Raw genomic sequence first — 288,358 nt, forward strand, 5'->3', positions numbered from 1 at the left:
GTTATAAACATAAGTGCACACAGCACTTGGTGTTTTTCCCTCCAGATTACACTCTGCTATGAACTCTCCCCATGCATATTAGATTGGTAGTGGTATCTTAATATATGTTATAGCATTATTTGAACCATTTCCCTTATAAGTTCTTTTTCTTCTCCCCACTTCCCTCCTCCTGTCCCCTTCCACTATGCTACTGGTCTCTCCCTTCAATTATCTGGAGTCCCTTTCATTTACTATTCTCTATCTTCTACATATGAGAGAAAATTTTTGACCCTTGACTTTCTGATACTGACTGATCCCACTTAGCGTAATATTCTCTAGTTTCATTCATTTTCTTTCAAATGATATAATTTTATTCTTTATGGCTGAGTAAAGTTCCATTGTATGTATACATGCCACAGTTACGTTATTCACTCATATGTTGATGGACACCTACATTGGTCTCATAATTTGGCTACTATGAATTGTACCGCTATAAACATGATACTTGTGCATCACTATAGTATTTTGATGTTAATTCTTTTGGAAAGCTACCCAGGAATGGTATGGCTGGGTCATATGGTGCTTTCATTTCTAGTCTTTTGAGGAACCTCCATCCTGGTCTCAAAAGTGATTGTACTAATTTGTAGTCCCACCAACAGTGTATAAGAATTTCTGTTTCCCCTGCATCCTCACCAGCATTTATTGCTGTGTGTATTCTTGATAACTGCCATTCTAACTGTGGTGAGGTAGAATTTTTCATAGACTTAGGTATCCTCTTACCTGTACTACATGCTCACAGGTTTACAGCAGCTAGAGAGCAGAAGAAGCTCTGTTGGAATTTTCTGTTTCTAAGGGATTTGCAATGTTCTCTGACTCCAAGTAATATTGAAGGCATATATCATCTGTGGTTTAATTTACTCTCCATGTTGATATATCATTTTATTTAAGAGAATGAGGGAGATTTGGAATCAAATAGCCACCATTGTTTCCCAACCCTGGACGTTCTTTTTTTAATTTTTAAAATAATTTTGTGGGGATTTATTTATTTATTTATTTTGGTGGTACTGGGGTTCCTGGAAGCCCTTCTACCTCTGGGCTACACTCCCAGACCTATTTTATATTCTTATTTGGAAACGGTCTCTTAAGCCAGCGAGGCTGGCATTGAACCTGCGCAATCCTCCTGTCTCCGCCTCCCAAGCGCGGGGATTACAAGCGTGCACTACCATGCCCAGCAGAAATTTTATATTTTAAAACCCCACAAAATTAGCTGGGTGTGGTAGCGCACGCTTGTAATCCCCACACTTGGGAGGCGGAGACAGGAGGATCGCGCAGGTTCGATGCCAGCCTCTCTGGCTTAAGAGACCCTGTTTCCAAATAAAAATATAAAAAATAGGTGTTTGGGAGTGTAGCCCGGAGGTAGAAAGGTTTCCAGGAACCCCAATATAACCAAAAATATATAAATAAAGATAAATAAATACATAAAATTTCTGAAAACTACCCGAGGAGACTGAGATGCCCAGATGATCATAACCTCTGTCTTCGGAGGAAAGTTCCAACAGAAAGCTGTTGGCTGTTCTTCCAACAGAAAGCTGTTGGCTGTTCTCAGTTCCTTCTTCCCAGAGGCAGCACTAAAAGTTCCATTACTCTCTTTTTCCTGGACTTGATATACTTGCTGTTAATTTGCAGATTATTTTGAGACACAATTATTTGCTTTGTGGAAGTTCTGAATGGCATATTTATGTTGGCTAAAATAGGTATTATTTCACAGTTCTCAGAGCTGGAAGTCTGAGATCAGAATGCCAACAAAGCCAGGATCTGAGAAATGTTCTTTTTCCTGCTTACAGACAGCTACTTCATAACTATCTTCACAGAATAGATAGAAAGAAAAAGAATTAGTCAACTTGTCAACTTTCCATTACTAGAATAAATACCTGAGTTAATCAACATATAATCGATGTAGTAAACATTTATTTTGGCTCATAGTTTCAAGGATTCAGTCCATGATTAGTTGACCCTGTTGCTTTGGGCCTGTGGTGACATGTCATAGCAGAAGCTTATGGCAGAACACACCTAGTTACCTTTTGGCCAGGAAGCAAAAGAGAAAAGAAGATATTGGGATCCCAGGAGGAATAAGACCCCCCCCCTCCCACTAGGCCCACTTCTTACATTCCCTCCTTCCATTTCTTCTTTCTTTTCTCCTTCTTCCCTTTCCTAGGGTCATTCTACCTCTGAGCTATACCCCCACCCTTTTTTTAAATTTTGAAACAAAGTCTCTAAAAGTTGCTGAGGTTTTTGCTAAGTTGCTGAGGTTGGCCACAAACCTGTAGTCTTCCTGTCTCAGTCAGGCTCTTATTACTGGGATTACAGGCATGCGCCACCACACCTGGCTTTAAATTTTTTATCACTTCCCAATTGTGCCACCATAGCGATCAAGCCTTTAATACATGGGTCTTTGGGAACATGTTAGATTTACTAAGGCAGAAAGAGAGAGAGTCAACTCTTTGTAGTATGGCACTAATGCCATCATGAAGGCCCTACCATCATTATCTCTTCTAATTATGTCCTCAAAGCCCCAGTTCCATCCATCACATTGGAGGTTAGGATTCAACATACAGATTTTAGGGGAACACAATTTATTCCATTGTCCCATTCAAGATATTGCCTGCCTAGAGAATGGAATTCAAAATTATTATAAGGAAAGTATACTGTTGTTCCAATGATTTAAAATAATATTTTAATTCACTAAAAAAGAAATTTAGAAAACATTTTCATTCACAGAAACCTCAAAAAACAGTAAAATACTAAAGAATAAATATAACCAAGGGGATCAAAGACCTCTACAATGAAAATTATAAAACAAGAAAGAAATTTAAGAAAACCTTAGACTATGTAAAGATCTCCTATGCTTTTGGGTACACAGAATAAATATTATCAAAACTGCCATTCTGCCAAAATTGATCTAGAGATTCAATGCACTCCTTATCAAAATACCAATGTCATTCTTAATAGAACTAGAAAACTCAATCATAAATTTTATATGGAAAACAAAAGACTCAGAATAACCAAAGCAATTGTCAGCAATAAGAACCATGCAGGAAGCATCACAATACCCGACTTAAAATTATACTACAGAGCTATAGTAATAAAAATATCATGGTATTGGCACAAAAACAGACACATGGGTCAATGAACAGAATAGAAGATACAGAAACAAATCCACACAAGAATAATTGATTTTCCATAAAGGCACCAAAAACATATGTTGGAAAAAAGACAGCCTTTTCAAAAAATGGAGTTGGAAACCTGATTGTGCATTTGTAGAAAAATTAAATTAAATTCCTGTTTTTCACTCTGCACAGGGTCTACTCAAGATGAATAAAAAACCTGGAAATTAGACCAGAGGCTTTGAAATTACTAGAGAAGGGCATAGGTCCAACACCACAACATATAGGTACAGGTTGAAGCTTCCTCAATAAGAACCCCAAAGCTCAAGAAATTAAAGCAAGAATTAAAACTTAATTAATTAATGGCTTTAACTAAAAAGTTCCAGTTCATCAAAGGAAACCACCAAGAGTCTAAAGAGAGAGCCTACAGAATAAGAGATGATCTTTGCCAGCTATTCCTCTGATAGAGAACTAATATATAGAATATACAAATTACTTAAAAGACTCAACACTACAAAAATATAACCCAGTCATGAAATGAGCAAGTGAACTAAATAGACACTACAAAAAAGAAGAAATACAAATGGATAATAAATAAATTTTTTAAAATGTTCAACATCATCAGCCATCAGGGAGATGCAAATCAAAACTACACTGAAATTCTATCTAACCCCAATTAGAATGGCAATTCATCAACCATCAAGAAGTCAAACAACAATAAGTGCTAGTAATATTGTAGGAAATAAAAACTCTTCTACAATGTTGGTTGGATTGTAAATTAGTACAGTTTCAATGGAGATGAGTATGAAGACTCCTCAGAAAATTGGGAATGGATGCATGACATGATCCGGCTACACTACTCCTGAGTATCTTTCAAAGGGATTGAAAACAGAATATTATAGTAATACATGCATATGTTCACAGCAGCACAATTTATAATAGCCAAATTATGGAACCAACCAAGATGTCCATCAACAGATAAATGGTTCACAAAATTATGGGATACACACACAATGGGATTCTACTCAGAAGTAAAGAAGAACAAAATGATGTCATTTGCAGGAAAACAGATGGACCTGGAGACCATTATGTTAAGTGAGATTAGCCAGTCACAGAAAGTGAAGGGTCATATGTTTTCTCTTATATGCAGAAGCTAGGGAGTAATTGGGATATGAGAGGGACTTTATTTATTTATTTATTTATTTATTTATTTATTTACTTATTTTTGTGGTACTGGGGTTCCTGGAAGCCCTTCTACCTCCGGGCTAGACTCCCAGACCTATTTTTTACATTTTTATTTGGAAACAGGGTCTCCTAAGCCAGCACGCGCGGCTGGCTTCGAACCTGCGCGATCCTCCTGTCTCCGCCTCCCAAGTGTGGGGATTACAGGCGTGCGCCACCACGCCCAGCTGAGAGGGAATTTAGATATATGAAGAGAAATCTCAGTGGAGTGAGGGAGGTGGTATGGGGGAGAGAATTAATGGAATAAAATTAATTCATGAAAGAATTCATGAAAGAATTCATGAAAGAAACATCCACTAACATTACTTACATATATGAGACTGTCAATGCCAATCTCAATATCATGCATGTATGAGAAAGAGGGGGAGTGGGGAGGGAGCTGTGTAGCTATCACTATGATCTACATTATGATGTGAAACAATAAAACTAAGTAACAAAAATAAATCTGTTGTTGATAATGTTAGGTAGATATCATGCAATCAAATGGTTATCAGTCCAAGAATTGAGGAAGATTCAGAAAGCACAGAAGTTACCAGTGAGTGCATCCATATTGATGAACAGCCCTAGGGCAGAGATAACACCACACAACAGTAAGAAACAATGAAGGTCACATACTAAAAATAGTCTAGTTAGTCCTAAAAATATCTCAGAAAACAGCAACTCAGATAAAGTATGTACTCTTCCAGATTTATACTTTTTCCAAGGGCTATTTGTAAGTGGAAGTTATGTTAAAATTTGATTTCCCTAAAGTCTTTGTGGGATGGAATTGCTATTCTACCTTTTACTATCTATGTGCTCTTCTATACATTCTAAATTTCCGAGCTTCAGCTTTCTCATCTATAAAATTTGTAGGCAAAGTTTCATCTCAAAATCTTAGTCCCTCCTATTCTCTCTCTCCCTCTCTCTGCCTCTCTCTCTCTGCCTATCTCTCTTTCCCTCTCTCTGCCTCTCTCTCTCTCTCTGCCTGTCTCTCTCTCTCTCTCTCTCTGCCTCTCTCTTTCTCTCTCTGCCTCTGTCTTTCTGTCTGTCTGTCTCTAAGTACTATGGATGAAACCCAGGAGCATTCTACCTACAAGCTACATCCCCATACCTATTACCTATTATTTGTTCTTTATTTTGAAAAAGGGTCTCACTAAGTTGCAGAGGGCCTCACTAAGTAGCTGAGGTTGGCCGTGAACCTGTGATCCTCCTGTCTCAACCTCCCAAGTACTGGGATTACAAGCATGCGCCACCATGCCTGGTTCCCTCCACTATCTTAAGATGTCTACCCTTACTGTTTTTTGTCCTTGGTTTCTTTTCTACATTATGTCCTCCAGGAGAAGAGATTGTGCATCATTCATGGCTCTCTAGGAAAACAGAACTAAGAGCTCACACATGTTCTGTATATGTTAGATCATACATGTTATATAATCTCTTACATAGAGTTTATTATAAGAAATTGTCTCATGTTAGCTATGGAGGCTGAAAAGTCTTAATATCTGCAAGGTGTGCAGGCAAGCTGGAGACCGAGGGTATTTTATGGTCCAGTCCCTGTCCATGTGCAAAGCCCTGAGAACCAGGAAAGGTTGGGGTATAATTTCTGTCTAAAGTCCTTCAACTTTAAGTTGCAAGGAAGAGCCAATATCTCAATTCAAGTCTGAAAGCAGGAAAAATGTCAGTGTCCCATTTCAAAGGCCATCAGGAAGTAAGGATTATCTCTTAAGGAAGGGTCAGCCTTATTTTTCAGTCCAGCCTTCAACTGATTGGATAAATTCCCCCTCCTTATGGACACAATCTGCTTTATTTGATCTACTGATTTAAATATTGGCCTCATCCACAAGCTCTCACAAAAACACTCAGAATAATGTTTGACCACTTACCTGGGCGTTCTGTTCCCCAGTCAAGCTGACATAAAATCCATCATCATAGCCTGTGGGGGCAGAGCCTTGACTTGTCTGTGAGATGAGCTATCCCGGGAGCAACCGAACAACCTAGAACTGTCTGATACAAATTTCTGAACTTAGAATTTAAATAATGTGTACTAGTCTCCATTATTTTGAAAAATATCATTGTGGCATCATTAATAATATCATACAACTTGGGTTTTGACTAGAAAATTACCTTAATTTTAAAATTTGGCACATAAATCATATATTTTGGACCTCACCTTAACCCCATACTTCCCCATTGAAGCTAAATTCTACTGCTTACCTACAGATAGGATAGGCCTAAAAAAATTAACTACTCTAAGTGGAAAATAAATCAGACTAGTAAATAAAATTTGTATTTTTGTTATTTTGTTTTGCTTTTTTTAAAAAATGCTACCTCTGAGCCAATCCCCAGCCCCCCCCCCTTTTTTTTGAAACAGGATCTCACTAAGTTTCTAAAGAGTCTCACTTTGTTGCTGAGAGTGGCCTCGAACCTGCAATTCTCCTGTCCCAGCCTCTCAAGTACTGGTGTTGCAGGAGGCCAGGCACTGAGAGATGATAACCAAGAGACCAGGTTGGGAAGGAGAGTCTATATTTGCCAGAGTGACTCAGAGGACAAAAGTTCAAAGTCTGAGCCCCAAATGGTCGGCATACAGATTACACAGTGAAAGGGCAACAGGGTGGGTCTTGATTTGTTCAACAGGTGCAGACACTTTAGTTATGTTTCAGTTCCTTTTCCTGAACCTGATTTTCTCTAACTGCTCCCATGTAGAACATGCATTTGGTGGATAGCCCGCTCAGAGGAAATGAGTTCTAGACTAAGAGAGTTTTGGTGCCATCTTAATTTGGTGCCTCACTGACATTATAATGCTGAAGAATGCCATTCTCTTTCTAAAACATGCACAAAAAACATTTAGAATCCAGGAGCTAAAAGGCAACACATTACCTGGCCAGGCATCCAGCACAATGCTTAACTTAGTAGGCACTTCATAAATACTGAAGGAACCATCCATCCATCAGGCATCACTTACTTCATTAATGTCAAATATGAATTACTTGCAGAAAACCCATAGAACAGATTCAGAGATGACTGAAGGTTTAAATTAAGATAAATTTATTAATCTTTCTGCTATTCCTACCATGTATGCATATGCCTTTTTGTTAGGAAGTAATAAAGGTTTTGAGTTAATCATTAAAAAATAAATGAAGATAGAGCTGTTGTTTTGTTTTCTTCTAGAAAAACAAAGAAAAAATAATCAGGGAGGAGAATAAGAAAAACTGATGAATCTTCATATATTTTAATGGAGACCTACGATGGATGATTTTACTTAATAAAAATTAATGCTAATAAAAGAGAGAAAGCCCAGCTGGGCATGGTGACACACGTTTGTAATCCCCGCGCTTGGTAGGCGAAGACAGGAGGATCGCGCAAGGTTCGAAGCCAGCTGCTCTGGCTTAAGAGACCCTGTTTCCAAATAAAAATATAAAATATGTCTGGGAGTATAGCCCAGAGGTAGAAGGGTTTCCAGGAACCCCAGTACCACCACCACCACCACACACACACACACACACACACACACACACACACACACACACACACAGAGAGAGAGAGAGAGAGAGAGAGAGAGAGAGAGTAGAGAGACCATTAAAAAATTCAAGATGACAAAAATAAATTCATATATAGTGTCTTTCAGTTACAAAACTAATTTTAAAAAGGTTAGAGGAATAAGGAAAACGTCCTGGACAACTTTTTTTTTGGTATGGAGTACTGAACCCAATGGCATTCTACCTTTTAGCTATACCACCAGCCCTTTTTATGCTTTTGTTTGAAAGAGAATTTTGATAGGGTGCTGAGAGTCTTGCTACATTTCTGAGGCTGTCCTCAAACCTATGATCTTCCTGTCTCTGCCTGCCAGGTACTGGGATTACAGGCATGAGCCACTGCCCCTTCTCAACTATTTTAACTAATATTATCTTATAAATACACAGAGATGTTTAACTCAGGATAAAATAACTAAGCTACTTGGGTATTTTTCTTTGTAAAAATACTAAAAAGAAAGAAAACAGGCCCAGCATGGTAGTGCACACATGTAATCCCAGTAGTTGGAGGTTGAGACAGGACTATCACAGGTTTGAGGCCAGCCTCAGCAATTAGTGAAACCTTCATCAACTCAGCAAAACCCTATTTCAAAATAGAAAATAGGGCTGTGGGGTATAGCCTAGAGGTAGAATACTTGTGGGTTCAGTCTCCAGTAACACACACACACACACACACACACACACACACACACACACACACACAAGAACAAATAGTACTTAAAAAAACTTTTCATTTAGGCATATTGCTGGAAAGCTACAAATTATTAAGAGAATATCATTCTAAATGGAATTTTAAAAAGAAGAGATTACATAAATTAAATTCCAAGTGGAATTAAGATTACTGCACGGATACCGGACGTGGTGGCACACGCTTGTAAACGCAGTACTTGGGAAGCTGAGACAGGAGGATCACAGGTTTGCAGTCTGCCTTAACAACTTAATGAGACCTGTTTCCAAATAAAAAATAAAGCCGAGCTGGAGATGTAGCTCAGAGTTAGAATGCTCCTGGATTCAATTTCCAGAACCAAAGGGGGGAAAAAAAATTACTTCAGGGAAGAAATGGCTGAACACTGGTCTACTTTGCCTACTTTTTGATTGGCATTTGTACTTGACCTTTTTATCATGTTCTTACACCTCTCTTTTCTATTAAGCTCTTTCCAAAAATTGTTTTAGAGAGTTTTTATGATTTTGACAGTTTGACATTTATAGTGTAAGCAAAAGTGCTAAGCTTTATCAAGCATGTGTTACTAAGGTCTCAAAGAAATAAACCCAGTCATTTGATACCACCACAGGGAAAGAGCAGTCATCTTTCTAAATTAAGTCAGCTATTCAAGAACTTGTTGAATATCACATTTTCTTCTATGCTATTCCTATGTGTCTGGCTTTTCAAGCGTGGCTAGGAAGTGAATTTGGGCACACTAGTATACTCACCAACATATTTCTTTTTTCTTGTGGTACTAGGGATTGAACTCAGGGGCATTCTACCTCTGAGCTACATCTCCAGCTCCACTTTATTTTTTATTTTGAGTCATAGTCTTGCTAAGTTGCTGAGGTTCTCTGAAGATTGCTAAAGATGGCCTCAAGCCTGTGATCCTCCTGTCTTAGTCTTCTAAGGAATAGGATTACAGGTGTGCACCACCATGTCCAGCTACTAATATATTTTTGGCTTTCTTTCATGGTACTTACAAGTGCCTGATAAGTTTACCTTGGTTTTCTGTAAACTCCTTAAGAAAACTGGTAGCAATGGGTGGCTACCTCATTCATTGCTGAAAGAAAGGGACCTTGCCTATTCCTATGTGAATTTTCCCAACTACAATGATTAGAGTCTTAGACCAATGGCAGAAACCTTATCCAAGGACAAAAATCGCTGACTCACACGCAGCCATTAAGATAACCCCTGCTGTATAGCTTTCTTTGTTCAACCATGAAAAGCTTGGCTTTCTTCAGATTCTTGGTCCAGATTTCAAACTGGGCAATTCAAAGTACTGGTCAGCTGTGGGAGAGGCAGCTAAAAGATTACAATGAGGTTTAAAGTAGAAAGGGACGCACAGAAGCCAATGTTAGGAGAAAGCAAACCACAGGTCATCAGAAGGTGAAGGAGTTCCATCAGAGGGAAGCTTGTCAGTTGATAGTGGAAAAATAAAGTGCAGAAGACACAAACAGCCCAAGAGTTGCCTGAGTTACATTCAGACAAAAATTCAGTTGACTGCTACTGACATAAAATAACCTAATCCCCCACCTTGGTTTGGTTCCAGAATGGTCTCCCAGTTCCAAATGGTATCAAAGTTGGAGGTACTAGAATACATCTCCTGAGCTTTCTTTCCCTCCTCCTTACTCTTTTTTCTTTCACTCTCTTTAATGACACTTATGGCCATTGTTTAACAGATCCCCATCACTTGGCTCCCCGAATGGACCTGTTCTTTATAACCAAAAGAGCCTGACCTACATTGCCTAATGGTTGTGTTTGGGTAGCTCCTGGAGTATGGACATATATGTGCTCATATTTCCTTTCCTGATACTACAACACTACATTTACTTTTTTAATGCCTTCATCTCTCCCAATATATATATCCCCTTTTTTTTGTTTGTTTGTGGTACTGGAGGTGGAACCCAGAGTCATTCTACTTCCAAGCTACACTCCCAGTATTGTTTAATTTTTTATTTTGAAATAAAGCCTCATGAGTTGCTGAGATTGTGCTGGAACCCTCAATCCTCTTGTCTCAGCCTCCCAATTACTGTGATTGCAGGTGTGTGCCACAAAGCCCAGCTTGGTTTGTTTTTAGATTTAACTGTAAAATGAAGAAGAGAGAAAAGGAAGGGTAGACAGTGTCATTCTGCACTGGTCATCTTCCAACTGGTCTGCACAGCCAGTTGCAGAACACCCCTGGCTAATCAGAATCTCAAGGAGTCCTGGAGGCAAGGATTACTGATACCCTTCTTATTTAGAAAAGAATGCTTTTTAACAGTCTACCTGTCACTAACGAAGAAACAGATAATGAACCATTTTCACTGGTTTTTAGCTTTTTCTTTTCTACATAAGAGAAAACATAAAAGCACATACAACAGATATTTGCCAGGTAACAGGAAAAAACAAAAACAAAACAAGCACAGATAGCACCCATGTGTGGCCTGTTTCTGGAATATAAAAAGCAGAAAACTCAAGAAAATGATGTTAAGTACAGCTCTACTCTGAATACAGAATGCTGGTCTGCACTGATGTTCCTGTCCTGGTCTCACCCATCTCCCCACCTTCCTCCATCCTCCAAAAGCAGAAGAACACACTCCAACACACAAGCCCGTTCTAGATCACCACCGCCCGCCCCGGATGGTTTTTAGAAACATAATGTTGCTCTTGTGTCTCTAATTCCTTGCATCTATAGCAATATGTTAAATTTCAGGTGAAAGTACTTGACAATGTTTAAATAAATAATATTTTTGCATAATAAATATAAAAAGTACATTTGTTGATGTCATCAATGTGGCTTAAATAAGGTTTTCTGAGATTTTCAGTCTTGCCCTCCATGGCTGCACATTCATTCCACGTAGGATGGTGGGGATGAGGAAACACTTTTCCTGTCTTGTCAGGTAAAGCAAAATCCTAAACAGGATCCCCAGCACTTATGGGTTCATTGCCCAGAATTGTGTCATGTGACCATTTTTGCCTGAAAGGACTCTGGGAAAGTAAGTTGTCTTCCGTAATGTTGAGTACAATATTCTCCTGCAGAGAATAGGTGTTGAAGGTAGAGAACCAAGCTCTTGAGAAATAGAAAGAAGTACAAGGGTAACATCTGCTTCAGTAGTGTTTCCTCAGAAGTGCTGGGGGACTTGACCTTTTGCATAGTCACTTTGTGTGTGTGTGTGTGTGTGTGTGTGTGTGTGTGTGTGTGTGTGTGTGGTATTGGGGTTCCTGGAAGCTCTTCTACCTCCGGGCTACACTCCCAGACCTATTTTTACATTTTTATTTGGAAACAGGGTCTCCTAAGCCAGCACGCGCGGCTGGCTTCGAACCTGCGCGATCCTCCTGTCTCTGCCTCCGAAGTGCGGGGATTACAAGCGTGCGCCACCACGCCCGGCTCACTATAATATTTTTGACTTTAATTTCTTTGGGAAGATACTTAAGAGTGGTATAGCTGGGTTATATGGTGGTTCTATTCCAAGTGTTCTGAGGAACCTCCACACAGCATGCCCCTGCTGGTCTCACCTGCTAGATCGTAAGTTTCAGGAGAGCAGAGGAAGCTAGCACTGTCACTTTATATGACCAGTGCTTAACAGTATCTTGGCCATACAGACTGCTTAGTCAATTTATGGAGAAAGGAATGACTAGGCAAGTAAACAAATACTTGTAAACTGCATTCTTTTGAGCAAATCTATTTCCCATAGCAAGTGCTAAAAACCTTACAGGTAGTCCAGTAAAAGAAGCAGATAGTGAAGAGCTAAGCGTATGGCAGGCACACAGATGCTTGAATGACAGATCCACTTGTTAATCCATGTGATTTTAGTCATTGTTATTAAACAAATCCACTTGCAATATTCATGGACATGTTTTCTGCGCTTTAAGTATGAATGTGATAATGTTACCTGGGACATAACATCTTTTCTGCAGAGTTCAGTGTTCTTCCATCTCCTCCTCTCCCTCTTTTTAAGTGTTATTTAATGTTTTAATTTTTCAGATGAAGATTCTAATACCAGAGAAGTTAAAGTAATTTCACTAAAGTCATGCAGCCAGTTATTATCTGTATCATTTGCCCTTTCATTGAAAATTCAACTCTCTTCCCTACATTTAGTATCTTGCATGGTAAAGCTATAAACCATACCATTACTATTGCTATGTTTTTTCCAGTAGGTAGATGAGCTGTTTCTTCTGAGCTTACTGCTCCACTCAGCTGTGGTGGACATGAAAATAATAATCATAGCTTCTGCCATTTGCTTGGAACATGCGTAACTCCCTAGTTCAAGACTGACTTTTAAAAAAATTTCTTGTTATTGGGGATTGAACCCAGGGGTGTTGTGCCTCCAAACTACACTCCCTTTTTATTTAGAAATAGGTTCTCACGAACTTGCTAAGGGTGGCCTTGAACCTGAAATCCTCTTTTTTCAGCCTCCTGAGTACTGAGATTACGGGCATGTGCCACCATGCCAGCCTTCATGAATGCTGTTTTAAAGCTTGCCTTTAAAGGATCTCATATTTCTTTAGACAGTGGCAAGAGTTAATATTGCAAATTACAGAAGCAAAATGTATTGAGTAAATTGAGACCCATTTTCTCTGACAACATTTGGCCTAGGCTGTGATTGCGAAAGCGCCATCTGCATTTTTTAAGACACTTCTCTCTGAGTAGCTTGCAACAACTTGATTTAGGAATGTGTTTCCGATATTAATTTGACAATTGCTGCTCCTGCTGTGAAGAAATGGAGGCCCTTGGTTTTCAGGGCATTTAATCAGGAGCGCTGTGTTCGGGAGCACTATGTTCTGTAAGAAATATTTATCGGGCAGCGTTCTCTCTTGGGACTGCAGCTTTCAATCTTTTAAACTGCAGTTTGTTTCAGAACTTTGATTTTTACAAGTTTTGAATTTCTTTTTATTGCTTCCCCCCCTACACCCTTTTATTTCTTTGCTTTCCTACACAGAATTTCTTAGCGTAAATAGAGGTGAAATGGCAACATTTTTCACAGGAGTGTGAACTTTACTGATTTAAAAAAAAATAGTAAGTAGAGGGTTGACCTGAAAAGAAAAAAATATGGAACAAGAGTATGAATTCAGTTTTTAAAAGCATACTTGATGACAATTTCTTCCTCTTCCTGAGATCTCCTTTTTTTTAAAAAAAAAAAGGTTTTTACTTTTAAAAAGTTAGAATATTTATTTTTTAAAAAGTTTTTTATTTTAAAAAAAGTTAAAATATTTATTCGAGCCAAGTATAGTGGCACACGCCTGTTACCCAGTACTTGAAGAGGCTGAGACAGGAGGATTGTAGGTTTACAGTCAGTCTTAACAACTTACCAGATCTTCAGCAACTTAGCAAGAACTTGTTTCAAAATAAAAAATAAAATAGAGCTAAAGGTGCAGCTCATAGATAGAATGCCCTGAATTTAATCCCCAGGACCACAATGAAAATAATAATAAATACTTTTTGGTACCTGCTATATGCCAAGCACTGTGCTAGATCCTTAGTATTGTATATATATTATGATGATTGCATATTAGATATTTTATATTAGTTTAGTGATAATACACATTAATAACATACATTTTTATTCATCAACTGTCTTTCTTGTATTTCCATATAATCAACAGACAGTTTCCAAGGAATATCACAACAATAAAACACAAAGTGGGTGGCTTAAACAGAAGGAATATATGGTATCTTTGTTCCAGAGGCTGAATGTCTGATGTACAGTCATCCAAGTCCATGTTTCCTTTTAGGCACTAGGATGGGATTCATTCGGGGCCTCTCTCCTAGCCTCTTATTGTTGTTCGGCCTGTGGAAGCAAAACTGCAGCGTTTCCACGACTTTCCCTGAGTGCACATTTATCTACAAACGTCTGTGTTTTATAAGGACACTAGTCATATTGGATTCGGGGCCCAACCTATGAAAGTCTGTCCTCATCGACTTAATTTTAACTGCAATTACTCTATTTCCAAATAAGGTCATGTTCCATGATGCTGCCTGTTAGAACTTGAATGTGTGCGTCTTGAGGGCATACAGTACCAGCTATAACACAAACTGCAGTGTCATTTTGAGGTAGGACAGAAGAAATAAAATAAATATGTATGAAGGAAACATAAAGGAAGAACAACAACTATATAACTTTAATGAGGAAGCCTGTGACATTATCCAGTACCTCTATTCCTCAACTCAGGTCCATCACCTTTCCCCAGCCAGACCTGTTAGTCCTACAGTCCTGAGGAATTTACAAGTCTTTAATAATTACCCTGAGCATCTCTCAAAGACCACACAAAAGATCTGAAAAGGTGGCCATGGGCACCATACTGGAAGCACACTTACAAAATACCTTGAAGTGTCAATTATGCAACCTAAAAATAGTTAAGCTGGAGAGATATCTGTTGGTCAGAGAAAAGAGTCAGCTTCTCATACACTGTTAGCCATCCCACCTGCAAATGTTTTAACAAAAGAATAATTTCCCTGGACACTGTTAGCTATTCATGGTCTTTGAATAGTTTTAAACAAGACAGAGAGACTTATTCAGAAGAAAGTAAAGGCTCCATCGGGACTCGGAAGACAGATGAACAAAACACCTCAATCATTTTCCTTCTTCCTGACTGATGTCATCCTTATACCTACCCACCCTAATGAAACAGTCTTTTAAAAGAACCCTGCACTCCCAAAGGCCCCTCTCTCACTTTGAGGGAGGTCCTCATGCTCCCTTGAATGTGTGTTTCTTGCTTTCCTAAATAAATATCTATGTCTCTGACTGGCTCATGCTAAAATTCTTTGTTATAACATAAGCCAAAGACCCCTGGGATCCTGAGTTTGTTCTCCTCTCTTCCCCACTGGGAACTCCTCCAGACCCATCATGGAATTAAACTTTCTCCCATGACAGTCTCTTCCAAAGCCATCCTTTCTCCATGTGTCATGCCTCCTCAACTGTATTTAAGCAATATTTTTCTTAACTGAGCTCACATGGTATTTCATCTGTATCATTTTTACCTATATCATTCATGTAGATAGTTTCTGTCATATTCTAGACTTTATGCTCCTTAATGTTAATGCCCATGTCTGATGGCTATGGATATTACCAGGTGATGACTTAGTCACATAAAAATATTATAAAACAACCAACAAATATTTATATAGCCCTTTCTTTTTTTGTGTGGTACAAGGGCATTCAACCTCAGAGCTACCCCCAGCCCTATTTTTTATTCTTAATTTTGAAACAGGGTCTCATTAAGTTTGCAGAAGCCCTCACTAAGCAGCTGAGGCTGGCTACAAATCTGTGATCCTCCTGTCTCAGCCTCCCAAGTGCTGGGATTGCAAGTGTGTGCCATCGTGCCCGGCTTAAATAGCCTTTTCTGATTAGCACATATTTTCACATATAGGAACTCCATTGAGCTTCAAAGTAATTATTTGAAGTTTGTATGTAGGAATTATTGTTTCCACTTGTGTTTGTGGAAGCTGAAACCCACAGAGTGTAGATGTCCAGATGATGGAGACTGCATGATGTGGGGACTGTGGTTGGCAACGAAGCAAACACTCCATAGTTGCTCAGCAAGGCTAGTGTTTTACTTTTTGCAGAGTGTGCCACCAACAAAAGTCTAGTAAGCAAGCACACTGAGCAGGAAGTCCACCCAGTTTTTATCCCTAACACAGGTTTTTGTACCATACCCCTACTGGTGGGAGCATGGTTTCTTAGTCTTATTTGATTGGCTGATTCATCTAGAACAGAATGTCAGAGGAGAGGTAGGGCATTTGCAGTTTTCAGGGAATGGGAATTTACAAAGAAACAGGAACTTTTACAAAATTACAAAATGCTGGTTTCACAAAGTGGAATTACTTTAAGCTAATCCTTTAGTAGAAAAGATAATTATATTCTCAAAATTCCTACCTCTTTATTATACATTATGAATTTTTTTTTTGCAGGTCTGGGAAAGAAACCCAGGGGCATTTGACCTCTGAGCTACACCCCCTGCCCTATTTTTTATTCTTTATTTTGAAACCGGGTCTCACTGAGTTGTGGAGGACCTCTCTAAGTAGCTGAGGCTGTCCGTGAACTGCGATCCTCCAGGTCTCAGCCTCCCGAATGCTGGGATTACAAGCGTGTGTCACCACGCCCGGCTATACATTATGAATTTTTTCTTCAAATTCTGTTGGCACGTGATGACTTTTGCTTCTGAAGGTGTCTAAAATGAAGAGATTATTTTGAGAGTCGTTCCTATTAGCCCCTGGATTAGGCCCCTAACAAAGGGAGTATACAGCATCCTTCTAGGGTCATTACTCTTAATATTATAATGAGGAATGTTTGGACTGAAGTCATGATTCCTTTCCATTTTCTGAACCATCACTTCATTAGACTTGTAAAGGCGTTGTCAGTTCCTAAATTTTTAATTAGCTAGCTGATACCGTGTAAGGCTTTAGTGATTACATCATCAGATCAGAGGCCATGTTGCTGGGGATGAAAGCTCAGTGTTGAGCACCAATCATGGCACGAACTCCACCTCTTTCAGCTAGACTCATACCTAGAGCCAAACAGTTTTCCCAAGTCATTCTGTTGCTGGCAGCTGTTCTTCAGTCATGCCTTTTATCACATCCCTTGTATAATTTACAACTCTCTATTGATTGTAGTCTACACATAATTGAGCCAACCTACATTTTTTTTTAAACGATGGACCACCAAATAGCATTAATTCAAACACAACTTCTATCTGATTTCCTGCTTTAAATTCATTTGGAATTCCCCCATAGATACTCCAATGGCAAATATTTAAATGGGCCAAATAATCCTTCTGGGGTATTTCATTTAGTTCAATGTTTAAGATTACTAAAATTTTGAAATGCTAGGGTAAAAGGAATAGCCAAATGAACAAGAGTATAAGTGCTGCTCCAATCTTTAGGCAAGATGGCCAGGATTTTTATTTTCCCTACAATATGACCAGACATCAACTCCTATAACATTAAGAGTGAAAATTTTGGTCTCTTCAAATGAGATCAACATATGGGTGCACCTGGACCAATTACCTAGAAAATTTGTATACTTCTTCCCCTTCCCGAGAGGCAGGAAGTATAGTTTATATCCTTGAGGCCTGGATTCACATAGGTTCTTCAGGAATTACCCAAACTTTAAGGAGGAAATGTGACAGACAAGTATAACTCTCATTTCCTGAGAAGTTTCATCTTGGAACAAAGACAATATGCAAGACATTCTAGAAGAGTCCGTATCTCATCCAAGTGGGAAGGAAACTACCTGGGCTTCAGGCTTTCCTGTTGCACATGCATGACAGTTGCTCTTATTTCAGGCATGGACAGAATATCTGATCCATTCTATCCAAGCTTTAGTCTCATGATATCCTGTATCTATTTCTGTTTTTCTTTTTTCTTTTTTTGGTGATACTGAGGTTCCTGGAAGCCCTTCTACCTCCGGGCTACACTCCTAGACCTACTTTATATATTTTAAAAAAATTTGGAAACAGGGTCTCCTAAGCCAGCACAACTGGCTTCGAACTTGCGCGATCCTCTTGTCTCCGCCTCCCAAGCGTGGGGGATTACAAGCGTGCGCCACCACACCTGGCTTCTGTTTTTCTTTTTTGTGATACTGCATACTAGTAGAATCCAGGGGCATTCTACCTCTGAGCTATACTCCCAGCCATATTTTTTATTCTTTATTTTGAAACAGGATCTCACTAAGTTGTGGAGGACCTCTCTAAGTAGCTAAGGCTGGCCATAAATCAGTGATACTCCTGTCTCAGTTTCTCAAGTACTGGGATTACAAGCATGCTACATCATACCCGCTTCTGTCTGTATTTCTGTATTTTGTCTTAAGTTGGTAATTTCAAGCACATTTGTATTGTTAAGATCTATGTTAGGTATTTTTCTAGGGATTGGATCAAGGGTTTGGGTTGGAGAAAATGTAGAGGTAGTTTCTTTAATGAATCTTAAATTGAAGTGGCCTAGAGGGTCCTGTTCTAGCATATCTGCCCCTAGGCCATAAATTCTTGTTATGGCTATAAATTTTATTTTATTCCCATCAAGAAGATGTCTAACTTTGATACTGGGTGGTCCATCATACATCAACCAACTAGGATAGGGATTTAATATCCAGTTGTGTCCCTGAGAAGGCTAGGTTTAGGACACATACACATCCTACTGGTTTGTAATTAGTTTTGATTGATTAAATTTCCACAAAGTAAAGAGTAAGCAAGATATAACATTGATGATCGATTTTATTTGTTTGTTTTTGTTTTGTTTTGCAGTACTGGAGATTGGACCCAGGGACATTCTACCTTTGAGCTACACCACCATCCCTAGTCCCTATTTTTTCTTTTTTTTTCTTTATTTTTGAGCTACATTCACATCCATATTCTTTCTTCTTTTGTCTTTCTTTCTTTCTTTCTTTCTTTCTTTCTTTCTTTCTCTCTTTCTCTTTCTTTCTCCTTTCTTTCTTTGTTTTGTCTTTCTTTTTCTTTCCTTCTCTTTTGTGGTACTGGGGATGGAACGGAGGGGCTTTATAACTTTGGGCTACACTCCCAGACCTATTTTATATTTTATTTGGAAACAAGGTCTCACTAAGTTGCTGAGAGCCTCACTAAGTAGCTGAGGCTGGCTTTGAACCTGTGTGATCCTTCTGTCTCAGCCTCTCAATTACTGGGATTATAAGAGTACACCACCACACCTGGCTTGATGACCAATTTTATATTATATTGACCCATGCCCTGCTAGGATACTTCCAATTTATCACCTGTTCTTATTAACATCAAGCAAGATAGTAATACCTAATATCAAAGTCTTTTTAAGGTCAACTTGGTAGTATCTTTCACATATGACTCATTGTTCCTCTTGGTCAGGAGCCAGTGCCCCTTTTACTCAGGTATGAGTCCAACCTTTTCTTTTTAGGGGTGGGGAGGTGGAAACAGCTTTTCAGTAGTATCACTTGGTGTGATCCTTCCCAAGTTGGCTCAAGCTTGTTTTCCTTTCAAGTCTTTATTAGGACATAGTCTTCAGGCTGATGGTGGTGAGCTGGGAACTCAAGAGCAGGGGTTTGGGCCAAAAGCCCTTTTAGTTCAAGAGATAACAGAGTGGAAGAGACATTAATATATAGTTCTTAAGAAACTGATCTTTGGTCTCCATAGTGGGAAGATCAGTTGATTTCCCCAGATCCAGCAATCATATAACATTTCATAGATATAGCAAACCATATAAGATTTCATATTCTTCCTAGGGGCAGTCTTAATCCATAGGAGGGCAGTAGAAAGATATTTTGTCCAGGGAAGTTTTGTTTCCAACTTCAGCTTGTTTTTTTTTTTTTTTTTTTTTTTTTTTTTTTTTTTTTTTTTTTTTGTCTTTTTCGGATCTGATTCATTCTTTTTACCTTTCTTTTTTTTTTTTTTTTTTTTTTTTTACACTCCCAGACCTATTTTATATTTTTGAAACAGGGTCTCTTAAGCCAGCGCGGCTGGCTCCGAACCAGCGCGATCCTCCTGTCTCCGCCTCCCAAGCGCGGGGATTACAAGCGTGCGCCACCACGCCCGGCTTCTTTTTACCTTTCTTGAAGAAGGTACCTAGATGCCTTGAAACTAGGATCATACAAGGCTTGGGATCCCCAATGACTACCCCTATGCAAATGAGTCATAATTTTCTCATAGTGTGTTTGCTAACTGTTTCTCTCCCATCTGGTAGTTTCCACTTTCCTTCCTCATTTTTATCAGCACCTATTTTGGTTAACCATTGTTTTTCCTGTTGGATAAATGTTGGGGTCACCATTATAGGGGGCAAAGCTGAGGTCAGGTGGAAGGCAGGCACCTCAGACTTTTGGGCAGCTTCTTTAGCAGCCCTACTAGCCATTCTATTCCCTAGAGTCTCCAAAATTTCCCCTCTTTGATAGCCCAGGATATGAACTGCAGTTTTTTATTCTGCAACATAGGATATTTCTCTAATACTAGAAGAACAAATTCTCTGTAAATTCTATCTTTTTACTTGCTATTGATTAGGCCCATTTTTTTTGCCCAAATCTTTCCAGAAGTGTGTATCATCTTGGATGCATATTTGAAATTCACATAGATGGTTACCTCCGTCCCTTTAAGATTTTTTTTTTTTTTTTTTGCGGTAATGGGTATTGAAACCAAGGGCATTCTACCTCCAAGCTACACACTTAGCCTTATTTTTTATTATTTTTATTCTGAAACAGGGTCTCACTAAGCTGCAGAGAGCCTCATTAAGTAGCTAAGGCTGGCCTAAACCCGGGTCCTCCTGTTTTAGCCTCCCAGGTACTGGAATTACAGGCTTGCACTACCACGCCCGGCTCCTTTAAAATTTTAAGGCTTAGATTAAAGCAAACAAATCACAAGTCTGGGCAAACCAATTATTAGCCATTGGATTCTGATATGTTTTTTAGTGGTTAGATAAAGTTCAGATTCACAGATGTGTGGATATGTCTAGTCACAGATATATACTGTTGTAATCTGAGTAATAGTTGTTCATTTATCCTGATTTATTAACAGGCTGTAAAATAGATATTTAAACTCTGACTCCTCTAAAATACAGTTTGCTAAGTAACCAAAGACCTAACAAGACAAGTGACTATCTTGATACAAATGCAAAATCTTTGTTCTTTAAGCAAATTCTTAGTGAATGGTTTAGTTAAGAAAGAAACAGGATGGGGAGGATCTGGCTGGCCCTCCTGAGAAAAGGTATGGAGATTTCCCTACCTAGCTATGGCCAGAAACTTGCAGCCTTTACTCTGCAGTCTTAGACACCAGCAGAAAAATTCTAACAAGGTGTAGTTAGCAAACTTGCACTAAGTTGTCGTGTGAAACCCAGAAGCAACCACCTCAAACTACTGTGCATGAAGAGCAGGTGGGATTCCTGTACAGCACAACAACTTATCACGTGGCAAACTCTCCCTCTTCTCCACTCCTGGACCAGCCAGCTCTGAGACCTTTCTGGTGGATTCACCCAACAAAAAACCTCCATGCTCACTCAATCTGTGTCCCTAAATGAAATCTTCCTCTCCTCTCCTCTCCTCTCCTCTCCTCTCCTCTCCTCTCCTCTCCTCTCCTCTCCTCTCCTCTCCTCTTCCTTCTCTTCTTTCTCTCTCTCTCTCTCTCTCTCTCTCTCTCTCTCTCTCTCTCTCTCTCTCTCTCTCTCTCTCTCTCTTTTTGTGATTACAAGAACCAAGGTATTTACCTAGTTTCCCCATACTTATGAATAGAATCTCCACATAAACCACATAAAACAATGATATATAGCACTTTAAGTTATCTTCACAAAAATTTCAACAAAGGACATGGCATTTTAAACATAAAACAGAAGTAGACAATATTATCCTAATTGGCTAACCTGGTCTTATACTTAACTTGTATTTTGTAAAATATAGCTACAGTACATCTTTCCCCTTTCACCCCTGAAATCAGTAACATTTTATTAGCCTTGGGTAGGCATGGTGATAGGCTGAGGAGGGTTGAGCTGCTCTTGTGTTGAGCAAGAATGTTATTTCCTCCCCGCTAGGTCTCCCTTTCAGATTTATCAAGGGATTTTTGATAGGACCCCTTTGCATAAAAGAGCCCCTGAATTCTCTAGTCTTCACTAAAGGTAATGAGGGGTGATGGGGATTGAGCCTATACTGATTGATAATAAGATCTGTATTAATTGCTAATAAGGATAAGCTTTTATACTTAGGCAAAACAATAAAATCCTGTTTTCTGCCTCTAAGCTGTCAGCCAAGAGCTGCAGCCAGTACTGACCTCAGTCAAATTTAGGTGTTAGCCCAGCTAAACATGGAATGTTAATAAAAACACTAAATTCTTACCATAGTTTAGTTTAAGAGAACCTATACTAATTACCAAGTACACAAAAGAGATATAGCCCAAAGCCTCCATACTTTAAAGACAAGTTTACAACATAATAAATAACTTCTAGCAGATAGAAATAGAAAAAGGCTGAATACTCCCCAAGGACACGGGTGGATGGTGCAGGCCTCCTCCAAAGTGGGCACATACCATGTAACCCCTGACCTTGTTAACCAAGTAACACATCTTGCACATCCTGGTCATAAATCTAACTAGAAAGGCTAACACCATGGAGATAATTGGTGGGCCTGGGCCTGCATTAGGTCAGGGGGAGGTGAGAAGACTATTGGCTAAGCAGGATGGGAAAAGGAGAAAATGAATCTTTATAAACACTGTTCTAATGTTCAAAACTCCAGTGACTTATTTTCAGGTCACTCCACTGCATCCCTCAATGTCGTGCTTTATAATATTCTGCCCCTTATTTCTGCCTTTGTAATAATACAAATTGCTTAAGCATATAGAAGAAGAGTTTTGTCTATTCTCTTCTAACATAGCTAAGAACAAGACCTATGGCTCCATCTCACACCGTTACAGTTTCGCCATCCAATGGGGGCACCGTTACAGTTTTGGTGTGGCACTGTTACAAGGGGTATGACCTATTCTTCCATTTTAAACCCAGACATTCTCTCTTAAAATGGCCTTCCTTTCCATAATGGTGACTTTTATTTTTCCCTTTCTTTTTAAGTGGTCCCTGAATTCCTCTCCCTTTTAGAGGTCCCTGGGTTGAGGATTTTTCTCCCCAAAGTTTTAGGGCCAGTTCTTGTTGTTACCTCTTCTAGAGTGGAGAGCATTCTTTGAGTTTTTGGCTTTTGTTTTCCCTTCTCAGCAGCTCAAAGATGAGGACCTGCCGGATGACCTTGTTGCCATGCGGCCATGGCTGCTCATCTAATTGTGGTTCTCTTTTCTCCAGTACAAAGGATGTCCAAAATGGACATTAGTTTAGTCCACATGTAAATCTGGTGTCTTACAAACACATCTAGCTGGTTCATTTTCTCATGGAGATCTTTTAGAAGAGGCTTAGGTTCTTTTATTTTTAGAGCTCTACCTTGGGAACTGGTGAGGGGTGCATTTGCAAATCCTATGGTTCCTCCACCTAAAGGAACTTCCCTAAGGGGGTAAAGAGCCTGAGGCTGTTCTTTTTTAGAAGTAAAAAGGAAATTTTGAAGATCTCATTTACCTTGTTTAATTTCTCCTCTCCCTCAGGGAAGAGAGGGATGAAACAGTGAAGGGAGAGGCGAGGGGCGCCGCGGTCGGCCCAGGTTGCCTCCCTTCCTTTTCTCTCTGTCAGTGGTCTGGGGTGGGCTAGTTGTGGATTTCTTTGAATTATATTGAAGAGATAAATGGTCAAGAGGGTCTCAATTGCCTTCTTTTTCTTGTTTTTGTTCACTTCTGCCTTCCTAGGGAATAAGAATACTGGCCCCTTTTCCAGCAGAGTGTAGAATCTGTTTCTTCCTGAGTGACAGGACTTGTATCTTTGACATATTTGATTAACAATTGGCAAAACCAATCCTCATCTAATCCAAATTTTGGTCAGAATACTGGTTGTCTGAGAATGGATTCTTCTTGTATCCAAATGAAACAGCAATATTTAATCATCTGTTTCTTTTTGACTTAAGGCCCTAAGTATCTCCCCAATATTGCATTAGGCCTAAGAAACTAAGAAAAGGGATTTCGTCGTTAATCTTGTTATTTTAGATATCTTTCTTTTTTTTCCCCCAATAGAGGGTCAACTCCCCTTTCTGAGGCTCAAATTGCTTCCTCTGTCTCTGGCTGGGCCCCTTAGCCTCTTTCAGGGAACCAGTAGCTGGATCAGGAGTCCACACTTGTTTAGTGTCTTGAGATGCCTCTCAGTCCTGAAAGTTTCTTGCACTCCACCATCTCAACTACCTGATGTGTGTCCCCACCAGTATACACACACAATCTCTGAGATATTCTGACCACCAAGGTACTATGTACTTCTCTCCAAAGTTTTTGTGCCTTGATTTGTGCGTGGAGTTTCTGGTCTCCGCAGTGCTTGCTAGAGTCCTTCCTGAATTGCTGGTTGACTTTCAATGAATTGGGTGTTGGCCCAGAGGGTGGCATCACTTCCTTCATCTGAGACCACTGCACTCAGCAGTAGGATGAGTCTCCTCCAAAGAGGGGTCCCCGTGACCCCGTTGGTGATGATTTTGGATGCTCCCCAAATTGTGGAAAATATGAACCAGCAATAGAAGCAAATAGCTGATAGTTGCTCAGCAAGGCAAATTTTTTTTTTTTTTTACTTTTTTCAAAGAGTGTGTCACCAACAAAAGTCTGGTAAGCAAGCACACTGAGCAGGAAGTTTGCACAATTTTTATCCCTAACACACATTTCTATACCTTACTCTTACTGGTGGGAGTGTGGTTTCTCAGACTGATGCGGTTGGCTAATTAATTCAGAATGGAATGCTGGAGGAGGGGTTGACATTTGCAGTTTTCAGGAAATGGAAACTTACAAAGAAGCAGAAACTTACGTAAGGTTACAAAATGTTGATTTTTACAAACTGGAGTTACTTTAAGATAAGCTAATCCTTTCACAGAAAATATTTAATTATATTCTCACAATGAAACCCCCCATCTTCTGATTCTAATCTTAAAGTTCTTGTCCCTTGCGTTTGTTCCTTGAAGAGATGTTTTTATTCTGTGCTTACCCAAAGCACAACTGCCCACACTCGCCTTGTGAGGCAACTTGACTGAGAAATTCTCAGTCTTTTACTCTTATATGTCTTCCTTTCTCCCTCCCTCTCCTTCTCTCTCTCTTTCCACCTCCCCACCCCCATCTTTCTGTGTGTGTATGTGTGTATCTGTATGACATGCGTGTGTGTGTGTGTGTGTGTGTGTGTGTGTGTGTGTATTCACTTAAGGCTAAGACATGTCATGAGTTCACATTTAATTAAAATTTACTTCTCGCCGGGCATGGTGGCGCACGCTTGTAATCCCCGTGCTTGGGAGGCAGAGACAGGAGGATCGTGCAGGTTCAAAGCCAGCCGCGCGTGCTGGCTTAGGAGACCCTGTTTCCAAATAAAAATGTAAAAATAGGTCTGGGAGTGTAGCCCACAGGTAGAAGGGCTTCCAGGAACCCCAGTACCACCAAAAAATAAAAATAAAAATAAAATCTACTTCTCTAGTAGAATAGGTTTTTGTTGTTGTTATTTTATTTTGCTTTGTTTTGACCCTGGGGATTGAATCCAGGGGCATTCTACCTCTGAACTATACCCCCAACACTCTTATTTCTATTTTGAAACAAAACAGGGTCTAGATAGGTTGCAAAGAGTCTTTCTACTTCCTGAGACTGTCTTTGAACCTGTGATCCTCTTAGCCTCTCAAGTACTGGGATTACAGTTGTGTTAGAATAGTGTTTTTAATGCTAAATAAAACATCTATTTAGGGGATTCAGACAGTCTGATAGTCACATTATGGCAGAAAGTAGTTACACTACTTTGGGTACCATTTCTTTTGTTATTGAATATAGATTTACACAGTGCCAAGAAAACCAGCTCTTCTTAGAAAAAAAACTTTTACAACTTCCATTAGCTCTGACTAATCCTTACACAGAATTTTTTTTCAAAGTAATTTCCAACTTCCTCCACTACACACACAGTCTTTGCATTTAATAACTAATCTTGAAATATCGATACAGAATTGCTCTGTGGGAATGAATTCAGGCATAAGACCTTCCTAGAAGCAATGAGAATGATTATAGAATCTTGACTTCATGTGAAATGCCATGATGTGGATAATTTTCCTTCATTCTGTTTCATAATTACAATATTCTAATTTCTATGTGAAGCCCTATTTAATCTCTTCAAGGTTGCAGGGAATTTACCTTTCTCTGTGTACTAATATTGATGCTACATGTGAGTAACTTGAAGCTGGTATTCTTTTTTTTTTATAGTTTGAATCTTTTTTTTTTTATTGGTGCACTGATTTCATACATCATAGTGGGATACAAACTTTTGTAGACATACATGCACACATCGCCCAGTCAGCCCCCACCCGATCCCCACCCCATTCTCTCCCCATCCCTCCCTCCCATGCTTGGCTTAGTGGTTGACACCTAGTATTATAGCAATTTATCCAAAATTAAAAATGATAATCTCACATAACAGTTTCATTTGTCTGATACCAAGCTTTTGATGACTTAAAGATAACATTTCAATATTTCTTTTTACTTTCTTTCTTACCAGAGAATATTTTTTTCTATTTTTTTTAGGTGAAACTATCATATATTTATATATTTATTTTTCAGAAAAAAACTCTATCCTAATATGGAATATGGACTCTAGATACCCAAAACGATCTTGAAAAAGAACAAAGCTAGAAGATATATATTTTCTGATTTCAAACCATATAAAGCTCCAATAATTGAAACAGTGTAGTACTATTCTAAACCGTTGGAGTTAAATAAAAGCCTAGAGCTAAATTCTTCCCTATATTGTCAAGTTATTTTTGACAAGGTTTCCACGAACATTTGGTGGTAGAAATAATAATATTTTAACTAAATATTGTTGAAACATAATAATTACATGGAAAAGAATAAAATTGGACCCTTACCTAATCCCACATACAAGTATTAACTCAAACTAGATAAAAGACCTAAATGTAAATCTTAAGACTATAAACTTTTAGGAGAAAATCTGGGTCATAAAACCTCACAACACTGAAATTTGCAGTGATTTCTTGGATATGATTTCAATGGCACAGGCAACAGAAGAGTATACAAACTCCCTAAAAAAAAATATTGTATATCCAAAGACAATGTAAACAGAGTTAACAGTTACTAATAGAATGGGATAAAATATTTCCAAATGCTATATCTGAAGGTATATTAATATTCCAACTAGAAATCCTAAACATTAACAACAATAAAGGAAAACAATACCATTTAGAGATAGGTAAAAGACTAAAATAAATAATGAATCTCCACAGATAACCAATCTTAGTTGTCTGTTGGATGGAAACTCTTGTTTCTCTGGTTCTGGTGTGTGTTACCTATTTCTTCTTTGTAGTTAATCTCTTTGAGTATTTTCTCTAGTGCTGGTTTTGAAGACATAAATTCCTTCAGTTTCTGTTTGTCATGGAAGCTTCTTATTTCTCCATCTAATTTTATAGAAAGTTTTGCTGGGTAGGAAATTTTTGGCTGGAAGTTGTTTTCTTTCAGACTTTGGAATATGTTACTCCAAGCCCTTCTGGCTCTCATGACTTGGTTTGGGAAGTCTGGAGTGATTCTAATTGGTTTGCCTCTGAATGTCATTTAGCCCTTTGTTTTTGTTGCCTTTAAGATTCTCTGCTTGGCTTCCACATTGGTCATTTTGACAATTATGTGGCATGGGGATCCTCTTCTCCGATCCTGTCTAAAGGGAGTTCTATAAGTTTCCTGGACCTGTGTATCAATCTCTTGCTCTATGTTTGGAAAATTTTCTGCTATTACTTCCTTGAAGAGATTGTTGATCCCTTTGGTTTCACTTTCTTTTCCCTCTTCTATTCCAATTATTCTTAGGTTAGCTCTCTTAAAATGGGCCCATATTTCTTCAATGTCAGATTCCTGCTGTCAGATATTTTTTCCTAGATTAGAAACTATGCGTTCATTTTTGGAATGATCATCTTCTAAGAGCGAGATTCTGTTCTCCATGTGGTCTAATCGGTTGTTTGTGCTTTGAATTGAGGCCTTTACTTCATTAATTGCATTCTTTATCTCTTTTTGGCTCTCTCTGAGTTCTTTTCGAAGCACCTCTATTATTTCTACAGTTATTTTCCTGATTTGATCTTCTAGAAATCTCTGATTTTCTGTTTTATCGGGTTCTGATGTTGTGGGGTTGTGGGTATTCATTGCTCCAGTATTATTCCTCTTTCCCATGATTTTGGAAGTTTGTGCCTTCTCTGGGTTCTTCCCTTGGGTCACTATGACTTCACTTAAGGTGTTCTGAATCTCGAGTCAGTAGTATCTCAGACCCCACTACTCCTTTACTGGGTTGTATCACAGAGTCTCCGACCCAGAGAGTCGATAGAGGCTGCTTTAAACTATGGGGGGTGCCAGGTTGCACGTTCTCCTATGGTGTGATATCTCTGCCACCGCCCCTCCCCCACTGGGCCAAGTCCCAGGGAGTACATTACTGGGATTTCTCCTCTGTGGCCAGCAATTTGACTCATTGTTCTTGAGTACGCAGATGTAGCTGTACTTGATTTGGTGAATTCTCTGCTGCTGCCGCCGGTGGCAATATGGCGCCGCTGCTACGCCCTCGGCCGTGAGACTGGCGTATTTCTTCTTGGTTTTGATTTCCACTCTGAATCCCTCCAGCATGTGCTGAGCTCAGCCACTGGGAGCTTTAGATTTTACCTGCGGCGAGAAATCCCGCTTGGCTGTTCCGCAGCAGCTCACCTCGGCTTGCTGTAGCTGTCCGGTGAAGTCGCCGCTGCAGCCGGCAGTATGGCGCTGCTGCCGCGTCCTCGGGCGTGAGGCCGGTTATCTCCTCTGTGGCTCAGAGCTCTGTTCACAGTCTGCTTTCTCTCTGGAGCCTGGTGATTTTTTTGTTTCTCTGGTGATGGTGTTTTCTGGCTATGAAAGGCGCTGATTTTGTGGTAATGGAGATTGGTTGTTAGCGGGGCTCTTAAGCCCCGCTTTTCTCGTTCGCCATCTTCCCGGAAGTCCTTGAAGCTGGTATTCTAACTCCAATTTTCAAACACTTTTGGCTTTATTACCTGGTGTGCCCAATTGTATTTCTTTACTTTTTGCACATCTTAGCTCTCACACTGGATTGGAATTTACTGTGGTATAGAACAGGTTACCCTATGCAGGGGTTTGAATTCAAGCCCTGCTGCTTTTTTTTCTGGGTGATCCTGGACAAGTTATTCAGCCTAAGCCTCAATTTCTTTGTTTAAGAGAGATAACTTTACTAGTAATGCCTTGAGTTCAGGATTTTCAAGGAGAATTTAGTGGAATAACAAATATAGAGTTCTTGCCAGAAGAACTGGCCTCATTCTCATGGCATCCTCATGTCAATCTGCAAGTTGTATGAAACTAAATGAAATGGCTAATTTTGCTTTAGTTGTCTCATCAGTTAAAAAACAATAAAACATTAAAAACATTAAGTATCTTTCAGGGATGTTATGAGACAAAAAATGACATTTGTGAAAGTGCTGAACACAACATTTGGCATATACGAGAAACTCAATAATTTTGTTTTCAACCTACCTTTTTCCTGTCTTTCTTCAAGGAGGCAATCAATAGGTTGCATATTGGATTCTCAGTGACTTCTTTCATGCAGTGATTTTATGACTGTTTTTTTAGTGGTTCTATATATGGATGCAAGTGTTCAATATCAAGGTGATTTTGACAAACCGTTCAAAAGTCCCAAGTGGCAAGTTTGAAAGTCCAAGTAGCATGCGTGTTCTCTGAGGACAGAGCAGAATTGTTAACCTAGTTCAGTAAGTGGCTCTCTACTGACAGTTCTGCTGTTGACCTAGACACATGACTAGGAACAAGGACACTGGAATTAAAAGAGAATGCTTAAAACAAAGAGCGCTCAAAAGAGATTTGCAGTTGGGGATGCCCACTGGACTTTGCGTAAACAGATTGAGCTTGAGAATATTTTTAGCACTGGTTTTCAATATGAATTTCAGGGTGTCCTAAGTGCCTACTGATAAAATCACAGTTGTCTGTTTTCAAAAAAGTAGAAACAGTAAAGTGAATCATTAGGATTTTCTCTCAATTTTACATTCTACTTCCATCTCTCTTTCTCTCTCTCTCTTCCTCTTTATAAATACATATATTTAGAATATATGTTTGTGAAATATATGTGTGAAATACATATATTTGAAACACACATATTATTTGGCTACCACTGCTTGCTTGGACTAAGATTTAACATATAATGATAACTTATTTTAAACTATATATTTATTTATTTTACTATTTTGATACATTATAAATTCTGTGTTAAAATACTTAAAAAGTCAGTTTTGTTACTTTGAATATTGTTCAACAGATCAAAAAGAGGCAAATGTTATGTAGCCTAAGGTTAGCAGAACACCTGCTATTTCAAAGTTATGATTAATCTAAAACCAGCACCTATTATTATGTGAGCAATGGTGAGCACAGATATTTATCTTCCTCATTTTTGCTTTCCCTATACCTATGGTAGTGACAGAAACACAGTAGAGCCTCAATACTTTTTCGGATGTTACCCAGAAATTGTATAAAAATGGAAGCCGGGTGTGGTGGTGCATGCTTGTAATCCCAGCATTCGGGAGGCTGAGACCTGGAGGATCGCAGTTCGTGGACAGCCTCAGCTACTTAGTGAGGCCCTCTGCAACTCAATGAGATGCGGTTTCAAAATAAAGAATAAAAAATAGGGCAGGGGGTGTAGCTCGGAGGTCAATTGCCCCTGGGTTCCATCCCCAGACCCGAAAAAAAAAAAAAAAGATACTATTTTCCAAAGTGCTTAAATAGTTCATTTTGTTAAGTGGCTTAAAGACCAAATCTCAAGTTTTGTTTCTCTTGTAAATTTTTTTTTCTATAACGGGCAACACAGGGACATTCTATCTCCGAGCTACACCTCCAGCCCTATGTTTTTTATTTTTTATTTTGAAACAGGGTCTCACTAAGTTACAGAGGGCTTCACTAAGTAGCTGAGGCTGTCTGCAAACCGTCCTGTCTCAGGCTCCCGAATGCTGGGATTACAAGCATGCGCCACCATGCCCAGCTGTAAAATTTTATGTTCTTTTCTTTTCTTTCTTCCTCTGTGTGTTTGTGGTACTGGGAATTGAATCCAGTGGCATTCTAACTCTGAGTTATACCCCCAGCCCTTTTTTATTTGAAAACAATAAAAGAGCCTTGCTAGGTTGCTGAGAGCCTTGCTAAATTGTTGAGGCTGGCTCCAAACCTGCAATCCTCCTGTTTTGACCCCACCCCCCACCAAAGTAATGGGATTACAAGCATGCACCATCATGCCTGAACTCTATTTTATTTTTTAGTTTGAAAGAGGTTCTTGCTAAGTTGCTGAAGTTGGCATCAAACAGGTGGCATTCCTCTGGTCTCAGCCTCCCAAGTACAGAGGTACAGAGATTACAGGTGTCCTACACCATGCCCAGCATAAACTTTCTGTATTGTATAATTGTGCCTTTCTTTCTTACTCAGTGTCACCTACTCTCTGAGCCTTTCTCTGATAGATAAGGTCATAGGCGAATGTCAGTTTTGCCCGTGTTATTGCACAAATGGGCATACTCACTGTGCTGTTTTGTGGTTTAGGCAAAGCTCTGTGTTGGGCAATGTAAGCCTACAGACATTCATTCCTGTTCTTAGCAAGTTAATTTAGTGCGAGATAGGGATACATAGACAACTAACTGTATTAAGAGGCAGAAAGAAAAAGTGCTATGGCTAAAGAATAACAGAATGCTGTGGTTGTAGAGTGGAAGGAGTAATTAATTATAACTGGGAAGATTAGGAACAAAAAGAAAAGAAGCCAGTATTTACTAAAGGCTTACAAGAGCCCAAAGCCTGGGCTGGTGCTTAGCCCTGGGCCCTGGGAGGAGGTTGCCTTTAAACTGAGTGGGATGTTTGGTCCCTGGGGCCATGTTGGATAGGTGTGGGTTTCAGAGGCGAGAAGACAGCAGGAAGATACTCTATTTCTCTACAAGAGAGATGAGGGACTGGAGCAAGGAGCAGCCTGGTATTAAGATAATTTGGTGGCAAGCTAGGTGTGGCGGCGTATGCTAGGAATCCCAGTACTTGGGAGGCCGAGACAGGAGGATCTGGGTTCGCAGTCAGTCTCAGCTACTTAGTGAGGCCCTTTGCAACTTAGTGAGACCCTATTTCAAAATATAAAGGATAAAGCCGGGCATGGTGGCGCAGGCTTGTAATTCCAGCATTCGGGAGGCTGAGACCAGAGGATCCTGGTTCGCGGACAGCCTCAGCTACTTAGTGAGGCGCTCTGAAACTCAATGAGACATGGTATCAAAATAAAGAATAAAAAATAGGGCAGGGGTTGTAGCTTGGAAGTTGAATGCCCTGGGTCCCATCACCAGACCTGCCAAAACAAAAACAGCAACATAAAAAGAATAAAAAAATAGGGTGGTATATGACTTGGAGGTAGAATACCCTTGGATTTAATTTCTAGTACTGAAAAAAAAAATTTGGTGGTGAATGGGGTTAGAGAAAACTAGTTTCAGTTCAGGTGGGGAGGTGAAGAGAGAATTCTAGGCAAAAACTGAGAATATTAGTAAAAGCAAACTTAAGCAAAAAGAAGGGAAAACACAGAGGGAAGGAATTACAGAGAAAGGTCTGTATTTACCTGAGTAAGCATCATTATAGGAGAAGAGCAAAGTGGGGATTTGAATGTGGACTGTAAAGCTGGAATAAGGTCACAGGTTGGCGTGTGCTCATGATATCAAAGCAAATCAGAAGCAGGTGGCTGCATCAGCTGCCTGGGCCCTCTTGGTGCTCAGTGCTCTGCTGTGGAGTGAGGGTTGGCCTCACCTTACGGGAAAAGGGAGCAAGTATCAACTCATTAGCCTTCCCTCTGGACTACCTGTCAACACGTCGAGAGCACAGACCATCTTTGTCACTGTGACATTCCCTATAGAGCCTAGTATTGGACTGGCTTGGATCAGACTGTCCCCAAATCATAATTGATTCACAGCAGGCAAGAACATAAATTTCAGCAGCCAAGGAGCTAGTTATGGATTTTATGGTGCTGCAGAAATTTAACCTGGAAATTAGCCACATGATTACAAAGAAGGCTAGAGTCATTTAAGACGTTACCATCAAGAATTATTTCTAATGCCATAATTTTACAGAAAGAAAACTATATCAATTGATTGACTTCTACTGTAATTTGTTAGCTGCTTATTATACTTTTCAGTCTGACTAATGAAAACGTTTAGAGTTGCATCTTTATGGAAGCTAAGTAGGCCAGGCAGCTTGGCGGTCCTGGAATAATTAGAGAATTTTGCATTATCAACCAGTGGGATACCTGCCTCTCTGGTGCAGCTTTGTAGAATGTTTTCTATTTATTCTTTCTTCCTCTCTTCATTAGTGTCTGTTACTGAACTAAGCCCAGTTTTGCAGAATAACAGTATAAAATATTTCACAAACACTTATGGTATTGGTCTAGCTGATCTACAGTTATTAAAGGACTCTTTAGAATGGTAGGAAGACAAATTTTGTTCCCATGTGAGATAGGGAAATTTACATTAGCAGGTCTTTTTTAAAATATACTTTGATTGGTGAATTGTAGTCTCACATCATAATGTAGTTCAGAGTGATAGGGACATTGGAGGATCTTAAAAATGCTTTTCTGACATACAAAACACTATACCAAGAAAGGTACACTTATGGTAAATCTGCCTCCTCTGCCCTTCTCTTTCAGGGATATATATCTATAATCTCTAAAGCTATCTTTTCCTCTGAGCCTACCTGTCACTTCAGAATCCTTTTCAGAACAGCATTATAAATAGAAATAGGTTGGAACTGGCCAGGAGGATGAACTAGACAGATAATTGTTTCCACCAGACTCTACCAGACTATAAACTACAGAGGAAGGTATCAGGCCCAAGCCAGGACTTGATGTACTTTGGGTTCTTTTTTGTTTTAGGCACTGAGGATCGGACCTAGGAGAATTCTATCTTAGACCTACACCTCCAGCCCAATTTTATTATTTTATTTTGAAACAGCATCTTGCTAAGTTGCTGAGGGCCTCACTAAGCTGCTAAAGCTGGCCTTGAACCTGTGATCCTTTTGTCTCAGCCTCCCAAGTACTAAGCTTATAGATGTACGCCACCACACATGACCTAAGTTCTTAATGAATGTTTGAACAAATGGTGGAAAGATATCTGAATGGATTAAGGGGTGCATAAGTAAATGTTATTCCACTCCTCAGTATCTTTACAAACAAATTAAAGTCATGATACTATAGTGATTCACATATATCTATATTTACAGCAGCACAGTTCACAATAGCAGAGTTATGGAACCAAACTACGTGTCCATCAACAGATAAATGGATAACAAAAATGTGGTAAGTACACACGATAGAATTTTACTCAGCTACAGAAAAGAACAAAATTATGTCATTTGATGAAAATGGATGGAACTAGAGAAGATTATGCTAAGTGAAATCAGTCGCAGAAAGTCCAAGGTCATATGCTTTCTATCATAAGGAAACTCAAAAGAAAATAGAAAACATAAGAAAGTTCAGGTAAATGAGGAGGGAGAACAGTAGAACAGTGGAAGAGGGCCAGGGGAGGGAATAAAGGAGAACTAAGGAAGGAAAGAGTTCAAATGATGCTATGTCCATACATGAAGGTATCACTACCAGCTCACTAAGGAGTTGGGGGAAGAGGAGGGGAGCAGGGTGGGCTGGGGAAGGAAATACACAAAGTGATGTGTACGTGTGTATTTGTTTCACTTTGAATTTTACTATTATATATCACTAAAATTCACTGATAATTTTTTTTTTTTACTTTTTTGCAGATTTGGGGATGGAACTCAGGGGCATTCGACCTCCGAGTTATACCCCCTGCCCTGTTTTTTATTCCTTATTTCTTTTGTTTTTGTTTTTGGTGGTACTGAGGTTCCTGAAAACCCTTCTACCTCCGGGCTACACTCCCAGATCTATTTTACACTTTTATTTGGAAACAGGGTCTCTTAAGCTAGCGAGGCTGGCTTCGAACCTGCGTGATCCTCCTGTTTCTACCTCCCAAGTGTGGGGATTACAAGTGTGTGCCACCACGCCTGCTACTTTTTTCTATTTTGAACCTGGGTCTCACTGAGTTGCAGAGGGTCTCACTAAGTAGCTGAGGCTGTCAGTGAACCATGATCCTCTGGTCTCAGCCTCTGGAATGCTGGGATTACAAGGGTGTGCCACCTCACCTGGCTTCTGAAGTTGCTATAGGAATCATGGTAGAAAGCCTTCTTCTCTGTGCTGGGCATCTCTGAGCACCTCCTGAATATCACCTCACAGACCCTTGTAGCTGAAAGAGATTTCAGAGATCATGTGTAGCCAACCTTCCAATTCACAAAGGTGAACATAGGGTGCAAAGAGGCACCTGGTCCATCTACGATGCAGCTCCGAAGCCTGGGAGCCATCCTGCCACGTTTCACATGGTCTTACTGGCTTCTCCCAATGGCCTTTGGTACATTTTTTTGCCATTTCCATCATAAGATGGGGAGAATGGTCGTGTTCTGCTATGTGTGGTTTGTGAAGCTGTGTGCATGAATGTCATTGTCAACAGGATTTACATTATGGTGTGAGACTATAAGGTACCAATAAAAACACACTATAAAAATAAATTAAAAAGTAAAATTTTATCCTTTTCATTTTTATTAGCTGACCTAGTGATAACATTATCAGTTTTGTTATTAGGTTTATTATGTTTCATTATACTTTGCTTTTTTTTTTTTTACATTTTCAGTGAGTTGAAGACTTTTAGTCTGTCTGTCTATCTATGACAATGATGGCACATGCTTATAATCCCAGCACTTGGGAGCTTGAGAGGCTGAAACAGAAAGATCTCAGGTTCAACACCAGCCTCGGCAACTTAGTGAGACCCTATTTCAAAATAAAAAATAGAATTGGGCTGGGGGTGTATATCAGGGGTAGAGTGCCCTTGGGTTCCAGTCCCAGTACCACAAAACAAAAAACAAAAAAAAGCAAACAAACAAAAACATTAAAGGCAAATAGGATATAAGGAACACATTTTTATTGAATAAAAAAGATGCATTCTTTGCAGAAAACATGAAATTCTTGAATGCTGAGTTCTTTTCTTTGACTCATCATACTGTTTCATAATGATGTAATGTGCTTCATAGAAAAGATATTCTTAGAAGTGAAAAAATACAAGATTTAGTTTACAGAAAAAAGAGTGGGCTTATTCCCCCCCTTTTATAAAATAATGCAACACTTTTGTGGCACATTCAAAGCTTTAATTTGTTGGGAAACGGTGGGGGGGTGTGGAGGGAAGGAAAAGTTTTAGTTGGTTTTGTATTGGTTGCCAGGAAACATACAAAGGCATCAGGAAAAGATGAAGCAAACAAGTCCACACTGTGTGAGAGGTGGCCTTCAGCGGCAAACCCTGCACTGGTGGGACAATCTGGTAGCTGTGGTGCCTAATGCCCCAGAGGACAAAAGGCATTGAGAAGCCCAGCCTGTGAATATAAGCAAGGTTAGCCTTGGAGATTTCCAGAAGTTGTTTTTCTAAGGTATTGAAATGAGGATCAGAAGGTGTTTCCAGTGTCGGTTGCTATAAACACGGGGGAAGCTTTACACATTTTTAATCAAGCCAGGTTAAACAGAATAAAGAGGGTGGATTGTGGGTTTTGAAAATAAACTTAAGTAAGCGAGGGGCCTTCATTTCCTACTTAGGCTTCAATCTTTCTCTCCTAATTGCATGCCTTGAAAGGTTTATACTTTGATTTTGGAATTCTATGGCTAAATTTTTTTTTTTTCTTAAAGGCACCTGTTTAAGAAGAAAAAAAAGAAACAAAATCAAAAACAGAGTTGAAGGCTGCTGAATACAGGTGAAGCTTCCAAGTCACCTGCTTGCTGCTTTTGATTTAAGCATGGAGGCCCAGCCCAGGCTCGGGTCCCCTGGGAGGACAGGGGTGACTGCCAATGAGGACCACAGCGCGGGCCTGCTGGAAAACCAGCTCAGCGTAGAGGACTTTGCAAAAATACAGATGGCCTTCGAGGTGAGTGTCAAGCCTGCTGACCAGAGAACTTAAGCAGCCCATAAAGGACACCATGATGATCTAGAAAGAGCTTTTTCTTTAAAACTATTTTAATATTTTTGATGGTTAAAGCAGGAAATTGAGAAGAATGAATAAGGCCTGGATTTCACATCCCATGTCTGTCAATTTGTTCAATTCCTTGGGAAGAATAATAATATTTTGTTTGAAATTTTTGCACATCAATATCATAACAATCAAGGTTAGAAAACTAATTTTTAGACAGATTTTTTTCTTAGATATCAACATATTTTAGGAAACCAAAGATCGTGGTGGTGAATGAGGAGAGCCAAATTACTTAGGAAGCCCCCAGTAATGTTTTTGCCTCTGATATGGATGTGAAACTAGGCAAATGCAATTGTGCACGTCCAGTTTGCAAACATTTCCTACTGCTTCACCCAGAGTGGCATATCTCTTTTTCAAAGCTGATTTTGGCATTTTGTTGTCCCAAGATCCCAAAAGAAGGACCAGCATCCCATGCAGCTTGTCAATCTTGGAGCAATGCCAATAAAAACAGAATGAAAAGTTTGCATTTTAATTCCACATGGAAAATAAACCATAGGAATTTAACTACAAATAAATAATTTTCTTGTCCCTACTTTAGCTAATTAATTTGGAATTCTGCAGCTATGCATAATGAACAGCATATATGGAAATGATTCTTAGTTTCAATATGAGTAGATGGAAAATGCCCTTCTGTGCTGGGGAATTGGGCAGGCATGACCCTCCATTCTTTCTAATTCATTATGTTTACTAAAAAGAAACAGAATCTGTATAATCTCAGGGCTTCATAAAGCCCACCAGCGAGTACTTGAAGTATCTATTAATTTGAAGCAGACACAAAATATATTCTGGAATACAACCTTGAAATTAATAAAACATGAAATCTAGCAATTAGATTGGCCTGTAATGGGCATACATTCTAATCTTTAGCTATTTTACAAAGAAAAGAGCAGTTAACCATTGAAATTTTGTTATATCCTGTTTTATGTAACAAATTATATTCCATCTGTGTTGATAAGTTGATGCCCCAATAATATACATAATTTTTATAACAGAATCTATTATTATATTTAGTAGCAAAAATATACTCTTACACTTTTCTCATTTTATTTGCTTTATATATTCACTATTCATCTAACTGCATTTGTCTAAAAGATTTTAGTACTGCTGGGAACCAACACCCCAAATAAATTTGGCCCTTCCCTTCCTTCCTCCCTCCCTCCATCCTCCCCTCCCTTCCTTCCTTCCTTCCTTCCTTCCTTCCTTCCTTCCTTCCTTCCTTCCTTCCTTCCTTTGTGGGAATTGAACCAAGGGACATGCTATCTTTAAGCTACATTAGCCTTTTCTAATTTTTTATGTTTTTGTGGCACCAGGAATTGAACCCAAGAGCATTCAACCTCTGAACTACATCTCCAACCCTATTTTACTCTTTATTTTGAAACAGGGCCTAACTAAGTTGCCAATGGCCTCACAAGGAGCTGAGCCTGGCCAAGAACCTGTGAACCTCTTGTCTTAGCCTCCAAGTACTGGGATTACAAGCACGCACTGTCATACTCAGCTAGCCCTTTCTATTTTGAAACAGGATCTTGCTAAGTTCCTGAGGTTCACACTAAGTGCTGAGGCTGGCTTCAAGCCTGTGATCCTCCTGTCTCAGCTTCCAACGCACTCTGGTGAGCCACCATGCTCAGCTAAAGTTGACATATTTTGATAGACATAGCAAACATATTCATAGTTTGAGGACAAAAAATATATAGCATCAAATTAATGAATCAGGCTTGGTGTGGTGGTGCATGCTCACAATCTCAGTATTTGGGAGAATGAGACAGGAGGATTACAGTTCACGAACACACTCAGCTACTTAGTGAGGTGCTTTCCTGTTTCAACCTGTTTCAAAAATAAAGAAAAAAAAAAAAAACAGGGCTGGGGGTGTAGCTCAGAGGTAGAATGGCCCTGAGTTCCATCCTCAGTAACACACACACACACACACACACACACACACACACACACACACGAATTCGTATGTGGCTGTTTGCTTACATGCTAAGAACACAAAGAATTTCAGTGTTAGGAATGTTAATATTGTAAGGGGCTGTGTTAGTGAAACCACTACAGAAGGCTGGAGTGGATGTTTTTTCAAACTACAAAGTAGTCTTCACTATCCCAAGTGAAACTGGGAAATTGAGTCTTATGGAATTTTGTTGGTTGTCACTTGCTTTCTATTAAACTTTTATAAGTTGGACCACTTATTTTGAAATTATCAGTTGGAAAAGCAGGTATTGATGGATTAAAAAAAGAAAGAATGACATCTAATAGCTTCTATGAACATACAGGCCCTATGGCCCTTTTTAAATTTAGATTTGTGGTGTACTTTAAAAAAAATGAAGTTCTTACATGGAAAAGAATAAAATTGGACCCTTACCTAATCCCATATACAAATATTAACTCAAAATAGATAAAAGACCTAAATATCAATCTTAAGACTATAACCTTTTAGAAGAAAATCTGGGTCATAAAATCTCACAACATTGAAATTGGCAGTGATTTCTTGGATATGATTTCAATGGCACAGGCAACAGAAGAGTATACAAACTCCCTAAAATATAAAAAAATATTGTATATCCAAAGACAATGTAAGCAGAGTTAAAAGTTACTAATAGAATGGGATAAAATATTTCCAAATGCTATATCTGAAGGTATATTAATATTCCAACTAGAAATCCTAAAAATTAACAACAATAAAGGCAAACAATACCATTTAGAGATAGGTAAAAGTCTAACATAAGTAATGAATCTCCACAGGTAACCAATCTTAGTTGTCTGTTGGATGGAAAATCTTGTTTCTCTGGTTCTGGTGTGTGTTACCTATTTTGTCTTTGTAGTTAATCTCTTTGAGTATTTTCTCTAGTGCTGGTTTTGAAGACAAAAATTCCTTCAGTTTCTGTTTGTCATGGAAGCTTCTTATTTCTCCATCTAATTTTATAGAAAGTTTTGCTAGGTAGGAAATTTTTGGCTGGAAGTTGTTTTCTTTCAGACTTTGGAATATGTTACTCCAAGCCCTTCTGGCTCTCATGACTTGGTTTGGGAAGTCTGGAGTGATTCTAATTGGTTTGCCTCTGAATGTCACTTGGCCCTTTGTTTTTGTTGCCTTTAAGATTCTCTGCTTGGCTTCCACATTGGTCATTTAGACAATGATGTGGCGTGGGGATCCTCTTCTCCGATCCTGTCTAAAGGGAGTTTTATAAGTTTCTTGGACCTGTGTATTAACCTCTTGCTCTATGTTTGGAAAATTTTCTGCTATTACTTCCTTGAAGAGATTGTTGATCCCTTTGGTTTCACTTTCTTTTCCCTCCTCTATTCCAATTATTCTTAGGTTAGCTCTCTTAAAATGGGCCCATATTTCTTCAATGTCAGATTCCTGCTGTCGGATATTTTTTTTTAGATTAGAAACTATGCGTTCATTTTTGGAATGATCATCTTCTAAGAGCGAGATTCTGTTCTCCATGTAAGTATTATTTTTCAACAATATTTAGTTAAAAGATTATTATTTCCACCACCAAATGTTCATGGAAACCTTGTCAAAAATAACTTGACAATATAGGTAAGAATTTAGCTCTAGGCTTTTATTTAACTCCAATGGTTTATATATCTGCCTTTAGAACAGTACTACACTGTTTCAATTATTGTAGCTTTATATGGTTTGAAATCAGAAAATATATATCTTCTAGCTTTGTTCTTTTTCAAGATCGTTTTGGGTATCTAGAGTCCATATTCCATATTAGGATAGATTTTTTTCTGAAAAATAAATATATAAATATATGATAGTTTCACCTAAAAAAAAAATAGAAAAAAAATATTCTCTGGTAAGAAAGAAAGCCAAAAGAAATATTGAAATGTTATCTTTAAGTCATCAAAAGCTTGGAATCAGACAAATGAAACTGTTATGTGAAATTATCATTTTTAATTTTGGATAAATTGCTATAATACTAGATGTCAACCATTAAGCCAAGCATGGGAAGGAGGGATGGGGAGAGAATGGGGTGGGGATCAGGTGGGGACTGACTGGGCGATGTGTGCATGTATGTTTACAAAAGTTTGTATCCCACTAAGATGTATGAATACAGTGCACCAATAAAAATAAATAAATAAATATCTTTAAAACGTAAAAAAAAATGAAGTTCATCCATTTTTAACACACCCAACAAACATAAAACTGAAACAATCCAAATATACAGCCAGTACTATAAATTAGACCCTTGAACAAACATGAACTTTGAATCCTTCACCAACACCTAAGGAGGACCCATCCACCAGGGATGCGGGTGTTAATTCCGCGTGTTCCTGGGTATAGCGCCACCTGCAGGCCACGGGAGGGGAGCAATGGGCAGCGATTCTGCAAGGCTGAACTCTCCAGGCCTGTGGTCCAAGCACCATAGACACTCACTTGGAAATCCCAGGATTCTGCCACCAGATTGCCTCATATTTTCTCGTTTTGTCGCTTTGTTTCTACACAGGTTGCCCATGTGGGGGTTGAAGAGGTGTAGAATTTAGTTAAAGTCCATCTCCTCAACCAACAGTGGCAATGCTTAAATGAAAGGAAGTTTGGATTTTGAATTGTGTGCTGAATGTTTTACGTGTATTTCCAAGTTAAATATCACACAACACACCAAATTAATCTTTGTTAAATTTAGTAATAGTTTACTTATATTCATTGTACAATGGTATAATTTAGTCAGAATCATTTAATGTTTAAGATCCAGGAGTTAGACTTCCCAAATTTGAATAACCACTTTTGCCAGTTGCAATGTGACTTTGTGCAAACAGCATCCCTGAGCCTCAGTTTCCTTTATTTCTAAAATTGGGGTAATAGCATCTTTTGTGAGGATTAATTGAGATAGTACTTGGAAAGCACTTGGAAGCCTGTTTGCCACACATACTAAGTGCTTATAACATTCAGTGTTTCATAGTCAGTAAATAGAAGTTGAACAACATGACCTATAACATTATCTAGATTACAATTCATATATTTCCTAAAGGAAATTAAGCTTCTAATGACATTAGAATTTCTACATTCTTTTCTACATTCTTTTAGTTGCAATTTCTATATTCTTTTAGTTCTACATTCTTTTAGTTCTACATTCTTTTAGTTCTACATTCTTTTAGTTGCAATTTAAAAAAATGGTAGCAACAAGAGTTGCAAAGGCAAATATTCCCACAGAGGAGCAAAAGAGCATAGTTTCCCCATCTCCTACTTCACATTTTATTATCAGGCAAAGATTCTAATTGATGTCTTGATCCTATTTTTTGGAGCAAAGAAGTTACGTGGGTAGAAAGACTAGAAAAGTAGCTTGTGGATTTAATTTTCTTTCAAGTGATGGGTGTCAAAGGCCATACATCCACCTGAAGGGAATAAAACTTGTATTATTCATAGAATTGTAAAATGGTTGTTACTCAAACTTTCCTGTAGAACTTGTAATGCTTAGAGAAATGATATGGTCTCTGGATATTCATATTATTTTGATGTCAACCATATTTTACATTTCCATAGAAGCTTCAAATGGCAGCTATCATATGAGAAAAACTAGCTGTGGTTGCTGATTTTATAGGAATGATGAGAAGTAAAATCTAGAGTCTAAGAAAAATGAGATCTTCAGAAAGCTCCATTGGGTTGCTGTACATTAAGTTTCTCTTGAGAAACTGAGTGTGTAGATATTCCAGTGCTTTCTTCCTTATATTTCTGCTGTTGACATCTACGTGTCTGGGAATTCTGCCTCTTTCTGGACATTCAATTTGAGCCTGTTGATCTGGGGCCTCTCTCGATTTGGTTCTACACTGCTTCTATCTACACCAGGATCTGCTTCATCTTTTGGCATATCTGTTCTGGCCCAGACACTCAGGAACTGATTTTACCTTATCTACTGCATGCTACCATTTTATTTATTTTTTTTAATTGGTGCATTGTAGTCATATATCAATCACATTGGAGTACAAGACTTGATAGGATATACAAGCACACATCATCCAATTAGCCCTCATTCAGCCCCCATCCCATTCCCTCCCCCTCCCTCGATCCCATGTTTGTTTGGTGATTAACTTTGATACATTTATTTATGTACCTCCTGGGTTTTAAAGAGGCTCCATCCTCCCCTATTCCATATCCTCCGATTGGTCATCTTAGTTGCTTCACTATAGGGCCCTTTCTATAGCTCGACCTCTTCTTGTTACCCCTTTCCTCCTAGTTATTACTGATTAGGGGAAGCATCTGGTTTATATTTTCTGTGATATTTCTCTGTGCATGCCACGTTGCAAGTACCGATCCCACTCTTGACGGCCCCAGTAGTGGCCTGGCTACCCGGTGGACTGATCTAGACCTCTCTGGCTCAAGCAGCAGCCTTGCCTCATGGGAGGCCCTGATTCTGGTCTTGCTGGCCCTGACACTGGCCTAACCCCTCAGCTGGCTCCGATCCCAGCCTCGGAGGCCTCAGTAGTAGCCTTGCCTCACGGAAGGCTCCGATGCCAGCCGCTGGCCCCGGAACAAGCCTAACCCCTTGGCAGGATCTTATCCTGGCTTTGGAGGCCCCAGCACCGGCCTTGCCTCACAGCAGGCTCTGATCTCGGCCTTGCTAGCCCCAGCACCAGCCTAACCCCTCGGCAGGCTCTGATCCCGGCCTCGGAGGCTCCAGTACCAGCCTCACCCCTTGGCAGGCTCCAATCCGAGCACTCTCTTTGCCCAACCAATTGTCCCACGTTCTCAAGGGTGTGTGGTGGTAACATTCTGCCTCTGGGGTTATTATTTCAAGGGTTCCAGGTGTAATGCATCAGATCTCTGCCTCCCCTGAGTACTGGCCACTGCCATTGCCACTGCCTCCACCATTTCAAATCCTTCCCAAGCTCTTTTTCCTCTCTGGATGTTGTCCAGTAGTCCTAATGCATGCTACCATTTTTAAAAGCCCTACCAAACTGCTAGTATAAACTATCACTACAAATGAAAACTCAAGCTGCATGTAATGAAGGAGGTATTTATGCTCGGAGTAGAAATGCTCAAAATAGTTCAGCGTGAGAAAGACACAGTAAACATCCCAGCAAGAAATCCCCAGAGACTGTCCGGTGAGTGTTCTTGGAACAAATCTGTCTTAGAAGCGAATGGAATTTAGACACAATTCGCTTGTGATACCTTAATCTCAAAAGGCCAGGAAAGTTCTGGAGTCAATTCAACAAGCCCTAAAATTGTGCCTGGGAGAAATTAAATAATTACACTTACAAAATGTATGGTATCTTCATCCTTAATTGCCTTTATGAAAATTCCCAAGATGCCTGAAGATACATATTTGATAGCAGAACCTATGAACTATTCTTTGCTTTGACAAGGCAAAGGTGAGGATTCTGATATTCTGCCAGGCAAGCCAGGCTTTAAGGAAATGTGGAAAGTCAGATTAGGCTTTTTCCTGCTTTTGCATTTATTTTCTTTCTCCATTTCTCTTTCTCTCTTTCTCTCTTTCTTTCTTTCTTTCTTTCTTTCTTTCTTTCTTTCTTTCTTTCTTTCTTTCTTTCTTTCTTTCTTTCTTTCTTTCTTTCTTTCTTTCTTTCTTTCCAGGTCTGGGGATGGAACCCAGGGGCATTTGACCTCCAAGCTACATCCCCTGCCCTATTTTTTATTCTTTATTTTAAAACAGGGTCTTACTGAGTTGTGGAGGGCCTTACTAAGTAGCTGAGGCTGTCCTCAAACCTAGATCCTCCTGTCTCAGCCTCCTGAATGCTGGGATTACAAGCATGTACCACCACGCCTGGCTTTTTCTTTTCTTTTTTTTTTTCCCTTCCTTTCTTCCCTTACTGGGCTTGAACCCAGGGGTGTTCTAACTCTGATATATACCTCCAACCCTATTTTATTTTTCATTTTGACACAGTATTTCTTTAAGTTTCTGAGGTTCTAAGTAGATGTAGCTGGCCTCTAACCCATAATCCCCAGTCTCATCCTCCCAAGAACTGGGATTGCAGGCATGTACCACCATGCCTGGCCATCTGTCCTTTCTAAACTAGTAGGTCTCCTCCCAAATTATAAAGGATCCATAATTCTCGAGGCCTTGTCATTGCTCACTGCAAGCCCACTATTGAGGTGCTCAAATGGACAGACACTGCAGGACATGTTATTGTTCCAGAACCATGCTTATCCCCACTTCTTTCCTTTCCACACCAAGTGTCACCATATCAAACACATAAACATTACTCATTTTTTTAATTCCCTTTTCTCAAAATACTTAGATTTTGTATCTGGTAAAATATAAGATAGCTCATGAAGATCATTTAAATATTTTTCTTAGATAAGACTAATGGTTAAAATACAAAGTGGGATATTATATAATTCCAAGTTAGAAAGTTTTTGTTTTTAATAGGGTGTAAGTTTGTATAAAATAAAGTTATGTGTCATTGATTGACAGGCTTGTTCCAGGAAATGCATTGTTAGGCAATTTCATCACTTTGAGAACATCTTGGAAGGTATTTGAACCAGGTGATACAATCTCATGAGACTATCACCATGTGTGTGGTGTATTGCTGACCAGCATGTCTTTATGCCACACATGGCCATTGGATAGATTCAATACAGATGGATCATTAAGAGTTGGGGTCTAGTCAGACATCCTTAGGTCATTGAGGGTGTGTCCTTAAAGAGGACTGTGGGGCTCTAGTCTTTTAGCCTCTCTACCTGAACTCACATTCTCACCCTGATTTGCTACCACACATTTTTACCATGATTTGCCACAATCATCAAATACCCAAATCATGATATGGCACCATAACCAGAGGCCCAAACCAATGGGGCCATCCAATCTAGAACCTGAGTCTCTAGAACCAAAGCCAAATAAACCTTTCTTTACCTCTTACGTAACATGTCCCAGGTATTTTGTTATAGCATTACAAAGCAATATATGATAGCTTAAACATGATGGAGATTGATTTATTGCACACATAAAGTAGAAAGCAGGTATTTTTAATTAATGAATAGCTTCAGGTAGGGATTCAGTCCCCAGGATTTTTCCATTTTCTGTCTACCAAGCTTGTCTTACATCAAGCTGATAGGAAGGAGAAGTGCATAGAAGAGCAGGCGGTAGCCGGGCGTGGTGGCGCACGCTTGTAATCCTCGCACTTGGGAGGCGGAGACAGGAGGATCGCGCAGGTTCAAAGCCAGCCGCGCGCGCTGGCTTAGGAGACCCTGTTTCTAAATAAAAATATAAAAATAGGTCTGGGAGTGTGAGTGTAGCCCAGAGGTAGAAGGGCTACCAAAAAAAAAAAAAAAAAAAAAAAAAAAAGAAGAGCAGGCGGTGAAGGTTTGGGATGGGCAGGCCCACACCTCGTTGGGTAGAATTAAGTCACATGGCCACACCTAACTATAAAAGATAGGTGTGTTCTCAGAAAAAATCTCATCCATGATCCCCTTAGAGTTTAAGGGTATAAAAATGTGTTTTGCATTTTGTCTTAGCTCAAAGTTAAATTTATTTTCAATTTATACAACTATTTTTTTTTTGTGGTACTGGGGTTTCTGGAAGCCCTTCTACCTCTGGGCTACACTCCCAGACCTATTTTGTATATATTTTTTTATCTGGAAACAGGGTCTCTTAAGCCAGCGCGTCTGGGTTCGAATCTGCACGATCCTCCTATCTCTGCTTCCCAAGTGCGGGGATTACAAGTGTGCGCCACCGTGACTCCTGGCTATACAACTATTCTTTTTAATTTTTATTTTTTGGTACTGGGTATTGAGTTCAAGGCATTTTACCCCTGAGCTACATCTCCAGACCTTTTAATCTATCTTTTACTTTGAACTGAGATTTTGCTAAATTGCTGAGGCTAGCCTTGAATCTGCAATCCTACTGTCTCAACCTCCAAACTATTGGAATATTGGAGTATGCCACCGCACCTAGAGCATACAACTGTGTTAGCTAAGATATTCTGGAACAATTATCTGCTATTTTCATTATGTGAGTCTTGTTTTTGTATCTTTGCCTCAATGCTTCTATAGCTTATGTACCCAACTAAAACTTTCTGGAAATCAATCGAGGTGAAAATGATGAGTAAAACTTTAATGCCTTTAAAGTATGGAAGGATTTTATAAAACACTTCTAAGAGCATGATGTTATTTCATCCTCTCACCAGCCTGGAATATTGGCAGGCAGTTATTTTTTATTTCCTGGTCACACATAAGAGATAGAGGCTCACACATATTTAATTGAATTTCCCCACAGGGCAGAAAAAGGACTCGGAGGTAGGTTGTCAGTTCAGCCCATTGTATGGCATAACTGTCACTGACCACAAGACAACTTTCCTTTGGGTCTTTAAGGAACAAGAATAAATAGGATAAAGATTTTATTTAAAAACAAGCTTGTTAAAATTAGTAGTATTCAGTCTCCTGCACTGGTAACTTGGACTTAATGCATAATCAGCAAATAATAGACTCCTAAATAAAATCAATGTAAAGAAAAGTTAAAAAATAAAAATAAAAGATAAAGGTAACACATTGCTTTCTTACTATTTTTTCCTTTCCAAAGCATCTCAATAAAGACGTGAGAAAAATGAACAGGTAAAGCTTAATCAATAACTCTATTACGTAGTACAAAGTGCATTCAGTATTCTCAGTCAATTCATCATTGCTAAACAAAGGCAGCGGGTGAGAGCCTTTGTCACCCCTAGTTCTGATGGCAGTAGAAAAACCGGAGTGGTCCTGCAGGTCCCTTTCCTCAACACTAATGTGATAGCATAAGGAAAAATCCAACACCACTGAAGCTGGCACAGTCGGAGATGGTGGAGGTTTCTTTGGTGCTTTTGTTTGTCTTATTAAAATCCATGGGTGACGGATTGCAAATTGTGTCCTGACCGATTCAAAGAAGTGAAGTTGTGTGTCAATACAAATGAAAAATGGGTCTTGCCAAATGCTGCATTCTTTGTGTTGAAATTTGTGACAAGTTCTAATAGCTTCATACCTTTTCCAATTTCTCTGTGTAGTTTTGTAACAGAGGCTTATAAATAATAGTTAATGTGAGTCAGAGGAGTGCCTTTGATGAGCAAATGTTTTAACCTTGAGCTTGGCCAGGACTGGAGCAGAGAAGGCAACTAAGAAGCTTGTTAAAAAGGAGAGAGAAAGAAGGCAAAGATGCCCATTGCTATTCACTTGTGCAACTTAGACCAGTAGGTCAGGAAAAATACAGCTGCTGTGCAAATTTCCTGAAGATTATATGAGAAAAAAAGAAAAATGGATAGTGCAAGAACTGTGATTTAGGCCAGGTTAACATCACTTTTGTCCTATCAACCAACTTTAGCATCCCAGTGATGAAACAAGATACCTCCAGCTCTGTTGCTAGGAATAGGAGGCCTACAGCTGTCTCTTGGTGATCTCTGATCTTTTCTCAAGGCTTTGTATCACATTTGCTCAAGACCAAATCCTGTTGCCTTTTCTTCCCTCATCAGGACTCATCTCCTTTTATGCATTTACTGGAATGGAATCCTGATTCTCCCGGGGCCGACATTTCCTCTTGAAGACCACTGAGCTGCTATTTTCTCTACCCCTCCTACCTATCATGTGTGCAAACACCTGAGGCCAAGCTGCCACATTAGTCTAGCTGTACACCTGCATCTCTCAATAGCCACAGCTATGATGAAACAAGATACCTCCAGCTCTGTGGTTATATAAATTAAATACCATAGGACCTTAATAAAGTTTTAAAAATTTAGTTTCTCACAAGTACTGGTCATATTTCAAGTAGCTACCATATTGGATTGTGGAGAATATAGGCCATTGTTGCCACTGCAGAAAGATCCCCTGGACAATGCTGTCTCAGACCCTTCTTTCTCATGCTTTCCTATTACCTTGTTCAGTACTTATCCTCAATTTGGCCACACTCATGTGACGAAGGGGCTACTCTCAACTCTTTGATTGACCCTGAAAATTCACATAACATTCACTCCTTAAAATCCATACACCCAATTGATTCATGGCCCCAGCAAAAGCAGAAAATATCTTTTATTTTTTCTTTTCATTCTAGTCTAAGGACTATAGTTCTATGTTCCTGTTCTAGTACCGTGTAGAATGGGAATATCCATTTTCTTCAGTGAGTCCTTTCCACCAAGGCTATGTTCCCTCCAACTCCCCTGCCCACAAATATACACACAGAGATGTTGGGTCTGAACTTACGGGTCCAACAAGTCGGTCCACAAATCATCAAACACTGGAACATCACTCAAAAGTGATGTGACTCAAAGCCACATCGATCACATTTTATGTGCTCAAAAATATTCCTGTTTTAGGGTTTATCAAGTGCTGGTGTCTCAGTTTGAAATAATTCCTCTCCCATTTCCCAACAATTCCCCAGCTAACTGTTACCCCTAATTCATATTTAAATACCATTACCTCAGGAAAGCTCTCTCTGATTACTGAGGCTGGATTAACACTTTACAAAGATCTTATTTTCTCAAACTTTCCTGTTACTGCTCTTATCATAGATGCTCCATATAATATAATATAATGCCATTATTTGTTTAAATACAAGAGAAATATCAGGCAAACTATGAGAGAGAAGTCAGTGGAAGAGGATGTCAACACAGATCTGGAAGGGAAGACCCTGGGTGCAGATGAGATGAGATATCTGGATGAGAAAGCAGAGTATCTAAGACTGGACCCAAGGAAAATACTCCAAGGGACTGGAGGGCAAAAAAAAATCCTCTAACTGTACAGATAAGAAAAAATGTAGGAGGCAAAGAAAACAAAACAAAAAAAAAGGAGAGTAGACAGTCATAAAATTTATTCATTTTTATTCTACTTAATAGTCTGTTAATCATTAAAAATTAGAAGGAATGCATTATTACCAGTGCAATAAATAGAAACTAAACATGGTATTTCTCCAACCAAGGCCCATCTGCCTAAATGCACTCTTCACAATAACTGTTTGTAATGTTGCATTTTTCAGTGATAAAAACTTCTATCCATATTTTCACATACCTGTGTTGCATATAGTATTTTACATGTAATATAGTTTATACCTTCAAGGGAAAGTGCTTGATGAATAGCCCCTTATTCATTTGAAAGGTTACTGTAATCAGGAAGGAAGGTTTTCTTTTTTTTTTTTTTTCATTCTCAGATTGTCAGAGATTAAAAAAAACAACAGTATTCACTGTTAACAGAGTCAGGAAAATAGGCACAATTGCTAAGACTATTGTTGGCAAAGTTTATTTTTGGCAGGCAATTAACCAATATATATCAAATATAAAATGTATCACATGTATATTTTTTAAATCAGCAATTCAGTTTCTACCAGCTACCCTAAATAAATTCTGATACTTATAGAGAAGAAGAGTATATGCAGAAGTATAGAGAAGGATATAATTGTACCCATAAACTGGACTATTTACGCAACCTGAAATCAAGGATAGATAAATTATGATGTAGTTGTACAACTCAGCTATTAAAATAATAAGAGACACTTATATAGGATTGTCAAGATTTACTGCTCAGTGAAAATAGGAAAATTATAGAATAGTGCATAATCATATGCACATAAAATATGTATACTTTTATGTGCTTGTAGAGACCTCAAGTATGAAAAATAGAACTGTGAAGTATATTTAGTTTTAGAAATACCTTTGTAGAGCTGAGCATGGTGGTGCACCCTTGTAATCCCAGTATTTGGGAGGCTGAGCCAGGAGAATTGAGGTTTGCAGCCAGCCTCAGCTACTTAGTGAGGCCCTCTGCAACTTAGTGAGAACCTGTTTCAAAATAAAGAAGAAAAAAAATAGGGCTTGGGGTTAGCTCAGTGGTAGAATGGCCCTGGCTTCAATCCCTAGTACAAAAAAAAAAAAAAAAAAAAAGAAAGAAAGAAAGAAAGGAAGGAAAGAAAGAAAGAAAGAAAGAAAGAAAGAGACTTTGTACTTTGTGGACACCTTATTTATACTATAATTCAATGCTTATGATAAATGTTACTAAAATGTGTCAATGTATCTTAAAGACAAAGATTCTGCAGTACTATTTCTAAATATATATTTAATAATTTAGAATTTAAATAGTGTTGAATTTAAAAGCAGTGTTTTTAATTTTGTAGATCTATTTATTTATTTGTTTAGTGGTATTAGGAACTGAATTCAGGGGCATTCTCCCTGCAGCTACATCCCCACTTTTTACATTTTTTATTTGAAACAGGGTCTTGGTAAACTGCTAGGGTTTTGCTAAGTTGCTGAGGCTGGCCTGCAACCTGTGATCTTCCTGTCTTAGACTCCCAAGTACTAGGATTTCAGGTTTGGGCCACCACACTCCTTCTACTAGGTAATATTTATTTATCAGCCCCCTTTCTTTGAGTTTTTGCATTACAAGAGATACCATGGATAGCTATTTTACTCTTCGTTTTATATGTGAAAAAAACAAGATCCCAAATAGAGGACTTATCTTTGTCTATTTTAGTTTGGGCAGAGCTAGAATATTACATTGCCCAATGTGGTTTTATTTTATTTTATTTTATTTTGTGTGTGTGTGTGTGGTACTGGGGTTCCTGGAAACCCTCTACCCCATGGGCTATACTCCCAGACACCTATTTTTTATATTTTTTAAAATTTGGAAACAGGGTCTCTTAAGCCAGCAAGGCTGGCTTCCAACCTGTGCAATCCTCCTGTCTCCGCCTCCCACGCACCAGGATTACAAGCGTGCGCCACCACGCCCGGCTGCCCAATGTTTGATAGTCAGTTTTTGTCTCTACTTAGTTGTTGATCTCTATTAAAAATTTTATAATTTTCCAAAGTTATTTTATACTTTTTTGTATTAGGGATTGGAATCAGGGACATTCTATATCTGGGCTACACCACCAGTCCTTTTTCTTTCTTTTCTTTTTTTTCAAACAGTGTTTTGGCAAGTTGCTGAGGCTGGCCTCAAAACTGGAATCCTCCTCTCTCAACCTTCCAAGTAATGGCATTACAGGCTTGTGCCACCATGCCCAGCTCATACATTATTATTCTACACTCATTGACATCTTTCCTTACTATAATTCTCTACCCAAACTTGCTCTCAACAATGACATGGATAAATATATCTTCTGCAACACAGAAGAGATTATTTCCAACATATTAACTAATTTCCTTCTTTTTGCAACAGATGTTTATTGCATGTTTACCCCGTGGCAATGGAAAACCACTTAGAAACAGGCCTCCCTCATGAAGGGCTATGGCAAAAGGAGACTCACAGTTAGGCTGTAGAGGGAGAGAGCAGTGTGAAGGGAGCCCAGGGAGAAGTCTCTGGGAATCTTTCTGGAGGAAGTAACTTCCAGGCTGCCATATGAGCTCAGGGTATCACTCAAGTAAATAGAATAGGGACTGAGGATGTAAGTTCCTAAAAAGAAAGTATGGTTTGTTTGGACTAAAGGGCTATGGTGCATTTGGAAATCCATTTGCAGGGGTCATAGAACTCATTTGCAGAGGGTAAAAAAAGTAAAAGGTGAGGCTGGAACAACAAGCCAGTGAGGAGGTAGAAGGGAAGTAGGCAGATAGGGAAGAGCCTTGGTAGAAAAAAACTTAATTTCCTGAGGGGCAATGAATAGTAATGAACTTCCAAGGCTCCTAAAAGAGATCAGCTCTTCCAAGGATCAGAGATAAGAATGACCAAAGCTTCACAAAACCATCTGTTTACTAATCAACAAACCCAGGAGACATCACTGGAGCAAGTCTGACACCTCTACTGAAAGAAGGAGACCCCTCAAGGACATGCAAATACCCTATGCAAATTTTAAGAAAGCTGACTCCCAAACTCCAAGCAATAGAAGACATGCAGAGATATATAAACCCTTAGACCAGTCACCAGGATGGTTACCCACTCTGGGAACCCCACCCCGTTGGGGAGCTTCTCTCTCTCTTGTAGGTCGCGTTAGCTTTGAGAGAAGGTGGAGTGCAATTGAAGGCACTTGGCCCGAGCCACACTCGGGTAGTGATCTGAAGGCATCTGCTGGACATCAAGGCCGACCAGGGCCCCTAGGGGTGACCTGCACTTTCTGGCAGATCGCGTGGACTTTGGGAGAAAGCAGCTTGCAACTGAAGGCACTTGGCCCGGGATACACTCGGGTAGTGACCTGAAGGCAGCTGCTGGACACCAGAGCCTCGATAGCCCTTAGAGGTGTTCTGCCACTTTTCCTATTCCTTTCTGGCAGATCGCGTGGACTTTGGGAGAAAGCAGCTTGCAACTGAAGGTATTCGGCTTGGGCTACCCTCAAGTATTGTCCTGAAGGCAGCTGCTGGACTTCAGAGTTCCGACAGCTCCTTAGGGGTATTCGGTCACTTTTCCCTATTCCCTATTGCTTTCAATAAATCTTTTACTCCCCTTCCTGCGGTCTGTGGGTGTCATTCTTTGCTCACTGGAGACAAGAATCTGGTAAGGAAACGCCAAGTTTCTTCTCAAGAAACTCTGTTTCATCTTAAGGAAACACCGTGTTTCTCCTCAAGAAGCCCCGTTTCACCAGGACTGTATCAGGGGGGGTTAGCGAGATGGACATCTGTTTTGAGTGCACACTGCTACTGGAGATGACATCTGTTCTAGGTTATTTCAATTGACAGAGCTAGAATATACTTCTCTCTCTCTCTCTCTCTCTCTCTCTCTCTCTCTCTATATATATATATATATATATATATATATATATATATATGTCATTGATCAATAAACATATTTTGAATACTGAGGGTTAAACTCAGGGGCATTCTACCTCGGAGCTACATTCCCAGCCCTATTTTTTATTCTTTATTTTTGATACAAAGTCTCACAAAGTTGTGAAGAGTCTCACTAAGTAGCTGAGGCTGGCCATGAACCTGTAATTCTCTGGTATTAGCATCCCAAGTATTGGGGTTACAAGTGTGTGCCACCACGACTGGCCTATTGATAGTTTTCGAAATGATGAATTTATATTAACATCTTCGATTCCAGTGCCAGAGGATTCTTTCCCATTCTCTGCCATTTCATACTTGAGTTTTATATTCCCACTTGTTCACATTTTGAGCCTTTGTTCTAGCAGCATCAATGTGTTTATGCATATGCTGTATCCTATAATACATAAAAACTTGTTTCAAAATTTATTATATCAATACCACTCTAAGAAAAAAGGTATTCATGATTTATTTATATATATATTTTTGGTCCTTACATTAGATTTCTCTAAGGGTGCCTGCATCAGAGAACCAGGCTTAGAGATTACTAAAATTAATTTATTTTACCATGTGCTTGTATTTTTGGCTTGCTACATGATTAAGTTGGTATATATTAATTATACAACTAAATACAGTCATTTTGATTTTATTTTGTTTACTACATAAGGTATTTTTATAGTACAACAGTCAAAAGCACATAAAAATAAATACTTAGAAAAGTTTTACACTTCTCCCTAACTTTTTCTGCCCTTTCATTCTGCATTGGTAACCATTTTTATTAGCAACTGAATGTTTTCCTGAGATTTTGATATATCTTTATTTTCTACTACACTTTAGTTTTGTTCACTTATAATGTACATCCAAATAATTCATGGAGACTATCTTCATTTGTTTAACAGATGTATTATGCTTCACTGTTTGAAGGAAAAAGGAAAGAAGGATTCTTTTTGTATAGAGGCTAATCGATATTTAGAAATGTTGATTTGAATTTTCTATATGGCACATTCAAGTTGTGATATCTAGTAGGAAATGTGATATGAAGATTTAGTGCTCAGAAGAGAGATTTAGCTAAACATATCTTTTTGGGCAATCTCAGCAATTAGATGACATTGAAGCCATGGAATGGGAACATATAAGTCAAATACAGTATTAAGTGAGAGAGATACACAGAAAAAATGGGGCCTACAAAGAGATCAAGAAGGAGTGATCAGATATGTTAGAAGAAAACCAAGACACATAGCTGTTTTGTAAACCAAAGAGAGTAGGTAGCAGATGTTCTTAGAAGTAGAGAAGAGTCAACAGAGAAAAATTCTACAGAGACTTAAAATCATGTAACTTATCTGAGCATGGTAGTGCATGCCTGTAATCAGCCTGGGAGGCTGAGAGCAGGTTTGAAATGAGACTCAGCAACACAGTGAGGCTCTCAACAACTTAGGGAGAGCTTGTTTCCAAAGCAATTAAAAAATAGAAGCCGGGCGTGGTGGCGCATGCCTGTAATCCCCGCGCTTGAGAGGCAGAGACAGGAGGATCGCGCAGGTTCAAAGCCAGCGCACGCACTGGTTTAGGAGACCCTGTTTCCAAAATAAAAATGTAAAAATAGGTCTGGGAGTGCAGCCTGGAGGTAGAAGGGCTTCCAGGAACCCCAGTACCACCAAGAAAAAAAAAAAAAATAGAAGAGACTGGGGATGTAGCCCAGAGGTGGAATGTCCCTGGGTTCAACATGGTCAATCCCCAGCACCAGAAAAACAAAATAAAACATAAGCCTATAACTCAAAATCATATAAATTCATGGGCAGGAACTTCCCAAATTTGATGATATGGTAGCACTGGCTCAAACCCCTGTGCCATAATTATAGGATTCTGAAGCCCTTGCCCAACTTCTTTTGTTATTTGATCAAATAGCGAGGAAGAGGAGAAAATAGTGACAGGGGAGGTATAGAGAATGGGAAACAGCAAGATGGCAGAGGGTGGCATGGCAGAAAAATAACCTCCAAGATAACTCTATAGGCAGGAAGGCTAAAATGACTTTTAATAATGGATGTCTGTGCATTGCAGAAATCTAAACCTTTCTCCCATATTCCCCACTACACCCTACACTTGCATCCCCAAACCTTTCTGTTTCGTCTGTTAAATTGTAAATGCTTTCTAAAAAGAAATTCCTGAATAATTAAGTAAACAGCTGACTTGGGCACATGTGAATCTGATAGAGAATAGAGATGTAGAGAGTTGCGGAGGCTGAGGTAGAACCTATGGTCCTCCTGTCAGCTTCTTCATTTTATTTTATTTTGTGGTACTGGGAATGAAACCCATGGGAATTCTGCCTCCAAGCTACACTCCCAGCCCATTTTTTTTTTTAATTTTTTATTTTGAAACAGGGTCTCACTGAGTTGCGAAGGGTCTCTCTAAGTAGCTGAGGCTGTCCACAAACTGCCATCCTCTGGTCTCACCCTCCCAAATGTTGGGATTACAAGCGTGCGCCACCACGCCCGGCTAGCTTCTTCCTTTTAAATGATGGATTTGTTGTAGATTCTCTAAACTTCCTTCTAGCTCCAACGTGCCATGAATTCAGTACCTCATGATGTGTGATATTTTTTTTTTGGCCATAATCTTATGGCTTATATCGTAAGGACAACAATTATTTTGAAAGTCTATTTTTATGCTGTTTTCCTGAGATTTCTGGGTGAGGATCTGTGGGGAGCCATTAAGGTCTTCCCCTTATCTTTACTAAAAGAATACTTCTGACTGTCCTTCTTCCCAGAGTCAACAAGGTTTGGGGTCATGGAGGTTTCAAAGTAATTAAGACTCTCTCAGAACTAATGATGCTATTGTTCTGTCTGAGCTAAGGTTAGGTTTGTGTTGTTTGTGTTGCACCAGGGTATTGTTTGACCTGCCCCGTGTTATGTGTACTTTGGACTTGTCTTTCTTGTATTCTGGGGTAACCTGAAGCTAGAAACTGTATAAATAACCACAAGAGACTAAACCCGGTTGTCGGCCAGTAGAGATATTGACCTAGTAGACTGGCGATCCTCCTCCTCCCATGCTTGAAGTCTTTCATCCTCACTCCTCTCTTTGGAATCCTTATTTTTGCTGTCTGGCTCTGGCAAGAATCCATAAAAGTCAGCTGCTGGTTGGCCATGGCTTTCCCCTAGCCAGGCTCTTCCCCTACGTTTCTAGCTTAGGTAAAAGAGATAATGATGAAAAACATCAGCTTAGATCTAGAGCAGAAAATCAAACTTCCATAGACTTAAAAGGAAGACAGAGTGATTGATTTTGCTTTCCCCTGCAGTTCCAATTTACCTCTAATTCACCAGCTGGATAGAGAACCTAATTGTTAAATTCTTGATTTGAGAGAATTCAGTTCCAAACTTTAGAGCCTGTGTTTTTTTTTTTTTTTTTTTTTTAAGTATTGACAATTGAATTCCAGGGGCATTCTAACTCTGAGTTTCAGCCCTTTTTATTTTTTGTTTGGAAAAAGGGTCTCGATAAGTTAATGAGACTTTTGATAAACGGTCGAGGTTGGCCTCCAACCTGCAATCCTCCTGTTTCAGCCTTCTCAGTACTGGAATAACAAGTGTGCAAAGTGTGCAGCATCACAATCGGGTGCCTGTGTCACAATGCTTTAGTTCAATTTGCATTGGTGAGCTCTTGTATCACTGATATCATAGTATAAACAAAAATTAAAGACAACATCTACTGAAGCAGGAAAAAAAAAAAAAAAGAGCTACAAACCCTAGCTAGCAGACCAGTCTCTCCTGTTGTTCAGTCTCTCCTGAATGTTCTTTGGTGGTAAAATTGTAGGGGATAAAATAAGCCTGTGCAGCTGCTTTAAAATAACACAGCTAATCTTCTGCTCCAAAAGATACTCGCAGGGCTTGACAGAGAACCCTAATACATATTCATAACCAATGCACACTGTAACCAAGGGAAATCGAGGCAAGTGGAACGAGAGAGCAGCATGTTAATTTTAAATTTAATTATAGAGATGGGAGAAGAGGATATATTTTATCAGCATACACTCACTCAGCTGTCATGGAACATTACCCCTAAATCATGCCAAATGTCTGACAAAGGAAATATTAATTTTGGTGAAGTGGTTGATGAAACTAGCAGGTACTAGAGTAAACAAATTTCTGAAATCCTAGGATAAAATATTTTTTTTTTCATCTAGAGAGAAAGAAGCCTTGCATAAAAAGCAAAGAACTTACAATCTAAGGGAAAGTTTTTGATCCCTGTGAGATTTCTATTTATAGGATGTTTCAGCAGGCTTGAGTGCTACGTTTGGCTTGAAGTGAGAATCAAGTATAGGTAGTGTGATGCCTGCAACTTTATTATTTTGGTAACCTAGGACAATATGTCATTTATTGTGACTGTCACACTTAGGCTTTCCACCAAAGAGGAAGTATTTGAAGAGCACTGACCTTGTCTGTCTTGTCCAAAGTTAAAGTTGAGAGTTTTGAATAGAATCTGGCATAGAATACACACGTAATGACTATTTGTTGAATGAATCAATGAACCTAGCCCATGCTGCCCTGTATGGGGTATATACTCATTATTTATTAATGAACAAATCAATGAATGGGTGGATGAGTGCCAATACTTCAGTTCACCATTTGATGTTTATTCATTTATTTCCTGGATCTGGAAGCAAATGTCATGGGATGAGGGAACAGCACCTAAGGCCAGTGACATGCTATAACCTACAGCCAGGCTTCGACAGTTCAGGAAATATCCGAAGTTCAGAAAAAATTGGATTGTGGTCTTTCCATGGTTTGCAACTTGGACTTGTATTCTTGCCTCATCAAAATTTTTATTTACAGAGTAGGTAAAAAACAAGAAAGCTTTTCTTTCTTCATTTAGTTATTAAGTATTGCTCTAGAAAAGAGAAAAATATATAAAAACAACACTGACAAGGCTTGACAGAGTTTGAAAGATAGAGTTAAGTGTTTCCTTGGAGAGTATATTATTCTTTGTTTTCAAAAAGTGTATATTAAGGTTTCCTAGAACTATTTTTTTTTTAGCATAGTTGACAAGTCTTTTTTGGGGGGTGCTGGGTATTGAACCCAGGGGTATCCTACCGTCAACCAACAACCCCAGCCATTCTTATTTTCTGTTTTGAAATAGGGTTTGGCTAAGTTGCTGAGAGTCTCACCATGTTGCTGAAGTTGGTCTTGAACCTGCAATGTGCTTGTCTCAGGCTCCCAAGTACTGGAATTATAGGCATGAGCCACCATGTCCTGCTTAAAGATAATACATGAGTTTTAAAGATAATAATACCCAAATTGGTGAGGGTCTTTAATATAGGCAACCTCTTACTTTAGTGATGAGAATGCAAATTTATTCAACTATTTTGAAGAGGATCTAGCATGACATAAAATAACTTTAAGAATGTACAATTGTTTTGTCTCAGCAATTCTGCTTCTGCGGAATTTTTCTCAGGAATCAATTGCACAATCGAGCAAAGATGCACGCATAGGGTCATTTGTTGCAGGGTTCTTTATATAAGATGCTAATACATAGAAAATAGTTGAAAGTTTAATAATAGATGTAATAAATTATTGCATGTCTTCTCCATAGAATACTGTGATGTTAAAGACCAACGTATAAGAGTCAAAGCTTCATGGTATAAATGGAAGAAGCAACGTGAAAGATATGTTTATTATAGTTAAAATAATGTTCTGTCTGTATTTGATGACATCACTACCAATCTCACTAATTTTCATGGGGAGTGAGGAGACAAGAGTGGGTTGGGGTGCAGAGGACAATGCATGAAGCGATGTTGCATGTATGCTTGTATTACTTTGAATCTTGCTATGATGTATATTACAATTTGTAAACAGAAGTATAATATATATGTTTATCATGAAACTATTTGGTAAATAATCCATAACAATTTCTATTTTTGCCTAGAAAAACATCTAAAAGGCAGAATAGTATTGTGCATTTTGATTCTGAGCTTAATCTATATATTCTCTTACAATCATGGGGTATTTGTGCAAAAAATAAATAATTGTTAAGTACAATGGCATGCTTACATGTTGCCAAAGCACATGATCTCTTCCTCCTCCCCTCATTTCTTTCTCCTCTCCTTCTCCTTCTCCTCCTTCTCCTTCTCTTTCTCCTCCTTCTTCTTCTTCTCTTTCTCCTTCTCCTTCTTCTTTTCCTCTTTCTCCTCTTTCTCCTTTTTTCTTTGTCTTCACTGTTCTGGGAATGGAATTCAGGGGCATTCTACCTCCCAGCTACACCCCCAACCCCATTTTTAAAAAATTATTTATTATTATTATTTTTTGTGGGTCTGGGAATGGAACCCAGAGGCATTCAACCTTCGACCTACACCCCCTACCCTATTTTTTATTCTTTTTTTTTTTTTTTTTTTTTTTGCGGGTCTGGGGATGGAACCCAGGGGCATTCGACCTCCGAGCTACACCCTCTGCCCTATTTTTTTTATTTTTTATTTTGAAACCTGGTCTCACTGAGTTGCAGAGGGCCTCACTTAGTAGCCGAGGCTGTCCATGAACCACGATCCTCCAGTCTCAGCCTCCCAAATGCTGGGATTACAAGCGTGCACCACCACGCCCAGCGTTTTATTTTTTATTTTGAAACAGGGTCTCACTAAGTTGTGGAGGGCCTCATTAAGTAGCTGAGGCTGTCTGGGAACTGCAATCCTCCAGTCTCAGCCTTCCAAATGCTGGGATTACAAACATGCACCACCACACCCGGCTTTTTTATTCTTTATTTTGAAACAGGGTCTCATTAAGTTGTGCAGGTCCTCGCTAAGTTGCTAAGGCTGGCTACAAACCTGTGATCTCCTGTCTCAGTCTTTCAAGTACTGAGATTAAAAGTGTGTCCCACCATGCCTGATTACATGAACTCTTTAATGACAGAAAAGCATAAAGTTTTAAACAAATAATATATTTTTTCGAGTTTTAACTTAGTTTAGAGCACAGTTTTCATATGTTACAATAAAATCCAAATCTAACAAAGCTCAGAGAAATTTATAGAGTTCATGCTCAAAAACAGCAGACAGACAGCTCACTAGTACTGGGTAGACACAGAAAATGCTTCTAGACAAAAGAAAATGATTTTATTTTTTGGCACTGGGGATTGAACCTAGGGTCATTCTACCTCTGAGCTACACTCCCAGCCCTATTTTAATTTTTACTTTGAAAGAGGGTCGTGGTAAAATTGCTGAGGCTGACCACGAGCCTATAATGCTCCTATCTCAGCCTCCCAAGTACTGGGATTACAGGTGTGTGCCACCATTACTGGGCTAAGTACATGATTTTTATAATGCTCTTTGAAAGAGATTCTGGAAGACAGAAAGATTTTCTAAAGGTCTAAAGTTGTTCCTAGTGAGATAACAAACCAGACATTTTGAGTATATTAGTTTTTTGAATCTCACAAGAATAATTGGAAAAAATAACTGGATATTTTCTTAGTCAATAGTTAAATCAATGCAGCAAAATAAATTTACAAGTGTTCTTGGAAAGAACAGAATGAGAATGTGTTCTAATTGCTAATATACCTTTCACCTGCATTAGAAGAGTTTGTTCTAAGAGGCAAGACTACTAATTTTTAATTTAAAAAGGCCATACATAATATTGACATTAATAATCATATTAGTAGGAGTGAAAGAATGTGTCTCTAAAAAAGCTTACCCTTAAATTGAAAAATATTTTTTGATAAAAAGGTTTTATGAGGTTTTATAAATGCCATAGTAATTAAACTTTCAACTGAAAGAAATGAGAATTAATAATATCCTGTTCTATGTTTTATAATAAATTCAAATTTCCTAGATTTCTTACTTTTTCCTGTTTATACTTAATATATGTTTGTGAATTCTGCTTGATGTGGATACAACCTTAACAGTAATGAATGTTTGAACAGAACTGTTTAAATATGGCCTTTTATATGGATCATCTTATTGGAGTCTCATGCAAACCCTGAGAGATATTATGACCGGCTTAAGGTTGAACAAATAATTGTGGCAAATGCAGGCATGAAATCCAGATACTAACCTAATTAATACTATTTTAAATATATATGCGTATGCATATACATGCATGTATATGTATATGTATATGTGTGTGTGTGTCTGCAACAATGCCTCAAAGATACATTATTTTGCCGCCTTACTGACCCTAATATGAATTCAGAATTTGTAACAATAAAATCATGGTATATGCAAGGTCACTTTTATATTGAAGGGTTATCTGAGGTTTTTTTTTTTTTTTTTTTTCCCCACGGAGTTGCCTCCTCCCAGATGTCCAGCGCAGACCCGGCCTAACCTACAGCTCAGAACAGCACTGTGAGGGACTGTGGGCAGGCTGGAAGCTGGTTCCTAAGCTGAGGGAATTGGTACTGAGTACGTGAAATGGGCTAGGTGTCTGGGAGCAGGTCAACTTTGCCTTCTGCAGCCTTATTTAGGACTGTTTTCTATTTGTGCTTCTAGTAAAAGGTAGCTGGAAGAGCTCGTACGGTTTTAGCTCATACTAACCTCAAAACCAGCTTCTGTGCCAGACGAGATCAGGAGGAGAGACTTCAGGTTATCAGCGAAAAGGTGGAGCCTCCTGGGAGTATTTGGTCTTCAGAGAAAACAGGCGAAACTATCACTTCTGAGAGAGAAGGTCGACTTACTGATATAAACATTTGTTAAGACCTCAGAACTTTACACACACGCACGCTACACACAGAGGCAAATTAAATGGTTGCAAAAAAGTCATCGATGGCATCATGACTCAATTTGTACAGTTCTTAATATTTGTATTATCATTTATTTATTTTGGTACTGGGGGTTGAACCCAGAGGCATTCTACCACTAAGCTGCCCCTTCAGCACTTTTTAGTTTTTATTTTGAAACAGGGTCTCACTAAGGTTCCTGAGGTTCTTGCTAAGTTGCTGAGACTGACCCCAAGACTGTGATTCCCCTGTCTCAACTTCCTAAGTACTGGGATTACAGGTGGGCACTACCATGCCCGGCTCCTTAATATTATTTAATCCTGTTAGCTAGGGCTTAACACTTATTGAGTATAAATGTGCTATAAACATATTAAATTATCCCATGCACTATAAACACATGAATTTATCAATTAATCCCAAGAGCAGCCCTAAGAGTTGATTATTTTTATTTCTATTTAAGTACTCAATAGTGGAAGCTGAGGATTAGAGCTTCAGCTACTATCCTGAAATCTTCCTACCACAGCGTACAATATGTGTAAGATGGAATGATAAAATGAGTTGGATGATAAACATTCATGCATTTGTACTTGTAAGCTTATGTAAAAGATCAAGTGCCATTTTAGCTTTTCATCACTGGCAAAATACTTTAGAAAAACAAAAAAAAAAAAAAAAGAGAAAGATTTAAGTTGGCTCTTGGTTTCTGAGCTATGGGTCCATGGTTGGCTGGGTCCATCGCTCTGGGACTGTGGTGAGACAGAACACCTGGTGGAGAGGGTGGCTGAGAAGAGCTGCTCAGCTCACACAGAGAGAAAGGAAGGGGCCAAGGACAGGACACTTCCTCAAGGCCACACCCCAAGGCTCCACTCCCTCCCCTTCAAGGAGGCTCTACCTTCAGCAGCCCCTCCCACCCCCAACAGTCCACTCAGTTGGAATCCTTCAAGGAATTGATATACTATGAGGCCAGAGCCCACTGATCTGATCACTTCCTCAAATCATTACCTCTGAAGTTTGCTGTACTTAGTCTATTACATAATGATATCAATCTCTAAAATATGTATATTATAATCTCATTAATAAGACATTATTTATATTTATATTTATATTATATTCTCTATATTAGGTTATATATTATATACATTTATATTATAATCTCGTTAATAAGACAACATTATACATGAGCCTTACCATAACAAGTACTTTTGTTGTACCTTTATCCGATTTGTTCAAGGTGGCATAAAATAGAATTTATATACACAGTGCATATACTGATTGAAATATAATACTTTTAAAAATAAGTTAGGATTTTTTTTCTTTGATTTTGGGGATTAAACCCAGAATCACCCTACCTCTGAGCTATTCCTCACTCCAGCCCTTTTTATTTTTTATTTTGCAACAGGGTAAGTTGCTAAGGGTCTTGCTAAGTTGCTTTGATTGGACTTGAACCTGTGATCCTGCTATTTCAGCCTCTCAAGTACCAAGTCCTGGGATTACTGCTATGTGCCACAGTGCCTACAAAGGTGGGATTTTTAGTAAAGGCAAATTCTTAAATTTTAACCAAAGATGTTTAAAAAGCATGGTCTAATTTTAAAACTTCAAACCAAATATGGTAGTGGGTGGACAGGGACAATGTTAGGGAGATCACACACACCACTGGACTTTTAATCAATTTCAAAAATTGGGAGTGTTTCTCATTTCTCTCCCCCAGTGCCTATGAGCAGTATTAATGTACAAAAAACCTTGTAGTTAATTGTTACTTTGGGGAAGAAAATGTGTTACTTACGTGACTATATTCACAACTTCACATTCTTGAGTGTAAAAAAAGAAATTGTTTCAGTATTTGTTAGAACATTTTCCTGTTCTTAGAAATAAAAATGAATTACTAGCTCTTAGGAAGAAAATACACTTAGATTTGCTTTAAAATGCTGTCTTACTAATGAGATTATAATATAAATATTTTAGAGATTGATATCATTATGTAATAGACTATAAGATGTATATGCAAGGGATGGGTATCATTGTGTAATAGAAGAAAGATCAATGTTGACTTCCTTTTCAAAAACAGCTTGCAGCTCTGACTCAGATGGAAGGTTTTCAGGTCCAGACTTCTTTCTCTCCATTGAAAATCTGGGTCATTGAGAAATTTCCATCTATCTCAATTTTCTACAAGAAAAAACAATTTAATAAAGATAAGATTGATGGACTTTTGACTAGTTTAAAGGTATGGATGATAACTATTTTCAGAAAATTAATTTAGTTAATTAAAAACCTAGGCTAAGCCGGGCATGGTGGCACACGCTTGTAATCCCAGCATTCGGGAGACTGAGACCTAAGAATCGCGGTTTGCAGACAGCCTCAGCTACTTAGCGAGGCCCTCTGCAACTCAGTGAGACCCTGTTTCAAAATAAAGAATAATAAAAAAATTGGGCAGAGGGTGTAGCTCGGAGGTCAAATGTCTCTGAATTCCAACCCCAGGTCTGCAACAAACAAACAAACAAACAAACAAAAAACCCTAGGCTAACTTCTATTCAACATCTGATTACTAAGTCCTTGTGCACATAATATCTTAGTTAATCCCCATAATAATTTTATTGTCACTGATACTGCTATACACGTTCTACAGATGGAGTGATTAAGGATCAGCAGTGATATAGGTTGCCAGTAGGTTTTTTGCAATTGGTGCATTGTAATTATACATCGTAGTGAGGTTCAGAGTGACACGAATATCCATGCACACTGCACGTGTGTGCTTTCCTACTCCCCATAGGTAATATTTCTCCTGATACAGATAACTTCATACATAAACCTCCATCCACAACTCCTTGTCCACTAGTGTGCTCGGGTCTCCCCTCACTTATCTCAAGTCCTCTTTGTTCCCTGTTTTCTCTCTAGCTTCCACATATGAGTAAAAACATATCTCCCTTCACTCTCTGTGACTGGCCAATCTCACTTAGCATAAAATTCTCTAGTTCCATCTCTTTTTCATGCAAACGATATTATTTTGTTTTTTTTTTTGTAGCTGAGTAAAATTCCATTGTGTGTATCATAGTTTCATAATCTATCTATTGGCAGATACCTAGGCTGGTTCCATTGTCCAGCTATTATGAATTATGCTGCTATAAACAGAAATGCATGCAGCCCTGTAATAGTCTGACTTTAATTCCTTTGGGAAGATCTTCAAAAGTAGTATGGCTGGGTCACACAGTGGCTCCATGCCTAGTTTTTTAAGAAGCCTCTGTATTCATTGATCTCCATAGCAGCCGTACTAATTTGCAGTTCCACCAAGAGAGTGTAAGGGTTCCTAATTCTCCACATCCTTTACAGCATTTATTATTGTTTGAATTCTTGATCGTTGCCATTCTAATTGGAGTTACGTGGAATCTTAGTGTAGTTTTGATGTGCATTTCTCTGATTGCTAATGATGTTGAACATTTTTCAGATATTTATTGCCCATTTGTATTTCTTCTTTTGAGAGGTTTCTATTCAGATCAGTTGCGCATTTCTAACTGGGTTCTTTGTTTAGTGTTACATTTTTTGAGTTCTTCATATAGTCTACCTATTAATCCTCTATCAGAGGAGTAGCTGGCAAAGATTTTATACCATTCTGTAGGCTCTCTCTTTAGGTTCTTGCAAATTTCTTTTGGTATACAGAAGCTTATTTTTTTATCTTATGCTTTTTAAATCCCACTTATTGATTATTGTTTCTATTTCTGATCTTTGGAGTTCTTATTGAAGAAGTCTCTACTGGCACCTTTATGTTGGGGAGTTGGTCCTATGACCTCTTCTAGTAGTTGCAAGGTCTCTAGTCTAATTTCTAGGTCTTTTATCAATTTTTCATTGAACTGTGTGCAAGCTGAGAGGTTGGGGTTTAATTTTTTTCTTCTATATATAGTTAATCAGTTTTCCAAGTACCACTTGTTTAAAGGACTATCTTTTCTCCAGCATATATTTTTTTGACATCTTTGTCAAAGATCAAGTGACTAGACCATGAGGGTTTTATTCAATTCCATTGCTCTATATGTCTATTATTGTACAAATACCATGCTGTTTTTATTACTATGGCTTTGTAGTATAGTTATAATTCAGGTATTGTGCTGCTTCCTGCATGTTTTTTGTTGCTAAGAATTGCTTTGGCTATTCTGGATCTTTTGTCAATAGTTTTTACAATACTGGTGGAGACATGATTAAACCTACATTTGTTTGACCTGCTCTATAATATGCTGCCTCCTGTGTGGTAAATTCTGACCCTCTGGGTCCAACATGGTAAGAAAAGTTGATGTTCTCATCACAAATCTCACTGAACTAAACAGCCTGTCAACATTAAGCTACATACTTATTCTAAATATTCATGTATTTTGCAGTTTTGAATTTTCCTACTTCTGACCATTTATTTGTAACCTTCAATCAATACCCAAAGCACGCCCATGGTCCATTGTAGACCTTAGGAAACTGGTGAAAAATTTGATCCTCCCAGTGAGCACATTTCATTCAAGGCAATATTCTGCCCTCTTGTTCCAGCACACTTGTCCTCCCTCTCTCCCTTCCTCCATTTTGTCTTTCTTTCCTTTCTTTTTTTCTTCCTTCCTTTCTTCTTGCCTCCCTCCATATCTTCTTTTTTTCTTTTCTTCTCATCTTTCTTTCTTTTTTTGGTACTGAGACTTGAACCCAGGGACATTTTAACTTTGAGCTATGTCCCCAACCCCCTTTTTTTGTTTTTCGAAACAGGGTCTTGATAAGTTGCTGAAGGTCTTACTAAGTTGCTGAGGCTGGACTCAAACCTGTGATTCTCCTGTCTTAGCCTCCCAGGTACTAGAATGATAGATGTTACCCTGCACCTGGCTCCAGCTTTCATACTGTAAATAAGTATCCTTTCCATATCTACTTAGTGCCACATTTTTCATATTTTTGAACTTTTTGATGGCAATTTTGCTGTTTAAAATGGCCCCCAAGTAGCTGGGTGTGGTGACATAATCTTGTAATCCCAATATTCTGGAGGCTGAGACCAGAGGATTGTGATTTGCAGACAGCCTCAGCTTCTTAGTGAATGCCTCTGCAACCCAGTGAGACCCTGTTTCAAAATAAAGAATAAAAAGCAGGGTTGGGGGTGTAGCTGGGAGGTAGAATGCCCCTGGGTTCAATCTTCAGTACCACACACAAAAAATGGGCCCCAGGTGTGCAGTGGTGAAGTGGTTTTAGTGTTCCATAGTCCAAGGAGGCTGTGGAGTGCCTTCCTGAAGTAAGTATGTGTGTCAGCTTCATTCAGGCATCGACTGTGGTGAATTAACAGTAATATTAAAGAAAGTATTTTATAAAAATATTCATAAAACAAAATTATGGATTGAACTGCTTATGAAAAGAGAATGGCCAGAGCTTTGCAGAAACCTGGCCCTGTGTTTCACCTGGAACAATGATTCAGTATTTGCTATTTTAGACTTTGCAGATACTTTATAGATTATGAAGAACACATTAGCTGCAGGTAGCATCTGTTCTTTATCATGGTATATTTACCAAACTGGACTCCTTGCCCAGGATTCAAGTTTTACTGTGGACTAATTTCACTAGATTTGCTAGTCCTTTTCAGGGACTTACCCATTTTCTGTCAAACGCTGTATACGATTCCTATTGGTGCTATAACAACTTAGCTCAACTTTGGTGGCTTCAACTTGCAAATGTATTAATTTACAGTTCCAGAAATCAGAAGTCCCAAATGGGTTTTACAGGTCTAAAATGAAGGTATTTTCAGAATTGCTTCCCTTCTGGGGGCTTTGGGAGGATCCTTTCCTTGCCTTTTCTAGCTTCTAGAGGCTGCCTGTATTCCTTGGCTTATTGCCCCATATCTTTCTGCCCTTGTCTCCATCAACACATCTTTTCTGACTTTCCTGCCTACTTCTTCCAGTTATAAAGATGACTGTAACAGGATGCTCTTGTATCTGTATTTCCTTTATGGTGATCTTATTTTATTTTTCCTATTTATAGGCCCCAGAGCCAAGGAAAAAAAATTGTATGTCTAGAGAAGAGTTCATGCAGAAGATGACAGAGGTTGTTGGTTGGGGCACACAGGAGGATTACGGAGAGCTCTTTGACAAAGTGGATGTGGCTCAAGATGGCTTCATTAATTGGGACAAACTGACTTCATTTATACTGCTATCACTTTACGAGAAAGATGAACGAACCAAAGCAGCGGTAGTTCCCCGGTGGAAGGGCCTGGAATTCCTCCCAGGAAAACACAAGGACACCATTCAAAAAGTCATTTTCTTAAAGAGCTCAAGTCATTATCTGACGATCAGTAAAGAAGGCCTGGTAGGAATCTGGAAAGAGAATTTAAAGCTGCAAGAAACATTTCCCATCACTTCAGATACTACCAAACTCAAACACCTGTGGGTGACAAGTCTTGTTTCTCTGGAAAATGTAAACAAGGTACAAAGTTTTTGTGAATTTATTGCTTATAAAGGGGCAGGGGAATGATGTGCTCCAGCTCCGGATCAAAATCAAGTGTAACACCAGCTGTGATGAGGGGCTGCTTTTGGCCCCTTTCATCTAACTAGATATGCCTAGAACTAGGTGGGGTGTTGTATTTCCCAAGCTGTTCTCTTGGGGGCCTTAAACTCACCTCTTGGATCTTTCCCCAGAGTGGCCAGGCTTCATTGAAAGCTGAGAAGTACTCTTCTCCTTTATGGTTTACAGCAGCACTACAGGTCCATGCACAGGCTGCTTCAGTGTATGAATCAGCTAAATACCATTGCGGGGAACTCTCATCTGAGTTGAACCACTGTGCTAGTCAGTGGTTCTTAATTCTGATCAGTAGAGCCTACTTAATTCAAATGTCTTTGTCTAACTCTATCTGTGAACAAGATAAGATAGTGTAAAAAAAATCTTTGTAGGGGAGGTTGTAGCTTAAAGAGTCCACATTCTTACTACCTTATTTTAAGTGACAGATGATAAACTTTACCACAAGCAATTTCAGATGTAAACACAATGGAGAGACTAGCTTTAGGAATCTGATGTATCTTGGATCCACCCTTATAACCACTTCCAAGTCACAGTCAATCTTATTTCATCTAGGACTCCATACTTAAGATTTGAAGCATAAAATCATTTCATCTGTGAACAGTTTGGTTACTTCTAAAATATGTCTTATTTTAAAATATAATAACCAAAATACAAGTATTAAACTTAATATCAATTGCAATATTTCTTAACATAAATATCAAGTTATATACATATTTCCCTGATTGTTTTATAATTTTAATTTAAATCAAGATTTGACTAAGGTCTATTTTGTGAACAGTTGATATGTCTAAATTTCTCTCTGGTGTACAGTGCTGAGATTTGGACATAGGCCTTTGTGTGTGCTAAGCAGGTGCTCTACCGCTGAGCTATATCCTCAGTTCTGATTATGGCCCTTCATCTACATATATCCTCCATCTCTTCTTTTTTTCTTGCACTTTTTGCCTATTACAATTGACATTTTTGTTAAAAAATTTAGTATTTGTTTTTGCAGTTTTCCATATCTAAAATTTGCAGATTGTGTTTATATGAGGTTGGTTAACATGCCTACCTTTTATTCCTAGCAAACTGGCAGTCAAGTTTAAGGCCTCAATCAGTTTCAGGCTTTTTGTTGTGTGTGTGGTACTGGGGATAGAACACTCAGGGGCAGTCTACCTCTGAGCTACACCCTCCAGTCCTACTTTATTTTTAATTTTGAAATAAAATTAAAAAATAGGGTTTTGCTAAGCTGATAAAGGTCTTGCTAAGTTGCTGTGTCTGGGCTTGAACCTGTGATCTTCCTGTTTCAGCCTTCTAAGTACTGGGAATACAGGTGTATGTCACAATTGGCTAGGTTTGTTTGTTTGGGAGAGGCAGTTAAATGATCTTCAATCATGGGAACACGTACCTGGTTGTTGCTTATCTTGAGATGTTAGCACTTATTGCTGATTATTTCTAGATCCATTCACTTATTAAGCATTGCCAGAAGGTGATATTCTAATTTCATCATTTCCTTTCCTTTATAATCTGGAATACCTCTATAGAAAAAAATTCATTAGCCATTTGGTTATCATGTGATACAAATGGCATAACAAAGGCAGGTATCAGTGCTCAATTCTTCATTTTTATTTACCAGTTTGCAAAATAATGAACTGGTTTTCTAAAGATCCACAGTGAATACCATTGTCATTATTGTTATCAGTAAAATTGAGAATTCATGAGTTTAAAAATTGCTATTTTTAATCCACTGAACTATTATCTCATGCTAAAAATGGTGCCATCTTTAGACAGTAGGAACTAACACAAGTTAGCTTCTGAGTCTTTTTATAACTATAACAGTCTTTGAAAGCGTCTTTGCTTCCTGGTATGACAAGATGTTCCAGAATTGTCTTATATATTTCTTATGCCAGACCTAGACTCAAAAGAAGACTTTGTTTCTCTAAAGAGTCGGGTGTTTAGTGGGAACTGTGTGCTCCACTGCCGGGGACCATAAAAAAATCATCCCCATAACTCTCTCTGGGCCGTGCTCTGCCTGCCCACTCTTCCCCCATGACCATCAAGTACACAAGTACATGTTGTTTCCACTTTAAGGATGGGAGTCTGGGGGAAAAGTTGCATGGTTGCCCTTGGTTGCATCAGATGCACCTAGTGTTGTCAAGATTTGTAAACTGAGGCAGCAGGTCTTGAGAGCCTGTGCATATATCTTCATTATTTCCTCAGTGGCTCTGACATTGACTCCAAGACCTCTCACTGAGTGATGGGAACCAGTGCTCAAAAGCATTAAAGGACAGTGATTAAAGATTGAGATAGGATGCTAGTCCAGTTTTATTTTTGCATTTGTGCACAGCATTTTGTTGTTATCATCTGATGTTTGCCCATGGTGTTTTTTTCTTTTTAGGGCTAACTAAATCTTAGCTTTGCCTTTGTACCTGTTCTACAAAGAATCTTAAAGAATATTACCCTTCTGTTAAAATAATTTTATTTAAGTACAGTTACAAAACTCACCACACATCTTAAAATTGCCCCAAGTGGATAGTTGTTAATACATACATGACTTGTGTACAACCAACAGTACAATGTTGATAATGAGAATATTCTCAGGCTTCAAAAGTTTCCTTGTAGCTGGGCATGGTGACACCAGCCTGTATTCCTAGTACTTGGGAGGACTGCATGTTGGAGGCTAGTCTGAGCAGTTTCCTTACATCTTTAGAGGCCTCTCCATCTTTTTTTGTGAGACAATCACTGGTGTGCATTCTGCCACTGTAGTTTGCATTTCTAGAGTATTAAAATTTGAATCATACTCTGTGTACTCCTTTTTTGTCTGGATTTTTACATTTTACATAATTATTTTGAAATCAATCATGCTGTTCTGTGTATCAGTACTTTATTTTTTATTGGTGTATAGGGTTCGCAGTCTCATCAACAGTTGATAGGATCAGATACTCTTTTCTCTTTTAGTCATTTTAAAAGGCTTGGATTGGTATCCTATCCCTAATGACTAACAATTTTGATCATGTTTCATTTTCTTCTTTGCTACCTGTGTATCTTCTTTGATAAAGTGTCTATTCAAATATTCTGCCTATTTTTTTTATTGGATTTGGTTTTTTATTGTTGAGATTTGAGAATTATTATTGTGGATATAAAGATTTATCAGGTGAGCACTTTATAAGTATCACATCCCAATCTGTGTTTTGTCTTTGCATTCTTCTAACACTGCCTTTGGTCATTTAATTTTTAGATTGTTCATTGGATAAGAACACATTTTTAAAATAGACTAAAAAAATAAACATTTATCTCTCAATTTTGTTGAACTTGTTTGTTCTTTAAATTTTTGTGAATTTCCTATATAAAAGAGTATATGTCATATAAATAGAATTTCCCTTCCATTCCTGGTTTGTTGAGTGTTTTTATCAAGAAAATGTTGGATTTTGTCAAATGCTGTCTTTCTGTTGATCTTTCTATCTATAGTTTTTGTTCCTTATTCTGTGAATATGGTGTCTTACATTGAATTATTCTTTATGTTCCTGGGCTAAATATCTTTTGGTCATACTATATAAACTTTTTTGAGTCTTGCTATATTCTCTTTGCTAGTATTTAGTTGAAATTTTTTACATATTCATAAGGGACATTGATTTGCAGTTTTCTCTCCTTATAATGTCTTTGGTTTCAGTAGTTTTTGCCTATTATGTTTTTGTTTTCATTTACATCAAAGCATTTTCTCATGTTCCTGTGATTTCTTCCTTGAACCATTGCTTATTTAAGAGTATTGTTTAATTTTCATGTTTTTTTGTGAGTTTCACATTTGAATGAATGTCCGAATTTCATTCCATTGTTTCAGGGAACATAATTTGCATCATTTCAAATATTTTAAATTTATTTAAACTTATTTTATCACCTACTATACATTCTCTCCTAGAGAATGTCCTATGTGCATTTGAGAATATATATTCTGCTGTTGTTGGGTGATGTGTTCTAGAAACATGTTAGATCTAGTTGACTTAGAATGTTTGTCTTCTATTTTCTTGTTGACCTTCAGCTGGCTTGTTCTCTCCATTATTGAAAGCAGAGTACTTTTATTGTTGAAATGTCCATTTCTCTCTTCAGCTCTTTTTCATTTTGCTCCATGTATTTTGGGGCTCTGTTTATAGAAAACTGCAAATGTAGCGGAGTGAGGTGGCATACACCTGTAATCCCAGTACATGAGATAGAAAGACCTCATGAAACCTAGACTAGTTTCAGCAACTTAGTGAGGCCGTCTGCAACTTAAGGAGACACTGTTTCAAAAATAAAAAATAAAACAGGGCTGGGAATATAGCTTGAAGGTAGAATACTCCTGGGTTTAATCCTCAGTACCACATACACACACACCCCAAAAATAAATAAATGGAAAAAAGAAAAATGCAAATGTAAATACTATCTTATCACACTAAGTGTTTAAATGTAAACCTATTAAATACTCCAACTAAAACAGAGATGGTTCTTTAATAATTGTATAATTTTATTGATATTCTCATTTTGGTGAGATATCATTCTCATATTTCAATTTAGTTCTTTAGATATTATTTTCTTTATTTTCTTTTATTTTATTTTTTGTCACAGTAGTGAAGACTGAACTCAGTGCCTTATATACAATAGGCAAGTGGTCTACCACTTGGTAGGTTTTTGATGTAGTAAAAAGGTGAGAGAGACCAGTGCACCGAAAAGAATTTTAATGTGGTCTCTTATCCGGGATAGGGGTTGGACGGCTCCTGGAGACCTCCGAGCTTCTCTGCAGCTTAGAGAGGAAATGCCCTTCCTTTTAAGGTTTACGTCTTGTGGGTGGGGCTACACATAGGCACGCCCCCCTGAGACATCGCCTGTCTCCTGCGATATCGCCCAGCAGAGTCTCCTCCTTTTCTAGGTCCTGCCCCTGTGGGGAGAGACCCAACCTGTCACCACTGAGCTACATCCCCAGTCATTTTTCAAAACTTTATTTTTTCATTTTGTGACAGGGTCTCGTTAAATTGCTGAGGATGGCCTCACATTTTCAATCCTTTTTTCTTTTTGTGGTGTTCGAAATTGAACTCAGGGCATTCTTCTTCCAAGTAACATTCCCAGCTCCATATTTTTATTCTTATTTTATTCTTATTTTTTATTTGAAACAGTTGCTGCGAGTCTCACTACCTGCTGAGGCTATCCTTCTACCTGTGATCCTCCTGTCTCAGCCTCTCAAGTACTGGGATTACAGGCATGTTCCAACATGCCCAGCAAAGTTACAATCCTCTTGCCCCAGTTTTCTGAGCAACTGGAATTAACACATGTGCCATAAACACCAACTCCTTTAGTTCTTTAAGCATATGTAAGATAGCTGAGGTAAAAACAATTTGTCTAACAAATTCAATGCATGGGCTTCAACAGGGACAGTTTCTACTGACTGGTTTTCATGTTACTTAATCATTTACCTTGTAAAATAGCCTTTAGGATTTTATGTGACTTAGAATGGCTTGTAGTTTATCAATTGATTTCTGTGAAAGTCTCTGCTTACTTTATAAAATATGGCTAATGAGGTTTCTGTTATGGTGTGTGATACTACAGCTCCCTCTTCGTCTTTCCTATGTAGTTAGTCGTCTATACTCCCATAGATGGAAGATGTTGGTGGGTGTGTGAAGTAGAAATAGAGAAGAGATGATATTCAAATGCTTTTATTGAAAAAAATTTTGGGCTAAAGTGCAAAGTTAGAATAATGTACATCTGTGCCATTGTGTTACACCTTTGCAATATTGTAAAAGACTCAGGGAACAACGTTCTGATTTGAAGATTAGATTTGCATGTCCACTTTGCATATTGATTGCACCAAATCCATTAGAAATACTTTTTGACTTTCTACCCTGCTTCTTTAGATAGCAGTGGCTTTTACAAGTAAAGAGATTTGTTTCTACGATCTGCAGTCCAAAGGAGAATTTCCTTGTCAATATAAACTCCAAGGTCTGAAAGGAACACCAATTTGCATGGATTATTGGTATGATCCTCTCGATGCCAATCAATCAATTCTTTCTTTCGGGGACACAACTGGAAAGGTAAGTGATGGAAGGGTAATATTGAACAGTATGGATTTAGTCACCAGACTGTAGCTCAAAATAGAAATTAAAACATCACAGGGGTGACCTAGTGGGACTGCACTCTAGGTTATAAAATCACATGTATTCAACAGGAAAGAGATAGATTCGATTATGATTCATCTTCTTGCTTATAAAAGCAACTTTTTATCTTGCGCATGTGCATGCTTGAGGTAATATGTGCTTGTTTTTGTCTGTGTATTGTTACATTTTTTCTCAAAAATAAAATTTGCTAACTTTACTCCATAGAGTGATTAACCTATTAAATAGATCACAATATTAATAAGTATCTAATATTAAATATCATCAATTGTTCTGACTTTTATTCATAAGTCTGAGATTCTCAGTACTAGCCAATTAGGGACTATCTGCTTCTTTTATCGTGTGACCAAGGGATAGATATTTTAGAAAGGGTAACACTGAGATCCAGCTGAATACAATGATTTTTCTTTTCCTATTCAATTTCACCCTATATGTGAAAGATTGTTACTTACCAGATGATTTTGGAATGTGCCAGAGACCTCAAAAGCAGCTTAATTTGAACACCATCCTGTCATAATTGTGAAAGCTTTTCATTCTTTTAATTTTTAATGACAAGTATATTTTATTTTTTTAAAATTAATTTATTTTTGTGTGGTGCTGGGAATTGAACCAAGAAAAATTCTACCTCCAAGCTATACTCTCAGCCCTACTTCTATTTTTTAAAATTTAGAAACAGGGTATTACTAAGTTGCTGGGAGCCTTGCTAAATTGCTGAGGCTAGCCTTGAACCTGAGATCCTCTTGTTTCAGCCTCGTAAGTACTGGAATTGCCATGTCTGGGACAAATGTATTTTAAAGCAAGTAATAAGCCATACTTGGTAAGTGCTTTGCCAACCTTATAGTTGTTCAGTCTTTTACTATAATTGCCTAAATATTTTAAAAAATATTGAAAATATTAATTCTTCTCTGTTCCTTAATAATCTTAAAGAACAAAGAATCTTCTTAACATTGCCTGCCTAAGTTTGTGTTTCTTTCAATAACTCAAGGTTCAGGCAATTGTTTTTATGGCTGCCTTGATTTCTCTGTTCGAGCGGCCGGCTAGTTCGGGTGCGGATGAAGAAGTCACCATGACCATTACCTGGGCAGAACTGCTCTCCGGATGCCACAAATGTTGTCATGTATTAGGACACAAACTTCATCATGGAGATTGGGTCAGACAAGGTACTGGATTATAACAGTAATGAAAGAAAACAGCCACCTTCGGCTTCTACATTTATATTCTTTGATGAAAACGTTTCATACACAACATTTAAGTCTAGAAACCAATAATTGGTTCTCTGGAGGTTTTTGGTCTGGACTCTCTGCTATCCCTCAAACACTGGCAGGAATTACTTCTCTTCTTTTAAAATTTATGCTTCATACAATTAATTCAGGTGAACTATGCACTGAAAAAAATCTCAAGAGAAGAAAGAAAATTGTCATAGAATCCATTTAGCTTCAACTCAATTCTGATCTTAATGTCAGCTAGCCACATTCAGGGCTTCTCAGTAAAAGAATTTAACAAGTCTCCCTCCACAAACACACCTTTGTTTTCTTTATATTCTTATGAGAAATAGATTTGTTTGACTGCCTTCAAGGCGAAATTGTCTGTATTTTTCTTTATTTCTCTTCTTTTAAAAAATTTATTGGTAAATTGTAATCATATTTCATAATGAAATTCAGAGTGATAGAGACGTACAAACACACAACATTTGGAAGGCTTCTCTAGCTCCCTCCCCGCTGCCTCCACTTCCCTCTTTTTTTTTTTTTTTTTTTGCGAGTCTGGGGATGGAGCCCAGGGGCATTCGATTCTACCTCCGAGGTACAAACCCTGCCCTATTTTTTTATTCTTTATTTTGAAACAGGGTCTCACTAAGTTGCAGAGGGCCTCATTAAGTAGCTGAGGCTGTCTGTGAACCGCGATCCTCTAGTTTCAGCCCCCCAAATGCTGGGATTACAAGTGTGCGCCACCATGCCTGGCTGACTTCCCTCTTCTTTGATATAATGACTGAGTTCCTCTTATCTAGAGTGCTTCAGCAGCAGATCTCTGTGTGGTAGGAGTATTTTATTTATTTTTATACTTTTATTGGTGTATTGTATTTATACCACATAGTGAGGTTCTAAGTGATCCAAGCATACACACACACAGCGCCTATATGTTTTCCTCTGTATCCCACCTGCGGCTCCCCCACCCTGTACATATTAGTGAGATTGGTAGTAATACCTTTTATATGGCTATGCCTTTATTAGAACTGTTTTCTTTCTCAGTCCTCCTTTTCACTCTCTTCACCTCCCTCCTCCAATCCCCTTCCACTATTCTACTTGTCTCTCTCCTCATTTATCTGAAGTCCCTTTTGTTTCTTATGTTCTCTCTAGCTTCCATATATGAGAGGACATATATGTTTATATGACCCCTGACTTTCTGAGAGTGGCTGATCTTAGCACGATATTCACTAGTTTCATCCATCTTTCTGCAGATGACATAATTTTGTTGTTCTTTATGCCCAAGTACAGTTTTATTGTGTTTATATATACCACATTTTTGTTATTCATTCACTTATTGTCAGACACCTGAGTTGGTTACATAATATGGCTATTGAGAACTTTGCTGCTATAAACAAAGCTATGCCTGCATCACTATAATATTCTGATTTTTAACTTTTTGGGAAATATATCAAGAAATAATATAGCTGGGTCATATGCTGTTTTCATTCCTAGTTGTTTTTTTTACAGTACGTGGGGTTCAATCCAGGGGTGTTCTACCTCTGAGCTATTCCCTCAGCCCAATTTTTTATTCTTTATTTTGAAACAGGGTCTCACTAAGATTGGGAGGGCTACTCTAAGTAGCTGAGGCTGACCATGAACTTACGCTCTTCCTGTCTCTGCCTCCCAAATACTGTAATTACAAGCATGCACCACCACACCTGGCTCCATTCCTAGTTTTTTGTTTTAGTTTTAGTTTTATTTTATTTTGTTTTGTTGCAGTCCTGGAGATGGAACCTAGGGGCATTGTATGTCTGAACTATACCCCTAGCCCTATTTTTTAGTTTTTTAATTTTTGAAACAGGGTCTCACTGAGTTGCAAAGGACCTCGCTAAGTAGCTGAAGTTATCCACGAACCACAGTCCTCGAGTCTCTGCCTCCTGAAATACTGATCTCTATGGTGGTTGTATTAGTTTGTAGTACCACAATGGTAGCATTGTTTTGTAAATCATTATCTGTAGAATAACAGAACTTTCTTAAAACCTGATTAACAATGAGTTAATTTTATAATATAATGTAATTTTACAAAGTTTGTACCTGGTGGTTCAAGAACTACATATGCAATACCTGCACTGATATCTTGCTCCAGATACTAAAAACTATGGTAATTTCCTCACTTCTGACTTGTTGCATTGAAGAATACCCATCAAAAAGAATGGAAATCAATCCCACTGAGTTTAATGAAAGTTAATGAGACTAATATTATTGGTCTATTTCTAATAGAGTTTGAAGAAGAAACAGTCCAACTGTTTGGTTTTATGGTACTTTTACCCTTTGGGGGTTTTAGGAAATTAGAACTAATTATTTAATATGTTCCCACAAAAATTATCTCCTACATAAGAAACTATATGTTCTGCATTTTTTCTTGAATATAAATCATACTATGTCTCTGGTACCTTCTTTCTTTTCTTTAATTTTGGCATGGGGTAGAAACAAAGTATTTGAGTTCTATGATATTCAATTAATATGGATAAAGAAAAGTGCCCCAAAGAATGACATTTATAAAATGTTGAGGATACAGTTTTCAAATGGATACTGTTTTTTCCTGTAGATAAGTAATATCTAACCCTTTTCAAGCTCATTATAACTTCAAGATTCATTTATTATCATGATCACTTTGAAGCACTCAAAATCTAGCCAGTCAGTAGCACTTACTGAGCTTCCACATGCACCGAACATTGAGAACTATGGATTCCATGAATGAGCAACTTAATTGTCAAAGGATGCTGAAATGAATAAATGTCCCTTTGAAATTGGTTCAGATGGAAAAAAAAATTGTCAGTTTATCAACTTGATGCTGAGAAAGAGGACCGTGTTTTAACATCTAGAGATGCCAGAATTGTGTACTACTCAAACTCATGTGAGTTACATTACACCGACTTCCCTTTTTATTTCTAAAGTATTTTGCTTGTGCCACTAATGAATAATACTATTAATTTTCTTTGTGGGATTTATTTTATATTTTATTTTATTTTATTTTTTGCAGTACTAGGGATGGAACCCAGGGCCATTCTACCTCAGAGCTACACCACCAGTCCTAGTTTTTATTCTTTACTTTGAAACTGGGTCTCATGGGTGGCAAAGGGCCTCACTAAGTAGTTGAGGCTGTCTGCAAACTGTGATCCTTCTGTCCCAGATTGCCAAATACTGGGATTACAAGCGTGTGCCAGGATTTTATTTTTTAATTGTGAAAAAGAAGCCATTTTGCAATTTGGCTTTAAACAACCTAATGATATACCACAAGGTCCTTGAGAAACAAGAATAGAAAACCAAAACCAGTAGAAGGTGAAAAATAATTAAAACCAGAGAAGAAATCAATGAGATAGCTAACAACAACAATAACAAAAATCCAAAGATCAACAAAACAAAAAGCTGGTTCTTTGAAAAGATCAACAAGATTGATAAAACCCTTAGGTGACTTAACCAAAAGAAAGAAAGAGTCAGTCTAAATTATTAATATAAGAAATTAAAAAGGAGATAATTACCACAGACAGTGAGGGAAACCAGAGAATCATCAGAGACTATTTTGAAGATTTATATTCCAATAAACTGAAAAACATAGGAGAAATAGACAAATTTCTAGACACATGCAACCTCCCTAAATTGAATCAAGAGGATGTAGAAAGCAATAGCAAGCAGAGATAAAACAATATAAAGTCCTCCAACAAAGGAAAGTTCCAGTCCAAACAGATTCCCAGCTGAATTATAAAAAACCTTTCTAGAAAAATTAAACCAAATATTTCATAAATATTTGAAAGAGATGAAAACCTTCAACACTCATTTTATAGGTATCACCTTAATATCAAAACTGAATAAAGGGTACTCAATAGAATAAAGAAAATTACAGACCAATATACTTGATGAACATAGATGAACAATTCTAAACAAAATACCAACAATATTCATTCAAAACCATATCAAGTAAATTATGCACCATGACCAAGTTGGTTTGTTCCACTAATGCAAGATTGGTCCAACATATACAAATCAATACATGTCATTCACCACATATATAGAGTTAAGTACAAATATCACACGATCATCGATAGATGCTGAAAAAGCATTTGATTAAATCCAATACCTATTCATATTAAAAACACTTCAGAAAATCAAATAGGAATAGAAGAAACTTACCTCAATATCATAAAGGCAATATGCAACAAACCCAAAACCAACATCATATTGAATGGGGGAAAATTTGAAAATTCTCTTTAACATCAGGAACAAAAAAAGGATGCCCATTACCACCACTTCTTTTCAATACAGTACTCAAGACTCTAACCAGAGTGTTAAGGCAAGAGAAGGAAATCAAAGGAATAGAAATTAGAAAAAGAAGAATTGAAATTATTTCTACTTGCGGATGACAAGATCCTATACTTAGAAAGCCCCCCAAAAACTTAACCAAATGACTTCTAGAGCTGATCGACAAATTATGTAAAATAGGGAGATAAATCAATTAAAAACTTAAAAGTTCTTCTATATGTCAACCATGAATCCACTGAAAAAGATATGCAGAAGACAATTCCATTCACAATAACCTCAAAAACAATAAAATATCTTGGAATAAATCTAACCAAGAAGGTAAAACACCTCTACAATGACAATTATGACACACTAAAGAAAGAAATTGAAGATCTTAGAAGATGGGAAGATTTCCCATGCTCTTAGATAGGGAGAAGAAATATTATCAAAATGGCCATTCTTCCAAAATTGATCTACAGAGCCAATGCAATCTCTGTCAAAATATGAAAGCCATTCTTCTTAGAGCTAGAAAAATCAGTCCTAAATTTCATATGGAAAAAGTAAATAACCCAGAATAGACAAAGCAGTTCTCAGCAATAAAAATCATAGAGGAGACATCATAATGCCTAACTTTATTTTATTTTTTTTCAAAATTAATTAATTAATTTATTTATTTATTTTTATTGGTGCATTGTAATCATACATCACATTGGAATACAAGACTTGAGAGGATACACAAGCACACATCAGCCAATTAGCCCTCATCCAGCCCCCATCCCATTTCCTCCCCCTCCCTCGATCCCGTGCTTGTTTGGTGATTAACTTTGATACATATGTTTATGTACCTCCTGCTTTTTAAAGAGGCTTCATTCTCCCCTATTCCATACCCTCTGATTGGTCACCTTAATTGATTCACTATAGGGCCCTTTCTATAGCTCGACCGCTTCCTGTTGCCTGTTTCCTCCTAGTTATTGCTGATTAGGGGAAGCATCTGGTTTTAATTTTCTGTGATATTTCTCTGTGCATGCCGCATTGCAAATACTGATCCCACTCTTGACAGCCCCAGTTGTGGCCTGGCTACCCAGTGGGCTGATCCAGACCTCGCTGGCTCAAGCAGCGGCCTTGCCTCATGAGAGGCCTCGATTCTGGTCTTGCTGGCCCCGACACTGGCCTAACCCGTCAGCTGGCTCCGATCCCAGCCTCGGAGGCCCCAGCACTGGTCTTGCCTCACGGAAGGCTCTGATGTCGGCCTCGCTAGCTCCAGCACCGGCCTAACCTCTCGGCAGGCTCCGATCCTGGCCTCGGAGGCCCCACACCGGCCTTGCCTCACGGCAGGCTCCGATCCCGGCCATGCTGGCCCTGGCACCAGCCTCACCCCTCGGCAGGCTCCGATCCCGGCCTCGGAGGCATCAATAGTACCCTTGCCTCATGGAAGGCTCTGATGCCAGCCGCTGGCCCCAGCACCGGCCTAACCCCTCAGCAGGCTCCGATCCCGGGCTCAGAGGCCCCAGCACCGGCCTTGCCTTATGGCTGGCTCCGATGCCGGTTGTTGGCCCTGGCACTGGCCTAACCCCTTGGCAGGCTCTGATCCTGGCCTCGGAGGCCCGAGTAGCGGCCTTGCCTCACAGCTGGCTCCGATGCTGGCCATTGGCCCTGGCACCGGCCTAACCCCTCAGAAGGCTCCGATCCAGGCCTCAGAAGCTCCAGCACCGGCCTTGCCTCACGACAGGCTCCAATTCCAGCTTTGCTGTGTCTGTCACCGGCCTCACCCCTTGGCAGGCTCTAATCCGAGCACCCTCTTCACCCAACCATTTGTCCCATGTTCTCGAGGGTGTGTGGTGGTAACATTCTACCTCTGGGGTTAATATTTCAAAGGTTCCAGGTGTAATGCATCAGATCTCTGCCTCCCCTGAGTACTGGCTACTGCCATTGCCACTGCCTCCACCATTTCAAATCTTTCCCAAGCTCTTTTTCCACTCTGAATGTTGTCCAGTGTTCCTAAGCATGTGTGACGGTAGCATTCGACCTTTGGTCTAATTTCTCCAAAAAAAAAAAAAAAAAAAAAAAATAAGGTTGGTAGGATCTGATTTCTGCTTCTCCTGAATACAAGTCTCTACCACCAACACGGAGACCGCTTTCAGCACCGCCTTTCTCCTTGGTCTCTGCTAAAGTCTCTCTCCTTACAGGTGATGTCCAAGATTCTTAACAATGTAGAGAAGAAGCAGTCCTCCTTAGCAGGGAATTTTTCCAATAATTCCAGTTTATTTGGATAAGTTTTGTCTGCATCTCCAGTATCCTGGCATCTGCCACGGGCTCCTTGACCCCTCTCCGATATTTTCCTTTTTTCTTTTTCTTTTCCTTTTTTACAGGGTCCTTCCAGGTGTAAAGGGGGTCGCCTAGGGGTGCCCCACCAGCGCCTGCCAACACGCAGGGTTGGGGCCAGAGGCCCGGACCACAGGGTCCTTCTGGGTGGGAAGGGGGTCGCCTAGAGGTGCCCTGCCAGTGCCTGCCCACCCGCCCAGGGTTGGGGCCAGAGGCCCGGACCACAGGGTCCCTCAGAGTGGAGGGGGGGGGCGAAGGGTGCCCTGCCAGCGCCTGTCCACCCGCTCAGGGTCAGGGCCAGAGCCTCAGACAACAGGGTCCTTCTGTGTGGAAAGGGGGTCTCCGAAGGGTGTCCCTCCAGCGCCTGCCCACCCCCCCAGCATTGGGGCCAGAGGCCCGGACCACAGGGTCCTTTCGGGTGAAAAGGGGGTCGCCTAAGGGTGTCCCGCCAGCACCTGCCCACCCGCCCAGGGTCAGGGGCAGAGGCCCGGACCACAGGGTCCTTCCGGGTGGAAGGGAGGTCACCTAAGGGTGTCCTGCGAGCACCTTCCCACCCGCCCAGGGTCGGGGCCAGAGGCCCGGACCACAGGGTCCTTCCGGGTGGGGAGGGGGTCGCCTAGGGGTGCCCTGCCAGCCCCTGCCCACCCGCCCAGTGTTGGGGCCAGAGGCCTGGACCACAGGGTCCCTACCTTTAAATTATGTTACAGAGTTATAGTAATAAAAACAACATGGTATTGGCACAAAAAGAAATACATGGACCAATGGAGCAGAATAGAAAAAGAAACAAATCCACACACTGTAGCCAATTGATTTTCAATAAAAGTGCCCAAAACATATTTTGGGGAAAACGTTTGTTGCCTTTTCAACAAATGGTGGTGAAAAAATGGGTTATCTATTTATTTGTAGCAAAACTGAATTAACTCCCTACTCCTCACCCTGCACAAGCGTCAACTTGAGATGGGTGGACCTAGAAATTAGATCAAAGACTGAAATTACTAAAGAAGAGCATAGGTCCAATACTCCAACATAAAGTCACAGGTAGAAAATTTCTCAATAAGACCCTCAAAGTTTAGGAAATTAAAAGAAGAATTAGTATATGAGATAGCATTAAACTTAAAAAGTTTGTGCTTATCAAAGTAATCCATCAAGAGCCTACAGAATGAAAGATCTTTGTCAGATATTTCTCTGGCAGAACACTAATATTAGAATATACAAATTACTTGAAAGACTTACCATTAAAAAAACAAATAACCCAATCAGGAAATGAACAATTGATATAGACACTTCACAAAAGAAGAAATATAAATGGTTAATAAATACATACATGAAAAATGTCCAATATCATTAGGAATCAGGGAAGATGCAAGTTAAAACTACACTGAGAGTCCCTCTAACTCTAGTTAGAATGACAATCATTAAGAAGTCAAACAAGCTGGATGTGGTGGCACATGTTTGTAATCCGGTTCACAAATATAAGTATCTTTATAATTTGGGAAACCACAATTTCAAAGAGAAAAAAAAGAGAAGACGCCCTTTGCAACTTAATGAGACCCTGTTTCTAAATAAAGAATAAAAAATAGGGCTGGGGGTGGAGCTTGGAGGTAGAATGCCCATGGGTTCTATCCCCAGTACCGAAACAAAAAAAAAAAAAAAAAAAAAAAAGAAGAAGAAGAAGAAAAAAAGAAATAAAACAATAAATGCTGGAGATAATGTGTGGTAATTGGAACTCTTCTATACTATTCATGGGATTGCAAACTAGTAGAGCTGCTATGGAGATCAGTGTGAATATTCCTCAGAAAACTGAGAATGAATCCATCATATGATCTGGCTATACCACTTTTGGGTTACCTTTCCAAAAGGGCTGGAATCAAAGAAATAAAGTAATATATGCATTCCCATGTTTACAGCAGCACAAATTATGGAACCAACCTAGGTGTCCATCAACTGATGAATGGATCACAAAATTTTGGTATATATACACAGTAGAATTTTACTCATCAATAAAGAAGAATGAAATTATGTCATTTGCAAGAAAATGGATGGACCTGGATAAAATTATATTAAGTGAGATAAGCCAGTCAAAGAAAGTGAAAGGTCATATGTTTTCTCGAGGGAGAAAATTAGTATATTAGAAGAACTTTAAATAATGGAAGAGAAACTCCAGTGGAGCCAGGGAAGTGGTCTAGAGGAAGAGAGGAATAGAGCATAATTAACTAAGAAATCACTTCCATTAACATTATGAAAATATGTGAGAAAACGAATGCCAGTCTCAATATCATGTACGGGGAAGAGGGGTAGTAGGGAAGGAGCTGGAGGAAAACTCACCAAGTCCTATGTGCATGTATGCCACTATCAGTCTGAAGTACATAATGATGCAATGCGGCAATAAAATTATATATTAAAAATAAGTTATTGATTGAATATATGTAGTAGTATGTAATACCAGGATAGAACATGGGTGAATTTGAAAAATTATTACTATTAAAAGTAATCCATAGGTCAAAGAGAAATTACATAATGAGAGACAAGCAGAAAGCACACCATCCACATAAATTGTAGGAAGATTGTAGAAATAGCCCATTTTGCCCTTTGGCGGTCCTCTTGTGTTTCTGACACATTTCACAGTGAATTATTCTGTGCGCCTGATGCTTTGTGAGGCAGCTCTGCTTAGGTCCCCTTTCTGAAAGTCTACTTTGCACCCCAACCTCTCTTTTTTTCTCAAAGAAATTGTGTTCTGGCATTAAGAGAACCTTGTCATCAAGTAAGTGAAGCTCATTTACATTAAGGAAGTGGAAGCTAAAAAGAGAGCATTGACTAATACAGGGCTATGCATTATTAATAATTCTTAGAAACTCATTCATCTCTGAGCTACATCCCCCAGGTCTTTTTACTTTTTATTTTGAAACAGGGACTCGCTAGGTAACTGAGAGTTTCAACATTTTGCTGAGGTTGTTGTCAAATCTGTGATCCTTCTGTCTCACATTTCCAAGTACTGAGATTACAGGTGTGTACCACCATGCCTGGCAATTAGTGAATATTATTAAAAAATAAGTCAAAATAAAAGAGATACCAGAAGAAATTATGCTGAATATTTGTAAAATTCCTTTTTTTAAAAAATAAGTTTTTAAAAAAATAGTTTCAAGGAAGTGGTTGGGGAAAGAAAAGCACAATTAAAAAACAATGCTTAGTTCAATACTATATGAATGGATGCTGAGGACAATGCATAAGAGAGGATTACTCAAAAAGAAGAAAGTGAGCGGTTTCATTAGGTCTGCTCTTTTACTTCCCCCCCTCTTTCCCCCAAATCCCCTCCTACTATTCTCTTGGTCTCTCTCCTTGAATCTGAAGTCCCATTGTCTTCCAGTTTCCCTCCAGCTTCCACACATGAGTGAAGACATATTTCACTTTCTAAGACTGGCTGATCTCAGCATAATATTCTCTAGTTCCATCTATTTTCCTGTCAATGACATAATCTTGTTCTTTTCTATGAACGAATAAAATTCCATTGTGTGGACATACCATAGTTTTGTAAAATGAAGTGATCAATAGCATTTTTAATATTATGTGTCGCGCCGGGCGTGGTGGCGCACGCTTGTAATCTCCGCGCTTGGGAGGCGGAGACAGGAGGATCGCGCAGGTTCGAAGCCAGCCTCGCTAGCTTAAGAGACCCTGTTTCCAAAAATAAAAAAATTGGTCTGGGAGTGTAGTCGGGAGGTAGAAGGGCTTCCAGGAACCCCATTACCCCCCCCCCACACACACACACAAACACACAAATATTATGTGTGGGGAGGAGGAGGGAGTACAATGGGATCTGGAGAGAAACACACCAAGTACTATGTGTGTGTTTCTATCATGCTGAACCTCATTACAATGTGTAATTACGACGCACCCATAGCCCCCCTGTCTCCTCCCCTCAAAAGAAGAAAGTGAAAGAGGTGACGTATCACTCTAAGATTTTACTTTACAGTTTTAGATTTGAAGCTCAAGTCCCTCTGAAAGAAGGACCGACTCCTTTCCTAACCAATGAATGAAGGCCTATTCTTAGACTTGTAGATTATAAATTTAAACGTGGGTTTCTGTTGTTGTTTGAGGCAAAGTTATTTTAGTAGGAGAGGGAGAGACTGCAGTGAAGAGGAAGAGGAAGGGGAGAGGGTGGTGCAGGGAATGCAGCTCACCAGGACCTGAAGCGCTCTGGCTTCGGCTCCTTGGACTGCAAGATGGATTCTGTCAGGAGTAAACAGCCAAAGGCTGCTTTAATTCTACACTCTTTTCACCCCAGTAACCTGAGCTGATATTCTTAGAACTCCTCAGGAAATGTTTTTGGTGATTTTCTTCTCATTGTGAGGAGGGAATATACAATTGTGCAAAAAAAAAGAAATACTTGAACAAGTAGGGTAGAAAGCTTTTACCGAAGCTAAAGATAAAACGTCTATGAAACGGAAATGTCAAAGGAAAAGCTCGGTTTCAGACATAGGAGTGTTAGCGTACTGTTCAAGATAAGGTTCAGACTTCTTACTTAAAACTGTGAGCGAGAAAATGATTTCATCCTGTCTGAGTGCTTCTGTGTCATATTTTAATGGAAAAATAATTACATTCTGAAATACTTCTCAATGTAGAGACTTTGAATAATAGTGGTGACACAAAAGTGTCTGGAATTTCAGAGGATTTTACTTTCTAATCACTGTCTTTTTATATAGGCACTATCGTTGAAAGCCTTTGAAATAATAGACTAAGAGTCTAGCTTTTGAAAGAATGATTATAAAATTCCCAAACAAAACCATTGATTTTTAAAAAATCAGTTCAAAGGGTGTTTTTCACCATTTTTTTTTTTTTTTGACCAGGGCTAGGTAGAGATACAAAACTGTTTTAACTGATAACAAAAGTCACGTGGCTAATGGAACAGATAACAGAAAATTCAAAATACAGCTGCACTAGGTTGTATCTCCATGGGGAATCTTTGTCAACTCACAGGGTCTAAGTTTGGAAGAGAAACCACATTGCATGTCCTGGTAACTCTCTTCACTTCTTGCATCTAAGTCAGCCCTGTAGGAGAAGTGAGGCCACGCCACAACTAGCTTAGCACCCAGGTTCTTCCAGGTCACCCCTGGCTGTGGGTTTGTTTGTTTGCTTATTGGTATTAGGGATTGAGCCTCCCCAGTAGGGAAGGCAGGGGCATTCTACCTTTGAGCTATACCCCCCGCCCTTTTTAAATTCTGAAACAAGGTTTTGCTAAGTTTCTGAGGGTCTCAGTAAGTTGCTGAGGTTGGCCTAAAATCTGTGATCCTCCTGTCTCAGCCTCGCAAGTAAGAGGATTGTAGGTGTGTGTCACCAGCACCTGGCTATGTTTTCAGCAGCTGAAATCAGCTCTTAGCTGGCGGCCTGAGTTTGAACAAAGGAGTGTCCTCTTGCAGCTTGTTTAAAACATAGTGGAAGAGTAAGATCTCTTATATTATAAATATGTGTCTACTTGGTATTTTAAAAAGCCACTAAATTAATTGTATTAATGTTTTACAATAGGCTTAGCTGTGATGGATTTTGATTTTTAAAAATGCATTTTGCTTTTCAAAGATGCGATAGATAACAATTTTTCTTCTCTCTCTTTTTTTTCTCTTTGAAATTGTGGTTTCCCAAATTATGAAGATACTTATGGTGTTCTCAGGGAGTCTGACTCCAACTACAAAGTAAGAATACTGAAAATAAAGCTCCCTCAAACAAGAAAGCATTAAAAAAAGCTCATAATAAGGTTCTGTCCTAAGTCATGTGACTCTTGAAGTTTGAAAGTTGATAAGAATTCCAAGTTACAAATGGCCCAGTTTTCTATCCTGACACAGCCCTATCTGTTGGCAAATGTTACAGAGCTGCCTAGCCCATGTCATTCTAAGTGCACTTCCTAGCATTCCCTACTTAGTTTTGGGTATCACTTTTCATTTTCCATTCCTTTTCCTGCATTGGCTAACCACTCATGCACAGGGTCGTTTTGACAGCACACAAGGGGACCAGGATTGATGGCAGGTTTCCATAATGCCTTTTCTATGACTAAGCAGAAATTGTGGAAGGTTGAAATTTAGCATCTTAATGGAAAAATATATTAGGTTGTCTTTTTTCCCTCTCAAAATGTTATATAAAGTAATTAAAAATATTTTCCTCTTCTAATCCTTAAACTCACTGAGAATATTAAAAACAAATTATTTTAGCAGCTCATTCCATTCCTTACCTTGGTATTTTGAAAACATTTCTCTCATGACCTAAAATTTCCTTAACTCAATTCTCAATTCTAGAAGCGAGGAAACATTTTTATTTATCAGATAATTCCATTTTAAGGAAATGGCTTTTTCTTCTCACCTTTCACTGAAGCATCCTCAGGAGCTCTGGCGTGCTACAATTTAATCAGAAACATGTTAAATCTTGCTTTAGAAATAAAGTGTGAATTGTTGAGCCTCCCACATGTAACACTGCAAGTCCGTAAATGTCACTTGGAAATCTTAGAGCAATACCCTGCGCCCCAGAGCAGAATAAACTTCTTTAGGCCATATTTTTGGTACTGGGGATTGAACCCAGGGCATTCGACCACTGAGCTCCAATTCCAGCCCTTTTATTTTTTATTCTAAAGCAAGGTCTTGCTAAGTTGATGAAGCTGTCCTTCAACCTGCGATCTTCCTGCCTTAACCTCCCAAGAATTGTGATCAAACTGGTGTGTGCCACCATGGCTGTCTTTATGTCTTCCTTTGTAGTCTCAAAACAAGATGGTAGTTGGATATAATAGGGAAACAAAAGTAATATTCTGGGTAAAATATTCTTAATTTGATCATACTATAAATACATTGTGGATTTCCCATGGATTTGAAGATATAATTATAGTTTAAGGCTGTATACGTTAGATCATATACTATTAATTAACTAGGTGGTGGGTCATAATAACCCTTAAAATTTTCTGTAAATGAAGGTGTATTTTCAGCGAGGCTGCTTCATTGGATTTTATACTGCGGGAAGCTCTACTAATGTCTTAGTCGTGAAGCAGGTGACTGGGGGCGCGGGGGGCTCTCACACTCCTGAAACTAATTGCTCCCTAATGGAGCTCAAGGTATTCTTCCTTAGGAAAGTGATTCCTTCCTTCCTCCTTCCCTTCTTTTTTTCTTTCTTCCCTCCTTACTCCAAGAAAGAAAGATAGTAAATGATAGAAGAGGATGGGAGAGATGCAGGAGGACAGAGGAGTCAGCTCCCACGGGGCTAAGTGGCAATGGAAGTGTGAAAATCAGGAAAGGGAAGACTCAAGATGAGGCAAGGGCTGGTTCTGGGGTTGAGAGTAAGGGGGACAGAAACACAATTGGTAATAGAAGAAATCCCAGATCCCAGCCAGGCATGGTGGCTCACACCTAGAATCACAGTTATTTGGGAGGCTGGGGCTGAAGATTTTGCCAAGTTTGAGGTCAGTCTGGGCAACTTAGTGAGGCCCTATCTCAAAAAAAAAAAAAAAAATTAGAAACAAGGGCTGGGGATGTAGCTCACGGGTAGAACACTTGCCTAGCAAATGTGAAGCCCTGGATTCAATCCCTAGTGCTGCGCAAACCCAGAAAGAATACCAGATCTGGTTTTAGCATATACAAGGCAGTGTGGCTTACTAGAGAAGTATTCAGTGATACAGAAAAGGAGAGCTCACAGCCAAACAGGGCTAGGTTCAATCTCATCTTCTCATATAATTAGCTGTACAACCTCAAGCAAATTGGCTCCCAGAATGTGTCCTCTCATCAGTCAACTTGGGATAATTGACACGCTGAAGATTATTATATGGTGAGACTCCAGGCATGCTGTCTAATACATGAGTGAATTCAATAAATTATAATTATAAAAAGTAATCCATAGGGTCAAAGAGAAATTACATAACGAGAGACAAGCAAGAAACACACCATCCACATAAATTGTAGGAAGATTGTAGAAATAGCCCATTTTGCCCTTTGGCGGTCCTCCTGTGTTTCTGACACACTTCACAGTGAATTATTCTGTGCGCCTGATGCTCTGTGAGGCAGCTCTGCTTAGGTCCCCTTTCTGAAAGTCTACTTTGCACCCAACCTCTCTTTTTTTCTCAAAGAAATTGTGTTCTGGCATTAAGAGAACCTTGCCATCAAGTAAGTGAAGCTCATTTACTTTAAGGAAGTGGAAGATAAAAAGAGCATTGACTAACACAGGGCTGGGCTTTATTAATAATTCTTAGAAACCTAAGAATCACCTGAGAGCCTGGTGTGGCAGCACACACCTGTAATCCAGTATTTGGGAGACTGAAACAGGAGGATTTTTTTGTAGGTTTGAGGCCAGCCTCAGCAATTTAATGAGAACTTCAACAACTTAGGAAGGCCCTGTTTCAAGGTAAAAAGTAAAATAAGCTGGTGATATAGTTCAGAGGTAGAACGCCTCTGGGTTCAATCTTTAGCAACACACACACACACACACACACACACACACACACACACACACACACACACTCATCTGAGAAAGCAGGTGAATACTTGATTCCCTTTGTAGCTCGAGTTTCAGACCGGATCCATCATGGTTGGACTTTCTGCATTTTGGAGGGAAGGCTGTGTGTGCATGTTTGTGTGTGTGTGTGTGTGTGTGTGTGTGTGTGTGCGCGCGCATGTGCGTGTGTGTGTGTGTGTGTGTGTGTGTGTGTGTGTGTTCTTGGGGATTGAATCCAGAGGCCTTCTAATTCTTAAGATATATTCCCAGCCCTATTTTATTTTATTTTATTTTATTTTACTGCAGTACCGGCGATGGAACCCAGGAAAATTCTACCTCCGAGCTATACCCACAACACTATTTTTTATTCATTATTTTGAAACAGGGTTTCACTGAGTTGCAAAGGGCTTCACTAAGTAGCTGAGGCTATCTGCAAACCAGGATCCTCCTGTCTCAGCCTCCCAAATGCTGGGATTACAAGCAGGTGCCCCCATGCCCGGCCCTTTTTAATTTTTTAAACATTTTTTTTAACAAGGTCTCAGTTGATGAAGATCTCACTGAAATGGTGAGGTTGGGCTCAAACCTGTAATTCTTCTATCTCATCCTCCCAAGTACTGGGATTACAGATATGCACCATCATGACTGCCTGGGAAGGTTCTTAAAATTCTGATTATTTTCTGCAACATTTTGTATATATACACATTTTTCTGGTGGAGAGGGTCTACAGCTTTTAACAGATTGCCGGAAGAGTGTTTGGACTCTAATTTTAAAAACCATGGGTCTCATCTCTAATACTGTATTACTTTTCTAGGACACAATGATTACAGCACTCTACAGAATCCACTCTAGTGCCTAGTTACCTTAAGCACGGCCTTTTGGGAATGTCAGAAAATTTGCTGGCAATGTTTGAGCCTTGCCCAATCTCAATTTTGTGGAATGAGAATCTCCCTTTTAACTCTGGTCTCCAGGGGATTCATGTGCATATTAAAATTCGGAAAGCCCTGTTATGGTTGTCAAGGGATCAGGCCCTGTATTCTGAATTTATACCTTGGCTCTGCCACATACTAACATACTGAGCTTGGATTTATAGCATTGCATGTTATATGACATCAAACTATACCAAACTCAGAATCCATCTCAGGGCTCCAGCCCTAAGTGTGGCAACTTTGACCAGATCAGTCTGTTTTTGTCTGAAGATCTCTTCCATTCTTTCAATTCTAAATGCTGAAATTTTCCATTTCTTGTCCACCAGGTATTTGTCATGGCTTCTCTTCTACTGAAATGCAATTATTTGTCAAACCCTCATTAATGTCTTCAAAATCCTGAGACCCACACTGTTTCTCTCTTCCTTTAACTCTTATTCTATTTTCTGAACCATTCAATTTATCACTTCACTATATGCTATAATATTCACTAATTGTTTGATCTACATTTCTTTTCTTACAAACTTGTAGCCATATGAGTAAGGTTTTTGGTTGTACCTATTTATTTTCTTATTATCCTTATAACACATGGAAAACAATAGGTGCTCAACACATCTTTGAAGGTTGGGTGCCATATTTTGGGAGAGGATGTTTATAGAAGACACACTGAGTAGTCTCAACATCACACAGTTTTAATTTAGTAAAGTCAAGCTATTCATTCCTAGGGTGATAAATATGAAATATGCTAAATTAAGTAATTCACATGTGTATATTAGTTTTTTTTTTAAAAATGTTAGTTCTTGAATGAATATATCCTAGGTGCTTTAAGAAACAATTAACCCAAAAGAATAGGTCAAAAGAGAAGGAATGTATTGGCCGCCAGGTATTTGTCATTAGCTTCTCAGGATTTTCGTGCCTTTCACAATTATTTGGAAACATGTATATACATATCTATATGCACACATATATATGCACATATATACATATATGAATATTTATACACATCATATATAAAGCAAATCAAGTGCTTTTACCAAAATAGTAAAATTAGATGCTGTGTTTAACTTTTAAAATGTATTCTTAACTAAAACTATCTCTTAATTTACAAATAACTTATAAAGTTTTATTTTATGAAAATGATTATTTTGATAATCAATAATTACTTCTATTGTATTATGGTTTATTGAAACAGTTTTTTTTTTCTTTGTGGAACCTAGGAGCATTCTACCTCTGAGCTATACCAACAAGTTTTGAGATATTCAGAACAAATTTCCTTACTTGATCGATTGAATCTGAATTAGGCTATTATTTATATATGTATATTGATATGCTTTTATTAATGCATTGTAACCACTAATTGTATTGAGATTTAGTGTGATAAAATATACAGGGACATAGCTAGCGAGAAACTGAGAAGCAAAAGAGACTTCAAATAAATGAGGAAAGATACCAGTAGAATAGTAGAAGGGGATTTGGGGAAGGAGGTGGGGAGGGAAAAAAGACTTGATGAGGGAAGCTATGAATACCAGTTCCAATCATAAGTGGGAAGGGGGAGGGAATGGTTAGGACCCAGGAGAAATGCACCAGGTGCTATGTGTTTAACTTTAATAAGGAATGCTTTGCCTTTTATGAAGTTTCAGTGGTTTTTATTAAAAGGGTCCTGTTTTATTCAGTTCCACCGCTATAACAAAGTACACCCAACTGGGTGGCTTAAAAAAACAGAAATCTATATTTGCCGGACCTGGTGGCACACGTTTGTAATCCCCGCGTTTGGGAGGCAGAGACAGGAGGATCGGACAGGTTCAAAGCCAGTCGCGCTGGCTTAAGAGACCCTGTTTCCAAATAAAAATAAGTATAAAAAAATAGGTCCGGGAGTGTAGCCCGTGAGAGTGTATCCCAGAGGTAGAAGGGCTTCCAGGAACCCCAGTACCACCAAAAAAACAAACAAACAAAACAAAAACAAAACAAAACAAAAGAAAAAAAAACCAGAAATCTATTTTTACAGATTTGGAGGCTGGAAAGCCCAAGATTAAGGCAGGCAGATTTGGCGTATGGAATCACGTCCTGATTCATAAATGGCGCCTTCTAGCTGTGTCCTCACCCTCAGGAGTGGAAGAGGCAAACATGCTCTCAGACCTCTTTCAGAGGGCTCCGATACCATTCTTGAGGACTCGCCCCCACCTCCTAACACTGTCACCTTGAAAATTAGGACCTCTACATGAGAATTTGGGAGGATATGAACAAGTGCAGCAGTGCCAGTTAAGAAGTGTGAAGGGTCTGTTCTTTTACACTCTGTTAAAGTTAGCTATTTACAAGGTAGCTTGCCATTTTCACCACAACCAGCAACACCAATTGTGTACTGCTCACTTGGAAAGATCAATAAAAAAGATCTTACAGTGACAGAGGACGTAAGCCTCCTGTGTCAGGAAAAGAGTGTATTATTCACTGAAGAGCAAGCAGCATAAGAATTGGCATGTTGGCTTCAGCTCCCTTGGCTGCAAGTCCATAAAGCCCAGGAGGAAGGGCCAAGAGGAATGTCTGTACGTGGAACGTATTGCTTTACAGGTAAAGAAATCCAAACTTAGGGAATCCAAATGTTACAGTATATAGGATGCATACCTCCTCCTGTTCCAGAGGAAGATATTATTGTTATTATTCTGGGCAGTAAGTATGTCTGCCACTTGCTCCAAAGGGAGACGACCACCTCTGCATTCCAAGGCTGTTTGCTTTGCAAATATCACTGATAATCTGGAACAAAGGGTGTTAAGTGCTCAGTTTCTTAAGTGCAGAAATGTTAGTGATCCATTGAGAGTTATCTTCTAGTACTGTCATGCTTGCTTCTACATTGTAAGGAAATCACAATCCTTCCTTCCTTCCTTCCTTCCTTCCTTCCTTCCTTCCTTCCTTCCTTCCTTCCTTCCTTCCTTCTCCTTATTTTCTTCCTTCTTCTTTACTTCCTCCTTCTTCATTGAGGATTGAACCCAGGGGTATTCTACTTTTTTTTTTTTTTTTTGGTGGTACTGGGGTTCCTGGAAGCCCTTCTACCTCCCAGCTACACTCCCAGACCTATTTTATATTTTTATCTGGAAGGAAAGAGAGTCTCTTAAGCCAGCGAGGCTGGCTTCGAACCAGAGCGATCCTCCTGTCTCCGCCATCCAAGCGCGGGGATTACAAGTGTGCGCCACCATGCCCGGCAGGGGTATTCTACTTCTGAGCTACACCGCAAGCCCTTTGTATTTTTTATCTTGAAACAGGATTTTGCTAAGCTGTTGAGGATCTCCCCAAGTTGCTGAGGCTGTCTGTCCTTAAACCTGCGATCCCCCATCTCAGCCTTCCAGGTCCTGGGATTATAGGCATGCTCTACCACACATGGCTGGTCAGAAATATTTATAAAGGACATTTCATTAAAGTAACTATTTTTAGTCTATAGAAAGTAACAAGGTCCTTTGTGTGAGGCTAGAATTTAATCTTGAGGTCGAATCAGAAATCTTTTATCTTTGGGCTCAAATCATTGAGCAAAATGCAAACGAGAACCACAGAGGGCATGGTGGTGCGAGCAGCGGTGCGGTGATTACCTTTTTGGAGTCTGTGGGTGACAGCAATGGAAAGGTCCTCACGACAAAGGCATCGGGGCCATTATCCTTGCCTGGGGAGTAGGAGTTTGCTTCACAACATCTGGCATGGGTCCTCGGGAGCACAGGGACAACCACTTTAACCTGAGTCTCCAGCTGTGTTTGTGAACCTTGGAAGGGAGCAGAGTCCCGATTAGCCTATAGTTGAACATTCTAGATGAGTAAAAACTTAAACAAACCATTATTTGAGCATGAGCTGGGCCTTTGGAGAGCATCAGATAGTTGGCAAGTTCTTGTTTGTCTGTCCCAGAACCAGAAGAAAGAATGTGGGAATCTGGTCAATTACTGATTTTACATCTCTAGCATCCCATATGATTATTGTGATCAGGGTTTCCTGTGTGTGTTCTAAGGAATGCTTAAAGTATCCCTAGAGTGTGAGGAAACTCTCAGTGCAGAATCCTTTGACTTCTCACTGTAAATCCTTCGGTGCAAGGCGGGAAATGGGTGAGCAAGGTGTTTTCTAGGTGCGGAGATATCATCACTCTGAGTTGATGTTTTTAGCGTTGCATATTTAAATAGTTCTATGTTGCTAATGTCTAAAGAAAAACGGACTAAAGACTGTCTTTCTTTTTTATTTTTTTTCAGTTACTTACAGTGCATCTTTGGATGCTATCATTTCCAGTACAACCAGCAATACAAACTCTGTGGTGCTGGCTTGGAGAGAGAAAGCAAAAAAACATCTTAAAATTGCATCCATCCACATTGCTCAGGGCATTCACGCTTTTGATTACCACTCTGGGCTCAATTTAATTGGTATGTAAAATAAATCATGATAACTATGAAGGCCTCATAAATAGTCTAGGATGCATATTTGTATGCATGGAACCTCTCCACCTTGCTGCTTTATTGCCAGAGAGACCAACTTGAGCAGCTCACATTTTTATTGCCTGAGAATGTCTGATAATGATGCATTATTATGTGCAGTGTATATGAACTACATTGGGTGAAAATGTGAGAAAGTACCCCAAAGCTTTAATGAGTCTTTTTATTAGAATTGGTAGGGGGGTATGAAATGATATGGAGAAAAAAGACAATTTGTGCAGCATCTGCCCTTCTGCCATCTACCTGATGTCACCAAATGCTGCACCCAAACAAATACATAGCTAACACACACACGCACACACACGCATACACACATGCACATGCACATGCACTCTCACAAACACACCAGACCACACCAGAGAACTGTAAAATGTAGGATGCTTTTCAATTAAGTTTTAGAATATAGTCTCTATTGATATTTGAAAATTTGCAGATTATCCTCTCTCTAGATTTTTAAGGAAGAATTCTTTGGATGTAAATAGATATATTTTAGTTGAGAACACATAAAATTTCTTAGGATTAACTATTTAATAAAATATCTAGACATCCTGAAATTGTTTTATACATACATACACACACACACACACACACACACACTATATATATATATATATATATATAATATATATTAGTAAACATATGCATATATATAGTATGAATATTAGTACTATATATGTATTTATATAGTACTAATTAGTACTATTACTACTATAATATTATACTATAGTATTAGTACTATATATGTATACATATAGTACTAGTATTAGTACTAATATTACAAATAGTACTCAAACATAAAATAGTACTAATATAATAGTACCCAAATATAAAAAGTGAAGTATAAATGTATTATTGAAAAATTAACAAAGTATTTCAGAGAACATACGTGGCCTACAGAATGGATCACATTCAAGCTCATTTAATAGTTATTATTCACGAAAAGAAGACTGGTATTAGCTTACGAGGGTGGATCCCTAAAGTTCTCAACAACAATAGCTGACAATCATGATAAAAAAACACAATATGACCTCGAGACATGCCAACACTTTCAGGGAGCAATATAAATTTATTACAGAAGGCTGGACATGTTGATGAATCCATTTGGCAAGGATTCAAATACCAACCATTTAACTGAGCAGCTAATTAGTTTTTTTATTATCTGCTATTCTGTAGTTGCCACCATGTTGGCATGACAGGGGAGAATAAGCTCAGCTCCACTGCTGGTCCTGAGCTGGGCAACAACCGTGTTCGATTGAGCTCCCACACAGTGGGAGGAGTTCTATACTTCTTGATTTTGAAGTGCTCTCTGAATACAACCAGTTCATATTTAAAATTACTTCATTTCAGCTGGGCATGGTGGCACACACTTGTAATCCCAGCACTCAAGAGGTTAAGACAGGAAGTTCACAGGTTTGAGGCCAGCTTCAGCAATGGAGCAAAATTCTCAGCAACCTCATAAGACCCTGTTTCAAAACAGAACATAAAAATAACAACTGGAGGTATAACTTGGAGATAGAATGTCCCTGGGTTCAACTCCTAGTGCCACAAAACAAAACAAGACAAAACCACCCCAAAACCTATTTTATCAATAAAGCAGAACAAAATTATATTTGGGATGCTTGTTTCTTTGTTCTATGTATTTGATTATTTAAATGGTGGTGAAAAATTCTTGTTCTCTATACTTTTGATTAATTTGTGAACTTACAATGTTGTTTTAGTTCTTTCTTTTCCTTTTGTTTCTTTCTTTTGTCTTTCTCTTTTCTTTTTTTTTTGTGATAGTGGGGATTGAACCCCTCCAGCTCCTTTGTTTTGTTTTAGTTTTGAAACACGGCATCACGATGGTACCATGTACTTGCCTTGAAACTGTGATCTTCATGTCTCAGCCTCTTAAATATTGGGATCATAGTTGTGAACCACCACGCCTGGCTTTAGTTCTTCTTTTTTTTTTTTTTAACTGTTGGTGTAGTTCTGCCACAGGCTATATTTCTAGGCTGTGATGTCTGGAGAGAGAAAACTTCAGGAGTGGATAGGGATAGAAGGATCCAGTCCGTCCTGAGCAAGCTGCTGGTTGGCTCATAAATGAGGCCTTGGTTTTCCTTGCAGCACCTTCCTGTAGAAAGTCTATTTTCAGCCATTATTATTGAGGGCACCCATGCTGAGTTAGCCTGCCTTAGTGCGGCAGCAGCAAGACTCCTTCCTTCAAGACAGGGTGCATTAGTGTTCACCAGAAGGCAATGAGCAATGAAAAACTCATTTTAAAAAAATGCTAGTTGGGTGCAGTGTTGTACACCGGTAATCTCAGTACTTGGAGAGTTGAGGCAGGAGGATCGCAGGTTTAAGGCCAGCCTGGGCAACTTAAGACCCAGTCTCAAAATAAAAAATTAAAAGGGATGGGGTTGTAGCTCAGTGGTAGAAATCCTCTACTCATCCAGTTTCAATCCCCAATATCTTACACACACAAAATGGCTTTGGATTATTCATGCTTTATAAAAACATTTTTTTCTTTTTAATTTTGATTAGCAACTGCTGGCATTAACAATAAAGTTTGCCTCTGGAATCCTTATGTGGTCTCTAAACCTGTCGGTGTCCTTTGGGGTCACTCAGCCAGTGTAATCGCTGTCCAATTCTTTAAAGAAAGGAAACAACTTTTCAGCTTCTCCAGAGATAAAGTAAGTATCACCGTGCATTTAATATATTTAGTTCTGCTTCTGTAATTCCTATTGAAATCTACCCTGAGTCCTGCATTTCTTCGAAAGACGTCAGTTTTTAAAACATACCGGCTAACTACTATGTCTTTGGAAATCTGTATGTCTTTGAAAAATTGAAAAAAAATCTTTGATTAATAGTTACTTAATAGTCATGGGCAACTGGACAAAATATTTTGTTAAAATTTTGTTTAAATCATGTACATTTGTTTAAAATAAAATTTGTTTAAATAATGTGTAGTGTTACCCATAACATGTAATTACTTATATATGTCATTACTTGGAAACTCATCTTCAATTCTTCAGTCACACCCCAACCAAAAATTCCATCAAAACTTAATCTTACTGCAAATCTTCTATCTTATGTAAATCTTCTCTTTTCCCTTTACATTTTACTAATCAGCTGTCAGTTCCTGTTGATTTTACCATCAAGATACGTTTATCAGTCTCACTTCACCATCTCAGCTGCCATTGCCCTCTGATTAAAAATCTTGCCTTCTTTCCTCCAAAATATTCCTAACATGTCTGCTTGCTCTCAGACTGGTTTAACTCTTACCCGCCCTTCACTCTGCTAGCAGTTGTTTGCAAGAAAAATTCAATTTCTCATCTCTGCTCTGCATTTAATGATCAACTCTAAATGACAGAATTTGTGAAGTTAGGGACTATTTCTTTCTTTCTTTGTCCTGTATACATATGAGCTCTTGAACGAACCATAGTTAAATGAATGAATTCTTATAAAACATCAATATGAAACAATGCCAGACACTTTATCATTACAGAGTTTCCTGAAAGGTTTTATAACTTTAAAAGCAAGGATTTTGGAGTCAGAATTGATTGTGTATAGCCGACACCCATCTTAGCACTATCTGGCCTTTTTCAAAAGCAGTTTTACCCTTCATTTTTTGCTTTGACTTCTAAATGATTCCATCATAGTAAAGCTTGTCAGGCTGTCTGTCACGTTACTCTAAATCCATTTTGCTTTGATAAATACATGATAATCTCAGTCTTCATGTCTCTGCAACAGACAGCGGGGCTTTCTGCTCCCAGCTTACACCTCCACTTTATTGCCATACATTCTTCTGGATATTTTATTTTAGGACTAGAGGTAAGTGGGGGAACAGGGACCAGGAAAAAGCATTCTTTTTTTCCCCAAAGAGCTTTTGATTGAATAATGTTTTTGTTAATGAGCTGCAAAATTAGAGGATTTGCAGACCAAAGAACTTTAGACCTAAATAATTTTCTCCAAAAATGATCTGAGTTGATATATTTTGGGAGGTTGTTCTACTACCACTTCCAGTGATGATTAATCAATGTTTATTCCGATAGAATCTGGTATCACACTAAGTAACTGTGCAGTTGCACTTAGCTTTAGACTCCTAAGCTGTTTCTCTTAAATGGCAGTCACTAGTGGCCAGCCCTTGCTGAGAACTGGTAATCTGGTTATTTGGAAGAGAAACCAGCACAGGAGTCCACAGATCGTCAAGGCCTGGGAGAAATCCCTCTGCTGGGAGCTAGCCTTCCAAACCCTGGGCTGAGTTCTGCTCTTCTATTGCTCCCAACTGTTCTCTCCTAGGGAACTAATCCTGATTTGGCCACCAGATCAAATCAGTTTGTAACTTAATCCTTTATTTGAGATTCTGATTTTTTTCAGAGCCTGGTTTCTGTATTGTAGAACTGTGGTTGGCAGGGAAATACCAAGTTAGACTTTAATGTTGTTCGTTACATCATACCCATTTGTCTTTTTTTTTTTTTTCCATACTGCCTCCCATCCCAACTTCCATCTGTCCATCTTGAAGCCAAGTATTTTCATTTTGTTTAAGTTGTACAAGTGTGTGGATTGAGGAAGCATGCAATACAGAGAATGAATGTTTCTCTTTCTCAGCATGTTTAGGGTGATAATCTAGAAATAAAAGTCACAGAACAATGATCTCTTCTCCTCAACTCTTTTCTTCTTACTCAGAAAGATTTCAAATAGAAAGCATGGAACAGGCGGCTTCCCAGAGTAGAAAATAGCCTGAAGCTTTCTGCGTGGTGAGCTTTTTTCAGTCTGGAAACCTTCCCTTCATATATATGCATTTGGGGAGGCCGCTCTCTCTTTAAACCACAACTTAGTGCATCTGTGCTGTTTTCACCATGTTGGAAACTTTGCCTAAGTGACAGCCCTGTGGGGAGGAGGGTGTCTAAAGTGGCAATGTAAATCCTGCCATAACTGCCAGAGGCTGTCTCCTGGTGACTGAGTTGAGCCTCCTAATATCACTGTGATTCTCCAAATGCGGCTGGGGAGGGAGGCTCATATTCCTTTTCTTGACGGCCTCATATCCATCCCAGTTGGGCTGACCTGCTCATTTCCATCAGTTTCCCTTTCAAGTCAGTTACTCTCCCAAGAGTATACTATTATTTACAGTTGAAGCGTATCTTCTCATATTGTGTTGCTATATGCTCAATATACTACTAGAATACGTTGTTTTATATGTAATCCTATGTGTGTATGAAGACAGGGTGGTACTTAAAAGTTTTTATATAAATAGTATATTTCTTGACATTTGGGGGCTTTAATTGATCATGCCCTTTATTTTTTTAAACACACTTTACTATCTTACTGATTTGTAGTATCTTAAAAATTGATTAGATTTTTATTTTTAGACTATAATACATATTTCAAGCATATTTTAAAATTTTTTATTATTTTGTTCATTCATATTTTAAAAAATCTTTATGAAATTGGGTTTTAAACATATTTTATTTATGGCCCTGGATTTTGTGTCTGTCTTAGCAATGTTTCCTCTAACTTTTATTTATAAAACTCCCCCCCCCCTTTTTTGTGTGGTACTGGGGGTGGAGCACAGGGGCTTTTCTACCTCTGGGCTATACTCTCAGACCTATTTTATACTTGATTTGGAAACATGGTCTCACTAAGTTGCTGAGAGCCTCACTAAATAGCTGAGGCTTCAAACTGGTGAGATCCTTCTGTATCAGCTTCCCAAGTGCTGGGATTACAAGCCTGCACCACCACTCCTGGCTATTCCTCCTTATTTTTCTGTTAATACTTTTTATATTGTTGGCTTTTGCACTTAAATTTGCAGTTAATTTTTGTGAAGTTTTTTCTGTAAACAATTACCCAAGATTATTTTCTGAATAATATTTTTTTCCTATTTGAATTGTAATTTTTATCATTGTCCAAATTGTTTCTACATACTTCATTTTTTCCATTAATCTACTTGCTTTTTTTGACTCTAATAGACAGACCACTGTTTAACCATCATAGATTTATTGTATATTTTGATACCTGTCATGGTAATTTCTTTTTTTAAATTTTTATTGGTGCATTATATTCATACATCATATTAGGGTAAAAAACTTGTGTGTAGAGACATACACACATCACTGATTTAACCCCTACCCAATTCCCACCCCATTCCCTCCTCTTCCCTCCCTCCCTTGTTTGGCTTAGTGGTTGACTTCGATATGTTTAAGTACATTGTGTGTTTTAGAGATTTTCCTCTCCCCCCCTCCTTCCTCCTCCTTTAGGTTGTCTTGTTTGCTCCTCCATAGGATTTCCTTTTTCATCTAGAGTTCCTCCTATGACCCAATTCTCCCTAACTCTCACATATCAGGGAAAGCATCTGATTTCTTACTTTTTGTGCCTGACTAATCTCACTTAGCATAATGTCCTTCAGTTCCATCCATTTCACTGAAAATGATGTAACTGAGTTTTTTTTGATGGCTGAGTAAAATTCCATTGTGTACATATGCCACAGTTTTGTAATCCATTCATCTGTTGATGGACATCTTGGCTGGCTCCATAGTTTGGCTATGGTGAATTGTGCAGCTGTGAACATAGATACACATGCATTAGTTTGGTAGTTTGGTTTCTTTTCTTTTGGGTAGATACACAGAAGTGGTATTGCTGGGTCAAATGGTAGATTTGTTCCCATTCTTCTGAGGATTCTCCATACTGTTTTCCAAAGTGGTTGCACTAATTTGCATTCCCACCAACAATGCCTTAGAGTTCCCACTTCACATCCTCGCCAGCATCTATTGTTGTTTGTATTTTAAATGATTGCCATTCTAGTTGGAGTTAGGTGAAATCTCAGGGTAGTTTTGATTTGCATCTCTCTGATTGCCAGTGATGTTGAGCATTTTTCCATGGATTTATTGGCCATTTGAATTTCTTCTTTTGTGAAGTGTCTATTTAGTTCACTTGCCCATTTTGTTATTGGATGCTTTGTTTTCTTAGTGTTGAGTTTCCTGAGTTCTCTGAATATTCTAGATATTAGTCCTATATTGGAGGGGTAGGTGGCCAAAATCTTCTCCCATTCTGTTGGCTCTCGATTGAGGTTCTTGACAGTTTCCTTTGCTGAACATAAGCTCTTCAGTTTCATGCAGTCCCATGTATTGATTCACCTTTTAATTTGTTGTGCCTTTGGGGTGTTGCTGAGAAAGTGTTTGTCTGTGCCTATGTGTTGCAGTGTTGGACCTATGCCCTCTTCAAGGAGCTTCAAGGTCTCTGGTTTGATTTCCAAGTCTTTGATCCATCTTGAGTTGACTTTTGTGCAGGGTGAGAAAGTGGGATTAATTTCCAATTTTCTGCATATGGTTAACCAGTTTTGCCAACACCGTTTGTTGAAGAGACTATCTTTTTTCCAGTGTATGTTTTTGGCCCCTTTGTCAAAAATCAATTGGCTGAAAGTGTGTGGACTTGTTTCTGGGTCTTCTACTCCATTGGTCTATGTATCTGTTTTTTTTTTTTTTTTCCCCAGTACTATGCTGTTTTTATTACAATGGCTTTGTAGTATAGTTTAAAGTCAGGTATTGTGATTCCTCCAGCATGTATTTTGTTGCTGAGAACTACCTTGGCTATTCTGGGATTTTTCTTATTTCAGATAAATTTAAGAACTGATTTTTCTATGTCTGTGAGAAATAACCTTGGTAGTGTAATGGGCATTGCGTTAAATCTGTAGATCACTTTTGGAAGGATGGCCATTTTAATGATATTTATTCTGCCAATCCATGAACATGGAAGATCCTTCCATCTTCTAAGATCTTCTTCAATTTCTTTTTTCAGTGTTTTATAATTTTCTTTGTAGAGATCTTTTATCTCCTTGGTCAAATTTATTCCTAAGTATTTTAATATTTTGTGGGAGATCCTGAGTGGAAGCATTTTCTGAATTTCTTTTTCAGTGGATTTATGGTTGGTGTACAGGAAAGCTTCTGATTTTTTAAGGTTGATTTTGTATCCAGATACTTTGCTGAATTTGTTGATCAGTTCTATAAGCCTTTTGGTTGAGTTTGTTGGGTTTTCTAAATATAGTATCATGTCATCTGCAAATAGTGTCACGGTAATTTCTATTTTTTTCTTTTTCAAATTGAATTATTTTTCTGGCATTTTACCCTTATAAATTTTTTGTGGTACTGGATGTAGAACCCAAGGGGCATTCTACCTCTGAGTGACACCCCCAGCTCTATTTTTTATCCTCTATTTCGAAACAGGGTCTCACTGGGTTGCAAAGGGCCTCTCTAAGTAGTAGTTGAGGCTGTCCATGAACTGTGATCCTCCTGTCTCAGGCTCCCAAATGCTGGAATTACAAGTGTGCATCACCACGCAAGTAAATTTTAGGATCAATATTCAGGTTCCATGAAAAATTTTATTAATATTCAGATTGGAATTTCACTGAGTTTGGTGATATCTGACTCCTTTAATATTTTGGGAAAGCACACCCTGTATTTCTCCATTTATTCATTCTTTTTGCTATTTTTCTGAAAAAAAAAAAGCATACATTAATTTGTTTGCCATTTCTTTTTTTCATTTTTCTTTTTTTTTTCCAGTACTGGGGATAGAACCCAGGGGCATTCTACCTCCAAGCAACACCCCCAGCTCTATTTTTTATTCTTTATTTTGGAACAGGGTCTCACTAAGTTCCATTTCTTTTTTTCATTTTTCTTTTTTTTTTTCCAGTACTGGGGATAGAACCCAGGGGCATTCTACCTCCAAGCAACACCCCCAGCCCTATTTTTTATTCTTTATTTTGGAACAGGGTCTCACTAAGTTGAGAAAGGCCTCACTAAGTAGCTGAGGCTGTTCACAAATCGCAATCCTCTTCTGGCCCCAGCCTCCCAAATGCTGGGATTAGGAGTGTGCACCACCACACCCTGCTGCATTTTTTACTTTAGATGTTTGTTCATATTTTAGGATGCATATTTATAAAATTCTTAAAGTTAATACTTTAATGAGGATGTGTCTGATGAGAGTGTATCCACATTCTATATATCCATACCTTTATTTTATTTTTTGGTACTGGGGATTGAACCCAGGGCATTCTAACTTTGAGCTTTGACCCTAGCTCTTAATTTTCTTTTTAATTTTTTTTTTTTTTTTTTTTTTTTTTTTTGGTGGTACTGGAGTTCCTGGGAACCCTTCTATTTCCAGGCTACACTCCCAGACCTATTTTTAAATTTTTATTTGGAAACAGGGTCCCTTAAGCCAGCAAGGCTGGCTTTGAAACTGCGGGATCCTCCTGTCTCCGCTTCCCAAGTGAGGGGATTACAAGCATATGCCACCACGCCCGGCTCTTTTTAAAATTTTGAAATAGGGTCTTGGTGAGTTGCTATGGAACTCCTTTAAGTGACTGAGGCTGGACTCAAACCTGTGATCCTTCTGTTTCAGCCTCTTCAAGTATTGGGATTACAGGCATGCACCAGTGTACCTGCTGGCTTAATTTTCTAATTTTAATTAATATTTTTCTAAAAGTTTTTTGAACTATTTGATAATGTTGCGTAGTGCCTTTGTTACTTATTTGTGGACTCTGTCTTGTAGATCTTTACCATCATACTTAATTATTTCATGTTTTTGTTTAATAATTTCAATACTGGAGTCCTTGGGGACCTAAATCTGATATTTGCTATTCAGGAGATTTTCCCTATACAGTAGTGACTTGCTTGTTTTTATATTTTGTTATCTTTTATTGTTACCTCATTTTTCTATAGTTGCTAACTGTGCAGATGTTTTGAGGATCTGAACTAGCTGCTCTCCTCCAGAGATGTCTGCTTGTTCCTACCCTGTGGAAGAGTGGGCAATGCTTCTTGAGTTGCTTTATCTCGCCAACTCACAGCTTTGGTTTCTGGTTGTAGTCCCTCCATTTATGACTACTCTTCACTGTCCTCATTTTAAGTCTGTTTCTCCTCTCTCTCTCTCTCTCTCTCTCTCTCTCTCTCTCTCTCTCTCTCTCTTTCCTCTCTCTCTCTTTTTTCTTTTTTTCTTTTGGGATCTTGGAGGGAGGCCCAAAAAGGAAGCAGATATTTTAGGCCTTTTTCAGAGCATGTTTCTTTGAAGTAGTAAGATCCTTTACATACACCTAGATTTCAGTGATAATTGAATCAGAGTTTCTTATTTTAGCTCTTTTTTATTTATTTCTTTCAAGGTTGTTAGAATAAATATTAGTGAGTAAAAAGCAATAAAGAATTTAAGACTTAAATTTAAAACAAATTTGGAAATTAAAAGAGGAGCTGTGATCTTGAAAGAAGAGTTTTCTAAAACTGGGAAAAGTTCTGTTATGATTTTTCATGTTATGTGAATGCTTATACTGGCAAAAAATCAATTTAGCTGAAATTTTAAAAGTCTTCAATTCAACTTTGAGAGCCTGACATGAAATGTTAAAGTAGTTAAATATTTATTTGCCAAATATGAATTGAAGGGTAAGTGTAATTTCTACAAAAACAATACATGGTGGTAGAAAATATTTTTTACTCTTTCGAGGTGAGTGGCTGTACATCTTTTCTCATTTCTGCTGAAGAGAACTAGAAAGAAAGGGAGAGAAGAAGAGGGGGAGGTAAGAATGGAAAGAGGTAGGGAGGTGGAGAGGGAGAGAGAGAGAGAGAGAGAGAGAGAGAGAGAGAGAGAGAGAGAGAGAGAGAGAGAGAGAGAGAGAGGAGGGAATAGCTAATTCTCATCTTGATTTCATTCCTGGGGGAAATGTAAATTTTTTCTTAAAGCAAGAACTATTATATGATTTTAAGATAGAAATATTAGATGAAATATTTGGTAGAAAAATTCTGCTAGAATATATCATGTCAAACAAAATTGCCTTTAAGCATTTACTGATTATTCTTTGTGGATTAGTGAAAGGCTTAAATTCTAAATAAAGAGACTTATTAATATATAGCAGTGTATTCAGCATAGCCAATGCCCTAAGTTACAGCTATCCCATTATCTGCAATGAAGCTATCCATTTTCATGGATTATTCCTGGAAAGCCAGGCTACTGAACTGTCTTCAAAATCCTCGAGCAATTCAGACATGCAGTCTCTGTCACTTTTTTTTTTCTTATTCTCATTTTAAGTGTCTGATGAAACCAAGCAAGATTTTTTAGAGTCTTTTAGGACTACCTTTGACTTCTCTTTCACTTTTATGTTATTATTATGAAGTTATAAAACTTTCTAACTATTTTGAATTAAACTTGAGGGATTGCTAGTATATAAATAATGCTGACTCATAACTGTGGAGAAGTGGAGGACAGAATCCAAGGCATGATGCCTGCCACTGAGCTACATCCCCAGACTAGATTTCCCTATTCATACATACATCTACCTACTCATACACTTACCTATCTACTTAGTAACTCACTTATAAATGAGCACAAAAGAAAATTTTATTTATTTATTTATTTATTTATTTATTTATTTATTTATTTATGTAAATAATAATGATCCTGTCTGTCTCTGGCAGGAAGCAGAACATTCTTCCTCAAAGCTAGACTGCAACCTTAGTGAGGTCCTGCAATTTTAAAATTCAGTCCTCAGAATATATTTCCTTGAATTGTTATTTTGGAACATTTAGATAATGGATTGAGCAATTTCACTACATTCTAGACAGAACTGACAGAATTTCAGAGTTGTTAGGGGCCCTGTCATCAGAAAGGTGAGAAAATTGATAGGCAAAATTGCATACCTAAATTGACAAACCAGAGGTGAATTAAAATAGGATCCAGCTACATGGAGTCTCAATATACTGGTGTCTAGGTCCTGTGTATAAAAAGAATTCAGTATTTATTTCTATTTCTAAAAGGTTAAAATTGAAACATGATAAAATTATACAGAAAATTTGTCATTATCATCATTATATGAAAATATACATTTTTCCTTAATATAAAACCATAAGTTTAGGTACTCAATCTCCTAATATAAAAGTGGAGATCAAATAGATCATCTTTCCAAATATGCTCTTGAAAGGACTGGGTAAGTCTGAGCTGGGGTACATCAGGAGATTACAGGTGCCATGATGTAAGTAGACACAGCATAGTTTTGCGAAGATTTGTGGAAGCTATAAATTAGGAAGAACAAATTATTCAGTTGTAATTTTTAATATTAGGAGCTTACCAGTTTATTTATTTTTTTACTAACAATAAAAAACTGTAGAATATCTCAAATGAAAATTTATGTTAAATATACTCCTTTCTGAACTCTGATGTAATTCTTTTTTTTTTTTAAGTTAACTTGAACTCAGGATAGGGTTCAAAGGTTATTATTCTCAAATAATAACTAGATATTTAAGTGACATTTTGTCAAAGGACTTGGTTAATAAAACTGAATTAATATGAGTTCTTTTGTGTGATGAGAAGGATATAGAGTCATTAGAAAAGAGGAGTATAGTAATCTGGTTTAAAGCCAAGCCCCATAATACTACTAATTAAGCCGAAAGAAAGATTCCTTATTCAAAGATATTAGCATTGACCTTAAAACCAAGCGGAGCAGTTAATACAAAAGACTGAACTGGGGGGAAAAAAAATATAAGTACTAATGTCTGAATCTCATTCTTTGAGACATTAGCCTAGGAAAAGGGTCCATGCTTAGGTGGTTTCTAAAGCACCATTTTAGTGTCAAGTTAAAAAACACCATTTCAGGTGTTTTCAGTGTCAAGTTAAAAAATCACTGGTATAGCTGGGGGTGGGTGGCGCACGCTTGTAATCCCCGCGCTTGGGAGGCAGAGATTGGAGGATCATGCAGGTGTGAAGCCAGCCGCACTGGCTTAAGAGACCCTGTTTCCAAATAAAAATATTAAAAAAAAATATGGGTCTGGGAGTGTAGCCCGAGGTAGAAGGGTTTCCAGGAACCCCCGTACCATAAAAAAAGAAAAAATCACTGGTATAGAATATGGTAGTATTCGAAAAATTGAGAAATGCATGGGAGTTCACATTCTATCACATATTTTCTAGGAGTATGTTAGAACATTGCCTTATGCATTCATGTTAGCTTATCAACTTGGTTGAATCTCAGCAGAAAGAAAATTTTGAATCAGTGATGAAAGATACACTTCGTGTGATTATTAATTGAGAGCTTAGGGTTTCACAGAGAAAGAATGATAAAAACTAATATTAAGGAAAATTAATGAATGTATATATTCAAATAAAATATTTCTAGTTTTAATTGCTAGTAGCAAGAAGCAACCTGTTATAGATTGGAAGTCATAGTTCACATATTTTTAATTTTTAATTTATAGTAAAGCAAATATAAATTACTTAAACAAAAAATAAAAAGTGATTCTGGTGAAACTGTAGTCCCTTGAAATGGCTGAGTTATTGTTAATCTGTGACCCAGTTAGTTTCCATCTTAGAAGGGGTCTGTACTAAACAAAATGATTTTGAATAACAAGAGCATGGCCAGCGTTAGTAACATAAGAGTCTGAGAATGATGTAGGTTGGCTTTCAATCTGAGATCCTCGTGTCTCAGCCTCCCAGAGACTGGGATTAATGTGTGTGCCTCTGGTTGAGAATTCTGAGGGTGCCACCAAAACATTTTAAATTAAAAAATATTCTTAGGAAAAAAACAAGGAGAAGGATGAATTAATAAAACAAGTATGAATTTGTTTTAATAAAAACAAATCTTGTCAGTAAAAAAATATAAATATATGTTCTTTGGGTTAGAGCATATATTCTCTCTAACGTATATTAACATATATATTATATGTTATATATAGAGAATATTTATTAACAGATAAACAGGGAAACACTGTTTATCTGTTAGGGATTGACCATGTCAGTTCCAGCTTTTCATAAGGGATGGTAGATAAGCCAGGTGTTGTGGTACATGCCAGTAATCCTAGTACTTGGGAAGCTGAGACAGAAGGATCTTAGGTTCAAGGCCAGCCTCAGCAATTTAATGAGACCCTCAGAAAATTAGTGAGACCCAGTTTCAAAATAAAGTTAAAAAAAAAAAAGGAGCTGGAGGTATAGCTCAGAGGTAGAATGCCCCTGGGTTCTATCCCTAATATCCCCCAAACCCCCAAGAAGAAATTTCTGTAAGATGTCTGAAGAAGTCCCATCTAATTCCATTGTGAATTATAAGAAATCTGCAGATATGTGGAGGTAGTATGATGTGAAACGAATATTTAGATAATTAAAGGAACTGGCTTTAATTATGCTGGAGAAGAGGGTTAAGAGAAGAGTTATGTAGAGGTGAGAAAAAAAGAGTAGGATAGAACCAAAAGCTAGAAAAGAATGTAGTTGTATGGCCCTATTTTATAGCTATTGTGTAGACCCACAACCTGCTGATAAATGTGAGGTGCATGTGCCTATGTACCCTAGGAAGTATATGCAAATGATGTGCATGTGTGCCAGACAGATAGAGCAAGGGAGAGGAGTGTGTGTGTGGGGGTAAAAAGTCACACTTCCTCAGGCACTGGACATCTCCAGCCATAAACTGTCTTGTTCTTGGCCAGACACTACTTTCTTCTTCTTCTTTACATACTTTTATTGTATTTATACAATTATTATATTTCATATAATAATTACATAATATAATATAGCTGTATTATATAATTATATATAATAATATTATACATCTCAGGGAGGTTCAGATTTGAACATTCCTTTATGCACACAGGTCTCGGTGTGATTCCCTTCCAGTACCACTCCCATACATAACAGCTGGATTCCCTCCCCTCCCCATACATAACAGCTGGATTGGCAGTGCCTTCAGACATGGGCACAGCATAATTAGAACTGTTTCTTTGGTCAGTTTTTCCCTTTCCCCTCTCCTCTCCCTCCCCCACTCCCTTCACTATTCTGCTGGTCACTCTCCTCAGTTATCTAAAGTCCTTTTTATTTTCTATTTTCTCTCTAGCTTCCACATATAAAAGACAATATTTAACCATTTAACTCTTGACTTTCTGTGACTCATTGATCTCACTTAGCATAATACTCTAGTTCCAGTCACTTTTCTACAAAAGACACAGTTTTTTTTTTTGTTCTTATTGTTTAACAACTGAGTAAAATACTACTGAGTATACCACATTTTCATGATCTGTTTGTCTGTGGGCTGCTACCAAGATTGGTCTCATAATTTGGCTAGTGTGAATTCAAATATTACTTTCTTAAACCTAAAAGGAGCCAGATGTACCTGGTTAAGGGCTTTGCAGCTTTGGAGCATGAGCAGAGCTGGAGCACGGAGTCCCTGAGTTTCACGTAGATACCCATGGGAGAGTTCCCAACATGGAGGGAGCTGCACTGGGCCATTAAGCTGTGGCATCAAAGAAGACAGGTGTCCTCCCCAAGTGCATATGCTTGTAGGGGGAGGCTTCCAGATGGGATGAAACTTGCCATGTGGAAGACACCATGCTGTTTTCCACTCCTGGGAAAAGGACTTCCAGACACTTTCTGGATCTTAGTCCCTCCTTTCACATGGCCTCTTCTTCCAAAACTGTTCACTGTCTCACTCTCCCATGGATTAGGGTGAGAGGACCTGGATAGAACTATCATTTTCAAAAGTCCCCCCATCCACTAAGTATATGATTTGAAGTAGGTTAAGAATGAAATGTTGCCCGTTTTCTGGAGGTGTGTGTGTGGGGTAATGATCATTCATCAAACAGTAACTGCCTTTTTATAGTCAATTTATTTTCTTCTTGTTTTTTAAAATATTTTATTGACGTTTTGTAGTCATACATCTTTTTTTTTTTTTTTTTTTTTGCCTTTTTGGACTGGGGATCGAACCCAGGGCGGTGCACTTGCCAGGCAAGCACTTTGCCACTGAGCTACATCCCAGCCCATAGTCATACATCTTAATGGGATAAAAGATGGTGGATACAATCAATTTAGAAATAATTCTTACATTAGGTAAGATAGACTAGTCTATGTCAAAGAATCTTCTCTGCTATTGCGTTCAAATATTTACACAATGAAAAAATAATAGATCAAATGTACCAATAAAGAACATCATTAAACACTATCATCTGGTAATTTGTGCTAAGTCCTTGACATGGGCTCTCATTTGCTTAGCATTGGGTGAAATAGATACAGTATTAAAAATGCAGAGAGAGAGGAAAAGAAACTTGCCAAAGGTCAGCCTACTTGTAGGGAACAGCTGAGATTAGAATTTAGTGGTCTGACCCTGGAGCTTACCGCTAGCCCCTTGGGAGGGGTTCCACAGTGCTTTTTTCAACTCTTTCCCCCTCATTAGCCTGTTTTAATTCTGTATTTACCTACTGCCCTACTCTTGTTTCTGAAAATCTGCTCCTTTTGTTTTCTTCCCTGATGTTTAGAGTGACTCACCTTCATTGGAATGAAGGGAGCTGTAAGAAACAGAAGGAATAGGAAGAACAATTAGTTAATGTCTCTTGGATTTAAAGCAATTTAATGCTTTCTTCTGAGCAAGCATTCACTATTTGTCCTCTACCATCCATTGCTAAGTACATGCCACTTATGTGTCTTGATTATGTTTGAATAAGAATCTCGTATCTGATTTAGGTGATATATATATATATATATATATATATATATATATATATATATATATATATATATATATATATATATATACTGGGGACTAAAGCCAGGGACATTCTACCTCTGACTACATCCCCAACCCTTGTTATTTTTTATTTCCAAACAGAATCTTACTAAGCGGCTGAAGGTGTTGCTAAATTGCTGAAGCTTGCCTTGAATCTGCAATGCTCCTGTCTTAGCTTCCCAAGTACTGCAATTAAAGCCCATGCCATCATGCTCAGCCTGGACTTGATTTTATTTCATGCCACTTATTTTTTTCTTCACACACACACAAAATAAGTATGCACAGAGGAAAATCAGTGTTCATTTAAAATTGATAGTGTAACAATTGAGTAGTGTCCACAAGTGAGTGGGATGAGACAACACTACAGAATTTTGTGATCTTGAGATTAAAATTCTTTTTTTTTTTTTTAAATTTTATTTTATTGGTGCACTGTATTCATACATCATAGTGGGATACAAACTTTTGTAGACATACATGCACACATTGCCCAGTCAGCCCCCACCCGATCCCCACCCCATTCTCTCCCCATCCCTCCTTCCCATGCTTGGCTTAGTAGTTGACATCTAGTATTATAGCAATTTATCCAGAATTAAAAATGATAATCTCACATAACAGTTTCATTTGTCTGATACCAAGCTTTTGATGACTTAAAGATAACATTTCAATATTTCTTTTTGCTTTCTTTCTTACTAGAGCATATTTTTTTCTGTTTTTTTAGGTGAAACTATCATATATTTATATATTTTTCAGAAAAAAATCTATCCTAATATGGAATATGAATTCTAGATACCCAAAACGATCTTGAAAAAGAACAAAGCTAGCAGATATATATTTTCTGATTTCAAACCATATAAAGCTACAATAATTGAAACAGTGTAGTACTGTTCTAAAGGCAGATATAGACCATTGTAGTTAAATACAAGCCTAGAGCTAAATTCTTCCCTATATTGTCAAGTTATTTTTGACAAGGTTTCCACGAACATTTGGTGGTGGAAATAATAATCTTTTAACTAAATATTGTTGAAAAATAATAATTACATGGAAAAGAATAAAATTGGACCTTTACCTAATCCCATATACAAGTATTAACTCAAAATAGATAAAAGACCTAAATATAAATCTTAAGACTATAAACTTTTAGGAGAAAATCTGGGTCATAAAACCTCACAACATTGAAATTGGCAGTGATTTCTTGGATATGATTTCAATGGCACAGGCAACAGAAGAATATACAAACTCCCTAAAAAATAAAAGAAAATATTGTATATCCAAAGACAATGTAAACAGAGTTAAAAGTTACTAATAGAATTGGATAAAATATTTCCAAATGCTATATCTGAAGGTATATTAATATTCCAACTAGAAATCCTAAAAATTAACAACAATAAAGGCAAACAATACAACTTAGAGATAGGTAAAAGACTAACATAAATAATGAATCTCCACAGATAACCAATCTTAGTTGTCTGTTGGATGGAAACTCTTGTTTCTCTGGTTCTGGTGAGTGTTACCTATTTCTTCTTTGTAGTTAATCTCTTTGAGTATTTTCTCTAGTGCTGGTTTTGAAGACATAAATTCCTTCAGTTTCTGTTTGTCATGGAAGCTTCTTATTTCTCCATCTAATTTGATAGAAAGTTTTGCTGGATAGGAAATTTTTGGCTGGAAGTTGTTTTCTTTCAGAGTTTGGAATATGTTACTCCAAGCCCTTCTGGCTCTCATGACTTGGTTTGGGAAGTCTGGAGTGATTCTAATTGGTTTGCCTCTGAATGTCACTTGGCCCTTTGTTTTTGTTGCCTTTAAGATTCTCTGCTTGGCTTCCACATTGATCATTTTGACAATTATATGGTGTGGGGATCCTCTTCTCCTATCCTGTCTAAAGGGAGTTCTATAAGTTTCCTGGATCTGTGTATCAACCTCTTGCTCTATATTTGGAAAATTTTCTGCTATTACTTCCTTGAAGAGATTGTTGATCCCCTTGGTATCACTTTCTTTTCCCTCCTCTATTCCAATTATTCTTAGGTTAGCTCTCTTAAGATGGGCCCATATTTCTTCAATGTCAGATTCCTGCTGTTGGATATTTTTTTCTAGATTAGAAACTATGCATTCATTTTTGGATTGCTCATCTTCTAAGAGCGAGATTCTGTTCTCCATGTGTTCTAATCGGTTGTTTGTGCTTTGAATTGAGGCCTTTACTTCATTAATTGCATCCTTTATCTCTTTTTGGCTCTCTCTGAGTTCTTTTCGAAGCACCTCTATTATTTCTACAGTTATTTTCCTGATTTGATCTTCTAGAAATCTCTGATTTTCTGTTTTATCAGGTTCTGATGTTGTGGGGTTGTGTACATTCATTACTCCAGTATTATTCCTCTTTCCCATGATTTCGGAGGTTTGTGCCTTCTCTGGGTTCTTCCCTTGGGTCACTATGGCTTCACTTAAGGTGCTCTGGATCTCGAGTCTGTATTATCTCAGACCCCACTACTCCTTTACTGGGTTGTATCACAGAGTCTCCGACCCAGGGAGTCGATAGAGGCTGCTTTAAACTATGGGGGGTGCCAGGTTGCACGTTCTCCTATGGTGTGATATCTCTGCCACCACCACTCCCTCACTGGGTCAAGTCCCAGGAGGCCCAATACTGCGATTTCTCCTCTGTGGCCCGCAATTTGACTCACTGTTCTTGAGTAGGCAGATGTAGCTGTACTGGACTCGGTGAATTCACTGCTGCTGCCGCCGCCGGTGGCAATATGGCGCCTCTGCCACGCCCTCGGCCATGAGGCTGGCGTATTTTTTCTTCTCTGGTTTTGATTTCCACTCTGAATCCCTGCAGCGTGTGCTGAGCTCAGCCACTGGGAGCTTTAAATGCTGTCTGCGCCGAAAGATCCCACCTGGCTGTTCCGCAGCGGCTCACCTGGCTTGCTGTAGCCGTCCGTTGAGTTCGCCGCTGCCGCCGGCAGTATGGCGCTGCTGCCGCGTCCTCGGGCGCGTGTGTCTCCTCTGTGGCCCTGAGCTCTGTTCTCAGTCCGCTTTCTCTCTGGAGCCTGGTGGTTTTTTTTGTTTTTCTGGTGATGGTGTTTTCTGGCTATGAAAGGCGCTCTTTTTGTGGTAATGGAGATTGGTTGTTAGCGGGACTCTTAAGCCCCGCTTTTCTCGGTCGCCATCTTCCCGGAAGTCCTAGAATTCTTTTTTTATACAAATTTTTTATTGAAAATAAATGGTATACATATAAACTCTACTTGGTGCCCCCTCCCCCCACCCCAGTTTTCCCTTCCACCAATAATTGTCCAGGGTAACCATGTCATATTCATACTTCTACACATATTCTGATGTAGACCCTCATTAATCAAGCTCAGCCTTCCTCCTCTCCTATCTTTCCATTCAAACTTTGCTGAGATTTCCCCTCCATTATCTGGAGTACCTCTGGTATCCCCTATGTTCCCTAGTTTGGGCATATTAGAAGAAACATATGTCCCTTCTCCTTCTGTGCTTGGCTGATCTCACTTAACATAATGCTTTCCAGGACTTTCCATCTTCTTGCAAATGACATGATTTTGTTCTTCATTATAGCTGAATAGAATTCCACTGTGTGCATTTCCCATAATTTTTCAATCCATTCATCTGTTGTTGGGGACCTGGGTTGGTTCCATATTTTGGCTATTATGAATTGTGCTGCTGTGAACACAGGTATGCATATGTTGCTGTAATTCTCTGATTCCAACCCCTTTGGAAAAAGACCCAGGAGTGGTATAGATGGATCATATGGTGGATTGAGGTTAAAATTCTAAAATGGGTCTCCCTGGACTGGAGGCTCCAAAGAAAACCCACTCCTTGCCTTTTTAGCTTCCTTGCATCATGGCGCCTTCATCTTCACAGCCAGCAACACTAGGAAGTGTCCTCACACTCTACCACCCTGACTTCTTTTTCTGTCCCTTTCTTCCACAGTTAAAAACCCTCTGATCATATTGTGCTCACCCACACAATCTAGCAGAAGCTCTTCATTCCAAAGTCTTTAGTTGAGTCACGTGTGTAAGATAACACATGCACAGGTTCTGGGGAGTAGGACGTGGGCATCTTCAGTGGAGCATTCTTTTGCTACTCTGAGCATATCCTATAGGCCAAGTGATATACCAGGGACTGGGATAAAGCACACTGTCTTCTCCAGAAGGGTTGACAATTTAGAGAATATTTAACCAGGTAACTGAAATGCAAAATCATAAGTACTATGCCACAACTATAACATTGTGTAAGAAACTGTCGTCTTTGAGTTGAGAATGAGTTGGAAAATTTTTGCCTAAAAATTTGAATTATCTTAGACATATTTATAGGAATTTATCACTTTTTCTGCAGGTTTTGAGACTCTGGGATATTCAGCACCAGCTGTCCATCCAGAGGATAGCTTGTTCTTTCCCCAAAGGCCAGGACTTCAGGTGCCTCTTTCACTTTGATGAAGCCCACGCACGACTTTTCATCTCATTTAATAACCAGCTAGCGCTGTTGGCCATGAGCAGCAATGCCAGCAGGAGGGTGAGAAGCCACGAGAAGCCGGTCACCTGTGTCCTTTACAATTCACGCTTGAAGCAGGTGACTCTGCTTTCTTTCCTCTCATTCTCCTAATGTACCCCCATGGCACTAAGCTCATTTCCTGAATTCAGTCTAATATCATACTGAAGACGGATCTAGAAAAGACAAATACTTGAGCAGCCATGAGCTTTTCTGCAGTACATGTGTCCAGGTTGATTAGAAAAAGGATTTTACTTCCAGCCAGCAAACTGATAGTAATTTAAGGAATGACTACATTACTGCTAAAACAAACACAACATGCAATGCAATTGAACTTATCTTTGTTCCCTGTTTGGATCTGGAGCCAAATGCAAGCAAAGCTGGTTGTAAAATTCCCTTTTATGAACACCATCCTCCTGTATCCCAGTGTAAAGTTCTGAAATATGCATGAAATGTAATTAGCAGAGATCCATTTTGCCAGCATATTTTACACCAGTGGCTCACAGTGGCAGCGCAGAATGTATTCATAATAAAATGATTCAGTTAAGTGGGAGGCCGCTTGTTATGCAGCTCGAGTGTCTTCTCCCCACCATTTTACTGATCTCTGCAGCCTTTGCTTATGGGAGCTCTCCCTGCATCTCAATGAGGAAGCACAGGTCCCCTACAGCAGAGATGCAGCACTGACTGACCAAGCCCTTCTTAAGGGACAGGGGGTCCAGCCTGGAGGCAGACAGAGCTGGGCATGGGGCAGCCTGTGGGTCTCAGGGAGGAGCAGCCACCTATGGAGCTTAATCTGCCACACTGATAACAACACAGCAGGAACTGAATAGAAAGCCAGGTTCTGGTTTGGGGCCAATTAAACCATAAGTCCACCCGGCTCTTTCTCTTTTGTCTGTAGAAGTTTCAAAATTCTCAGAGAAACGAGTAGTTCAGATTTTGTGCAACGGGTGGAAAACTCTTTGTTAGGAATGAGTAGCGTGTCTTCTCAGTACTTCAAACGCTGCTTGTTGGTTATTCCAAGAGATAAAATCCTCCACGAAACAATCCACTTTGAGTTCCATCTGTGGGGAAACATTCCCCCACAAATGTTTTACTGAACTTTATGAAGGCAACCAGTTAATTTGGCTCCCTGGTGGCCGCTGAGAGATGTGTTTGTTCCGAAAGAACATTTTGTTAATTGAGATCTGCAAAGTGAAAAAGCTAGGTTTGCGTATAGATGTTATGATCTTATGTTACTTGGCCGTAACATGAGGGATTTTCCATGAGGATATCAGGAAACGTGACATTAAGAAGAACTGGAATCTTCCACTTGGGACACACAACCAATGTAACACAAATTCATGCAAGTTGTATGTGTCAGAAGATTATGCGCATGTGTCATATGACATAGGAAGTATTGTACAGTTAAGTACACCTCTACTTGTTTCTGTTAGTAGCATAAATAATTAAAGGCATTGATGTGTATATAAACTGCATGAAGCTGTGTGTCACACTTATCAGTGTTTTTATTTAGCTGCTAGGCTCTAGAGAAACACTTAAATATATTATTATTATTATTATTATTACTACTACTACTACTACTAGTAGTAGTAGTAGTAGCAATAATAGTACTGGGGATTGAATCCAGGGGCATCATACCTCTGAGCTACATTTGCATTGAAGTAAATATTTAAATTTTTATTTTTTTGTGGTACTGGAGGTTGAACTCAGGCGTGTTCTACCTCTAAGACATACTCCCAGCCCTATTTTATTTTTATTTTGAAACAGGGTCTAGCTAGGTTAATACACTCTCTAGAGGCTGTCCTAGAACCTGCAATCCTCCTGTCTCAGCCTCCCAGGTACTGAGATTGCGAGCATGTGCAACCATATCTGGCTCTAATTTATTTATTTTTTTTAATTTTGAAAGAGTCTTGCTAAGTTGCTGTGAACCTTGTTAAATTGCTGATTCTGGCCTTGAACTTGAAACCTTCCTGTCTCTGCCTCCCAATGGCTAGGCGTGTGTCATATTCAACATTATATGCAGAAAACTATCTTAAATATTATAAGAATGTTTTGCAGAAAAATACAAAAAAATATTATCACCTAAATTTTGTCAGTCAGTGATAACTTATTTTAGAGTAACTAGACAAAGCAAATAAACAATTTGAATAAGTATCAAGAAGGAAGTATCCAGGAAGGAAGACTTAAAGGTTAACAGACTATGGTTTTTTCCCCTCTAGTAGCTGAGGAAGATTCAGCTCTGTACGGGCTGGTCCAAGTCCTACCCCAGGGCTCACAGCTTGACAGGTGCTCATTATAGGATTATAGTAATGAAAGACACATTACTGACTCATGAGGAAACAGCAGACCATGGCAACATGAAACAGAGGCAAAAGCAAAGTCCTAGGAGGAAAGGTGGTCAGTTCTGCCCAAGGCTGGGATGAGTGATACTTCAGCAGAGCCCTAAGAGCTAAAGTAGGTGTCTCTATGAGGAGAAGAAAGTAGTTCTTCTACTACTTGGAAGAGGCCCTAGAAAGGCCTCTTCCAACTCCATCATAACACTTGAAGTGAATGCCACTGAGATTCTTTAATTTATTTTTTTCTTTGGTACTGAGGATTAAAACCAGGGTTACTCAGCTTCTGAGCTACACCCCAAGAATTTTTTTTAAAAAATATTTTGAACAGACTGTAAGTTGTTGATGTTCTCGCTGAATGCTGGAAATAGTCTCAAGCCTACAATCTTCCTGTCTCAACCTCCCCAGTACCTGGAAGACACAACATGAGCACCCCAAGGAAGACTGCATGCTTGTGAGCATTTGTGGGGACAAGATTTATTTTGGTGTGGCTAGCTGGGGAGTTCTTGGCAAAGGTCATGGCTGGGCAGTCAGGAGAGCTCAAGGCAAAGCACAATTTGAGGTTGAAACAATTCTCACAATGTGATCATGAAAACCATGTCCATCATAATATTAACCCTCTCATTTTCTCACGAGTGTTCAGTGGAGGTTTCTAGAAGTTACCTGATGTGTGATGGCATCTTTGTCCTGATGGCTAAGGGACTGTGTGTTTTCATATTCAAATGTTTTAACAATTAGTCAGTTTAAATGTGTAATGTGATGAACACATACACATATGTACACATATTGGTCTATTATGTATATATATTGGTCTATTGTATATATGTGTGTTTATAGATACACATACATATCTCACATAAAGGAAAATTATTTGAATTCTTTAATAATTTTGGGGGGATTAAACCCAGGAACATTCAATATGAGTTACAGCCCAGCCCTTTTATTTTTTATTTTAAAATAGGGTCTTGATAAGTTGCTGAGGCTGGCCTTGAGCCTATGATTCTCCTATCTCAGTTTTCCAAGTATTAGGATTTCAAGCATGTGCCAATGCACCCAGTTTCTTCGATAATTTTAAAAAATGCAAAGTAATTTTAAGACCAGAAATTTTGAGATCTGCTGGGCCAAAAAGATGGGGCTTGAGATGTTGGGCAGACTCCTTAATTTGTCTGAGATTTGGTTTACTGGCTTTTAAAAATATGTTTCTGTCTGAGGATGTAGGGATAATATTGGCAGTAAACTTTATCTTTCCAGGGGTATCTTGCTAAACTGGCCGCTGGCCACTTGGAAGCCATACCCCTGCCTGCAGTGCGCTGGCCCTAGAAAGGCCTCTTCCAACTCCATCATAACACTTGAAGTGAATGCCACTGAGATTCTTTAATTTATTTTTTCTTTGGTACTGAGGATTAAAACCAGGGTTACTCAGCTTCTGAGCTACACCCCAAGACCTTTTTTTAAAAAATATTTTGAACAGACTGTAAGTTGTTGAGGTTCTGGCTGAATGCTGGAAATAGTCTCAAGCCTACAATCTTCCTGTCCCAGCCTCCCCAGTACCTGGATTACAGGCATGTGCCATCTCACCCCTTTGAGGCTCTTTAATCTTTATTTGAACCATGTGTATGTGATAAGAATGGTTGGAAAGAATTAAAGGAGGGTGCTGAGTTGCCATTCGGCACTCTCCCTGCTTCTCTAGGGAATGTCCCACGAGGTGAGTCAGTTGTTTCTCCTCCTTTTCTCTCCTGTCTTTCCCTTGGCTGCTGCACGTGCTTCTTGTGAACATTGTTTGCAAGTTTATCCTCAGCTCTGGGAAAAGTCCAGCTAATATTGCCTCCTCCTTCTCTGAGCATTGATCATATTTCTAGTTGCTTTTATTTTTCTCTCCTCATGTATGTGTGTTTTAAGGAAAAGATCTTGTCTCCCACCTCCATACTTTCCCACAACTTGCACCATTCTTAGCCCAGGACAGACACTCAATGGATGGTGTTGGCCAGTTATCATCACTTCTCATTCTGTGCTCCTCTGGCATCGGTGTGATTTTGGTCCACTGGCTCCCACTTTTTGGCTGTCTGGTTTGAAGTCATCATTGGAAGCTTTCCCTTTGAGTTTAATGAAAACCTTCTCTTCTGTTTTCAGTTCAACACTTTGCCCACGTTTCATTATTATTTCATTGTATTTGGACTTCAGTGGGGATCCTAGATAATCCCCTTTAAAAAGTAGCTGGCACATTTCTGTGATTTCTTTTTATCTTCTTGCTTTGGGTCCCTCACCTCCTAATCTAAGAAAGTGGCACTCAGCCACACAAAGCTGTTTAAAAAGAGCCATATGCTTATTGTATCCAGCAAAGATTGTCCTCATAGCTAGCAGCAGGATAAGTTAGGACTAGAGGAGGAAGTCCCTGGAATGCACTTTTTAAAAAAAGTAATTAAAGTAATTCTGGAGGCAATTTTAACGAACCATCTTTACATGATTTCTTAAGTGAGGCTTTAAAAAAAAACATGTGAATACTGGAAAACTTAAAAAATGTATTAAAAATTATATAAAGTCAAATACAAAATTTCTGTATTATGACTATAGCTTTCATCCTAATGATGCAGATTTTTGTATAAAACATAATGTTTTGCATAATGGACACATTTATAGTCAAGCTAGATATTTTGGTATCAAATGGGGACAGAAATTACATTTACTACTTCTCTTGGAATAAGTAATTTTTGGTAAAACATTACATATGAACACTATATGTTTATTGTAAGAAATTAAAACGATGTAGTGAAATTTAAAAAGAAACTATATATCACTGAAATTTTATCAAGTTCTAAAATATTTTTATGCATAGACTACTTAACATAAATATGGTTTTGTAACCTGCTTTTTTATTCAGTAATATATTGAAATATATTTCCTTGCATCTAAACATATATCTACTTTATCATTTTAAAAAGGCAGTACATGCCGGGCGTGGTGGCGCACGCTTGTAATCCCCGCGCTTGGGAGGCAGAAACAGGAGGATCGCGCAGGTTCGAAGCCAGCCCCGCGCGCTGGCTTAGGAGACCCTGTTTCCAAATAAAAATGTAAAAATAGGTCTGGGAGTGTAGCCCGGAGGTACAAGGGCTTCCAGGAACCCCAGTACCACCAAAAAAAAAAAAAAAAAAAAAAAAAAAAAAAAAAAAAAAAAAGGCAGTACAGTATCTCATTTTATTATAATTGACTGACCCATTTCCTTTGATGGATATTTTGCTTTTATGAAATATTTTCATATAAATATATTAATACTCGTGATTTTGTTTCTTTAGGGTAATTCTTAGAAATGGATTTCTATGTTAAAGAATATGCATATTAGATAGTGTGATACACAAATCGACTTCCAGAATTTTACTATTTTATTCAGCCTCTAAGAATAAACATATTAATCACATACATGGTTAAAGAGATTTGTCAGACATGGCCATCTGGTTTCTCCCAGCAGAAATCAAATTTGGGATGTTGGCCTTGCATATTTGAAAGACTGAAACCTCTTTACTTTATCCAGAGTGGTACTGTTTTTTGAGGATTGATTCTCACATTATTACAGGAAACCTAATACCAAATTGTTCATTAGAAATGGGGGGGGATTACATTATTTACAGGGAAATTAATGGAACTAAAGAACATTACGCTAAATGAGATTAGTCACTCACAAAACGTAGGATGCTCTTCCTAATATGCCAAAGCTAGGGAGAAAAAGAGTCATAGAAGGAACTTCAGATGAAGGAGGAGAAACCATAGATGAGCAAATAAAAAGGCCTAACTGAGGGTGAGGGGAGGGGGGAAGAGAAAAATTTCCTAACATACATGATGCACATTCACAAACATGTCAAAGTCAATCACCAAGCCAAACATGAGAAGGAGGGAAGGGAGTGGGGACTGGGGAGGGAATTGGGGAAGGGCTAAATGAGTGATGTGTCCATGTACGCCTCTACCACCTTGTCCCCCATTAAGATATATGACTGCAACGCACCAATAAAAAACAAAAGAAGCAAAGGGCTGCAAGAGCCAGGTGTGGCGTTGCACGCCTGCTATCTCAATACTTGAGAGACCGAGACAGGAGGATTGTGGGTTTGAGACCAACCTCAGCAACTTAATGAGACTCTCAGCAACCTAAGAAAACCATATTTCTAAACAAAAACTAGAAAAAGGACTGGTAGAACCCTATACCATCAGGTTCATCCCCCAGTACCACATTAAAAAAAAAAAAGAAAGAAAAAAGCAGAAATAAGGTAACATAGCCTTTGTTCTTTTTTGTACACCATTTTTGGGGGGAGAGGAATTGAGATATTTGAGAATACAAATAATTGAGTTGCTAATTCTTTTGGTAATTGTAGAATCTAGGAAAGGAATGAGAATAGGCTTGAGAAAAAATTATCTCCACCTTCTAAGACAGCATACATTTTTAGTACTTGTATTTAGGGAAAAAAATCAATGCATTTCTCTTTTGAACAGAATTGGATGAGCACTAATGAAACATTTCTCCTTTCCTGCCTTGTTGCTGGGCTCTGAGTGATTTCCCTTCTTTTGATACAGTGTTTGCTATTGGCCAGCTTAAGCTATAATTGGATACGATCAATCCTGAGGCTGTGTGCTCTCATCATCAGATGGAAACATAAGAGACACCCTCAAGTTTTGACCTTGTAAGGTCAAAATACATGTACATATGCATGAACACACACACACAAACACACACTTTTTGTTTATTTAATGTGCTTAGTTTGAAAGGAGTAAGACATTTACATGTTATAAACTTCAAACAGACAAGAGGGTATGTGGTAGAAATGTCCTCTTATCAGCCTGTCTCTACCTACTCAGTTTCTTCCCCTGGAAACAGCCGTTTTATGGGTCTTGCAAGTTCCTTTTAAGGACTATTTTGTTCTTCGACTAGTGAACATATTCTTTCTTATATATCCTTTTGAATAGATATATGATTATTCATAATTTGGGGGAGTACTGAGGATTGAAACAAGCGTATTCTACTTCTGCGCTATCCCCCTAGCCTTTTTGTTGTTTTTTATTTTTTATTTTTGTGATCCTGGGGATGGAACCCAGGGGTTTCCCTACCTCCACGCTACACTTCCAGACCTATTTCATATTTTATTTGGAAATAGGGTCTCATTAAGTTGTTGAGAGCCTCACTAAACTGCTGAGACTGGCTTTGATCTTGCGATCCTCCTATCTCAGCCTCCCGAGTACTGGGATTACAAGCATGCACCAGCACTCCCGGTGTTTTTTTTAAATTTTGAAATAGGGTCTTGCTAAGTTGGTGAGGTTGGTTCCAAACTATGGATTCTCCTGTCAGCCTCCCAAGTATGGGGATTATAGGCATGTGCTACTGTGTCCGGCACTAATCTTAATATTTAAGAATACATACTACTCTAAAGGCTTTTACACAAATGGTAGCCTGGTCCCTTACAGCCATCATGGCCAATGGCTCCTCCCTTGTCCCACACTGTCTGAGCCTTGTGGGCCTCCTTAATGCTCCTTGGACATGCCAAGGACACCCTTCCCACAGGGTCTTTGCACTGTTGTTTCCTTTGCCGGGAACTCTTTTACCCTGGTGTCTCTTCATGACTCATGCGTTCATCTTAGCCATGTCTTTCCTAAAGCAATTCCTTAGGGAGGCTTTCACAGAACCATAATTTTGTACCCACCCACAATGCTCTCCGCTGTCTTCCCAGCTATATTTTTCTCTATAACTCTTATCACCACAAATGCCTTTTTTATGTGTATGCTATTTTTTCTTCTTCTTTTAAAATCTGATCTCATTTTTCCTCTCTTTTTGAAAAGTGTAAGGGCAGAATATTTCATTCCTCAATCCCCAGTGCTTAGATCCTGAGCCTTCAGCATAACAAGCGTTCAGTAAGCCCAAGGAATGAACATGAAAGAGCAAATGACCAGTTAACCTGGGAAGAGGTAAAATCTTGTACCGGCACTTTTAAGTGGAGAATGGCTGCCTGCAAATATTTGAACGCTGTGTGACACTATTCTGATATATTTACATTCTCCTCATCTTCCTACTTCCTGAGATGTAAGATATTTGATACAAAATGAAGATAAAGAAAGTAAGTTGCTTTACATTATGGGACTATAAATATTACAGACTAAAAGAATAAAATTATAAACAGAAATTTAATCAAATGCTTCTAAGCCCTGGTAGCCAGTGGCATCTGCTGCTGTAGTTTTTGATCCCTGCTCTTGCTTTGACCTAGGATTTGGGATGCATTTAAGAAACAATGAACAGGCCTGCTGCTGTTGGAATTACAAGAAGAGAGTCAGGTGACACAGATACAACCTCGCAGCTCTTGAAATTGTCTGATTAGCTCTGATAGCTTCAGATGAGAGACAGACGGCACCCTCTGTTCCTAAACAGCTGTTGGCTCAGGTGCATGAGGCTGGGCATGCTCTTGTAGCTCCTGTCATGGGATGGTCTCTGCTCAGGAGCAACTGTGGGCTCTCCGGAGGCCCACGTGCACTGGAGGGTAGTTTTTTTTTAAATTTTATTTTATTGGTGCACTGTATTCATACATCATAGTGGGATACAAACTTTTGTAAACATACATGCACACATTGCCCAGTCAGCCCCCACGCGATCCCCACCCCATTCCCTCCCCATCCCTCCTTCCCATGCTTGGCTTAGTGGTTGACATCTAGTATTATAGCAATTTATCCAATATTAAAAATGATAATCTCACATAACAGTTTCATTTGTCTGATACCAAGCTTTTGATGACTTAAAGATAACATTTCAATATTTCTTTTTGCTTTCTTTCTTACCAGAGCATATTTTTTACTGTTTTTTTAGGTGAAACTATCATATATTCATATATTTATTTTTCAGAAAAAAATCTATCCTAATATGGAATATGAATTCTAGATACCCAAAACGATATTGAAAAAAAACAAAGCTAGCAGATATATATTCTCTGATTTCAAACCATATAAAGCTAAAATAATTGAAACAGTGTAATACTGTTCTAAAGGCAGATATATAAACCATTGGAGTTAAATACAAGCCTAGAGCTAAATTCTTCCCTATATTGTCAAGTTATTTTTGACAAGGTTTCCACGAACATTTGGTGGTAGAAATAATAATATTTTAACTAAATATTGTTGAAAAATAATAATTACATGGAAAAGAATAAAATTGGACCCTTACCTAATCCCACATACAAGTATTAACTCAAAATAGATAAAAGACCTAAATATAAATCTTAAGACTATAAACTTTTAGAAGAAAATCTGGGTCATAAAACCTCACAACATTGAAATTGGCAGTGATTTCTTGGTTATGATTTCAATGGCACAGGCAACAGAAGAATATACAAACTCCCTAAAAAATAAAAAAAATTGTATATCCAAAGACAGTGTAAACAGAGTTAAAAGTTACTAATAGAATTGGATAAAATATTTCCAAATGCTATATCTGAAGGTATATTAATATTCCAACTAGAAATCCTAAACATTAACAACAATAAAGGCAAACAATACAATTTAGAGATAGGTAAAAGACTAACATAAATAATGAATCTCCACAGATAACCAATCTTAGTTGTCTTTTGGATGGAAAATCTTGTTTCTCTGGTTCTGGTGTGTGTTACCTATTTCTTCTTTGTAGTTAATCTCTTTGAGTATTTTCTCTAGCGCTGGTTTTGAAGACATAAATTCCTTCAGTTTCTGTTTGTCATGGAAGCTTCTTATTTCTCCATCTAATTTGATAGAAAGTTTTGCTGGATAGGAAATTTTTGGCTGGAAGTTGTTTTCTTTCAGAGTTTGGAATATGTTACTCCAAGCCCTTCTGGCTCTCATGACTTGGTTAGGGAAGTCTGGAGTGATTCTAATTGGTTTGCCTCTGAATGTCACTTGGCCCTTTGTTTTTGTTGCCTTTAAGATTCTCTGCTTGGCTTCCACATTGGTCATTTTGACAATTATGTGGCGTGGGGATCCTCTTCTCTGATCCTGTCTAAAGGGAGTTCTATAAGTTTCCTGGATCTGTGTATCAACCTCTTGCTCTATATTTGGAAAATTTTCTGCTATTACTTCCTTGAAGAGATTGTTGATCCCTTTGGTTTCACTTTCTTTTCCCTCCTCTATTCCAATTATTCTTAGGTTAGCTCTCTTAAGATGGGCCCATATTTCTTCAATGTCAGATTCCTGCTGTTGGATATTTTTTTCTAGATTAGAAACTATGCCTTTATTTTTGGATTGCTCATCTTCTAAGAGCGAGATTCTGTTCTCCATGTGGTCTAATCGGTTGTTTGTGCTTTGAATTGAGGCCTTTACTTCATTAATTGCATCCTTTATCTCTTTTTGGCTCTCTCTGAGTTCTTTTCGAAGCACCTCTATTATTTCTACAGTTATTTTCCTGATTTGATCTTCTAGAAATCTCTGATTTTCTGTTTTATCGGGTTCTGATGTTGTGGGGTTGTGCGCATTCATTACTCCAGTTTTATTCCTCTTTCCCATGATTTCGGATGTTTGTGCCTTCTCTGGGTTCTTCCCTTGGGGTCACTATGGCTTCACTTAAGGTGCTCTGGATCTCGAGTCTGTATTATCTCAGACCCCACTACTCCTTTACTGGGTTGTATCACAGAGTCTCCGACCCAGGGAGTTGATAGAGGCTGCTTTAAACTATGGGGGTTGCCAGGTTGCACGTTCTCCTATGGTGTGATATCTCTGCCACCGCCCCTCCCCCACTGGGTCAAGTACCAGGGGTACAGTACTGGGATTTTTCCTCTGGGGCCCGCAATTTGACTCACTGTTCTTGAGTACGCAGATGTAGCTGTACTGGACTCGGTGAATTCACTGCTGCTGCTGCCGCCACCGGTGGCAATATGGCGCCTCTGCCACACCCTCGGCCGTGAGGCTGGCGTATTTTTTCTTCTCTGGTTTTGATTTCCACTCTGAATCCCTGCAGCGTGTGCTGAGCTCGGTCACTGGGAGCTTTAAATGCTTTCTGCGCCGAAAGATCCCGCCTGGCTGTTCCACAGCGGCTCACCTCGGCTTGCTGTAGCCGTCCGTTGAGTTCGCCGCTGCCTCCGGCAGTATGGCGCTGCTGCCGCGTCCTCGGGCGCGTGTGTCTCCTCTGTGACCCTGAGCTCTGTTCTCAGTCCGCTTTCTCTCTGGAGCCTGGTGGGTTTTTTTGTTTTTCTGGTGATGGTGTTTTCTGGCTATGAAGGGCGCTGGTTTTGTGGTAATGGAGATTGGTTGTTAGCGGGGCTCTTAAGCCCCGCTTTTCTCGGTCGCCATCTTCCCGGAAGTCCCTGGAGGGTAGTTTTTAAGACAGTGATATATCTGCTCTGTAGATTGCCAGGGCTCCTTCCTCATCGGCTGAGGTTTAGTCTGATAAGAGACAGCCAAGAATGAACAGCACACTTAAAGGGATTTGGTATCACCAGCATGTGACATATAAGTGGGTTTTTGCCAGTATTTATTTCTGGGCTTTATTACTGTTAAGAACAGCATTCTGAAAATAAAGTCTCCACCATCCTATAGTCAAATCAGTTCCCTCATCCGCCAAGCGACATAAAGTGCACTCCACTCTCACTAAACTTGGAAATGTTTTTGCTGCATAGTAATTCGGGTATTCCAACACTCACCTGGTAGCAGGAATTGATTCGGGTTAATGCTGGCGGTATGTTTGTGACAGTTTCTACACGCTGCTTTTCTGCAGGCAGCACCGGAAGGCAGATTGCCATAAAATGAAATCCGACTGGCTGTATGTTGTTGTCACCATTGATTCGAATTTTGTGAGAAATTGTTAAGTGAACAGAGAAAGAAAACTGATGAATAGTATGTGAGGCTCAGCCAGGTGGGCAGGGCAGAGGGAAAGCAGTAAAAAGTAAACACTACTAATCCCTGGTCAGACGTCTACATTAGATAAAAGTGTTGTGCTTAGTGAACAGATGTGGGCAAGCCCAGCCATTGGACAAGTAAGCAAGTCTTTTGTCTTTGAGCATGGCCTTTTGCTTTTTATTTTACTCTTTTAATTTTTTTAGGGAATTCCCATCTTTTAGTACTGAAATATCTAGCATATAACCGTTCAATAAAGGCTTTTGGAGAAAACATTTAAACTTTTCTTAGAAGACCACTAATTATAAATTTCACTTATATGTAAGAAATTTTCTTTTCATGGATTTATTTTTAATGGATATAATCCAGATTCTTAAGCAGTTGTGTGACAAATTCACAAGTATGATATAACTTGAAATTTCAATATAAATCTTATTTCAAAAATTATAATTGTCTACATTCACTATCATGGTTAGATGAAAGCAAGATATTATTTTCCTTAAATTGACTTGACTATGCAAAGTGATATAAGCCTATATAAGAAGCCTGACAAATAAAACTTAGAATAATAACACTAGCTAACTTTTATGAATTATGTGTGGCTATTATGGTGAGTTACAAACATTAACTTATTTAAACTTTATAATAATGTTTGAGCTGGTTATAATGATTATAGCTGGCTTGCATATGTGGATATTGTGGCTTAGAGAGGTTGAGTAATATGCTTGGTCTTAATGTTTAAAATGAACAGTGAGCCGGATGTGGTGGTACATGCTTAGAATCCCAGTATTTGAGAGGCTGAGGCAGGAGGATCACAGGTTCACAGACAGCCTCAGCTACTAAGTGAGGCCCTCCACAACTTAATGAGACCCTGCTTCAAAATAAATAAAAAAAAAATTGGGCTGGAGGTATAGCTCAGAGGTAGAATGCCCCTGAGTTCAATCCCAAGCACCACAAATAATAAAAAATAAAGTGAACAACGAATTGGTAAGTCAGCTGAAAGTCAAAGTTAGGAATCAGACTAGAGCACCCCAGTGCTCCCAACTATCACATGTATTCCCCAAACAAAAATCAAACAGAAGCAGAGTCAGTTACATGCAGTGATAATATAGGTGCTAAGTCACATTGTTTCAAAGATCCAGGTCATTCATCCTAGAAATATCACCATAGTTTAACAATGATAATTAAGCATGTAGGTAATCTTGATTTTTCTGAAAGAAAATTGTAGCATAAATATAGTTTTTGATATCTTAATTTGTCTCGTCGGAGTTGTAATTTTAGGGGGAAAAAAAAGGGCTGAGAGCATAAGTGCATGATCAAGTTCTTTGCTAAGACATAAACACTGCTGAACAGTAGTCCCAATTTTCAATCTTTCCTTTCCTTCCTACCTCTGGAATTACTATATTAGGTGAGAATGAACCTATTACAGAGCTGAAAAAAAAAGTATTGCTAAAACTTTAATTTGTTCTCTGCTTTACTCTTAGAAGTATCTTCACAAACCAATCAACACAAAGCTCTGTACCACTCTGCTCCTCATTAAGAATGATAGTATTGTTTTTTTAATTATAGACACCACTGATAATCAAGGAAAAACATAGATCCTCTTCCACTAAAACTGACTTCATACATTACTCAGAATTTTCTGGAACTGCTTACTAGCGATTTCTAAAATTCTATCTCCAGCTTGCTTCTTCTTCTGGTCCCCCACCTCATACCTTTATCTTCAAACACTGAGTGCTTGAGCTTCATTGAACTTTTTTATTATTATTTCTCACGCTTGGAATATTTTCTAAGTCCTTTTCTCTTTTAAGCAATCTCATAATTACCTGGGATGTTAAGCTGGAATAAAAGTAGACCTTATGACACGGCTGTCACCCAGGGTGTCAAACCTAGTTACTGAAGCTGGAAAACACGAGAGCCTGATTAGAATCTCAATTTCACCATTGGTAAAATGATGGTCGAAACATTATTTCACAGAGGTTTTGTAAAGATCAAATGAGATAATTAAAGTTCTGGCACTTAATAAATACACACTCACATCTTCAGTTCTAGATTCGTTTTACCTGTGTGAATCCCGAGTTCCCCTCTCCCCTCTATGTCCTAACCTGACAGCCTCCCCTGCAGAGCTTCTTAAGGATTTTCTTCTTCCTGCTCCCATAGCACCGGAGGTGAGACCTTTGGACTTGTAGCACTGTTTAGCATTTATGTTTTTTTTTTGTTGTTGTTTGTTTCTCTATCTAGGCCATTAGCTCTTAGCTCTGCCTGCATATTTAAATAAGCTGTGTAGCTCTTAATAATACTCTTGCTTGAGCCAGTTAAATCAGAGTCACCTTCTGGTATGCAGTTGTGCTTTTTAAGTTCCTTGGGTACGTTTAATGCATACGTCTAGACAGCCTTAGAAGGCAGGAGGTTGTCAGTGAGGCCCCATTGCATCCTGGGGCTGGCACAACCTGAATACTCAGTAAGTACTGTGGGATGGCTGTGTGGAGGACTACCCAGACCTTCTGAATATACATTTGATAAACCTCATTCATTTGATCATGAAAATGCAGCATTCAACCTTAACATGTTTTTGACTTGGAGTGGTGATACATGCTTGTAACCCTAGTACTTTGGAGGTAGTTATAGGAAGATCACAGGTTTGAGGCTAGCATATGGTAACTTAGTGAGTCCTAATATATATATTAGGGCTGGGTGCGGCTTAGAGGTAGAATGTCCCTGGGTTCTATCCCAGTTTATGTCTGCTCCTGTCTGCCTCTCTTTCTCTCCTTTCTCTCTCTCTCTCCCTCTCTCTCATACACAGACACACACACAGACACACACACACACACACACACACACACACACACACACACACACATTAGGGCTGAGGGTATAGCTCAAAGTCAGAATGCTCCTGAGGTCAATTTCCAGTACGAAACCACCACCACCAACAACAACAAAACCTCAAGTTTCCCCAAGCCCCCGAAGACCTTAGCATATTCTTAGCACATTTACTTTTAATACTCAAGCAGAAAAAGAAATATTTTCTCAAAGTCTAGGTAGTGCTTCAGATAATTTTCTTTCTACAGATCTTGGTATTTGTTATTGTCTTGGTTTTATTTTTCATTATTTGGGATTTCAAAGCCATATTACCTAGGTGGTTTTAACCTATAAATCTCTAAAAAGCTGCCTAAACATCTAGAGTAGATGTTTGCAATCTACTTTCCACTATAAAATTTCCTCTTCTCAGACTGCTGTATATAATCCTATGTTTTCTACCATTCGCTTTGTTGCTTTCCTTTTGAAGTATACATGCAAACTTATATTTAACTTTGCTCTTTGTTTTTGTGACATGCCAATGTGTGTTTAACTGTAAAAGCATATACAGTACCTTGAGAAAAGAGAAAGCAAGGAACTAATGGTATAAAAAGCAATATTCTAATAATTTGTTGAAATTACCCCCCCCCACATAATGGCCTGTAGTACTTCTTTTTCTGAGTGTTTAATAGAAGCTGGTATATAACAAAATGTTTTTTAATATGGTAAATAGTGTCAGAAAACCATGACTAGTACAATCAGCTTTCTTATCTAAATGTTAGCAATTTATAAGTTTATCTGCAGAAGGATTTGATTTCAGGATGGCCTCTCTGACACCAAGCTGAGTGGTGGGTAAGGGAAGCGGATTCCTATCTTCTCTGATAAAGAGGATCATGACTCCATTACCTCAGCAGTGACCTAGAAATTCAAATCTTATCATCTTAGCAAAAAGAAAACACATTACAAAAATGTCTCCAACCTTCGAGGGATCTCAGCAGTAGAAGTGCATAGACTTGATATTTTTATTGGAATAGAATTGGTTGGCCTGGGACTGTATTTAATTCCACGATTGTGTTATTTTCTCTTAGGTAATCAGCTCTGATGTGGGGTCTACTGTTTCCTTCTGGATGATAGACACTGGGCAGAAAATCAAACAGTTTACCGGTTGCCATGGCAATGCGGAAATCAGCACCATGGCCCTCGATGCAAATGAGACGCGGCTTTTGACTGGCAGCACAGATGGGACTGTAAAGGTGCGAACACAATGATGCTTTTTCTATCCAGAGATGGGGAGGCTAAAATACTGTGTGAGGAGACACAGCTATAGATTCACTTCTTTTTGCCTTTTTGGTCCTGCAAAAAGAGGTGTGAGAGAAGATGGAGCTAAATAACCTAAACCAGCTAAGAACAAAGCTGCTTGAAAAATAAGCCTCTGTGGAAAAATGAATAATGATTTTTTTTCTGAATAAATTATTTAGAACAAAGACACAACTTGGATTCCTTATTTCAGAAAGACTTTTTCAGTATACTGGATAGGAGATTACTTAGGGGAATGAGAGGCCTCTACAATTTTCATGTGCTTCAGCTAATGCGTCTGAGTTGTTTTTTCTACATTTCTAATAAATTTCTCTAAAATGAGAAAGTAGGGTAAAATTTTAGGTAAAATTTAAAAAATGCTCTGGATGCAAATTGTTTGGAAAATACATATTTGAAAATGTTTAATCATTTTCATTTTCATTAAATGAAAGTGAGACCATAGAAAAGGAAAATAGACAGGATACTCATAATCTTAGTTTCCACTTAAGTGGACACTATTTTATTATTTCCAGTTTTTTTTATTTTATAACTATTTGTTTATTCTTGGAGGAAGGTGCTATTTTACTTTGCAATATCAAATTTTTGTGCAGGATATACACACAATGGAATTTTACTCAACCATTTGCAGGAAAATGAGTGGAACTCAAAATATTATACTAAGTGAGTATACCCATTCCTAAGGACAGAGTAGATGTTCTCACAGGTGGAAGATGGACAGATACTCAGAAATAAAGGCAATCAGATAGATGAGCAGAGACTTTAGGGGAATGACTGAGGAATATCAGGGAAAAAAGGAGGGGATGAAGTCATAAAGAATGAAATAATAGAAATAATGATATGAATGTATACAAAATTGCTAATTCCTATGCCCTCCTCTAATAACTTCAAGTCTCTGGTCTAATTTCTAAGTCTTTGATCCATCTCGAGTTGATTCCTGTGCACAGTGAGAGGTAAGGATTTAGTTCCATCTTTCTACAAATGGATAGCCAGTTCTCCCAGCACCATTTGTTGAAATATTTTTTTTCAACAAATATCAAATATTAGTTTATCAAATATTAGTTAACTATCAAATATTAGTTATCTTTATCAAATATTAGTTAACTATAGGTGTGTGGGTTTGTTTCTGTATCTTTTATTCTGTTCCACTGGTCAGTACGCCTGTTGTTGTGCTAATACAATGCTGTTTTTACTACTATTGCTCTATAGTATAATTTGAAGTCCGGGATTGTGATGCCTCCTTCATGGTTCTTATTGCTGAGAATTGCTTTGGCTATTTTGGTTTTTTTCTGTCTCCATATAAAATTCATAATTGATTTTTCTAGGTCTATGAAGAGTGTCATTGGTATTTTAATGGGAATTGCATTGAATCTATAGTTCACTTTTGGCAGAATGGCCATTTTGATGATATTTATTCTGCCTATCCATGAGCAAGGGAGATGTTTCCATCTTCCAAGGCCTTCTTCAATTTCTTTCTTTAATGTTTTATAGTTTTCTTTGTAGAGGTCTTTTACATATTTGGTTAGGTTTATTCCTAGCTATTTTATTGGTTTTGAGCTTATAGTTAATGCAATAGTTCTCTTTATTTATTTCATTGTGGATTCATTGTTGGCATAAAGAAAAGCAACTGAACATTTAGGCTCAGGTAGTAACTTTCTCAACAAGACCTCCGAAGTGCAGGAAATTAAAGCAAAAATTAACAAGTGGGATGGCATCACACTAAAAAGTTTCTTCTCATCAAAGGAAACCACCAAGAACCTAAAGAGAAAGCCTACAGAATGGGAGAAGATCTTTACCAGCCACCACTCTGATAAAGGGCTAATATCCAGAATATACAAAGAGCTTAAAATACACTACACTAGCAAAACAAATAACCCAATCAAGAAATAGGCAACTGAAATGAATAGACACTTTACAAAAGAAGAGATACAAATGGCCAATAGATACATGAAAAGATGTTCTACATCATTAGCCACCAATGAGATGCAAATCAAAACTACACTGAGATTCCATGTAACTCCAGTCAGACTGGCAATCATAAAGAAATCAAATAACAACAAATGATGGTGAGGATATGGATAAAGAGGAACTCTTTTACACTGTTGGTGGGAGTGCAAACTAGTTCAGCCACTATGGAGATCAGTGTGGAGATTCCTTAGAAAACTGTGAATAGATCCACCATATGATCTGGCTATAACACTCCTGGGTATTTGTCCAAAGGGGTTGAAATCAGAGAACTACAGTAGCATATGCATACCCATGTTCATAGCAGCACAATTTGTAATAGCCAAAATATGGAACCAACCTAGGTCTCCATCAATAGATGAATGGATTGCAAAATTATGGGAAATACACACGATGGAATTCTATTCAGCTATAAAGAAGAACAAAATCATGTCATTTGCAAGAAGATGGAAAGATCTGGAGAACATTATGTTAAGTGAGACCAGCCAAGCACAGAAAGAGAAGGGACATATGTTTTCTCTAATATGCCCAAATTAGGGAGTACTGGGGATACCAGAGGGACTCCAGATAATGGAGGGGAAATCTCAGCCAAGCTAGAATGGAAGGACAGGAGAAGAAGAAAGCTGAGGTTATTAAATATGTGTAAAAGTATGAATATAGCATGGTTAACCTGGATACTCATTGTTGGGAGGGGAGAAGGGAAACCAGGGGTGGGGGAGAGGGCATCCAGCACAGTCTAAATTTATATAATTTTCAATATGTTCCACATATATATAAAATAATACATAAATAAATAAAAATGCTAACAAATTGCCAATTCCAATCTCAAAGGCTTGCAGGGGGAGGAGTAAGGGAAGGCACAGTCCTGGTAGGGATAGCAACAAGAGTTGTGTGCATATATTTTTCTGAAACTCTGTTCCCCAATATGATGTTATCATAAAACAAATTTGTATGTGTGCAGAGCTTGTTTTTAGTATTCAAAATCATGCCTATCAGCATTTTTTCTCCACTTCCCTCAGATTTTGATTGAGCATGGCTCATCACTCTTTGAAGTAACAGAAGGAAGTTTCCTGAATACACTTCAAATGGCTTTCAAACTTGTCATAACTGGAGTCAGGAAGATTCTTGACCACCTTCCTGGGTAGTCTGTGCGATGCATTCAGTTAAGTTACAGGAGACGGTCCCAGAAAGCCCCTTGGGTACGTGGTTAGATATCCTAGGGAGCAGGGGCTAGCATTCAAGGGGGATTCCAGGCTGGCAAACATCAGAGTAAGGGAGATATTGTGGTGGTTTCAAAATGAGAATCTCTGGAAATCAGTAGAATTTGACTTTAGGAAGACTAAATAAATGAGGTATGGACTGGAGAGATATGTGTTTAAGTAAAGATAACCAGTTCACAGGAGAGCTGGTAAGACATAGGAAGGTACCTGTCAGCCCCAATCTTGGCAGCTGATGTTGAATAAAGCAGAAATCCCTGGAATCAGAGTGTTAGATTGTAGTGTAGGCAAAAAGAACAAGCCAGCACCCTCCACCAGTTCTGGGGGATGAGTCTGAACTCAATGAAACAAGTGGATTATGTCCCACTTACCCCTATCTTGGAATCATTGATTGTAGAGTCTAGGATAAGACAGAACTTGTGTATGCTGTGAAAATTATCCCAGCTAGGGGGCTTAGTAGAGGCTGGGACTATTTGATCTTTGCAATACCTGTTTGTGGATAATTATTTTAGGTGGTCTTTGGTTAGAGGAGGGTAGAGAGGAAAACAAAGTCACATTGAGGAAGTGTAAACATATTCTTTAATTTCCAGCAGAAGCCTAATGTAAATTTAGCAATATAAAAACTGCTTTTGAAGGTGCATTTATTTTTATCACAATATCACAACAGAATTCTTAGACATGGAAACTTATACTTTGTACACATAAGTCAGGGTTGGCTGCTTTGGTTGCTTCTGTTCTATGAAGAAGCAAGAATGAATAGCCAGGTGTGGTAGTACACACTTGTAATTCCAGTACTTGGGAGGCTGAGATAGGAGGACCACAGGTCAAAGGCCAGCCTCAGCAACTTAATGAGACTCTACTTCAAAATAAAAAATAAAATAGCACTGGGAATGTAGCTCACCCAAAACAAGAATGAATGACTTTTTCTAATCTCATGTAGAATCCAAACTCAGTTCCCATGTAACCGAAGACATAAATGTATTGCCTTTTGTATCATGGTTTTGAAAGATCTGTTTTTAAATTGATTATTTTATATCTTTATTGATGCATTGTAATTATACAACATAGTGAGATTCAGGGTGATACATTATGCATGCCCACATTGCTCAGTGTATTTCCGGTGCGTTTCTGTGCACATCCCAGGCTGCTCTCTCCTCCCTGTTTCTGTTCATGTTCGTGAGATCGGTAGTGAGACCTGGTAACGAGACCTTCTTATATGGACATGCCATTCATTATTTGAACTGTTCCCTCCCCTGAGCCTCCTTTTCTCCCCCTCCTTCTCCCTCCACCAACCCCTTTCCACTATTCTACGGGTCTCTCTCATTTATCTAAATTCTCTTTTGTTTCCTATTTTCTCTCTGGCTTCCACATATGAAGGAAAACACATGACTCTTGACTTTCGAAGACTGGCTGATGTCACAATATTCTGTAGCATAATATTCTCTAGTTTCTTCCATTTTCCCGTAAATGCCATATTTTAGTGTTCTTTGCAGCTGAGTAAAATTCCATTGTGTGTATAGACTACATTTTCTTCATACACTCATCCATTGATATAATTAATGTTTTAAGTGATTAATGTATGTGTTCAATAAACATTTTGAAATACAAAAGACATATGTAATGAAAAGGAAGTCTTTTTTCTAATCCTTGTTCATAGATCCTCCTCTGAGGCTACCATTTTTGTTGGTTTTTGTGCATTTTTCTAGCCTGTGAGCATTGTGTTTTTGAAGGCAATCTGCTAATCTGCTATACACAGTTCTGCATTTTGTATTTTTCTCTCTTGGACATTGGTCCATATGAATGGATGCACAATATTAATTAACATTAATGTCAGTTATTTTATTGCATGCTTGCTGTGAAACAGGCATTGTTCCAAGTACTTCCTATGTATATATATATGTATATATATACATTATATATCCTATATACATACACACCTGCACACACACACACACACACACACACACACACACGCACATGCACACACACACACATAGTCTATAAGGTTGGTATTGTTATTATCATAATTTTACAGATGAGGAAACCCCACTCAAAGAAGTGAAACAGTTGTTCAAAGTATCATATCTAATTGAAGTTTAGAAGAATTTAGAAACGTGGGGAAGATTAATCTTTTTTTAATTTTTAATGTTGGATATGGAACCTGGGACTTTCCACATGTTAAGTGTGAGCTCTACCACTGAGTTACACCTGCAGACTGCTCATTTTTATTAATGGTTACATTTTATGCAACTATGTCATATAGATATTGCATATTCTGATTATTCAGTATCTTGCTAAAGAGCAATTAGGTTGATTCAGACTTTTAGCTTTTGTAAATAATGGCAAGATAAGCAATATGTCATTTCATAGGAGGGTAGATACCTCCTATGGGATGATATTTTAGAGGTTGATTTTTGAGTTAAACAGTATATTATTTTAATTTTGATACATAGTGTCAACTCACCCTCTGCACATGATTTGACACAATGTTTAATAGTAGGACCTAGTTGTAGCTGCTAGTGATTCAATAATATACTCTCCTTAAAGGGCAACCATTGAGCCTCCATCCTTACTACTGTCTGAGCCGAAAGACTAAAATCAGTGTGTCCCCAGTAGGACTGGGTCTTGCACCTGTTATGAACAGGAGGGTCAGTCAGCAGAAGATAGGAAGCTTAGTATGTGACAACTAGGTTTTATGTACTGTATTATATGATTAATCCCTTCAGCATTCCTTGAGGAGTGAGGTTCCTGTGTCACAAATTTAAAAAGAAATTTAGAGAAACAGCTATGATTTCTATTAACTCCAATATGTGGCTTTTCATGATTTCACATTATCTCTTGAAAATTAAGCAGAAATTTCTAAGCATTGAATCAGCTACTATTAGAATGAACTTGAAATTACAAGTAGAGTCTGAGATATACTTATATGGGACAAATAACTCTGTTTCTCCTTTTAACATATTTAATACAACAGAAGTTTCTGGGCATCAAAATCTTTAGGGCTATTTTCTCTTGTGCAACTAAATTTGCAGTGGATTTTCCAGCAGATACCAGCTGGGAGTCCTCTAATGCAGACATTCTGTAACTGTCCACCTGGAAGCAATGTTGGGTTCCACAGGTTGGGACCTGAGTTCCACCCCATAGTGCTCCAATTTAAGGTGCTTCTGAGATATCTAGCTTAAATAGTTAAGTCAGTGTTCCCATGACCCCCTCTTTCAGCTTGATTAATTCTCTTTAACACTTCACAGAACTCAGGAAAGCACAATTATATTTAGCTATTAATTATAAAGAATATTATAAAAGATACAGAAGAAAGGCTGAATAGAAAAGGTGTGTAAGGCCAGAAATGTGGGAAGGGGTGAGGATCTTCTGTGCCTTCTCTTCCAGATGAGCTCAGCCATCTGGAAGCTCTCTGCTCCTGATTCCTTTGGCTTTTATGGAGTCTTTATTATGTGAGCATGATTACTTACAGCACTGGTCATTGGAATCATCTGAATTTTCAGTCCCTCTCAGATACAGACATACGCACACATATACATACTCACACCTATACACACCAAATACCTATTTCATACGTGTATCATAAACATATAGGTATACCAATCTATATTATATATGCACATATATGATATGTGAGATATATGATCTGCATATATGTGTGATAAATATAATACACATGTCTTTTATAATGAGCTTTCAAGATTTTTAAGAACTTTTGTCAAAGAAGAGAAAGACTACACACACATATGTACTTATATGTGTATGTATCTATATGTATAGGTGTGAAATGAATATATATATATATATATATATATATATATATATATATATACATCACAGTGTCACAATAGTGGTAAATATAATGGCTAAATTTAAATGATGAGATTTTTGAAAACTATCACATAATCTAAGAGAGCCAACTCTCATTCAGAATATAAAAAAGACTTAACCCTATTATACTGTGTTTACTCATTGAAGATAGTTTTGTTTTCTGTATTAAAGGTGGTTTTAACTTTTCTTTTGAAGGTCTGGGACTTCAATGGATATTGTCACCACACACTGAGCGTTGGGCAAGATGGAGCTGTGGATATTTCACAGATCTTGGTTCTTAAGAAGACAATACTGATTACAGGCTGGGAGAGGTATGAAATGCTCCATGCAGAAACTTAGGTAAAAATGAAAATTTTTCACTTGAATCAGAATCTAATAGGAGAAGAACACAGAAACTTGGCTGCTTCTGAGTCCTTAACATGCTAGTGGCGCAGGTAAATGAATGTTTATTTGAACTGACTACTTGGTGAATAAAATATTGTAAGGTACACAGCTTAGGTGGCAGTAAAAAGTGTGATAGGACTTTCTCTTGGCTTTGCGAATTTGACCTTTTTAGATCTTTTTTCCATGGCACTGTATAAGCACATAATTCACTGTAGAATTGTGATCTTATTGGTCTGAAACTAGGATTGGGTTAGTTTATATTAGGGGATTTTTATTAATCATAATCAGAGGAATAGCCTTCCTTCTAGTGAAAATGAGCATACACAGACTAGCAAACATAATATCACACACTGCTTAATTTTTAAGGATAGTTTGATAATAAGAAAGCAAGGCTAGCTGGATTATTCTACTTTATATATTGAGAATTAATTCAATCATTCTCACCTTTGAAGGACAAGACATCTTCCCATTCCTAGGAGCAATCCTGATCAATTATAAACTTATACTACTCCGACAGTCTGTGACCTAAAGAGCTCTATAATTAGGCTAGAGCAATGAATAAGTTTAATTCTTGAATACATGACAGGATAGATGCGTGGCATCCAGCTGATCCAATTTAAATTCTGACTATAACAGAAAAGTAATAAACTAATTAGTGCTGAGTCAAAAATTGAATATTCCATTTTTTTCATATTTTAGAGAGCCATAGTTAGAAAGTAGTATTAAATATCAACTTTTTATTGCTTACAAGAGAAAATTTAAAAGGTTAGATATATCAAATTACCAAAAAGTAGTTTACGGAAACATTTGATATCCTGATGTATGTCAGTGGCCGCCACTTTCTGTAACTCCTAAGACTGGGGAAGATTAGAATGGGAGAGAGGAAGGTGGTCATGTGCCCTCTGTCCCTCTACCTTGTGTATCTCTCTTGGGGTTGTTGGGACGTGGATCTCTTAGTTGGAATTGAAAACTAAATCAACACATTCTCAGTTACATTATTTAACCTTTATATTAGTGGGTTTAAAATGTATATTTTCCAAGTCAGAGGTGTTAACGTTAGGATAGATTTTGTAGGATCTGAGACAATCTTTTTTAGCAGGAGGCTTTTAACGAAAGAGACAAAAGGGCAGACAACTAGTTATAGTCGGGGAAATATGGACTATTAAGCCAGCTCCTTAGCAGGTCAGTGATTGGAGAAGAACTCACTGAAGATTGACAGTCAGCTTATTAATCTTTCTGTAAAACCCAGAAAGAGACTGTGAGGTTAGGCTGTAGCTTTTACTTCATCCTCTGTCTAAATACAGAGATTATTTTGATAATTGTGCCCAGGATAGAATAGAAATTGCATTCCTTGAGCGGGCTACTTAAATATACCATCTGATTTATTTTATTTATAGTGCTGTGAAGCATTAAGCACTCTACACACATTATCTAATTTAATCCTTATCTTCATCTTTGAAAGTAGGTGATATTTTAGATACCTCAAATCTCTGTCTTCAGTTCTGATCTCTCTAAGCTCACTTATCCATTTGCTTTCTCCATGTTTCTGACTGCAGTCCTCAATTCAACATGTTCTAAACTGAATTCATTTATTCCCCTTTCCAAAACTGCCTTTTTCTCTTACATTTGGAGCTTCAGTTAATGACAAAAGACTCAATTTTTACCTTACGTCTCCCTTCTCACTTCCTCACGACCCAGTAGCTGCTGAGTCTTACCTATTTTAAATCCTAAATGATTTTAGACCTGCCTCGAGAATACTGCAACTGTATTATTCAGAGCATCATTTCTACTTGGACAAATGTCACAACCTTCTTCTTCTGGTCCTTTTCTTTTCCAGTAATGCTCACCTCTCATGTCTTAAATAGATTCTTTATAATTTAGTTACAGTGCTTTTTTTTTTTATAATGAATTCTATGTATGTTATTACCTTGTTTAAAATCTTGAAGCATTCTACAAAACAAATCTACGCTCCCTTTGTTCTGGGCCTGTTATTCATTCTCTAGTTTCATTTTAAAACACTCTTGTGTATATTTTAAACTTTATCAAACTTAATGACCTGCTGTATGTATTGTGCTCTCATACAAAACGTCCTGCTTCTCATATACAGAATTCTGCTGTATGTCCCCTCCATATTTCTTTTTACCTTTTCCTTAGCTAGAAATTCTCCACTAAAACTTTTTTCCATGTGGCTAACATTTATTGTGATTTAAGACCTGTTCAGAGATCCTCTCAACCAGGACATGTCTTTTAACTCTCAGGAAGGAAATATGTCCAGCTTTTGTTTTTGTGTTCTCTTTTAGCCTTTTGAACTTAGGCATATTAGATGCACAATACTTTATTAGATACACAGTGAAATTTGTTGAATGACATACTTCATGTTTGTTGAACATATAGGGAAACTGAGGATTAGAGAGATTAATTAGCTATAGTCACACTCCTGGTAAGGAGGCAAGCAACAGAGGTATTAAAATTGATTCCCTCTTCTCAATGAACTAGTAGGCGAAACATTATTTTTCCTATTTACAAGGGAGAAAACAAGTATGAAGAGGTTGTGTAGACCAGCCAAGGTTCCAAAGCTTCAGACAACAGAACTCTATGCCATAGACTAATTTTTCTTTTATGCTTGTGGTAAACAAATGATGAGTAGGCTGGTTATTTAAATAAAGCTATTCAGTCAATTTTGCACATCTGAAGAAACATAAAAACTTATGTTATCAACTTAACAATTCCTCAGAGATTTAGCTTAGTATTTTCTTCCTTTTCTTCCAGTAAATATCTTAAAAACTGCATGCAGGTGGACATCACTGAGTTAGGGAATCTAGTGGGCTGGATATGAAGAGCCATGATCCTTGCTGTTAAGCGCAGCACCATTTATTTAGAGAGCCAACACCTGCAAGGCAGCTATGTTAATTGCCTTTCTAAAATGGTGCCAAGCAAAACAGGAGAGCTCATATTGGTTATTAGAAATATAGTCATTCATATCCAGAGAAGTTATCTGTTCAAAGAATGAAGCCTAAAATTCAGAGATGCTAGAGAAATGTTTTTTTTATTATTTTAAGCAAAATATACTTAGAGACAAAATTGTGAATTGATTTAGAGTCAATTAAAAATATTTCCTTGACTTTCTGGCCATATTTATGCTGCTAACAGTATATGCTATCTTTGTTCAAGGCAGGCATATGATATGTATGGTTATAGTAAAATCAAATAAATATTTATAATATTTTAAAAGATTTTAATCTAGTTGGGCATGGTGGTGCATGCTTGTAATTCTAATACTTGGCAGGCCAAGACAGAAGGATTATAGGTTCGCAGCCAGTCTCAGCTAATTAGTGAGGTCCTCTGCAACTTAGGAAGACTCTGATTCAAAATAAAGAATAAAAAAAAATAGGGCTAAGGGTGTAGTATGAAGGTAGAATGCCCCTGGCTTCAATCTTCAGTACTGAAAAATAAAAAGAAAGATTTTAATTTATTGTAAGATTTGTGACTTTGTATTCACAACTTGCTAAAAGGATATACTTAGTTTTTGTATTTTATTTCTCTTTTCTGTGTAAAGGAGAAATCATTGTATCTTCTCTCCAGCCTTGTGAAATTATAATTGAACAATAAATATTATATATATTTATCTTATACAAGGTGATGTTTTGGTATTTGCATATATTTTGAGATTACTAAATCAAACTATTTACCATATATTTTACCTTATATACATAACAGATTTTTAGTAAGAAACATTTGTTTTCAAATGTGTGATTTTCTTAAAAATTTAAACATACAAATACTAAAGAGGGGAGTCTTTTATATAATTTAAAATAATTTCGAGAATATTATTGATAGTAACATCTTTCATGAAGCTCTGTAAAAATTAGGTACTCAGTAAATAGCTACTGTTTGTATAGCTATTTATCCAGCCTCAGTTTTGCAAAATATTAGATAGCACATGCAGTTTTCATACAAAGAGTTAGAAATTAAAGCAATTCATCAAAGGTTTAATTTGATTTCTTTTTTATACTTTTATTGATTCATTATAGTCTCACATCCTAATGTAGTTCATGGTGATAGCGATGTACATGTACATAAATCTGATTTCTAAAAGTATTTTCTAAAATAAGAGACATTAAGAACTTGGAATTACCCCAAATGAAACTTATCTATTATTGAATATTAAGTTATTAATAATTGCCCTACCAGGGAGCTATAGGGTCATATGACTCAAATAGTTTCTATTACTGGGACAGTCAAAATGGAAAGTTCTTAAGTTGTAAATTATTCTAAATTAATCGCGTTGGAACTAAGGATAGAGTCATTATGTTTGAAATTCACAAATAATCTTTACATAAAAATGCACGATTATTTGCATGTTCAAAACTTGCTTCTATAAATCAAAAAAACAGGAAAGGAATCAGAATGAATTGATCTGTGTGGAATTTATTCTCTCCTTTTGATGCTCTTTGAAAGCCTGAAAACCAATGCATCAAAGGGGAGGGATTAATAAGCCTTATGATACTTGGACATGAACAGTTAGCCCCTGAGGTGATGAGGAATTGATCGTGTTTTTGTATTCTCTAAGACAGTTACTACATGATTAAGTTTTGGCCTAAAAGTTATTTGCAGGACTGAGGATGTAGCTCAGTGGTAGAAGTTTTGCTTAGAATATTCATAAATCTTTGGGTTCAATTTCCATTCACACACATACATACACACTCACTGAACAAAACCCAGCCATTATTCTAGAAAAACGTGTGTTTTCTTTTATCATTTTTCTTTTCTTTTTTGTGCTTCTTTTCCCTTGACAGGTAAACTAATTTTATTTTCATAGAATTGTTCACTCATCACATCTAAATTATGAACTGGGGATGGGATCATCTTTACAGGCCGATGCAATGAATCAATAGCAACTATTTCAGGCGTTCAAATGTAAGGTTTCAATAGGAGTAAATACTTTCAGTGCCTAAAAGAACAAGTCTTTCAGACCACTAAGATGGCCTGTAATTGGCTCATTCTATTGCTCTTGGCCAAAGTACAAACCTAACAAGTGTTGTCTTTGAAATGGATAAAGTAAGAACCACTGTGTGGGTTGTTAGGGTATTTTAAGGATAACTGTCATTTCAAATAAAAGTTTCAGGTTAGATATTAAGGGAAAGGTGGCAGGTAATTAATTTTTCAGCACTCTGACACACAAGGTCAAATATCAAAAGGGCTACTTTGGTACACCATTTTATAAAATGCATTTTGTGCCTTTAGGTGAATATATTTAGTATCATCTGTCTTTTTTTTTTTTGTGGTTACTGGGGTTCCTGGAAGCCCTTCTACCTCTGGGCTACACTCCCAGACTTTTTTATTTTTGGAAACAGGGTCTCTTAAGCCAGCAAGGCTGGCTTCGAACCTGGGTGATCCTCCTGTCTCCGCCTCCCAAGCGCGGGGATTACAAGCGTGCGCCACCACGCCCGGCGTAGTATTATCTGTTTAATACAGGCATTTTGGTAAAAAGATACTTGACACTGAATTTTGGCTAGGAGATAAAGTTGTAAGTTTGACCACTTTCCTTTCTCTCTCCAAGGGTAATCTCTTCAGCCCAATTTAGTAATAAGAAAAAAATTTAAGTATAGACATATACAGCTATTCAAAGATTAAACTGTAATTTCAGAACTTCAAATTACATTATTTATAGTACCTTGATAAGCATCAGCAATATACTATTAAATAATAGTAATATTAAAAGTATTGATTGGTTTGGCATGGTGGTACATACCTGTAATTCTGTTACTTGGGAGACTGAGACAGAAAGATCACAGGTTTGAGGCCAGCCTCAGCAATTGAGAAGGAAGAACAGAGAGAAAGAGCAGCAGCTAGAGATGGAAGGATCATTAGCAACAAGGACATGGCTTGGGTTAGACAAGAAGGGATGCTTCAGAAACGTAGCCCCTGGGTATCTCCAACAGTTCTAAATAATTGCTGTGAGGAAGAAATTGATTTTAAATCTTTCATTTTATCTTTAAAATTTAGACAGATTTGTATGTAAAATATATTACTTCAACTATTTTTATTTTAAAAGAAAAACTATTTTTCCAACATTGTGCATATTTGACATGAGAAGATTTTCCATATTTAACCCGATGCTTCTAGGGTCCCTATGAAATATTTAGTTGGACATTCACATGTTACTTTGAAGATCAAGAATAGAAGAACAGAGAGAAATAACACTGGAGAAGTAGAAGGAACCTATATTAGATTTTAAAAAACAGGTTGAATTTTATATTAGATTTTAAAAAATATTTGATTTTTTTTCATGTATGAAATGGGGAAACTAGTAAGTATTATTTTTTCCTATTGCTATCCGTTCATTTTTTTAAATATACCTTTATTGGTACGTTTTAATTATTTATCATATTAAGATTTAGTGTGATAGGAACATACATGTTCATAGCACCCAGTGCATTTCCCTCTGGATTTGATCCTGCTCCCTCTGCCTCCCTGTTCACAATATTAAAGTTTTTATTGATAGGATTAAAGACGGGGGAATAGAGGAGGACAATGTGTTTCTGTTCTTCTGAGCCTTAGAACTCAACCGGCATGAAGACTGCTTCTTGGCAAGGGAAGAAAGGCAGTCAGAACTCAACAGAAGAAAGTTGAAAAATGGTGGAACTAGATGCAGCAAAGAGAGCAGAGCTTCATGTGTCTCATCTGATGAGTGGAGAGTGGAAGCAGCACCATCTTGGTGAGCCTGTGCCAGGGCTGGTGGCTTCTGAGACCTGGAAGCTCTGAGACCAACTCCAGCAAAAAGAAGCAAAATATTGTCAAGCCAGAAAAGCCATCATCAAAAGCAATCACATTCTTCTCTCCACGCTCAAATATCTGAAGACTACGACTCTCTAGACTATCCATCCAAACCATTCAGCAAACTCCTGTGGCGGCAGCTGAAATTGGAACAAAAAGTAACAGGACCTTCCTATAGGGGAGGGTTATCTATTTGTGGAAAAATATAATTAAATCTCTACCCCTCACTCTGCACCAGAGTCAACTTAAGATGAATCAAAGACATAGCAATTAGAGACTTTATTTTGAAATTACTAGAGGAGGGCATAGGTCCAGCACTCCAGTATATAAACACAGGCAGAAACTTCCTCAGCAGGACCACAAAAGTTCAGGATATTAAAACAAGAACTAATAAGTAGGATGTCATTAAAATATAAAGTTTCTTTTAATCAACAGAAAGCATTAAGAGTTTAAAGAGGAAAGCCTAGAAAATGGAAGAAGATTTTTGCTATTTTTCTGATAGAATACTAATATCCAGAATATGCAAAGTACTTAAATATTTAGCACTAAAAATTAATAAACTAATCAAGAGATGGGAAGTTGAACTAAATAGATACTTCACAAAAGAAGAAATATAATTGCCAATACATATATGAAAAAATGTTTAACATCATTAACAATCAGGGAGATGTAAATCAAAACTATATTAAGATTCCATCTAACCACAATCTCAATGACAATCATCAATAAATAAGTCAAACATCAATAAATGCTGGTGAGAATGGGGGAAATAGGAACCCTTCTACACTTTTGATGGGATTGTAAATTAGCACAGGCACTATGGACATCAGTGTGGAGATTCCTCAGAACACCAGGAATAGTTCTACCATGTGAATAGCTATGCTACTCCTGAATATCTTTCCAAAGGCATTGAAATTAGAATATTATAGTAATATATGCATATCCATGTTTATAGTAACATAATTCACAATAGTTGAATTATAGAAGTCAACCTACATGTCTATCAACAGATGAATGGATCACAAAATTATTGGATGTACATACAATGTAATTCTTAGCAATAAAGAGAACAAAATTATTTCATTTCTGGAAAATGGAAGAACCTGGAGAACCTTATATCAAATGAGATTAGCTAGTCACAGAAAGTGAAGACTCATATATTTTCTTTCATATGTGGAAGCTAGTAAGCAATCAGGATACCAGAGGAATTTCCATTAATGGAGGAGAATCTCCAATGGAGCCAAAGAGGTCATCTAGGAAAAGGTTGGGAGAAAGGGAGAATCAATGAAGAAATCACGTCCATGGACATTATGCACGTATGTGAGAATACCATTTTCATCTCAATGTCCTGTGTGGGGAGAGGGGAGTTGGGAGGAAGCTGAGGTAAAGCCAACCAAGTGCCATGTGCATTTGTGTCACTATCACTATGAGCTACATTAAATATAAGACGAAAATATATGAAACCCTTTTAAATAATTTTCACTATAACTCATTTAAATTGATATATAAATAAAACTACTTATGCATTACTTAATTTAATTTATTTTTTGGTGGTACTGGGGGTGGAACCCAGAGTCTTTCTACCTCCCAGCTATACTCCCAGGCCTATATTATATTTTATTTGGAAACAAGGTCTCACTAAGTTGCCAAAAGCCTCACTAAGTAGCTGAGGCTGGCTTCGAACCTGTGTGGTCCTCTTGTCTCAGCCTCCCAAGTGCAGGGATTACAAGTGTGCATCACTACACCTGGCTTATGCATTGTTTAAAAAAATATATATATATTTATATATATTAGCTGAGACTAGAGGATTGGGGTTCACAGACAGCCTCAGCTACTTAGTGAGGCCCTCTGTAACTTAGTGAGACCCTGTTTCACAATAAAGAATAAAAAATAGACAGGGGATGTAGCTTGGAGGTCAAGTACCCCTCGGTTCCATCCCCAGACTGACAAAAATAAAATAAAATATATTAATAGTTTCACATATGGACATAGGATTGTTTGAACTGGTGTCTTCATCAGGTCTCTCTTCTCCCTCTTTACTTCCCTCCCTTAATCCTTTTTCATTGTTTTATTTGTATCTTTCTTTATTTGTCTGAAGTTCCTTTTGTTTCCCAATTTCTCTCGAGCTTAACATGTGAGTGAAAACACCTGACCCCTCAATGTTAGAGACTGGCTGCTCTCAGTAACCAAAGTATTCTCAAGTTCCATCCATTTCCCTTCAGATTGTATGATTGTGTTATTCTTTATGGTATAGTAGAATCCCATGGTGTGCTTATCACAGTTTCATAACCCACTAGTCTGTTGATGACACCTAGGCTGGTTTTATAGTTTGGCTATTATGAGTTGTGATGCTATAAACATGGATATACATGTATCACTATAATATTTTGACTTCAGTTCCTTTGGAAAGATACCCAGGAGTGGTATAGTTGGGTTGTATGTAATTTTGTCTTTCGAGGGATCTCCACACTGATCTCCATAGTGGCTGTATTAATTTGCAATCTCACCAACAGTTTATAAGGATTCCTATTTTCCTACATCCTCACCAGCACACATAATTGTTTGTATTCTTGGCAATTGCCGTTATAACTGGGTTTAGATGGAATCTTAGTGTAGTTTTAATTTGTATCTCCCTGGTTGCTAATGATATTAGACATTTTTAATTAAATAGGCATTAGACGTATCTTCTATCATGCTATTTCCTTTTACACATTTTACCTATTTTTTATGTCCCCTTTTAGATATCAGCCCTCAGGGAGGTCCTCTGTGTTTCTCTGGTGCATTCTTTGCATGTGATCAGTATTTCCGCAACACACCACATTTCACTTTGCATTTTAATCATTTTATGTTCATAATTTGATACCTATGAACATCAGGAGCATGGCATTCCATATAGATGCAAGAAATATTTATAGAATGAATGGATATCAAGAGCCCCAGAGTGGAATTATTAATCTAATAATAGGACAAAGAGTATACCAGAAGAGAGTAAACTTGAGGCAGAGAAATTAGTTAAGAGGCTGTTACAGTTGTTCAATTATGGGCTAGTGAGCACTGAACTAGAAAGCTATCACTTGCTGTTTAAAATTTTAAAATGGAGGAATGTATATGTAACATATAGCAGAGGTAAAATCTAAGTATTTGATTTGACAAAAGAAGAAAACAATACCCAGGGTGTTGGAATACTTGCCTGTGAACCAAATTGGGGAATTTAGGATGGAGGCCTGGCGTGGAAGGAAGATGGCCAAGTTTGATTTTTAATGTCTTAAGATCTGCTGCCAATGGAAGCATCATATGGAATAGTAAACTGACAAATGGAAACTATTTAACACTAACAGAAATTATGACTTATGAGCCATTTGCATGGAACATGGAATATTAACATGTGCTATGTCCTGAAATTTTTGGATGAAAGAAACCTTACTAATTTAAACTAACAGTATTTGTTCATTAACCCACTCTGCTTTTTATTATTATTCACAAAACTCTCAGTAATTTTATAGTATCCATAGGGGAAAACTTTGCTTTAGGGTCTTGGAAATGAATCTGATAAATACATATCTGTTACTAGTGGTTGTGAAAGAGCATTTGACCTTCAGATATTATATATTCACAATTTACCAGAGAATTCAGTAGGACAATCCAAATCCAAACAAAGCAAAACAAAACAAAAGAAAACTCAGTGGTGCATTAGTCAGCTATGTGTAGCTGTGGCAAGTACATGAGAAAAACAACTTATGGGAGGAAAGGTTGATTTTGGCTCTTGGTTTTAGAGGATTCACTTCCAATTCGCCATCAGCTGGTTCCAGTGCTGTGAGCCTCAGGTGAGGCAGGACACCATGGTGGGTGAGCACAGCGAAGGAGAGTGGTTCATCGGCCAATGGAGCCAGAAAGCAGAGAGAGGGAGGGAAGGAGAGAGAGAGAGAGAGAGAGAGAGAGAGAGAGAGAGAGAGAGAGAGAGAGAGAGAGAGAGAGAGAGAAGAAGAAGAAGAAGAAGAAGAAGAAGAAGAAGGAGGAGGAGGAGGAGGAGGAGGAGGAGGAGGAGGAGGAGGAGGAGGAGGAGGAGGAGGAAGAGAAGGGAGAGAAGAGAGTAGAAAAGACACACACACACACACACACACACACACACACACACACACACCAAGATATAGTCCCCAAAGCCATGTCTCCAGTGATCTACTTCCTCCAACGTGCCTCACCTGCCTATAATTTCTTCCACCTTCTAGTAGTTAATTCCAATGATAAACTCACCAAGTGCATTAATGCACTAAAGAGGTTAGTGTATTTGTGAGACATTCATGTCTTAAGCCCCACCACTGAACACGTCTACACTGGGGAGCAAGCCTTCAACACATGAAACTTTAGGGGACATTATTCCAGTTCTAAACCATAACGAGTATCAGGTTCAATATTATAAATGACAAGTGGTGATAAAATTTGGGGCAGCAGAGTGTTTTATTTATTTGCTTTATTTTTTGGTGCCGGGGATTGAGCCTTGTGCTTTGCTAAGTAAGCGTTCTTCCACTGAACTCTACCCCAAATCCCAGCATAGTCTTTTGGATTTCTCAAATCACACCATCCAAGTGGATGATAGCTATTTAATATCTATGTCAATTTTAGATTCACAGCTAAATTCTATGTCTTTTTAAAATTTTTTACTAGAGCTATTACTGTGTTTCGGCCCCAGAACTTCAATCGGTTTCTCCTCCAGTCTGAAGAATGGAAGGGCGGAGCGCAGCACCAGGAGGACGTCCTGTGTGCTGCATTTTTACCTCCGCAAACTCTGGCTACAGGTACACGTAACCGTCAGTTAGAGATGGTTTGGTTTCTTTAGGCTTACTTTTCCCCCCCTTTCCTTTCAATTGCACAACTCACAATAGACAAATTATAGAACCAGCCAAGGTGTCCATCAACAGATGAATGGATTACGTAACTATGCTAAATAAACACATTGGCTCACCTAACAACAACAACAACAAAAAACACTGGAAAATAAATACGTTTCTCAAAGAAGCAGTATCTCCAGTTAAAGATCCTTTTGGTCCTTATTTCAAGGCATAGTGACAGAAGCTATCACTTCTATGTCTGGATCTCTGGATTCACACCATGATTCCGCCACTTGCCATGGTATATTATTATGCTAGCTATTTAAATTTATTTAATTTTTAAAATTTACTTTCATTAGTGCATTGTAATTACACATCCGAGTGAGGTTTAAAGTGATAACGTTATAAACATACATAGCATTTGGTGCATTTCCCTGCAGATTTCACTTCCTTTCCTGCCCTTGTACCCTCAACATATTAGTGAGTTGAGTAGTGATACCTTCCTGTGTGGATATAACATTAGTTGAACGATTCCCTTCCTCATGCCGCCTTTTTCCTTTTCCCAACCCCTCCCTCAGTCCTCTTCCACAGTCCTGGTTTCTCTCTTCATTTAACTGAAGTCCCTTTTATTTCTCATTTTCTCTCTAGCTTATACATATGAGATCGAATAGTTAACCCTTGATTTTATGAGATTGGCTAATTTTATTTTGTATAATCTCTAGTTCCATTTTTTTTCCTGCAAATGACATAATTCTGTTATTTGTGGCTTTAGAAATCTTTTGTGGCCGGGCGTGGTGGCGCACGCTTGTAATCCCCGTGCTTGGGAGGCAGAGACAGGAGGATAGCGCAGGTTCAAAGCCAGCCGCGCGCTGGCTTAGGAGACCCTGTTTCCAAAATGAAAATGTTAAAAATAGGTCTGGGAGTGTAGCCCGGAGGTAGAAGGGTTCCAGGAACCCCAGTACCACCCCCCAAAAATATATTTTGTGAATATATACCCATTTATTTGTTTGTCTGTTGACCTACACCTAGTTTGGTTTCATAATTTGGCTATTTTCAACTATGTTGCGATAATCCTGGACATGCATGTAACGCTATCATATTACTGTAAAAATTTTATTTAATAGTGCATATTATTTACACAGACTGGTGGGGTTCATTGTGGCATATTTTTAAATGCATACTTTGGTCAATTTTTGGTCATGATTTTTTTTCTGGTTAGTAAAAATATACCTGTTTTGTAGTTTGAAAGTACAGATTAACTGTATATGGGCCTAGCAGAGTCCTTCAGGCACAATGAGTTAATTAAAAATTATTAGCTTTTATTTTATTTATTTATTTATTTATTTTTTGGTTATTGAACCCAGAGATGTTCTACCTCTGAGTTACATTCCTAGTCACCCCCCCCCCTTTTTTTTTATAATTTTGAAAAGAGTCTCGCTAAGTTGTTGAGGGTCTCATTAAGTTGCTAAGGCTGGCCTCTATCCTGAGATCCTCCTGTCTCAGCCTTCCAAATACTGGATTTATAGGCGTCTGCTGCCACACCTGGATTAGCATTTATTTCCTATGGTTCATTTTCCGAGACAAGAGTAGCATTAGGATTGTTCAGTACAAATCACACCTTGGTAGCACTCTGATGTTTTGTGATGAGGACCTCTTAACTCTTTGGTAAAATTTACTCAGATTATGTTAGCTAAAGACTGTCCTCACAAAAATGCCTACAAAGCAAATCTAAACCCTTAAAGTGATACTTCAATGTAGGGTCACTTTGGGCCAAAAAAAAGCAATTTATCAAGACAGATTGCACCATGAAATTTTGAAATCCATGTTTTGACCACCTAATTTTTTATAGAATAAAAGTGTTATTATTTAAAAGAAATGGAAACTTAGAAGTGCTGAAGTGCTATAATACGAGGTTTACTGATCTACCTAGAGTTAAGGTTCAATGACTTTTTAGGACTTACCTGATTGTCGTCTGGTAGGGCTCACTTTATAGTTGAATTTACTTTATGGCCACCGCAATCCTTTGTTTTGGTAGGGTGGTAGATAACCTCAACTGTGACAGAAATAGTGAACTACACAGCTGTACCGTTGCTACTGTGAAAGTATCATAAAATACCATTGTATTGCTAGATAGATAATCTCATCATTTCATCTCATTTCATCAGTCCTATGTGAGAAAGTTTAATCAAACTTTGTAAATCAACCATTTTGAAATCATGGGAGAAGATGGATACATCACAGATAATTGAAATCCATCCTGTTTAGACAACTACTGATGATTGGCTATAAGCACAAAGGATTACTGATATCACTGTCTTGTCAAGCTGCCATTTGCAGGGAAGTACAGAGTTTAGTATGCATTTATCTCTCCTCTTCCAAAATTTAAAGCAAGTCATCTTATGTACCTTCCCTTCAAATTCAGTTTCACATTTGGCATGGACACTCCTACTCAGCGGTGACCACCATCCTTCCTGAGCCACTGAACCACTAAGCCCTGTCATCTGGGCATTGCTGTGCTTTTCCTGCACTGGGCTTTGGTCAATTTACTCACATAATTTGTGTTTTTCTTTGTTCTCTGTAAAAATCAGTGGTGAAATGCTTCCTGTAGGGAGAATTCTGGATTTAGAGAAAGCAACCTCTAAAAAGAATATAGGCGGAAAGGAATGATGAAACACATACAGTGTTTGGGGAACAGAAATCTAGGCGGTCTTGATTTGCTTGTTTTTAATAATAGAAGAGTCTGATGATAACTAATACTTTTCAGCACTAATGCTTAGCACCATTCTAAATGTTTCTCATTCTTCATACAACCCAATAAGAGAAATATAATTATTAACCCAGTTTTGTAGACGAGGAAATTGTGGCATCAAGTAGAGTAAAATATGATACACAGGATTACACAACTAATAACCGGCAGAACACGGTTCGAAACTTAAATTGTTTAACTGCAGAGCCTTTATTTTTAATGCTTTATTATGGTGAGAGAAGGAGATAACAGTAACTGCTCTACACTCACTGTGCAGGTTATTCTGTGAGAATTGTAAATCTAAAGTGAATAAAAATAGTAGTTTTTACTATTTGTGTCTCCAAAATTGTAGATAGGATGCCTGTTATATGCTAGATTCTATGTTAGAGACTTTGATAATGAATTCTAATTATTCTTGTGTGCATTTTCTATATAATATTCTAGCAATTTATACTCTTTATACTGTTCATGTAGGAAGTTATGATGGAGAAATTGTTCTGTGGAATAATAGCACAGAAAATGCTCACCATGTACTTCACCCTGATTACCAAAGGCTGCTGAAATCAAAATCAGGTGAGTGCAAGTCTGAAAGTAAAATAATATGGCTGAGTCAGAACACAGGAGGCCTGCTTGTTTATGGATGTACTCGATGCAGCTCATTCTTATATTATAGATGATCGGCTATAAGCACAAAGGATTAGTGATATCACTGTCTTGTCAAAGTGACTGAAAAAGACCTTGAGATTTACTTAGGTTAGCAAATTCTTCATGGCACGTGGTTTATTCTCTTTATGCTACATCAGCATTTCTCTATTACTGACAGCAGGGAGCAGGTCTGTAATTTTTATTGAGTTTAGTTTTTGCCAATAAACCCTGCCAAATTGCCTTTGAGTGAACCTTGGGTACCTCTTGGTAGGAAAATAGGAACTGTGTTCACCTGATTGGCTGTTCAGGCTCAATCTGGAGATTGCATTAAATATTAAGCCACCTGAAAATCTTAAATTATTCCTTGCTTTAAAAACCCATAAGGAGCACTAGACAGGAGTATATCGTATTTTATGGGAGTTTTAACAGAGGACACGAATATTTTAGACTTAAGCAAAATGTCTTAACAATTGCCTTTTATATTTTATTTTAGTTTCCTTAGATACTAAAAGTTTTCCCTTGGACTAATTTATTTGGGTAATGAATATATTATTCTTCATGACCAAGCCAGGTTCTGTTGTCTCAATTGCATGAACTCAGAGAATGAATTCAACCTTAGGAAAGCACTGGTCATCAGATGTGGTTGTTTGAGAAACTCTGGGGAAGTGATTTATTGAGAGTAAGAAAACCAATTTAAGAGACTGAGGATTACTTGTCTGCAGACACAAAGCTGGGGCTTACCTTATTTACAAAGAGCTAACCATAGGCGTTCATCTGAACCTCCCAGGGAAAGGGTGCAATTCTGCCCTTTTGTTTATCTTGGCCTTCAAGAGAAAACCATCTTCCTCTTGTAGAAACCAAATTGTGGCTAACATGAAATGCACAGAGACATAAATAAGAGAGAAGAACAAATAATATCAAATTTCTAAAAGACATGAAGGGATAGCTGTAGTTTTCTTGTTTTGAAATTTTGATGATCCTTCTGTATGGATTTTTTATAACGTTGTACAAACTATTCATAGATATTGAGATGACTATCCTTAGTTTTTTATTAGTGTGGCCTGGAGGTAGTTTGAGTAGATAATTAAAGTATCATTAGGAATGTCCTTTCCATGGTAACTTGCTAACAAATAACACTGCTAATAAATGATCATCTAAGTATATCTAAATAGTCATTGGGTTATTTCTTGTTCATTTTAATATTTGCAAGATTATTATTAATGATTAATAAGCTGGGAATGCCACAATATTAAAAACACATTTATCTTGAGCATCTCAGAATCTCTGAGATGTTATTAGTGACTGATAGGAAGTCCCTATTAATTCACGTCAAGGGAGAATAGAGTATGTGTGTATGAAATATGCAGAACAAAAATTAAATCAAACAATCCTTCAAGTTAGGGTCAGGGAAGTGAATATCAAGAGACTTGTTGGGTGTTGACTGAATGTCTGTTGAGAGAATCTTTGGAGTGATCAGAGACAGCAGGAGAAATGGGCCTGTTGTTTGCATATGTATTAGTTTGAACAGCAGATGTTCCTCTTCATTAAGACACCTGGGCTTGTCCTCATGACAGATACAGAACATGACAGTCTCCTTGGTGCTGAGAGGAGCCGCTCCACTTGCTGCATGGCAGACCAGGCTGCCCTGGCAGCACCTACCTTGGGGATCGACACTAATGGTAATCATGCTGTTATGAAGCTTTGCTTTCTTGAAGCAAGAAAATACAGTGCAGCAACAGGTAAAAATATATGTTTATATTTTTCCTGTAGTTAGGACCGGGAACAATAAAAAAAGTTCAATCTATTTCTATCCAGGTCTGGTCGTGTTTGACTCCATGGGGCTAATGAGTCAGTCCTGGCTCATAGAAGGCCACAGATCATGCAAAGGAAGTTAGGGCTGAGCAGAACAGGTGTAGGAGCAGGAGCTAGACTGGATTTGACTACTGATTCATCCAGTGCTCTGGTTGTCAGGATCAGAGAGAGGAAAATCCCGACAAAGTATGTGATATGGGTGACAATGGAAATTGGTACTCTAGCCATGACAAAGATGCTGTAGTAGGGTAGGGAGCACAGCTAGATGCATGCCCCAAGTATATGAGTCAAAGCTCAGGTCTACATAGAACAGAAAAACAGAATTTGAGACTGACTGTACAGGCACATGGAATTAAAATGGGCTGGGAGGAAATAATAAGCAGCTTGGAAGATTGGGAGTCAGGGCAAAATTTGAAGTAAATGCTGATCCTAGGACAAGAACTACCTGTTCTCTGTCTTGAAGTGTGTGTGTGTGTGTGTGTGTGTGTGTGTGTGTGTGTGTGTGTGCATACGCGCGCGCCTGTGTGCACACACATGTGTGTAATCTGAGTGTCTTTGATAGTTGTACATACTTCCCAGAATAAGTCAGAATCCTCGTTTATCCTACTGGGATGTATGTTAACATTGGTGTGGCCATATGACTTACTATGGTTATTTGATATTATATGGGTAAAGTAACCATTTGTCAAATTTCCCCTCTGTTTTTTTTTTTTTTTTGGGTGGTGGTACTGGGGTTCCTGGAAGCCTTTCTACCTCCGGGATACATTCCCACGGGCTACACTCCCAGACCTATTTTTTAACTTTTTTTTATGTGGAAACAGGGTCTCTTAAGCCAGCGAGGCTGGCTCTGAACCAGCATGATCCTCCTGTTTCCGCCTCCCAAGCTCGGGCGCCCGGCCTCTCCTCTGTTTTTACTGTCTACCTTAGCATGGTGTTTCCATAGTCTGCATCTTCTCAAAATAAAAATCTCCTTCTGAAAACAATGCATATTCTTTGACATTTCATTTAAATTATGAATTGAATTTTAGAGGTATGTTTTTAAATATTAGATATCTAGACATATGAGTTATATGTTTGAAAAAGAAATAAATATATCTTAACAAAGTTTTCCATGGTTACTTTCCCAATTTAATTTACAAATGGAAAAACTGCATGATATTATAAAAAGCTTTTCACCATTAATGAAGGTATAACACTGTTAGTTTTAGAAACATTATGGGATATTTAAAATAGACTTGAAACAGATCATAAATCTTTCTATTTTTCAGAACTCACTTATACTCACAATATGAACTATTATACTAAAATTACTCTCATTTCCTCAACATTAATTTTTCTTAATGTTATCAGTATTTCCAAATTATTTCTGCTGAAGTGACTAAGTGCCATTATTACTACCTTACACAGATCTGATTGTTAATCACCAGTTCACTTGTGAAGCAAATTGGAAGTCATCTACAGATTTGTCAAATATTAGGAACTTTGCCACAGAAAAATAATTTAGGCAAAGTGCTTCTATAAAGCATATAAAAATTGAAAATGAAAAATGGAAAGTTCTAGGTCTATTAAACAAAAAAGTGTTTCATAAAAGCTTATAACAAATTTCTGATGAAAAGTTTGAAAACTAGCTCATGAACAGAATTCTAAGCATGATGGTAACTAAACAGAGAAGTCCATAGCTAGCCTATTGTCACCACACACATGCTTCTTAGTCTACATAAGGATTTAAAATTTTAACTTATTTATTTTTTGTATTTTTAAAGAATTGGGATTTTCACTTCTTTGGTGCATATAGTCAATGAATTATTAAGAAAGAGAATTCTTACTAGTGAGCATGTTGTTATAATATTGAAGTTAGTGCATTTATTTGAAGAAGTTAATTCTACTGAATATAAAAAAGAAAATAACATCAGAACAATAAATAAGGTCAACTAAATTTAGGTTAATATCTTACATATCCTATCTCATTTACTTCTTAACACGAACCATTGAAATCTTTATTGGTTTATCTCCACTTTATATTTTAGAGAATGAAAGTATGACTGGGCGCTGACCTTGGTGCTCCTCACCTCTCTGGTATCAAGTACCTTACAGGTGAGCCACCCGAAGAATGCTCCTGGTATTTATTGTTACAGTTTCTTACTTAGGTTTCCTTCACAGGAGGAGCTAATCTGGTGTCATGTGGTGGGTCTGGTTATGTCAGATTCTGGGATACATTTAAGAGACAACTTCTGTCTGAATTTTTGGCTCATAGTGGAGCTGGATCCATTATTATGTCTACTGATAAGTCGAATCGATACCTTACCACAGGAGATCTTGATGGATGGCTGAAAATCTGGAATATAGAGGTAAATTGAAAAAAATTCTCCATTTATTTTTATTATTTTTGGTTGCTTATTGGATAGAACACATATCTGATAAAAGTACATCTAATTGTATGAGTCAGGTCTTACCTGTTTTCTAGATTAAGGAAGAACTATTCACTTCTGAGTATTTATTTATTTATTTATTCATTCATTTATTTTTGTGGTACTGGGGATGGAACCCAGAGGCTTTCTACCTCTGGGATACACTCCCAGACCTATTTTATATATATATCTTTTGGAAACAGGGTCTCGCTAAGTTGCTGAGAGCCTCACTAACATAGTGGAGGCTGGCTTCGAACCTGTGCAATCCTCCTGTCTCAGCCTCCCAAGCCCGGGGATTACAAGTGTGCACCACCACGCCCGGCCACTTCAGAGTATTTTAAAGGACAGATTTACACGTACTGAGTAGAGCCTTTTTTTAAGTAATTGACAAGGAAGCCAATTTTTCTCAATGTTGAACACCTATTAATATATAGTAAAATCAAACACTTAACTTAGGGATGCAACATTGTTTAATTGCAGCATTGTTTAAATGTAAATTAAACAATGTAAATTAGGATATACCTTATTTGGAATGAGATTGTAAATATAATATAGAGTGCTGGCCTTTCATCTAACATTACTCCTATTCTGAGTTAGTTTGGCTTTTCTCTTTTTAATCACTGAATACCTGTTCAATTATACTATTGTATGACATGAGATAGAAAAACCATTTCTATCAAACAAGTGACTTTGCTCTTCTCTTTTTTCTTTATATTCTCCTCTTTCCCCTTCTTTTCTTTTTACTTCCCAAGTCAGTCAAGTCAGTGAGAAACCATTTTTATTAAACATTTATACAATATCTCTTTTCTCCTTTCTTCTCCTCACTTTCCCTCTTCTCTCCCATCCTTTCATCTCCTCTTTATCTGGCACAGAAGATTGTTGAACCCAGGGGCATTTTACTTCTGAGTTATACCTCCACCCCCTCCACCCCCCCCTTTTTTTTTTTTTTTTTGGCTGTACTAGGGTTCCTGGAAGCCCTTCTACCTCCGGGCTAAACTCCCAGACCTATTTTTATTTTTGGAAACAGGGTTTCTTAAGCCAGCGCGGCTGGCTTTGAACCTGTGTGATCTTCCTGTCTCCGCCTCCCAAGCGCGGGGATTACAAGCGTGCGCCACCATGTTCGGCGATTACCTCCATCCCTTTTTAAAAAATATTTTATTTCATTAAAGGGTCTCACTAAGTTGCTGAGATTCTCACTGAATAGCTCACTCTGGACTTGAACCTGTGATCGATCTCCTTGTCTCAGCCTCCCAAGTACTGGGAATGCAGGTGTGTGCCACTATGCCCAGCTGTTTAATTTCATTTATTTGGGGGGGATACTAAGGAATAAACACAGGGCCATTCTATTTCACATTACACTCCCATTCTTTTTTAAATTTTTATTTTGAAACAGAGTCTTGCTAGGTTGTTGAGAGTCTCATTACATTTCTGAGCCTCAGCCTCTCAAGTACTAGGATTAACAGGCATGTGTCACTATGCCCAGCTTGCTTAATACCATTTTTTTTCTCATCAGTGTTATCATGAACTCTCTTCTGCATTTACATCACATATTATTGTTTCTATTTATATTGCATATTATTGTTCCCAAACACAATTTTTTTATTTTTTAGTTTATTTTTTTCCATATTTTTTCAGTTTTTTAAATGTTAGGTCATTATATTATAGTCTAAGATTTGTATTTTAAAGGTCTGATGGTCTTTATTTCAATTCAGGAGTACTGTCTTAATTCCAGTGAGAACAAAATCACCCAGGCTCCAACTCTGATTAGATCATTTCAACCTCACGAGGACCGGATAAGTTCCTTGGAGATGTGTGAGCGTGCTGGCCACTTGTTGATTCTTTCCTCCTCTGCTGACTGCAACATCTGTGTGACTGGGGTCTGCGATGCTCCCATTTGGACCTTTGGTCAGGTAGAAACAGTGCTCTTTTGTTATTTCTGAATTTATTGACATTACCTATGATCTTGGGCTGATTCCCATTCAAATCTCATCAATGGTCTAATGTTCACTAGCCACAAAAAGACTGACTTATTTCTGAAGCTCTAGCATCTCGTGCCCTGCTTAGCCAGAGCCAGGGCAGTTTCCCCAAAGTGCAGGACACCAGAGATAGGGAAAGACAGAAGTTCTGGAAGGTTCAAAACACCTAAGGATTTCTAAGAAAAAAATAAATTCCCCTAAAATAAATGAATTTCCTCAGTCTCAACATTTAATAAACACATCATGTGGCTCTAAAGATAGCATGCTATTATTAAACAGAAAGATGATTGTGATTATAAATAGTAAAGGTAATAATCAAATATAGAAAAATTTCAAAAAATATTCCTATTTATTGACTGGTATATGTCTGTGAAATCATAGTTAACATTTTCTGAATGTTTTTGTATACTCAGAAGGTCTAAGTTTCTTACATAAATCACTTATTTTTTACCATTGCCCACTCTCTGAGGGAGGGACTCTCATTATTTCCATCCTATTGATGAAGAAACAGAGGCATGGAGACATTGAGTAAATTACCAGAACTTGCAAAAGCTATTTGTGGCAGAGTTTGGCTTTTAACTCATACTAGCTCAGTTCAAAGCTCATATTTTGATTTATTAAACTTAAATAATTTAATATACTTTTTATGGGTGTAATATGATCATAGATCTTAATGCATTTCAGGATGATAGAAACATACATGCACAAGGCAAACACATGGTGTGTTTCCCTCCAGATCCTACCCTGTTCTCTCTCTGTCCCTGTACATATTGTCCATGTTATTGAGATTGATGTTGAGAGTTGGCATATGTACATTATTTGAACTGTTTCCTTCATCAAGTCTCCTTTTTCCTACCTCCCTTCCTTAATCTTCTTCCATTATTTTACTGGAATCTCTCCTCATTCATCTCAAGTTTCTTTAGTTTCCCAATATGAGAAGCTTCCACATATGAGAGAAAATATACCACCCTTCACTTTCTTAATATTCTCTAGTTCCTCCATTTTTCTTTCTTTTTTTTTTAACTATTTTTTATTGAACATAAATAGTATACATTTAAACTATATTTGGTGCCCTCTCCCCCCCGTCCCCGTTTTCCCTTCCCCCCTCCCACCAATGGTTGTCCAGGTTAACCATGTCTTATTCATAATTTTACACATGTTCAGATGTAGATCCTCATTAATCAAGATCGGCCTTCCTCCTCTCCTATCTTTCCATTCAAACTTGGCTAGTATTTCCCCTCTAATGTCTGGAGTCCCACTGGTATCCTTTGTGTTTCCTAGTTTGGGCATATTAGAGGAAACATATGTATCTTCTCCTTCTGTGCTTGGCTGATCTCACTTAACATAATGTTCTCCAGGGCTTTCCATCTGCTTGCAAATGATATAATTTTGTTCTTTTTTATGGCTGAATAGAATTCCATTGTGTGTATTTCCCACAGTTTTGCTATCCATTCATCTGTTGATGGTGATCTGGGTTGGTTCCATATTTTTGCTATTACAAATTGTGCTGCTATGAACATAGGTATGCATATGTTGCTGTATTTCTCTGAATTCAACCCCTTTGGAAAGATACCTAGGAGTGGTATAGCTGGATCATATGGTGGATCTATTCCCACTTTTCTTAGGAATCTCCACACCAGATCTCCATAGTGGTTGAACTAGTTTGCATTCCCACCAACAGTGTAAAAGAGTTCCTTTTTCCCCACATCCTCGCCAGCATTTGTTGTTGTTTGATTTCTTTATGCTTGCCACTCTGACTGGAGTTAGATGGAATCTCAGTGTAGTTTTGATTTGCATCTCCCTGATGGCCAGTGATGAAGAACATCTTTTCATGTATCCATTGGCTCTTTGTATCTCTTCTTTTGTGAAGTGTCTATTTAGTTCATTAGCCCATTTCTTGATTGGGTTGTTTGTTTTGCTAGTGTAGAGTCTTTTGAGCTCTTTGTATATTCTGGATATTAGCCCCCTATCAGAATGGCGGATGGTAAAGATTCTTTCCCATTCTGTAGGCTTCCTCTTTAGGTTATTGATAGTTTCCTTTGATGAGAAGAAACTTTTTAGTTTGATGCTATCCCACTTGTTTATTCTTGCTTTAATTTCCTGAGCTTTGGGGGTTTTGTTGAGAAAGTTACTGCCTGTGCCAATATGTTGTAGTGTTGAACCTATGCTCTCCTCTACTAACTTCACAGTCTCAGGTCTAATTTCTAAGTCTTTGATCCATCTTGAGTTGATTCCTGTGTTTGGTGAGATATAGGGGTTTAGATTCATCTTTTTACAAATGGATAGCCAGTTATCCCAGCACCACTTGTTGAAAAGGCTGTCTTTTCTCCAGCGTATGTGTTTTGCCCCTTTGTCAAAGATTAATTGACTAAAGGTGTGTGGATTTGTTTCTGTATCTTCTATTCTAATCCATTGGTCAGTATATCTGTTTTTGTGCCAGTACCATGCTGTTTTTACTAGTATTGCTCTATAGTATAGTTTGAAGTCTGGGATTGTAATGCCTCCTGCATGTTTCTTATTATTGAGGATTGCTTTGGCTATTCTAGGTCTTTTCTTTCTCCATATGAAGTTCATGATTGATTTTTCTAGGTCTCTGAAGAATGTCACTGGTATTTTAATGGGAATTGCATTAAGCACAGTTAACCTTCCTACACTCAGCCAAGAGGACATAGCAAGCCTAAACCAACCAATAACAATCAAAGAAATAGAAACGGCAATAAAAATTCTTCCACCAAAGAAAAGCCCAGGCCCAGATGGGTTTCCAGCAGAATTCTACAAAACCTTCAGTGAATAACTAATACCAATACTACACAATATGTTCCAGGAAGTTGAAAGAGATGGAACTCTCCCAAATTCCTTCTATGAGGCCAGTATCACATTAATCCCCAAACCAAATAAAGACACCTCAAGAAAGGAAAACTACAGACCAATATCCTTAATGAACATAGATGCAAATTTTTTTTTTTTGTGTGTGTGGTACTGGGGTTCCTGGAAGCCCTTCTACCTCCGGGCTACACTCCCAGACCTATTTTTTACATTTTCATTTTGGAAACAGGGTCTCCTAAACCAGCGCGCGCGGCTGGCTTCGAACCTGCGCGATCCTCCTGTCTCTGCCTCCCAAGCGCGGGGATTACAAGCGTGCGCCACCACGCCCGGCACAGATGCAAAAATTAAAAAAAAAAAATAGTTCCTCCATTTTTCTGAAAGGCATAGGTTTTTAACACATTCCTCCCATGTAATCTAGCTCTGATTTTCTCCTGCCTTTGAAATAAAATTAAAATGGGAGACATGGAAGAAAAGTAATATTCATTGTCTCAAATTTTCTGTTTTCATTTTTTCTTTGCTTTCATGGGGACTCTGTTCCTGTTCCCTTTGTGCTATGAGGATAAAATATGTCTGACTTGTTCACTCAGTACTGTTCAAACATGGTGGTATGAGCTTAAACTGAGGGCCTGTTTTCTATCTTGGTTCTTTTCAGTAGCTTCAGGTATGAATATTATGCTCTGAGAGTTTAGCAATTCTCTTAGTGTTGGAAGATAATCTTTGCTATTGTCATATTTGTTAAGTCAGTTTGATGATGTCAGTCTGTGCTGAAAGAATTCCATGCAGCTCTTTGGGACATAGGGCATGATGGTAAATCACAAAATAATCTAGGGAGGTAGACTCATATCTGGCTGAGCAATGTGGGAGTCTCTATGTCACACTTAAGAGCTGCCTTCAGATCTCTTGCTCTATAAATAAGACAAGTGCTAGACTCTTCCCAGTCAAGAAAACAGCAGCTAAGTGGGAACTTGATGGGTGTGTGGAGACATGTGTGGTGCTTGAGCCAGAGTGGGACACAGCCAGTCCTCTGAATAGGAAAGAAGTCAGAAGACAGGTTCTGGCAAGTGAAAAGTCCATGCTGTGCTGACCTTGAAGGTCTCTGGTGAGATGAGAAGGGAGTCAGAATGACAGGTAAAGAAGATTAGTGTCATCAAGAGGATGAGGTCTGAAGTATAATTCCCCTAGATGGGATTGAAGCACGGAGTAAGACGATACCAGTGTGCCTTATAACTGTGCCTACCAAACATAAGCTGTGGCTAAATTTTAATTCAATTAAGAAATGTGTACTAGTAAAACTGATCGTTTTATGTCATGGATACTTTTCACAAGTTGTTTTATTGTCATTTTTTTTTATTTTGAAGGACTTAAGTATCCAAAAGCCTGTATGAAAACAGTGTTTTCTTCTTTTTTATCTAAGATAGAAAAAGAGCCACTGGGGCTGGGTTAGTTTTAAAACTAAAGGCTGGCAGAGCTCAGGGAATATAGGTTTTTTTTTTTTTTGTGTGTGTGTGTGTGTGCCTTCTGCTTAAGCCATTTTTTAAAAAGATTCAATTTCATTAAGTTGTATTGAATATGGGTGCTGCTAGTCTCAAGTGGTATAGGAAAAAGGGTGGGGAGAAGAAAGAGCATCAAAGAACAGGAGGAGAAAAGAAGAGACAAAAGAGCCGGGGAGGAGGGTAAAGAGAAGGGAAAGGAATCAATTAGCCAGAACTGGTAAATAGCAAGAGTGAATGGCCTACTGAAATAAGTAAGAAGACACATCCTTTTACAGAAAGAAGTTATGGAGGGCATAACATATAAATAAGAAGAAGAGGCCTAGTTAGTAAGTATAAGTATATGATCAGAATAACTTACTGAAAAAATTTGTTCTGCAAAACATAATGACTCTGGCCTTGCATTTGAAGGTAGCATTTGTCTTGTGGTTGAATTAATACTGTTCTAGTAGTTATGAGACAGAAGTAATAATGCATTATATTTCACTACATTGACTTAGTTACCAGTTACATACAGTCTAATTAAAATATTTAAAATTTAGTGTAATGGGATTTCATATATTTCATAAAAATTATAAAAATAAATTTTTTGTGTGTGGTACTGGGGGTGGAACCCAGGGGCTTTTCTACCTCTGGGATATACTCCCAGACCTATTTTATACTTTATTTGGAAACAGGGTCTCACTAAGTTGCTGAGAGCCTCACTAAGTAGCTGAGGCTGGCTTTGAACCTGTGCAATCGTCCTGTTTCAGCCTCCCAAGCGCTGGGATTACAAGCGTGCACCACCACCCCCAGCTAAAAATAAATTTTGATCACCTTTATAACATAATTATTGTCCTTTGGCTATTTTTTTCAAGTTAGATCTTAAAGTAATTGGGGTAGTAGGCCTATTTCTAAAGTTACAGAAACAGAGGTAAGGATGGTTTATCCATGAATAAACACTTATTTAGGAATATGCTATGTAATTGTGGGACAGGAAGAAATTAGATGGTGCCAGAGAGTTTTCATTGCCCTTTTCCCATCACAATAGTGCTATTGTTGTGATAGCAGACTCTATATACTGGTAATTCTTCTTATCTAATTTATACTATGGCCAATCGATTTGGGTTTTGCCTACTCAATTAGTGTTTAACTTTTGGAATTTTACTCAGCCATAAAGAGGAACAATATTATTTCCTTTTCAATAAAATGGATGAAACTAGAGAACTATTGTGGTGAGATCATCCAGTCTCTGAAAGTCATGGGTTATATGTTTTCTATCAAATGTGGAAGCAATATAGAAAATAGAAAACACGAAGAACGTTGGATAAATCTGGAGAACGACCAGTGAAATAGTGGAAAGGAATTGGAGGAAGAAAGGAAAAAGGGGAGAATATGAATTGAGGGAGGAATCAGTTCAAATAATCTTTTGGCAATATGTAAAGGTATTGCTACTGGTTTCCCTAGAATGTATAGGGAAGGATAGGGGGCATGGGGTGGAAAGCAGAGGGAAACACCAAGAGCTGTGTGTGTGTATGTTTGTATTACATTAGACTTCACTATGATGTATAACTGCAATGCACTAATACAAGTATCAAAAGTTTAATTGAATATTAGTGATTTCATGTAAAGATATAGATTAAGCCCTTTTTTATTTTTTATTTAGAAACAAACTCTCACTAAATTGCAGAGAATCCTGCCAAATTGTTGAGGCTGATCTTGAACCTATGATATTCTGCTCTCAGCCTCCCAAGTACTGGGATTGCAGGCATAGGCCACCATGCCCAACTAGTGGGAAACTTTTCTAGATAGATGTATATTATGATCAAAGACTTGGAAATCAGACCAGAGACCTTACAACTCCTTGAAGAGGGCATAGGTCCAACACTGTAACACATAGGCACAGGTAAAAACTTTCTCATCAAGACCCCAAAGGCACAAGAAGCTAAAAGTAGGATCAATACATGGAATTGGATTAAACTGAAGAGCTTCTGTACAGCAAGGGAACTATCAAGAACCTCAACAGAGAGCCCACGGAATGGGAGAGATTTTTTTTGCCAGCTATTCCTCCGATAGAGGACTAATACCTGGAATATACAGAGAACTCAGGAAACTCACCTCTAAGAAAACAAATAATACAAACAAAAATGGGCAAATGGCTGGGCATGGTGGCGCACGCTTGTAATCCCCGCGCTTGGGAGGTGGAGACAGGAGGATCGCTCTGGTTCTAAGCCAGCAGCGCTGGCTTAAGAGACCCTGTTTCAAAATAAAAATATAAAATTAGGTCTGGGAATATAGACTGGAGGTAGAAGGGCTTCCAGGAACCCCAGTACCGCCAAAAAACAATGGGCGAATGAACTAAATAGACATTTCACACAAAAAATTCAAATGGCCAGTAAGTGTATGAAAAAATGTCTAACATCATTAACAATCAGAAAGGTGCAAATCAAAACTACCCTGAGAGTTCATCTAATGGTAACTAGAATGGCATTCATGTAAAACACAAACAACAACAAATGCTGATGTGGATGTGGGGAAGTGGAAACTCTAATACGTTATTGGTTAGATTACGAATTACTGCAACTACTTTGGAAAATAGTATGGAGGATCCTCAGAAGAATGGGAACAAACCTATAATATGATCCAGCAATATGACTTCTGGGTATCTACCCAAAAAAATAGAAACCAAACTACCAAACTAATGCATGTGTACCTATGTTCATAGCCACACAATTCACAATTACCAAACTATGGAACCAACCAAGATGTCCATTAACAGATGAATAAATTACAAAAAATGTGGGATATGTATACAATGGAATTTTACTCAGCCATAGAGAAGAATAAAATTATGTCATTTACAGGGAAATGGATGTAACTGGAGAACATATGCTGAGTGAGACTAGTCAGACACAAAAAGTAAAAAGTCAGAGGTTCTCCCTAATATGCAGAAGTTAGGGAGAAAAAGGGTCAAAAGAGGAACTCTAGGCAAAGAAGGAGAAACCATAGATGAGCAAATAAGGCAACCTAACTGAGGGGGACTGGAGGGAAATTCACTAATGTATATGATGTGCACCAAAAACATGTCAAGGTCAATCACATGGGAGTGGGAGGTGGGAGGTAATGGGCTGGTAACTGGGGAAGGGCTAAAAGTGTGATGTGTGCATGTATGCCTCTACCATCATGTACTCCATTGAGATGTATGACTACAATGCACTAATAAAAAATTAAAATAAATAATTGTAGGCAAACCTGAAAACTATGATATAACATATACTTTTCTCCTGGGGAAAATATTCAGTGCTTGAGTAATTGGTTTGTTTTCCAAGGTTTTTTTTTTTTTTTTATAAGAAGTAGGATGCAAAGTCATTGTGAAAAACATTAATTCTTTTAATTTGGCTTAACAGGAGCTTTATTTTTTTAGTGAACATACATTTTGCTGTTTAGAATTTTAAAGTGGAAATGGCAATAAAATTTGTAGTTCATAATTGTCTCTTCAGTTTTCATTCTTTTGTCTGTCACTTATGTTTTCCATCTCTTTAAAAGTTATGTGTGTTTTATCTCCTCTTTAAAGATATTTCACCTCTTGTAGATAGGAATAATGTTTAAATACTTTGTGTACCGAGGACTTCAATTAGTAATCTAATACATAGTAAGTACACAGAAATGTTTGATTAGAATATATTTTTAAAATATTTAATAAGATATTTAATAATAAAATAAAATATTTATTTTTTTAGGGAAATCATTGGCATATTAACTGTCTTTCTCTTCCTAAAAAAGAAGCTAATTTAATCGAAAGTGAGATTCAAGAGGAAAGCATGAGTGTAAAACCTTTGTTTTCTGAAGAGGAATCATGTTTAGAACAAACAGAACATTCTCTCCTTAATAAGAAAAACAAAGATGGCTCAACATGCAAGTGAGTGATTCCAAGCATTTCTCAAATGTCAGTAAGAGAAGACAGAGGTAAACACGGCCCAGACTTCCTTCTGTGCTCTGTGGCTGCTCAGTGACCACACTGAGCTGCTCAATTTTAGATTTCTCTGAAATTTGGGTGATTAATAGTTATAGGGGTTATGTTCTCAGAGCTACATCTGGTGTTTATTTCTTGCCTTTATTGAGTTATTGATTTATATTCAATAATACATATTTTTTTACTTCTACTCCATAATTGGCCTAAGTGTGAAAATTAATTCCTTTCCTCAAAAACAATGTCTGTCTGCCTGTATGTTTTTCTGTACCCATCCAGCTATCTGTCTGTCTGTCTATCTGTCTGTCTGTCTATCATCTTTGAATGTGAGGTTTGGAGGTGCAAAGAGATTTATGGAAAATAATTTCATAGAGTTTTGCTCTGATTGCTGATGTCTAGCCTTTCTGTTTGCTCAGATGCTTCTTTTCACGTCCATTCTTACATTCCATTTATTCTATACTGCCAGAAAATTTCATTATTTACTCTTTGGTTCCTCTATTCTTATTAACTCATGTTTTTATAATTTCACCTTGTATACTAAACAACTATCTTGTTTTGAGAGGATGATCTTATTCTGTTTTCTTTTATACAATTAGATACTTTTTTTTTTTAGTGGCCCTGGGGTTCCTGGAAGCCCTTCTACCTCTGGGCTACACTCCCAGACCTATTTTTACATTTTTATTTGGAAACAGAATCTCCTAAGCCAGCGCGCGCGGCTGGCTTTGAACCTGAGCGATCCTCCTGTCTCTGCCTCCCAAGTGCGGGGATTACAAGCGTGCGCAAGCGTGCGCCACCACGCCCGGCTATACAATTAGATACTTTTAACATATGCATATGTTATTTCTTTTAGATTACAAAATATTGCACATAAAGTATAGAAAGTTTTGATATAATCCCCACACCCACGTACACACAATGTCTCACATTAGAATAGTACATTTGTTACAATCAATGAGTAAATATTGATCTTTTACTATTATCTAAAATGCATAGTTTACATTAGGGTAACTCTTTTATTTTTGATACTGGGTCTTGAAACCAGGGGCATTCAAATTCTTTCTGCTACACTCCCAGCCCCTTTAATTCATTTTCTTTGAAACAAGTTCTTTCTAAGTTGCTGAAGGTCTCATTATGTTGCTGAGGCTGTTCGGAAGCTATTATCATTCTGTCTTATCCTCCCAAGTAATGAAATTACAGATGTGCGATCCCCAAACTGGCAGGGCTGACTCTTTATGCTGAATAGATCTGTGGGTTTTGAAGAAAGCATAAAGCCATATATCCATTATTACAGTATCATAGCAGTAGTTTTACTGCTCTAAACATGGTTAGTGGTACACCTAGTCATCTGTCTCATCTTTCCTCCCAAATTTAGGCAACCACTAATATTTTACTGTCTTTAGGTCTTCCTTATTTCAGAAGATCATATATTTGCAGACATACAGTGTTCAGCTGTATTAGGTTAGCTTCTTTCTCTTAGCACATTATGCATTTAAAGCTCTTTGAAATCCTCCCATAACTTGATTCTTCACTTAATTTTATCACTAATAATATTTAACCACATGGATGTACTTAAATTTTATTTCTTTATTGATTCACCATTGAAGGACATTTTGATTGTGTTTACATTTTGGCAGTTTTGAATAATTAGTTGATTATATTTATGTGGATCTACTTCTGATCTTTCTGTAACTTTGATCTACATGTTTATTCTTTTAAAATACCATACTATCAGATTGCTGAAACTTTCTGTTATGTCGTAAAGTCAGGTGTGTTTTTGTAGATCTCCTACTTTGTTCTTCAATATGCTATTGGCTATTCTGGGTATTTTCCCTTTTTATATAAACTTTAGTTTATTGATATCCATAAAATAACTTGCTAGAATTATAAGATTCTGTTGACTCTATAAATCAAGTTTAAAACTGACAATATTAAGTCTTTCTATGCATGAATATTTCTACATTTAGAGCTTTATTAGTTTTGTAGTTTTCTTAAGATATTTATTTATTTATTTATTTATTTATTTATTGTGGTACTGGGGTGGAACACAGGGGCTTTTCTACCTCCAGGCTATACTCCCAGACCTATATTATACTTTATGTGGAAACAGGGTCTCACCAAGTTGCTGAGAGCTTCATTAAGTAGCTGAGGCTGGCTTCGAACTTGTGGGATCCTCCTGTCTCAGTATCCCAAGCACTTGGATTACAAGTGTGCACCACCATGTCCAGCTTTTATTTTTTTATTTATTTTATTTTTTTATTGGTGCATTGTCTTAATGGGGTACAAGATGGTGGAGGCAAACATACGCACATTGCCCAATTAGCCCTTACCCAATTCCCACCCCATTATCTCCCCCTTTCTCCTTCTCATGCTTGGCTTAGTGATTGACATTGATATGTTTGTTAAAGTACATCATGTGCATTAGAGAATTTCCATCTTCCCCCCTTCCATCCCCACAGCTAGGTTACCTTATTTGTTCATTTATGGTATCTATTTCTTTATCTAGAGTTCCTCCTATGACCCATTTTCTCCCTATCTTCTGCAGATTAGGGAGAGCATCTAATTTTTTATTTTTTGTGAATGACTAATCTCACTTAACATAATGTTCTCCAGTTCTATCCATTTCCCTGTAAATGATGTAATTATGGAATATTATACATGTTTCTAATAGGTCCATTTGGTTGATGGTGTTCTTTAGGTCTGAGGCATGTTTACTGAGCTTTTGTCTAGATTGTTCTAATGGTGTGAGAGGGGTGTTGAGGACTCCCAGTATTATTGTATTGGGACTTATATATGACTTAATGTCACAGAGAGTTTGTTTTATGAAAGTAGCTGCACTTATGTTTGGGGCATAAATGGTGACTTTTGTTATTTCCTTTTTCTGGATTGTTCCTTTTACCAGTAAAAAATGATCTGCTTTGTCTCTTGTAATAAGCTTGGGATTGACATCTAGCTTGTCTGATATCATAGTTGCTACTCTTTCTTTTCTTCAAATTCCCTTGCATTGGATTACCTTGCTCCAGCCCTTTACCTTAAGTTTGTTACTATCTTTACTTGTAAGGTGTGTTTCTTGCAGGCAGAGGGATTCTGGATTTTAGTCCATTTTGTCACCTAATGAATGTTTTGGGGGGAATTGAGGCCAATTATGTCCAGTGTGATTATTGAGAGATGATTTTTTGTTTGTTTTTTGGGTTTTTTTGCTTTTTTGTTTTGGTGGTACTGACATTCCTGGAAACCCTTCTATCTTTGGGCTACACTCCCAGACCTATTTTATACTTTTTTAAAATTTGGAAACAGGGTTTCTTAAGACACGTGGCTGGCTTCGAACCTGCATGATCCTCAAGTCTCTGCCTCCCAAGCTTGGGGATTACAAGCATGCACCACCATGCCCAGCTTGAGAGATGATTTTTAATTTCGAACATATTGAGATTTAACTTCTGTTTGAGGTAGTGTTTGTTCATTTTTGCTTAGTTGTTGGCTAGATGGAAATTCTTGTTTCTTTGGCTTTGGCATGTATTACTTATTTCTTCTTTGCAGTTAATCTTTGAGTATTTTCTCTTGTGGTTTTGAAGACATAAATTCCTTCAGCTTTTGTTTGTTGTGGAAGATTTTTATTTTCCCATATAATTTGAGAGATAGTTTTTCTGGGTAGGAAATTTTTGGCTGCAACTTGTTTTCTTTCAGAGTTTGGAATATGCTATTCCAAGTACTTCTGGCTTTCATGACGTGGTTTGGGAAGTCTGGAGTGATTTTAATTGGTTTGCTTCTGAATGTCCTTTGTTTTAGTTGTCTTTAAGATTCTCTCCTTGGCTTCTACATTGGTCAGCTTGACTATTATGTGGTATTTGGAACCTTTTCTCTGATCTTGTCTAAAGGGGGTACTATAAGTTTCCTGTACCTATGTATCAACCTCTTGTTCTATGTTTGGAAAATTTACTGATATTACTTATTTGAAAAGATAGTTGATACCTTTGGTTTCACCTTCTATTCCCTCCTCTATGCCAATTATTCTTAGGCTAGCTCTATTAAAGTGGGCCCATATTTCTTCAATGTCCAATTCATTCTGTTGAATTGTTTTTTCCAAGTTATATACTACGTGTTCTCTTTGGGAGTGATCATCTTCTCTGAGCAAGATTCTATTCTCCATGTGGTCTAATCAATTGTTTATAGTTTGAATTCATGCCTTCACTTCAATGATTGCATCTTTTATTTCTTTCAGACTCTTTATAAATTCTTTTCAGAAGTCCTATATTACTTCTACAGTTACATTCCTGATTTGAACTTCTGGAGATCTCTGCAATTGTGTGTTGTCAGGTTCTGTTATTGTGGTGTTGTGGGAGCTCATTGCTTCCTTGTTATTCTTCTGTCTTACTATTTTAGAAGTTTGTACCTGTTGCTTTTGATAGATTTCTTTCAGTTTCTAGGTGTCAGCTGTTATGTCTAAGGGCAAGTTGTGTTATATTCAACAGTGAAAGTTGAGTGAGGGAGGAAGTGGAATTGTAAATGCAAAAATAGGGTAAAGCCACAGATAGGATTGAATAGAATGAGAGTTTGAGTTTGGTAAGGTTGTATATAGTAGAGATTAGAGATAGTGAATATGTAGTAGTATTGGTGCTCTTGAATGCTGCTCTAGATCTCTGGAGGGCTTGGTGAGCTTGGCTGCTACTGTTGGAAGTTGTAGCCAGTGTTTGCACAGGAGGAACTGATGGCTTGCAATTCTGATGATCTGCAGCCACTTACTTCAGGTCTTTGGTTCTTTTCCTGTTCTTCTCTGGAGTCAGGTGCAGTGAAGCAAGATGGCGCCACCACAGGCAGGTTTCTTTTCTGCTCTCTGATTGGTCCAGATAGACATTCTTGAAAGTATTATAATTATTTAAATTTTTGATGCTAATGTATATGGTCTGTTCAAATTTCAGTTTTATTGCTAGTATATAAAATTTATTTTTGTGTATTAATCCTATTTCCTAAAGCCTTGCTACAATAGCTCCTGAGTTCTAAAAGCTTTTTTTTTAATTATTTGAAATTATGTACATGGACATTTTCAAGACAGATTTGCTTTCTTTTTCTCCAATCTGAATAATTTTTAATGCCTTTTCTCACCTTATTGTATTAGCTAGGACTTTTAGTATGACATTGAATCAGAAAAGTAAGAGGAAACATCCTTATTTGGTTTTGGTCTTAGGAGAAAAACATAAAATTCTTCATGTAGTTGCTGTATGACAGCTATATGTCTTTTATCAATGTTCTTTATCAAGTTAAAGAAGTCTTCTCTAAATTTACTGAGAGTTATTTTAAATGGGTGTTGGGGTTTGTTAAATGATTTTTTTCTGTGCCTATTGGTTTGATAGTATGGTTTATCTTCTTTAGTCCATTGATGTGATGGATTATATAGTTTCCAATGGTGAACCATCTTTGCATACCTGAATAAGTCCCACTTGGTTGTGGTGCATAATTATTTTTATACCTTGTTGGAGTTAATTTACTCTTACTGTGTTACAGATTTTTGCAACTATGTTTATGAGAAGGATTGGTCCACAGCTTTCTTCTTATGAACTATTTTTGTCTGCTTTGTGTATGAGAGTCATGCTGGCTTCATGGAATGAGCTACACAATGTTCCAATGCTTCTATTTTCTGGAACATACTGTAGAAAATTGGTATTATTTGTTTCTTAAATGTTTTGTGAATTTACAGCGAAACTAGATGGCTCTGATGCTTTGTTTTGGCAAGTTATTAATTTTTAATTCAGTAAGAAACTATTAAATGTTTATAGAAGAAAGCACTCCTCCTGATGTGCATATACAATTACAAACCAGAATTCTGGTATAGATAGATATTTATAGATATTTGACCTATTACTTTAAGAATAATAAAAATGTTTTGACACTCTTGGCCCATTACTTATTCCAAGTAAGGAAAGAAATAGGGCTTACTCAGAAATGACAAGAAAATAGTTTTATGAAATCCTCACCATGCTTCAATTAAGTGCTGCTGTAACTTTCTACATTGAGCAAATGGAGCACCAGAGCAGAAACTCTCTCTTCTTTCCTGTGGCTTACTGGTCCCAGTTTTCCATTTACAGATGAACTGAAAGGAGGACAGTGAAGGAGGAGAGCAAGGCTGGCATGGCTGGCTTTCAGGCTTGACAGAAGGACAAAGTTTCCTTTTCCCCGGGGTACACTTGGGAGTTCTTGGGTGGCTTCATTCAGGGCTGTCTGTATTGCACATTTCAAACTAATGTGCTTCTGGCTATTTCTCTGAATATCCTTTCAGCAGCTTGTGCCTATGGTCATGGGAATCACCATGTTTTCCTGTTTTACTCTCTCATGCTCCCGGGCCTTCTTCTTGCACAATTTCTTTTCAATTAGCTTCTGTTTAGTCCATAGGAAACATATATCCTTGCTACATTTACAACTTCACAAAAACCCACTCCTTACCCAATTTATTAGCTCCAGCCACATTTTTTTTTGTGTGTGTGTGTGACACTAGGAACGTAACACAGAGGCATTCTACCTCTAAGCTACACTCCCATCCCTATTTTATTTTTACTCTGAAACAGAATCTTGCTAGGTTGATGAGAATCTCACCACTTTGTGGGACTGTCCTTAAACCTGAGACTCTCCTGTCTCAGCCTCCGAAGGACTGAGATTATGGGTGTGTGCCACCATGCCCGACTTGGCCACAACTTTTTGCCTGTAGATTCTTTAGATAATGATGAGATATTGACCCACTGTGTTGCTCTAATGGTTATCCCATAAGAAGTACATTAAGTTCTTTGGTCGACACAAACAGGGCTGGAATTGGGTAGAGAAGAGTCCCTCCCCACCCAAGGGAGTGGGCCTTCACACACACCTGACTCTCCTCGGCACAGTCCTCTCTGATAATATGTATACTGTGTCTGTTCATACCCAAAGTCGGTGTTGGCCTAAGTGTCATAAGATCAGTTTTGGAAATACCTCCTTGGCTAAGTGCCCCCATGTAGGGAACCTCTCATCTCACTGTGGACCATAAGAATGTTTATTTTTATATCTTCTAATTAATAATCCTGCCTTTATTCTTTTGGGACCTATGCTGACAGCAAAACCAGAGAAAAAAAATTTCCAGTGGCAATAAATTACCCTCTGGTATTTGTTCTTCTCTTTCCTTTAATTTGTGGCTTGTTGAAATATCAAGTGGCATTTTATTTTTAAGCAGAAAGTATTTCCAATTCAATTTAGAAATGTAGTATAGGCAATCCTGTATGAGCATGGAGTGCTTAAAAAGATAATATGTCCTCACCCCTCTCCATGAAAGTTTTCAGATAAGGAAAAACAGTTACCTCGGGGTCATGCAGGGCACTGTTCCTCTTCTTGTCATAACTATAAAAGAGTGAAGACAAGCATCACAGATTCTCATTTAAAATATTTCAGCCAATATGCTAGTTTTCTATTTTTTACGACAAACTCAGTTATTCTTTGACAAATTTTTATTAGCCTATCCTTAGATTTGAAAATTGGTAATTTGAGCTGAGCATGGTAGTGCACCCCTGTAATCCCAGTATTTGGAAGGCTGAGACAGGGGTATCACAGGTTGTAGACCAGCCTTGGCAACTTAACAACAAAACCAACAACAAAAAAATAAGCCTCGGTGTGTAGCTAAGAGAAGATGCCTCTGGGTTCAGTCCCCATTAAAAAACAAATTGCTAATATGAACTTTTAACTTTTTTCTCAACTATCTCATTTTCTGTTATTTCTTGGCACTTTGTTTTATAAAAAATAGTGCTGATGTCTTTTTATAAATTTCTGATTTTATCTAATTTAGACGAAGGGATCAAATAGTTACAGATGGCAATGACGAGAGGGTACAGAATAATGTAATTTAGGAATTACTGAACCAATTAAAAGAAAATGATAAAAAAAAATGTGTCCTCAGACATGACTTGCCAAGTGCATCTCCTTCTTCTACCAGGAGTGCGATCAGGAATTCTGTGTGGGGAGCACACTAGCACAGAAATGCTCTCAGCTATAAAGTGTTCCTCGAGCTTTCCATTCAGTGCTGAAGAGTGGTAGATAATTTCCTTCCTAAGAAAATATTTTTGAGGACTGTGCCTCTTTATCTAATCAGATTAATACATTTAAAAAGAATTATGCCAGTTACTGTCCATATGCAAAACTATAAAAGAAAATAAATACATGTGAAAATTTAAAGAGGAACAAGCATGTTTGGTATGTGTATGGATGCAGCTGAGGGAGGTTTAAATGGAAAGGAATACACTAAGAAGATGGAGAAGGAGAAAGTAAAACAGATATAGGAATAAGCAGAAAACATGAAGAAAAAATTTAATGATATAAAGGTGTATTCTTATTCTGATGCCTAAAATTCTCTTTCTAGGAGAAAAACTGGTGTATGTTATCTTCTGACTTATGCTAAAGAAAATATTTTAGAATATTATGTATGAAAAGTAGGTAGGTGGTAAAGACTTATCTTTCATTTAAGCCCTAGAGAGGTGAAAATGAATGTAGAATTTAAAAGACTAATAGGAAGTTTTAATACCAAGTTAATAATTGATAGAGAAATATATTTTCCTTTAGAATCAGCAAAACTAATGCTATCTTAGAAATTTTTAAAAAATAAAGGGATAAAATAGGCAATAAAAACCATAGTGGACATGTGTTTTTCTTAATTTATAACAATATTTCAATTTTGGGACTCACACAGTTATTTTAATCTAGAAAGTTTATAGGTTAGATGAATAATTTAGAAAATAAAAACTTGGAATATTTCTTTATTTTAAAAGTAACCTTCATTTTTCGAACATTGGGGGTATGAAGAAAAGGATAAAATCCCTATAACAAAACCATTGCTCAGTTTGGCATTTTGTGCTCCAGACTTTGTTTCCAGGCACACTTATAAAAGTAAGCAAATGTAAATATTATAAAAATTGGGGCTTAGTACATGGTTTACATTTTGTTTTAGCACTTAAAGAAATATAGCAGGTACTTTTTTATTAATTAGTATAAATGTCTACGGACATCAGTATTCATAACAACTTCCTAGGAATTTATCCTATAACTCCTTTTGTTGTTGCTCTTGTCTGCAGTGTTGGAGATTGAACCTAGGGCCTCGCATGTGTTAGGCAAACACTCTACCTCCCAGCTATTTCTCCAGCTCTTATCACATAGCTTTTCAAATATGCTCACTGTTTGTACATATTAGCTAGGAAAACATTTCTTTAAAAGTTTCTTCATGCACTTTTGTCCATGAAAATTTACACAAATGAATTTACTATTAGAACATTCCTTTAAGGGAAGTCAGAAGGTTTAAAAGGCCTTTTGGTCATCTCAGTCATCTTCCTAAAACTTCCCTCTGGAAATCTGTGCTCTCCCACAAGCAGTGTGTGAAGACAGCTGCTTTACTGATGCCCGCTGCCATGCTATCTTGTCATTGCCTATAATTGGATTTTTTAATTGTTTGTGAAAGTAAACATTTTTGCATGTTTATTAACTTCTAATAATTTAATAACAAAATTGAAAGAGAAATTGGAAATATACCAGACTAACTGCTGGGCATCTTTAAGAGGCACACCCAGTCCTTTAAAAAAATAATTTCTAAGCAATACACTTACTTGCTTTTAGAGATATTCTGTTATTAAACCATTCTTTATTACAGAATGATTCTAATGTTAAGTCAAATCCCTCCTTTCATAGAACTCTCATTCATTGATCTCTATTCCTATTCTAGGGCAACAAAGAACAATTCTATCCTCACTTTTATTACCTGACACATTTTCCCTTTTCTGTTATTAAAAAAATCTTATCAGGGATGGGTTCATTATTAGAAACCAGGATAAAGAATCATATGAGAATTGAAACAGAAATTTCCAAATGAGTTTTTTCAAGGCAGAAGGCACACTTCAATGAACGTGTTTTAAACATGTGAAATTATAGTGCTCTAAATTTCATTTTATTGTTAGAGGAAAACTTACATTTAAAATTACTTGTATGCTATTGACTACCCAATTATTTTGCCAGTATTTTTCATGTGACATACTGTATTAGAAAATGAGTAGAGAACATCTAAGAAAAATACACAAAATACTAAAATGACATTTTAAATTAGACCTTACATGATATAAAACACACAAAGGACTGACATTCAGTCTGTTTTTTGCCAAAAATCTATGACAATAATTATCCTATGTCCAGGTATAACAAATGACAGTCTAGTTAATTTTTTTCGGATTTAAGTCTTAAAAATATTGGTTTGGAAAGTTATTATTTTGGGGAGTGCCATATTTCCTTATTTTTTAATCTTATCAATCTTTTAGTTCCCAAGAGCTTTAGAACTGCCTTGTAGGAGGCTACTGTAATGCCCTGCTTTGCATGAAAAATATTTTCTTATTATGTGTTAAAATAACAGTAGTCAATACTTATGGAGCTCTTACCATACTCTAGGCACTGTTCTAAGGTCCTGTGTGTTAAACTAATTTAGTTCTCACAATAGTATCAGGAGATCATCTCCATTTCACAACTAGGAAAACCAAGGCAGATAACAGTTAAGCGATTGACCCAAAGCTAACCACCCAGTAAGAGGTGAATCAGGAATCCAAACGTGGACACTGGTTCCAAAGTCAGAACTCTGCCACCATGCTGCCTGTCCAACAAGCATCATATACAAATATTGAAAAATGGTTGATCCCAGAATCAACTTGTCATGTGTTTTGTCAAGCGCCTGCTATGTGTAAGCCATTACTCTAGGTCCTTGTGTTTTCAGGCCTAGTAGGACCTTAGAGTACTGTTCAAAGTTATCACACCTCCATCTTAGAGCCAGAACTCGGAGGAGAGTGATCAAAGCCTTTTCTCCTCAGACAATTGGTGGTGAGGCCACTGTAGCCCATAGTAGGCTTCTTGTGTTGTCACATGAGCCATTTGTGAAAAATGTTTTAAAGCTTTATTTAAGCTTTTTATGATATTCTTCTGCTTCTTTTTCTTCATATACGACATCTACTGTTAGGACGTCTTTCCAGTTCCTAGCACATCTAGTTCCCCCAGATGTCAAATGTCTGTGAAAAAGAAGCAACAGGTTGTTGGCCTCTGCGCCTCTGCACTGAAAGGTGATTCTGCAATCTAGTCACGCACAGAGCTCCCTTGCTTTGGAACTTTAAAAATCCAACCATAGTTCAGAAGCAACCATCTAAGTAGGTAGTACAAAAATATACTCAACTTAGGTGCCACTGGATGAGCCAGCCATAAAGCAAATTGCCCCTAAACAGGGAAGAGTTCAGTTTGCTTTGAGGAAAATTAAAGACCTTCCTACTTCTAGGCTGCCTTTAACCTTTTGCATTTCATCAACAACAATTTTCTGGGGAGAAAAATGTATTTTTAGCCCAATATCTGCAAGGCTTAACCTCATCATCGCTCACATTTCAAGTATTCACCATCGGCTCCTTATTGTTACAGATTCCTTGACTATCTTTTTTTTTTTTGGTTCTGGGGATTGAAAACAGGGATACTCTACCTCTGAACTATACACCTAGCCCTGCTTTTCTATTCTGAAATACGGTCTCTATAAGTTGCTGAGGTAGTCCTCAAACCTGTAATCTTCCTGTATTAGCAGGTATGTGCCACCATATCTGGATATTGTGCCTCAATGAATGCCACAGTAAAATACTCATTACATAAAAAGAAAATTGAGGTCAAGAGTATAAGAAACATCTCAAGTCCCTGTGACTACAAAATATATAGCAGAATTGGTAATAAAAGCAATGGGATGGAAAGGTGGTAGCCATGGAAGCCAAAGGATGCAGAGAGGGGAGAGGGAGGAAAGAGTCATGACCCACATTCCCAGGGGTCTCCATGGTTTGGGAAAGATGGATATGCTTTCAGGTTGGTGCTCCCAGGATGCTAATAATATTTTTTTGGCAATACAAACTGTGTGGCTGTTTAGTTTGAGGTCTGTGAGAGTGAATGTTAAGTATTAAGATCATTTTCGTTTTTCTGGCAGAATTCCATACAGCCATAATGATTTTCCTCCCTATGTTTTATTGATGAAAACCTTCACTGTGGATTCAAGCTAAAGTTTTCTTATAGACTCATAAGGCAAGCTTTAAAAATACTGAACTTTTTGGCTTTTGGATACCTTGAGTGGAGATCCATGCCTAGCACTGAATAAAGAGGCCTTGACATGTGCCAAGAATGCTTGTCTCCACTGTCTGTGATGTGCACACAGATAGGGAGTGTCTAAGTCTTTCCTGAGGTTTTCTTGCATGTTTTTTCCTCTGATTTTCTAGTTGTTATGGGAACAGTCTTTGCTTAACTAGACTTTTGGCCTCTCTAGTTCTTACTGCTTTATATAATCACTGGGCTACATTTTATTTAATTATATGGCTTGATTAGTATAAACAAATGTCACTAAGTACACAGGAATAGTTTTTTTTTTTTTAAAGTAAGGTATGTCCTTCTAGCCAGAGAGTATTTGTTTATATTGTGGTTAATAGTTAATATTTTATTTCACCATGAATTATTTTTTTCCAGTGTCAAACCATCAGAAGATGCAAATTTAGGCATGAAATATGAGGAAGGACATATCTATAAGAAAAAAACACATAAATTTTGCTATGGTGAAATTATAAAATCAGCCAGTAAGTAATCATATTTGATATAATTTTATAAAGTTATCATTTCATTTTATAGATTGGTGAGAATAATAGGAGAAGCTATTCTCTATGCCATGAATGTTTGTATTCCTTAATAATATATGCAAGATTCTATGATATCCACATAAAGAAGAAGGAAAACGAGGCTCAGATATATTAAGTGACTTATTTTAGGCTGTGCAACTGTAAGATCTAAGCCAGAAAACATGTGTAAGGTGTTCATTAGTGTTCCCCTCCAAAAGATGACACCATAATGTTAATAGTTTCCTTTAAATGTTTAAGAAATGGACGTGCTGAGGACATGGATAGAACTGGAGATCTTTATGCTCAGTGAGATATGTGCAGCAGAGGAAGACCAGTACTACAGGACTTACTGTGTGTGAGGTCTAAAAAGCTGTACTATTATATGGCATCAGTAAGATTCTGAAAAGAGAGACAAAAACAAAAATTTTTATAGAAAAAATAAATTTAAACAAAAATGACATCAAATAAAGAGAAAAATGAAGATGAGTAAAACTTATGTTTGATCTCAGGATGACAAAGTTTCACAAAACAATATATTAGTCTAGGTTTTGGCCAACAAAAAAGAAATCATAAAAAATGTAATTGGAATGGAGCATGGTGGTATGCGCTTGTGGTCCCAGCACTTGGGGGACTGAGGTGAGAGGCTCACTGGAGCCCAGGGCTTCCAGACCAGCCTGAGCAACCAAAATGAGACCCCATCTCAAACACACAGAGGAGTCATTATTAGACTGAAGAATAGCATTTAGATACACAGAGGAACATCATTTCTGAAGCTTCCTAACCTAAGAAAAACATTGTACCTACTACAACTTGTTTTTTAACTCATTTCCACTGGGTGGTTGCACTTTCATAAAGAGATATGCTGATTTTTGAATTTCAGGCGAAACTTTGTTGTCAAAAGTTGCATAATAATTTGTTAATATTCAATTCCCATTTATTAACTCATCAGGATTACATGAGATATAAAATGTAAAGTACTTTGTCTATTGTCTGATATATTATAAAAATACAAGTGCATCAGTAATGCTATTGCTATTATTATTGTATTCCTTGGGGAATCAACTTTGGAGTTAAATATCCTCAAGTCCGCCAGCTATGGAAACTCAGCCAAGTTACCAAAGCATTCAGACCCTCAGTTTCCCTGTCTGTCTTAAGGGCATAACAATACCTTAAAATTGTGAAGGTTTCTTTTTTTGTAAGTTAAAAAATTGAGACAAGATATCTCTAAGTTGCTCAGACTGGCCTCAAAATTTTGATCTTTCTGCTCTAGTTTCTCAGTTAGCTGAGATTACAGGCATGTTCTGTCTTATCTGGCTGAAGTTTTTTAAATTTAATTTGACATAGTACTTTGGTTCTCAAAACTGGTCACTGGCCTAGTACCATCAACATTATGAAAATCATTTAACACATAAATTCTGGTACCCTCCCCCTCCCTTCCACTTTGAGGCTGAATCAGGAGGTGTATGTAGCAGTCTGTTTTAATCAGCCCTCTGGGATTCTGACATCCCTACAGTTTCAGAAACGCTGACATAGCGCAGGACTATGCTATAGCAGGTGCTGACTGTGAAACTTTCCTCAGGTACTGAATCTCATGATGAGAAAAATACAGATCCCACCTTCACAGAACTAACAATCAAACAACATCAAGTCGTATCCTGAATAAAGCTTTTGTTGATTCTATTCCATTATGACTTTTCACAGAAAATAAGAATCTTCTTATTTTTTCCAAGATTTTGCTTTTCAGGGCATGATTAAAGGAGACTTCCATCATCTCATTGTGTGGATAAATAAATACAACAATCTAACTCTGCTTTGTATTATAGTGGAGTGAAAAAGTGCCTGTAGATTCCAAATTTTAGTTGTTTTTTTTTAAAATTAAACATTGAGAAAAATATCATTTCACAAAGGATACAATTTTCTTGTGGATAAAAGAGAAACTGGACCTTTTTCAAAACTGTAGAATACTCATTTTCAAGGGAAAATAGTGGAAAAATACAAAATGCAAAGTAAATGAAAGGGAAGCCTTGAGTTCACCTTGGTCCCTTTGAGTAGAAAGGACCCTGGGTTTATTTTGAACAGCTGTGTTTACAGGCTTTGCTGCTCATTGCAGCTGTAGAAGCTGAGTAACAGGAAGGTTGGATTTTAGAAAGTTAATTTGGAAATGTGCTTGATGCTTCTGAAGAATTAATGAGATTGCTGCTTCACCCTGTCCTTCCCTAAAGCTTGCTATTGTGAAGGTACATTTAGATTATTAAGCATCAGAGGCCTGAAGGAGCTGCCACAAGTGAAGAAGCCTGCTCTTCTCCTTCATCCTGAGAAATTCTTCAGTGAAGAGCCAGAGGAAGAGCATCCCCAAATTCCGGCACTTCCTTTACTTTCTGAATGTAAGTCCTCAGCTATGGTACAGCTTCATTGTCTCTCTCCAGGAAACTCAACTTAAAAAATAAAACAGAAAAGCATGGAATCACACATTTGCCTTGTAGGTTTGCAGTGAAATGAAGTGTGGTTTGACGGTTCAGATTTGTAGCTCAGCTGCTTGTCTCTGCTCTTGGAAAGGAGAGCCAATAGCCCAGAATACATAAAATAGATATTTTTATTTTGTCACTTTTTGAAGTCACAATGTGGTGAATATGTGCCATGACTCTGCCATGGGTGAGAACTTCTCCTCTGCAAATAACCTTAATTTTTAAAACTGATGCCAGAAAACGAGCCACTGCAAGACTGCTTTAGAAGAGTGTTGCAAGCAATGTGGTTTTGTTCTATCCGTGCCTCTAAAAATAGAGGCCACTTAAAGGGTATTGTCTGTGAGAGGCTGGCAGCTGCAGTGCTGAGCTAATAAGGGAAGGTAAAGTAACAACTTAGGAAACACAAGTGAATGATGTCTGAAGATTTGGAAACAAGATGTGCAAAAGCGTACTTTATTTTTCAGACCATTCTGGTCTTCTGAGTTTCTTTTTTTTATTTTAATATTTTTTTATTGGTGCACTATATTCATACATCATAGTGGGATACAAACTTTTGTAGACATACATGCACACATCGCCCAGTCAGCCCCCACCCGATCCCCACCCCATTCTCTCCCCATCCCTCCCTCCCATGCTTGGCTTAGTGGTTGACATCTAGTATTATAGCAATTTATCCAAAATTGAAAATGATAATCTCACATAACATTTTCATTTGTCTGATACCAAGCTTTTGATGACTTAAAGATAACATTTCAATATTTCTTTTTACTTTCTTTCTTACCAGAGAATATTTTTTTCTATTTTTTAGGTGAAACTATCATATATTTATATATTTATTTTTCAGAAAAAAAATCTATCCTAATATGGAATATGGACTCTAGATACCCAAAACGATCTTGAAAAAGAACAAAGCTAGAAGATATATATTTTCTGATTTCAAACCATATAAAGCTACAATAATTGAAACAGTGTAGAACTATTTTAAAGGCAGATATATAAACCATTGGAGTTAAATAAAAGCCTAGAGCTAAATTCTTCCCTATATTGTCAAGTTATTTTTGACAAGGTTTCCACGAACATTTGGTGGTAGAAATAATAATCTTTTAACTAAATATTGTTGAAACATAATAATTACATGGAAAAGAATAAAGTTGGACCCTTACCTAATCCCATATACAAATATTAACTCAAAATAGATAAAAGACCTAAATATCAATCTTAAGACTATAAACTTTTAGGAGAAAATCTGGGTCATAAAACCTCACAACATTGAAATTGGCAGTGATTTCTTGGATATGATTTCAATGGCACAGGCAACAGAAGAGTATACAAACGCCCTAAAAAAAAAATTGTATATCCAAAGACAATGTATACAGAGTTAACTTACTAATAGAATGGGATAAAATATTTCCAAATGCTATATCTGAAGGTATATTAATATTCCAACTAGAAATCCTAAAAATTAAAAACAATAAAAGCAAACAATACCATTTAGAGATAGGTAAAAGACTAACATAAGTAATGAATATCCACAGATAACCAATCTTAGTTGTCTGTTGAATGGAAAATCTTGTTTCTCTGGTTCTGGTGTGTGTTACCTATTTCTTCTTTGTAGTTAATCTCTTTGAGTATTTTCTCTAGTGCTGGTTTTGTAGACATAAATTCCTTCAGTTTCTGTTTGTCATGGAAGCTTCTTATTTCTCCATCTAATTTGATAGAAAGTTTTGCTGGGTAGGAAATTTTTGGCTGGAAGTTGTTTTCTTTCAGAGTTTGGAATATGTTACTCCAAGCCCTTCTGGCTCTCATGACTTGGTTTGGGAAGTCTGGAGTGATTCTAATTGGTTTGCCTCTGAATGTCACTTGGCCCTTTGTTTTTGTTGCCTTTAAGATTCTCTGCTTGGCTTCCACATTGGTCATTTTGACAATTATGTGGCGTGGGGATCCTCTTCTCCGATCCTGTCTAAAGGGAGTTCTATAAGTTTCCTGGACCTGTGTATCAACCTCTTGCTCTATGTCTGGAAAATTTTCTGCTATTACTTCCTTGAAAAGATTGTTGATCCCTTTGGTATCACTTTCTTTTCCCTCCTCTATTCCAGTTATTCTTAGGTTAGCTCTCTTAAAATGGGCCCATATTTCTTCAATGTCAGATTCCTGCTGTTGGATATTTTTTCCTAGATTAGAAACTATGCGTTCATTTTTGGAATGATCATCTTCTAAGAGCGAGATTCTGTTCTCCATGTGGTCTAATCGGTTGTTTGTGCTTTGAATTTAGGCCTTTACTTCATTAATTGCATCCTTTATCTCTTTTTGGCTCTCTCTGAGTTCTTTTCGAAGCACCTCTATTATTTCTACAGTTATTTTCCTGATTTGATCTTCTAGAAATCTCTGATTTTCTGTTTTATCGGGTTCTGATGTTGTGGGGTTGTGCGCATTCATTACTCCAGCTTTATTCCTCTTTCCCATGATTTCGGATGTTTGTGCCTTCTCTGGGTTCTTCCCTTGGGTCACTATGACTTCACTTAAGGTGTTCTGAATCTCGAGTCAGTAGTATCTCAGACCCCACTACTCCTTTACTGGGTTGTATCACAGAGTCTCCGACCCAGAGAGTCGATAGAGGCTGCTTTAGACTGTGGGGGGTGCCAGGTTGCATGTTCTCCTATGGTGTGATATCTCTGCCACTGCCCTTCCCCCACTGGGTCAAGTCCCAGGGAGTACAGTACTGGGATTTCTCCTCTGTGGCCCGCAATTTGACTCACTGTTCTTGAGTACGCAGATGTAGCTGTACTTGATTCGGTGAATTCTCTGCTGCTGCCGCCGGTGGCAATATGGCGCCGCTGCCACACCCTTGGCCGTGATGCTGGCGTATTTCTTCTTGGTTTTGATTTCCACTCTGAATCCCTGCGGCGTGTGCTGAGCTCAGCCACTGGGAGCTTTAGATTTTACCTGCGGCGAGAAATCCCGCCTGGCTGTTCTGCAGAGGCTCACCTCGGCTTGCTGTAGCCGTCCGGTGAATTTGCCGCTACCGCCAGCTGTATGGCGCTGCTGCTGTGTCCTCGGGCGTGAGGCCAGTTATCTCCTCTGTGGCTCTGAGCTCTGTTCTCAGTCCGCTTTCTCTCTGGAGCCTGGTGATTTTTTTGTTTCTCTGGTGATGGTGTTTTCTGGCTATGAAAGGCGTTGATTTTGTGGTAATGGAGATTGGTTGTTAGCGGGGCTCTTAAGCCCCGCTTTTCTCGGTCGCCATCTTCTGGTCTTCTGAGTTTCTGAAGAATAATTTCTGCACAAAAGTCTTTTCCACGAAGAGGAGCCTGGTGGGAGCACAGGCAGTACAACCTGCTAAAGCAGTTAGAGAACATATGCACGCGGCAGGGGAGCTCATTTAAAATAATTAATGAAAAGTGCAAGTCTTCAACTTGCAACCGTCAAAACACCAGAACTGCATCACAGCAACTGGAGACCTGTGTTCTTGGCTTTTCAATTTCTCTGACATGGGGTTGAATTTCACCCTTGAGCAGTAGTACCCCTTGAAGTAGGGGGATGTTTTCTTATGTCCACACTTGTGGAAATTTAAGCTTCTCTGCTTCATTCTATCTCCTATGGAAGAGGAGAACAGAAGCTCAATTTTTTTTTTTTTGCTTTTTGAAATCCCACTTAGATGCATGGTATAGCTGTCATTCCCCAATGGCATCCTTTTAAGTGTGCTTAGTGTTTATTTTCTTTGATCTTTCCTTAGAAATCCTCTTTGCTAAATTATAATAATTTGCTTGTTGTCATGAAGGTCATCTATGGTTTCTGCTCATTTCTCTTGAATCTGTGAAGCCATACATTTTGGGGCTCTAAGTAATCTTTAGTATATCTGATGGGGCTTGCAATCTGTCACCCTATCACTTTTCACCACGATGATCTACCTTCAGGAAGGAGGATAGGTAGTTATCTTGCTCTTGTGAGTGACAGATGGGAAGATATAAGGAACAGATATTGAAAGACAGATCCAGAGCACCAAGGAAAAGTTGGACAGATAGTCCAGACCCAGGGCTTGCAAACAGGGGGAAACCAAGATGGATCAAGGAGTCAGAATCCAGGCAAGATACAGGGATAACAGGAGTGTGCAGTAGCTGGAGAGGCAGCAAAGGGAGACAGGTAAGCAGAAACAAGCACCCCTATTCAGCTGTGAGAGGCCCAGCTCATGGGCGACCTTTCATATTCTGTGATAGGAGGAAGGCTTAGATGAATTCTTATGGGCAGCCAGGACTTGTGTGTTGGGGATTAGGGGGTCATAACTGGGTGAAAATACCTGAAAAAAATTTAAGAAATTTTCAAAGAAAAATAAATGAACTTAGATTTTTCCATGTTCTATTTTTCTGCAATTTTTTTAGTTTTTATTTTTGTTTACTTATTTATTTTGGTACTAGTGACTGAACTCAGGGACATTCTACTTCTAAGTTACACTTTGAGCTACATTTTTTATGTTTTGTTTTGAAAAGGGTCTCACCAAGATGTTGAGAGTCTCACTAAGATGCTAAGGCTGGTCTTGAACCTAGAATCCTTCTGACTCAGTCTCTTAAGTACTGGGATTACATGTGTGTGCCATCACACTTGACAACCCGGTTTTTTAAAAAGATGCTTTATCTTTTTTTTTTTTTTTTTGGTGGTACTGGGGGTGGAACCCAGAGGCTTTCTACCTCCTGGATATACTCCCAGACCTTTTTTATATTTTATTTGGAAACAGGGTCTCACTAGGTTGCTGAGAGCCTCACTAAGTAGCTGAGGCTGGCTTCGAACCCGTGTAATCCTCCTGTCTCAGCCTCCCAAGCGCGGGGATTACAAGCGTGCGCCACCATGCCCAGCTTCTTTTTATCTTTTTTTCCAGTAAAAATGTTTCTCCTCATCCAACTTTTCTGAGAGTTAAAACAGCTCTTAAAAATGTCACAAACTAGCCAGGTGTGATGGCACACCTGAAATTTCAGTTCTGGTGAGGCTGAGACGGAGGATCAGAGAGGTTTGAGGACAACCTCAGCACATAGCAAAACTCTCTACAACCTAACAAGACTCTGTTTCAAAATGAAAAATAAGAGCTGGGATGTATCTTAGAGGTAGAATGCCCCTGGGTTTAATCGGCAGTATCAAAAAAAATTTTAAAAGCATCAACCAAAACCTCTTTAAAAGGATATAGTTCTTAGTATAGACAAGCAGGAGTCTCTCCAAAGCTCAGGAAATTAAAATAAAGAATAATAAAGGGGATGTTATTAAAGTAAAAAGTTTCTTTTTATCAAAGAAAACCATCAAGGCTAAAGAAAGAGCCTACAGAATGAGAGGAGATCTTGGCCAGCTATTCCTCTGATAGAGGACTAATATCTAGAATATACAAAGTACTTAAAAGACCTAACACTAAAAAAACCCCTAATATCACAATGAAGAAATGGGAAATTGAACTAACTAGACACTTCAGAAAAGAAGAAATACAAACTGTCAATAAATGCATGAAAAAATGTTCAACATTATTAGTAATCAGGGAGATGCAAATCAAAACTTTACTGAGATTCCATATAACCCCAATCAGAATGGCAATTATCAAAAAAATCAAACAACAATATAAATATAAAGTGGGATGAGTAGCATGGTGTGCTAAGGAAAATTAGTATAGTTGCAAATGGCTGGATTCTAGAAGGAGTGGTAGGCTAGGTAGGTAGAGGGTCCAGATCATGGAGCGCTTAATATACTAAGTGCTGTGCTAAGAACCATGGCATTTACTTTATCAGAAATGAGGAGCCATTGAAATGTTCTAATCAAGTTTTCTGAATGGTTCAGTTTTCTCTCCTCTATGGCCTCTTCCCTTTTTGGATTATTTTTTTCTGCAGTCACTCCAGAGGCATGACACACTCTCCCCTGCTCTTTGGTCCTTCTTGTGGCGCCAGACTTCCATCTGAGGTCAGGTCCTCTGTTCCAAAAATCTCATTGCAGTATTTCCAAGAATATGGGTCTACATACCAATAATTTTCCCACTTTTTAATGGGTCTAAAAATGCATTTATTTCATTTTCACTTTGAAAGGATATTTAGACATGTTTCCTTGATCTCATAGTTTCTATTTAAATCATATTCTTAATAATATTAAAGTTTCTTGTTCTGGATGCTTTTAACACCTTAATCCTTGGTTTTTAGAAATTTTACTGTGATGGATCTCAGTATAATTTCCTGTATATTTATACTGCTTAGGGTGTATAGAAATTCTTGAATGCATCTTTCCTCAATTGTGAACATTTTCACAGCCATTATTCTTTTCAAATATTATTTCTTTCCCATTCCTCCTCTCTCCTATTATTCTAAGATTGTGCTTATCTGCATGGTAGAGTGTTTAATCATATCACAGATGTTGCTATGCTCTTCTTTCCGTTTTGCTTTCTGGTTTAGACTTTGGTTTGGATATTTTATCTTGACTTTACTAATTTGGTCTTTTGCCAGTCTTTTAAAAATTTTTATCTAATTAGTTCCTAGTTTCATATTTTATTAATGTCTAAATTTATACAGACACACACACACTTTCATTTCTAGAGTGTTATTAAAATTACCAATGTCTTATTCATTTTCTCCATCTTTGTTTCTTTTTTAAATTTTTTACTGGTACATTGTAGTCATACATCATAATGGGATAAAAGATAGTGGAGCCGGGTGTGGGCGCACGCTTGTAATCCTTGAGCGTGGGAGGCAGAGACAGGAGGATCTCACAGGTTTGAAGCCAGCCTTGCTGGCTTAAGAGACCCTGTTTCCAAATTAAAAAAAAAAAAAAAAGTATAAAAGTATGTCTGGGGATGTAGCCCGGAGGTAGAAGGGTTTCCAGGCCAGTACCACCAAAAAAAAAAAAAAAAAAAAAAAAAAAAAAAAAAAAAAAAAAAGATGGTGGAGACACACATGCATACATCACCCAATTAGCTCATACCCACTACTCACCCTATTCCCTCCTCATCTCTCCTTCCCATGCTTGGCTTAGTGATTGACTTTGATATGTTTGTTTAAGTATATGATGTGCTTTAGAGAGTTTCCCCTCCCCCCCAATCCCCTCAGTTAGGTCGCCTTATTTGCTCATCTGTAGAATCTCCTTTTTCCTCTAGAGTTCCTCCTGTTACCCATTTTCCCCTAGCTTTTGCATAGTAGGGAAAGCATTCTATTTCTTATTTTTTGTGACTGACTAATCTCACTTAGCATATTGTCCTTCAGTTCCATCCATTTCCTTATAAATGATGTAACTGTGTTTTTCTTTATGGCTGAGTAAAATTCCATTGTGTACCTATCCCACAGTTTTGTAATCCATTCATCTGTTGATGGACATCTTGGCTGGTTCCATAGTTTGGCATTGGTGAATTGTGCAGCTATGAACATAGATACACATGCATTAGTTTGGTGGTTTGGTTTTCTTTCTTTTGGGTAGATACCCAAAAGTGGTATTGCTGGATCAAATGGTATGTTTCTTCCCATTCTTTAAGGATATTCCATACTGTTTTCCAAAATGGTTTGTACCTTGCTTATATGTTGGAGTGTTGGTCTTAATCCCTCTTCAAATAACTGAAATGTATCTCGTCTAATTTCCAAGTCATTGATCCATCTTGATTTGACTCTTGGCAGGGTGAGAAATTGAGGTTTATTTCCATTTTTCTATAGACCGATATCATTATATCATTGATGAACTTAGCTTAGAAGTGAAACTTCTAAACAAAACACTAGCAGCACACATTCAAAACCACATCGAGGAAATCATACATGGCCAACTCAGGTTCATCCAAGGGATGCAAGATGAGTTCAACCTACAAAAACAATTCATGTAATTCAGCACGTTAACCTTGTAAATTTCTATTGTATGACAGAAAGTATAAAATATATATATATATACATATATATATTTAAATTAATATTATTTTCTCTCAAAAAGGGTCCACTCATTTTTTGGTTCAGCAGAGAGGATATGGGATTTATTACCTTTATCGAATTAAGAATTGAGATGTACCACAATGGACACAGTGGTGCACACCTGTATTCCCAGTATTTGTGAGGCTGAGATAGGAGGATCACCAGTTTGACGTCAGTTCACAGTAACTTAGAAAAATCCTGTTTCAAATTAAAACACAATACAGGGCTGAGGATGTAATTCAGAAGTAGATCTCCTACTCTCTAGGTTCAATCTTGAGCACAGAATTTAGATGGGTTAGCGCTGAGGCACACTTTTAGTTAGGCTCATGCCACTTCTGATTTCAAATTCTTTTGTAGACGTCTTTTTTTAATGGCATATTGTCTCCTAAGTCCAACAAGGCTGTGGGAAGCAATATTTTGTATTTCCAGTCCAATGACCAGTCTTCCATTCCACTGTAGCACTCAGAGACTGTTCTGTTAAAAATAATGGCCAAATTTGTGAGGTTTCTCTAGAAACATCACACCAATCTGCATGGAATAAGCTCACCTACCCCAGGGCTGAGCCCCTGGCTTTGTTGGAGAGGATTGGGAGGGAAAAACCCTAGGGCTCCTGCAGGTGGAAAATTTCTAGAAACAGCCCAGGTGAACGTATCCTCAGGGCAGTGCCATACCTCAGAACTCTCTCTAGAACCTATCAGGAGGAGCAGGGGAGGATGTCCTGGGGAAGAGTCACACAGGTGGCCCTCTGTCTGCCTTTTAGGTTATTATAGAAAGTTACTCATAGACTGATCTCAGAAAAAATGGCACTCTGCAATGAGGAAGCTACTGGTCCTGGGCTTTGGAGTCAGGGGTGGAGAAGCCACCGCTGGGACCTGGTGGCAATTGGAAACTAGTGCTGGAGAAAATGCACTTCAGAAGTCTGACAGGAGTACCTGGACATGGAAGAGAAATCTGCTTCTCCAGTGCCCTGTTACCACTTTGCCAAGGGTTTGAGATAGAAATTAATAAAATGCAAAGTACAGCTGTGAGTGTTTGAGCTCTCAGCTCTTAGGGTTACCAGACTGTGCCTTAGTGTTACCAACTTTTGTTCAACGTGAGATGGAAATTCTGAAAAGGCAAAACAGTACTCTCCAGTGAAGTCCAGGTTTTGGGTGGAGGGTGCTTTGCCACAAGGGAGATAGGGAAGGGGCCGCCTTCCCTGCAGGCTTGTTGAGAACACCGTGAGCAAATTCCTGGACAAAACAGGTGAGCTGGGCAGGTGCAGGCACACAGTCAGCTAGCACACACCGTCTCAGGATCTTGTCAGAGCTTTGCTCTTGGCACTGGGCGTGCCTGAGGCACTTTATTCTGCACCTACTTGTTGGGTTCCTCTGCAGGCAGCTGGTAAAATATGTTACAGGTGCTCCTACTGCTACCCAGAGGAGGTTATATATGGTTGAAGCATGGCCTCTGGAGCATATGGATTGCTGGAAAGCTTGGAGGAGGAGTAGGCAGCTCCTGGATCTGTTGGTGGTGGAAAGGAGTTTTCTAAAGCAGCTCTCTTTAGGTAAAAAAGCCTTGATGGAAGACTCAGAGGTTTCCCTGCCCCATCTCACCTTTCACACCATTTAGTGAAGGAGCTCAACACTATGCCCCTGGCAAAGGAGACACACTTCTAAGAGCTCCCGGCCATTAGCAAGGAAATGGCAGAGTGCACTTGGCCCCGCGAGGCAGTACTTTGGAATGTGGTGTATTCTCATCTGATCTACCTCTTATGCTTTTCGATTCCTGGTCCTTTTATCTCATTCTATGACTTTTGGAATTATAGTCATTATCCCCACTAAGAAGGTGGTAATGACTTTCTTTGAGGAAATTGCCATTTATAAAGAGAATAAAACATAGAAGCAGTAATAGTGTCAAGGTGAGATTTCAAGCCTAAGGCTGGCGTGGAGTCAGAGCTCTAGTGCTTCCTAGCTTGGATGACCTTAAGCGGGTCAATTAAACTCTGTTTCTCTGATTGACTGAAAATGGGATTCGCATTAGGTACCAGCCTCATAATGTTGCTGTGAACATTAGGTGAAGCCCTTGGCACTTTGCCTGAAACCTAGTAAGAGTTTGATATATTTTGTTTTGAAGATATTTTATATTATTACTCTAATAAATAGCTTAATGATAAAAAATTATTATTGACCCAATTTTCTACATGAAGGATTTGTGGCACGAAGAGTTTAAGTACTTTACATAGGTTAACATAGATAGTAAAAGATGAAGCCTAGTTGCAGACTTTGGAACACAAACTTAGGTGGCCTCACTATTAATATATCCAGATGCAGCCTCCTCTGTTCAAAACATATTCCCCAGGCAGCTTATGCTTTTGCTTATTCCTAAAAACAGCCACTTTACTATAATACAGTCTATTTTTATCACTTTCATTTTAAATTGTTCATCCCTTTTTCAGGAGGATGCTACTGAATTTAAAAATTGTTACTATAAAAAAGCACTTAAATAAATCTCAGTTACCAATATTTCCCTTCTCCATTCTATCATTACAGAGTCCTTAAGTCTTCCCACTGCATTTTACCCACATTCTTGCAATCTCCATAATTACAGTGTGCAAAAAGGTTATTTGGCAATTGTTTGATGAAAGGCATTTTGCCAGACTCACTTTAAATGTTCTAAACTATCACTTTGGAACTTGGAACACTTTTCAAACACTTCATAATCCCCAGGTGACTTTTAGTGTTACCAACTGGGTTTTTAATGTCCTTTTATATTCTCTTTCCTTCTCTTTCAACTTCAGACATCTTTTACACTCCCTTTAGCTTCCAAGTTGTTCCCAGTGGGTTCTCAAACAGCTTGAAATTCCTCTTTGATATGCCTTATTCAAAAACTTGGAAAGTACTTAGAACTGGTTCTGGGTCAAGTTTTACCAACAAACTCCCCAGAACCTATTCATGTTGTATCTGTAAAATCTTTAAAACTTCCAGTGTAGATAAAATGTTGTATTAGTGATTCTTTTAGCAAATTGATTTTTTTGTTATTATCATTTTATTGTCTGTCAAGAACAAAATGCATGGGCAATTATAGAGATGGGTTTATTCAGATTATTTCATTAGGGAGAGCATTTCTTAAAGCAGAATATCTCAAAGAAAAGACAAAACATTTGAGCTGTTATGGAGGAGGGTAAATAAAGAAATCATTTGGGAATCCAGAGGAAGGACGTATCTGATCTTGGAATATGTGAGAGCAGAGGGGTCCTTTGTGGTTAAGTTTTTTTTTTCTTTTTGGAACTGGGGATTGATCCCAGGAGCATTCTATCTCTGAGCTATACCCTCAGTCCTATTTATTTATTTATATATTGGTACTGAAGGTTGAATCCAGGGCATTCCAACTCCAAGCCACACCCCTAGCCCAATTTTTCATTCTTTATTTTGAAACAGGGTCTCACTAAGTTGCAGAGGGCCTCATTATGTAGCTGAGGCTGGCTGCAAACCCAGATCCTCCTGTCAGTCACCCTGTACCCAGTTTGTTCAAGATGGATGAATATCACTTATTGCTGAACAACACAGAGGTGATCATAAACCTGGATGGGGCAAAACAGGATCTCAGAGACAATCTGTCAGGGATTCTTGTTAGTATTGCTCTTGCAAAACCAGTTGAACCATATGTTGTGAGCTGGAAGTTTGGGATCCATGGAGATTCTGGGAAAAGGGACAGTTGCGAAGCAGCCTCAATTCTGGTCAGGTTTAAGTTCTTAGTGATATTATATTGTTGGAGGGAGAAATATTGGAAGAGTGAGTTTGGAGGATTGCAACCTGATATGAAAGAAAAATAGAACTTAGGATTTGATAATGGTTGTCAATTCATGCAAGGTAACAGCTCCAGTCAAATTTATAGATAGGTACCCAAACTGATATTTCCAAGGAAGAAAGTCAATTAAATCTCTACTAGATTGGTAACCTACTATATTAGTCAGCTTTCTGCTGCTATGACAAAAATATGAAAAATATCATCTTACAGAGAAAACAGATTAATTTTGTCTTATAGTTTCAGATTTCAGTCCACAGTTCCTTGTCCCTGTTGCCTTTGGGTTTGTGGAAAGGTGGTACATCAAGGCAGGTGTGTATGGAAGAAGAGGCTGATCACCTTGTGGTCACTGTGAATCAAAGAAAGAGACAGAAAGAGGATGTGGTCCCAGTTTCCCCTTCAAGGGCATGCTCCAATGACCTGACTTCCTTCTAGTAGGTCCTGCCTTTAGGCTCTACCACCTTCCAATAGCATCATAGGCTGTTGACCAAGCCTTTAACACATGGCCCTCTGGGGGACACTTCCAAACCATAGTATCCACTGTTTGCAATGAAGGTAAAAGTAGTTCAAAACCAGCATATACAGCCAGAATCTGACAATCTGGAAGAGTGTGTTAGAGACAAGACATAGTTTTATGTGGAAACAAAAGTTCTCACTCTACCTCCTAAAATACAGATGAAAATACTCATAAGCTTTCAGTAAAATCTAATTTTGTGCTTTAAAATAGTCTTCAATCTAGTGCTAGCAAAAATTCATATTATTAAAATACAATAAGAAAGCACTTACTGCATATTCATTGTAAGAAAAATATGAGAGATTATTACATAGGACTTACTCCCCCCAATTTTTAGATACCTTTATATTTAGAATGTGCACAAAACTCAGACATTTTGGAAGCATAAATACTTTATATTATTCGATATCTTTGTTCACAATACATTGTTATCTTTAAATTCATGCACACACATTAAAACTTTGGGTTTAAAAGCCATTAATATGTAAAAAACTTATATAAAACCCATTATTGTCCCATTATTCCAAATATGAAACACCTACAAAAACTAAAATGTTGTTTACAATATGAAGTATAACTAATAATATAAAAGTGGTATAAAATACTAATTAATTAATATATAAGTTCGTGGTTATTAATTCCAACTTATTTTAATGTATCTGTGCTGAAGTTGTCACAGAATTGAAAGCTTGGGACTTAATGGGTTATTTAAAAAGTTCAACAACTTCAAGCAATAATTTCTTAAAGTCATATGAAGATCGTCATTATTTTGATCAATCGCCACTCTTTGCCACCAACCTGCTCATCTGTTCCCTGAGTGTTACCCGAGGAAGGGTGAAATTAGATGATACCCTGACAATGCTTATTTGGAGTTTAGCTTCAGGAATTAGAATCTTGATGTCAAGACCTGGGTGGTGGGAAATAGTATGTGCATCACTTGGGAGCCTGAACTTAGCTGCCCTCCACCCCTATCTATTGAGTCAGAATCCTCATTTTTAACAAGATTCACAAGTGATTCTTATCCACATTTCAGTTTGATAGATAAGGATTCATCTATTAGAATATGATGGAGAATCTGAATTTGAGACAAGGTGTTCAGAATACTTGCAGACTAATGACAGTTGGTCTTTACATGCTCTGTTTACATAGCCTCCAAATCCCTTATTACTGGGGTATGTTTGTGAATTTTGTTATTTTTGTTTATCTGATGTAGTTAGACACAAATTAGTGGGCAAAGGAAGGAGAAGAAGGTAACAGAAAACCAACTCTGTTATATTTAAATCACACAATCCTTTTATTTTAGTGAAAATGTTTTGGATAACTTCATGACCACTACATTTTTCACTTACATTGTTGTGAAAACACTTTTTGATTACTATCAAAACAAGCATTGTCAGATAGCTTGCTACTATAAAGTGAAATGATGAATATGAGTTATATTTTCCCATGTAGGAAATAGTGAATGTAAATGGTTACTGATAACACCAGATATTGATTTTTTCAGAGTTGGGTTGTGATTAAATGAACAAATACATGGATCTATGACATGAAGAACCATACTTTGATCACTGTTCTAGAGCCCTCAGGTTTCTGGAATGCAAGAATGCTAGAGTGTGAGGAGTAGGTGGCAGTTGTTTATTTGTTTCTTCACTTAACAAGTATATGTTTTGATCCTCTCTCCATGAACCAGACCCAATACTGGGTGCTAGGGTATATTGTGTATAAGGGTAAATAAGAATTTATTGTTGTTGAAGTTATCATTTAGGGGAGAGGTAGCAAATACATAGATAAATAGAAGAAGATAAGTTTATGTCATGATATTGATGAGTTATGAAAAATAAAGCAAGATAATATAATAAGGCATAGTTAGGAAGAGCATCAACCATAGTTGTTGATATTTTAAGCTGAATTCTGAAATATAAAGTTCCACAAAAACTTTGAGGTAGAATATTCCAAGCACATGAAACAAAATATAAAGCCATTGAGGTGGAGAAAAATTGGAAATGTTTCAGGGATAGAGAGGCCATTTTTACTAGAGTGAAGTGAGAATGGTCCGAGATGAGATTGGAGGGGCCAGGGATCCTGTCACATGGAACCATGCTGCCTGCACAGGGGCTTTGGTTCTATGTAAGTGTAAAGAGAGCCTTTAGGATGAATGAAGGCTGTGACCCAATGAATCCATACACAGTGGCTGTGGCTAACCCTTTGACACTCTGCTCACCAAGATTCTAGGTCATGTGGTATGGAAGGTAGAAAGTTGGAGGTTCTTGAGCTGGTGTGTATGCTGGAACTTAAGGGTGCTTTAAGATGAACTATGCATTTAAATAAGAATAAATTTTATTAGTAATTTATTAAGATTTATTTTCTCATACTTTTTTTTTTTTGGTGTGGTACTGGGGGTGGAACCCAGGGGCTTTTCTACCTCCAGGCTACACTCCCAGACCTATTTTATACTTTATTTGGAAACAGGGTCTCACTAACTTGCTGAGGCTGAATTTGAACCCAGATCCTCCTGTCTCAGCCTCACAAGCGCAGGTGGCGTGCGCCACCATTTCTGGCTTATTTTCTCATTCTAATTAGCTAGTCACTTATACAAATAATTTAGTGTTTGTAAATTTATATTCTTTTTCTTAAAAAATGTAAACTAAAACCCAGGAATTGCTATCTACCCCTTAGTATGAACTTTTATTGTCTATATTTTAACACAAAAGGAAAAAAAAAGAACAAGCAAGATTGTCCTCAAAATCTTACAAGGACTTAGTTGTTAGTTTGGAGTTTAATTATCCTGAAACCTTTTTAATTTCAATGAAAATTTGTCTGGCTGAAAGACAAATTATCAGTAAACAGCTAGAGTTTCTTTCAGAAGCAATATTCTGACTTCTACAGTGTATCTCAGAGGAGCTCAAAAGATTCAGAATGTCCTGTGATTCAGCATCCACACAGTACAGGATCAATGGCTAATGTACACAAATCCACATCACCTCCTATTGCTGGCTTTGGGAAAATGGCAAGGGTTGTTTTTCATTTGCTGGCTTGCTTACAGCTAGTTTCAGTTTTATTCAGTTTTGTCTTATTGCTATGAAACAAAACATATTCACAGAGCTCAAATATTAGAACAGATAAAAAATATTTAGTGAGAAGCTTCCCTCACCCCCAGGATGATACACAGTGTAATTTTGACTCTTGGTTTTATTTGGTAACTACATAGGTGAGTTCCTGTATATATTTTTAGGGTTTCTGTACACATTTATGATTTTAGATCTTGACCTTCATTTTCCTCTGGCTTTAATTTGCTTGGTATACTTTTCTTATATTTATATAAAAATCTTTAAATCAATGTTTAATGTGTGAGTATTTCTTTAGGTCCAATTAAAATATCTTATTTTAAATTAGAAAATAAACACATTTAAATTTATTGATATGTTAAAAACTCCTGTTTATCTCAGAGTCTTTTATGCTATTTTTAAAATATTTATTTATTTATTTATTTATTTATTTATTTATTTATTTATTTATTTTTTGTGGTACTGGGGATGGAAACCAGGGGCATTCTACCTCCCAGCTATACCCACGGCCCCATTTTTTATTCTTTATTTTGAAAGAGGGTCTTACCGAGTTGCAAAGGGCCTCACTAAGTAGGAGCTGAGACTGTCTTCGAACCTCAGGCCTCCTGTCTCAGCCTCCCAAATACTGGGATTACATGCGCCACCATGCCATGCTTTTATTTTTTATATTTTTGAATTTTCCACCAGATTTGTAATTTTTCCTTTGCATTTGGAAGGAGGCATATGTTTTTTTCTAGAGGTCAACTTTATAATCTCTGGTTCCTATAATTTCTCTAGTCCTTCATTTCTCTAGGATGATGACTATTAGAGTCATGCTAGGAATGATAGAATGAGCATATGTTGTTAGTCTCCTAATCCTCTGAACAATTTCATTAATGATGTGATATTTGCAAGTGTATTTTGTTATGCTTGTTTATACTGCTATTACTCATCAGTTTGAAATGATATGTCTCTAATTTATCTTTAATAAGGCTTCTTTCTCTCTCAGCTTCCTGATTTCTAATTATACATTTCTATATTGTCAGGCCTGAGGCGCTGACCTTTGATTTTTTTCATCCTACGCTCTACGTTGTTTTAATCTCACTTAATATTTAAGTATAATAAATTGTCACCACCATATTGATTTCTTCAAAATTTTCTTATTTATCAGGTTATCTTCAATTCGGGTCTCAAAAAGGACTCTTGACAACAATATTCTCTGAATTCCTTGAATATTAAAATTATTTATAATTTTTAGATTTAAATGTTAGCTTGGATGTATAAAAATTTAGCTTATACATTCTCTTTCTGCTTATTTTGTGGTATTGTCCTGTCTTCTGGTATTGATTATTATGATAAAGATAGGTAATGAAAGATAGATATTTTTCTCCTTTTTAGTTACTCAATCATTTCGTTGGCTGCCAAAGTCTAATACCCCTGTTAGGCTCTGTCTTGGTTTGGAGTACTTATTTGGACTCCAATTTTCCTGGCACACAGTGCGTCTTGTTAAAAGGAGGTTATCTTTTACTTGAGGACAGCTTTATTAAATAATGTTCTTTAAATCTGTCTTATACTTTTAATTAAGAACTTACTTTAATTATGTGCTTATTGCATCTATTTTTACTATCTTCAAGATCTGTTCACTTCCTGTCTGATTCTTTTAAAGATTTTATTTGCTATATTGGCTTTTCTCATTTCCAGATTGTATTTTTGTACTGTGTTAACGCATATTGTGATTATTTCCTGTTTCCCCCTCCTGTTTTCTGCCAGCTTACGTTTTACTACTTTCTCTTGTGTCTTCATCTCTTCCTAGGGCGCTTTCACTTCCGTTCTGGGGTCATCCTTCACAGATACAATTGCTCCTTTAAGTTTTTTAATTGAATTTTTAAATACTTGGTAATAGTTATTTATCAGTGCAATGGCCACATTTTTATGGTGGTGGTATACGTATGGATTCACTTTGCTTTTCCAATGGATTTGTTCCTGCTTTTTACTTATGAAACATATGTGCCCACACTATACTAGTTTTATAAATTTACTTTTAAAATGAGCTAGCCTGATGAATTGGATTTTCTTAGACTTGGAACATGCAACTGGCCTCGGAGTGAGAGGTTGGGATGCGGGTTCAGAGGGTCTTCAATGTTTGACAACCCTTGAGGATAGGCTGCTTTTAGTAAAAAAAAGACTTCCATGTGTGATACTTCAGGTAAGCCTGCCTCATTTGTTGCTCTGAACCAAACCAGATCAGGAGGGCTTGTGCTTTCAGCCTTGTCCTCTTCCTTCTAGCTTCCACAGATACAAATGAAGCCTCAGGCATTTGCACTGCAGGATGCGAGCCTCGCCCATCTTTTTGACAGCACTTTCTCACTGGCCTTCTTATATTATCTATTGTTTTTTTTCTCATATAATTTTTGCCCTTCTCAGTTGTTTAGCTGCTTTTCTTCATATTTTGTAGGTCACAGACTACACTTCTCTGAAAATTTTTTAAAGTTGAATTTGTTTGTAGATTATTTTTTTCTCTTTTTTAAATTTCCTGGTCAGGTTTATAAAATTTCTAAGAAACAAGAGGAAAGATATTGGCATAGAAGCATGTATATCCTAAAACTTTATTTTATTATTTTATTATTTATTTATTTATTTATTTATTCATTTATCTATTTATTTAGTGGTACTGGGGTTCCTGGAAACTCTTCTACCTCTGGGCTACACTCCTAGAACTATTTTTATACTTTTATTTGGAAACAGGGTCTCTAAAGCCAGAGAGGCTGGCATGATCCTCCTGTCTCTGCCTCCCAAGCGCGGGGATTACATGCATGCGCCATGGTGCCGGGCTCTAAAACTTTATTAAAAAAAAAAATGGTATTGAGGACCCAGGGCCTTCTAAATCAGAGCCATGCCCCCACCCAATTTTAATTTTGATTTTGAGACATGGTTTTCCTAAATTTCTGAGGGTCTCATGAAGTTGCTGAGGCTGGACTCAAATCTGTGATCCTCCTATCTCAGCCTCACAAGTACTGGGATTCCAGGCATGTGTCACCATGCCTTGCTTGAGGTTTTGTTTTGTTTTTTTAAACCCTAATATATAAGGATGCCCTTTTATTGTGAAGTTGCTCAATGTTTACTTTATTTTTTTTTCATTTTCCTTGGCTTGGCATGCAAAGTGTTCCTTTGTCCAGCACCAACTTCATTCCACTTTACATTTTACTTCTTATATGTTATGTTTCTGTTAAATTATAGTGAATATTTTGGATACCTCAGCAGTAGCTCCTGTTTCTCCATATTTTTCTTCACTTTGTTCCCACCAGTTGACATTTCTTTCCCCCTTGTCAATCCTTTATATCCATATTTGTTATATCAACGAAACCCTGTCTGGATGTCAAGGCCTACATTAGATACACCCAATTCTTAAAGCTTTCTCCTTGATCTCTGCGCATTGTCATAATCTCTTTATAGGTCATGCATAATTTATGTCCCCATATTCTCTTAGAACCACATCCTCTTGTATGTGATACTGAGGTTACTCAGGTATAAAAAAAAAAAGCCCATGACTTAGTCATATTTGTGCCGCATTTATGCCTGAGCACAGAACACTGCGCACAGTATACATTCAATAAGCATTTGCTGGAATGATAAATTTATGCAAAAGGCCAAAATTATTTTCTGGAACGCATGGCACAATTTCCTCTCATTTCTTGCTGATGCACAATGCATCCATTCATGGAGATAATCTGGCTCTTTTTTCCTCTCAAGTCATAGATCCCTGCAGGTCAGAGTATTTCATAAGGATGGGATTGCAGATGCACGAGTCTAGTCATGCTGATAGTCAAACTGTGTTTTGATTACTTTAATTGTCTTATTTCAATACAGAATAATTTGTTCTTGGCTTTTTATAAGTCCTTGATAGCTGTTAAGTAGATTAAAGAACAAAAATGGAAAACACAACCTACTTTAGTCCTCTTCGCTCTAAATGGCAGAATTTTTACATCATATAAATGCATTGATATAACTAACTTTGTTAAAATTTATTTTTTAAATTAAATTAGAGTAAAATGAATAGCATTTCTCCAAACATGCTTTTGTTTTTAGAAACACACAATTTTTTTAGGGAAAAAAAAAGGAAACGAGAATTTTCTCCCCACTCTTTCATTGGCTCTCTTAACCAAATGTAATTTATATGTCATTTTCTTTATCATTTTATAGCTTTGAAAGCTGTATTTGATGAAAAAAACCTGTTCCCCAAAGAAATTTTGGATCGAGAAAGAAAAGTCAAGGAATTATACCAGGAAACAAGTGGTGAAGTGGGAATAAAAAGAAACAAGAAGCAATCATAGTTGAAAGAAGTGTAAACATTTCATTGTCACAAAAAATACATGCAGAAAATGGATAAAAAATTCTGTCCGCTTCTTTTACTTCATACCTGAATATCTGTAGGTGTCGTGATTTTTCTTGCTGCTTTTACCTGTCATTTTTACTTTGTCTGCATGGAAGAGAGAAGCGGACATTTTAATTGCTATTATCTGTTCTCAAGTGCTTTTATATGCAAATTTACAGTTTCAGGACAAAGTATCCTGACCAGTTGTCTTACTAATTGCTTCTATAGATAAACCTTTTTTTCTTATAAAACCTACATTGAAATATATAAAACTAATGACAGTAAATAATTACAAATTTGAAGAAGAAAACTTTTCACTTTTTTACTCATTCTGGGTTGTTTTCTTTTTTCAATGATTCTAAAATGGCAATTGGACCTTGTTTAACAGCCTTTCCTATTAATTCTTTTTAGACATATTTTAATTGTACAAATTCATGGTATACAGTGTGGTCATTTGATATGTACATAAAGTGTGTAATGATCAAATCAGAGTTGTTAACATTTCCATCTCTTTAAACATTTAAAATTTTTCATTAAAATAAAACTGTATATATTTATGTGGAACATTGTGATATTTCAATTTGTTTTCCTCCAGGCAACCAAGATTCTTGCTTTTTTATTATATTCTCTCTCTCTCTCTCTCTCTCTCTCTCTCTCTCTCTCTCTCTCTCTCTCTCTCTCTCTCTCTTTCTTGTGGGGGTCGTACTAGGAATTAAACCTAAGGGCATTACTTACCTCTGAGCTACACCCCCAGCCCTACTTTATTATTTTATTTTGAAACATTCTAGCTAGGTTGATTAGGGTTAGGGTTTCACTACTTACTAAGGCTGCCCTTGAACCTGTGATTCTACTGTCTCAGCCTCCCAAATACTGGGATTATAAACGTGTGCCACCATACCTGGCGCCTTTTTTTATTGTATTGTTTAGAAAGAATTAATAAATTTATTTACACAAATGTAATTACTTAGTATATATTTGTGTTTTGAAGGGTACTTTAACAATATTTGTATTTTAAGAATTTTCTTATAATCCATGCTAGTAAGTAATTAACCATATGTAGGGGCCTACTTTATATAGCAACTGCAAAAATTCAATGTATTTGAAACTCATAATAATTGTAAAAGATCTGTTTTAATGTTGAAAGCTGACATTTTTATCTATCAAGAGCTGTCCAATTATTAATGGTAGAGTTGAGCTTGGAGCCAGGTCTGTTTTACTCTTAAGGCTGTGGTATTTGTCCTTTATCATTCAGTTGACTCTATTCTTATTCTATTTTGTGGTGCTAGGGATGAAACTCAGGGGTGTTCTACTTCTGAGCTACACCTCTAGCTTTTTTTATTTTGAAATGGAGTGCTGAGACTGAGACTGGCCTTGAGCCTGTCTCACTCTCTCAAATACTGGGAGTAAAAGGGTGTGCCACTGCACCCTGCTTCACTTATTATTATTTTTTTTTTTTATTGGAGCATTGTAGTCTTTTTTTTTTTTTTTTTTTTTTTAGGTCTGGGGATGGAACCCAGAGGCATTTGACCTCCGAGCTATACCTCCTGCTCTATTTTTTTTTTTTTTTATTCTTTATTTTGAAACCAGGTCTCACTGAGTTGCAGAGGGCCTCATTAAGTAGCTGAGGCTGTCCGCGAACCGAGATCCTCCAGGTCTCAGCCTCCCGAATGCTGGGATTAAAAGTGTGTGCAACCATGCCTGGCCGGAGCATTGTAGTCACAAACTTAGTGGAGTACAAGATGGTAGAGGCATACATGCACACATCATTCATTTAGCCCTTCCCCAATCTCTCCCCATTCCATCCCCCTTCCTTCCTTTTCATATTAGGCTTAGTGACTGACTTCGATATGCTTATAAATGTACGTCATGTACATTAAGGAGTTTCCCTCTTTCCCCCTTCCATCCCTCTCAGTTGGGTCAAATTATTTGCCCATCTATAGTTTCTCTTTCTTCATCTAGAGTTTTTCCTATGACCCATTTCTCCTTAGCCTCCACATATTTGGGAGCACATCAATTTCTTACTTTTTGTGACTGACTAATCTCACTTAGCATATCAATCTCATTTCATCCATTTCCCTGTAAATGGCATAATTTTATTCTTCTTTATGGCTAAGTAAAATTCATATCCCATAGTACATATCCCATAGTTTTGTAATCCATGCATCTGTTGATGGACATCTTGGCTGGTTCCATAGTTTGGCAATTGTAAATTGTAGAGCTAAGAACATAGATACACATACATTAGTTTGGTAGTTTGGTTTCCATTTTTTTGGGGGTAGATACCCAGAAGTGGTATCACTGGATAATATGGTAGATTCATTCTCATTCTTCTGAGGATCTTTCATACTGTTTTTCAAAGTTGTTTCACTAATTTGCAATCCTACCAACAATTTATTAGAGTTCCCACTTCTCCACATCCTTGCCAGCGTGTATTGTTGTTTGTGTTTTGAATGATTGCCATTCTAGTTGGAGTTAGGTGAAATCTCAGGGTAGTTTTGATTTGTATCTTTATGATTGCTAATGATGTTGAGCATTTTTTCATGCATTTATTGGCCATTTGAATTTCTTCTTTCATGAAGTGTCTATTTAGTTCCCGTTTTTTGATTGGGTTATTTGTTTTCTTAGTGCTGAGTTTCTTGAGTTCTCTATATATTCTAGGTAATAGTCCTCTATTGAAGGAATGGTTGGCAAAAATTTTCTCACACTCTGCGCTCTCTATCGAGGCTTTGATTTCTTTGCTTTCAGAAGCTCTTCAGTTTAATGCAATCCCACATATTGATTAGCCTTTTAGTTTCTGTGCCTTTGTGGTCTTGTTGAGAAAGTTTTTATCTGTGCCTATTTGTTGCAGTGTTGGACCTATGTGCTCTTCAAGAAGCTGCAAGGACTTTGATCTGATTTCCAAGTCTTTGATCCATCTTGAATTGACTCTTGTGCAGGGTGAGAAAGTGGGATTAATTTCCAATTTTCTGCATATGGTTAACCAGTTTTGCCAACACCATTTGTTGAAGAATTGACTTTGACTCTTGTGAAAGGTGAAAAACTGTTTTTTTTTTTTTTTTTTTTTGGTGGTACTGGGGTTCCTGGAAGCCCTTCTACCTCCGGGCTACACTCCCATGGGCTACACTCCTAGACATATATATATATATATATATATATATATATATATATATAATTTTTTTTTACTTTTTTATGTGGAAACAGGGTCTCTTAAGCCAGTGAGGCTGGCTCCGAACCAACGCGATCCTCCTGTCTCCGCCTCCCAAGTGTGGGGATTACAAGCGTGCTCCACCACACCTGGTGAAAACTGGGGTTTTGTTTCCATTTTTCTGCAAATGGCTAACCAGTTTTGCCAACATCATTTGCTGAAGAGGCTTTTTTTCATTGTATGTGTTTAGGCATGAGTTTCTCGAGTTCTTTATTATGTTCTAGATATTAACCATCAAAAACCTTAATAGAAGCAACAGAATGAGAGAAATTTTTGTCACTTATTTTTAATAGGAAAAATACAAGGAAATAAACTCTAATAATCTAATTTTCAGCATCAGTAGAGCAAAAGTTTTGGTTTTGAGTGGGTGGTAGCAGAAAGGCTTTCAGAAGGCAGTTGCCTGCCTCTCTTTGTGTCAATAAATTATGAGCCAGGCATTTTGATTTCTATGTCTACTTCTTTTCCTCCTGAATGAATGACAATCATGTATAGAAAAGATGTAGAAGAAGCATGTATTTGTTTGTGCATGTATTTGTAAGGTGTTTACGTAGAAGAGTGTTCTCTACATAAAAATAAACTGGAATGTTTAGGTGTGCTGGAATGCTTGTAACTAGCTCTCAAAAAAGTCAGAAAATATTAATTATAAATATGTTGGGATATGTACACAATGGAATTTTACTCAGCCATTAAAAAAAACTCAATTACATCATTTTCAGGGAAATGGATGGAACTGGAGGACATTATGCTAAGTGAGATTAGTTAGTCACAAAAAATAAGAAATCAGATGCTTTCCCTAATATGTGAAAGCTAAGGAGAAATGGGTCATAGGAGGAACTCTAGATGAAAAAGGAAACCCTATAGAGGAGCAAACAAGACAACCTAAATAAGGGGATGGGAGGGGGGAAGAAGAAAATTCTCTAAAATACACAATGTACTTAAATATATCGAAGTCAACCACCAAGCCAAGCAAGGGAAGGAGGGATGGGGAGGGAAGGGGGTGGGTATTGTGTAGGGGTTAAATAGTTGATGTGTATATGTATGTCCACACAAGATTTTTAACCCAATGTGATATGAATATAATGTACCAATAAAAATTAAAAATAAATAAATATGTAGCCCCCAGGAATGGTGGTGCATGCTTGTAATCCCAGCATTCAGGAGGCTGAGACGGTGGATCAAGGTTTGCAGACAGCTTTAGCTACTTAGTGAGGCCCTTTGTAACTCAAGGAGACCCTTTTTTCAAAAAAAAAAAAGAATAAAAAAAAAAGGTAGGGCTGAGGTGTAGCTCAGAGGTAGAATGCTTCTGGGCTCTATTCTCAGGACCACAAAAAAAAAAAGAAAGAAAAGAAAAGAAGTAAATATGTCTGCATAGAAATATATATAAATATTTATTTATGTGCATATATAAATGTCTGTACAGACCTCTCCATCTATGCATGTTTACATATGTATATATGTATACATGTATGTATGTATATATGTATGCATGTATGTAGCATCAAGAATAGATATACAGACACAATACACAAATGTGGTGAATGATTACCAATGAAGAAACTGGAAGTGGGAGGGGAGGTTATGGAGACAATAGATCTAGGCTCCATGCCTGCAACTTATTGGAAACTATTTCAATGTATAATATTGTTAAAAATTATCAGACCTTGCTTTGAGAAAAACAATTCCTTGTAATATTCAAGCAAAAAAAAATCTCAGGAATATTTTGGATAATTTTTACATTTGATGGGAACAAGAATTTATCATTTTAAACTCAGCATGTGATTTATGAATCATAGGTTGGTAATAGTGCAGTAGAGTAAAAAATGAGCTATGCTCCCAGGAATTTAAAGGAGTATTATAATGTTAAAAAGACGCAACAATGTTAAAGTGGGTACCAATTTCATTGTGAAGTCTTTCATATCCATCCATCCATCCATCCATCCATCCATGCATTCATCTATCCATCCATCCATAGAAAGCACATGCGAGGGGCTTTTTAGACATCAGGCATTCACATATAAATAGGGTCCACTTATCCTGCCCACTGTTTCTAGAGTGGAACCACATAAAATGTACTGGTGTGTTAAGTAAGACTGAATGAACTCATTAGTTTTTATGGTATAATTTGAAAATTCTTTTCCTAGTCATATTTTATATTTTACCCCTGGAGATAACTTTGTTTGATGTGATTAGTCTGAAGTAGTTTGGTTCCTGTAGACAGACTATCTCTCTGCAGTCTACTGTGTGTGCAAAGCTCTATTCTGTGTATAACTCTAATTCCATTCTTAATTAGCTTCAAGGCCTCTTCTGTGAAATGAATTAAGAGGAGCTGTCTTACAAGTATATTTAACAAGAATAAAACCTTTAAATCTCAAAAGTTTCCTTTAATGGTACTACCACTAGTAATTTGGAGCAAAAACATGCAGAAAAAGGAGAAAGACATTTAGTTATTATGTCTTACTCTTCTTTCAGACCATACAGCATCTAATTTCTAATTGTGCAAAGCAGGTAGCAGGGTCTCACCTGTCAACTGCTGATAGAACTGGAGACATTATAAACTGTTCCTGAAATTAACATTTAGATTCAATTGTTTCAGATCCATTTTTCTTCAGCGAAAGGAACTTGTCATGTTAAAATAGGACATGTCATAATTTTCAGTACTTGTTTATAGTATGTAGATTTATACTAAATATAATTTAACCTTTTCACTTTCCAGAAAATTTTTCTTTCATCACTCAAAATATATGAAGCAAACTGACAGAGGAAAGTTGAAATTAATCCATGCTCAGTTGGAAAAATTAACTATTAAATTCTTTATTTATGAAAAGACTTGCTTTTTTGATTAAAGTTTGGAATTAAGTACATTTTTATTCCAAAAACACTATAAATGTCCTTGCTTTGCTTGTGTGAGGCCTTGGTTTTAATCTCCAGTACTGAAAAAAACCCCATAAATAAATGCTATAAAATATTTAAAAAAAACTGATGAGATTATAACTGTAACTATTTGCTATTGATTTTATATAGGGTTATTACATAAAATGGTGATAGTGATGGTGGTATTTATACCAAGACACTTTAGCTCTCATTATGAATAAATTTTCTTGATTCCCTAGGGTGAAAGAGAGTTGTGAAAGGTACAGATATGTGAAAATATTTAGAGGTAATATTGTAATAATATTTTATGGACTATCATGGTATCTTTATTGTCTATTAAAAGACTTTAAACCAGGGAGGAGAAATTCATGGTTATTGCTTTTTGCTCCCCAAGAGACAGGGAACTACACATTTTGCTTGAACTGCACTAATATAAGGTCCTTACAGAACAGCTTCCTTGAATGATCTTAATAAGACAGAGTGGCTGTCTAAGGCATTGGAAAGAAAAGTAATGGCCTGTTCCTGGGTAAATCACATTATGACCTGAGTAATGTACAGACATCATAATTTGGTAGCCAAGGGTGCTGGTGATGGATGCTTGCTGGTGTCACTACACGGGTAGAAAAGCATTGATTGACTGATAGGATTGGACATTGAGACCTGTTATTTATGTATCATGGTGTAGATCAAGCAGATGATACTGATCTTGTGTTGTACCACTCTGTGTTTGGAAAATTATCTCTAACAAGAGTCAAGTTGAAGATAGAAAAGAATTTGTTCATGTTAGAAAAAGTAATATTAGAATAAAACCCAAAGTTTAGACAATATTCAGAGATATTTTTTAGTTTTTTAGTCAATTAAGAATTATTAAATAATTAGAAGATTATGGTTCTCAGGCCTATTTAGTACTGTTAGGACACTGTAAGATGTTAACAGGGCCCTTGAAGACATTTTAAAGATGAAGTCTTTTTATAGTAATATACACTCATTTTATTCCTTTCCTATGAATTACCAGAAACAATACTAAACTTGGTGATTGGTAATGAAACATTGGTTTAATTGACACTGGGCCAAATTTTCCATTTCTTCTCTTGGAGGTCACTGATAAGTAATACGGTATGATTAACAACTGATTGCCATCGATATAATCAATTTGAGCTACAAAAATGAGGTCAAAACTCATTAATTTGTGCATCCATTTTTATTAAGGATCTGATTTTGAGAAAGTTATGTGGAATTTTAAAAACACATAAAGTAACACTCATGTTTATTATCCAGTTACCCATGGGCAATAAAATTATGTTAATGTAATTTGGAAAAATCAATAATCTTAATCTGGTCTTTTTTTTTTTTTTTTGGTGGTACTGGAGTTCCTGGAAGCCCTTCTACCTCTGGGCTACACTCCCAGGCCTATCTATCTATCTATCTATCTATCTATCTATCTATCTATCTATCTATATATATTTTTTTTTATTTGGAAACAGAGTCTCTTAAGTCAGCGAGGCTGGCTCCAAACCAGCACGATCCTCCTGTCTCTGCCTCAAGCACGGGGATTACAAGCGTGTGCCACCACGCCCGGCAATCTGGTCTTTTTGATAAACAGAGAGGGCATATTTTATAACATCCATAATATTCCTAAGAACTCAAATTGGCCTCATATCCACAGGAAACTTATATTATATAACTTGATGAATTGTGAAAATGTACCAGTAATTTATATCTGCATTGTGGACTTAATTTAGCTTCATTCTTTATCTCCCAGGCATTTTGAAATATTTATCATGGGGCGCATGGGAAATCTGATGTGAGATTCCTATGAGAAACAAAAAGAGCTAATTACCAGCAAATTTACAACCACTGGCACATTCTTCCAAATTCTGTTTCTATTTTAAAGAAATGAAATAATGAATGAAATAGTAATATAAATTTGATGACTTAAAATCCTATTGTTTTTTTCTCAGTTCTTGAATATTTCAGTGTTGATTATTATTTTCATTTGATGGTGTGATTCTTTTTCATTCAAATGTGGTGAACACCTGCTCTGGTTCTAGAGGGATTAATCAAGCAATAGTCAAGATAAATAGATTTGGCCTTGACTGCTCAGGTGTTCCATGAACAAGTGTTTCCCAGCAAGCACATTTCAGTTATAACATTCCAGTAAATAACCAGAAGCCAATTTGGGGTAAGTACCTTAAAATTAAATCGCTTTTTAGATGAAGTATATATGAAATAAAATTGAATGTGAATGTTTAGTAGAGCAGAGGAATGGTATTTCAATTCACTTTGTTACTGAAATCACCTGAATTTATTAAGTTAATGCATTATACTTTACTTAAAAGAATGGAAAATTAGAAGGTGAAATTATTATGAGATTATTCATCAGAATTCTTAGTTTTTAGTACATTATGATTTTTGGTGAGATGTGACCCAAAACCCATTGAGGTAAGTAAACTTTTAAAACCAATTGTTAGGTTATGATTTATTAAGTGACTAAAAACCTTCTGGGAGAAATAGATACTTAGAAAGTTTAATTATGGAAATTGTTACTAAGATGATAACTTTAATGGTAATAGTCTACCACAAGGGAGAATTATATCTCTCTTAATTTTTTTATTATTTAGTATTAACCAAGTACATAAATATGTATCTAAAACATTACCACTTATAACTTAAAAGTATTAATAAGCTGTAACAGATAAGATGTCAGAAATGTTCTGAGATATTGTATGTCTCAGAACATAATAATACATGGATATTTATTTTGCATGTAAAACATCTCTTAATTCTCAGTTTGTACTATTCCATTATCACAACCCAATGTACTGAATTAATCCTTAATAAAATATTTGCTTGATAATTTATATCTGTACTTAAAATTTTCTGACACATTATTTACCAAAAAACACTTTGGATTAAATTTTGAGTTTTTTACCCTCTGTAAAGTGTACATTTAAGCAGAATATAACTTGAAATATATTAGCTCTATACTGGAGTAATATTTATATTTGGTAGTGATTCTTAATGACTCTCTGCTCATTTTTGGGTTATGGATTATAGTAGCCCTCTTAATGGTCTATGAAACACTCTAGATATGTGGTTATCCATTTCTTTAGGGCTAACATACTACTCTGAAGGCTTTCATCTTTACCTCAATGAAGTTACTTTCTAGTAAACTAACATGGGCTACTAATATGTACTACTTGTAAAGTAAAATTTGTGTTATTAAATTTATGAAGCCTCAGAGTCAGTATTCTAACAAGCATGTGGTAAAATTGCAAAAGTAATTCTGCTCAGGATATAATCATATGGATGACGTTCTTGTGACATGTCACATGCTTTCTCTCATATGCATATTCTAGGGGGAAGCTGATGACATGAATATAGAAGGGGGACTAAGAGGGAAGGGGAAGGACCTGAGGGAGAGCACAGGGAGGGAGAGAGGGGGCAGAGGGAGGTGGATACGATGAGAGTGCTTTGTAAGCTTGTATGGAAATGTCACAGCAAAACCCATTGTTTCCTACAATTAATAGGTGCTTACTTTGTTATTATTGTACTACTTGTATTTGGTTATCATTTTATCTCTTTAAAATTTCTCTAAGCTGTGCGTGGTGGTGCACTCTTCTAATCCCAGCCTTTGGAAGACTGAAATGGGAGAAATGTGGGTCGCGGCCAGCCTCAGCTACATAGTGAGGCCCTATGCAACTCAGTGAGACCCAGTTTCAAAATAAAGAGTAAAAAAATAGGGCTGGGGGGTATATCTCGGAGGTAGAATGCCCCTGGGTTCCATCCCCAGTACCCCCCCCCCAAAAAAAAAAAAAGAAAAAAGAAAGAAAGAAAATTTCTCTTTTTTTTCTTCTTTTGGAAAAGCATGTCGTGAGCTTCAAGGAGTTTTACCCTGTAGAGGTGAGATTCCATAGTGTATGAGAAAGACTGTTGAAAAGCTAGCCACATTTACTCAATACTTGACTTAGAATACCTTCCTAATATTATTTGTCAAAACCCACTAGAGTATGCTTGCTTTTACTCCATCTCTGCTCTTGATTTATAAACCAGTTTGGAGTAGTCTATATAGAAAATTCTCTTGCCATTTAAAATTTTGAGAAAAGATAGAAAGCAGTATCATACAATTATTTAGAGATAGTATTATCATAAATAATGCTGCATGATTATTTTTCCTTCGATCTTTAAGAAACTGCATATATTTTATACTGGTTCTTGAATAAACATTAAAAATTCCAGTGACATATGAATTGTTTCTGGCATAACATGATGCTTAGTCAGAAAACGGGCATTGCATATTCTTGTGGTATTCAGTTCTAAACTATAGAAAGTTCTAGTAGATAGAAAATCTTCTGTTGAGCTTAGTATGAAATTTATTTTGTTTTTTTTTTTTTTTTTTTTGGTGGTACTGGGGTTCCTGGAAGCCCTTCTACCTCTGGGCTACACTCCCAGACCTATTTTCTGTATTTTTGAAACAGGGTCTCTTAAACCAGAGCGGCTGGCCTCGATCCTCCTGCCTCTGCCTCCCAAGCGCAGGAATTACAAGCGTGCGCCACCACGCCCGGCTGAAATTTATTTTGAAGACTAATAAATTTTAAATTTACCAATGCACAGAAGTCAAAATGAATAAGATCTTGTTGTGGAGTTTCCTGTTGTGTTTTTCTGGAAATCAAGACTCAAGAACCTTGGCTCAAAAAAATGCCGAATTTGCAGTGGATCTTTATCGAACTATTAGCTTATCTCACAAGAATAATATTGTATTTTCCCCCATTGGAACAACCTTGGCTCTTGGAATGATACAACTTGGAGCAAAAGGAAAAGCACGACAGCAAATAAGACAAACTTTAAGGCTTCCGGAAACTTCAACTGGTGAGAATTTCACACCTGATTATTTATAGCAGATAAGACATGGTGAAATTTATTTTTAAGCACTGGGATAAATTCAAGGTCATAAAACTAGAGCAAGTGAAAAATATCATAGGGAAAACTAAAATAAGACAAATAATCATATATGTAATTTTCATTCCTCTGTAATTATTTCTCAATGAAAATGTTAAAATATTTTAAGAATTAGCAAATAAGGCGACCTGAGGGGATGGGAGAAGGAAGAGAAATTCTCTAAAGCACATGTTATACTTTAACAAACATATCAAAGTCAGTCACTAAGCCAAGCATGAGAAGGAGGGATGGGGAGGGAACGGGGCATGAATTGGGTAAGGGCTAATTGGGTGATGCGTGCATGTATGTTTCCGCCATCTTGTATCCCATTAAAATGATGACTACAGTGCACCAATAAAATTTTTTTAAAAAGAAATTAATATTTCTATAGATACAAAATTCTGTATATGTCTTTATTTTCTTCTGCTCTGCTTTTGCAGTTTAAATTGAAATTATATTGTGTGTGCATTCGTGTGTGTGTATACATGCAATAATATGCATACATATTCCTCCACTACTATTTACTACATTGTAATTATTTTCCAATTTCATACAACAAAACAAAATGCAATTTTAAATTGTTGTAGTTTATTTTCTCTTATGGAAATGCATTATTCACTCGAGCCTTCTTCAGTAGGTTTTTTTCCATATCCAGTACCTGCCCCAATGTACTGTCACCCACAGTGAGATCAAGAAAAGCATTGACTTATACATTTAATAGCATACTTAATAGTTTTAAAGAAGAATTAGGGAAAGAAGCATTCCAGGACTCCCGACAGCCCTTTATGCTGTGGTTGGTGGTGGTTGGGAGTCTCCCAGTGGCCTGACCAGGACCCTGTACTTTCACCTTACCTGTCGTTTGAAACAACTCCCTGGCCATCTCATGCTCTCAATTTCCACTTTTACTATTAGCTAATGTGGCCTAAACATCAGAGAAGACATCTGGGTTTTTTAATTGGGAATTCAATTCCTCTGACTCAGTTCACTATACTTGACTTAGCACAGCATAGCTATATTTAGAAATTTGTTTTTTCTGAAAATACTATTTACAAGGCTTTAATTGCTTCACTTTAAATAAAGGCAATTTTATATAGCAAAGATGTTGATGATAAGCTAATTGCAAGAATTTTCCTTTGTGAATAATGTATAATGAAGCCACTGTATTCCAGATTTAGTTTTGATTAATTTCAGCAAATCCCTCTACATCACTCCCAGAAACATTTAAATCACACGATACTGCTTTGAAAAGTAATAGAATGTTTATGAAGAAATGTGAAGTTGGCTCCATGATTAGCTAACAAAATTAGAGCCTCTGAAATCAAAATTCCTTTAAATGAATATGTTGTGCCTATGTGTGTGGTATTGGGGATTGAACCCAGGGATTTTCTACCTCTGGTCTACATCCCCAGCCTTTTTATTTTAAAACTAGGTTTTGCTAAGTTATAGTGCGTTGGCCTAAAGTCTGCAATTCTCCTGTCTCAGCCTCCTAAGTACTAGGATCACAGGTACATGCTGCCACACCCAGCTAAATGGATACATCTTAGAGAGAGATGAAAGTTTTGAGAAGTGTGACTTGTGGACATAATAATCATAGTTATAACGATGATGTAGCATCAGACATATATGTAGTACCAGTCACTAATTTTGTACTTGATAAGTAATATCTCATCTACTATTTATAATTACTCTCTAAGGTAGACATAACTCTGCCAGACAAAAATACTGTGAAAAAATGGAATAAAAAGAAAATATTAATTTTGCCAGAATTAATTTTGAAAATGATGCAGTAGGCTTATAGATAACAAGGATGATAATGAGCCAAACATAAGGATGCATGCCTGTAATTCCAGTGCTTGGGAGCCAAAACAGGAAGATCACAGGCGGGAGGCCAGTCTCAGCAATTTAGTGACACCCTCAGCAACATTACAGTAGACTCTGTTTTAAAATAAAAAATAAAAAGGGCAGAGTATAGGTCAGACGTAGAATGCTTCTGGCTTCAATTTCTAGTACTAATAATAACAATAATAATGATGATGATGATGATGAAAATAAAAATACAAAATACAAAAAGATAATGGCATTTTAATATTTTCTTTGGAAGACTGTAAAAATGGACTATTAAGCATTAACCCTTTAATATATTTAGTGAAATCTACCAAAATCGTTCTCTATTTTGTGTTGTTAAGGTGTAGAGAGCAACACAGAGGCAGGACGTGTGCTAAAGGAGAAAAAAGAAGAAATTATCTGGGCGTGGTGGTGCACGTTTGTAATCCCAGCAACTTGGGAGGCTGAGAGAGGAGGATCATGCAGGTTCAAAGCCAGCCTCAGCTACTTAGTGAGGGCTTTGCAATTCAGTGAGACCCTGTTTCAAAATAAAGAATAAAAAATAGGGCTGGGGGTCTTGCTTGGATGTAGAATGCCCCTGGGTTCCATCCCCAGTACCACACACAAAAAAAGAAGAAATTAAACTGGAAAAAGGGGATAATTGGGAAATAAAAGGGCAGACAGAAGATGAGAATGGAGTACATGAGTGAGTGGCATGGAGACAGCAAAGGCAGGGGCAGTCTGCGGAAAGAGCAGGGCATCAGCGTGGGGCAAGTGCCCTGAGATAGAGCCAGCCCAGGACAAAGGGAAAATAGAGACAATGGTCCTGATTTAATTAAAATTGTTATACTTTATTTATCACAATTTTTGGATTAAAGTTTTTTTGTAAAAAGTATTTCATTGAACTGTGGAAGTTTTTCTTTTCTTTTTTTAGCATTTCTTTAAATTTTGTTCGAGTTGAGTGCCTCTTGGAGTCTTCTTAGTTTTTATTTCCCAACTAATTGAATCCTCTCTCTCTCTCTCTCTCTCTCTCTCTCTCTCTCTCTCTCTCTCCCTGCCCCCCCCCCCATTTCTCTCTCATATACTGGGGATTGAAACCAGGACCATTTTATCTCTGAGCTACATTCCCAGCACTTTTTTATTTTGCTTATAAACAAGGTCTTGCTAAGTTGCTGAGGCTGGTCTTGAACCTGCAATCCTCCTGTCTCAGCTTCCCAAGTACTAGAATTATGAACGTGCCCTGCCAAGACGATACTAACTCTTGAATTGGTCTTGATTTTGTTTTTCCTGTTGCCCATCTGTGGTCCCTGCCCTACTCTCCCATCTCTTTTTGTTTGTTTGTTTTGGTGGTACCGGGGCTCCTGGAAGCCCTTCTACCTCTGGGCTATACTCCCAGCCTATTTTATATATTTTATTTATTTGGAAACAGGGTCTCTTAAGCCAGAGAGGCTGACTATGAACCTGCGCGATCCTCCTGTCTCCGCCTCCCAAGCGCCGGGATTACAAGTGTGTGCCACCCCACCCCGCCTACTCTCCCATCTTAATACCTGGCTTATCCTATGGAGGTTTTCTAGTGGACGCAGGACTGCTGGCATCCTAACACCAATGGGGCTCTCTGTGTCCTTATATTGCTCATTGTCAAAACATTGTCTCAGAATTTACTTTCACCATTGTGCTGAACATCTGATAATGCTCCATTTCACTTTGTCTCTGAAAGTGATGCTGATGAATCAAAGGTTAAGCTGAAGGTGCTTCTTCATTTCAAGAGGGCTCGGGAAGAAAACTGGGGCTGGGGATGTAACTCAAAGGCACAACCTTTGCCTAGCACATGTGTTTAATCCCCAGCACTACTGAATAAAAGAGAATTGGGGATGAAATCCAGTTCCAGCTCTGCAACTAAGTGACCTTGTAAATTGGCACAAGTCACATCACCTCTGAGTTTCTTCAGCGCTCTGGATCTCAGACTTTCTGACTGCTAAAACGAGGGGTTTTGGATTAGGTGATTCATATGGAATTGTCAGCTAAGATCTATAAGTCTATGACTACCTTGTTCTCATCTTTGGGTCTCTTGCATGCACAAAGAACTGGCCTCTGGACTCTAACTAGCAGGAGAAGACGTGAGGTACTAGGATTTCTGCACATTTTCTGTAGGGTAGATATATAACTTATCAGATGTCACATTTATCCTGTGATCTGTAGGTTCTTCATGACTCTTGTAAATGAAATAAGCTTGTTCTCATTGATTATTAAGAGCTATGCATATGTATTCCTTTCGAGCGATGCTAAATAAGGCCATTAATCTGTAAATTAATTCAAATTTATAAGGCAGACAACTTTATATTCGCCTCCAGTCTTGTGCTAGTTGGTGACATTTTTTCATTGACTTCTGAGTACAGTGATTTATCAAAAGGCAGCTGTTTGTCACACAGTCTTAGGTCTTAAGTACATGACATAAATCTGTTTGCTCTGACAAATGAGTTAGAACTATTTTTCTCCTCCTCTCTCCTTTTTCTGGCCATTTCTTTCAGGATATTCATAAATAACACATTCTAAAAAATGGTATCAAACTCTCATTTAATTTCTGACCTTAATTAATTTTGTTGGAGTAGACTTTTCTTAAGCAATGTTCTTGGTAGGTTCCCTGCTATTGAGATACTTCATTCAAGCTTAGAGTGGCAATAAATGATTGCAATTCACTGTATAAACAAGTGAAATAAGTTAACTTTTCTTTTTCTTATGTAAAGAATTCCAGGGTTGTGAAGAATTATCAAAACTCCTCAGATCTTATCATGCAATAGTGAATTTTTACATTTAAAAGCTTTCGTGCATTTTCTATATCTCATACAAGTGAATGGAAAAATCCTGGGGTTTGAAATATAATGAAAGATATAGGCAAAGCCTCCTGTAAGGTTGTGCAGGTCATACCTGTATAAGAACACCAGATCTAGGAGGCAGTAGGGATGGAAATGTAGCATCTACTCAGCTGGACAAGATGTAAGACCATGAGGCTGCAGTTACCTGATAAAGCACCATTATTCCCACAAAGGCACTTCATGGGCTTCACCTTCTTATAAAATGTATTTACACACACACACACCCCTATTTTCATTAGATGCCCTGTAGTAAGTTCTTCTCAGTAATATGATTTAACTCTGTTTTTCAATAGATCTCTTTTAATGGTGAATCACTTATTTTTCAAAAGAGTGAATTGAGTATAATCAATTTTTTAATTGCAAAAATGCTATTTTCAGTATTTAATGGAAAATAAAATGAAAAATTTGAGAGAACCTGTTACTTAAACGTTTCTGATTCTGATTTTAACCCCTTGGAAAGATATCCAGTAGTGGTATAGCTGGATTGTATGGTGGATACATTCCCAGTCTTCTTGGGAATCTCCACACTGATCTCCATAGCAGCTGAAATAGTTTGCACTCCCACCAATAGTGTATAAGAGTTCCTTCTATTTCCACACATCCTCAACAATATTTGTTGTTGACTAATTTATGCTTTTCACTCTGATGGGGATGAGATGGAATCTCAGTAAAGTTTTGATTCTCATCTCCCTGATGGATAATGATGTTGAACATTTTTTTATATCTATTGGCCATTTGTATTTCTTCTTTTGTGAAGTGTCTATTAAATTCAGTTGCCCACTTCTTGATTAGGTTGTTTTGATAGTGTAAAATCTTTTGAGCTCTTTGTATATTCTGGATATTAGCCCTCTCTCAGAGAACTACAGTTACATATGCATACCCATGTTCATAGCAGCACAATTTGCAACAGCCAAAATATGGAACCAACCTAGGTGTCTATCAACAGATGAATGGATTCCAAATTAATGGGAAATACACACAATGGAATTCTACTCAGCAATAAAGAACAAAATTATGTCATTTGTAAGAAGGTGGAAAGACCTAGAGAACGTTATATCATGTGAGATTAGCCAAGCACAGAAAGAGAAGGGACATATGTTTTATCTAATATGCTCAAGCTAGGGAGTATTTGGGATACCAGAAGGAATCCAGATAATGGAAGAGAAACTTCAGTGAAGCCAGGAATAAATGTAGGGGAGGAAGAAGGCTGAGGTTCATTAATGGAAATGCTACATGCGACTATGTGTATACATGTGAATATAACATTGTTAACCTGGACATTCAGTATTAGAGGGAGGAAAATGGGGAAGCGAAGGAGGAGGGCACCAAGTACTGTATGAATATATGCCATTGTCAACATGATCTACATTATGATGTGAGACTATAATGCACCAATAAAATATATAAAAATATAAAATAAAACTATATGTCCACTTAAGAAAGTTTCTGATTTAATGATTGAGTTCCAGTATTAAGGCAGAAGAGAATGAAGCATATTTGTAGCATCTGGTAATGAAAGAGAAGCTACTAAAGAAAGCATCATAGTAGATGTTGCTCGTAGGTATCTATAGCTTTCGGACAGCACTGTGGTCAGTACAATCCACCAGAACATAACGTGTCAATGGTGATTCTTTTAGTGGACTCTGACTCAAATTTGGCTAATGGTTATAGCTGGAATGGTTAGAGACTTTTGTTGCTCATGTAGGCAGCCAATGTATACAGGTTCATGAGCCTGAAGAAATAGACAACTGTGACTCTTACCCATCTCTAGGGATGATTATAGGTGTTCCCTTGTAAAATTCAAAACCCGGACAGGTGCAGTTGCCGGGAGGAGAGAAATTCTTTTTTAAGATTAAAATATAAGTGATATTCAAAAGGATCATTCATCCCTGACATATCCCATCAACATCCATTAGCATTCCCCTTTCTTAGCTATGGAAAAAACAAGATTCTAACCATGAATTTCCAACAACTAAAAAAAAGCTAAATGTGCATTAAAAAGAGGGTTTCCTTCAGCCTGCAAAAACGTGCGTTAAAGAGGGGATTTCCTTCAGCCTCTAAACATGCAGCGAATTCTTGCTTTTGACATATTTGAAGTTTACATTCTTTTTCCCAGGTAGAGTTGACTTTACAAAATACTTATTCTGCAGGAGTTAAATGCTTGAAATATTTATACTAACTTGCAATTATTATTTACACCTAAGGGTGCAAAAAATGGTGATGTGAATTGGAACACTTAGGTATCAAAGCTGAAAAACTATTGTTTTTATGTTGTTCAATATGTCAGTATACATTATAATTATTTTTCAGGAGAAGAATTTTCAGTGCTGAAGTCATTTTTCTCTGCCATCTCAGAGAAAAAACAAGAATTTACATTTAATCTTGCCAATGCCCTCTACCTTCAAGAAGGATTCACGGTGAAGGAACAGTATCTCCATGGCAACAAGGAGTTTTTTCAGAGTGCTGTAAAACTAGTGGATTTTCAGGATGCAAAGGCTTGTGCAGAGACAATAAGCACCTGGGTAGAAAGCAAAACAGATGGTAAAGTTTCTCATTTTCATAAGACTATTATTTGCCATTGTATTCATGGTTCTTAATATCCTAAAGTAAAGAATGACTGAATATTTTCCTTTTCACTAAAGAAGGATAAAAATTTATATTTGATTTTGCTATTATTTAAATTAATATGAAGTTTTTAAAATCCAGAGAAATTATAACCTGTTTTGAAAAATATGCTGTTTTTTTATAATTTTGGCAGACAACTATTTGTGAAATCCATAATGGAAGAATTTTAATAACAATTCCTGTCTACCATTGAGTTTTGAGACAGGAAGAATGTCTTTGGACAGACAGAAGTTATATCCGTCAATCTCAAATGACCTTTCCTCCATAAACGCTGTAAATAATTAACACGTTTTAGTTGGGTGTATTAATGTTTAAGTAAAATTTTAATAGTCCTATCATGAACATGATAATTAAACATGGTAAAGATTTGACATGATTGTGTGCCACGTCTAATCTTTAACTTAACAACAAGATAGAAAAAAAATTCCAAAATGACTGAAGAGGGATGCAATAAGCTGAAAGTCAGATATGAGTTAGAATTTTTAACTTATAAAATATGCTTCTTTAAAATGAGGATACTATTGAAATCTTGTAGAATTATTGGAAATCTTAATAATAATGTATTCATGGTAAGCAGACATGCCAGAGTATGTCTTAGTTAATTAAACTAATTAAGATCCTTATTAATTAAGCTACAAAGCCTGTGATGGTATTGTATTCTTTATAGGCAGCCTCAGGGGAAGCATTAGTTAAAAATGTGAATTGGGAGTGGTGAGCAGTGTTCATAGGTATGTAAAATGTGGAAATATGCCGGGCATGGTGGTGCACGCTTGTAATCCCCGTGCTTGGGAGGCAGAGACAGGAGGATTGCATAGGTTAGAAGCCAGCCGTGTGCGCTGGCTTAGGAGACCCTGTTTCCAAATTTAAAAAAAATTAAAAATAGGTCTGGGAGTGTAGCCCAGAGGTAGAAGGGCTTCCAGGAACACCGGTACCACCAAAAAAATAAAAATAAATAAATAAATAAAAATAAATAAATAAATAAATAAATAAAAATGTGGAAATATGTTAGGCAGCTTATGACACCCAATCATGCCTATTTCTCATAACTTGAAAACACTTATTGTACATATAAACGAGAAACGGGTTGTTTAGCAGAGAGAACTCTTAGCAGCACCTTCCACTCCTGCCCCTTTCTCATGGCCCCTGGCTGCCATGTGGGACTTTTGAGTGCACTGTTAGAAATTATTGATCTGCTAAAGAACCTTGAAATAAAATCTGAACACCAATAGATATTTGTTTTTGAATACATATTATTTGTATTCTTTCTATCTGAAAGACAGCTGATACAAATAATCTCACCAAAGTTAATCTGTCACTAGGAAATACCAAGAGAAATTTGGTATTTCCAAGTTTCTCTAAGAGTTGCTTCTTTTTTACTTCCTAATGATATCCCATTTGCACTGTTTCTTAGTGAAATATTGAATAACATTCTCCTTTATTCTCAAAATTGGTAAATTTAGGTACTATGATGCCTGTCAAAAATATCTCTGCACAAGACTTTTGTGCTGCAATTCTATTTAAAACAATTCCACAGAATCACTACTGCATATTTATCCCTTCCTCTTCCTCTGCCCCTCTATAGGAAAAATTAAAAAAATGTTTTCAGCTGAAGAATTTGGCCCTCTGACTCGGCTGGTCTTGGTGAATGCTATTTATTTCAAGGGAGATTGGAAACAGAAATTTAGAAAAGAGGACACACAGCTGATGAATTTTACTAAGAGAGATGGTTCTGCAGTTAAAGTCCCAATGATGAAGGCTCTTTTGAAAACAAAATATGGTAATATGAGAAACTATGCTTTTTAAAGAATGGCTTTGGTAATTGGCAAGTACATTTAATGCTTTACTTTCTCTGTTCCAGGTTATTTCTCTGAATCCTCTATGAACTACCAGGTCTTAGAATTGCCTTATAAGGGTGATGACTTTAGTTTGATCACCATACTTCCTACACAGGATGTGAACATAGAAGAAGTGGAAAAACTGGTAACTGCTCGTCACATCCTGAAATGGTTTTCTGAGATGCAGGAAGAGGAAGTGGAAATAAGCCTCCCGAGGTTGGTGATGCCATTTTATACTGGTTCGGATGCTTCTGATTATGGAGAGATTTGAATAGCCAGCTGAAAGATGGCAAATGCCCAAGAAGGCTATTGCCATGAATGAAAAGAAAAATGTATTTAGAATGGTTACGCCATGTCAGAGATAGGAGGGAAGTCTTATCTCAGCCAATACTGCTTCACCATGAGGAGGTTCAGTTTTTTGTTTTTTGTTTTTTTTTTTTAAATAGATGAAGAAGTATGTGTCTTAAAACTAAAGTGCTGGTATTAAAAGAAATTACAATATTTACTTTATTTTCTCTAATTGTTTTCCAATTAGTATTAAATCTGTATTTTCTATTGTGTTTTCTATTGTATTTTATGCAATCAGCGAATATATTAAATCACTTTGATAAATAGTATTTTAACAGTTATTGAATATTTTGATTGAATAATAGAATTGTGGAAGGGGTTTGGGGGAGGGAAATGGAAAGGAGAAAAAGAATTGATGAAGGGAACAGTTCAAATAAAGTTGTGTCTATGTATGAAATTATCACCACCAACCTCACTAATGCATATGAGAGTGGGGGAGTCGGGTGGAACTAGGCCTTAAGGATACACACAAAGTGCTGTGTGCATGTATCTTCTGTCACTTTGAACCTTACTATGATGTATAATTATATGCACCAATAAAAGTATATTTTAAAAAGATTATGCCAGTATTTGGGAGGCTGAGATAGGAGGATCACAGGTTCAAGACCAGTCTTAGCAACTTCACAAGACCCTGATTCAAAATAAAAATAAAAATGAATGAACCTGAAAGTGTGGCTCAGAGGTAAAATACCCCCAGGCTCTATCCCTAGTACAAAAAAATATTAAATAAGTAAATAAATAAATAAATAAATAAATAAATAAGGGCCAGGATGTAGCTCAGTGACAAAGCTTCTGCTTTGCAGGTGCGGTGCTCTGGGTTTGATACCTGGTTCCAAAAAGACAAAAAAATAAAACCCTTTAAAAATTAAATAAATAAATAGAATCCTTTGAACAATTTTAGGTAGTTAAAACAACATTGAAATTACAAAGGATTATGTTTGGGAATAAAATATATACATTGATATCATGTTTCTAAGAGACGGAAGAATCTTGAGGGTGACCATGTGCCCATATGACTCCATTCATAGTCTGTTTAAATTTTAGTGGGGAGGGAGCTGGTGGGAGCTCTGCAAGAGCTGTGTGCATGTATGTCACTCTCACCACCAACTGCAGTATGATGGGAAAATATAGTGCACCAGAAGCTGTATAAAAAAAGAAATGGATGTTTACCAGGAACATACTGCTCTTGTAGTTTTATTTTCCTCCCATCTCTTCTAGGCCTACATGATCTGTGCCCCTGTATCCCTGGTTGCTGGTCACATCAACCTATTGCCTTTTACTTTCTTTTCCACTTGGCCAGGACTAGGCCTGAGTCATTTCAGCCACACTCTTTCCAACTGGTACCATTTTTGTCTCCTCATCTTTGTTCTTTTAAAAAAGCCACTCTTGTCTGACTTTATTGGCACAAAATCCTAGGAAACAGTCATTTTCAGCCTCGCCAAGGCTGTGGCTCGGTACTCCTTGTCATCTCTACAGAACCCTCTTTGCTAATACCCATGCCAGAACATTACCTCTTTTCTTCACTTACTACTCTATGCCAACTTCTCTTACTTTTAATATATGTCATTCCTTAAAATATATCATCAAACAAAAATGTCCACATCTGTATTTATATAAATCACCTTGACATTTATGTAAATCTTTAATAATCCTTTCTTTCACTACCTTCTTTGATATTCTGGAGAAAGAGCTATCTTATGCTGTTCTCATCGAACTTTGGGTTCTAGATCTTATTATTATGAATTATCCTTTTATATTTATTTTGTGGTAATGGGATTAAATCCAGGGCCTTGCTTATGTTAGGCAAGTACGCTACCCCCTAAATGCATTCACAGAACCCCAAACTAATTATGTTAATTATTAAAAATTCTGTTATAATTAATTATGGGTTTTTAAAAAATCTTTCTTTCCTATACAATAATCATTTATCCTGAATTTTGACTTACCTTTTGTTTTCTGTTGTCAAAAATATTTAAGAGTTTCATCTTCAGAGTTTTCTTCTTATTTGTTCTAAGAAACATTATTTTTTCTTATTTTTCGTGTCTTTTCAAGTTTGAATGACTAATCCTGAATCCTGTTCAGTTCTCTACTATTACATATTTGTACTCAGATGTTTATTCTTTTAAACAATACTTTTAGGTCCTACTCTATTCCAAACACTGGGAATAGAATAGCGTAATGACAGTTTACCTTCTAATAATTAATATAATAATTATTAGCCAGGCACAATGACACATACCTGCAAAACCAGTACTGGGGAGGCTGAGAAAGACCACAGATTCAAAGCCAGCTTAGCTAGTTAGCGAGATTCTCAGCAATTTAGCAAGAACCTCTTTCAAAAAAAAAAAGGATAGGGGTATAACTCAGAGGTAGAATGCCACTGGATATATTCTCAGTACCAACCCAGAAAAAAATTAAATAAAATTATCTTAAAATTTCTTTATTTCCCCTTCTATTGTCTTGGAGTAAGAAAAATGACTGAGTTTGAAAACTGTGCCAGTATATGATAGGAGAACATTTGTTTATTCTGAATTAAATATTTATTGATATAATTTATAAATAAAAATATTTGCTTCTTCAGCCTAAATAAAAAAAAAAAACAACTCAGTAATAATACATGAGCCCCAAAGCTGACTTTTGCTAAAATTCACTTCTTTAGTGTTTCCAGGAATCCTTCTGGGAATGTTTCATAGTCCACAAGTTTGTCCAATCTACTTCAGTCTGGAATCCTCTCTATTTGGGCCTCATGATCAGCTTCTTCAAACCATGGATATAACTCACACACAAACACTCTGAATTCCTAATAACAAATAAATAAATGAATGAATGAATAAGAAAAGAATCAATAGTGCTGAAACCTTGGCTTTAAAATTCTATCCTCTACATCCATGAGAAAATAAATTTCTGCCATTTATTTTTAAGTACTTTTATTGGTATATTATGGTCTTATATCACATACATGACCACTTAGTTCATGAAAATTTTTATGGTTGCCTTACCCAGTTTATGCAAGTAAGAAAACTTCAGTGTTTAACCAAACTTCATTGAAAGTAGGTGATAGTTAAGGGGCTTGCTTACAAGGCAGAAGTGCTTTAATGCTAGGTACCAGCCAAGTGTCTTCTTGGAGTATAGACCATTCTTGTACCAAAATATCTCCTCCTGCTTCTTGCTGTCCTGGGCCTTCCATTGCCATGGTGCCAGGGCCTATTCTCATCCAATGGGGCTGTCTTTACCACCTCCCTCTGACTCAGCATTCAGAGTCCTCCAAATTTTCCCAGCACAGAAAGAAAAGTAAGCCAGGTTTCCTTCCTTCCCTCTAAGGTCAACTTCCCAGTAGTGACAGGAATCTACACCAGAAGATTTCAACACCCAGTGAAAACAAAACTTTTATACCATGTAGTACATAGCTCACATTCTCATCATATCAAATGTATCCATCTTTATCCCACTGATCCTGTTTGCATAATGAAAAATCACTGTATTGCTTTCCCCAACCAAATGAACAACTTGCTTTAAAAGTTGGAGCTGGCTGGGTGTGGTGGCGCACGCTTGTAATCCCTGCACTTGGGAGGCCGAGACAGGAGGATTGCTTGGTTCAAAGCCAGCCTCAGCTACTTAGTGAGGCTCTCAGCAACTTAGGGAGACCCTGTTTCCAAATAAAATATAAAAGAGGTCTGGGAGTATAGCCGAGAGGTAGAAGGCCCCTAGGTTCCATCCTCAGTAATGCAAAAAAAAAAAAAAATTGTTGATTCTTCATTTATATATAAAATAGAAACAGAAGTTTTTAGTTTTTTTTTTTCAGCAACCAAGATTTTTAAATTTGGAAATAGTGTCTCATTACATAACTTTATTGACAGTCAAAGTCTGGCAAATAAAAGGTGCTAAATAAATGAGTTTTGGAGCTAGGCGTGGTGGTGCACGCTTGTAATCCCTGTGGTTGGGAGGCGGAGACAGGAGGATCTCGCAGGTTTGAAGCCAGCCTCGCTGGCCTTCAGAGACCCTGTTTCTAAATAAAATATAAAAATAGGTCTGAGAGTGTAGCCCAGAGGTAGAAGGGCTTCCAGGAACTCCAGTACCACCAAAAAAATAGAAAAAAATAAGTGATTTTTGTTGTTGTTGTTGTTGTTGTTGTTGATAAGATCCCTATTCATCCAGTATCAAATTGGAAACATTACCTCCTTTGACTACCAAATCTTCCTCAGTCTTTTCCCTCTAGCAAACCCTTCTTCATGGTATTGGACAGGTAAACTATCATTTATGTTTTAAGGTCTGCCCCTGGAGTTACCTCTTCCTTGAAGATTTCCTAAAACATGCCCAGTTAAAAGAATTGTTCCTTATCTTTATCTCCATAACACTGTACAAATTTACATCCTAGCATGTATTCTATCGCATGTCCATCTTTTATTCACATTCTTGTCTTCTCTATTAAGATGTGAATTCTGGGCAGAGAACTGCCTCCTTCATTTTGTTTTTTTTAGTCCCTAGCACATTTTTCTGTATATAGTATTTGTTAAATGAGTGCTTTTGAGCTGAATTACATAAATATTTTCAAGGAAAGAGATTATGTATCATTTATCTTTAATTTAAATATCTCAAGCAGAATTCAACTTTACTTTCAGTATTTTCGACTTTCATTACTGCATTGTATTTATACATCATAGTGAGGATCGAAGTGGTACAAATATCTAACTGAATGCCTAAAGGCCTTTAAATTGATAAGTGAAGATTTTGATAAAGTTAGAACAGTTTAAGCAACTGTATTAGTTTCCTGGAACGAATGTAACAAAATAATAAAATAGAGTAGGTGGCTTAAATGGATGGAAATGTGTTCTCTCACACTCTTGGCATAAATGTCCAAGATGAAGATGATGCCGGGCCATGCCCTGCAGGTAGAATACATCTTTGCTTCTTTCTGGCCCCTGGAAGTGGCCCCCACTCCTCAGTTCTTTCTGCTCCTAAAGGAATTACTCCCGTCTCTGCTGTTTCTGTCTTCTGGCCATCCGTCTCCACATGGCATTCTCAAGTCTCAGGGCACTAGTCAGATAGGACAAGGGCCCGCCCTACAGCAGTATGATCTCAACCGAATTCATTATTCTGTAATGACCTTATTTCCAAATAAAGTCATATCATAATTAAACCTGGTCTGGACATGTGAATTTGGATGAGAATGGAAGACAATTTAACTTATTATGCCAGCTATACTAGACTCTATGTTTCAGTAAAACAAGATGTCTCTTTTAAAGAGAATTTTTATAAACATCAAAAACAGAAATACTAATAGTGAGAATGTTTATATCAAAGCTGCAGAAAGGAAGCAGCTTGTGACCATTTATTATAGTCACTATTTGAGAAGCATTTTCCTTCTATTTGATGTATAACTAATTCAGTATTAAGACCAATAAGACAGAGTATAGTCTAAAAATATTGGGGTGACACTACTATTTATTATAATATACAATTCATTAAAATAAATTATAATAATAAATAAGTTATTTATTATAATATACTAGTTTTAGACATTATCCTATAGTTGGATATTAGCTAAAATAATCATATCACTTTTTAACTATACCATGAAATCCTTTAAGTATCTTAGGTGTTAAATTTTCATAAGTCTAAAGAGAGTCTAATATTCACTTGCAATATGCTGAATTCCTCTGTATGAAAAGAATCCCAAGAATCAGCTTTTGTGAATAGGTGTATTGGCAAATGTGATATTTTAATGCTTATAAGTATGGTGAATAAATATATAGCTTTCATATGTGTAGCTTTTAACTTTGTAAGTGATTTTGCATTTACGTTTCAATAGTAAATGCTACAGTTCTACACTCAGACTTGTTTATGTCAACTTCTGTTGAGAAATTTCAAATATTATTTGAGAGAAAGGATTAACTCTCATGTCTATTAGCTCACACCCTTATAATCTAATTAGTTTGCTATGTATTAGAAATTTCAAAAGCATAGATTGATTGGGAAACCTCCTGTGGGCAAAATGTAGAAGAGATATAATGTGATGGATGTGTTCCCTGTTGACAGGATGGCTACCACTTGGATGGAGAAGTGCAACATTTCAACAAGAAGTTTATTAAGACTGTACAGCAATGTATAATAAGTACCAAAATAATAGTATCAACAATGAGCACTGGGACCTTCATGAAAAGACATGCTTTTAATCTCAGTACTTGAGAGGCTAAGACAGGAGGATCGCAGGTTTGCAGCCAACTTCGGCAGTTTGGTGAGGCCCCCAGCAACTTAGCAAGACTCTCATATAATGTTAGGTAAATGATTTTAGGAATTTTATTATTAATGATATAATGATAACACATACCTTGTAAAGCTGTTATGAGAATTTCATGAGATAATGTGTACAAAATTTTAGTGCTCAATATTATTAACTCATGATTTTATTCAGTTCTACTCTTTGGTGAGCACAGTGCCCCTATGCATCTCATTTAATCCCTGCAATAGACTTGAATACGATCTGGCTTTATCTGTAGGTTATGGATGGAGTAAAGACAGGTAAATATTTGGCCTATGCTCACACAGCTAGCAAGTGGCAGAGCCAGAATTGCAGGGCGGCTGGACACCTGGAAACAGGGTCAGTGTTTACAGGCAGAGGGGGAGCACTCAGGGAGCAAATGGCCAGTAGGAGACAGATGGAGCTGCAAGATCAAAGATCTGCAGCTGCTTAGACAAGACTTCAAAAAACAGAGCACTCACCCTAAGACAGGAAGTGTCAAGGTGTCACTGCTAGCCTTGAGACCAATCCGAGGGCTGGGCCAGCCTTGGCTCTGTACACAGGTGAAGGAGAATCATGCACAAGAGTGGAAAAGAGAATGTGGGTAAATAAGACTGGATAGAAGACCAGCTCATATTATGATACAGGTCAAAGTCGCTGCAGTAATGAGTGAAAAGTATTCATGCCCTCTGACCTGCAAGACACTTATACAATGAGGAATGCTGAGTGTGCATTAAGCATTGTCTGTACATGTGCCATATGTGACAAAATGTGTTTCAGCCCATGAGACTAATAGGGTATTTTACACACACACACACACACACACACACACACACACACACACACACATCATAAGGCATTTGGGTGGCAGGTGGCCCACCTAACAGGCACCACTGTTAAGGATTATATTTTTATTCTTGTAGACAATCCTAAGACTTTGATTGTGAATCATATATCTTGCTCCTCTCTCGACCTTGAGCCTGGAAATAGCTTTCTTAAGCCTCTACTTTCTCTTATGTTAATAGTGATAATGATGCTGACTTGCCATGATTGCTGAGATTGAAAACTATAATCTATATTAAGTGTCCAATCCACAGAAGTACTGCTTCATACCCAGATATTTGTGGCCCCAATAATTATGCAAAATTAGAAATTGGCTTTGAATTTTACTTTTATTAAATGGCTGGATGGATTTCTATTGCTATAGGTTTCATTGAACTATATTACAAGCAGGACTATTATTTAAATGACTCTCTAGCGGTAATTAGGCATTGTTGGAAGTTGTAATAAGTCTTGTAGTATTCTTGTCATTATCCTAAAATCGTTTGACCATTATGCTAAAAATAGCCAATTTGTAGGTATATTAGAACATATATTTTCCACTTTTTAGAAGTCCATACTCCATTTGGTTTAAAGAGTATGTTAATAAGAACAGAAAAAAAAATCCTCCAAACCATCTTGTTCCTTTTTATGGTTCCTAGTAAGAAATTGCAAAAAAGAAGTTGAAAATAGTTGGCACAAAAGAAGCTATTTTCATTCTCGGTGTATTTTAATACACATGTTGCACCCATTCCCTGTGAAATGGGATTCTGGATAAGGTAACATATTTCAAAAATACATTTTATTTTACCAGGAAATAATCTAGGCCCAGTAAAGTTCTGCTGCAGCATGCTCATTATTTTGAAGAATTGTAATTAAGAAGCGTGTTCAGTATTTGCCAGTGAAAACAGTGATCTAATTAGATTGAGTGCCAAAGCTAATTTTCAGCCCCAGCAGGGGTCTTACTTGTTGGGTAAGCTGTACCCATACCCGGGAGCATAGAGGCAGACGTCTGTCAGGCACAGACAAATCCCCCTATAGTCAGGAGTGGCATGATGGAAGAACCATATATAGTTCCTTGTTCATTGATGTCACATTTGTCTTTTTTTCATAAAGAAAATTTATAATATGGTATAACAATCTTTTAAGCATTTGAGAAATCAAAAAGTATTAGATTTTTGCCAGGCATGGTAGCGCACACTTGGAATCCCAGAGCTTGGGAGCCTGAGACAGGAGGATCTCACAGGTTTGAAGCCAGCCTCAGCTACTTACTGAGGCTCTCAGCAACATAGTGAGACCCTGTTTCCAAATAAAATAGAAAATAGGTCTAGGAGTGTAGCCGAAGGTAGAAAGCCTCTGGGTTCACCCCCAGTACCACCAAACAAAAGTACTAGGTTTTAATTCCCATTTTATTTAAGTGTAAAGGTGAGATTCAGTGATTGCTGTTGATTTGGGATCACAGAAGGCCCCTGCCTGAGCGAATCTCTGGTTCAGTTCCATGTCACAGGTTAGAAAGCTCAGCAGATGCTGGAATCCAAACTTAGGCCCTGAATTGGAAGCACTTTCCAGCTCTTTGGGTTTTTTCCCCTTCCTGTTTTTACTTTTCTTTCATTTTAAAGAAACTTAAATCACTTTCAAACTTTTACCACTTTAAAGGGCCCATTGGGAAGATATTAAGTGTGGCCATTAACTGAAGCATGTCACATCACCTGTGACAATGGGTGGGCTCGATGACTGGTTACAAATGCCTCTCTGTACCTCAACAGGCAAAAGACTTTTTCAAGGATTCTGGACTCCTCTTTCCTGCTCACAGTATTCTGGATGTCTGTTAGGACCCAATTCCTGATGGTGTGAAAAACTTGCCTACATGGAATTGCTGGAGGAAAAAAAAATCACACTTTTTTACGTTTTTGTGCTTTTATTGGTGCCTTGTAATTATATATCATGGTGAGATCGAAAGTGACACATTCATATATGCACGCATCACTTGGTGTATTTCCCTCTGTGTCACACGCACTTCTTGCTCTTCCCTCCTAGTACATGTTAATGAGCTTTCAAATTGATTTCTTCCTCAGTCCTCCTCCCCCACACTGCACCCCTCCTCCCATATCCAATTTCTTCCACACTATGGAGATCACGTATAGAGATTCTTCAAAGACTAGGAATGGAATCGCTGTATAACCCCGCTATATAATTCCTCTGTATCTTTCCAAAAACAGTTAAAGTCAGGATACTATAGTGATACATGCATACCTGTGAGTATTGCAGCACAATTCATAATAGCCAAATTATGGAACCAACCAAGGTGTCTTTCATGATGAATGGATAAAGAAAAGGTGGTACATATACACAATGGAATTTTACTCAGCCACAAAGAATAAAAATAACATCATTTGCAGGAAAATGGATGGAAGTAGAGAATATTATTCTAAGTGAGGTTAGCTAATCTCAGAAAGTCAAGAGCTGTATGTTTCTCATATGAGGAAGCTAGAGAGAAAATACCAAGAAGAATTTCAAATGAATGAGGAGAGACCAGTAAAATTTACATTTTTTAGGAAAGAGCTAAGCATTAAATTTTAGATAAAACTGTTTTGATGAGTAATTGTTATTTCAAAAAATAGATTTTTTTTAGCATTTTCACCAACTATTTATCTAGGAAGGAAGTTATTAGCAGCCTGAAATTGATTGGTGAAGCTGAAAAAGTGGTGTGGAATATGAGAAGATATAATTGGGATAATAAAAACAAAAATTTTACAATATAATCTCTTTCAAATCATCCATTTTCTATATAAAAAAAAGCATTTTGTAAGCCATGCACATAGTGTTTCAAGACTTCATCTTTTTTTTAAACAGATTTAAAGTGGAACAAAAATTAGACTTCAAGAAAACTCTGTATTCTTTGAACGTAACCGAGATATTTAGTGGCGGCTGTGACCTTTCTGGAATAACAGGTAGTATTATGAATAATTTTTATATTGTCATGTATTACACTAGTTGAATAATCATAAAACTGAAAGAGTTTTCAGCCCCAGCAAACATATACATAGTAAATAAATGTCCCCGGCCTGTGGCACTGTGAATAGCACTGTATTTTGCATTTAGGAAGTTATCCTTAATGAAAGTCGAAGAGCATTTCATGATGTGATAAGCACTCTGGCCATACTTTTAATACATCTATGTAGGTAAAAGTATTTTATGGGCTTTTATTTCTGTCCTCTTGGTATTTCCTAATTTGCAAAATAGAATTACAACTTTGAGTCTCTCATTTAAACTGAGCTAAAAAACTCTGATAAACTAATTTCCAAAAGTTAATTCAATAATATTAGAGCCCATGGAATAGACATCCACATGTTACTGGATGACGGGAACAGTCAAGAAATTGCATTGCCACAGCTGGTAGTCTTAGCTGCAGCTTCCTTTGGACTGGCAACAAATTGGAGAGGAATCTTTCCTTTAACTTGCACCTGGGGTACAGTGCATAGTTAAGATGCTCACTTGCACAAGAGGGCCGAGGCAGCCTTAATTCTTCTAGTTTTTGCAGCGCTCAGTAGTTCAACCATAAACAATTAGAGAGAAAAATACGAATAAAGAGGGCCAATTTGTTTTAAGTTGCTGATCCTTTTCAAAATTCTGTCGAGCTGGGAGTGGCGGTGTTCGCGTGTAATCCCTGCATTTGGGAGGCTGAGACAGGAGGATTACAGTTCGCAGACAGCCTCAGCTACTTAGTGAGGCTCTTTGGAATTCAGTGAGACCCTGTTTCAAAATAAAAGGAATAAAAAATAGGGCTGTGGGTGTAGCTCAGAGATAGAATCTCCCTAGTTTCTACCCTCAGTACCACAAAAATAAAAAATAATAAATAAAATGCTGTCTTCTGTGTTAAAGTAGCCCCAATGATATAAGCTTGTTTGTCTGGTTTTTCTATCATAATATAAAACATTGTGGAAATGTTTTACACATTCCTACATAAAAATCTGGATTTCAGAGAGGTATTCATTAATTTATTCACTTATCAATTTTGTGGATAAGAGAATAGAAGGAATGAGCTTCCCCGGGGGAGAAAGTGAGTGGGATTCACAGGTGTCATCGACGTTTGTTATCATCTTCACACACCATACAGCTACTTATTCTCACAGTGGAAGAGAGTATGCCTTCTTTGACATTTACATCAGCATCAGGAATGAAACAGTCAACATGAAATACTACAATGGCATGCTGTCTAAGTGTGCCCTGAACAAAGCCACCTCATCTGTCTGTAATAAACCAATCTTCCTTCCTTCCTTCCTTCCTTCCTTCCTTCCTTCCTTCCTTCCTTCCTTCCTTCCTTCTTTCCTTCCTTTCCTGCTGGAGATTGAGCCCAGGACATTCTACTACTGAGCTATACCTCCAACTATTTTTTTTATGTTTGAAACTGAGTGTTGCTAAGTTGCTGAGGGCTTTGTTAAGTTGCTGAATCTGGAAGCTGCAATCCTTTTGTCTCAGCCTCCCAAGTACTGAGATTAAGGTGTGAGCTACCATGCCTAGCAACCGAATCATTTCCTTTTAAATTTCATCGTGGTCTTAGAAAGCTTGCTCAATATACCTTAGACTTTCAAATAGATATTCACACTTAAATTTGCAGCCATTTGTGACTTGTATAAAATCTCCTTTACAAGGCCAATTCTAGAAAATACCTCAAAATGCTTCATAAATGAATTTGTGTGAGAGAATATCCCTGAGCAGAGAAGAATAAATACTCAGAATTTTCTGCTCTTTCCCTTCTGGGTTACCTACTTGAGTTGTTTTCACTTCCTTGGTTCTGTTGGCTTGCCTGGAAAAGAACAAACAGGACAGCAGGAAGTGAGGAGCTTATTACTGTGCAATAAGCATTCACTGAGAACTCTGCCTCCTGTGTGACTCGAGTGCTGTGGGACAGCTATGTGAAAGAGATGCTACCTTATGCTTATGTCGGTCACAAGTTTTGAATACAATGTTTTTAGAGCTGGGTGTGGTGGTGCATGCTTGTAATCTCAGTGTTTAGTAGGTGGAGACAGGTAAATCACAGGTTGGAGGCCAGTCTGAGTAAATTAACAAAACCTTGTCTAAAAAAAAAACTAAAATGGACTAGGGGGATAGCTCAGTATCCTGGGTTCATTCTCCAGCACCATCCATAAAAATAAATAAATAAAACTATCATGAATATTCTTATAAAAATAAAATATTTTTATAATTGTTTTGGAAATTTTGAGATTTATATTTGACTTCTCTGCTATTATTTGCTGTATCACCTCTAGTAAACCACTTAACCTTTCTGAGCCTCCATATAAGTGAGATAATACATCTAATATAAGCGAGATAATACATCTTAGTGACTTGGGAGAAATAAGTAAAAGAATGTAGCTATATCACTTGTTTCACCTAACTCATAGTACATGCTCCAGAAATATTTTTAAAAAATCAAGTGGGAAGGTGGCATATTAGTATTACCTGTATATCTTCCTGAAAAGCTATAAAAGTTCTCTTGTCTCTTAATTTAATAGAGGTATATTTGGAATTTTTATAGAAATTTAAGAGAAATAATTATTATAAGGTACAGAAGCCAGTGAATTTGTGGCCATCTTCTGTTCTAACCTGTCATCTGTTGATGCAGTTCTTTTCCTAAGCCCCGGCCCTGTCTGCAGTGAGGAAGGTCAGGAGAGCAAGTGGCTCTGCCTAGCAGCCAGGGAACCCTGTGGGCTGGTGCCCTGGGTCTGCTGGATGATATTCTCTATTCCTTCTCACCTGCTTTTTGGTTCTTGATGTAGGCCCTTGGGTACTTTACTCATGAATTCTGTCGGGTTCCAGCCAATACTGGGAGAAGAATGTAATTAGGTCTATTTCCTTGAGAGTCCATTCTCCATATTTCAGTCTATTGCCCTTTCTGCCATTTTACATGTCTCTGCCATTAGGTGCAATCGTATTTATTGAATCACTTATCTGAGTGGTATTTATTGTATGCCACCTATGTGCCAGGCCGTTCCCTGGAGCAGGTGTCCATTGGCTTTCTGAGAGACACTGTCAGCTCTGTCTCATCTTGCAAAGCTGACTTGACATGGGTCCCAAACTCACCATATCATCCCCATTTGCATGGAGATTATCCATGCAGGTCCTTACATCGTAGGTATTTCACACACGCATCTGTTCCACCACGGGAAGAAAGGGGCCATTCCCTCAGCTTGGATCCACACCAGAACAAAATGTTTTAAGATATTATCTCACACTGAAAAAAATGTAGCAGGTTTTAAAGCATAGCTCTGATGTGATTGTGTAACAAATGACACAAAAGATCTTTAGATTTCCATAGCCTTTCCAGTCTTTAAGGAAAGTAAATTTTGTTTTAAACATAGATGAAAACTTAATAGAAACTTTAAAAAGCAGGTGAGCTTTGAGGTTGATAGGGCGGGGTTAATTCTTTCCATCTATCTATAGATCATAGAAAAGGGGGGCAAAACCCACTGTTTATTCAAATATTTCACGTGGTGGGATACCCGATTTGATGCTTATACCCTTCTCTATCTTCTACATCAGGGCAAACCTTGATCATTCCAGCTATATTTATTTCATGTCTATAAAAGATGAAGTGAATCAACCGCATAGAAAAAAATTCATTTGATTACTGTTCTTTGTTAATTTAAAAATATAATTAATCCAAAACCTATCAGGTATTGGCTCTTGATTTTAACCTTTAAACATCCCCTTACATTTTTTATCAGATTCATCTGAACTGTATGTTTCACACGTTATGCAAAAAGTCTTCTTTGAGATAAATGAAGAGGGCAGTGAAGCTGCTTCATCAACAGGTAGGACAAATGGTTTCTCCACAAACTAGGATGAAAGATGAGGACAAAGATGAAGGATGCTGGTTTTCTTGTTATTTTCTGATCTTCCTGTTCTCCTGTTCTAAGTAGCACATGACGGAAAGAATAAAAGACAAAGTTTGCATGAACTGTCCATACATCATTTCTGTCTCAACATTTTGCAGAAGGGAAAAGAAGGAATTTGTGAGGAGTTGAGGCTTACCTATTAGTACTAGCTTGTTTGCAAATTGGATTACCTGCCAATTCCCAAATAGGATCTTCAGAAGAGTCTTTAGGCCCACATATGAAATCCTTATTGTTAGGAATGCTTAATCACATGTGATTGCATTTAACTTCATTCTTCCATTGCACCAAGTTGGTCTTTATTTTGCTAATCTGATTCTTGTTATTGTCTCCATGGCAGGGGCTCTCAAACTTTGCTATATATTAGAATCAGCTGGAAACTTTGTAAAAATCCTGTGCCCAGACTATAACTGAATCAGTACCTCTGTTGGTGAGATCCTGCCTCTAGTTTTTTCTCTAGTTTCCCTAAGTGATCGCAACGTGCACCCAAGGTTGAGAACAGTGCTCCTTTGGCTGAGACCTGCCTTAGCCAGTATATGTGCAGGGCCCAACCTAGCAACAGTAGCATCACATGAAAACTTGTTAAAAAGGTAGAATCTTAGGTCTAAATCCAGACCTCCTGAATTAGAATCAGAATTTCCAAGCTTATTGTGTGATTTGTGTGTATATTCCAGGTTAAAACCACCTCTCTTCTATACTTCCTTGAACAAATGACATTTTCAATAGTATCTATGCTGCATATAACTAATTTCTGAAAAATAAGTGAAAAATGGTTGTGAACCCAATTAGAAATGGGCAATAATCTTTAATTACTGACCCATTAAATCTACTTTAACTCTTCATACTACTTGGATTCTAATCGATGTTTTAAAAATGTGCATTATTTAGAATAAAATTTTAAAAATTTGTAGCTGCTTAGCAATCTCTGGATTGTTTCGTACTGCTGCATGGTGCTGATGGATTTTGGCATCTGGGTGGGACATATTGGACTCTGATTACCATTTTGTTATCTCCTTAAGGGCTTTGCATTGCTGTGCTCAAGAAACTCAGATTGTAGGGATGGGCTACATAAGTCCTGGGATAAATCAAAAGGATGTCTTTGGATGAGTTTGCTGACTCATGTAGATCAATTTTTCAGATGCTTTTATGCAAAACTGGAATAGTCCTTAAATTTCATTGTTTGATCCTCTCATTGTGTTGTTGAAGGAAAAGGTCCAGCAATGTGAAATCACCTGAGTGATGTCATACAATTCATTAAAAGCAGAGTTTGAACTGAAATCAGGTTCCCTGACTTCAGGTTCAGAGCTCATTCTGCTATTTCCTACTGCCTTCCCTTGTTAAGCCTAGAATTCTCCAGCAATCATTAAGGAAAGGCCTTACCTCATGATGCCTTGCCTCAGAGCAGTCAGCCTGAGCATCTTGACTGAAGAATCTGTCCAGGGCTTGCCCAAGAATAAAACAGGCCAAGAATTCACTGCAAGTGGGAATGGGAGCAAGACGAACTTTGCTTCTCAATAATTTAGACAGAAGCCTATTTTTTTTTTTCTGGCAGTTTAGGCAAAACAGGCCCTGATGTTCTTGATAGAAAAGTGCCATTTATGTTACATTACCAAGGTTATATTTGATTGCTTTTCAATTCTTATCAGCACATTGATTTTACTTTTCCTTGGGTCTGAAAAAAACTGTACAAAATAATTGCATTTTAGGTAAAGAAAATACCTAAATTGAGTATAGACATAATCAAGAAAGAAAACTATCCAACAATTTAAGTTTTCCCATCCTAAGTATTGACAAATGCTGTAATGAAGAAACATGATAAATTATCACTGTAAAACATCTTAAGGCAGCAAATCTCTACTTCTAGTTTCATAATAAAATCTTCATACACATGTTCTATATACATCCTAAAATCTCTGAGCTCATGAAATTTTTTATTATAAAAATATTGGTAAGCCAGCATGGTGGTACAGGCTAGTAATCTTAGCATTTGGGAGGCTGAGATAGGAAGATTGTGGTTTGTGGACACCTTCAGCTACTTAGCCCTTCACAACTTAATGAGACCCTGTATCAAAATAAAGAATGAAAAGTAGGACTGGGGGTATAGCTCAGAGTTAGAATGCCCCTGGGTTCCATCCCCAGTACTGCAAAAAAAATTATAATAAAAATTATTTCATCAGCTAAAATAGATAAATTGTAACTGAATCTAATAGAAACAAAATGCAAATATATATGGATAGGAGTTAAAAAATGAAACCATTACAAGAATCAGTCATACAGGTAAATAAAAAAGGGAACAGAAAGCTAGTGTTTACAAGATGATACTTTGTAACTGCTTCCAATAAATTGAATTTAGTATCTGGCTTTCTTCTTCACTGAACATAAATGTGAGATTAGAATTATTTCACGAATGATCTAATATTTATTCTTCTGTATTTTGATTATTAAATTTACTGCAAGTTTCCTTGAATTTGGAAAATGATTACTTTTCCACATGTTAATTCCTTGACCAAAATAACCTTTTTCATTTAAGAAAAGTATTGTGCATTTATTTTTTACTGATCTTCTAAATATGAATATCTAAGTAACTATTGCCTCTGTTTCATAGGCATACACACCCCTGTGATCATGAGTCTGACTCCAAACCGATTTATAGCAAATCATCCATTTCTGTTTATTATAAGGAATAACCCAACAGGTACCATTTTTGAAAATTCTTTGGGGGAGTACTGACTAATTTAAGCTGCTATTTGCCATCTACATGTATGAAATCATTTGTTCTTTCAATAGCTATCTGTTAAGTTCAGGTTATGTGTCAGAGATGATGAGGGCTCAAAAGAGGGCAATAGTAAAAGTAGCTTCACCATAACTTATGTTGCTGAAATGTAACTGTGTTAGTCATTTTATATGCCTATCTCTAAAGTTAGTGAAGTTAGTGCTCTTTCAGTAAGTTAGAGGTTTGACTAATAAGGACAAAGAAGGTCAGAAAAATAGTATTTGTATTTAAGACCTAGTAGTCATGTGAGAGTTATAAAGGGCCAGAAAAACAGAAGTTATATCTTATCCAGCCCAGAATTTGGCAAAATGCCTAACAGAAAATATCAGCATTCCTAAAAGTTGAGAATGTTGACTGGGTTTCAAATACCAGTTCCACTAATTGGTAGTGATAAGCAAATTGCTTATATTTTCTTAGCCATGTTTTTCCTATTTTTTATTTGAACATAATACAAATAAATAAAAGAACTTGTGAAGTACTGGTAAATGTAGCTCTGTGGTAGAGTGCTTGCCTGTTATGCACAAGGCCCTGGGTTTTATTCCAATACCACAAAAAGAAACAAACAAGAATATGAGAAGCCTGTACTCTGTGCCAGGTACATACTAAGTTTTAAGTAAAAATAAATAAAAATGTAAATAAGGGAATAACTATAAAAAGGAAGGAAATTTTAAATTTTTATTTCTATAAAATGGTTTATAGGGCAAAGAAATGTAGTTAATCTCAGAATTTCAAACTGTTAGATTACGTAGAGCTATTGATATTGGTCTAGTAAGGAATATCTAAATCACTCTAACTTCAGGAAACTGATGCTGAATGACTCTTTCTAAAGTTATATCTTGGAAATAATGAAACAGTTTTGAAATTGCTGAGATCGCATTAATATAACTTCAATTCCAGTAGTAGATATATTGGTGTTAAAATGTATTTCGAGTATGTCATTTGATCTCTGCGACTTTAACCTTTGGATGACTCTAATTTCATACAATTAGTATATAATTATTGAGTATGGAGAATACAAAGAAATGAGGCTGTGTCAATGTCGAAATAATGACATTTAGAATAATTATGTTTGACTCTATTTTCCACGTTGATGATTCATTATATTCATAAGCCATGTAAAGCTCTCAGTGAAACATCAGTGAAAATTCAAAACCCCAAATAATCCACTTATGTGTTTAATTGTGATAATGTTGAACTATCAGGCCTTAATGACAATTTTCACTATTTTATGGTATTTATTGTAATGAGACTTTTTAAACTAGGGTTACTTTTTCAAAGTGTTGTTTAAAATGAATGGCAACCCAAGCCGGGCATGGTGGCGCATGCTTGTAATCCCCGCACTTGGGAGGTGGAGACAGGAGGATCACGCAGGTTCGAAGCCAGTTGCGCTGGCTTAAGAGACTCTGTTTCCAAATAAAAATATATAAAAAATAGGTCTGAGAGTGTAGCCCGGAGGTAGAAGGGCTTCCAGGAACCCCAGTACCACCAAAATAAATAAATAAATAAATAAATAAAACCAAAATAAATAAATAAATAAATAAATAAAATGAATGGCAACCCATTCATCATGGGCTTTACATTGTTATGATATAAAATATAGAATGGGTTATTATCTTAAAACAATATATGTTTAGTAATTTATATATTTTTCCTCTTACAAGTGAACTGGACAAAACATTAAGATTAACGGGAATGGTGATTTAGCATCACTGTGGTGGACTATTATAGTAGCATTATGTTTTACATAAGGTGCATTTAGTCAACAATATCTGGAGTATAAAAATAAAGGGCTTTCAGAGATTTACTCCAAACAACTTTATAAATAGTTTAAAATTTTTATTTTGGCCAAACAGTCTTGTGAAAACTCTATGCATTATTTTATTTGGATTTTCCCATCGAATGAGTTGTATATTTGCAGCACATTTAGCTAAAGCTTTATATTAAATTTCCAAGGAAATAAAGAACTTATTTTTCTCCCTAGGCTGAGGGTGTAGGCCAGCTTTGTAGATTTTGAGGAAGAAATTGTGAGACATTTCATGAAATTTCTGAGAGAAGAGTAAATCTTGCTTTTGAAATTGACAGTACTCCTTATTAATAAAAAATATTGTGTTTAGAACTCTTTCAGACTTGATTCTAGGAAGAAGAGCCAGCACAGTATTCACTGAGAAATCTTATATTTTGGTCATTAGCTTTGATTATGCTATGCATTTTAATATTATGATATAAAAGTTGTTCTCATCTGATGGAGTTTTTGCATAAACATTTCAATTAAATATGGGGGAGGGTGAAGTTTGCTGATTCTAGAGTTTCTGTCTCAAATTCATCAGTTCAAAGATCATAAATGTTAATACGCATCTTTCCAGGAATACTATCTCCGGTGCACCTTGAGTTCATCATGTTTTAAAATAACCATAGCACGATTACAGAAAGAGCAGACTGGCTTTCTTTTATGCTGTGAGTTTGTTCTGAAGGTAGCATCTGATGAAGTGCTCAGTCAGCACTTCTTTGGCACAAGCAGGTTTCCCCCAATGTGCCCAAGCGCAGGATGACTCTCACCTGGATATATAAGTGCTCATCAGTCATAAGCAATGAAAACAATAAATCACCTTGGTATAAAGGAATAGGTAAATAGTGGAGACTGTAGCGAACTGAAGATTACACACCCTTGCTAAAAGCATTCAAATTCCGATTTTCTAAACACTACTGGCCACATAATGTACATTTGAGAGCTGAATTTCTTCTGTGGACTTTATTTCCCAGGTTCTGTGCCAAGGCACCTCTTACAAATGCTCTAGAATGCTCCCCAGTTAGGAGCATTTATCAAAATTATACACACTGGCCTTTGTTTTTGCCATTCCGGCTTGGATCATGTGAGTCTGAATCTTTAAAAGCACTAAGATAGCTGGGCGTCGTGGTACATGCCTATGACCCCAGTACTTGGAAGGCTGAGGCAGGTTCAAAGCCAGCCTCCACAACCTAGTGAGGCCCTCAGAAACCTAGCAAGACCCTGTTTCAAAATAAAACAGGGTTTTAGAGTGGAGGGGACCGCTCAGGATAGAATGTCCCTGAGTTCAATGTCCAATACCATACACCAAAAGAGCACTAAGTTGATTTCGATGGGCTCTTCTACATAAAAGCAACTGGACTGAACCCAGGGGCATTTGACCTCCAATTTAATTTTTTTTTGAAACAATGTCTCCCTAAGTTGCTGAGGCTGGTCTTGAACCACTGATCCTCCTATCTCAATCTCCCAAGTACTTATATTACAGGCCTGTGCCATCACTCTTGGTTGTTATTGGCAATTCTAAGAGCAATGTCTATCTTTGAACTGATCAGTAAAGGCTTTATTTAAAATACATTTAAATATCATTTTAGTTGGCCTTATATATGAAATTTATTTTATCAATTTTGGAATGAACCTTTATTACATCTGAATGTAAGGATCCTCCTAATTAACACTGACCTCAAGCCTCTTCACATTTGAAAGAAACGGTGACTAGATTGGCCAGTCATTTATTCCTGTTCCGTCCTCTAGTCCTTAGTTCCTTTTTACTTGCAAACACAGAATGGCTGGAAACAAATGCTTGCATTTCTGCTTTATATCATCTCTGTGAGGATTTGAAAATACTGGTGAAATGAAAATATTGTTTTTAGCAGTGAACTTGAGCTTTGATTCAGAGCTGAAGGGGGCGATAGGAAGCTGCACTTTTAACCCCAGTCTTACAATCCCTGCATATGAAGACGGCTGCTGGGGCCACAGACTTTAAACTCTACAGTGCTCATCGCTGGTTTATTATGCCATGTTTGCCTGACTGTGTCTCTATTTTTAGAAGAACCCCTCCCTCTCTCTCACTTTCTTTTTTCTTTCCTATATGAAAAGCAGGACTACTGCATTTTCCTTTACAAGTTATTGGTGTTAATTTACTTCGTAAGTGATAAGAAAAATATCAATAATTTAAGTTTAGACAAAGGAAAGGCTTTACTAGATACTGCCTTAGAGACATTAGAGAAAGAGACTAAATAATTCTAAGATATTAAGCTCATTTTGTCATTTTCTCCATAAACTCCTAAAGATCTATTTTTTCCTGTCTTTTCCTAGAATCAATTTTGTTTATGGGAAGGGTGACAAATCCTGATACGCTGACAATAAAGGGAAGAGACTTGGATTCACTGTGAATGAGAAGTGCAGTCTCAGAATGCAAGACCATTCCTGGAAAAGAGTTGCCTGGCAAAATATCATTTTGAAAATATTTTTCTAGTATCAATTTTCTGTTTAAAACTGTGCCTGTATAAATCTACATTAATGAACCAGCAAAATTAGTTGTCTTTTTCTGTGTGTTATATAAAACCTATATGATTGGAAAGCAGTAAACTTGCAGAGAATATCACTGCTAAATGTTACAGCAATCCTAAAATGGCTTGGATATCAAAGTCTTGAGTTAAGCACGAAATTTTTTGAATTCCTCAAGACTGGAGTAACAGATCCCCACATGCTGTAGCCTTTTCCCTACCGTGGCCAGGGAAATTCAGAAGGCATGGTGTATACCTCTCTGGATGTGATTTAAGACACAGAGATCCAGTGTCTTTGACAGTACATAAGCTTAGGATATTTTGCTAATCTTGTTTTCAATGTCTTTCTTGGAACACAGCAATTGTAACATAGTTCCTTTTGGAAGGTAGCAATTTTTTTTTTAAGCTGATTTATTTGTTAAGCATATCTGGAAAGTAGAAATACTAAGAACTTCTATTTTCTAAATATTTATTTATATACTAGGAATTAAATTCAGAGATGTTCTGTCTTTGAGCTACAGTCACAGCCATTTTTATTTTTATTTTTATTTTGAAACAGGGTCTCACTAGGTTGCCGAGAGTTTCATTAAGCTACTAAAGCTGATCTCAAACCAGTGATCCTGTCTCAGCCTCCCAAGTACTGGAATTACAAGCATACACTACCACGCTTGGCTAATAACTTTTATTGACCTTTCCCTAGTTTCATAGAAAGTGGTAGCCAAATTATGTATGATTTAGGATGACCTTCCAGGATCTTATAAAACAATGCTAAGAAAATGTTAGAACCAAGACTGTACTCTATGAGGATTAATACTCTGAAATATCTCATCTGAATATAAGGAATAATACTGTATTCAGATATGGTTTCCTGTAACATGTTTTATAATTTTCTCCACTTTAATGCTAATAATCTAAGATGTCGATTTTTTTTTTTGTCAAAGCAACATTTGGCCAGGTGCTTACAGATAATGGCTACCTCTTCTTGAGTCCCTAGTTAAGTGTCAGGAACTGAAGCAAGCACTGTATATATATTATGTTAAATGTACACCAAATCTTATAAAATAATATTATCTCTTTTCTTTTTTTTTTTTTGCTTTTTTTGTTTTTTTGGTGGTACTGGGGTTCCTGGAACCCTTCTAACTCCAGGCTATACTCTCAGACCTATTTTTATATTTTTTATTTGGAATTTTTATATTTTTTATTTAAGCCAGCAAGTCTGGCTTTGAACCAGCGCGATCCTCCTGTCTCCGCCTCCCAAGTGTGGGGATTACAAGCGTGCGCCACCACCACGCCCAGCTATATTATCTCTTTTCTGATCAAGAAACTGAGATTAAAATATGTTATACAAATTATTCGAGGACACAAACCAAATAAGTACAGTAAGTAAAGTTGAACTCAGTGCTATCTGAGCTAGAAGACTGTCAAGCTTTGTATGGAAGGAGAAAGTTTTCCTCTGCTCTTCGCAGCTCTTAGGTGAGACCTCCTATAATAAGAGATAGAAAAGCAGAATACAGAAGTTTATTAACATGTATATTTTGTGGATGCATGGGAAACATTATTGATTTAATATAAAAAAAACTGGTTTAGAAATCCAGCTTACACAGTGTATTCAACAAAGAACCATACATTTTGGAGAAAGTAAAAAAGAAAAGGCCTTCAGCTTGTAGGAGAAGCAAATTGTGGGAAGGTAACCATGTGGCAGATAAAGACTGGTTAGTAAAGTTCATTATATAGACTTCTTTGGTACCATCTCCAGTCTAAGAAGTGCCTGAAATTGTCTTCAGTGATCAATCTTTGTCTTTCCTGATAGGAGACAGGGGACAGTTTTGAAAATCTATGTCTTGCTTTTAGGAAACAGAGGAAGGGCAGAGAGCCATCATGCTTTCTTCTCAAAACTGCCTTCAGCTCAAAACAATACTTACTCCAAAGTGGCGTAATTTTGGGTAGCATATTCTGTTATGTTTCCCCTTCTACTTAAATCTAGTTTTCAAAGTCTACATATCCACCCATAGCAATACCTAAAATGGCACATTGCTTTTAGAGGCAACTTTAGAGTTAATTGTGATTGCATAATTGTGACTGCATAAAAATCATAACAAAATTGAAAGCCACATCCATTCCTATTCTGTCTGTTGGAGCTTTCTCAGATATAACACAGTAAGTGATAATCTATATCCCACACATTTGTGGCATAAATATCTAGTTCTTCCTTACTGCAGAGATGGTTTAAAGATATACTTTGTTTTAGGAGGCTGAGACCAGAGGATTGTGGTTCCGGACAGCCTCGGTGAGGCCATTCACAACTCAGTGAGACCCTGTTTCAAAAACAAAAAAGACTACAAAATAGGGCTGGGTGTGTAGCTCGGCTGTAGAATACCTCTGGGTTCCATTCCCAGTACCACAAAAAATTATATCTATATATACTTTGTTGCTTCAAGAAGAAGAGACTAGTGAATTCAGTTAAGAGGAGACTAGTTTTATTCAGGTGCAGCTCAGACTTCTCAAATCTTCTTCTGCGTGTTCCCCAATCTGCCCTGGGGTTTCATCTGTTTGTTCCTCAGGTATGGACTGAGCTTGCATCAGGGTTCAGACACTGTTCTAGACACTGGGACCTAGCAGTGAACGAAGCTGGCAAGATCTGTGCTCTCCTGCAGCTGATGTTTTATTGGTGGTGGGCAGACAGAACACCAGCAAACAAAATACAAAAATTAGTTAATTTCAAATGGCCATGACTGATGACATTAATAAAAATAAGCACATAGACGAGGCTCCAGCTTCAGTTCAGTGGATGCTCTTACTGAGTCTCTAAGGCATATTCTATTTTTCTTACTTAAGTGTTGCTAAGTGTCTGCCTCAGGTTTCCTGCTAGTCAACCTAGCTGCATTGTATCAAAGTTTTGTTTATTTCCTTCTCTGATTTCATGGCTGTTCACCTGGCTCCTGTGGAAGAGAGGGTAGTTTTCTAGTGTGGGTTCATACTAAAAAATCTCCTTTTCTATGCTGTTGTAGAAACATAATTTCCATAGCATAGCACTTCCCAGATTAACACCTCTAAGTTGAAATAAATTCTGTAGTTAATATATTTCCATACCGTGATAGCTACAAGTGCCTATAAGTGCCTAGAATATATAAATACATTATAAAATATATCTATTTATTACAGAAAATAACTATTAAATAATATTTTTGTTAAAAATACTTGTCATATTGTAGGGATCTGTGGGAAGCCAGGGTGTGGCACATCAGCCCAAGATGGCGCCCGGGCTGACTGCCAAGGATGGTGGTCTTGGCTGGCGCATGCGCTGTTGTCAGTATCATGCGCCTCATGCATGGACTGTGACGTAATGCCTCGTGGTTAGGCCAGTACGCCTATGAGGTACCTTCTAGGGAGCATGGGATGGACATGGGGGGAATGGGATTGGTGGATATTTTGGGAACAGGCTTGGTATGGTATATAAGGAAACTGCTGCGGGGAATAAAGAGGAAGTAGCTTCATCAGCAAGTCGGCGTTCGTGTGTTTCTTCCCTAGGCTCTGCTGGTCAGAGCCTTAGGGTCGCGACAGGGATCCACAACAATACATAGTCTATTTAGGATAAAATATTGACAAATTAATATTCCTCATAAACATTTAATATATCATATATTTTCCTTCTTTGTGTGTTTTAGTGTGTTTTGTGTGTTGGAGGCCAAGGGATATTTTGCTTAATGATTTGTCTCAAACATATTTTTGACTAATAAAAAATTATGCCTACATGAAATGGCCTTGCTGGTGATATTTAAAAGCATGTGTTTTAATGCTTCATAGAAAATCAAAAGAGAAATGAAGATCCAAACAAGTTCTCACCAGAAATCTGTACAGACAAAAAAAGATTTTCCTTTGGATTATACACACATATTAGATTTGAATTATTTGGGTTGTCACAATTTGTATCACATATTCTTATATATATGAAAATATTTAGATCAAAATTTCTCATAAGTATACTATTTTGTAAATCACAGTAGCTTATATGCAAGGAGATCTTACAATTTTAAGGAATATGTAGTGTCACACATAATCCTCACTTCTCTTTCACACTCTATAAAATGAGGAAATTGATTTTTCTGAAAGGTTAAGAAGATTTGTTCCAGGGCCACATCTAATAACTGGTGAAATTGGTATTTGAGCTCTAAATCTTTGACCCTAAACTTTGTCTCTTAATCATGGAGCCAATAGTTTTCACACGTTGAGGCACATCAGAATCATCTGGAGGCTGATGCACATCTGGCTGCACCCCAACCACCGCATTCCTGATTGACAGGCCTGGGTTGGACCCTCAGTGTCTACATTACTAACTGGCTAATAGGAGATGCTGATGCTGAAGGTCTGGGAACCACAGCCCGAGAACGCTGGTATAAGGTACTCTCGCTTTTATGATCATTGTCTTAGCTATTCTCAGAATGATCTAATAATCAATAAGGCAGAAAAGAATCCATCAGATCTAATTAAGAAAGAGGTCAACGAGAAAAGATTATATTAAAAATCTAAATGAAAAGCTGGATGTAGTGGTGCTCACCTGAAATTCTAGTACTTGGGAGGCTGAGGCAGGAGAATTGCAGGTTTGAGATCAGCCTCGAAAATTTAGCAAGAGTTTCAGGAACCTAGCAAAACCCTATTAAAAATTGTGCTGGGGGTGTAGCTCAGAGATAAAATGCCCCTGAGTTCAATCCCTAGTATACCCCCCAAAAAAATCCAAGTGAAAACAGCAAATAATTATGAAGATGTTGATTCCTCACTGTATGAAAAAAAGAAGCATAATTCTTTCACCAGTATTCAAAGCCTCCGTACTGTCATCCTGCATTTCTGACCTTTACTCCTCTATGCTTGATCATCCAGCACAGCTCAGTCTCACGTGCTGAATGATGTTTCAGCTGCTTTCTGTGCTGGGTATGCTTTGCTTTTCCCTCCTGCAAAATTTGTCTGTAGAAGCTCTACGGACTATCGACAGTCTTTGCCTCAAGACTGCTTTATTCAGCTTTTTTTTTTTTTTTTTTTTTTTTGTCACTGTGACCAAAATACATGACATGAATTGCATAGAAGAGAAAAAGCCAGGCACATAGTTTCTGAGTTTCAGTTTACGGTCAATTCCTCCAAGGCAGAACATGGTGGCCATGTGTCACAGAGAAAAACTGCTCAGGGCAGCTGAGGAAGAAGAGAGAGGGAGAGGCAGAGAGAAGGGAGAGAGAGAGAGAGAGAGAGAGAGAGAGAGAGAGAGAGAGAGAGAGAGGAGAGAGGAGAGAGGAGAGAGGAGAGAGGAGAGAGGAGAGAGGAGAGAGGAGAGAGGAGAGAGGAGAGAGGAGAGAGGAGAGAGGAGAGAGGAGAGAGGAGAGAGGAGAGAGGAGAGAGGAGAGAGGAGAGAGGAGAGAGGAGAGAGGAGAGAGGAGAGAGGAGAGAGGAGAGAGGAGAGAGGAGAGAGGAGAGAGGAGAGAGGAGAGAGGAGAGAGGAGATGTAGTGGCCAAGGCTATTCTCCCAGTGAACCCCTTCCTCCAGCTATGCCCTACGTCCACCTGTCCACCTTCCTACATTGGAGAACATGCCTTTTGGGAACCATTCCAAACTTAAACCATAACAAAGATCAAGTACAAGTATTTCCTCTCCTAAATAAAGCAACCCAAGATGCTTTCATTTTCTATTTCTTCCCACCCACATTCTTCTTTCTTATCACAGTAACTCATCATGTGATCTACTCATATCAGAATGGGCCCAGGATGAACGTCTGCTTCCTTTGAACTGCGCCGTAGTGCAGTTGTATCCATCTTTCTATTTCCCATAGAAACTAGAACTATTGCATCTTTTCACATTGCTTACTGAAGGCTCACTGATTTGAAATTGTCAAAAATATGGCCATATCAGGTTAAAAATTAAAGTTTATTATGATGCAAAAATCATGGATCATGATTCTAGGGACTTCAAACCATGTTATAAAAAGTTCATGGTACAGTGGTTATAGCAGTTTGTAAATCCTGAAGGAGGAAGTGTTTTTTATCTTTTCTTTCAGAGGCTGTTACACATTAATATTTTTCAAGGAAAAGAGTCATTTAAATTTATTTATCTGTAGTGCTTGGTTTAATTTCACTGAATCATGCTGATAAGAACATATAGCTTATTGTTTCTGTTTATGAGTAGAGATACCATTTAAATATAAGCTATAGAACACTTTGAAAATCACCTTACAGGGCAATACACTGTAGCCAATTAAATGTTCTTAAAGAAGTAGTGTATCAGTAACATGCCAAAGCAGAAAATATGGTTGTTAGAAGATTAGAAGCTGTTGTGGCCAGGGTTGCATGTAGCTCAGTGATAGACCACATGCCTAGCATGTGCAAAAAACTGGGTTTAACTGCTGACAACACACACACACACACACACACACACACACACACACACACACGGAAAAAGAAAAGAAAAAAGAAAAAGTGCATTTATTAATTTATTTTGTTTTTTTTTTTTTGCGGGTCTGGGGATGGAACCCAGGGGCATTTGACCCCCAAGCTACACCCCCTACCCTAGTTTTTATTCTTTATTTTGAAACTGGGTCTCACTGAGTTGTAGAGGGCCTCACTGAGTAGCTGAGGCTGTCCGCGAACCGCGATCCTCCAGGTCTCAGCCTCCCGAATGCTGGGATTACAAGCGTGCGCCACCACGCCCGGCTTTATTTTGTATTGATAATTTATTTTGTAATCATATATCATGATGAAGTTCAAAGTGATAGATACATAATGCACACAGCACTTAGTGAGCCTCCCCTACTCCACTCCCAGGCTCTCAACCCACTCCCTGACTCTCCATGTGCACAACACTGAGACTGGCTGGTGAGTTTGTGTGTGTACATAATGTCCATTAAATTGTTCTTTCATCCTCGTGGTCTGGGATGGCTTTTGGAGTCATCAAACCAGCCATCAAATCCACATTCTAAGAAACAAGAAGAAGGCAGAAAAAAATAAAGATATGTGCTTTTTTTTCTTTAGCATGTTTCAAAAAATCCCACATGAAACTTCTTATAACTCTATGGTGCTGTTTATATATATATTATCTTTCTTAGCTTTGGAGACTAGAAAAATACCAGGCTGAAGATAATCAGAGTTGAATTAACCTGAGGATAGGTATATGGCAGGTGACACATTACTCAAATCCACATATTACTGAAGTAGAGTAATAGAAATTTTCCCAAACTGCATTTAAGATAAAATTGTAAATATTTTAGACATTATTTTTCTAAGTTTTCTCTCCGCACCTCTTTTGGTTCTCAGTTACATGTATGGTGGATTATATTGTATTCCTCCATGAACACTGTAGCTTTGTTAATTTATGATCTCTCTGCCTGGATTTGCATAGTTCCTTTTGTATTGTCTTCAAGTTTATTATTTTTTCTGTTGAAACTAAACTGTGTTTAATTCCATCCAGTAAAATTTTCATTTTAGACATTATATTTTTGGAAGTACTGAGATTCCAAGTGTGTCTTACAAACACACACTTGTCATCTCAGTACTTGGGAGGATGAGATAGGTTTGAGGCCTCTGTGTGGTATTTTACCGATACCCTTTTTCAAAATAACAAATAAAATAGGGCTGAGGGTATAGTTCAGAATCCTAATGCCTCTGGGTTCAGTCCTCAGTAATGAAAACACACATTAAATAAATAAAAATATTTCTTATTTCTTTTCAAGTTCTATTCAGGGTTTTAAAACCATTTTAATATTTTTGAAATCTTTGAATTAAATTGTTATATTAATTTTAAGTCCTTGTCAGCTAAATCTGCTATCACTGTAATTTTGAGGTCTATCTATTGGCTGATTTTTCCTTTACTTATCTATTACACTTCTGTACCTTTTATGTGCCATAATTTTATTTGGCTGGTGGACATTTTAACATTGTACCGTGATCCTGGGTATTGTTGTTTGTCTTTAAGAAGATTCAAGGTTTCTTTTTGGTGGCCAGTGAAAGTACTCTCAGATGAGTTTTATCTCTTCAAGGCAAAGACAGAAAATTCACCTGTTACAGAAAATGAGAACATGGAAAGGAAAGATGTAACTGACTTGAATGTAAAAGGCTACGTCTTGAGAGGACTTCTGGAAACTTTTTCTGCTGATTGTTAAATTCAATATAAATAATCATTTGTTTAGTTTGGTATATACATTGTACCACTTTGTCTCTATGTTGGCGTCCCTCCTCAGAAGAAAACGGTAAAACCCTAGAACTCAAAAGGGAAAAAGCAAAAACATACTTTCCCCAGGGCCCTCAGGAATGGTTCACATCAATCCAGGCAGCCTTCTTCTAAGTTGCTTTTCCAGCCCTTAATGTCACCTTGGAGGGCTGTGTGTGCCAGGAATGGAGAAAAGGACAAGGAGATAACTTTATGTATTATGCTACATACCGGATTTAGCATGGAACTGATAATCAAAGGTAGAGTATGACTGAGTGAGTGCTACTCTGGTACATTTTCAAAAGATTATAAGAGAGAAAATTTTTTCTTGACCAAATTTTCTGCAGAATATTAATAAAAGGTAATTTTTAGGTTGGATATATTTGAGCTTTTTCAAATATTCCAAATCCTGTCTACATTCTTTTTTTTAGTGATTTATAGAATTATGTAATTTGAGTTTGACTGAGTTTGAATATGCCAGTAGGTTATGATAAAATGTATACCAAACCTAAACAATATTAGTATAGTTTAATTACATATCTGAGCGTTCAAAGAAAAATCAATGTGAATAATCTAAGACTTGCTTTTCATCTTTTCATTTTGAAATCGGGTTTTGCTAAGTTGCTGAAGCTGGTTTTAAACTTGTGATCCTCCTGTTTCACTCCCTCCCGATCCTGGGATTATGGTTGTGTGCCACTAGCTCCAGTAATTTAAGATACTTAAGTAAAATCAGTTACTACTTTATTGATCTTATCCTCATGATGATGGAAACTTAAATTGATTTACTAGGGGTGTGTGTGTGTGTGTGTGTGTGTGTGTGTGTGTGTGTGTGTGATACATACATACATATAGGTTTTTCAGATTCAATTTAAAATTGACCAAATAATTTATATATTAGCAAATTTTAAATGGAATGTGATTTTTCCTTCAGAAGCTTTGCTTTAAGATGCTCAAAACATAAAAATTTAGTTAGCAAACTTAAAGGCCACACAAACAAGGTTTTTTTTTTTTAAGGAATTTCCTTTTTTTTACTGTACTGGGATTGAACTCAGGGGCATTCTACTTTTGAGCTACACCTACAGCCCTATTTTTTATTCTTTATTTTGAAACAGGATCTCTCTAAGTTCTGGAGGGCCTCACTAAGTAGTTAAGGCTGGCTGCAACCCTGCAATACTCCTATTTCATTCTCCCATGTACTGGGATTACAAGTGCATGGCACCATACCCTGCTTACTTTTTACTTTTTAATATGATTATATAATGCATAGCAATACTTCTGAAAGTTTGGTCTGAAAATTTCTACATGTGCTTGAGATTCTATAAAGTTAAACTGTTTACACAATAATATTAATAATTTTTTTCCTCATTTAACCTTCAATCTGCTATGAGTGACTAGTGGAATTTCCATAAAATACAAGATGCATGATATTGCAACAGATCAAATAGAGATTTGAGAGTATAGTTATCATGTGCTAAACAGGGTATTAAAAAATATGAAGCTGCATGTGTATGCTTGTAATCTCAGTACTTGGGAGGCTGAAACAGGAGGATTGCAGGTTTGTAGCCAGCCTCAGCAACTTAGGCCATCAGAAATTTAGTGAGACTGTTTCAAAATAAAAGAATAAAATAGGGCTGTGGGTGTAGCTTGGAAGTAGAATGCCATTGACTTCCATCTTCAGTACACACAAAATGATATGAAAAATATAAACAATTCTTTTGGGTGGGTACCTAGGAGTGGTAGATTCGTTCCCACTCTTCTGAGGATCCTCCACATTGTTTTCCAAAGTGGTTGCACTAATTCGCAATCCCACCAACAGTGTATCAGAGTTCCTACTTCTCCACATCCTTGCCAGCATTTGTTATTGTTTTTGTTTTTAATGATTGCCATTCTAGTTGGGGTTAGATGACATATCAGGGTAGTTTTATTTGCAAAAATGTTGAACATTTTTTCATATATTTATTGGCTATTTGTCCATCAGCAGATAAATGGATTACAAAACGATGGGATATACAAACAATGGAAATTTACAAAGCCATAAAGAAGAACAAAATTATGTCATTTTTAGGGAAATAAATGAACTGGAGAACATTATACTAAGTGATATTAGTCAGTCACAAAAAAAGTGAAAGGTCAGAGGTTCTTCCTTATATGTGGAAGCTAGGGAAAAATTGGGACACAGGAGGTACCCCAAACAAAGGCAGCTTTGAGTGAGTAAGGTGACCTAATTGAGGGAAATGAGAGGGAAGAGGAAAATGCCTCAATGGACATGATGTACATACACAAATTTATCAAAACCCATTACTGCACTGAGCATGGGAAATAAGGAAGGAGGGAGGGGATAGGGTGGGAACAGAGGGAGGGCTGTGTGCATGTGTGCCTCTACCACCCTGAACTTCAACAAGATGTATGATTACAATGCAGCAATAAAAAAAGGGAAAAAAAATAAATGCTACTCTACTCTGATTTTTTTAAACTTGGAAAACAGGTATTTTTTAAAAAGTGATTTTTATTAATATGCAGTAGATTTATTATGGCTACTTTAAAATGATTATTATAGATATTTAAAATATTTCTAAAATAAATATTTAATAAAATAAATATTAATACATATTTTAAATTAGCTTTATTTTTTAATATGACATGTCTCTTTGGCATGCTTAATTATTTGAAGGGTAGAAGTATATCTTGAGACCAAAACATTTGCAAAACCTTGGTGTACATTATATAGGCCACACTATTATAAGATAGTTAAATGTTACAAAAAAATCTGATGACTAAAGGAAGAGAGAAGTGGAAGTGTGAGTCTGGGAAGCCAGGAGCATATGACACTGAAATAGACACAGCGAAGACTTAAAGATATCCGTGCCATATGGATAATTTTTCTCTCCCCTCCTTTCCTTCCTTCCTTCCTTCCTTCCTTCCTTCTTTCATTCCTTCCTTCCTTTCTCCTTTAGTTCTTATACTGGGGCTTGAATCCAGCGACATTCTACCTCCAAGTTATACCCCAGACCCCCCTTTTTATGAAACAGGATCATACCAAATTGCTGAGAATCTTACTAAGTTGCTTAGGCTGGCCTAGAACCTGTGAACCTCCTGTCTCAGCCTCCCAAGTCCTGGGATTACAGGTGTGCACAACAGTACCTGACTTGAATAACTAGTTCAATTAGTACAGCACCCAAACCTTTTGTCCCCACCAGAAAAGAAGGCAGAATAGCTATGAAATCTTTATATGACTCCATGACTGGTGGCAGAGCAGAATATAGCCATAAGGTGGGCCCCAGACGATTAATACAAAATTTTACAAAGTATTTTTTCCTTTGTAGGTATATAAAATCACAGAAATTGTTCTAGAAGAAGATGAATTAGGAGAACAGAGAGAATCATTTCGTTTTTTTCAGTGTTTACAGATATCTTTACAGGGAAAATTAGAAATGCAAGTGATATTTAGTCAAGGATTTTTGACTACAGAAACTCACCTATGCTTATATAGGAAATAAGAAATTTTTGAAGATACAAGGGTATTTAATTATCAAGAAAGAAAGTACAAACAAACTTCAGGGGGGATCAGAACCTGGAGGTGACCAACAGTACATTCTCAGAAGGCTATGAAATATTATTGTTTCACCTTCAAAAAAATTGCAGACTATGACTTTTCATCTTGGTCTCTCTCTGGGATATTGAAATTTGCCTCTGTAGTTGATGGACTTTTTTTGTTTTTCCATGTTTGTGGCTTAAAAAGACCCATGTAAATCCCCATATTTACAAGCCGAGCCAGCAGCAGAGGCTGACTAGCATCACTGAACTCCAACTTCAAATGCCTAGGATAATCTGGCTCAATTTCGGGGTCTATGTCCAGCCCTGATAAAGAGATTGTCTACAGTTTTGGGGGTGCTAATGCTTATAAAGGAATATGTCACTTTTCAGAGAAGTGACAAACACTTTAGACAAATACTGCCTTTCATGAGAAATGAGATGTGTAAATACCCCCACATTTCTTTCTATATGCAGGTAACTTAGTTGCCCCACCTGATGTAGGCCAAACTTGATTCCAGCACATAATCAGAACAGCTTAAGTAGTTAGTGTAAACAACCTCATCACATATCATTGTAGGTAACTGTCTTGGTAGAAGTCCCCTGAACTATTCTTTTAATGAACTTTGTGGTTTCCTAAGTAACTGCTGCATTGTATTAAATTTCTGCTTTTGGGAACCAGATTCTGACCTAAATTAATTCAAACCTAAAAATAAAAGGGGCTGAAGCAACTGGAGAAAATATCTGTGCCTTCCTATATGTATGTATATATGTATGTATGCATGGATCCATGGATCCATGTCGCTGCCTCATCACTGGGATACAGTTTAAAGTAAGGTGTCCAGAATGCTCGTTGTTCATATGCCATATCCCTAAAGGTATGTTAGCATTATACCCAATTGCTCCCATATGATGAAAGGCCTAAATGTCACCCTTTCATGGCAGCCTGAGTGCCTGGGACATGTCTCACCTAATCTGTCATGCAACAGTGTACATTTCCCAGGATAGTCAGGAGATGAACATGTTTTCTTGGGAATGAGTTTTGTTTCCTTTGAACTTTGCATAGAGAACTCTGAGTGAAAACTTGGAGTTATATTTAACACCTACCCAGTTCACCCAGCTTTCTTTTTTTTCATTTGTTTGTTTTTGGCCACATACTGCCTTTTATCCCCTAGTTAATGGGAGAGATTGGGAAAGACATTAAAGCTTGCCCATGTCTTACCAATGCCTGTGGATATGTATCTCTGTGTAAATATTCATTTATTTGCAAGGAAGAAAGTAATTTATAGATTTCTACTATTGGGACTAGAAAGTGAGATCTTAATCAGAATTACTTACTATCTACGTCAATATGACATATGCTGCTGCGATATTTCTTTTTATGAACAATTCATTTGAAATACCCATTGATCTCCTATGAATTCATAGTCATGCTCAGAAATCATTATTTATATATACTATGCACTTGATTTGATGTGACCAATGCCCTTTCATCATAGAGCACAGCAGGTAATTGGTTACTAGAAAAGATAATTTTCAAATCTTGAAGTCAGGTGGCAGTAACAGGAAGCACGACCAAAATCCAATTCCCACATCATCTCCTGGATGCCTACTGCTGTCCTGGATTCAGTGTCTCCCTTATATCCAGATAAATGAGTTGAGTCCCATTTTGTAAACCTCGGTGGCGTTCCACTAGCTGTGCACTCTCCAAGAAACTTAATGTTCACAAAGTCAGGGGGATCATGTCCATCTGGAACTTGGAACTCTCTTTTAGACCATGGTTTGGATATATAAAACTTAGAATGTATTTTCCAGATTGTCCGAAGCCTGCTTCCACGGTTGTGTAGGGCACTTCCTGGAGTTTGGCCTCTTAGAAAACATTACACTCCTAGAGGGGCCACCCGAAGACTAAAAAGGGGGCCAAAAGGCTGTGCTTACAATGATATAGATGGAAGTTGGACTTGCAGGTTGGGATGGGCATATGACCGTGCCCGTGCAGTGTGGAACAGAGATAAAGGCGATAGAGAAAGGAGCAGGCTCTCTCTGCAGACTAAGAGATGATTCTTCTCATGCTGCTATGTTTTATTGCAGAAACCGAGTGAATGCAAAAATTCTAACTTTAGAACTGGACTTTTGAGATCTTATATAGGTTTATTTATTGAAAAGGGGGACTAGAAATTATTTTCTTTAAATTTGTGGCATGATTTGTAATTTCTAAATACTCATGCATATGGTACATGAGTCTTCATTCATACTCTTGGACAGGGATTCACAAATGTTAGAAGTATTCTTAGGAGTTCCCAGAAAAAAAATGCTTTATTAACATATAACTTTTTTATTTTGTTTTCGTCCTGGGGATGAACCCCAGGGCCATTCTACCTCTGAGATACACCCCCAGCACTATTTTTTATTCTTTATTTTGAAACAGTGTCTTACTGAGTTGTAAACTACCTCATTAAGTAGCTGAGGCTGTCCATGAATTGTGATCCTCCTATCTCAGCCTCCCAAATGCTGGGATTACAAGCGTACCCCACCATGCCCTGCTAAAACTGTTTTTTTGCAACTCCAAAATATCTGTTTCATTGGCTAAGTTGAATAAGAAGAGATAAAAACAAAATTCTCTAGATTTTGATGGGGTGGTTAAACTGGAATTAAACCAGGAAAAATAGCCCTATTTTGTTCTCCTGAGCCTGGATCTACATATCATTCTCTTTTATTCAATCTTAAATAACAATGGAAAGTGAATAAACAAAATGTCTATTAAATGAGAGTGGAGGAGAAATGGTTTACTTTAAGACTTACAGAATAGAAAATAAAAACCACCTAGGAGTCTTGTCTTAAGACCTAGTTCTGAGTTCCTGGTAGACATTTTCTCTTTATACACTTGGATATGATTTCTTAGTGAAAAGTTATTGAACATTACCATTGAGACAATATTTGTGTTTCTCAGGAATCTATTAGGTTAAAAAGCTATAGGTTGTGTTCTTTCTTCCATGAGTCATGTTGCTGTTATGACTAAACTGAGAACAAAAATCACTTTCAACGATTGTTATTGATGGTTACCTAGACTTGAATGGCTGAACATACAACTGCAGCTACAATTATTGTGCAGAGAGCAGGCTGAACAATGTTCTCAGAAAGTGCCTTTCACAGAATGATGCTTTGATGAGGTCTGTGTCTTCCCTGGTGTGCCCTAATTTGTACAAACACAGCTCTAGACAAGGCAACAGGGACATCCAGGGCTGCTATTACCCAGCATCCAAGCACATACATGAGTACTAAAGATTTCAGTTTCTTGTTATCCTCCATCTGATAAATTAATCCCCCAGTATTCATATACTTTGTTTTTATTAAGCTTTTGGGTATCTCACCACTCATGAAATTTTATAACACCTGATATTAAAGCACAGTTCAGATGTCAATAAAGTTAGTAATGTCAGTATACTTATTGCTTGTCTTCTAATGAACTGCCACATTTTCTGGCAGGTCAAGTGTTGAAAGCCAGGTTATGCATGAGCCATGTGCTCTGTTTTGAATCTTGATATTGTTCCAGTCAGCATTCTTGCAGCTATAATATAAAATATTGACTATGTAATTTAGAGGAAATTTATTTTCTTATAGTTTCTGGTTCAGTGTATGTGAGGCTAAGGACCACAGATCTTGGCATGGCAATGGGAGGTGGAGAGGAGAGTATTGGAGCTGTGCTCCTCACATCACAGACGGTGGGAGCAAGTTCGAGTGAGGAGAGGGAGGACCCATTCATATAATCCCAAGTCTGGACCCCCAGGGACCCACCTCCAGCCACACCCTACTGGCCTACCAGCTACCATCCAGGTATATTCATTACAATGGATTTATCTACTTCTGGGATTACAATCCTCAGGAGAGATTATATCAATTTTAAATAGTTTATGAGCTCTTCAAGGTCATTCTATATCTAACCATAACATTCCACCCCCAGCCCCTGAAGAGCTCATGCCCAGTGCAGAATGCAAAATGTAGTTAATCCTCTTCAAAAGCTTCCACAATCTTAATAGTTTCAGCATCACTGAAAAGTCTCAAAGTTTAAAGTCTTCTTTGACACTCAAGGTAAACACTTATAAGCCCCTGTAAAAGAAAATAAAGATCAAAATAAAAAAAAAACAAGATGCATGCATCCAATATATAATGACAAAGAGTAGATTATTGCATTGTCAAAGAGAGGAATAGGGCCACAGAAAGAAGAGATGAGATCAAAAGAGTAATGAAATCTGGCAGGGCAAGCATCTGATTGCACAGGTCCACTTCTGGCATCCATGGCACTTGGCCATGGGAAGGAATATCCAAGGGGCCTTGGCAGCCCCATACTTGCAGCCTGGCTGATTGCAATGGAGGCTTTACTGCTTCTTCCAGCCTGCTCCATGGCTTGATATTGGTGGACTTTCCTCATGGTCATTCTATTTTTTGTTTTGTTTTTTGTTTTTTCTAAATCTAGAGGATTTTATTGCAACTTTGGCTTCATCTTTATAGCTTCACAAAGCACTCCTTTTGGGCCTTCCAGGTGTTGCCTGGCTTCCCAGGCCTTCTTTTGAAATCTGGGGGGGGAAACCTCTATGGCCCACTTTTTCTAGCAAGGTCAGCATTATATTGGCTTTGAAATGGGCAGCCAACAGAAAAGATAGTCACACTTTCCTTAATCTTTGCCCCAGGGGTCTTTATCATCAGTCCCTGGGTCCACTCCATCTAAGCAGCCCTTGGCTCTACTTCATCTGGGCCACTCCTGGCTCCAACTACATCTGTCACCTCCATCATTGCCATTTCTGGCCCTGCCTCCATCACTGCCACCACTCCTCCCTTCCTTTCAGCCATCTTCCTTCCTTCCAAAGCATCATTTATCTGAATCCGAGCTTTACACATGCCTGTCCAGCTAAACTGCCAACCTATAAAATCTCTCTGATTTACTTTCTGTTCCCCAAATTCATTGTGTAGTTTACTGAATACAGACATAAATATCTCTCTTGCTGTTTGGATATTTTGCTGTTTTGAGATTCCTTCAACCAGTTTCATCAGCCCATTATCTTTAAACTCGGCTTCACACAAAGTTTCAGGATATAGGCAAAATGTGAATAAGTTCTTTGCCAAACTGTAACACACATAGCGTGGCCTCTACTCCTTTTTCATATGGAGTCTTCTTTGTGCTACATAATTTTCTGAGCACAGTCTCTACCATAAATCTTTCTAGACACATTCTGGCCCTTCCATTTTCCTCTAACAAACCATTTCCAGAGTCACAATCCACATGATCAGACTTAAATATAGCAGTACCCCCCACTCCTCGCACCATTTTGTTCTCCTCAACATTTTTGTAGCTATAGTATAAAAGACTGACTATGTAACTTACAGGAAAGATTTGTTTTCTTACAGTTTTGGCTTCAGTCCATGTGAGGTCAGAGACCATAGATCTCAGGGCATGGTGATGAGAAACAGAGATAGGGAGAACACACGGGCTGTGCTCCTCACATCATGGGTGCTAGAAGCAAGAGAGAGAAGACAGGGGGAGGAGGAACCGTTTATATAATCCCCAGAGATCCACCTCCAGCCACACTCTTATTGGCCCACTGGGTACCACCCAGGTAAATCCATCACAATGGATTTATCCATTTCTGAGATTACAACCCTCAAGGCTCTATTATATCAACTCCAAATTCCAATTTATGAGCTCTTCAAGCGGCCATTCTATATTAAACCATAGCGATATTATATCTAGCTCAGCAACAATGATAGTGCTTATAAAGCTTAACATCTCCAGGGCTCACCTTCTGTGTAAGCAGGTTAGATAGCTACCTATGTGACCTGATTTGAAAAGCTGCAAATCTTTTCTATTTCTGCTTTTAAACATCTACTCTGTACCTACTATTGTACTAAAACCTGTACTATTCTGTAACTAGAAAGACTTGCAAGTCATTAGTGCTGTGAGAGTAGCAAACACAGCTGGCCTGACAAGGTATGGAGAATTCTTGTAGAATAGGTGCTCCTTGTGATTAAGTAACTAGGTCTCCATGCTGTGTTAAAAATGCAAACACGGGAGATGAAACTCACTGGTCTATTAACATCTGTATTGGTTAGGTAAAGGCTAAGCTGCTATTTTAAAAAGTACACTGTCAAATAGAACACCTTTGTAAGACTTATAATTTCTTAGGAAATATCTTCACCTTCATGATCAAAGCTGAGCAAAGGAAAAGAACAAATGTCGGCGGCCAACAATTTTCTTTTAAAACCAATGAGGCAGAAATTCCACTTATCACTCCCACTCATGTTCCCTTGGTAATGACTAAGTCATAGTCTAGAAACAACTGCAAAGAAGTCAGGAAACTAGTGTCTCTAGCTGTATGGCCACATATCCAATTTAAATACTTTTATTATGGAAGAATAGGAGTATGGATTTTGATAGACTCTGAGCGGTCTCCACCTTAGAATCATTCAAAGATGCAGAGGTTTCTACATATGCCATTCAACAAAGTAGTTATTGCTCTAATAAAATCTAGAAGTTATGGGCACAGAACCAAAATATTCCAATGGGACAATGGTAGATGGAAACGGTGCAGGATTGTTGTGCCTAATTGTGAGTTGGATGTGGAGACAAGCCTTTAATTGCCTAAAAGAAGCTTGGAGGAGAATATAGTAGCCAAAGGTAGACTCTGAGGCACCATGAGGAGGCACTAAGGGTACAGTAAAGGTCTTATATCTCATGGATGGCAGGACAAGGCAAGATCACCTCAGAGCTGTTGTCTATAGCACATCAGTAATTATAATAAGCTTATAGATTCAGGTTTTGCGAATTATATTATACCTATGTCTGCCTTTCCACCTTGAAAAGTTATATAACTATGGATGTAAATTTTGGGCATTTCTAAATATAAAATATTTAACATTAGTATCAGAAAGGTCATTTTAAATCAATGTTTTTTACATTTAAAATATTTCATGCTCTTTTTTTCCCTTCCTGGTGTCTTTATTTCGACAACAAAGAGAAAATTTAAATATATAGTGAGGACCATAAGCATATAGTCATAGCTATCTATTTGAGGTGTTAGAAGTACTTGATCCTTTTGTGATGCTATAGTTATGTGATGATCTAGCGCCACCCAGCAGATCAGATGAACACTGACTTTGTGGCCATTTGTGAAAAGCTGAGCGTGGCTTCTGCAGTGATGGAAATGGTTTTAAGGAATAGTCTGTCCTCCTGAGTTTTGTGTCTATAGGTAGGTAGGTCATTCAGAATTACTAGGAAAAAAGCCACCAAGTTCAAATGCTAATTTAAAAAATGCAAAATCCTACTAAAAAAGTAGTTTTCCACCTTGCACAGTTTCAGTTCTGCCCTTGTTTACAGGAACAGTTAGGATTACACTCGGTCTCTCCTCATGGTCCTTCCCACCCCCGTCACCTTTGTTTCTAGCGATAACAGCACAGAACTAAGAGGCTAGCCAATTTTCATTGGAATCTGAATTACAAATTATTCTCCTAGATGTGTCCATTGTTCTCAAATCAGAAATTATAAAGAGAAACAGCTTATTTACGGAACTATAATTTCAATTTTCTTGCCATTTATATCTGCTACACATACCCTTCAATCTCATGAGTTCTCTGGAGAATGCCTTCAATGGTATACATTGTTATGAAAGGTGGGTCAAACATTCCCAGTGTTTGTTGAAAAAAACATAAGCAGGCTTTTGTCTGAATTGCCTGCAAGTGTCCTATGTCCTTTAAAGATCATTTACCCAGACAGTACTGCTCATGCTCATCCTGTTAAAAGCTGATTATCTCTGACGATGTCATTTAGGTGGAAAAGCAATAGACTACAAAAGAAGCTGGGATCATCTCTCTGGTTGAGAAGAATTTACTGGTGGCTTAAGTTGAAGCAAGTTCTGACTGCATCTCTCTCACAATTCAGGTAACAGGTTTGTAGCTGACTGGTGACACTGACTCACTAGGGAGCATTCAATTAGCAATTTCAGGTCAGGAGCTCCTGTCTGGCATAAAAGCCAAGCTCCCTGGAAAAATAGCCTATATTAACTTATTTTTCCCTTCACCTTTACCTCTCATTCAGGTTTCAATTCCATGCAATCAGGTTTTGATCTACCTCTTGAAAACTGCTGGAGATGGCAGCAACTTTTTCTTCACCAGATGCAGTGAATGTCTGGGTTTTTAATTTCTCTGCAACACTTAGTTTGCTTGAATGTCCATCCAATTCCTCTTGAATTTCTGTTTACAATTTCATTTTCTCTTTGTCTTCATGAGAGTTTACTTTCCCTGTCTGACTTGTTTCTGTCAGAGTTTGATGGTTGTTTTCGGCATTCTATCTGTTCTCACTGGGGTATTTCACCTGCTTTCAATGATTTCAACCACTGCAACTATCCTTTGCAGAACCTTTTCTTGACTACATCTCCAAATATTCAATTGTATATTGGTCATTTCCAACAGTGTTCTGAAGACATCTCAAAAGTGTACCAAAACAAATTCATTACCTTTCTTGTCAGATGTGATTTTCCTCCTTCACACTGTTTATAAAAGGCATCCATTTAGTCTCTTAGTCTTGTCCACACCAAACTTCTAAGAAGTGAGTGACAAGTTTCCATCAGTTTTAGGTACCAAATCTATCTCCAGTTCATGAACTTTATTCTATTCTCAATTTCTCTACTTATTAAGGTCATCCTCCTATCTTTCTGTAATGACTTTTAATTTGTAGTTTCTCTTTCTATTCCCCATTCTTTCCTCCCTCTTTTTTTCAAGACTTCTGTGACTGACACCAGAGTAAAAAAATATAGTCTGATTGTGTCATTTCCATATGAAAATATTGTTCAATTAATTATTGACAGAAGGATGTTGAAATTCCCTACTATAATTGTAGGGTTTTTGATTTGTACTTGAGGAATATTTAAAGTCTTCTGTGGTTTTGACTATATATTTTTGTTTTAGTAAAGTTTTGTGATATTTACTTTTAAGCTCTGTCATTAGGATCATGCATGTTTTGAAATATTATGTATCTTTGCTGAAACAACCTATTCATTATTCTAAAACATCCCTCTTTTATCACTGGTAATACCTTTATTTTGGAGTCTTCTTGTTGCAAATTAATAAGCCATATAAGATATCTATGGGTTGTACATGGTATCCTTTTTCATCCTTTTACTTTCTTTTTAAAAAGTTTTTTTTTGGTGCATTGTAGTCATGCATCATAATGTGATTCAAGATGGTGGAGATATACATGCACACATCACCCAATTAGCCCTTACCCAATTCCACCTCATTCCTTCCCCTTCCTTCCTTCTCCTGTTTTGCTTAGTGATTGACTTTGATATGTGTGTTAAAGTACATCATGTGCATTAGAAAATTTCCCTCTTCCTCCCACCCATCCCCTCATTTAGGTTGCTTTATTTGCTCATCTATAGAATCTCCTTCTTCATCTGGAGTTTCTCCTATGACCCTTTCCTCCCTAGCTTTAGAATATTAAAGAGAACATCTGATTTCTTATTTTTTGTGACTGACTAATCTCACTAAGCATAATGTCCTCCAGTTTCATCCATTTCCCTGTAAATGATGCAATTTTGTTTTTCTTTATAGCTGAGTAAAATTCCATTGCGTACATATTCCACATTTTTGTAATCCATTCATCTGTTGATGGACATCTTGTCTGGTTCCATAGTTTGGCAATGGTGAATTGTGCAGCTATGAACATAGATACACATGCATTAGTTTGGTAGTTTGGTTTCCTTTCTTTTGAGTAGATGCCCAGAAGTAGTATTGCTGGTTTTATAGTATGTTTGTTCCCATTCTTCTTAGGATCCTCCATACTGTTTTCCAAAGTGGTTACAGTAATTTGAAATGCAACCAACAATGTATTAGGGTTCCTGCTTCTCCACATCCTTGCCAGCATTTGTTGTTGATTGTGTTTTTAATAATTGCCATTCTAGTTGGAGTTAGGGTTAGGGTTGGGTGAAATCTCAAGGTAGTTTTGATTTGCATCTCTCTGACTGCTAACGATGTTGAGGATTTTTTTCATATATTTATTGGCCATTTGAATTTCTTTTTCTGTGAAGTGTCTATTTAGTTCACTTGCCCATTTTTTGACTGGGCTATTTGTTTTGTTACTGTTGAGTTTCTTGAGTTCTCTGTATATGCTAAATATTAGTTCTCTATTGGAGGAGTAGTTGGCAAAAATCTTCACCCATTCTGTTGGCTCTCAGTTAAAGTTCTTGGTAGTTTTCTGTGCTGTACAGAAGCTCTTCAGTTTCAAGTAATCAATCCTATGTATTGATTCTCCTTTTAGTTTCTTGTGCCTTTGGGGTCTTGTTGAGAAAGTTTTTATCTGTGCCTATGTGTTGCAGTGTTGGACCTATGTCCTCTTTAAGGAGCCTCAAGGTCTCTGGTCTAATTTCCAAGTTTTTGATCCATCTTAAATTGACTCTTGTCCAGGGTGAGAAAGTGGGATTTATTTCCATTTTTCTGCATATGGTTAACCAGTTTTGCACCACTTGTTGAAGAGAGTTTTTTCTAGTATATGTTTTGGCCCCTTTGTCAAAAATAAATTTGCTGTATGTGGACGGATTTATGTTTGAGTCTTTTATTTTGCTCCATTGGTCTATGTATCTTTTTTTTTTTTTGCCAGTACTATGCTGTTTTTATTATGACTTTGTAGTATAGTTTAAATTCAGGTATTGTGATTCTTCCTGCATGTTTTTTGTTGCTGAGAACTACTTTGGCTATTCTGGGCTTTTTGTTGCTCAAAATGAATTTACAGACTGTTTTTCTATGTCTGTGAAGAATGTTCTTGGTAATTTAATGGGTATTGCATTGAATCTGCAGATCACTTTTGGAAGTATGGCCATTTTGATGATATTTATTCTGTCTATTCATGAACATGGAAGATCATTCCATCTTCTAAGGTCCTCTTTGATTTCTTTTTTCAATGTTTTATAATTTTCTTTGTGGAAGTCTTTTACCTCCTTGGTTAAGATTATTCCTAAGTATTTATTTTTTGTGGGAAATCCTGAGTGGAAGTGTTTTCTGAAAATCTTTTTCAGTGCATTGTGTTTGGCATACAGAAAAGCTTCTGATTCTTTAAGATTGATTTTGTATCCAGACACTTTGCTGAATTTGTTGATCAGGTCTACAAGCCTTTTGGTTGAGTTTGTTGGGTCTTCTAAGTATAGTATCATATCTCCAAATAGTGAAAGTTTGAGATTTTCTTTTCCTATTTGTATTCCTTTGATTTCCTTTTTGTGTCTTATTGCTCTAGCTAGAGTTTTAAGTCTTATATTGAGGAGAAGTGGTGATAATGGACATACTTGTCTTGTTCCTGTTTTAGGGGAAATTCTTGAATTTTTTTCCCATTTATTATGATGTTGGCTGTGGGCCTAATGTAATTCCCTTTATGATGTTGACGTATATTCCTTCTATTCCAATTCTCTGCAGTGCTTTTAGCATGAATGGATGTTGGATTTTGTCAAATGCTTTTTCAGCATCTATTGAAATGATCACGTGATTTTTGTCTTTGGTTCTGTTTATATGATGAATTACATGAATTGATTTTCATATGTTGAACCAGTCTTGCATCCTTGGGATGAACCCTACCTGGTCATGGTGTATGATTTTCTTGATGTGGTTTTGAATGCGTTTGGTAGTATTTTGTTTAGCAGTTTTGCATCCAAGTTCATTAAATATATAGTTTTCCTTCCTTGACCTGTCTTTATTTGGTTTTAGTATTACTGTGATGTTGGCTTCATAGAATGTATTTGGGAGAGTCCCAGTTTTTTCTACTTCATGAAATAGATTGAGAGTATCAGTATTAGCTCTTCTATAAAGGTTTTATAAAATTCACTTCAGAAACCATCTGGTCATTGGCTTTTCTTTGATGGTAAGCTCTTCATTGTTGTTTCAATCTCTTTGATTATAATTGGTTCATTTAAATTTTTGATATCTTCTTGACTCAGTTTAGGTAGGTTGTATTTATCTAGAGAGTTGTCAATTTCTTTCAAATTTTCCATTTTGTTGGAGTATAGTTTTTCAAAGTAGTTTCTGATAATCCTCTGGATTTCTACACTATCAGTAGTGATACCTCCTTTTTCATCTCTTACCTTTGTAATTTGGGTTGATTCTCTCTTTTTTTTTATTAGGTTGGCTAGTGGTTTATCTATCTTGTTAATTTTTTTTTTTGAGAAACCAGCTTTTGGTTTGGTTGATTTTCTATGTTGCTTTTTTATTCTCTACTTCATTAATTTCTGTTTGATTTTAATAATTTACTGTCTTCTACTGGCTATTGGGTTCCGTTTTTCCTGTTTTTCAAGGACTTTGAGGTGTGTCATTAGGTTATTTATTTGATGATTTTTTATTTTTCTTATTTGAGTACTCAGTGCTATGAATTTTCCTCGTAATACTGCTTTCAAAGTGTCCCAGAGGTTTTGATATGTTGTAACTGTATATTTGTTTGTTTCTAGATATTTCTTGATTTTATTCCTTACGTCTTCTATGACCCATTCTTCACTCTGCAGCGTAGTGTTTAGTCTCCACATCTTTATGTGGTTTCTCTGGGTCTTCTTATAGTTGATTTCTAGTTTCATTCTATTATGGTCTGAAAAGACACAGGGAAGTATTTAATATTTTTTAATTTGCTAGTCCTCATTTTGTGGCCCAGGATGTGATCTATTTTGGAGAAGGTTCCATGAGCAGCTGAGAAAATGTCTGTGAACTCTGTTGTAGTTGGGTAGAATATTACATATGTGTATAACAGGTCAATTTGGTTGACGGTGTTCTTTAGGTCTGAGGTATCTTTACTGACCTTTTGTCTAGAAAATCTGTCTAGGTTGAAATTATTATTATTATTATTATTAATTATTATTATTATTATTTTATTATTTTTGGTGGTACTGGGGATGGAACTCAGGGGCATTGTACCTCTGAGCTACATTTCCAGCCCTAACTTTTATTTTTATTTTTTGAAGCAGAGTCTCACTGAGTTCCATAGGGTCTCACTAAGTAGTAGCTGAGGCTGTCCATGAACCTCAATCTTTCTTCCTCAACCTCTGAAATACTGGGATTACAAGTGTGTGCCACCATGCCTGGCTTGGTTGACATAATTTTTATTTCTTTAAAATATCAATCCATTTTGCCGGGTGTGGTGGCACACGCTTGTAATCCCCACACTTGGGAGGCAGAGACAGGAGGATCACGCAGGTTCGAAGCCAGCTGTGCGTGCTGGCTTAGGAGACCCTGTTTCCAAATAAAAAAATGTAAAAATAGGTCTGGGAGTGTAGCCCGGAGGTAGAAGAGCTTCCAGGAACCCCAGTACCACCAAAAAATAAAAATAAAAAAATAAAAAAAATCAATCCATTTTGTTCTGGATTGAAATTTTTATTTTTGTTCTCTCTTTCTTTTTATTGATTTATTGACTAATATGTCATCTCACTATGTTGTCTAGACTGGCCTTAATGGCCTCAGGCAATCCTCCTGCCTCAGCCTCCTGAGTTCCTGGCACCACAGGTGTGTACCACCAAGCCTGTCTGTTTGAATTCCTTTTAATAAGATGGCTACTTATCCATATGTGACATATTATTCACTCTGATTCCTTTTAGGACTTTTCTCTTTAATTTTGTATTTTAGAAGATTGATAATATATGTATGTCATTTTTATAATTATATATATTCTACTTGAGATTCATGAAATTTTGGATTTATGTATTTTTATTTTTAATTATTAATTTTTATATATTGTGGTGCTAGGGATTGAACCCAATGTCATTCTACCTCCGAGCTACACCGTCACACCTATTTTTTAGTTTTTATTTTGACACAGGGTCTTACTATGTTGCAGAGGGACTCACTAAGTAGCTGAAGGCTGGCTACAGATCCAGATCCTCCTGTCTCAACCTCCCAAGTATTGGGATTACAAGTGTGTGCCACTATACCCATCTTGATTTTTGTATTTTTATTTTGTATTTTATTTTATTTTAATTTAATTTTTTTGAGAGTCTGGGGATGGAACCCAGAGATATTTGACTTCTGAGCTACAACCACTGTTTTTTTTTCTTTAGTCTGAAACAGGGTCTCACTATGTTGTGGAGGACCTCATTAAGTAGCTGAGGCTGTCTGTGAACTGCCATCCTCCATCTCAGCCTCCCAAATGCTGGAAGTACACATGTGCGCCACCACACCTGGCTTGTATTTTCAAACACTGGAAAAATTTGTAGTTATTGTTTTTCAGGTTCTTTTTTTTTTTCTTACCCAATTTTCTGTTTTACCATTCTGGAACTTTCATTACTTGCATATTTGATTGCTTAATGTTTTTCTACAGGTCAACTAATGCTGTTTGACGTAGTTTTTCTTCTATACTTTTTGTCCCATGCTTTGTTTTATATAAATTATCTTAATCTGTGATTAATTATTTGTTAATTTTCTTGAATAGCCCATTAAATTTTTCTGTAATTTTGTTTTTCTGATATGTAATTTCAATGTTTTTTCTAATATAATTTCTCTGCTGAAATTACCCATCTACTTTTCTATTCTTTAAGATACAAAATTTAAATTTCATACTTTTACTGATGCACTGTAATTTTACATCATAGTGTAGTGAGATTTGAAAGTGATACATTCACACATGTACGTATCTCATATCCGCATCCAATTTTGCTTTCCTTTTCCTCCCCATACATGTTAGTGAGAAAGGTAGTGATACTTTCACATATGGATACAACATTATTTGAACTGTTTCCTTCCTCAAACATTTTCTGATTTCAGTACCTGAATTATCTGTGGTTTGGTTTCTATGGTTTTCTTTCCTTGTGAGCCTAACTCCTGCCTTTTCATTAGTCTTTTAAGTTGTTCCTGTATCCTGGATATATTGTATGGCAGGAAAGTGAGGATTGAGGCACAGTGCTGGATTGTTTCCCTCTAAAATCCATCAATTCCTTCTCTCACCCACTGGACTCAGTGAGGAGGTGATGATTCAGATCTCATTGGTCTGGGACTGAGTTTCTCTGGTTGGCCCAACCCCACTACCCAGTTTCCTAAAGCAGACTTCTCTCATGGCTCTTATCAGGGTTTGATCTGGGAATCCAAATAACTCCAGGCACAGAAAGAATGTGGGAGATGGGGCGGATCACATGATTCCTGTTTCTCAGTCCGCCTTCACTTTTAGGTTTCTCAGCAAAGTGGAATGGAGTGAACTGCTACGTTGAACCAGTGGCTGTTCTGCTTGTTGGTCTTTCACACTCAGTTCACCTGTCCATCTTCATCTCCAGTGGTCAGCCCTTGGCTCTGGAGGAGCATCCTGCTCTCCCCATGGCCGCACCATGCCTCAGGCTGTTAAAAAGGGCTCCTTTAAACAAAGGGCTCCTTTAAATGGAATCATCCCATCAGGCCTTTTTGGTTCCCATTATTCTTTGTCTCATATAAAGAATATTATTCTTTGTCCCATATAAAGAGTATTTTTATATTAATCATTTTTTGTTGTTGTTATTGGTATTACTGTAATGGAAGTTAAGGTATTCTGTATTTTAATTGGGAAGAGAAAGTGCCTAGGGAACTTTTAAGTATCTTTTGAGACCTAGTTTAATTATTACTTCATAGAAGTCCTCATAGAACTTTTCATTTGAAACTAACTGTGTTGTGCCCCTATAAACAATCTTACAATATCAGCTATGACCCTTTAGAGTGCCTACTTGTATATTAGATTTATCTTTCTGTGATATAGTGAGATAATCACCCACATACATTCAGTAAATAGACATAATGCAAATTATAGACAAACTATTCTCATGCGCACATGACCTTTCTAATACTAGAATCCCCTCAACTCACTGCATGGAATTCTCTTTTCTTCCTTTACCTGGGAAACTCCAACTAATGCCTCAGTATCTAGTTCAATTAACTTTTTCTAATCATACTTTCCTGATCCTCTTTCAGTGTGATTACCAAAGTCATCATAATTTTAAGGACTGGAGAAGACATAGAAAGGTTGAAAGACTACGTGTTTCAGTTTTAAATAAACTGGGTTTATTTAAATATATTCAATACTTCTGAAATACTAACCCAGGGTTTCTCAGTTTTCATGATTCTACATAGGTACATGCCCAGCACTTAACTGACAATCTACAACTGGCAAACAATACTGTAATGAAGTAATTGCACTTCTAGTGGATTTAGCTTTTACCTGGATCATCTCCATCAACTACTCTTGCAGGTGAGATTTGCCCATTAGCATCAGTTTAACAATGGCTCTTTTTTTTGGCACTGGGGATTGAACCCTAGGCATTTTTACCCCTGATATGCTTTCAGCCCTTTTAGTTTTTTTTTTTAATTTTGAAAAAGGGTATTGCTAAGTTGCTGAGAGTCTCACTAAATTTCTAAGATCTTCCTGCTACAGCCTCCTAAATTTAACTGTAGCTTTAATTGCTCCAGTAGAAAGTTTGAATAAAGCTATTCTGGTCTATGATAATTTCTTCACTATCTAAGAACAATTTATTTCTGGTGTCATATATGTCCTGAGGTTCTAATATAAGATTGTAAATATAAGGTATCTAAGAATTTTTATCATAATTCTTTAAACAAAATAAATACCAATAGTGCTGATAAGTGCCTATTAAATCTTTATGTAGTATTTTACACAAATTACATAATAAAATTCACTAGGTAGAGAAAATATTTTCTAGCTAGTAGAACATACATACCACAATTGATGGTTTGTAATTCTAAAGTTCATAAAAATCCAGACTGAATATTTTTCTGAATTATTGAGGGGATATTTTTATTTTCCATACTAAAAGCACATTACTGGCTGTTATCTGGCCTTTCAGAAACTCTTCTTCCTTTTTATGTTTTTTTTTGTAGGCTGACAATAATAAATCTGATACTTCAAGATAAAATAAATTTGCATTTTGATTATAGTCATCATCTCTTTTCTCTGTGATAAAATATTGAAAAGAAAAAAAAAAGAACTCAGTAAGATATCCTGGCACATCTACATATTTCTGAAACATAAACAAAGCGATGAATTTTAGAGTCCACAAATCAATTTTCCATTGTAGAGATTCATTATCTGTTATCTTGCTTGACTGAACAGCTCTATGACTGAACAAGAATTAGAGCTCATTCATTTTTCTCCCCTGTAACACAGTCATGAAATAAAGTGCCAGGGTGAAATGGGCAGGCCATCACTGTGCATCACTCTCCTGGATGTCAGGAAGCCATCAGCACACACGTGCTTCTCTGCTTCCCCATCCCTTCTGCTCCATTGTCTTCAACTCAATTTGTAATTTGCTGAGCCTAAATTCATTTTACAAGCAAACACATGTAATCTCGTGTTTTTTTTCCCCCAGTGAGTTTGTTTAGTATTTCAAAAGTTGCATAAGATATTTTTCCCCTTCAAATGCTGCTGATTCAGCAGGACATTTTTCCCTTTGAAAAGCAAACATATTTCAAGTGAAAGTTCTCCTAAAGATGATTTGTTTTTCTAAGTCTTACGCGTTTTTGTCATCCTTTGCATTTCTCTCAGCATTAAGGCTCCCTCCTGCTTTTCCCTTTTATTTATTGGATTTTGTACTAACAGTAGTTTTCCTGGAAGCAGAGACATTTCATATCCTCTGACTTCTTGTTGGTCAACATGACTCTCTACTTTGACATATTACATCAGGGAATGGAATATTAATATATGAGAATAGGCAATATTTTGAGAAAGAGAAAGTCAAGAAATAACATATCTGAGAATTTTCTCCAATTGTGGAAAAGAAAGTGTCTTTGTGTGGGTGCATAAGAAGAAATGGGTTAGAAATAACTTACTATTTTTAAAAGAGCATCATAGGCCATCCACACAGTGTGTATGAAATTTGTGTACCTCTGCTAATCCAAGGGTGTGCTCTTTCAGTCAAATAAAATTTAGTAAATTGATTGGTGATTATGGATTAAAGCCCCAAATATGCAAAAGATTTGTAACCTGAGGAAGACAAGTGAGATGTAGGAGAAGACATTTGTAAATAGCTGCCAGATTAAAAATCTCCAACTCATAATGAATATCTCATCAATTTGAGTATCAAATTCTTTATAAATCAAATACTCAGGAATTTAATGTGATTAATAAGGGATAAAAAAGCTAACCATGCCGGGTGTGGTGGCACACACTTGTAATCCCCATGCTTGGGAGGTGGAGACAGGAGGATCGCGCAAGTTCCAAGCCAGCCTGTCTGGTTTAAGAGACCCTGTTTCCAAATAAAAATAAAAATAGGTGTCTGGGAGTGTAGCCCGGAGGTAGAAGGGTTCCATCCCCAGTAACCCCCCCCCCAAAAAAAAATAAAAGACAAATGGTAACTGCTTTAAAAAAAAAAAGTAGTTTCTGCTTTTAACTAAAATTCAATTAGATAAAATGTCCCTGAAGTAATTTTGCTATATCTCAATCTTCATCATCTTTTGCTCTTAAAAGAAAAGAGCAAAAGCCGGGCGTGGTGGTGCACACTTGTAACCTCAGCATTTGGGAGGCTGAGACCGGAGGATCACGATTCTCGAACAGCCTCAGCTACTTAGTGAGGCTCTCTGCAACTCAGTGAGACCCGTTTTCAAAATAAAAGAATAAAAGAATAAAAATAGGGTAGGAGGTATAGCTCAGAGATCAATGCCCCTGGGTTCCATCCCCAGACCCCCCAAAAAAGGGGGGGCAAGAAAAATCACTAATGGAATTTTTCCAGTTGAAACGTTCATGGATAAAACTTAAGGGCTTCGGTGTACTATCGTCACTGCGTTTCATTTGGAAGAAATGTGTCACTTGCACATTCTCATCGATGAACCATAAATATTTATGACATGCCAAACAGTTAAGTTCAACAAAGCAAAACAATATAAGGTGCTACTTCTTAAAATCAGATCAAATTTTGATATAATATATAACAAAACTCTGGGTTTATGAACTCCAAATATGCACACTTATTTTAAAGTATATGAGAGTCCATTTGGGTATAATGTTACAAATAAAATAAAATATGTAAATATTGCACATAAAGATATGTTAATATATTTTTGTTATGCAAATATAGTATCTTTCAAATGTAATCAAATAAAGATTTTCATAAAACTTACTGACATATTTCTTTATTTTGTTTTTTCTATATTTTCTATTTTTTCTATTTTTCCCATTAATTCCATTTTATTTTACTTATTTTTATTATTTTATTACTGTATTGTAGTCATACATTTTAATGGGGTATAAAATGGTAGAGACATACATGCACACATTACCCAATTAGCCCTTACCCAATTCCCACCCCATTCCCTCCCCTTCCTTCCTTCTCATGTTTGGCTTAGTGATTGAAATTGATGTTTGTTAAAGTACATCTTGTGCATTAGTAAATTTCTCTTTCCCCCTTCCTATCGTCTCAGTTAGGCTACCTTATTTGCTCATCTATAGTACCTTCTTCTTTTTCTAGAGTTCCTCCAATGACCCATTTTCTCCCTAGCTTCCGCATATTAGGGAGAGCATCCGATTTCTTATTTTTTGTGAATGACTAATCTCACTTAACATAATGTCCTCCAGTTCCATCCATTTCCCTGTAAATGATGTAATTATGTCTTTTTTCTTTTTTTGGCTGAGTAAAATTCCATTTACCAAGACCATGCCTCACAGACATAGAAAAGCCAGTCAGTCCTTAAATTCATTTGGAACAACAACAGAAAAAACAGAATAGCCAAAATAGTTCTCAGCAACAAAAACCATGCAGGAGGAATCACAATACCTGACTTCAAACTATACTAAAATGTCATAGTAATAAAAACAGCATGGTACTGGCGAAAAAAGCTAAAATCAAACAAACAAAGAAAAAAGAAAAAGAAAAAGAAAAAACAGATACATAGACCAATGGAGTAGAATAGAAGACTCAGAAAGAAATCTGTATACTTACAGCCAATTTATTTTTGACAAAGGGGCCAAAAACATAACACTGGAAAAAAGATAACTTGTTCAACAAATGATATTGGCAAAACTGGTTTAACCATATGCAGAAAAATGGAAAATAACCCCACTTTCTCACCCTGCACAAGAGTCAATTCAAGATGGATCAAAGACTTGGAAATTAGACCAGAGACCTTGAGGCTCCTTGAAGAGGGCATAGGTCCAGCTCTGCAACACATAGGCGCAAATAAAAACTTTCTCAACAAGACCCCAAAGGCACAAGAAACTGAAAGGCGAATCATTATGTGGGGTTGTATGAAACTGAAGAGCTTCTGTACAGCAAAGGAAACTGTCAAGAACCTCAACTGAGAGCCAACAGAATGGGAGAAGATGTTTACCACATACTTCTCCAATAGAAGACTAATATCTAGAACATACAGAGAACTCAAGAAACTCAGCACTAAGAAAACAAATAACCCAATCAGAAAATGGGCAAGGGAACTAAATAGAAATTTCACAAAAGAAGAAATTCAAGTGGCTAATAAATGCATAAAAAATGCTCTACATATTTCTTTAAAATTTGATTCAAAGACCATCTGCTTCAAAATAATCTAGATTAGGGCTTCTTAATCTATGTGTAATTAGAATAACCTAGATTGGGGCTTCTTAAACTATGTGTACTTTTTAATCTGTGCAATAGTAAAATTATATTCTATTTGTTTATTGGATGCTTCAATAGTGTCGGATCGCTAAGAATATTTCTAGCTTTTAACTTTCAATATTCTTCCAGGACTGAGTCTTCTAGGACATCTCATAAGTACAGACTGGTCCTCAAAGCACACTTTGAGTGGCACTGAATTAGCATCCTTGGGAACGTCTTTAATTAGAATCTTGTAAGATGAATCTTAGAAGGGGCATTTTTAACAAGTCTTTGAAGTGGTTATTTATTTATTTATTTTTTTTGTCTGTGTGTGTGGTACTAGGGATTCTACCTTGAGCTCCACCCCCAGCCCTATTTTTTATTCTTTATTTTGAAACAGGTTCTCACTGAGTTGCAAAGGGCCTCACTAAATAGCTGAGGTTGTTCATGAACCACAATTCTCCTGTTTCAGCCTCCCAAATGCTGGGATTACAAGTCTATGCCACCACGCCCGGCAGTCAAGTGGTATTTATGTGTCCTAAAGTTTAAGAATCATTGCCTTCAGATAAAAATACTATTTATTTTTTTATTGGTACTGGCAATTGAACTGGGGTGGGGGGTATTCTAACTCCAAGCTATACACTCAGCCCTTTTCACTTTTTATTTTGGAACAGGGTCTCGCTAAATTGCTGAGACTGGCCTTGAACCTGAGATCCTCCGTCTCAACCTCCCAAGTACTGGGATTACAGAGCTGCACCATGGAAGCTGACCAAACCTAAATATTTTTATTGGTCTCAATCACAAACTCATGGAACCTAATTATGATACTCTGTAGAGCAAAGGGATTCATAAAAGAGACAACATGCCCCACAGCTGAGCGCATTGCCCTTTCCCTCGTGGTTGCTTTAACTAGCTGGTGGTTGCTGTGTAGGCATTGTACTCTTCCACATCAGCTCAGGGTCCTATTCCTTCTAAACATTAGACACATCTGGTCATTTTTCCTTTAGTTGACTTTCATATCATCTGCATTTATTTTACTTTTCTTTTCCTGCTAATTCTGGCCATTAGCCTTGCTTGAAATTCAAACTTATGTCTATTATAAATTTGATTCGTACTTTCTTCCTCAGTGGCTTTATCCATTGTGATGGCTTCCCCTATCACTGCTATAATATTAAGGTCAACTTTTCCAGTTCAAATCCAGTATTCTTTCCACTTTTCTATATTGTCTAAAAAGTATTATCCTTAAAATGCCTTTTTCCTCTCATTTCTATTTTTAAAATTTCTTATGAAGATATAACTCAGAGGCATTCTACCTCTAAGCTACACTTCCAGCCCTTTTTGGTTTTTATTTTGAAATAGGGTCTCAAAAAGTTGCTGAGTCTAAGTTGCAGAGGCAACTTGAATCTGCAAGGCTGAGTTTGGCTTTGAATCTGCAAACCTCCTGTGTCAGCCTCCCAAGTGCTGACATTATAGGTATATGCCACCATTCCCAGCCTGTCATTTCTATTGATTTCAATGCTAATAGCCTCTTCCCTCATGCATTGGAAGTGGTCACACAAGCTATATTCAGTGAAATTCTATTATGAGATACCAGGCATACTTTAAATTGAAAGGGAGATAGGGAGGGGGAAAAGGAGGCTTATGAAAGGAACAGTTCAAATAATGTTATGTGCATATATGCAGGTATCACTGCCAATATTACTAATATGTGTGGTGTGTGAGTGTGTACTTGGTTGTAAGGGGAATCCATAGGGAAACACACAATGTTGTGTGCATGTATGCTTGTATCACATTGAACCTCACTATGATGTATGATTATGACGAACCAATAAAAGTATAAAACATAAACTACAATAAAGTAAATGTTGTTCCCAGAGTTGTACATCACAGCAGTCTTGATTCTCTGTTACTAAGGCTTACAAGGATGTGGACTTCCATTTCATGGTCATGCATCTTTATATTCAACAATGAACCCAGGCCTGAGCCGCTGACATGGAATAAGGAAAACGCATCCTAATGCATCAACTCCCTTGCCAGAGGAGTAGATAAAAAGTAAGGTGGACCTGAGGGTGAGCCAAGCCCGAGCACAATTCACATGCTCTCAGGAACTATAGCTCTAAATGGATCCAATTATGCCCTATTAAGGAGAAATTCTACTGCAACAGTGACTTCTGAAGTCACGCCATGATAGCTGTCTCATTCCTCAAGTGGTCCTTAAGTAAGAGACAAAGCAGGCAAAACAAAACAAAGCAATATTTTTTATTAACCAAGACTTGGTTCCAAATCTTAGAGCAGAACTCCATTAACTCTACTTTGTAGAACTTTCTTTACATACTGAGTTCACAGAAAGTTCATGCAGCTGTCCCCATAAAAATGGGAAGGACTGACCCAGGATCTCACCCATGGAGTGGATCACTGCTGAGGATCCCTCTTTCCCACCAGGACATAGAAAGGCTGCTGATGGGGCCACCCAGCTCTGCTCTGGTGATTGCAGTTCCTCTTGGTCTGGGGTGTACATAGTTTTCCTTTTTTTGATATTGTATCATTCTATGCTTTTAATATTGTTAATGCCATCTTGGGTTCAGGAAAATTCCTAGGGATGTATTACCCTGGTACTACTGACTTTACCTACTGAAGTGGGATTTTCCTGTGTTTTGATTATTGCCTCCATTCACCAACCTGTAACCATTCCTGCTCTTTTCTCCCATTGCGGTGTCTGGCATGGGTGCAGTGGTGTATGTCAAAGAATGAAGATACAGGTTAACTGATGTCATGAAAGCAATAAAATAAAAACTTACTACTTCTTTATGTCTGTTATCATAGAAGCACATTGATATGTCAATGTGTTACAGCCCATCTGTTAACCTGGAATTGATGCCTTATTTCAGTGTGTATTATAAATATTTCCTTGAATAAATGTGTCCAGCACATAACACCAGTATGTATCATATTAAAAACACCAATTATAGTGCTTACTTCTATTTTTATGTATATAATATTATTTTTTTCTTACATACTAATAATAGTATATATTGCCCTTTGAAAGCATAAGCCATGCTGGGAGTTGTGGCACACGCTTGAAATCCCCGTGCTTGGGAGACAGAGACAGGAGGATCAGGCAGGTTTGAAGCCAGCCTTGCTGGCTTAAAAGATCCTGTTTCCAAATTTAAAAGAATACATATATATATAATAGGTCTGGGAGTGTACCCCAGAGGTTGAAGGGTTTCCAGGAACCCCAGTACCACTAAAAAAAAAAAAAAGAAAAAAGAAAGATAAAAGAAAGCATAGGCCTCATTAATTTATAGAACTATTGTCAAAACAATACTTACACTGTGCAATAATTTGTAATAAAATCACTAGTAAACAGTTTTCCAGTTTTTTTCTGATCATAACAATGCCCTGGGCACTGATATAGAATATTGATGCTCAGATGAGATTTACTGATTCAGTAAATCTGATATTGGTCCAGATAACTGAAGTTTTTAACAAGTACTCAAGTGAATCTGGTGGCCATGAAATACCTGTAAGGAATCTTTGAAAGGCTATGTCAAGAGATGGTATTGCACAGAGAGTTTGAGGATGCTCAACATTGAGACAGTCAGTGACGAGGATTTGGGTGTTTGATTTGCATGCTCAGTTTCCAGTGCATGATATTTTGAATGGTGACTAGGAAATGAGAGTCTATCATTGGAAAGAAAGTTATTATGACTTTCAAAATGTGTCACAGCACACAAAGTGTTTCTATGCACTCTTTTGTGGACCCATCACAACCTGATGAAGTTAGAATCACTATCACTGATCTTTTAGAGTTGCAAAACTCAGATGTTATGAACCTACCCCTTGTTCCCTTCACTACATGTTAAGATTAAAAAGCAAATTTTACAATTCTTTTTATATTATTGCATTATAATTTATACATAGTGGGACATAGAGTTATCTACTCATATGTGTACATAGCATAATTTGGTCTTTTTCTTTCCCCATCCTTCCTGTGTCCCCTTATACTACTCTGTTTGTCTCTGTTTTCATGTCTCCTTCTCTTCTCTTCTCTTCTCTTCTCTTCTCTTCTCTTCTCTTCTCTTCTCTTCTCTTCTCTTCTCTTCTCCTCTCCTCTCCTCTCCCCTCCCCTCCCCTCCCCTCCCCTCCCCTCCCCTCCCCTCCCCTCCCCTCCCCTCCCTTCCCTTCCCTTCCCTTCCCTTCCCTTCCCTTCCCTTCCCTTCCCTTCCCTTCCCTTCTCTTCTCTTCTCTTCTCTTCTCTTCTCTTCTCTTCTCTTCTCTTCTCTTCTCTTCTCTTTCCTTTTCTTCTTCTTTTATTTTCCCCAGATTCTACAATATAAGAGAAAGCATATGACCCTTTACTTTCTGAGTCTGGCTTATCTTACTTAGGATGGCAACCATCAAAAACACAAATAATAATAAATGATATCAAGCATGTGAATAAATAATACACTTTACACTTTTGTAAAATACTTTTTTGGTGCACTGTAGCCTCACATCATAATGTAGTTCATAATGGTAGTGACACACACAGCACTTGGTGGGCTTTCTCTAGGCTCCTTCCTCATTCTTCCCTTCCCTATACAAGATATTGAGATTGACATTGGTGGTCTTCATATTGTCGGTAGAAGTGTTTTTGTCATTGATTCTCTCTCTCTCTCTCTCTCTCTCTCTCTCTCTCTCTCTCTCTCTCTCTCTCTCTCTCTCCCCTCCTCCTTCCCCTAGACCACTTCCCTGGCTCCACTAGAGTTTCTCTTCCATTATCTGAAGTCCCTTTTTATATCCTGATTACTCTTTAGCTTCTACATATGAGAAAAGACATATCATATGACCCTTTACTTTCTGTGGCTGGCTAATGTTCTCCAGGCACTTCCATTTTCCTGAAAATAATATAACTTTTTTTGTGGTACTCTGAATTGAACCCAGAGGCACTCTACCTTCAAGCTATACCCCCAGCCCAATTAATTTTTTTTTGTAAACAGGGTCTTCTAAGGTTGATGAGAGTCTCACAACTTGCTGAGGCTGTCCTCAAACCTATGATCCTCCTGTCTCATCCTCCCAAGTACTGGGATTACAGGCATTCACTACCACACCCAGAAAATGATATAATTTTGCCCTTTTTAATTGCTGAGTAGAATTCCACTGTGTGTGTATCCCATTAATTTTAATCCATTCATCTGTTGATGGACACTTGGGTTGGTTCCATAATTTGGCTATTGTAAATTATATATGCTGCTATAATATGAATATGCATATTATAGTCCTTTTGGCAATATACTCAGAAGTGATATAGCTGGATCATATGGTGATTCTATTTTCAAATTTCTGAGAAATCTCCACACTGATCCCCATCATGGCTGCACTAATTTGCAGTCTTACGAATAATATAGAAGAGATCCTATTTCCCACATGTTCACCAGCATTTATTGTTCTTTGACTTCTTGTTGATTGCCATTCTAACTGGAGTTAGGTGGAATCTCAGTGTAGTTTTGATTAGCATCACCCTGATTGCTAATGATGTTGAACATTTTTCATATATTTATTGGCCATTTGTAAATCTTCTTTTGTGAAGTGTCTGTTTAGTTCCATTGCTCATTTCTTGATTGAACTTTGTTTTAGTGTTGTCTTTTAAATACTTTGTATATTCTAGTTATTAGTTATCAGAGTGATATCTGGAAAATATCTTTTCTCATTCCGTAGGCTCTCTTCAGACACTTGTTGGTTTCCTTTGATGAGCAGAAACTTTTAGTTTAATGCCATTCCACTTTTAAATTGTTGTTTTAATTTCTTGAGCTTTTGGAATCTTACTGTGGAAGTTTCTACCTCTGCCTATTTGTAAATTAGTACAACCACTATGGAGATTAGTATGGAGTTTTCTCAGAAGACTAGGAATGGAACCACTGTATGACCCAGCTATACCACTCCTTGGTATAGAAGCACAATTCATAGCCAAGTTATGAAATCAATATAAGTGTAAACAGACAAATGGATAAAGAAAATGTAGGATAGACACAATGGGGTTTTACTTATGACAAAGAAGAACCAAATTATGGAATTAGTAGCTAAATGGAAAGAGCTGGAGAATGACAGGATGTTCTGGGACCTTTCCACGGATCCAGGGTGCTTTTCTAATACTTCTCTTTGTTGTTGTACATCTAGCAGAAGAAAATCACCACCTCAATTTTGCATTATAAAAACTAGTATGGCGGGAGAAACCAGGTAATATTGAAACTGGCCATTGTTATTTATAGAACTTTAGACTAAAGCATAGGATATTAAAGAATAGTATCTTTTCTAAAAAAGAATTTTGATTAATTCCCTGACATGGCCTAAGTAACTGGTCCACTACTGAGGGGCTTGAGTAATGAGGCCTAGGGAGTGGGAAGATCATTTTAGACCCCTCGGAGAGAATAATGCATTACAAGTAGAGATAATTTGAATATGTTTTTTTTTTCTTCCATGGTTTGTGACTGGCAACCCATTACTGGCAATATTTTGTTCACTCATTAGGATGCTGCTTCCCCGTGATCCTTGGACTCTGACAGGTGCTTGTAAAATGTACAATTTCTTGAAGTCTACCTCTGAGCCACAAAATCAGAATTTCCAGGATTAGTTTTCTTACATTTTTGCATTCATAAGTCAGAAATATTGTCAGAGAGATTAACCTGATTGTGTATGCAGGAAAACCCTTTCTGCGAGGAGCTAGTTTCCCGAGAATATGTCAAACTTTTTGGCAGTTTTCTGTGGCACTTGTTAGAATAGATCAACATCAATGAAGACACGCTTCCTTCAGGCACGTAGCATTTTGTCTTAAAGGAGACAAATGTGGTCAGATGCTTACCTCTCTTCCCAATAGCAGAACAAAACATGAGTTTGAGAGATTGTTATTTTCTACCTAATTTCTTTAATGTTCATATTTTGGGGAAAATAAGCAACCACATCCTTTGACAGAAGTATTTAATCCTAAATAGTATCTGTGTACATGAGACTTGTACTTGATGTGATCACACACAAAAAAAATCTAAGCCAAAAAATCTCTAAACAATAGCGAAATTGTTTAGAGATTTATACAATATTTATACAATAGCCAAATTATGGGACAGGTGTCTGTCAACAGATTAATTGATAACAAAAATATAGACTCTACACACAATGGAATTTTACTCAGCCAAAAATAAAAACAAAATTATGTCATTTGCTGGAAAATGGATGGAACTAGAGAATATTATGGTAAGTGAGATCAGCCAGTCTCAGAAAGTCAAGGGTTGAATATTCTCTCTTATAATATGGAGGCTGGAGAGAAAATAGGAAACAGAGAAAACATTAGATAACTGAGGAGTGAGACCGGTAGAATAGTGGAAAGGGATCGGGGAGGGGCCGGTGAGAGGAAAAGAATTAGTGAAAGAAGTGGTTTAAAGAATGCTATGTTCCCATATGAAAGTATCACTACCAATCTCACTAATATGTATAAGAAGGGGTAGGTAGTGGGGCAGAATCTGGAGGGAATCATACCAACTGATGTATGTTTCCACCACTCTGAACCTCAGTAGAATTTATAATGACAATTCACCAATAAAAATATTTTTTACAAATCTCTAAACAAGCCGGGCGTGGTGGCGCACGCTTGTAATCCCCGCGCTTGGGAGGCAGAGACAGGAGGATCGCACATGTTCGAAGCTAACCGCACTGGCTTAAGAGACCCTGTTTCAAAATATAAAATAGGTCTGGGAGTGTAGCCAGGAGGTAGAAGGGCTTCCAGGAGCCCTAGTACTACCAAAAACAAACAAAAATAACAAAGAAAGAAAGAAAGAAACAAAACCAAATCTCTAAACAAAGTGCAGTTGGAATAAAACATTTTTAAAAGCTTTCAAGAAGAAATGGTACTTAGACATTACCTGTGTAAAGAATGAAGTAAAAAGAGAAAGTTGAGAAATGTTTTTAAATGTTAAGTTATAGGACAACTCCACCTGATGGATTTCTGTTGAATTTCACTTGTGTTGAGAAGCACTATTCTGTATATGCTGACATCTGAATTTGTTTAATCAAAATTATGTGAAAAGTAAATAATTTTTGATATAGACAGATAGAGGACTAGAAGAAAATGCATCTAGATATAAGCATGTTTTGATTTATGTGGAAAACTTGGAGTAATTATGTTTTCTGTTTTGAATATATGTCCTACATTTTCATGTTTATTATCTATTTCTATACTTATATTCATATAAACTTAGTGGAAAAGTGAGAAGGGTCAGTAAAACATCATTTTATAAGAAATATTTAGGCCAGGCGTGGTGGCGCATGCTTGTAATCCCCGCGCTTGGGAGGCAGAGATAGGAGGATCGTGAAGGTTCGAAGCCAGCCGCTCGCGCTGGCTTAGGAAACCCTGTTTCCAAATAAAATTGTAAAAATAGGTCTGGGAGTGTAGCCCAGAGGTAGAAGGGCTTCCAGGAACGCCAATATCACACAAAAAAAGAAGTATTTAAAAAGTGCTGAAGGGCAGTTTATTAAGCTCTCTACATGTTAAAAAGGTTATGTTGTTTTAGCTCTGGTATCATATTCATAATTGATTGTGACTTATAATTCAATAGTTCAATAAAACCAGAAGTGAGATAATTGCATTTTGCTTCCACCTTTTCGATTAACTTGGTTTGATGTTCTGGGAAAATAATTTAATGTATCTACTTCAGTTTTCTCTTTAATGAAATGCAGACAACCACATTAGTTTTTTTTTTTTTTTAACTTTAATACCAAGAATTGGTTGAGGCAATGACTGGGAAAAATGGCAAATATGCGAAGAAAACATTCATTAATATTTTGCAAGATAATATCATTACTTTATTTCATGAAGAAGTTTAGAAATGCCAGCAACCTAACACTTATGAAAAATGAACTCAAATAAGCAATACTAAAAAATACAAGCTCGTATGTAAGTCAATAAAATGAATAAAATAAGTGGCAGTGGAAATTTGTTTAGTTGAGCATAAGAAATAATTGGATATGTTTCACAATCAGATAAGGTAAGCCTTAAG

The 288,358-nt window shown here is 37.5% G+C and overlaps 2 protein-coding genes across 2 annotated transcripts; both read left to right on the forward strand.

The window, feature by feature from the left end:
* Positions 1-36,977: 36,977 nt before the first annotated feature.
* On the forward strand, positions 36,978-205,500 carry WDR49 (WD repeat domain 49; the record flags this gene model as incomplete). The annotated part of the gene is made up of 19 exons (XM_080696579.1): positions 36,978-37,106; positions 68,442-68,882; positions 74,831-75,007; positions 76,074-76,248; positions 96,485-96,652; positions 99,242-99,390; positions 117,543-117,776; positions 133,732-133,896; positions 141,166-141,281; positions 152,794-152,924; positions 156,178-156,276; positions 157,923-158,087; positions 160,321-160,508; positions 162,281-162,478; positions 170,580-170,758; positions 178,605-178,644; positions 181,797-181,896; positions 185,685-185,846; positions 205,370-205,500. The coding sequence occupies 19 exons, from the start codon at positions 36,978-36,980 to the stop codon at positions 205,498-205,500; spliced, it is 3,147 nt and encodes a 1,048-aa protein (XP_080552705.1).
* A 10,723-nt stretch (positions 205,501-216,223) lies between these two features.
* On the forward strand, positions 216,224-246,962 carry SERPINI2 (serpin family I member 2; the record flags this gene model as incomplete). Its single annotated transcript, XM_080696402.1, has 8 exons — positions 216,224-216,486; positions 223,563-223,793; positions 225,460-225,654; positions 225,736-225,928; positions 235,971-236,068; positions 239,846-239,932; positions 242,619-242,708; positions 246,886-246,962. Exons 1-8 carry the CDS (start codon positions 216,240-216,242, stop codon positions 246,960-246,962), a joined length of 1,218 nt encoding a protein of 405 aa, XP_080552528.1. The 5' UTR covers positions 216,224-216,239.
* Between the last annotated feature and the right edge of the window lie 41,396 nt (positions 246,963-288,358).

Source organism: Muscardinus avellanarius (genome assembly GCF_963383645.1).
Source record: "Muscardinus avellanarius genome assembly, chromosome: 5".
Classification (NCBI taxonomy): domain Eukaryota; kingdom Metazoa; phylum Chordata; class Mammalia; order Rodentia; family Gliridae; genus Muscardinus; species Muscardinus avellanarius.